This window comes from Lipophrys pholis, assembly GCF_963383615.2.
Source record: "Lipophrys pholis genome assembly, chromosome: 20".
In the NCBI taxonomy this organism is placed as follows: Eukaryota; Metazoa; Chordata; class Actinopteri; order Blenniiformes; family Blenniidae; genus Lipophrys; species Lipophrys pholis.
Window position 1 is genome coordinate 3,728,776 of NC_137648.1, and position 288,358 is coordinate 4,017,133.

General features: G+C 41.9%; 3 protein-coding genes across 4 annotated transcripts; 1 reads left to right on the forward strand and 2 right to left on the reverse strand.

Annotated features, from left to right (window-relative positions):
* The first annotated feature begins 20,040 nt into the window (after nt 1-20,040).
* LOC308125437 (cadherin-6-like) lies at nt 20,041-98,557 on the forward strand. Of its 2 annotated transcripts, XM_080489169.1 has the most exons (13): nt 20,110-20,202; nt 20,240-20,361; nt 50,719-51,132; nt 65,977-66,271; nt 68,411-68,530; nt 73,406-73,573; nt 76,805-76,992; nt 83,523-83,776; nt 90,174-90,310; nt 91,560-91,681; nt 94,366-94,483; nt 94,567-94,818; nt 97,135-98,557. In XM_080489169.1, exons 3-13 carry the CDS (start codon nt 50,893-50,895, stop codon nt 97,635-97,637), a joined length of 2,397 nt encoding a protein of 798 aa, XP_080345295.1. In that variant the 5' UTR covers nt 20,110-20,202; nt 20,240-20,361; nt 50,719-50,892; the 3' UTR covers nt 97,638-98,557. The 2 variants fall into 2 exon arrangements, with proteins under 2 accessions (XP_080345296.1, XP_080345295.1); XM_080489170.1 differs by having other exon boundaries at nt 20,041-20,361.
* A 5,489-nt stretch (nt 98,558-104,046) lies between these two features.
* On the reverse strand, nt 104,047-234,747 carry drosha (drosha ribonuclease III). Its single transcript, XM_080489084.1, has 32 exons — nt 234,613-234,747; nt 232,463-233,309; nt 232,282-232,350; nt 230,914-231,181; nt 228,422-228,563; nt 226,043-226,203; nt 223,935-224,015; nt 221,868-221,954; nt 221,691-221,777; nt 219,092-219,163; nt 218,731-218,812; nt 217,340-217,414; nt 214,319-214,488; nt 211,956-212,080; nt 206,441-206,540; nt 200,392-200,499; nt 194,640-194,747; nt 182,974-183,112; nt 182,414-182,474; nt 182,041-182,100; nt 176,743-176,842; nt 172,397-172,499; nt 160,293-160,363; nt 148,606-148,650; nt 143,610-143,767; nt 133,028-133,133; nt 130,866-131,007; nt 126,213-126,295; nt 124,446-124,549; nt 119,298-119,390; nt 116,532-116,578; nt 104,047-105,580 (listed from the first exon to the last, which is right to left on the reverse strand). Exons 2-32 carry the CDS (start codon nt 233,305-233,307, stop codon nt 105,450-105,452), a joined length of 4,023 nt encoding a protein of 1,340 aa, XP_080345210.1. The 5' UTR covers nt 233,308-233,309; nt 234,613-234,747; the 3' UTR covers nt 104,047-105,449.
* Nucleotides 234,748-284,603: 49,856 nt separating this feature from the next.
* Nucleotides 284,604-285,578, reverse strand: mc4r (melanocortin 4 receptor; the record flags this gene model as incomplete). Its single annotated transcript, XM_080489936.1, has 1 exon — nt 284,604-285,578. The coding sequence occupies one exon, from the start codon at nt 285,576-285,578 to the stop codon at nt 284,604-284,606; it is 975 nt and encodes a 324-aa protein (XP_080346062.1).
* Nucleotides 285,579-288,358: the final 2,780 nt, after the last annotated feature.

Sequence of the window (288,358 nt, forward strand, 5' to 3'; positions counted from 1 at the left end):
TTCAGAAAAAAAAAAAAATTAAATCTTCAAATTATCCCAAGTTTAAGCTCTCCAAACAACCCCAACAAGCGGATCCTCAGAAATATAAAAGCCGGTCGAGGAATGAAGAAAAAAAAAAAAATAATAATAATAATTTGAAAATGTAGAGGCTGAAGAAATAAAAAATAAAATTAAAGAAAAAGATGAAGAAATCCCTATGAGCGCTGGAGCGTTTATCAGGGGATATATATCCCCGACTAGTTGGCAAGTGTGCAATGAAGCCTGCCACAGTGTCACGCCGCACTGTGGCTTTTAATAGGAACACGGCTTAAGAGGCCCTTACATCTTTCGTTTCACTTGAAGTTGTCACTCAGTAATCCCTCGGTAAAGTGTAATGCCGCTGGATTAGCACCGCAACCCCAGATTTCCAAATTATCATCTGAAAAAACCCACTGAATGATGTCGCTAATAGGAACCAAATTATGCAAAAGAAGAAGAAGGCAGGTTTTTTTTCCCTCCCTTTTTTCTCTCTCCACCCGCTTTCAATTTGTCATCTCCCTCTCTCTCTCTCCCTCTCTCTCTCTCTCTCTCTCTCTCTCTCTCTCTCTCTCTCTCTCTCTCTCTCTCTCTCTCTCTGTAACTTTTACAACGGTCAGATTAGCATGCAGCTGTGTTCATGTTGAGAGATAGAAAAAAAAAAAAAAACTGTCCAGATGAATATACAGCATCACAGGGGGATTTATTAATAGGGGGCAGTCTAAGTCCATCTGTGGTTGAGCTCAGGCCTAATCCTTCCCTATGACTGAATGTACAAATTCCCAGTGATGGCCCACGTCAACAGCTCCTGGAGTGGGAGGGGAGGATGAGAAGCGGGAAAGGGAAAAGAGTGGGAAGGCATCCAAGGCCTCCTCCTCCTCCTCCTCCTCCTCCTCCTCCTTCTCCTCCTCCTCCTCCTCCCATCCTCCCACTGTCCATTCTCCCCGGAGTCATCTTAACCAAAGCTGCAACCCAGACTGACCATGTTTGTTGTCATCACTAAGCCTGAAGACTTCCACTTTTGGGGATAAAGATGATTCAACAAACCCACACACCAACTTCTCTTGACTCTTTCCTCTTTCTTTAGATGTTTTGTTTTTTTTACGTCTTCCAGCCCCAAGTTTTGTGTTTTGAATCGCCTCTTTTGTTATGACTGGAAGAGGGAATCTGAGCAAGACGCTGAACTCCAATGAAAGTTATTGATCATTTGAAGCAATGGCTTCCAAACGTTTTGTTGAAGAATTCTACACTTAGAAGAACCCACCACCACCATGCCCTGTAGAATAACAAAAAAAAAAGTGTGAAATACAGTTTCTTTGTCATATTCTGCAGTGATGAGTTCCGTTTCTCTCAGGATAAACTCTTCGGGTTTACACACCGTCTCGGGATGTTTGGTGGTCTGGTGCCAATTCAGTTTCAGGTTTCAAGCTTTTATTGACCAGGTTTTCACCACAAAAGATACTTTCAGCTCTTTCGGGTCCATTGATATTCTATGAAGCCGTATTCTATGTAATGTAAACACTTAAACTTCATTTAATGCCATAAATGTATTGTGAATTAAATTCTTACCCACCTATTTTAGAAAGACATACAAAAGTTACACCCCTTATTGAGCTTTTGTTGCTGTAGAATTGTCAAAAAAAAAAAGAGGCCTCTTTTTCAAAACATCACTTCAACTTTTAATATCCGGCAGTTCTTCAGTAATACTGTGTGTGTTTGACTATCTGCTCTCTCTCAGGTCAGCTGATAAGCTGCTCCTGAGAGAGCCTAAAAGCGTAAGCTGAGAGGCGACCGCACCTTTGCAGTCATTGCCCCGAAGCTGTGGAATGACTTGCTTCTGTCCATCTGTTTTTAAAACCCACCTTTTCTCTTTGGCCTTCGACACCATGTGAGCTGTTGACTTTTTACTCTACTTAAATATTTTCGAGTCTCTTATATTCCCCGTGTTTATATCCCTTTTAATTGGTTTTCATTGCATTTGCATCTGCTATTTACTTGTTTTTGGAGTTTCCCAGATATTTTAAATGGTATACGATTTATTTTTATGAGACGTTTGCACGCCACATCCTGTCGGCGGGCCACAGGCAGAGCTCGCAAAAGTACTCAAGTACAGAAGCAGACTTTGGTATATTGTAAAAGTACAGATTTTACATAAGTAAAAAGAAAGTAAAATACAAGTTAAAAAACGTGTTTTTTTGTCTTGTTTGTTTTTTAACTATATCGTTAACTATATGAGTTTTCCATCTTTTATACTGCTTTAACCAACTCATGGTTGAAAGAGCGAAACCCAGATAACATTGTTTGAAGGCAGGATCAAACCAGGACAGGTCACCAGTCGCTCAAACACAATGAGACAGACCCACTGATTGAGGCTCCGCCCACATGGAAACGGGTTTTGACGTATCCACACATTTTTTTATTGGACAGCCATTCAGACCACGAGAAGCCAATGTTTTCTGGAAGCAAATTTCGCTGGATAAATTGGAAAACACTCGGTTAGTATCTCTGTCTTCACAGGCCAAAAACCTGGAACAATGTCTTTGGACATTCCTCTTCATCAATTTGGTAACCATGACAACCACTGACATGACAATGAAGGATTATGAGGTTATGTTGGTGCGATTGCCACTACGAAGTTGAGTTGGTATTGGAGGTGATTCTCAAGTATAAAACTACCAGGAGAAAATGCACTGGGAGTTTTCGCCCTCTGGAGTCAAACCTTGTTATTGTCCTTCAACTCATGCATGTGCAGAACAACTATTCACTGAAGGTGTGGCGCGCATGCACAGTAGCAGCAGTTCAGAAAAGTAGCATTTCTCCCCCATTAACACATGGGTGAAGTCGGAGCATTTTGAAAATGCTGCGTTTTGCCCCGTTTCCACGGAGACAGAGTCGGACCGTTTTCAAAAAGTTTCATTTTCAGTGGCTCCGGGCACATTTGCAGTATAAAGTGACTCCAAAACACAGCAAGAGTTTTCCGTTTTCCCTTGAAAATGGTGTAAACAGAGCCTCAGTTATTTGGTGACGGGTCGGAATAAAAACATAGAACATAGTTTAGAGTTTTATCCGCAAGTTCAAAGATTTCCTCTCTATGTGCTTTAGTCTGATCACGGGCTGGTGTTGTATGTACTTCATCACAGCGTTGTGACTGTATCGTGACTGTAACCCCCCCCCCCCCCCCCCCCCCTCCTAACCTCCCCTGCGTGCCCACCGAGATATCTCAGCAGTGATGTGGGGAAGAGAGCAGACATGTTTTCGCCGTTCCACTTCTTTCTTCAGACACAGCCAGGGGACATGGGAGGAGGAGGGATGATGGTAGCTTCAACCTGCCCTCACAGCACAATTGGGCCGCCTGCCATGAGCCCCGTGATTTATGATGCCGTCAAAACGTACACTGTTTTTTTTTTCTCCCATTGCGTCACCAAGGGTCACTGTGTTGTCTTAGATGCCTCTATCTCCCAGCGTTCCGCCATGCTTTCACTTTGAACATAAAGAAAACGAGAATCAACTAATCTCCTCCAGTCACTGTTCATTTACTCTCTCTGCCTGAATACGATGTTAAAATGATAATCCTGCATTTTTTATTTTTATTTTTTTAGTTCCTTTTCATTTCTCGATGCTCTGATAGGATCCATTTTCTGCCTTTGTTGCAGGAAAGCAGCTGTATCTTGGATGCTTTATGCCTGCATAGTCTTTAGATGTAAGCAGCAATTACCACAGGAGCCTGGTGAGCTGGGTATCTAGATAGACGGGGACTTTTAAGTGTTGAATATCACCTTAAAACGTGAACTGCTGGATATATACTTCTACATATACATGAAGAGGTGGTGAAAGGGACACCCACACACCTTTAAAAAAAAAAAAAAATACAACAACAATTATCCAGGAAGCAGTTGACTTAGCATCGTTTATCGGTTCGCTTTCTGCACTTTCTGCCAAATGTGGAAAAAAAAAAAAAAGGCAGAAGAAATGACAAACCAGTTTGGATGTGTGGCTAATTTATTACCCCTCCCCCCTCCTCCACGTGCTCGCCCTCCACACCTCCTTCCAGAGGCTCCACCGGTTCATCTGCAGAGGAGGATTTCTCCCCGTCAAAGGACACGGCTCAGCTTGGCTGATTTGCCACGCTGAGCGTGCCCGGACGCCTCGGCCCCGCCGCTAAAGAGGTGGAAAGGATTCGGCATGAGGACGGGGGGGTTAAACGGAGACCGGGGGGGGGGGGGGTGGATTGGGGGATGTGGGATGCTAAAGCTGGTATCCTAACAAACACAGGGCGTGACACTGTCATGTAAATATAAACTCCCCTTGGCAATTCTCCCCGCGAGTTTGATACACTCCCCGTGCGTCGCTCTTCTCCTTCGCTCTTAACGTGGCTTGAAGTACGTCTTTCCACTCTTCTTTTTTTCTGACTTTCTGTTGAGCACAAGGTCTTTAAATCAGCCGGAAAACACAATTTCAAATCCTTCCAGACGCTTCGCCGTGATTTATTTGCAAGCATAACAGAGCTGGCTCAAAGTGCGAGCCCCTCCCCATCATTTGCAATTCAAATATCGCAAAACTGGGCTAATTAGACGTAACTGCTGCAGTTTGAGTCGACGTCGTCTGTCACATTTTGTCAAACCTGGTGGCGACAGGTCAGAGGTCAAAATCACAAAAGGCCTAAAAAAAATTTCAAATGACTAAACGCAACAAAGTCGAACTGTTTAGCTTCTGAAACAGCTTAAGGACAACTGTTCAAAATACTTCATAAAACCACAACACAAGGTTAAGGTTAAGTTTACATGACGTTTCCAGTGAAAACGCAGAGGTTTGCATTTTTGTTGTACAAAAGTTTTGCATTTACACAACAACGTTTTGAAAACAATGTCAGTAAACACAGAAAAAAGGCAGAAACATGGAAAACCATGTATTTAGCCACGAAACTGAAAGCAAATGAGGAAAAAAAATAAATAAATGTCGTTTTACCATAACAATCTGTCTACGTTTAGGATTTTATCAATAAATATGGATGTTTGTTTTATAACATGTTACGGAAACAAGCAGCTTTCCTCTTCTGATTCGCGGAGTCGAGACGCTTTCTTATGCCTTCCTATCAGCTCCTCACTGAACTCGACAATTGAGACCAGAAGATTTGCCTCAGCGTGACTCAACCGAGGAGAAAAGTCACATCCAGGCAGTATTTCTTTGTTAGGAGTATAAACGTTTGCCAGTGGAAGCGTTTGGCGATCTGGGATAAATTAAATCTTCTGGCCCCTTGGAGCTGCTGAGAACCCTTTAAAATATTCCCCGACGACTAATCTGCTGATCAGCATGAGGTGTGGCTGCCAGTGAGTTATGTTGATTATTGCACTATGCTGGGGGAAAAAAAATAATAATAATTGCACCAAGCCGGGTGCAGTTATGGCTCTGCATAACACCAATCTCAACTCTGTGGAGAGCACTGACAATATTTCAGAGTGGTAACAGAAAAGACACGACCGTGGACACATCATAGTCCACGCCATATGAGGTTGGGTTTTTTTCATACTTTTTCTCAGTCAGGAAAAAAAAAATGCATCCACTAATAATTTCCTGCTGGAGTTGAAAAGGGTATTTTGAAAACTGGAAAAGGTCATCTCATTATTGGGAATTACCACAGGAAGCCATATTGTCATGTTCGGTATGTACACACAGGGGGGCCAAACACAAGAGCAAAGACCTTATCAGTTTTTCCAAATTAGTAATATGTGCAAATAGGAAGCAGCACTAAGTCTGTCTGGGTGTTAGCATGCTGATCCGTGCTTTAATTGGCTTCAGTGTATACTTAGGCAGCCATGCCAGGCTCCTATTAAAGCATGTTAACCACTGTATACTATGGAGGCACTGTAGCATGCTCTTAAGTTAGATTAAGCAACAACAACTCCTTGGAATAAAAAAACAAAACAAAACAAAAAAAAAGTTGAAAGCTGCTCAAATAAATGCCCCAATTTTAACTTTGCTTTAGCAGCATTTAGCTAGTTTATCTTGAAAGTAATTTCATGCTTAACTGGGGGGGGGAAATGCCCCATATTACCTTATGTAGTGTTGGAATGGATGCATTTTATTTAGGTTAATAGAAATCTCACATTAGTGGCGTAGTGAACACTTTGTGTTTGGCACTTAAAGTGCTTACAGTGCAAATTAGACCATCGAAGGAGAGTCAATCCGGGACACGTAAATGGGACAATAACAACAACTTCAGCTCCACCAAGCACTGCATCTTTCAAATACTCTAGTTTCATGCATAACTAAATGAATATCTTTATTTTTGTTCAGGTTAATGGCACCCGCACATCAGTTCAGTACTATATACTTTATTCTTGCTGAAATGGGGTACATAACGTGCACTGTAAAACCTGAGGAGTTACTTCAACATGACCCATTTGAAGAAATGGTGAATTGTGAATCTATATGGCATTTTATTATTTACATTTGATCAAAAAAGGCTATGATAATCTAAGGACAGTCAATTGGGGACAAATTGGACACAATATACAGGCACGTTTATTAAAACTAGTACATTTTTCAGTAAAAACAACAAGTTGAAAGTTACTGTAAAATTTAGCATTGCTTATTTAGTAATGTAATTTTATCCTTAACTGAGAAAGAAAAGTCCTGTATCACCACTTGGAGTATTAAAATAGGATAATTTCTTTTCAGGTTAATGGAAATCTCACATTAGCTGAGTCGAGAACGCTTTGTTTTTGTTATATTAGGGTGCTTGAAGTGCTCCCAGATCCAATCGGCGCCGTTTTCACAACGATTGAAGTGAAAACACATGAACAGAAGACCAACCCCTCTGGATGACGCTCTACAATGAAACTACCAACTGCCAAGCCCGAGGCTGCCATTGTTGTTATCGTGCATCTACTCACACATGTGCATAACTATTTATGATGGTTCCTTAACCTCTAGAATATTTGAGTAAAAACTACTTCTTGTTACTTGGAGAGAAAAAAAATGCTGTATCACTGATTATTTAGTTTATCTTCAGTGCGATTTCATGCCTAACTTAAGGAGAAGTTCCCTGTATTAATTGGTGCATTTTAATTAGGTTAATGGGAAATGTACATTAGTTAAGGCGTGGAAAGTTGCTAAAGTGGGGTACTTAAAGTGTTTACAGTGCAAATTAGACAGTGACAATGTGAAGGCAGTCAACTGAAGACACGAAAAAGGGAATTTACTTTTGCATTAAGGCCAGTTTCTTAAAAACGCCTGCATTTCTTGTGTAAGAACAAATGAACAAAAGGCAAAAAAACACCACTACAGCTATATTAAAAGACCATTGAATAAAAGAGTAAATGCTATATTGATGTCAAAATACTCAATAGCCGCTCTACCATGGAAGTTGACATTAAGCTGCACACATTCTTCACTTAAGCAGAAGTGGAGATACTTGTGTGTAAAAAAAAAAAAAAAACTGGTAACAGTGGAAGGACTGATTCAGCTTCTTTTCAAAAATGTACATGCTCTGAAGTGTGCTCAAAGTAGCCTTTGAAAGGAGGAAAAAAAAAAAAAACCTTTAGAGGACATTTCTAAAAGCTATTTAAATTAAAATGCTACTCATAAATAAATCCATCGAAGAGGAATGTTGGTTCACTTAGAGGCATGTGGACACCAGTTCTCCGTGTCAGATATTCAGCAGCGGTCTTCCACTCCAGAAGTCTTCCGTTCGAGTTCTTTCCTGTTACAATAGAGGGATAAAAGTAGACAACTTAATATTTTCTATCTCATAATTCTAGATATGTATGCTGAATTAATGAGTTAATGTTGTAAAGATGTGCAGTGGTGCTAAATGACCCAAAACAAAGACACCCAAGTGTTTTTATAAAAAATAAATAAAAAAATAAAAAAATAAAGATCAATGAAATGCTCATTTTAGTCCAGGGTCATATTGATTAAACCAGTAAATGGTTGTGAATCTGCAGCTGGACCTTTAGAAATACATTTTCTATTTCTGCTTCGGTACTATGAAGCAATCCGCAAACTAACGTTTACTAATGAAGAGCAGAAAATAGTTAAACATTTATATTTGTGTTTATATTGAAGAAGAAAAAAAACAATACATTTAGTGACAAAATACTCACTTTTCAATCACTGATGGGAAATACCAACACAGGAAATGGAAGATGTTACCTAGCATATGCTAATGCTAAGCTAGGTGAACAGTAGTTTCACCAAACTTTTATCAAAAGTAAAAAAAAAGATTGCATTTAGGGCCCTGTGTACAGAACTTACTTCTTTTAATACAAAAGGGAATAAAATTTGTAAGAAAAAAGTTAAAAAAAAGAACATTTTTCAGTGAGAGTAGAAAACATTTGTGGCGTTTTGGGTGCCATTGTTGACAATAACAACAATGGAGGCCTCCAGAGTGGCATACGAATGTCCGAGTACTCGCCATGTCTAACGTTTACAGTGTATTGTTCTCTGTTTGCATGTCTGTGTGGTTTCATTCCAGAAACAGCCAACTGCACCACCTTGTGGCCTGGCATGCAAATTTTTCAGCATTCCTGCTATTTCTGTTTAAACATACATGTTGCCACGGAAACGCAAAACTTTTCTGAAACGCAAAAGCAATGCACTTTCACTGTTGAGTAAACAGGGCCTGAGTCTTACTTAAAGACTCTTCTGATAATGAAAAAGTGCAATATATTAACATATCATCGCAGCAAACTATTAATTGGTTTTTAAACAAACTATACAAAAGGAAAAAAAAATGATCAAAAATTAGCGTTTTCTATATCCATGCTAATGTCAGTACTTATGTGTATAAAACACAAATTGGTAATGAAAACAAAGTTTTATGCTTTATTTATGTCCAAAACGTAATAAAACATACATAAGCCACTGTCACTCTATTTTTGCCTTTGATTACGTAGATATGGTTTATTTTGAGCTGCTCTCACATGCTAGGCAAGTGATGGCAGTACTGATTACACGCCCACGTGATGGAATCCGCTGCTCAATATAGTACTTCAGAGTACTGAAGTGTTTACACAAACACTGTGACCGAGCGAACATTAGATGTTGTTAGTTTCAGCTCATAAACTGATATTTGAGCAAAACTTAGAGACATCTATTATTTGTGTCACTCTATTGATGCTTTACGATGTTACTTAAAGCTACCGAGATAATAAAATAATGTTAACAAAATATATATATATATTGGCGGATCACGCTAGCTCAATGGCGAGGGTTTTTTGGTGGGGGGGTTCAGAACGCATTAAAAAGAGCAGATTTGGAAAATATATGTTTTTCATATCAGGAATTATTGCTCAGGATTTTAGCTTGAGGCTAAGTATCATGCGATTTGTAAGCTCACGTTACCTTTTATTAATTGAAACAAAAACTTGGAAGCTTAAGTCAAACATTACGTGTCCCTCAAAGGTACAAGTGCAGCAAATCAGGGACACGTTTGCACTGACAACGTTCTCGTGCATGTGCAGAAGAACTATTTTCGTTGGCCATAGTGCAAACGTGCAGTCGCTGCATCTCCCCAGTTTAGTCAGAACATTTTCGAAAAGTTCCACCTTGAGAGTTGTTTTCAAAAAGATGTGTTTTCAGTGGCCCCAAGCATCGTGGTCATGTCAACGGACACCCAAAACGCAATGAAAGTTTTTCATTTTCACTTGAAAATGTTGGGTAAAATGGGGTCTAAGTTAGTTAAAGAGCAAGCTATTATAATAAACTGTGTAATAAACCGTGCATTATTCCATTAGCATAGAGATCGATTGGGTAAACAACTACTTTAAGAAAAGTTAGGGCATAGGGACCATTTGTTTTCAGCTGGTAACTGTTTAATGCTAAAATATACATTGCATTGTAATAAAGTAGATTTTCTCAAATTAGGTATATTCCAGACTAATTTTGGATTTTCGCGGCAAATGGAAGTTAGCTGCTAGGCTAAGGCCAGAATAGGAAGTGTTATGGTGCCTAATAACTTATAGTATCCGTGGATGAAACGGAGAAATATAGTTTATTAGTTGCATTTACTGTAAAAGAATCAATTGAAAAGATCCCAGCCTTCGCCATAGGTTTAAAATTCTCGTGCAAATGAAGCTAATATAGCATGGCGCACGCAAGATGAGTTGTCACGCTAACTGGGAACGCCAAGTAGCAGCTGTTCTTTGGTATATGAAAGTGTATGAAAACTGAACATTTTTGAAGGGTTTCCATGAGTCATTTCACTTTTATTTTATTTAAATCCTTTTTCGACTAAAGTGTGATTACCGCCGCAGCGCTCCACGGGGACGTCAGTATCCAAACTCCTGATAGGACTGACTTCAACGGAGCCGCATTCTGGAGTTGGTGAATTAAACTTTACTTTAATGTGAGAGGGTGCCTTCTCTCCAAAGTTACAGCCTCGCTTCAAGCAGAATTCAGGGGGCCCCTTAAAAACATCTCGTTATCACTTGGACGTGAAGCTGACCGCAGTTTATCCGGAGACGCCTTTGAAACCTTTAACACTGCCAATTTCCCCGCAAACCAAACCTTATCAGCGCAGTGGCCTTATTACTATGGTACATATTGTCCTCTCCCGTATCGGCTCTATAGCAGAATTATAAATGAAAGGATACGCACGATGTATGAACCCTCTAATTGCACTCCTCCACAGAAAGTGATGCAGAGCTCCTCGCAGCAGTTCTCCTATTCCTGTGCATGTACCAGAGATAATGTCACATGTTCCACAGTCATTAGAGCAGCAGAAGAGACACACTTAGTGTGAATAGCCTTGTGACAGCCGGCCCTGGGCCTTATTTTCAGCTCTGCCTTGGCTGGGGAAGGTGTTTCAAAACCTCTTCCCGTGGCGTTCGAGGCAGAAAAAAGAGATTTCTTAACTTAATTTGGATCTACCTTCGTGGATCTCACCTTAATCCGTCCATCTGCTGCAACTTCTGCCTGTATCTGCAAAGCTCTAGCTGTGATTGTAAATGTACGAGGACTTTAGAGGACAAACTTTATTTCCTCCCCACCTTTCTTTTTTTATTTATTTATTTATTTATTTTACCAGGAAAAGGCAGCTTGGTCAGCAGTGAAAGGAATTGTGCATCATATAGCCGTGTCGAACCAATATTAAGGTCAAACCCTCGAGCATTTGAGAAAACAATCCCCCATGCGGCGAAAAACTTGTGACCATCAGCTGTTTTAAGTGTGAGTTACTGGAAACAGTGCACTGATTCAAGTGATGCCTCCAAAGATAATTGCTCCTGCAGTGCGCCGTAAACAAGCCTCAGACTGGATGGCTTCCCTTCTGTTGAGCGTTACTCAAAAATGACAAACACATTGGACCTCAGGCAGATTTACAGTTTAAGGAGAACATATAGATGTGTGTTTATTGAGATAACTTTGGCTATGGGTTTTAGCTCACTGTGGAAATTGATGAGGACTTGGGATTTTTCAATGAATGCAAGCATTTCTTACTACGATCAGTTTTCTTACTATGTGAGATGTTTGTATTACGAGGGAACTGATAACCTCAAGAACTGTGCCCAAGACGTCCATTAAAACTGCTTTTTTTGATCTCTCCTTAAATTACAAAGATATTTACAATTGAATGCTGCAATTTCATGCAGAGTAAATAAATAAATAAATAAAAATAAATATAAAAATAATTTTTTTTTATTGCAATTTAGAAACAGAATAGTGTGTGAAGATCAAATCAGAAAATGTTGTCATGATTTAATTAAAAAATACATTTATAATTTTTTTTTTTATAAAACTTCACAAAGTTTGTCACAGAAAATGAGAAAATTAAAGGTAAAAAAATGCGATTATTGTGAAATTCTTGCTGTTAACAGTCCTGAAGTGACTTTTCCTGAACCAAACGAAAGGTAATAATGCAACAACAAGCTCATTCAAAGATACAAATAATGATCAAAGACTAATCTGTTGTTCAACTGTTCAGTATTAAATTACAGTAGTACACGATCAAAACTGGCGCCTATAGGGTTAAATTTTATTGGTGATGTTGCAAAATAGACAGGAGCTCTTAAAGAAAAACACTAACAGGAAAAATTTAAAATTTTTAGATTTAGATTTAAAATACACATTGTGTAATTAACAGTAACAACATCATTATTAACAGTGCATAACAGTTTATGCAGATGACTCTGTTATTTACCACAGAGGTGAATATTTAGTTCACAAAGTAGCCCCGAGTCGAAAGGATCCAGACACTGTGTTTTTATTCCTAGTTTGCTCGAGAGCTGTGAAACTATATTGATAAAAAAAAACTTATCTTTGCCCCACAGAACAACACAACATCAGATATTGTTTAAAGAAGACTATGATATCTGTGATCCTGGGTTCTCAGGCGCCTGGATTGTCTGTGCTCCCTTGTTCCCTTTCCTGTAGCGTATTGATCTTTTTTTTTTTTTTCTGGGATTGTTTATAGAACTCTGTGTCTAAAAAGAGACCTATTGATTTCCCTTTTTTTAGGTGGGGTCATTAAGGTTCTGCCACAGCACAAGACACAGTCTCACTCATAAAAATGAAACACATGATAAAATATGCCGACTTAATTACACATCATCAAAGTGATTATAAAACGTTTGCGTGGGTTTTCTCTTTTTTTTTAAGTTTCTTAAAAAGGGCAGAATGGGTGAAGCTTTTCTCTTTTCACTGTTGATAGCGATCGCCACCATGCTATCTAACCCGGGTCCTCTTTTCCACCGCTCCTTTGTGGACATCGATCGCATCACTTCAGCACTGGAACACAAATAGAAAGTGTAAAAGAGAGTGAAAGTGGAGCCCAAACAAACACCAGCCGTGTCTATGTTAATGTCAGAGATGATTACTCACTGCTTTAGCTTGGAGAAACACTTATTGTTGCTTAAAATGAGCTTTCATGGGCTCCATTGTCGTCCGAAAACCATTAAATTAGTTAGCTACGCTGTCACACTGGTGTCGCTCGCTCTTTGAGGACGTACTTTATTTTGTGCCAATCACACTGCGGAAAGATGCACTCTTGGTTTTTCACTTGCTTGCTGCTACAGTGACTTTAAAAATGTAAACGAATAACCAAAGGGCTGCAATTCCAGCCGTTAATCAGGCAAAAGTGTCGAACCCAAAAACAAAGCAGATGATAACTGTGTCAGTAAAAGAGGAGCTGGCTGTAGATTGAAGGCCCGTGGGATTGAATCTGAGCCTTGTTGGGTTCATTGCCTTTGGATCCGCGGTGCAACGATAGCTCATTTCGTCCTCCACTTTTATTGTCATTTTCACACAGACTCTGGCAAGGTGAGACACAGATTAATGAAATATGGATGTCTATACACACAAAAGCCAAGAGAGCCGGTGATTCTTTCCTTTTTCTTTTTTCTATCCCCCCCTCCTCCCTACCTTCATCTCTGACCAATCTCCAAGTCTCTGCTGTCAGATATAATATAGCGGGACAAATTTCAACAGAGGCTGCCCTCTGCATCTCTTGTCTAACTCTGTGCCCTATAAATGTCACTCTCCTGCAGAATAACATGAGGATGAATAACTGGACTTTCTCCTCTAATCCGGAGACATGTTTTACACGCATGCAGTGTTCCATTCGCGCAAGAGCGACTGCGTAAAGCGCCACATTTCTGCAGTTTTCCCTTTCGATAGAACAAGTGCAGGATGTGTCATATCAGGACAGAATCTCTGTTCGCAAAGTGCCGTTGTGATCTGTCCACGGAGGCAGGCTGTTAAATAAACTGCGTCAAAATACTGAGGCAATGTAAGCTCATTCGGTAGCAATGATGCAGTCAAGGGCAGCGGTTATTCATCTCGGGCTGATCTCCTGATAGAACATGATGCCAAATGCAGACATCCCTTTGGCTCGCTGCATTTTGCGCTATAGGCAAGAGTTTGATGTTTGGTTGAGAGGACAGGACGGCAGCAAAGTGGATGCTTGGAGCGCTTCCAGGGATTAAACTCATGAATCTAACAGCAGCCAGTGGTCATCGTGACACAAACACTGCATGGGTGGTAACGCATGCACAGCGTGGGGTCTTTGGCTCGGAAGGAAGCGGGGGGGGGGTTAGACTGAAACCATGAAACCATAAACGCCTGCAGATCTCCCCTTCCATCTTCATATTGCACACTTTATGTGAGCTGCATTTTCATTGGGAATGACATGCTTGGTAGCTGGATAAAGCTCTGCTAAGTGTTTTGGAAGCGATCGGTACACACACACGATAAAAGAGTCGACGGTGTTTTTCAGAGCCTTCCTAATCTGCAAAGTCCTGTCTACCGTCCACATGCAATTCAAACAACATTTACCTGATGATTTTTTATTTTCTTTTTCCCATTTTACACCCGGTATCTTATAATATCACAACTTCATTATCACCTTATCACCACAAGTCATGCTTTGTTCATTTGTGGCTTTAACTTCATTATCTGGTTTTATCATAAGATAACACCAAGCTGCTTTTGTAACATTGCAGCTTAATTACAGGGCTGATTATGATTGCGGTGTCCACTTTTGTTTCACCTCGGCGACAATTAAATCTCATCCTCTGACAAATATTTTGATTAAATGCGGGACTGACTTTTTTTTTGAAGGTCAGTCCTGCCTGTGGCAATTTACATCTTCTCTCATTCTCTCAGTCTTTTCTTCAGTCTGTGTGGTGAATGCGTGTATGGACTTACATCTATTTCTGCTCTAAGAACTGAAATCTATTCATGCACTTTTAATTCAACTTCTCCTTGTAGGCACAAAAAGCAAATCCCCGGTTGACTTTGGTGTAAATCTAAAGTAAGTGAATGTAAGTAAATGGGATGTCTTGGCGAGGCAGGAAAACAATATATGATGGTTCGGCTGTTGGTGTTTCATCTATACCGTAAGAACCTGATTATACTACTTGTGTTGTACTACTTGGTCTTGAAAACACGTTTTCAAGGTCTTACGCCCCGTTTAGGCCCCCACGACAACGTTTCACGGGACAACACCTAAGCCGTGAAATAAAACAAGGGTGCGTTTACACTGCAGCACACTGACAACGATGAAGTTAGTATGCCGGGCCACGGGGGGGTGCTGTTGCTTGATTTTGTAATGAAGCCGCAATGACTTGTGTGCAGAGAACAATACGCTATAAACATGAACAAAATGGAGCGCACCCGACATCCATATGGACTGATAAGGAATCGGATGCTATCAGGGGTGAGTCTCAATTATTAAACTACTGATGTGGTCGATAAAACTAGAATACGGATCGCAAGTCATATCACTACGGGTCCGCCATGCGCATGAGCATGAAAGAACTATTTACAACAGGTAGGGAGGGGGGAGAGATACGCAGTAACAGCACTTCGTCACATCCGGCAGTCTCTGCAGGGGAGAATCACAACCGTCAGAGAATCTTTCCACCTTGAAAGCCGATTTAAAAACTTTGTAGATCTGCACACCGGTGTTGAGTAAACGGTGGCCCCCAAAAGCAAATAAGGTTTTGTGGATACACTCGTCGTGTAAAGCCTCTGAAGTCTTGGTTTTGACTCAGTCTTGGGACGCTCTCGTCTTGATTACGACATTATCTATTGCCACGACCACACTAATGGGACGAGTCTGAATATAGGGACGAATCGAGGCCATGAAATAAAGGTATGGATGTAAATAAAGGTAAAAGTAGAACCTGAGCTGCGTGTGTTTCTTTCGAACGCTCCCTACTTTTCCCCAATCAGATGCTTCCGTCACAGCACCACTGGACCTGACCCCTCCCTCCCTCCCCTCCTCACTCACCTGGTCCTCGACAGCCAATCAGCTCTGTGGTGTTTTTACCTCCAGTTCACCAACTACTCCCTTGTCAGGTCATTATGTCACTGCTTTGGTCTGTTTCCCAGCGTCCTGTGGCCAGTCGGTTTCTCTTCTGTACTTTTGACCCCGTCTCCTCTCTGGATTCCGCCTCAGTCTGTGTTTGCCTTATCTCTAACCTTTTACTTCCAGCTGCCAGTGTTCGGTGGTCCAGTCTCTAGCTTCTGTTGTCGCTGTTATCGAGAAGGGTTTTGTAGCAATGAAAACTCATTTTCTGCTTTTAAACATGCAGTTTTTTCGCATGCAATTTTTGTTGTTGTTGTTGTTTTTCTTTATGTCAACTTGTAACACGACAACACACACACGGGTATTATTATTTGCCTTCACATGCATGCTTTACCTCACTCATTTGCACAAAAGGTGAAGGCATTAACACCTTCAAAAGAACACACGTCGAACCATGCAACGCTCAGTCAAAATCAAATTAAAAATTCATGTGTGACATGTCAGAACACCACATGACGTTTTCAGAAGTGTTTCCTTTCATGAAAGATGCATGAAAATGACACACGTGTGACTCTTGCAAATAAAATGTTTAGGTTAAGCATTATCTCCTCCATGCAAATAGAAACAACGTGATGACTGGTTGTTGCATAAAGACGTGTCCTCTTGGTGAGAAACAGAAAAACATCTCACCGAGTGTCAGAAAACTATTATTATTCATTAACATGAAAGCTAGCAGCACTAAAATTGGCAAATGTTTCTGCACAAGTGACAAAACTGATGAACGTGCTCATGCTGCTCTCACTGTGAGCGTGTCATGCGAGCTGAGGTTGTCAGCATCTCACAGAAAGAGACAAAATGACAGTAAAAACACTGAATTGTCAGCAAGAAATAATATATTAGTGGTTTTTTTTTTAAGTGATGCATTACACAGATATTTATTCCATGTGCACACACTCACACACAGACAGGGATCAAATTTAACAGATTACAGTGGGTAATCTGCTCCGGGCACAGCACTGGATAAAAGGTTTATGAGCTGCATTAGTTTGATTACTCTCTACCCTCCCACAGTTTACAGGCTCGTCCCATAAACTGATCTGATGTCTGACCCCCTCCAGAAAGGATTCTGACATCATTAACAGCCGATCAATGGACCCCAAAGGTGAGATTTACCGACCACTAATGGTGATATCTACCCCGAAAGCCTGTTGATTACTCTTACAAGCTGTTCGGATGTTGCAAATACATTTAAGGCGACAGCGCTCGGAACTCCTGAAAACGCAACTTTTCTGAAATGCCGCTACCCCCAGTCCATATCCTCCTGGGACTTGGTACTTTTATAGTTGTCCATATGAATGTCCGCACAAAAATGACCAACAGTTCTGACTCATGGCCTGGCATGCTGACTACATCGCTTTCAGCGTCTCTGCTGTTTCCTTGGGAACGGGCATTGTTTTCAAGGCATCGCTGACACATTTGAACTTGAAACGACGCATAAACGGAGCCTTAATGTATTAAATGGGCGTGGCTTGTATCTGGGTTGACGTCATATAGATAAACCATGTAAATACTGCTGACTCCTTCCCCCCAATCTGTGCCTCTTCCCATGTGAGGAAGAAGATGCATTTAGATTAAAAATCAACTTCCCGGCTTGAACCTACTGAGTGGACGTGGCTTGCAGCCTTTCGGCCTGCAGATAAATCCTATTGCATAAAAGCTGATGTTTCCCCAAATTAAGCCTGTAATGTGAGGCGGATGTTATAACTGTAGAAATAGTGTTTAAGTGTGTAACTTCTGCTTCCTAGATATTGCACACTGGATGTTTGAAGTTTGAGTTTGCGATGGCTATGAGCTGTGGCCAAAGTTTAGCTCTAAGCAGGGGGTGCATCGACCAATCTAACACGGCGTCGAACCGAGCCTCCGCTGCTTTTCATTTGGCGATTAAGGGGAAAGTTAAGGGAAAATTTAACAAACAGCAACGGGCAGCAGAATCACCATCTCCAGATTCTCCAAAGGCACGTTAAACATCTCAACCTCAATGCTCACTTTCAAATATGTGAAATCTTTATTCAATGTGTGGCGTGTTTTTGCAAGTCGACCATACTAAACTGAGTCCAGATAAAAAAGAAAATAAGGAAAAACCCTTTCATATCTGGACTGGATTATCCTGGGGAGCCTACAGAATCATTAAAAAAGTGTTTCTGATTAATGAAACACTTTGATTTGTGACATGTGTGGGGAAATAGCCTTTTTTTTTCTTTCTTTTTTACAAGCACACGCCACATGAAACCAAGTCCACATCAGAAACTACCAAAGTCAGAGCTGTCAAGTTCATATTGAATTATTCCAGAGAGGACAACAGTGTTGTGAAGCCTTGATCCTCTTGGAGAAATGGCAGGAAAATGAGGTTTCACTATTGTTTTACAGCATGTAGGTCACATTAAATCAGGTCCAAATGTCAAACCATCATACTTACGCTTGTCAAATGTAAAGTTCCACAAATCTGACTCGTTTACTTTTTCTGGCCTGATCCAGTCTTGATGTAAATTGCACAAAAGTGCATTTTAACAAGTGACACACAGGATTTTAACGAGGACTATAAGACAAACCCCATATATTTCCAATAAAAAACAAACATGGCATCAACCTTTTAATGAAAATGTGGTATTCGATCCACCAGAAGGTGCTGCTCACACCAGCCAGTGGCTTTAGGAGGGCACACGACTGGTGATGTTAAGAAAAAGGTGCAATGGGAGGCGGAACGTGAGATCTCAACTCTGACCCCACTGGCCGCTGGTGGAAGTGCTCCAATGATCCTTATCGGTCAGACTAATAGAAGTACAGGCGAAGAGTACAAATGAAATACTTCATCTTTATCTATATGCATGTCTATTGTGAAGCATAAATGATCTCGTAGATTAAAAACCCTGTGAAATCTGTCCAACTGGGAGAATTTGAATCACACTCTTGAGAGTTTCCACTCACAGGCCAGAAGTGCACATACTGTGTTTTGGTCTGCAGCCATTGTACTGCGAACAGCATGTCTGGAGCAAATAAAATAACTTAATAATAACAGTCTTGGACTGTAAAGACCCACATGTGTCTTTACACAGCCTCAGAGAAAGCCTGATGTCTGGATTCATTCCATTTATGATGGGAATGTCCCTGCAGCTGCAGCTTGGCTAGTGTATGTATTTATTTATGTATGTGGCCACTGTTTAACATCGGACTGCTTCTTGAACCGAGGTCAGAAGCTTTCAGGCCAGAGGATGACGCTCAGATCATGTCTTGTTTTATTTATTAGCAAATTAGGCCCCATTTACACCACTTTTCTAGTGAAAACGCATTGGTGTTTTAGAAATAGTTTCGAAAACATCTTTTTACACAGAAATGGCAGAAACGCGGAAAACGATGTTTTTAATGCAATGAAAAGAACAATATACTATAAAAATTGGCAGTACACGGACATTGGTATCATAACGCATGTGCAGCAGGACTATTTATTAAGGCTGTGGTGTGCATGTAGAGGGACTTTTGAACCACAGCAAACGCATTTTGTTTTCATTTAATTTGTAATATATGCTGTTAGCCTAATGTTACCTATAATGTCATTCACATTGGTTGCCGTGGAGATGGTGAAGCATTCGAAATGAGGAGGGCGTGGCCAAGGGGTTAATTGCTAGATTATATTTAAAGAGCCCGGCACACCAACAAGGAGTGATGCCGGGGTTAAAAAGTGACACAGAAATCTATATTTTAATGTTTTGCCACAAAGTTACAGACATTTCATGTGGACTGTAATAACGCATGCGGGAATAAATATCAGAATAGGACACTTCTTTTGTGGATATCATCAGTAAAATCTGGAATTTAAACAAAAGTGACAAAAAAAAAGCAACTGTGCTATTGTCCACTATCCATCCTTGTTTCTTCATAATCACTTTTTCCTTGATAAATAATCTCTGGATCCGCCCCCTGCTCCAATTTAATTAGCTATTGTTGTTTGCGCATGGTTTTAAAGAGCGGAGGAGGGTAAATATAATGCATGGAGTGGCTGAAACTCACAGTCAACCTCTGACTTGTTTAATCGGATTAAAGAAACCGACACGTAAACTTGCGCTTCGCGACGCAGAAGCGACGGAGTCGGAACGTGCGCGCTCCTTCCATCGATCCATCGCCATCCTTTTGTTTTGTGTGTGTGTGTGTCGTCAGTGCATGCGTGTGTGTGTGTGTGTGTGTGTGTGTCCTCCCCGTTCTTCTCTTTTTTTTTTCTGCTGGGGACTTGTGAATGGCAGCCAATGGGAGGGTTGAGTCCCCCCTCAGCCTCTCGCAGCCTCCCTGACATCCACACGGAGAAGTGATGCAGCGCGACTGAGACGCGCAGTTGAGGTGGAACAACACCAAAAAAAAAAAAAAAAAAAAAGGTGCAGAGAGAGAGAGTGAGAGAGAGAGAGAGAGAGAGAGAGAGAGAGAGAGAGAGAGAGAGAGAGAGAGAGAGAGAGAGAGAGAGAGAGAGAGAGAGAAAAGAAGAAGAACGGATACACTCAGCTGCGAAAGAAGAAGAAATAACCTCCTCTTAGAATAAACTTCATCAGCAGGTGAGGCTTTGCTTATAACTTGTGTTTGATGCGTGTGTGTGGAAGATGATCTCCTTTTATTTGTGAACCATCCAGCGGGGCGGACTTACTTGTTTCTGCGGCGTTTTCCCAGCACGCGAGTCGGTTTGTTTAATCATTTTTTAAATAATATTATTCCCATTATTCTTTTAGGGTAAAGCGTCGCGTATTTCACGCGTTTCAACCGCCGGGTTCGGAGAGGTTACTGGAATAATATAAAAGGTCTTTGTGTACTTGGCGTTTTGTTGTTTTAAATGGAAATGAGTTGAAACTTATTTGCATCCACAACCATTGCAGGTTTGGTCGATGCGTGGAGGAGCGGGTTCGTTTAACTTTTCCCTCTTTTCCGTGCGTAATTCTCATCCGTTATTCCTGCGCGGGGACGCAGCGGCGGGGTAATAGCGCGCCCCTCCTGGGTACAGAGGTCCCGCAGGACGCACGGACCTTCATACAAAGCCTGTGTTTTTTGTTTTGTTTTGTTTTTTCTTAATTTCTAAATGTATTATTTTGCTGAAGCGTGCTTTAACGCGCATCCTCGCAGAACCCGATGTTTCTTCCTCCGGATCCGCGGGATGCGGATCGATGCAGGTGGGACAGCGTGCTCAGATAAAAGGCGGATGGCTCTTCTATCTGCGGCTGCCTGCAGTCAGTCGCACCGTGGTGCTCTGCTGCTCTAAGATCAGCTCATAACCCCCCCCCCCCCCCCCCCCTTTTTTTGCCCCCCACCCCTCCTCCCTTTTGCGCTCTTGGAGTTGACTCAAGTTTTCTCAAACAACATGTCCTCCAGCGTTATTGACAACATGATGATATCAGTGATGTGGCTGTGAATATTTAATGCTCTTGCTGAATAATGCAGGGGGTGGCTTGAAAAAAAAAGAAAAAAAAAAGGAGAAGGGGTGATTGCTGTTTTGCTGAAAAGATGCAGGTGTTGACAGGAAGGAAGGGATCTGGATGCAAAGTTTCACTGTCCTTTGCTCCGTGTGTGTGTGTGTGTGTGTGTGTGTGTGTGTGTGTGTGTGTGTGTGTGTGTGTGTGTGTGTGCTTTATGTGCTTGAAGGCAGCCAAGGAAGTTGTTTGGAGAACTTGTCAAACTACCACTGGAGTCTTCCCCCCCCCCCCCCCCCCCCCCCACTCAACTAAAGTGATATCAACCTGAAGCCAGTAGGTTAACTTCTTGTTTTTATATATATATGTTTAAAAAAAAAAAAAAAAAGTGTTGGGAGAGTGAACAGCTTGAGTGGATGAAGAAGAAGAAGAAGAAGAAGAAGAAGTAGGGGGAAAAAAAGAGAGATTGTCTGGTTTTGTGGTCCAGGTTTTTTCTTTCCACATGCTGGTTTTGAAGTTCAGAGATGAAAGGGACAGAGTTGAATCTGTGGCTGATCAAAGTCGTACAGAAAACACGGCAGGTACTGAATATTTAAAGCCTCTGCAAATAGAGTCCCCTTCCGTGTGTGTGTGTGTGTGTGTGTGTGTGTGTGTGTGTGTGTGTGTGTGTGTGTGTGTGTGTGTGTGTGTGTGTGTTTGTTGCGTGAAGGATCATGCAGCTACCACATCGCCGTCCATGCATTTTTACGACGCCGGTATGAAGACGTTAAAAGTAATGCTGCAGAACTGATTTGACAGGCAGGGAGAATAGACACATCACAGCCATCAGCATTTTTATTTAAAAAAAGAGGTGGGATTACAAAAGACCTCCTCATGTTTCATCTCTTTCTCGACCAAATATCTTCACTGCACGGGTCATGTGCAGCAGCAGCAGCAGCAGCAGCAGCAGCAGCAGCAGCAGCTCAGAGGGACGCTCCAAAAAGAGCCAGACTCCGTCCCGTCCCTGTGTTGACGTCACGGGACGGGGGGCTTACCCGCCGGCCGGCCGGCCGGCCCGCCGTGGCCGCTGACCCGAGCTGATTACATTATTTGTGCTCCAGATGGGCAGCATCATTTGTGATGTGTCCCCGCTCGTAATATTGAACATCTCGAGTCCTCAGTCACCACAGCGACATCTGGAGCTAATAAAATCACATCTCAGTGGCCCTCCGCCTGCTTTAAAGCCCCCCATCACCTCCTCCTCCTCCTCCTCCTCCTTCATCTTCTTCTTTCCTCCTTTTCGGGTGCTTGTGGACATTTGTTGATCCTGCTCGCTCAGCCACAGGCTCTAACGTGTGTGTTGGTGTTCACAGTCACCTCTGGGCATTGTAGTTGGGTAGATGCACCTTGATTGTTTGAGTGCATTAGTCACGCTCTGCAGGATGTGATAATAAATCATGACGTTGTTTGTGTTGCCAGTGTGCCGGGATTCCTCCGAAGGGTTTTTCTTCTCTCTCTCTCTCTCTCTCTCTCTCTCTCTCTCTCTCTCTCTCTCTCTCTCTCTCTCTCTCTCTCTCTCTCTCTCTCTCTTCACGTGCCAGAGACTCATCTGGAGTTGTAACTTTCATTTTGAGCCAAGTGGTTTTTTTTTCTTCTTTCCAGAAGAAGTAAATCCTCTCCTGTACAAGATGGTTTTGGTTATGAAATGTAACCTTTCGCAGATTGAGGCTCTGGACGTGGTTTTCAAAACGCGGCAGTGTAAACAGGAAACTTTTCGAAAACCAAAGTGCAAAAAACCATGCCTTTTCATTCAAAACTAGATTATTGGCAGATCAGAAGATTTACTTTTTCACTCCCAGGGTTAGTATTCAAGTGTTTTCCACGGCAAAACAAAACACTTCAAGCTCAGATTTGCACTATTCTCATCGGCATTCACACTCACTTAGCATCAATAACGAACTCTTCTGCAACAAAACCTGTACATTTAATGACATTTCTGCACTTTTCAAAGTACTGATTGATATTTTTGTCATTTGAACATCAGTTAATTAAAAAAGCAATCATAGAAAGAACTCCTTGTTAAATGTTGAATCAAAACTGTTTCTTGAATTCATCAGTGACCAAAATATACATTTCTTGTAACTACACTTGTTTGCATCCAGAGAAATAGTTGAAGCAGTAGAAAATTATTTTATGTTCATCGTATACTATGCTTTTTTTTGTGTGTTTGTATTAGTTATAAACTGTTGTTCTGCACAAAAAATCTACATTTATTGAAATTGCTGCACTTTTTCAAAGTCCTAATTTATATTTTTGTCATATTTTGACATTTTACTCTGCAAACAGCCAATCCATGAAATGAAACAAACATCAACAGATTCATCAATAGTCTTGTCTTGCAACCCTGCAGTTGCTCAAAGCTCTAAAAATGCCCAGGTTGCAACCTTTAAAAGATTCTTTTTTTTGTTGTTTTCTTTTTAAATACTTTTTCACCTCCAGTCCTGGTTTTAAAGTGTTTTCAAGAAAAAAAATGACACACTTTTGGAAAAAAATTCACACTCTTCTTAACACTATTTAGCATTTTTGCCCCTTTTCGACGTTTAAAAGTCAAAACAACATCAAACTCTTAAAGCAAATGATAAACAGATTGTCCTGAAAATAGAATAATTGTTATAACTTAATGTAAATCGATTGAATTGAAACTGCCTATTTCAATGATACGATTCAGTTTTAGCTGAATCTTGCCTTTCCTGAAATCCGATTTGCCATTTTTGCCATTTTTTGGTATCTGAAACACAAAAGTTGAAAGAAAATGATCAATAGATGAATCAATTTTGAAGATAATATGCATTTATAAAAACATCAATCTTTGATGGCTTTTTTTTTTCTAATTCTTTTTGATTCCAGCTTTGAACTAAACCGTCAAAAGAAAGACACTTTTTAGCTGAATTTTGCCCTTTTAGAAGGACTAATCAACATGATGGCCTCTTCGACTCAAAACAATGATCAATAGATTCATCAATAATGAAAAGGGACATGCGTTGCAGCTCCAGATGTGCTTACATCTACTAAAATGGCAGCCGTGCAACATTTAACTGATGAGTCAATTAGTTAATCAATTTTCCATGGATTTTGTTCCCAAAGCTTTCAGACTCTAGCTTAGCTAGTAAACAACATACAGTATGCTTTTGAATTACTTATTGACACTTTTGCTATATATTGACACCTAAAGAACTGATTAGTTAATTTTTCAACTGTAGACTTGCTTTCATCAAGAAAATGACAGAGTTGCACATTTTAGCAGATTATTGGATTGGTCGATTTTTTTTATCACAAACTCAGTTTAATCCTTTTTTCCCAGATAATACATCATATCTAAAATCGAATTATAGACTTTTAGTTGGAACTCGTTGACTTTTTAGCTACCCACTGGAATCTTAAACTCGAAACAATAAATCAATTCATAAAGAAAACGGTCACCAGAGTCATCCGTTGTGAAAAGCTCGAGTCTTGTAGATAATTTTTTCAATATATTTACAATAAAGGCATTTTTTCAAAATCTGTTTTAGTAGATAAACAGTCTCTGTTTTTGCGTTTTCATTTCAGAAAAGTCTCGCATTTACACGACAACATTTCAAAAACTATGTCCATTTCCACGGAAACGGCAGAGATGTTGAAAACAATGCAGTTTATATGTTTGCCCACTAGTGGGTGCAGTCATTTATTTTTGTCATGAAACCACACACATGCGTACGGAGAACTATACGCTATAAACTTGTATTGCTATTCCAGGACTGGGAGTCATGACACTCTGGATTGCCGCCATTGTCGTTATTCGCCATCTACTCTCTCATGTGGATAAGAACTGTTGCCTACAGCCGACACTCCATTTGAGGTTTAATGTCCTTCTTTGAGAAACAGTACTTGACTTTTGTGTGATATTCTGACTCTGGTGAAAAGCATCAATGGGGCGGCTGTGGCCCAGTTGGTACAGCGGGTCATCTTCCAGTCACAACGTTTAGTGGTTCGATCCGCCATCTTGACCCCTCCATGTGTCGCGGTGACACTGAACCCCAAGTTCCTGGCGATTGAGGTCGATTATTCACGAGGCCGCGGTTATTGTTGTGTGTCAATGTGACTAAAGTGCTTTAAAATGCTTTGAAACAGCTGAAGTGGAGAAAACGTGCAACATTTGGTGAAAATAATCACGACTTTCAGTTCTTGAATTGCTTGTACCCCCCCCCCCCCCCCCCCCCCCCCCCCCCCCCCCGACCACCACCACCCTCCCACTCACATGTCATTCATTTCTTGAGGCTTCTTGTGGCCATTAGGGCAAATTTTCTGCAGGGCAAGAACGGCAACTTCATAACCGCTCCTCGCTAATCAGACAGATTTCCCTCAGAGACGGCTATTTATGGAGCACTCAGAGCCGTAATTGCACAGAAACGAAAATAAGGCAAGACACGTTTTTCTTTCCTCATCCACCAACACGCTGTGGGGGGAGGGGGGGGGGGGGGGTTAAAAAAAAAAAAACCCCTGTGACATCTGTTTCCAGTTAAATGACTATTGGCAGTGCCGGCCATCACCCATCACCTCCCCTCTGAAGGTCAATACTGAGTGTCCCTGATTTCATTTCTTTCCATGAGTTTAAAAAAAGACAGTTAAGCCGCGGCGAGGCTGTTTCTCGACAGGTTTCGGGCGGAGAGGATTTGAGAGCTGGACGTTAGCCAGGAGAATTGAACATCTCTGTAGAGCCTTCGAAAATCCCCCCTTCCTTAAATAAGAAAAAAGGGTCTAAAAGTTCTATTTAGCTCTCTGTGTGCTGAGAAGATAAATACACATGGATCAGACAATTTATACCTCACTTAACAATGGGTAATTATCGGAAACTCTGTTTCCGGAGTATCTGGATGAGTGCTGGATGAGAGGATACAGTGCACGGCTTCGGAACTGGTATTAAAAGAAGAGTCCAGCCTTACAGTATGGCACGCTCGGACGGATGTGACTACAAAATCACTTAGATTTGTGTCTTTGGGGTGGGAGACGGAGTAAATTGCTGCCAATGTTGAATAATGCAGTCTGCCAACAGCTTTTTCACTCCACCCCCACCCCCTCACCCCCCGCCCCAAACGGCGGCTTGGCTCCACAGCTTTTTCTAATTATGAAGCGGCTGAGAGATAGCTTCACAACTTCCCCGACACCGTGGTGCTGGTGAGGCGGGAGCTGGCCGGACAGCAATCTAGCCGAATTACCAACAAAGCCTCCGCAGACTTGTGGAGTTTAGCAAACATATTTCCTCACAAAAAGCAGCATCTCCCCCACCTACCTATTCAGCCACGAAATGTACACTCAGATTCACAACACGCACACACACACGTACAAACACACACACACACACACACACACACACACACACACACACACACACACACACACACACACACACACACTCACACACACACACACACACACACACACACACACACACACACACACACACACACACGCACAGTGGCAAACAAACCCGGTACAAAGAGGCGAAGGTGTACAGTTCTCTGCACGCTTCTCAGCACAATTTAACAAGATATATTAGTCACCCAGGAGGCAGTAGAAAGCCCGACGTCCACCGTGCGCTGCAGACTGCAGTCTGACGGTGGAAGATAGTGATTTACAACAAAGCCCCGTAGACCATGGCACAATTTCAAGAGTTGCGGAAATGACACTGGTAAAGCAGGGGCATGAAAGTCTATCCACCCAGCCACGTCTCATTTCTTACGCTGTTTTGCCCCGGGACGGGGGGGAGGGCGAGAACTGGAGGGGGCAGATGACAAATCCAGCACTGTGGCGGAATCACACAATGCTGACTCGAGCCTCCGGAGTCCAATTTCTCTCGTTTTCTTTTTTTTTTTTTTGGATGGGTGTCATCAAAAATAGGAGTGATATAAAAAAAAAATAGTGGCAGCCCACCTTCAAGGACAGTCCCCCTCCTCGCGCCTGAATTTAAGGTGAAATCGATTTCTTGACCCCGCCAGCGCACCGTTAGACTTCTGGATTAGATTTGGAATTAAATCTCTATATCCAATATGTGAGCGGGTGGAAAACAATAATCATCTAATAGTGGAAATCACAGGTTCAGATCACTATCAAAATCTAATCAGCTCGTTCCTCAGCTCCGGGCCAATTCTGCTGCCAAATTTCATGGAAATTTGTACGTGGTGGTGTGTGGTGTGTGGGGGGGGGGGGGCTTCTCAGACGCCATGCTGACACACAGATTAACTGACAGGGGTGAAAATGCAACTTTCCACAAAATGTGGTCACACAGTCACATATTAGGGACCAAAGTCATTACATACTGGAGCTTAAAAAAAAAGAAATCAGAATTAGATCTTGGAAAGCTTTTCGCTAATTGATTTTTCTTTTTTTTTAAATAGAAAAGTGACCTCTAAGCACTCAAAAACATTTTGAGCTGATAATAAAGTTGGTCATCAAACTTAACTGTGATAGTCATTTAAACCAATGGTTTCTTAACATTTTATCTTGATTAGCCAATAAAAGAAAAAAGAAAGGCTGTGGAATTTTCCCACAACTTTACTTATGTCCGACGGGCAATCAGGAAGACTGAACAGCAGCAAGACGGACAAGACACACTGTATGATTATTCTAAACTCAGGCATTAAAACGATGAAGAAATATCAAGTATACAAATATATATGTATACCATTTCAATTTAAAGTGATTTCCAATATGATTCATCTAATTTATTCCACGTTTTTGGGACATTTGAAGAAATGAAGTACACATGTGTAGAGTTGCATAAGAAATGAGCTGAAGAACAATCAGGTAAATGCACTCTAGAACATTGTACGCTCATTTTATTCAAAAATAATCTCCAAACTTCACCAATTAAACCAGAGATAATGAACATTTTCTTAACAGAGACACTTCAGATTTCAAACTATACTAACTTTCCTTGTGTTTAGAATCACAAAATATATTGTGTCCAGAGTTTGGCAAGAACACAAAACTTCCCCACAAAAAAGTTTGATTAAGGAGACAAATCACACATGAGACCCCAACTGATCTAAATATCCACATTTCCTCCTCTAAGTTTGGATGAATCCTCACTTCCTTCAACGTTTAGGACAGCAAACAATAAACAATAAATTTAAACCTAGTTTTTATTGAATCCGTCCGTTATTTTCTCATCTCTGCTGTTATTTAGATTCATGGCTGCTGTGATGGTGAACATCTCAATATCATTTTAACATGTTATTATTACAGTTTGGTTGTTTACTTCTCACTACATCATTTATATTCTATGTTTTAAGCCATTAATTGAGTGAAAGCTGCACAAAACGCAACTGCTTTTTGGTGTATTGGCAATAATTTAATCATTCATTGAGCAATCTGCAATTGAAATATATGAGGTTTGTGAGCATGAACGACTGAAATGAATCACAGAATTGATTCAGTTTGGTTTTACGGTGATCTAAATGGTAGTTTACATGTTTTCTGACAAGTAACTGACTGTTGCACACAGGCGTACAGTAAAAGGCACAAAAAAAAAAAAAGAAAGAAGAAAACCTCATGTAGGTGATGTCTTGCATGACGTGCGTGTTGTAGGAGGCTGTAAGAGGAGGGAGGGCGAACGTGAGTGAGTGCAGCAGACAGATCATGTCCGCCGGTCCTGCCTTTCTCCCCCTCTAGTTGGATTCCTGTCTGTGCAAAGCCCAGAGGCTTAACTCGGGCTGCAGTAAGTGGACTGAGGAACGCTAAACACTGTCTGGGGGAAGGCTGCTGAACATGACAGCCAGTTAATAAGTGTATGGAAGACGAGCAAGAAAGTGCATGGAGGGGGCGGACGGAGGAGGAGGATGAAGGGGGTTGGGTGGGGGGGAAAGGTTGTCTGTCTGACTTTTGAGACTTTGGTGAAGGCAAAAGAGTGGGGGTGGAAGAGGGGTGGGAAATATTGACTCTGGGATGACGAGAGGGTAATGGGAGATCAGAGAGTCCAGCCACAGGACAAGGAGCATTAGCGCCTGACTGGTGTACAATGAAGACAGAGGAGGCAGTGAAGGGAAAGGGTCGAGTAGCGGATGAAAGAGGGGAAGGGGAGGGGTGGGTGGGTGGGTGGGTGACGGGACTCTGAGAGAGAGCAAAGTAGAGGGAGGTATGGCGAGAGGAGGCGATAATGATGCTTACTTTACTCCAGCAAGGCAGCTGCAGTACAAGCTGTCAGCTTCAGGCAACACGGGTGGGACCATGTTGGGAATACTTGGGATGTCAACAACCCCCCCCCCCCCCCCAACACACACACACACACACACACACACACACACACACACACACACCCACACTCCGTCCTAACCCTCCCCCCCCCCCAACATCCAAAACAGCAGCGACCGTGTGTGATAGATTGTGGGTGTGTGATCACACGTGTGTTTGTTTGCCGAGGTCCTTTTGTGCGTGCGAGCGCATGCATTGGTGTGTCTTTGTGTGACTTTTAGCGTGTCAATTTTTCTTGGCAGCGGCGAAAGCGGAGTGATGTGATTTTCCCCTCTAACAGCCTCCAGGAGTAATGATCCAGGTTATTGCAGATGACGTGCAACACCTCAACCCAGCGGGCACTGGCGCTGCAAAAAAAACAAAAAAAAACAACAACCTGTCCTCTTGGGTTCAGCTTGAGGGAGGCCGTTGTCTTGGCGGCACAATTCCTCCGTCTCCCAAACCTGTCGCCTTCAGATGGGGGGGGGGGGTGTCTCCTTGTGTGGATAATGCTCTCCTGTCTATGTTGTGAATGATATCTGGACTCTATTGTGCGCCTGTTTCCTCCACCGTGCCATTGTCCTGCAGAATGCCTTTGTGAGTTTTCTTTCCCTTTCTCTCTCCCAGAAGAGCTGTATTCGAAGGTGCTGTAAATGAACAGGCAAACACATCAGCAAAGGTCCCCTATTTGCTTTCAATCCCTGGAGTGAAAAGGAGAGGTTTCTGCCATTGTTCTGCTACTTCTCAAAACATTAGGATGCCTCCCTGTGAACGAGCGAAATAGAAAGACCTCTACACAAGGTACCTGTCGAATCAAAGCTTGTGTACCGCTCCGGGACTCTATATATTCCTCGGGGAAGGACATAATACAAGCTTTCTGCAGCAGCATGGGACACGCAGTAATAACGCTGCGCTACTGTTTCGGGCTGGATAATACTCGCGGCGGCTCTCAGACAGTGTGTGTCTTTGTGAATGGGGGGCGAAACCTGTCCCATTTTGAGAAAAGGTCACTCTTGAAGACCCCACAGCAGCTCAAGCACTGCGCTCTGACATGAATAACTGACAAACAGATGTGTACAGGTCTCCCAGGCCTCCAATTATGCTTTGGTGCCGCTGTCCGTCAAAGACAAATGGGGCAGGACCTGCCAGAGGACCTTGAAGTTGCTGCTGGAGCCGGCAGCCTCCGAGTCCACCCCTGTGCACAAAGAGCTCCGAGCCCCTCCACAGTAATTGAGTTTGATCTAATGAAGGCGATGCCAAACTTGGGTTATTATTTGCCCGAGGACAATGCAAGAGAGTTGAATTCGTTGTTTGGGAAAGGTGCCGGGGGAATTTCTTTGAAATGGAAAAATTGCATTAAACATTCCATTTGTATTAATTATATGGTGCCTCTCATTAACAGGGGCGCTCTCAAGAGCAGCGGCAGAACCGCTGCCGGTGGTATCGGGCTTAAAGCAGCACTCCAAGCAAAAATATTAGAGGCAACCATCCACGCCCGAGGCGCTCAGCCTGCGATGTCACTGGAATGAATGAACATCGCCATATTCCAAAGCATTGTGTCTAGACCTTTGGTCCTACGAGACATCAGTCACTCAAGTTACTCACCACCAGATTCAATTAATCATAGCCTTAATTCAATCCGGTGGTCGGGCCTCCCAGCTGTAAGCCTCTAAGTGGGTTTTAAGAGTGCGCTGGTGAGCGCTTCCCCACGCCGGAGCCTGCGGGGCTCCTCCGTCTACCAGGGATTTAGTGACACTCCAAAGGTCAAGGGTTAGACTCACAGAGGCAGGTGGGATGGTGACTTGGGCCCGGCGTAGTTAATTTGCAAACATGAGTAGCCGACGTGTGCATGCAGCAGCCGCCTCCCCTCGCCTCCCCTCCCCCACCCGCCCTCCTCGAGGCGGCGAGTGTGCATGCATGGACACAGCAGACACACAGAACACAATGTCAGAAGTCGACCTACAGTAGCAGAGGCAGACACTTGTGAAATGCAGTGTGGATCTCCTCGGTCTCATAAATAATGGACGTTGGTGAAGCATCTGTCAACTTTTCTGTCAACCCAGTTCCAGATGGGAGTCAGACAGGCCAGGCCGGAGCAGCGTGTTACATACACATAACAAACCCTCCATCCAGTGTGTCTCATGCACCCTCGCCCTGTTTACATCGGTACACTGACACCTGTGTTCACCTACACGCCTCAGCCTATCTTCTGATTTATTAGGTCCTGCACTCGGCTTATTCGAGCCTTTTCTTCTCAGATGTGCTTGCCACACACCAAAATTCAATCACTGGAAGAAAAACAGCAAGTGTGCTCCGAAGACCTCCCCTTGGTTCAGTAAATAAAAGTTTGGTTTCCTATCTAAATACACACATATTGCCCGAAACGGCTCCTTGCATCAGTAGCACCTCCTCGCACGGTGGCGGTGAGGCGGTAAACAGCCACCTCCAGCTCACCGCGGGTTTGTTGACTTAAATATGGCAGCGCTCGCTTAACATTAAACACTCGCTGTGAGTTCCTTCCAGACGTAGCCGCGGAGCTGTCGCACTCACTAAGTCGTACTTCCTCTGGCACCCGAGCAAGATGCCAGAGGAAAGTCGGGGAGTGTTGTCCATGGGCAGCGGGCCAGGGACTGGGGGGGGTTTGACGGTGTTGGGGGGGGGTGGGCAAGCAAGCAAAAAGAACGCGAGAGACTCGTGCACCGGAACGGGCTTCAGCAGCGACTCGGGGGCTCCTCGTCTCGCTTCCCTTCCTCCGGTGGCAGCCCGGGCAGCGGCGGGATGAGTGTGCCGGGCACTGCCGGGTGGCGGTTACTGTACGGTTGCTTTATGGACTAAAGCGCCGTCTTCCCGGCCTTGTCGTAATAGAGGATTCAGCTCATAAAGCAGCATCATGATTTGCAATAAGCAGAGTTAGGGGAGAGTAATGAAGGTGTAAATCAACCGAGCCATTCTTCCTTTTTATTTTTTCCTCTTCTTCTTTTAATCTGACGTTGGCAGTCTCTCTCTCTTTCGCTCTCTCTCTCTTTCGCTCTCTCTCTGTCTTTCGCTCTCTCTCTCTCTCGCTCTCCGGTCCGCTCCCTCCTCTGCCTCCCTCTCTCCCTCTCTTTGCAGTAATGGAAAGCCTGGCACTCTGTAATAAAGCAGAGTGAGCAGCAGTATTAGTAAACAGTCTCTGCAATCATTCAGCCAAGTCCAACTCCTTTATTTTGTGTATGCGTGAAGTATTTCATCGCCCCGTATGGTGTTAAGGTTGTGGGCGTGGGGGGCTAATGAATGAGGGTGGAATGAAGAGTATTTAATTCCAGTCTGGGAGAGAGGGAGCGGCGGGGACTATTTGTTGGGCCTCCTCATAAGAACGCCTTTGTTTTCATTTTTTCACAGAGCTTCTGGACAAAAAAGCCTCTCTCTCTTTTTTTTTTTTTCTCAATGGCAGCTCTGGGAATGTAGATGCAAATTCACTGCATACAAGCTCACCAAAGACGAATAGGACCACACAGCATTGAGGGGGTGGGGGCTTGCCTTCCTTGGCCTGGCCTGGCCTTGCCTCGCTTCGCCTGACTCGCCGCCCTTTTCCCTGAATAAAGACGTCATCAGAATTTTGAAATGGAGCAGTGGGTTGGATTGGAAGCAATCATCAAAAAAAAAGAGAGACTCCAATACTCCTGAGTTAAAATGCCTGGCTGGGAATCATGTTAAAATTTCCATTCCTCGCTCCAAATCGATCGTATGGGTCCCTGCTCTCCAATATCCATGGTCACCTTTGCTATAAAGTAGGGTATTACTTCTTTAATGCAGTGGAGTTTCATTCTCTGACCACTGAGGAGAGGAAGGAAAAGAAACGTATCTGGCGACCTCAAACACAAAGAAATGATGGCCGGGGGCTGCGTGAGAAAGTCACCTGTATTTTTAGAGGCATGTTTCAGATATAAACGTTCATGAGGAAGCTTTTGACGCCCACCCGTGACATTGGGTTGAATTACCCCCGTCTGCCTGTTTAACGCTGGCCAGCCTCCACGGACACGTTAATGCAGTATTGATTGTTTATCTGTAATAACACCATGCTGTTGCTGCTCGGGTGACAACAGCTAACAGAGGGGAGGAGAAGGAGGAGAGGGTTTAGGGGGCGAAGGAGGGGGAGGGTGCCGCGGGTGGTAAGGTGGTGATAGATAACGCCGTATACCCTCTTTTGACTGGTGAATCTGGGGTAAAACGAGGTGGCTGAACATATCCTATCTGGCAATAGTCCAGGTGTGAAATGGGAAATAGAAACTGGGGTGAAAACGTCGGTGCAATGTGGCCGTGGCTTGATAAGGCCGTCTACGAAATAATTCAATCTGCCCATACGGCCATTCCTGTAGCTTCCAGCGATGCCGTCCTCCCACTCCCTGGGCCCGGAGCCCATATGGCCGGCTACAGTGTCTCTCTGTGGCCTATGACCTCGTCCCGTTGCCGTGCTAACCAAGACCTCCCCCCGAGGAGCTTGGTAATTACAAAATAAGCTGGAAGCCACAGCGACCATGAGGAAAAAGGTGAGTGTGATTAAAGATGTGTGTACAGCAAAGTTCAAGGGGGTACTGAGTCGTGTGTCTCGGCAGCGCTCGGGAATCAAACGCTAACTCGGATCAATCGGGCTTCTTTGTTCATTAGAGTCCTTCGTTCCCGGGAGTGGCAATAAAAAAACCAAGCCATCAGCGGCGCTCATTTCAGTGATGAGCCGGCCGTCCCTCAGGGGTAACTAGCCGAGGTAAATAAACACGAGTCACAGTTAAGGTCAGAGGAGATCGCGGCCGCATGTTGTTCATCTCGGAGGTTGGCCGAATCCACTTTGATTGGACAGAGAAACCCTCGTTTACAGGAAACAGTGCACGGATCCCTTCAAATCTCCTCCCAAACAAACACGGATTTACATGCGTCATTTGAATCCCGATGCCATCGCAAATGCAGGGGTTTATTCTTGAAGGGGATTCACACAATTTGTGCTATTTTCATTTGTTATTTCCTTTGTGTCCTAAGGCTGGGCTGATACCCTGCTGGAAGTCCTGCCCGTGACAAATGGCTTTCTGAACACTCGAATGCCTCGCCGGTTTTAGTTGGATGCAGTTTGAGAGAAATTTTGTCCAATTTAGGAAGAGTCAAAAGCTGGAGTATCACTACACGTCGGCAGCTTTTTGAGCCTGTGCGAAGCTTCCTCCGTTAATATTGTAAAAAACGCTTTCCCCTATCTGTCGCTGCGTTATTTTATGGTGGGCTCCCAGGAAAGGTCATTACTCTTAGTCGAGGGGAAAACAGCTTTTTATTAAGGCCATATCTTAGGTGTGTGCGTGATGTCTTTGTTTTACCTCTATGTATTATTTAGTGTTGTGTGACAATTGTGTTTGTAGCTGTCTCACCGCTGACCCGCTGTTACAGTCAATATACGCCTGAATGGAAATGTGCTTCCACCCCATTCCCTCTCATGTAATTGTCACCGGGGTGGGGTGGGGTGGGGGTGGGGGGGTGGGGGGGGGTCGTGGGAACACAACTCCTCCGCTGATTTTCAATTCACCACACCAAGTTTGACCTTTGCGCGTCGTCCAATCAATGCTTCCGGTTTATGGAGACGTGCCATTCATTTGAAAGGCACGGCGTCGTATCATAAGGTACAATAAGAATCAAACTGGAATTTAAAAAGTTGAATTCGTGAAAATAATAATGTTTTGGCAGTTTTGTGCAGGACCGAAGTTCTTTAAAAAAATTTTTTTAGAAATATTTGCAAGTCATCATCTTTGACCCCGTTGACATGAATGTCAGCATGCAAATGTGATACGAAACTGCAATTTATGCAGCAAGGATTGACCAACCCCACAAAAAAACCTGGTTTACAAGCATATTTTACAATTGTAATCATTTCCATTACACTCAAAAGAAATCCATGTTGAAATTGTCTTTTAATTATATATTTCATAGTTTTACCCAACAATTACTTCTTTTTCTGAAGATTTCTTCAAAGAAATTATTTGGAAAAGGCTTTTCCAGAGAAAACAGGAGAAAATAGCAAAATGTATACATAGGATTTGTGTGATGAGTAAAAGGTTGAACTTTTGCTCTCTCCATAGTCAGCACAAGAAATATCACTCGGTTCGTGTAATTTTCCATGGAAATTTGGTCTCGTATCTGTAATACCTGTGCCCACCATTAGGGGAGCTACAGCGCCGTTAGAGAGCAATCCATCATCTTTACTCCAGTAAGGGGCAGTTTTAACATGATGTTGTGATGAAATGAAGAGATAGAGTCAAACTAAACCAGCATATTTTATCAGGATGTTGATCCAGAAATTCAAAAATGAAAACAAGGTAGCATGTAGGAGGTGTCACAAAAAAATAATAAATACACTAGCTTATAATAACTCCTGGATCAATGCACAATCACATCGAGTGTGTTTTGGAATTATTGCAATTTTTCAGTCCAGTGCAACAGACAGAAATAACTGCCAATGCATCGCTAACACAAATTTAGGCATTTTTATCAGAGAAGAACATTGAATCAGCGGATAGTAGAATTCATTAGCGTCCCATTTAGCTAATTCTTCTTATCTTGACATGTGATAGTCTATCTATACACACATACATGCAATCAGCTCGTAAGAGTCTCAAAAGTGAACAAAGTCCCAACGTATGTTTGAAACACATTACTGTTTTTCAAGTAAGCTTTTTCAAAGAGCGCCCTCTAAAGTGCAAACCGACACTGAACCATGGCCATTGTTAGCATTGCCAGTTAGCCACATTCATGCTCTTTGAGGCCTCTTCGCCATTCTGTGGTAAGACCTCTTATTACGACTCTGCATGATGTGACAGTGACTGCTGAGCTCAAATGGCCCATCGCTGTGTGTTTGTGATTTTTAGTTTCTCTGTCCTGTGATGGACTGGTGTCCCGGAGTTCGCCTCTGAGCTAGCTGGGAACGGCGACAGCGCTCTGCGACCACCAATACAAAATATAGGACAAGGAGCTTTTAATTATGGGGTTTATTGAGATTATTGTTCCTTCTTTGGCCTTTCGCTCCAGACTAAATGGGGCTAAACGTATAGAACAAAAAATAAATTAAAAAAGCGAGAAAGAAAACACACGCATGTGCTTGACTGCACACGAGACATGCAAACACTTGGGAAGCAAACACTCATTTGCATAGAGACGGAGGAGGCTCCCATAACCACCAGTGTTTTACCACAAAGGCCACGACGGGGGGAAAGCAGGAAGCCGGCAGCCCCTCCATTCAGCCTCCCCTTCCTCCCACACCCCGCCCCCCCTGCGCCATTGTCAGCCCTTCTGAGGAGCGCTGTGTCAGACCACACGGCCGCCGGTGACAAAACATGTGCCCTGGTGAACACACAGGAAAGCAAACAACCGAGGATGTCTCATCTGCTAGCGCGTCGCCGGATGAATGCCATTAAGCCATTATGCCTTTGCTCTTTGTGCGAGCGAGGAACGTCTCGTGCCTATTTGTTCTCCCGGCCGAGCCAGGATGACCACATCTGTTTGCCACCGGGGTGGCGGGCGTTATTAATCTTCGCGCGAGGACATTTAGCGAAATCAAACCTCCATTTATTAGCCCCCAGCACAGGATTGAAGAACTGGCGAGGGGAGATAATGACTTTAAGCTCCCATTTAGTCAATTAATTCTCCGGAATGGAATCAGAAACCGCTTGCTAAAAAGTGAGAGTCTCTGCTGTTTTTGATGACATAGTTCAAAACCGTATTCCACAGCGGGAAATCATTATTTGGCACCAGAGCTGGGACAAAATAAAAAACCAAAAAAATGATGCCACCCTCGTACATTTAAGAGAAATTGGATAGACCCTTTAGAATAATGTGGCAAGAGTGTCCTCTTCAGCTGCTGTGTCACTCTGTGGTAAACACAGCTATGAACACTGTTACAAGTTCATGGAAGCCCATCGTTGTTTTGGTCAAAGTGACAAGAGAGCAGGGAGGGGGGGAGGGGGGGGGTTAAAAAAAGGGAGTGAGTTTTTTGCGTGGAGAGCCGGCAACCCACAATTTAGTCCAGACTGTGGAGACAGAAAATCAAGTGTGGGAGTGGAATGGTTACTTCAGGAGCCCTCTGCGGGATCTAAACTGGGCCACTCCGACGATGGCCTCGGACTGAGTGATGCGGGCACTGCTGAATGATGGCACAGTGGAAATAAGTAGAAAACAGGCAAAATAGCTTCTCATTGACTTGGCCCAGATTGTATGATTTATATGGGTTATTTGGTATGCATTTGGGCAGCCAGGCAAGGTAATGTGTTTGCAGAGGGCTGTGGAGCGGTGCGCCGGGGATGAAGGCTGAGGGCTAACCCTGCGTCTGACAGCGATAGTACGAGCTAATTTGTTTGGATCACTGTCGTCCGTTCCAAGGCAGCCCCACATCCCAGTCGTGTCCAGTCGGGAATTTCATAAACCACATGATCTACCTTACACCTTTCTAGTCTTTTTTTAGATTAATATAGCGTCAAAAACTTACATCAATGCAGCCGATTTGAGGTATTCTTTATGTTTCCTAGCATTTGAAACAACAACCACTGATTAAATCAAATGTTCCCTCGCATTTATCTTGTGTTCACTTATTCAAGTCTCCTGTTGTCGATATGCAACGATTTAGAGGGATTAGCAAACAGATATTAGCTTCAACCCAAAATGGGTGCTGTCTAAGCCCGTTGATGTACAGAGGACTGGATTTTCAAAATAAACATGCAAGCAGCGTGACATTCACATTATTATCTGTTTTTAACAGTTAGTAAAGCAACATTAGCTCAGCCAACTCATAGCTTTATTGCAAAAGGTTGTTATGATAAATGCCATTACTTTTGGTGTTTGCTTCCATTATTTTTTCTTATTCACATGCGTAGATGTACATTTACAACAATGTAACTGTATATAACATATATATAATATGATATAACCATATAATCCCATTCCTAATTCGCGCATATGTGTGGTTTCATAACAAAAACAAACAACAGCACCCACTAGTGGCCCAATCTATGTGAAGAGTTTTAGAAACGTTGCTGTGTAAACACTGAACCTTTCTGAAACGAAATCGCAAAGACTATGCGTTTTAATTTTCTTGTGTAAAATGAGCCTAGAACAGCTCGTTCCACTGGCTAATCTGGCCTCGTCTACTGGTGGATGTCATATTTTATGATGGTCTTTTGTGATTTTAGGATAATTATCAATACAAGCTGATCTGTGTAATTACTGGAAAATACTTCCTGTAAATACTGTAACATATCATGCCTGTAGACTGCATTAGAGTATTTAGAGTATTTATTTGTGTTCGGAAAGTGAAGCATCATTTTACATTAGCCTAGGTAATTGTACAAACTATGCAGAGATAAAATTAGATAGAAACTAATTCTTTCTATAATGGCCCTGTCGCTACTTCAACTCAAGAGATTTACTCATATAAGCGATCTAAATCATGATTGCTAGTTCCTTGCTACTTTAACATGGTAATTGGAGTGTAACTTTATGGGGTATAACTAGTGCTGCCAATCGATTAAATAAAAGTAACTAATTAATTGCACAATTTTCTGTAATTAATTGCAATTAATCGCATTGTTTTTCTACTGAAGACTGAAGCTTGTAATGGATATTTATTGAGGGAAAACCACGATATTAATGTCAATTCAACACACACAGATTATATTTAAATTCAAAGATTATTTTAATAACGTCCTTATAGCTTCGCGAGAAACTGTTTCTCTTCAAAATTAGCGAAATAGTAAAAACATTAATTACTTAATTAATAAACATCTAACAGTCTGGGTTTTGATAGAATGCAGGTCCACCACTTTGAGAATTTGAATATTTCTACAAACAAAGTTGTAAACTTATTACATGAACTACGTGGCAATAACGTACTGTTATATCAGAGAGAGGGAGGGAGAGAGAGAGAGAGACAGTAGCACCCATTGAGAGAGAGAGAAAGAGCAAGAGAGAGAGACAGCGCACACACCCGAGCACACACTTGTGTATGCACACACACAGTATATAGGAGAGCCAGGGAAAGAGAGAAAGAGGAGAAATTAATATTTTACCTGCAAATATTTCCTCCAGCTTTAGTAGTTTGGTGGCTCCTGGTCAGCCAACATGGCAACCTGATGTTTTGCAGCAGAATTACTTCTGTGGTCGTTAAATTCAGCTTTACAAAGTAAAGCTAATGACTTTCACTTTCTCAATCAGCCATCGGGGAACTTTCTAAAGTGAAACTTTCTACCTTAATATCATTCCACTCGGTCACAGTGCTGCACCCAGAGACGCTGCACATGCTGCTGGTCCGGTAAGGGAGTAAAAAAAAAAATAATTGAAGTAAACAAAACTACGTTAATTCCGTACATTTTTTTTAACGAATTTAACATTTCAAATCAATTAATTAAATGAACGTGTTATTTTTGACAGCATTAGATATAACACATGTTTTACACAAGCTGATAGACCAGCAGTCATAAATATGCCTTTATTAGGTGCAGATTTGCATAAATTCAAAACATCAAAATATGTCATATAAAAGTATCTTACTGTGTAAAGATACAAATTTTTTTCAATATGTCTCGGTAACTGTATAATAATTATCCAGTTGTAAAAAATAAGTGAATCCAATTGAAGGACTTTTTTTTTTTTTAACCATCAGATTAGATCTTGAGCTTCTGAAAAAACACATACAGAATCTTCTTCCTGTCTTAATTTTCACATCTTGTCACATTTTCTTATTTGTGTTTCACATACAGCGTCACTATCGCAAACTCATTTTCTTGTGACACAAGTTTGAGAGTCCAGTAATGTCCTTCAACTGATTCAAACTCAAGCCTCATACTTCTGCCACAAACAACATGGACCTATGCTGTAATGTTATAGAAATACAGTGAAGTTATAGGTCAGATTTAACCTTGGAACTTTGGCTTGTTTTGTTTTCTCATATATGTACATTTTCATCATGCATGCTCTGCGCCATAACAGAGAAAAACCTTCAAAGTTTAAATATAAATACAGCCCAATATCTAGATGATATTGATTACTGAAATGTGTTCGACTTCCCTTCTCTAAACACGTCTCCAACACTCGCCAAATAAATAAACCAGAATCCATGTGTCATCCTTTTCCTCATTTTAGCAGTGCTCTGCCACTTTGTGTCTCACACACACACACACACACACACACACACACACACACACACACACACACACACACACACACACACACACACACACACACACACACACACACACACACACACACACACAAACTTAACAACAAATGAATGCAGAGACTTCACACATGAGAATTTCAAGCCCAAGCCTAAAAACAGAAATTTGGTTTTGAAGGGTTAATTCCAATGATATCAGTCAGGCTAAGAGTCTCCAACATATCTTTGAGGGAAGCTAATGTGCTATTTAGAAGCAGAAAGGGGGCTCACAGAGGCGTGAACCACATCTTGGTGTTATTCCAGTGCTGTAGGTTGAATCCTAATTTTGACTCGAGCCCTGAGTCAGGAATTGTGCCGCAGCTTTGCATCCCAATTGGACTGTGGACTTTGAGCTGTTTATTCACCATCAATTTTTTTAATTTTTTTGATATTAATGATTTCTCGCCTTCTCTATCTATACACTTTGTGTTTTTAGAATAGGTTTTTTTGGTGGCATTATATCCCCATCCGTCTGAAATCTCCTTTTAGTGATCAATTTCCTCATCTTAATCTGTGACACATGAGCGTCTGTGCCTCAGATTGGAAGGAAGTTAGTTTCAAGACAATGTGACACTGTGTCTAGACAGTGTTTCTCAGTTAAACAAAAGATCAATATGTATTGACAAGGATCCGGGTAATCTTTTTCCCGTTTGGTCATTTCTGTATCGGTTCTCCTGCAAGGGCAGGAGACATTTAAGACGTTTATCTAACATTTGTCCAGTTTTGCTACAAAAACTTGGTGAACCACTATTCCATATTTGGCTTTTGAGTGCACCGTGAATTTCGCTTGTGAATTTCTCCATGCGTGAGGTGAGTGACACCTATCTGCAATCGTTTTTTTCTCTTCACAAAGTGAGTTTGAGGAGGAGGAAGCATGGAGGCCAAAGAGAAGAAACCGTCCGCTGACACCTCCGCACATTAGCAACCTTTAAGGGCCTCCTCTGTGGATTGCAGCATGACCACGTCACCTGTGGCACCAGTGCCCAGCCGTTCCTCCCCCTAACTCCCCCCCTCTCCCCCTTCATTTGCCCCTCTCCCAGGCTGACATTCCCCTCTCTCACTTTTAATTGCACCCCGGGGGGTTTTCTGGGTTGCTGTGGAAGTCTCCGGCTCAACAGGCGCGATAGGGTGCTTTGCCATGTCGCTCATGTCCCTCGTTAGGGAGGGTGAAAAAAAAAAAGAAAAAGAAAAAGGGTAGAAAGTGGAAGAGGTAGGAAAGAAAAGGGAGGCCTAATCTAGATTAGCCTTAAATGCCATCCGGGCTCATTGTGTGTCGCAGCACACGTGCGTTGGAAAGGCCATTAGCCATCCAGATCCGATACGTATTGATGAATGCATTTGTGTGCGTCACGTTGTGCCCGTCTCTATCCACGTGGTGGTGCGTTCGATAAAACCAATAGATACATTTAATAACTAATTGTTCTCATTCAAAAGTGTTATCCCGGGCAATTCTTTGAGTGTGGAATCGCGGGTGCATTCAGAAATTGGCAGCAGACACATTAATCTTGCTTTTCCAGCACCCACCACAATGCATTGGTCTTATTGCTCCACAGCGACTCCACACAATCTGTGACAGGCAATTTAAAGCAATTTACTTTTTTTCATTTTTTCATCAAGCGTCTTTTTTTTAATGCAATTAAATGGCACATGATATGAAGCGAGGACGGGGCAAGCGAGAGAGCGAGACAAAAGAGAGAGAGAGGGAGCGAGGAGGGAGGAAATAAAGGCAGGCAGCCTTGTGCTGGTTGTAAACACTGCCTCTTAACTGAGAGAATATAATTATTGTGTCATGTTCTATTACACACCTTCATTATGACGATGGTGCTCCTAGAGAAAGCGAACATGGAGAGACGAGACCTGTGGCTCTTTAAAAAAAATTAAATAATGATTTAAATCACGCACAGCGACACGTACCTCTAGAAAAGATGGCTGCCAACTGCGATTCTTTCCGTGACACTTTGTTTGTCGCACTTCTGTTCCACTCTGCCTGTTAAGGGAAATTATAGGTTATTACAAGGCGTGTTTACAGTTTTTTGTTTTAAAGTGCCAGCAGTTTTAACAACACTGCACTCACAGTTCGATTGTGTGTTGTCGATCAGGTAAATCAGGGGTCATCTAACCCAACGAATGGGAAGGCAATGTGGAAAAGTCACCTCTCTTAGAAGTACTCATACTGGCTGCGAGTTTGAATATGTCACTTTGGATCAGTTGGTAGAACAGGTTGTCAGTTTGATCCCCCATTACATCCTGTCTACATGTCCTTGGGTGAGAGTCCCAAGTTGTTCCCAATGGAGATCGAGCACCTTGCAGAGCAGCATTATGGTCTGAGCATGGGCTGAAGGGTTGAATGTGACGAACAATAGAAAGTCAATTTACCATTTTGTGGAATAAAAACTTGATATAAATTTGTGCTTTGCAATAAGACAGATCCAATGACATCCAGTAGGGATGAGTTGAACCTTCATCAAAACAGTTTTCTAGCATGTCAGTAGGACATTTGACTACTGCTGCATGTTATCAGGCGGTGGAATGGTGGCTCCGAATACAGATTCAAAGGACACAAGAACGTATAAAAACTATATTAACAGCTTGACAAATGGTAAATGGATGTCACTTATATATCACTTTTCTACCGCTTGAGCAGTCCAGAAAGCACTTTATACTGGTAATCACATTCACTCATTCACACACCAATGGATGTGGCTACAATGTAAGGCACTCCATCCATCCATTGGGAGCAGTTTGAGGTTCAGTGTCTCGTTCAAGGACACTGACATGTGGACAAGAGGGGATGGGGACTTGAACTTGCAGCCGCCTACCCGGTAACAGCCTGGTAGACGGAAAATCATTGAGCACGGTGTCAAAATGGAGGAGGGATATCCAAAACATTGTGTTTTTCTGTTATAGTGAATCAAATCCATCCAGCTGGAGATCTTTTGAGGGTTGCCGGCGCTACGTTGTAGGATGTCGCTGCACAAAAATGCATGTCGGTTTTTTGTTCCACACCTCTTATTCGGTCAGTGTGTTTATTTGTGGTGCAAAGACTTTAAAGCATTGATTTGATTCTGAATATGTGACATGTTGGTTTTGGCTGCACGTCATGCCGTGGTTTGTGTCACATTTGTACAGATTACAGTGAAAAATGTGGGCGATCTATCAGTTTGGTTCCAAAAATATACTGTGTGGGAAGAATTAGTTTCCGTTTTTGTAATTAATAAGACCAGAAACAGTGTGAGACCTTTCTAGGGATGCTGGAACCACATGTTAGTCCTAGACGAGAGCCAATTTTGCTATTTTTCTTCATAACTGACATTTTTTTCATTAACAATGACTCCAATCGATCTGAAAAAATACGCTTTGTCTTTATAATATGATTTCCTGTGCCACAGTAATTTACGTTCGAGTTCGATGACTCTTCCTGCACCTTTAAGCCCCGCCGCCACTATTTTGAATTCAAATGTAATGTCTTTAGTGCATATGATCTTTGGATTACCTCCTGGACTCCTGGGCATGTTTGAGACATTGGTTCAATGCAATTGGCCACTGAAAATGTCAATCAAATATGCCGGCATGGCTCCTGGCCTTTAAAGTGCCACTGACAATTGTTTGACAGCTTTGAACACTTCAAAACACGAAACAGGTCAAAGGGACCGAAGAGTTTTAGAGAAATAGTCACTTGTCATATCTTTTTGACATGTCATTGGTGGACCTACTGATTAGCATATAGGGGGGAGTCTCCAACTTAAAGAAAATTATCCATCTCAATGGAATTCGACAAAAGGGCTGCCTTGTCGTCACCTTTCTGAGTAATGCCAACAGATATGAAACTCGATACGCTGAATAAAAAGCAGCTCGTAAGAAATCCATCCGTTTCTCTTTCCGCTTCTCTCTCAAATAGTACAAATGTGAAGAGGCAGGCACTTTGTCGCCACCGGGCTGCATGTAGCACCGTAGCATTCTTAACCAGCTGTGACATTTTTTGACGTAGCAAAATAAAGCCTGAGCTGACTTACTCCTGGTCGTGGTCCCTTGTCAAGAGAATTATCAGGGCAGAGAGCTGTACAATATGGCTTCTAGGGTCTGACAAATGTGGTCAAGGGGCGAGCGCTCCTTAGGGACGACGGAGCCCTCCATACAGTGAAAGCATTAGCTTTCCACAGTGACATTATGAAGAAATCTATTGAAAAGGCCGGCTTCCCAGTGCTGAGGGACTCGAGGTAGAAAGCTTCATGAGTCCACCCCAGAGACCGACTGGTATTTCCAACCACGCCGAGGCCTACAGCAAATCAATAGCTCAAAGTCCCACATGCTCTTCACCAGCGTCAATTAAGTAAATTCATAAAGTCGAGTGTGCTGGGAGTTGAGAGAGAGAAATAAAAGAGAGGGGAAAAAAAACTAGAGAGTGAGGGGGAGGAGAGAGAACACAGGGGGGTGGGGGCATAAAAAGAAAAATCATCCAGTCATCTTGCATATTTGGATAGGAAACAGAGCCTGCGTCGTGTGAGTTGCAGTTTAGAGGAAGTGAAGAGGGGCGGGGTATTTCTCCACGGGCGTTATTAAGAAGCCTGACAGTCCATCTCACTTTCACCTGCCTCCATCAGCACACGCACTGTTGACCTGGTAGCGCTCCCCACCCTCCCTCACCCACCCCCACCCCCACCCCCCCGGTGCTGAGCCAGGCAGAGGACACATGCAAAGTGACCGGCTTTCAGCGAAAAGCCCCACGATAATGCATATCAGCTCAGGCCTGTGCAAGCAAAGCAGGCGGAGCGGCAAAGGGAGAGGGGGTGGGTGGGTGCTATAAACTGCAACGCATGAGGGAAAAGAGAAAGAGGGGACCTAACCCCCAGCTTCAATTTGCCTCATAAGGGGAAAACGGGGCATGCCTTGGCTGCCTCTGGAAGACAGGTAGCGTAATGGATGGGCCAGTCTCCCGGCCTGACTGCTGACGCTGCTCTGACAGGACGTTTCTCCCTCTCCTTCACCTCTTCTCTCTCTCTCTCTCTCCCCTCGTTTGCCCCTCAGGGTTGTCACGTTAACGACATCTGATCTCTAACTTTAAGCACCTGTGTTCTGCATGCCAAAGCTTCACTTTGGACATCTTATCCAGAGGGCATGAACAAAGTCCAAGTTTGGAAAGACTTTCAAACCTTGGCCGGTTTGCTCTGAAACTCAAACGTCATTCAAGAATGCAGGTGATGGTCATCCATGCTTACAAGTACAAAAAAAGGTAGAGATGCTCGATTCCATTTTTGAGGGTTTAGGGTGATGGCGGGTGAGATTTTCCACTTGCATTTTATTTTTGCTTTCAAACTGGCATTCCTAACACCAGATCACCAAATTTTTACCAGCTCACTTACATCATGTTTAATGATAATAATCCCATCAGCGGGACACACTAATGTAGCTGTAATATAATGGGGTTTATGTTGTAAGCCAAACTCCAGCGTTCGTACATCAGTCAGATCAAACCAGAGATTATTTGGAAACAGGGTTCATCCTCCAAATGAGACAAATGCCAACATCATTCGACCAAAATCCAATTTAAATTTGAATTCTGAATAGCACCATGGACTCACAGCATTGTGTTATTGTGAGGAGTTTGCTTGTTTTTCTTGTGTTTACATGATTTATTTTTTTTGTTTAACACTGCTCTTCTGGCATTGTCCAAAGACTTCCTTAAACTAAAGTGAACTGCTGACTGTACGTTGCTTGTAGGTGTGCATGAAAACTCAACTGTCTCATTATATCATCACTGTGATGGACTGCCAGACCATCTAAGATGTACTTTTCCTTTCACACACTGTCAGCGTGGAGATACTTTTGTCTCTGTCACACCTCAGTCTTGAGAAAGTGGGTATAGAAGCTGAAATTAATTAGGAACTTTGCTGAAAGTTTTTTTTGGAATTTGTAGTGGACACACCAAGAAGAATTGTATGTATTGATAACCTGTTGGTTGCATTTGGATGGATGGATGGATGGATGGATGGATGGATGGATGGATGGATGGATGGATGGATGGATGGATGGATGGATGGATGGATGGATGGATGGATGGATGGATCATGATAAACAGGGGTCCTTGGGGGTTAAATCTCTAAGCCTGCGTAAAGAAGGTATGGTGAAATGATTGATGAACTTTCTTTTCTTTTCCCTTTCTATGGACAAACAGGAAACAAAAAAGGGAGGGATGGATTGAAACCCAACTCTGGATTAAAAAGACATAGACTTGATGGATACGCTGTTAATTCCAACCCTCGTTAGGCATCACAGATGTGGCCTCAGTCTGAATAGAGAAGGTATAGAAAAGGATGGGTAAAACTGTATTGGGGATAGAGGGATGAATAATTGATGGATCGAGTGTTTGTCGTCACGCTACTCATTATAAATAGGGCACTGATAGCTGGACTGTTGTTGGGACAAACACCAAGCCAAAAAAGGTGCTAGCATTTAAGTAATAACTGTACAACTTATTTACCATGCTTATGCAGTGAGCACATTTAAGGACAAGTAAATGATAAGCAGATGTTTTTACTGTGTGGAGGGACATCAAGGTCTTTCAAATTGAACTATGTGTTGACAAACAACTTTTCAATGGCAAGGACCCTTACTTGGAATTCATGACATAAGCCAGGCTATTTTGTTTTCTTTTTTCCATTTGCGTGTTTTCTTGTCTATTTTTCTATTCACCTTTTCCTCCGCAGGCAAAGCATTTTTGAGCAAACAGTTTGGAAAGTGGAGAGAAAAAGAAAATGCTGCTCACAATAGTCAAAGCGGGTCTGCGGATGACTACGAGCCTCCGCACTTCACCGTGTAAAGCGAGCAGGGGCGAGGCTGGGTGTGTCGCGGCATTTTTGAGAGAGGCCGCTCGCATTCAACAAACATCTTTACATGACGCGGGAGCCCGTGACCTCAGTGAACCCTCCAAAGGGCTCGTAGGCGGGGAAGCAAACAAGACAGTCAAGCTGTTTTATGAATCTCTGCCAGTTGAACAGACAAAGCCAAATCGCTGAAAAGCACACAATTGTATCAAACTCCCTATTATGTTGTGAACTGAATCTTTCTCCACCGCAAACGGCTTGACAAGACCGTCACAGTCGTGAAATATGCAGCTACTGTATTTTGTTTATTGAGTCAACAAAGACGCCCAGCCAACATCAAAACCCTGCACAGAAAGTGGCTACAAAGCGGGTCCCATTCGATGCAGCGAGGCATCTGTTTGTATAACTCTCAGCGGTTGTTCTGTGACATTGCTTGATGGGTTTTTCTTCACTTCTTGCGGTATCAGATTTTTTTAGATACTAAACTTAGCGCTGGTATCCAAGAGGAAACGGCGGTATTGTGACAGCACTGCTGCCTCCTCTCCCCGCAGCCGGCACCTCTTCTCTTCTCTCGCTCTATTCCACCACCACCCCCCCCCCCCCCCCCCCCCCGCCACGACACACACCCCAGCTCCCTTCACTCTGTCTGGCTCCACTCCTGCATGCAGGTCAGGGTACTTAATTCACGTCCAGAGACATCGTTTTCCTGGATCCCAGACATACTGTGCGAGGGAAGCCGACCAGACCTGCCTGCCATACATTGGGGCTATCCTCGTCCCCCCCCCCAACCACCACCACAACCCTCCTTCTACCCCTCTTGCTCCTGCCTTCTGAGGGCGTGCGATACGGAGAAACGATGCAGACGCTCCCCAGCGGACTTACTGATAACTCCACCACCACCAAACCCCAGCAGAGGAATACTGCCGGCCTGGATATCGCCCAGCCGCCCAGGAATAATGAGAACAAAAGCATAATACATGGCCTTCTTTCTCTTTCTGCCACCCCCCCACCACCACCACCTCCTCCACCTCCGTCCTGCGCTGTTCCTCTTGTTCTTCTCCTTCGTACATGTGCCAGCGTTGGCCTTCGGAGGATGGCGGACAAGAGGAACGAGGAAGGGAGGGAGGGGAGGAAATGACAGAGACGGGGGAGCGGAGATATTCCGCTGCCCACATCAGGGCCATTCTCCACAGTTTGCAAACAGTCATTTTGCTGGGTATCTTTACACTGATCTTAAGGTAATAAACTGGGGTTGACATTGCCCAGGGTCTCCATTGGCATTCTGCTGGGTCCGATAACAAAGTGTGCCGAAGCAGATTGTTTAAGAAGATAGAAACGAGGGCCGCTCCACCTATAGACACGCACTCCATAAGATGTTGATTCTGGGGCTTAATGCAGATAAAGTGGCTGTACACATGCTGTACAAGACGTAAGCCTCCTATACATTGATGTGTAAAATTTCTAATGTGATATTTATCAGGCGAGGCGGCGCGCTGCTCGCCCATCAATCAGGTGACTGACATTCAACATACAGCACATGTGTTTCACATGGATGGATATCGGGGGCCGCGCTGATGGGGGAAGTGAGGCTGTTGAGTGATTTCGAGTCTCTTCTTCACAGGCTGCTTTTATCATTTCAGTCCTTCTACTTCCTGTATTTTGAATTTTTGCATTCATACAGATTGTATGATGGATTTGTACAAGTCAGATTGTGAGTCTGAATCAATTTTTGAAGTATTGGTGTGGTTACAGTATGTTTATACATTTGTATTATTCAGATTATTATACAGAAATTTTCATTTCAAATACAAAATATGAAAATATTTCGCTTTAGTGAAGCTGGACCTCATGAAAGACTTTTTTTCAAATTAATTCTGAGACCAAATAATCTGAAAGCACAAGTTTAGTAAAACAAACAAACAAAAAAAAGAACTTCAAACTTTGAAGAAAAATGTGAATAATTGGCTGTTTCTGATCTGCTCGTGAACTCAGATTCAAAGTATCGCCATCATATGTTTACTTAAGAGGAAGAAAACGATATCAGCAACAATAAAGAACTTACAGACATATTGTGGCAAAACTTTAACTTTACATACTTCATCACTTTAGGACTTACTGACTGACTTATTTACCTGTTAATAGGTACTCGCTTATTTACTTAATTACTCACTTACTTAGTGAATTACTCATTTATTTACTTAATTGCTCATTTAATTACTTTACAACTAACTTAGGTACATACCGATTCACTTAAGTGCTCATTTACCTACTTAGATGCACATACACACTTAGTGACTTAGTCTTTGAACTACTTACCTACTAACTTCGGTACTGTTCATAGTTCCTTGATTTCTCACTCACTTGAATAACTGCTCACTTACTTACATACCTATTAACCTATTCGTTCACTTAATGACTCACTTAAACTCTTAGTTCAAGTTAATGATTATTCACGGAGGACACCCAAAACGCAACGAAAGTTTTTCATTTTCACTTGACATCCTTGATTACCCTCTCACTTAACTGCTAACCCATGGATGTACTGAATTGCTCAGTTATGTATTTAATTACTTACTTAAGTACTCACTTATGTACCTACTCACTTACCATTTCACCTGGGTATATACTCACTCGGTTATTTAAGTACATTTCTGAGGTACATCACAAAATAAAGATGAAGGTCTCTCTTTTGGTCTCATCTCAGCAGTTTGAGTATTATATTTGACTATTTAGAAAGTACATATTATCATGGGCTTATTGTGTTTTGAAAGCCGAGACTTCCAATTGCAATTTTGTTATTTTTATATAGGCATATGCATACTGACAGTAAAATTATTCTGATTCTGAAGCCAGTCTTGATGGGAAGAAGTCCTTAATTTAAAAAGATAGATATTTCAGGAATAGTGTGTGTTTTGGTGGGAGGTTTTGTTTTGTTTCATACAGTTTTGTAAAACCAGAAGCAAATTATTTCGAGAGTAACTTGAAATTTGAACTCACTCTGGGATATTTTCTGGTGTTTATTGTACTTGTTTTTGTCGGATTATTTGAAGTTGGGCCTCTTATTTTGGGTGAGAATTGACTGTTGATTTTTTAAAAGGAAACAAATTGGGCAAACGCAGGTTTTTTCTCTCATGCACTTTGTCTTCATCTCCTTTCAAACGTTCACAACGTCTTGACAAATGGCCGCCTCCCCTCCCGGTATTGACGCTCTGTTTCCCTGTGTGAATGTTCCAGGTGACGCTCGCCGCCCCGTGTGAGCCTGGAGGAAAACTTCCTGCTTCGCTAGATTACGGCATGAGAACCGATCTGACTTTGACCTGAAGAAACCACCGGACGCAGACCACTGAGGGGGGGCGGTGAGGTGGGGGAAGACAGAAGGCCGTGGTGGGTACCGGCGGTGGCGTGGCGATGGATACACGGAGCGTTTGCCTACTGATGACGATGCTGTGGGCCACGGCCCACCTCGGCTCTCCGGGGCTCGGGCTCAGGGCCCCACGGAGGACTACGGGGGGGCGGAGGGGGTCCGCGGGACTGACGGGGGAGGACGCCAACGGGGTGCCGCTCAGACGCTCCAAACGGGGTTGGATGTGGAACCAGTTCTTTTTGTTGGAGGAGTACACCGGGACGGATATGCAGTACGTCGGAAAGGTAAAAAAATAAAATAAAATAAATCACACAGTGAAACATCTGCACCACATCTGCTCTGTTGGACCAGAACTTGTCACTGATGAAAAGCAGCTTCACGCCACGACTGGAAAACGCAGCCTCGCACAAAATTATCATACGCAGATTAAAACAATACACCGTGCGATGAAAGCACCTGAAACAGAGGAAAATACAGAAATCAGTTAGTTTTGCACAGAGTGCAGCAGGATGGATTTCGACTCAGTATGCCTTGCAAATAGTTTCCCAGTGCATTTTGAATTTATGCATTTTAAAACATGATGGAAATTCAAAGAAAGAGTGGCTGTGTAGTATCATAACTCTTTGTGGGGCAAGTAAACCACATGTGGTCACAGCTTGCTTCTTCTGTTTTCCTTGATACTAAACATTTAAACTGTGACAAACCTGTCACTTTTCTGATTAAACACATTATTACACTTTTTTTATTTACATAGAAATATAATTTACTGGAGAGTCACAATGAACCATAATTCACCTGCTGCATATCGACCATATAAACTGTTAACACGCAAAAGAAATGACTGAAGGTCTGTTGAATTTTACATTTTAGCTCATATATGATTTAGTAGTTCCATATTTTAAAGTTAAAAACACTTACAGTACCTTAAGTCCGTGCATTGGTTTGTGATGCAGACCTGCTCCTGCAGGGGGCAGCAGTGAGCTCCAGCTCCAGATTCACATGTCGTTGCGAACGCGATGTCAAAATCTTTGACAAAGTTTTTGTGTTTCTTATTATCCATCCATTAATCTTTGATACCAAAGCTCATACTAACTCTGAGGATGTGGCTGCACCCACTGTTCGAAAGTCTAGAAACGTGCATTTAGGTTAAATTATGACTTTAAATTACCTGTAAAATGGTAACTGTGACAGTAACTAGTAACTTGTACCCTGGTATGAGCCCCAGGTCCATTGACTCATAGTTAAATAAAGCATTATAGAAGATGTATGAATAGATATACATTAGCTTTAAGCTGAGAAGTTAAAACAATGCATTAATTATCTCTATCCATCATCCATCCGTCTTCTATACCTCTTAATCCTACAGAGTCGCTGGAGCCAATCCCAGCTTACAATGGGCGAACAGCCACATTCACACCGAGGGCTAGTTTAGGTCACCGCTTAACTTCAAATGCATGTTTTTGGACTGTGGGAGGAAACCGGAGCACCCAGAGGAAAACCCATGCACACTCAGGGAGAACATGCAAACTCCACACACAGAAAGCTCGGCTGGTATTTGACCTTCTCGCTGTGGGGCGAGGACTGTTGATGAGCGTTCTCTCAGAGGTGGCAGCACCGCCGTAATGACCGCTTTTGTGACATAGATGTTCGCAACAAAGACGAAACAACAACTTCCATCTCGCAGATTATAACTTGCCGTCTCCAAAAGGCTCTTTCTCTCTCTCTATTTTTTTTTCTTCTTGTTTGTTCTTCGATGGTTATTGTTGGTTCGTTCTTCAGGGATGGATTTCTCTTCACCGAGTGGTTCCCGTCAATGCAACGAAAAATGCCTCATTAAGGTGCCGTCGAGTTAATACATATTTATAAACCCTGGAATTAGTCCATTTAAAAAAAAAAAATTTTTAGTAACACACCCATCATTCCAAATTAATGCAAGTTTTACCAGATATTGCCTCATTTGCATATTAGTCACCCACAAAAAACAATTACAATTAATAAATTCTGAAATTCTGATACAGGAATTTCAGAAGGCTTTTACACCTTTTAAGCTGTGATATAACTGCCTGTGTCTGCTTTGTTTGTAGGCTACCCTCTAACAGGGAGAAATGAGAACGTATTGACCAAATGGAAATAGACAGAAACAGAAGAACAAATCACAGAAACTTGTTTTTGAAAGAATCTCCCGATTCACACACTTAATACTAAGCAGAAATGGACAATCTCAACTGATTGTCGCTCGTATTGATAGATGTTGTAATGCTGATGCACAACTGAGGGAAGGTTCAGAGAGAATCAGAGAGGAGAGAAATCATAGATTACAGAAAGAAGACAGATAAGATCTGATCTAAGAACATTTATACAAAGAGTGCAAACATAAGGCACACACACACACTTACACGCTCAAAAACAATGCAAACAACCCAAAACGACCCACACTATTCAGTCACCACGTCTTCTTTAATGTATATAGAATATCAAGCATGTGTACACATCATGCAAAACACCGCCGTGAGTTTTAATGTAAATCGCATAATATGATTTAGTACCTCGTGTTGTTAATACTCTTTTCGCATTGAACAAATCAGGCCCATAATGTTTGTGATACGCAATGATATTAAGGTCCCGTTTAGACGACAACAAGTGAAAACAGAAAACTTCTGTTGTGTTTTGGATGTTCGCTTACATGACAACGGTACTCAGAGCCACTGCGAACGCAACTTTTTGAAAACTCCGTCTCACCTTTCCTTGGAACACTACTACTGCATATACGCACCACGGCCATGGTAAATAGTTTTTCTGCACATGCTCAGTAGATGGACAGTAACAACAACGTTTTCCTTCAGAGACTCAGGACTCCGAGTCCATATCCTGCTGGGATGCGGTAGTTTTATAGTTGACAGTCACCGTAATAATAATCTAAATTTGTCGTCTGTCCTTTCGAATGTCCGTGTTCTCACCATTGTTATCGTTTATAGCGTATTGTTCTTTGCGTGCATGTGTGTCTGGTTTCATTACAAAAACAACCTACATCACCAAGCGTTGCTAAGTACATTGTTTTTCAGCGTTTCCGCCGTTCCCATGGAAACAGACGACATTTTCAAACTTTGCTGTATGAAGCTGAAACTATTCTGAAATGAAAACAGAAAAACTAACGTGTTTTCTCTTAAGACGTCATGTAAATGAGATCTACCACAAATCTAAAGATAGAGCATCTCTACGACAAAAGGAAAGTGTAATTTTATAAGTGGAGGCTGTGTTCGCCTCCGTAACTGAAATCGGGAGCTGCTGCCATGAAAGGAGTCTGACAGATGAAGCTTTGTCTGACATTCTACTTTTAGAAACTATAGGAACCTCAAAATCCCAAAAAAGTGATCAGCTATGAAGTCTCAACTGTGTGATAGGGCCGTGTTGTTAAGAGCTGTATGCATCAACAGAACATGTTTAACGGGTAAAAACTGGGATCTCTTCAACTCGTCCTTGTCAGTACGTTTACATGCAGCAAATCAAATCCACTGGAGACTTTTTAAAGATTTATTGGGACACTGTGATAATAGGGTATCACAATAGTCCAGTTTAGTAGTAACAGATGCACGGCCTAATTTTCAGCCAAGGAGTTCCTGGGTTTAATGATATCGTGCATTAGGAGAGAAGGCTGTCCGGCAGACTTGCTTAATGTGTAGGTTAGAGGGCGAGTTCTGCTCAAAGATAGGTCCCAGGTTCCTCACAGTGGTGCCGGAGGCCAAACCACAGTAAACTAGAATCGAAGATGAGATCGTCTCCTAATGAGCTGCTTCAAAAATAGAAATAGTAAGAATAATCCCATCATGTAGCAGTTGACATGACACGATACTCTGATTGGGCACTGCTCCTCTGTCAGACATCCATCCATCCATCCATCCATCCATCCATCCATCCCGGGGCATTGTGTGCTGTTGGCTGTCCGATATACTTTGTGCTTACTGTTTGCCGCTTGCATGACGTCCATTCTACTCACATCAAGCCATCCTTAAGCGGTCGTCTGGCCCCACAGTAAAATCCGACTTCCTCCGGAGGTCCTATTTGTGCAGCAAAACGAAAACACAGTGTCGACCCAGATAATATTGGAGGGATGCGGGAAGACGAATGCATACGAGACGACAGGCCAAATAATGCTTGCTTTACATGCAGCAGAGCGGAAGTCAAGATATCCGTCTGCGCTTCCAACCTACTGTAATTGAGGAGATTGTGCAGCGTCGTGGCAAGGTCAGGACGGCTGGGGGGGGGGGGGGGGGAAGAAAGGCGGTTTTGTGCGCGGAGCTGAATGGGAGGCTGCTGCTTTGCATTCCTCTCGTGCGTCCGCAGAGGATAGAGTCGTCCAACCAAATGAGATTCCGCAACATACGTCCTCCCGTGGGTGAGCGAGGGGGGTTGACTTTCAGGCCCGGCCTAAAAGGATTACAACGTTCGCCGTGGTACCAGACGGACAAATGTGTGTGTGTGTGTGTGTGTGGGGGGGGGGGGGGGGGGGGGGGGGGGGGGGGGGGGAGTTGAAAAGGACAAAAAAGAAAACACAGAATGAGTGGAGATCAAAAGTGAGTACAGAGCTTGATCAAACCACTTTGTCTTTAGAGAGTGGTGATTGATGTGCCGCTCGTCCTCTTTGCTTGTAAAAGGACTAATAGCAATAGAAGAATGGATTATCTGAGTATGGTACACACTTAGAGAGGCAGAGGCCGAGGCCCCTAAGAGCCCGTCTCCTGAAGACACCATTAAAGCATCAACCTCCGAGCAGCGCACTCAATCATGACCCCCCCCCCCCACACACACACACACACACACACACACACACACACACACACACCTCTACCCCCACATTTCCAGTTCATGCAGCTGGGTGCTTCTCCCTCATTGTGGTGCTCACTAGCCAGTTGTCACATAGGACTTCAGTATGTAGATCTTATCTGATTGCAATTACTGTTTGTTAATTGCTTGATAAAGTACGAGTGATGAATGAGGCCCTGAAGGGAGCGAACGGCTTTTCGACTCGAACACATGGCCCAACGTTCAGAACAACCATCTGCATCTGTATCCTCAGGTGGAGGCCATATTTTCCGAGAAGAAGGAAGAGAAAGAGAGGAAAAAATAAATAAAAAAAGCCAAACAACAGAACGCACAAAAGACGGAGGCGCTTTTGTCACTGCGAGTGACATCACGGCGAAGCAGAGTACAGCAGCATGGAACAAAACCACTTTTGTTTGTACCGGGTTTGCAAAAAAAAAAGAAAAAAGAAAAAGCACAATGACAGGTTATTATAAACAAGGGAGCTGCTCTTGACACACAGTAAAAAGATGGAATGATGAAACTGCACTTGAATTACAACATCCCGTCTCCAGTTATTTGCTAAACTCAATCTTCCCTCCGGTTTAGAGTGTTGCTTTTTCTCCGTCTTCTCTTTTTTTTTTTTCCTTTTCCTTTTTTTGATCGAGTTGCAAAAGAGCGCTAACAAATGAAATTGCAATCTTTCCCGAACGAGCGTAACAAAGGCGGTCGGAACAGGAAGGAATTAAGAGGAGCGATCGAGACGAGGCAGAGGAGAAGTGTCTGGCGGTGTCTTGTCGGGGAACTGGTTGTGCTGCTAATCTGGCTAATCTTGCTGTATTGGCCAATGATTTTCCTTTTTTTTTCTTTTCTTCTTCCTTTCTCCTGCAGGAGGAGGAGGCGGGGGGGGGGGGGTATTTGTGCGCTCGCTGCCTCTCATTAGCAGGCGAGCTGCATACAGGCCTCTGAGGGCCCGGGCTGTCACTGGGGGAAGAAGATGTTTGTTTATTTCATTATTTCTTACTTTACCAAAGGGCACATATCCACTGAAAATGGTTAATGGCCTGTGGTTGAGGAGTGTTTGTGCTGCACTATCATATCTCATAAAGTATTTACAGCCCCTGATAGGCCCCAGTGGTTCTGGGCCTGGTGGGTAGACTCCTCAATGTAGTCCCCGAAGCGAGCGGCGCGCTGCTCTCTGCATGCGAACAAACACGGCGGCGTGCATGTGCGTGCGTGCAAACTCTCGCCTCCAGGATCGGGCTGCAGCTCAGAGGAAAGACAAAAAAAAAAAAAAAGGGAAAAGCTGATGAACACGGACATAATCTGCTTCCCAGTTCTGTATGACTCAGCGGTCGAGGCGACCTGGGGAAAGGACTCGAGCGTCTTATGGCAGCCAAGTGGAAAGGTGCAGGGATTTGTGTGTTTGTTTATGTGTGTGTGTGTGTGTGTGTGTGTGTGTGTGTGTGTGTGTGTGTGTGTGTGTGTGTGTGTGTGTGTGTGTGTGTGTGTGTGTGTGTGTGTGTGTGTGTGTGGAGTGGTTTTTGGTCCCTGCTCATGCTCCCCTCCTCATTACCAGCTGCTCACCTTGGCAGAGCCGCAAGGAGTTTGCAATATGGGCAACAGGCCTGGCTGTACCCCGGCTGTACCCCCCAGGAGCCGGCGTTGGCAGTGTTTATTGATTAGGCGATAAGTTCCCTCTTGTGCACCGGAAAAAAAATAAGGGGGGGGGGGGTTATTACTTCAATTACGCTCTTCTGCTTCGCAGTGCAAGCAACAGCGTTTTTTTTTTTTTTTATAATTTTTTTTAAAAGGGTGTGAGGAGGTCTTGCGGCGAGGAGAACTCTGCAAACATCTGTCCGACAACGTTGCAGGGGCGAAGCGATGTCTGAGCGAGATACGCCAACATGGCCTCAGCACCTGCAAATTATCTCCACGCCATCGCCATGCCCACCGCTGCTTCGGACACCCGTCGGTTTTATCAGGGCGGGATTAATTAATCTGCTGTCATGGACATTCAGCCCCCTCCGTGATAGAATATGAAGTCCGCCAGGGAAGGAAGTTGTTGGTGAGAAAACGATCCAAAAGAGTCATTTTGATTCAGTTTTCATCTGTTTTACTCAAACTGAAATAACTGATATGAACCTTAAAAGTTTTTCAAGCCTTTTAACTTTTTTTTTTTTTTTTTTTTTTTTTTTTTTTAATGTATTCTGTTTATTTCAACACACTTTTTCAAAAACTGCTCCCAAGGTGAATTTTTTTGAAAACACTTTATTTCTGTGGAAACGGAGGAAAATGCAACTTTTAGTTTTATAGTTCAGAGTCACCCATGATAAAAATTCAACTCCGTCATCTGTCCATGCGAATTTCCGTGTACTCGCCATTATCAATGTTTATCATGTATTGTTTTCTGCGTGCATGTGGTTTCTTTTTTCTTTTGGTTTCATCACAAAGACAAACAAGAGCACCCACTAGTGGCCCAACATGATAAATTGTTCTGCCGTTTCCATGTAAACACACTCTCTGAATGCATTCCATGCAAAAAAATTTAAGTTTTCACACGAAACGTTGCTTTATAAACGTGTCGGGTCACTACGTTGAAATTTTCTGCTGAAAAGCAACTTTTGCCACCATTTTTATAACAAATTTCTCCAAAATTATATATATTATATATTGACCAAACATACAGTGAGATTACTTCAGTAGTCAGTTTTTTTTAATTCTTGATTTTTGATCCGGGTTTTCACTAAAAGTGTCATTTTAATTGTGCTTTCATATGATTTTCTTGCAAGAAGTAATTGAAATTTTAGAGCAAGTTGGTAAACATGTATGTTTTTTTTTTTTTTATAAAGCTGCTTCCTAAACTTCAGTCACTTAATCACCAACTTTAAAAACGTTTTTATTTGACTGTATAATGGATTGTAGATATTTTTTGTTGAAAATTAAAAAAAAACTCCCAGAGCTTTGCAATAATCGCAAGTCATTGCAAAAGGTACGATGAATTTCCAACATTTAGCTGAAAACAGAATAACGGGCAATATTTTCTTATTAATTTTATTTTCCAGATATTTTTTTTTTCCAATATGTGCATGAATATTTTAACGTGTTTCTAATTAAAGTTGCTTTTTAGTGCATCTGGTTTTTATAATACTTTTGTTCATGTCACGATCGTCAACAACAACAAAAAATTTTGGCAGACATAGGCAAAGATTTATAGCATGAATTAATGAATGAATGAATCCAAATGTATCCATGTTATGGAGTTCTTTAATTTTATTTTCATTACAGTGATATTCATGGTAAAAAAAAAAAGAGCCAGACTAACCCTTAAAAAACATCAATATCTGCAGTTTTTGTTCAGTTGCGTGCTCATTGCCAAGCAAAATGTTGACAAGAGAAAATAATAACAACATAAAATCGCTGACTTCTGCGTGAAGAAAAAGAAAGAAAAAAATATATCAAATGTGTCGCACCATTGTGCAGTTCACCTTTAAATCTCTGCAGCTCCGAGTGGCACATCTCAAGTTTACACATCAACAGTCATTTGATAGGCTATTTTTGTGCACAGTCTGAGGCGACCATCTGGCTTCATAGTAGGCAGCCAGTTCTCGACAGGCCGGGACACGAGGCCTTAAAGGCTAACTGGCTAATTGCCCTAAGCAGCCCATTTCCAGTGCCATCTTTTTGGCCCGACTCGACTGAAGCACAAATGGCGGCCAGATCGAGTCTGCGCTAACATTTGCAGCACTTGAAGCTGATTAATTTCACAAACAAAGACGGCTCGCTTATAAGTTCTCACGCACAGATGTCTGATGAGTGCCACTTCACTTCTCAGCCCACTTCAAGCTGGTGGATGAAGCACGGAGGGAGGGAAATAAATATCTTGTAATGCGAGAAATTAAAAAAAAAAAAAAAAAGCAAACCAATAGATTTATCACGGAGAAGACTAATTGAGTGGACGGTTTGGAAATATGTAGCATGTCACTGATGATGTAATGGCTTAAATTAATGCTGATTCACTGCAGAGAAATCCTCCTCCTCAGCCAGTTTCATGTGTATTTGAACAGTTCAACTTGTTTCCGATGCAAATTAAATTCTTTCCAGTATTTTCTGCAATCAACTTTAATTCTGGAGGATGTGAGCGAGAGTCAGCGCTCCTCGTCCGTCTACCTGAGCAGAGACAGACAGTAAAAACTGTTTAGGAGCCGTTCAAGGGTCGGGAAAATGCATTTATTTAAAATAAACTAAAAAGACGACTAAAATAGTCGTTCTTCTCAGGTGTTGATGCTCAGCTGGTTGGCTCAGAGTGAAGCCTGGGAAGATGGGAACAGGTAGTTTGACGTTATCGCCTTCGAAAGCTCATTAACATTTAACACTTTTATAGGCGCCAACAAAGCTGGTCGCTGGATTCAGACTGACGCAGGTCTCATTTTCTCATCCAGCACCCACGCTGGTTTTCTACTTACACCCGTTCCTGCACCCCTGGATGTGTTGATCCTGAAATGAGGTGTGGGTAAAACGGGACTGTACTCAGTGCAGTCAAGAGAATACATGGATATATGGCGCATACCGTCTTATTTTTCAGTCAGCATTGCGTACACCCACTTCTAAATTCAGTATTTCATCCAGCAGTATTTTTTTCCCTAGGATGACGAAGCCATGGCCCGCCCTACTCTGACTCTAATTGAATCGGTTTTACTGCATTGAAAGATTTGATTGGTTAATGTCTATGTTTATGTGCATCATGAGGACTGAGGAGCCAATCAGAGGCAGAGTAGGGCGGGTCATGATGAGGCAAGTATTGCTAACCGATTAATTACACTGCCAATATGGGCAAAGACTAAAGATGGATTATCAAACAATAAAGTAGCCGTACCTGCTGCTGTTTCCGGGCTGCTTTAATAGAGGGCAAAAGTTAAGAGAAATACCCACTTTTCCATGGACCAGTCACGTCATTGCTGGTCGTTACTAATTCTCCATAATTTGCAGAACTTTGTTGTAGAGGCACTTTTACAATAATGTTGCTAAGAATCAACTGACTTCCTGGTTATTTAGAAATGTCTGTTGGAGTATTTTACGAGCTGCAGCGTCAGACGACAGCAGGATCTAAATGTGTCTCCAAGGGACAAATCGTGTGTTTAAAAATGTTACAAAATCAGTGAGAAGCTTAACTTCAGCCAGCGCTCGAACAAGTGAAATAGTAGTGGGCCAGGATTTTAATTAAAAAAAAAACAAGAGATGCACTGATTTATTTACATATTGCAAGTTCAATAACACTGTAAAATCTTGAACTAGAATGAGTCAAAAAGACAGTATGATGATGTGGACGTCCCACACAGACAGTCTCAACCGCTAGAAACTGATATAAGTGTCATTCATATTGATTCATTCAACCAATAAGCGATTAAATGAGACCCATGATTAGACAGGAATAGGACTGTAACCCCTTTAGGACATGTCCGCTGCAGTTTGTGCTCCGTATCGATAGCAAAAGTGGACCTAACCATACCCGAATGCACTCGCCCTTCAAGTTAATTTGTTTGCGGTAACAAACAAGAACTTTATGCAAAGCTGCTGCCTGCAGTCTGAGTAGTATTAATCATCCCATCCAAATCCACCCGAAAACAGTCATTAGGAGCATTTTCCTAAATGTCAATCTGTTCCTTTAAGGAAAATAGGGGCTCTATTATGGAGTGAATGACTTGATAAAGATGGAGATTTTCTCCGTTGTGCTCCGTCCTCCGCCCTCCTCCTCCTCTTTTCTCAAAAGACCAAAAGTCCCAGTGTTAATGGATATAGCGTCATGCTCTCTGCCTTTTTTACGATTTGGTACCACGGGAGGGCAGAGGAGAAAAGGCTACCTATCGACGTGCCAGGGCTTCTTGGTGACCATTCTGAATGCACATGTGGCTTCCCCCTCCGCGTGACAGTTTAATTGTATTTTCAATATAAATTGATCACAGGGCCATTGTGAATGCACGTCGGGCTGCCACATTGATTTCTGGCAGAGTTTTTTTTTTTTTTTTTTTTTTTCTTTTATGTATTCTTCTTCTTTCCCCCCCTTCCTCTTAATTTGAGTGGAAGGGGCAGCGGTGAATTTCCCTCAACAGCAAGGTGGGCAACTGCGAGGGCTGTGGTCGCTGTTGCTCGATACTCTGCGCTGCCTTGTGACATCCTCCGAGGGTGTGTGTGTGTATGTGTGTATGTGTGTGTGTGTGTGTGTGTGTGGGGGGGGACTCTTCACTAGCACAAGATCTTCCTGTTTCCATAGAAATGACAGTCGACACAGCATATGTCACACTGTCTATCTCGCATCTCCGGCGAAAGGAGAGGACTCAGCGGTTATTAACTGAATTGTCATGCCGGCAGAGATAGGCGGCTTGATAGACAATCATAGAAAAGGACATTGCAGCTATAACAGCGGGGGAAAGATAATAATGTTGAAGTGGATTGTTTTCAGCCAACTGAGTCTCTGTTTGGAAGCATGTACTGTAAAGCAGAAGAGGCAAGGCAAATTTGCCTTGAAAGAGAAAACAAATAATAAAAAAAAAAAAGAAAATTCAGCAGAATATTACCCTGGCTTGGTTAGACAGAGGAAATAAACAAAAGAAAACAAGAATTGTTTTGACCAGAATTCAAGTGAAACAGAGCTACACTCGAGATTTTAATCCGAAGAACCAGAATTCCTCAACGCACTCAGCTGGCTGCACAGAAGAAAAATAGAGTAAAAACAATCTTTTTTTCAAACATTTTTTTTTTTTGAACCAGCATTCAAGCAGAGGAACAAAACAGTGTAAAAGATGCTAATCCACAAAGCTGTTCATCTTGCATGTGCCAGCTTTTGCCCCCCTGATAAAACAGCATGAATTAGTAAAGCCTCCGAGCACCTGGGATGAAAAGCTTTTTAATATATGATGAGAAGGGAGACTTTGCACTGTGCTCCCACGTGACCCGCCGCACAATATCCCCCCTCAGTCTGTCCGCCGCTGCGGCCAAGAGCCGTTATAGACCGCAACTTGTCCTCGGAGGACGGGGAGAAGAAAACACACTGCGGTTAATGAGGTGTCAATAACGGACCTCTGAATTACGCCCACTCATCGGGGTAAACATTCAAACGGCGCGCTTCGTACTTGACGTTATTGGTCCCCGCGTCTACAAACACGTGCTCTCGTTTTGCCCTTTACTTCCCCCTGCAATTATTGCCATGTCCACAGCTATTAGAAATGAGGGGGGGAGAGAAAAGTAGTTCTACAAGGAAGAAAGCAGCGGGAAGCTGGAGGAAAAAACGACTGGACAAGCTTTTGATGAGTTCTCGGAGATAAATATGTTGGTGGGGGGATTTGGCAGCGGAATTAAAATGTCAGAGCATGCTAAGCTGCTGTTCATGTGGGAGGGGGAAGAAAAAAATAAACGTGAGCTACTGAGGGAGAGAGCAAATCATAATGAGAAGCTTCCACCAGACAAGTGGACTCTCGTGGTCTCCTGGCATGTTGGTGGTGTTGCTGATCCATCGGGGGGATTGGCAGGCGGCGGACGTGTGCACACTCATGCTGCCACTTCACAGACTTCGACCCACTGGCATTCTGTTTTACAGCACAGCGAAAATGCCACCGTCGCCCCGCGGTGGAGGGAGCGTGACAACCTGCATGTGACTATGCTGGCCGACGCCACATTCTTCAAATGTGCGTTCGACCCCCCCCCCCCGATCCGGTGGGACGCGGATTTCACAGAGACAAGGTGAAAGCCACCAGTGTGTATCATCATAACGCAATGACAGTTTACTAAAAGATGATACGAATCTGTTAAATAACACCAAACACACTTATCAAAGCTGTCAGTGTTTATTTGCCAAAGGCCCAGATTGGTCAGATATGTCGCCGTGCATCAGAAATACTGTGATTCCGCTTTGAAATTTGATTCTGTTGACGTCTTTCGGTACAAAGTGTTCATTGCCGGGGTGTGTTTTTGCGCTGCACAACGCAGCGATCTCCTGTCAATCAAACAGTGCAGCCTACACGGTTTTTCTTTCACCCTTCGACTTTCTGCAGAGGAAGTATCTGCTCGATTCTACCCTCTCTAGTCACGTTGATGGGGAGACTCTTCCATCGCGAAGTCTGATTTAGTAAGATCCGGCATTTTCAGAGTGGTTTGTCTCTCAATCGGCAAAGTTGCTGGTTTGCAACCAGTGGATGAACGGCTGCTGTCCCCTTTGGTATGTGAATAAGTTAGTGTGACTAATATTGTTAGGGGTCTGCCAAATCAGTGATTCTTAACCAGGGTGGACGTGGGGAGGGGGTGTCAAAGATTCTGGAAGGTCGTAAAGTCGTCTTGATTTTAAGGGCTATTTAAAAAAAAAAAAGCTTTTTAGCTTTATTCTAAAAGTTTATTATGCACAAATTAAGTTTGCAATGTAAGCAGCGGGAGAAAAAAGCGGCGTCACGTCAGGCCAAAGACAAAGATGGATCTGTCAAAAATAAAGAAGTAAAGGGGTACCAAGAGAATTCCATACAATTCAGAGAAGCATTGGAAACCAAACTCCCCGAGACAGCGTGTAAACCCACAGAGTTCATCCTCAGAGAAAAGGAACTAACCATTATGGAATATAACAAAGGAAGGGTATTTAATATATAGTGTGTTATGAGGTTGTTTCAGCTTTTTTTTTTTTTTGGTAACTGTACAGAGTGTTCACTGAAGTTTACAATGGTACAAATTTGGGTGCCTCAAGAAAAAAGGTTTGGAACTAAATCATTGGAAATGTCTCACGCAAATCAAACTGGGTTTCACTTTGCATGCATTTCACAGGTGATTTATTGAGAATAACTCGAACAAACTTGTAACAAATCTTCAAATGCGAGTGGCGATGAGCCAGATGAGGAAATGACTCTCACCACAATCACAACTGATTTCAACCGACTTTTCACTCTTTTAAACCAGAGGCAATGATACGAAAACAAAATAACTAACTAAGAACAATTGCTTGTTGTACATTATCTATTAGCATAAACTCCTCCCGATATTTTGTGTAATCTGGGAGAAGCAGCAGATATTCCATATTCATGAAAGCAAACGTGCTAATTGCATTTTGCATGCCTGTCCGATTCAATCCTCAGTGTCGTCTTAGATCAGCTTCCACGTGTGTGTTTGTGCATTTTTACGAATGCAGCCCTTTACTAGATCGGGCCCTTGGTTTCTCTGTGAGTGATTAAAGCAAAGGTGCAAGCTTTCTTAAGCTGCAGTTTCAACCTCCTCTTGAAAATGAAAATTACCAATAAAAAGCAGCAAAGTGGAAATTATTAAAATGAAAACGCCATAAACTGCTTTTATCCAAGCCAGGATCGCGGAAGGTCTGTAGTCTGTCCTATCCAACACGGAGACAATCACACACACTCATACCTACAGGCGATTTAGAGATACCAATTAACCTAACAAGCTCCCGCAATTCAAGGATTGTGCGAGGAAGCCAGGGCACCGGGAGAAAATCCACGAAAGCACAGAGAAAACATCCAGTCTGATCCCACTAATCATCCACCCATCCATCTTCTCTAACTGTTTTAAATTCACATGTGCGTTGAGAGGAGCTGGAGCCCGTCCTGCTCAGAGTAATAGGCATGTCATACCGTGGATGACATGCAAGGAAAAGACAGAAACAACCACTTACACACACATTCCCTCCTTTAGAGTCGCCAATTACCTTAGAGGTTCTGAGTATCCAAAGGTTGTGATATAAAGCTGCAATACCCAGAGTAAACCCGCAACATGCTCCACAACTCCACAACTCCACACAAATGTTGGCGAGCATTTTGATATTGAGGCGATAGAACAAAACCGCTTCATACCTTGTGATCATATTCCAGTGGACTGTCTTCTATTCCTGTCTTTCCCAACTAAGTATCAAGGCTGAGACCGTGTCCAATTGAAAATAACTGTAAAGCAGGGTAGAGACACACCAGTCCACTACAAGGTCAATATGTCGTCACCAATTACTAAACTGAAGGGCACGTTTACACAACAATGTTCTCAAGTGAGAAAACTGGAAGCGGTTCCCAAGGTGGAAATCTTCCATTGAAACAGGAGAAAATGCAACTTTGAAAAAAAGATTGCTGCTGCTGCGCATCGGCTGTAGTTTGTAGTTCTACTGCACGTGTGTGGACGACAACAACAATGGCGGCTTCCAGAGCGTCACGACCCCCAGTCCATATTCTCCTGGCAGCTGGTAGTTTTATAGTTGTAGCAACTTGTCCGTGTGCTCACCGCTTCTTAATGTTTATAGGATATTGTTTTTGGAGTTTGCTGACATCGAAAGTATCACACCTTTTTTTCAATTTCCACAGCTCCACTCAGACGGAGACCGAGGCGACGGCAGCGTGAAGTACGTCCTCACCGGGGACGGAGCGGGGACCCTCTTCAAGATCGATGAAAAAAACGGCGACATCCACGCCACCAAGAGGCTGGACAGAGAGGAGAAGGCCTTCTACCTCCTCCACGCCAAAGCCGTCAACCGCTTCACCAACGAGGCGCTGGAGGGCGAGTCCGAGTTCATCATCAAGATCCACGACATCAATGACAACGAGCCGCGCTTCACCAAGGACCCCTACATAGCCACGGTCCCGGAGATGTCCGACATTGGTGCGTCTCAACCATAAGTTATCCTCACGCTTACAGGATATGATGTTTCTGTTGAAAACATCATATCATGAGGAAGTGGAAAGTAGGAAACGTCTCAGCAAACAGCAATATATTCCAAACTTTGATATATGATATAGATTTTACATGCATCATTTAATCCTTGTTTTGCCTTATTTCAGGGATGACAACATTTATCTGCAGATTCTTCTTAGTGTCATGTATTGAAAAAAAAATTAAATCTTCCCACTGGTTGCTTTCCCGAGTTCCCACCCCTGTTAAATTGCACACACAAAACACATTTATTTATCATCAGCCTCGCTATTAAACACTTGAGACAAATAAGTTGTGTGTGCAAGGAGCTGAATCATAAGGATTACAATTCAAGTAGGATAGAGACGTTCTAAAATGCCAGCCTTAGTGGATCAATGGGACTTTATCAATCATAATAATGATGCTAACTCAACAAGGAAGGGTCGACTAATTAAATGAGAAAGACTCGGAGCTGTTTTATGGCCGTCGAATAAACAAGGTGTCTCTGCGACTGTTGCGGTGCAGATAATCTCTTAAATACAGTGTTGCATCTTATTAAAACAGCATTTAATTGAATTACCAGCACCGTCAGCTGTGTCGCCACCCTGAGTAATTGTGCTTTTCTAAATCTGCGGCGCCCGTTTCTGTCAGATGACGTTTTCATTTGCGATTCAGCCACAAATCAAACTTTAATCCGGCGTTGTGCACTTTGCCCCTTTTGCTTTTAGTACATAGCCAGATCCTCATGAATATAGATAAACAATATAAAAAGCTTCTTAATCAATACTTGCATGAAAAGCACGGCGTGAACTCTGCTGCTACGCGCCGAGCTTCGGGGGCTGGGGGGGACAGTGGTCTTGCGGCCCAGACATGTGACAGAGTTGTCACTTGGTTCAGCAACCCCAAGAGAAAGGCCGGCACTTATCTAAGGGCAGCACGGGTGCCCATGGCAACAACCGAGGTGTGATGTCACCGCTTGGCAGAGCATGTGTTCACGAGTGACTGCGTTGAGACGCCGGCCCTTTAAAACGTGACACACACTTTGAGTTTTATTCTCACGGCCCTGACATTCGGACTCTCTGGACTTTGACAACTGAATGATTGCACTCGGGGTAATTCACTTCGGCCCCGGATGACGAGAGAGAAAGAGAGAGAGAATATATTCCTGCCTTGTTTGTCAGAAGATTCTCCTCTCAAAAGCTTAAAGTCAAAGATGAGATGGGCTGATGTGGATCAGTGATATTTTTCTAAAAGCCGCTATGTCAGAAAAGCCTCTTTGAGTCTAATTCCCTAGTTAAAGGTATTAGCGATCAAGGTTCGGTGAACTTGCTCGAGAAGCCTCCCGAACTGTCACTTACACCAAATCAGACAGCCGTGGTCTATTCTCCGTCTACTTTCTTGGTCCCCCCCCCTTTTCTTCCTTTCTTCTTTTTCACTACAACATCCCTCACCCAAACAGATGATTTTAAAGGGTGAAGCCGTCACCCCTCCCGCCCCACACCCAGATCTCAAACTGACATCAAATCAAGTTTCTCGAGGTCGTTATCCCTTCTATATTTATACCTCTTTGCCATTAAATATTTCTACTCAATTAATTTTCTTCTGCATGTAATGAGGCAACACTTGGCCCCGCAAGGCGCCATTTGGGAGGTAGCACTTGGCTAACCGTTTCCCTTTGTTCTACTGAAATAGGGCTTCAGCTCTGGAAGAGAGAAATGGATCACAGTCGTTCGCCTGCTATCAGATATTTGGCTTTTCAGACACCCCCAGATCTGTTGGATACACTCAAGCTTCTTGGGGTTTGCGCGAGGAGCCTGCATCGGTGTTGCTTACATGCTTAGGGACATATGCTTCGAAAAATACATTAGGGCTTATCGATTACCTGTGAACATCAATCACGTATGAGGGTGTAAGTGGCCGAGGAGTAAAGATCGGCTTGGGTAACACAAAGGGACAGAGATGATCAGTCACATTCTGCATGAGTGTGATGTGAAAAGGATCCGACACCTCATCAGAAGGTGCATCAGCTCAACCAATTATCCACCAAGCAATTTCATTCACGAGTTGATCTGAATCATTGTCATGAATCTCCCTCCCGCCCTCCCTCAGGCACTTCGGTGATTCAGGTGACGGCGAACGACGCCGACGACTCCACCTACGGGAACAGCGCCAGGGTGGTGTACAGCATCCTGGAGGGGCAGCCCTACTTCTCCGTGGACCCAGAAACTGGTCAGTGTCTTCTTTTTAACGCAAATCCCCTCAAACTCAACCTAAAGGCTTCAATCCACGGATATCGGGGGTGTTTTTATTTGTATTCCAGCCTCCTTTTCAGCAAACACGTCCTCTTCACTGCAGAAAATCAATAAGAATCTACATATTTTCCATAGTTGGGTGTTGAAAAAAACGTGGCAGTCTGATCGTCTGCCAGGAATATTTAAGTCTTATCAAGATTGTTTCACAAACTTAAGCTTTATTAGACTTCATTTTAAGGTTCATCCTGCAGGATTCAACTTGTCCTCCTCGTGTCAGGGTTGAATTAAATGGAATTTATCTGAAAGTGCAAACAAGCAAAGTTTCTATTCACAACAAAGATATAATTCACACATTCAAAGCATAGATAGATAGATAGATAGATAGATAGATAGATAGATAGATAGATAGATAGATAGATAGATAGATAGATAGATAGATAGATAGATAGATAGATAGATAGATAGATAGATAGATATACAGATGCTTGTAATTTCACACCAGCCTCGGTCTTATTTGAAGATAACTTGCAATACAAAGCCAGTTTCAGCAAATTCCGTGTCCACCAAAGGTTCTCATAAGTGTGAAGAAGGGAAACAATGGTAGTAATAATTACAGCCTGGCTGCTGGAAAGCATTCACAGTGCAGCTTTAAGAAGGCCTGAAGGCTGGATGATGGTACGATCATGTTCAGGGCTGAATTCTCCAACAGATTTTTCCACTGTCAAGTAACAACAGTAAGGTACAGTTTCCAGGTTCATTTACCGGGCAACTTTATTGTCCAATTTTAATCATTACGTAATGTTTTCTTCACTGTCAGTCTTGCATCATCAAAGACTGGGTTCCTCCTTATACATGCAGCAGTTTTTAATCTAAATTTAGCGCCAGCGTGAGGAGAAATGTGTCATCAGAAATGGCGAAGGTCATCATTTCGCCCCGCTAAGTGTCGCTTAGGTAAAAACCTGCACACCCTGCAGCCGCGCAGCGCCATGCATCTCCGCGAATGTGCACGGCTCCCCTCTCTCCTCCCGGAGTGGAGGGGCTCTAACGATGCTGCAGCCGCCGCACTCTCCACCTACGAGCGTAACCCGACAGCTTGACGCAACAGGTTTTACGCCCGTCTTCCGGAGGTGGCTGAAAGCAGGAAACACAACAAATCACTAGCGCGGCAGAAATAGAAGAGGGAAAGTGAAAGACGGGGGAAGCGAATTAGAGCAATCCATCTGGAGATAACTCCTGGAATGCTGCGATTTCTAAATTTATTTATTTTGAGTCCACCAACCACGTCTGCCTCTGCTCTCGGTGCTGACAGGAGAGGATGGGGGGGGATTTGTAGTGAAGAGCGGCAAATCACCAACCACCCCCCCCCCCCAAAAAATATGTGCTACTTTTAATCATTAATGTGCGCTTAGGAACACATCCCGCTCCTGTCTTTTTTTTTTTTTTTTTTTTTTCCCTTAAACAAAAGAGAAAAAAAAGCCATTTGCAGATTAGCAGAGGGGATTAACAGTAATATGGTTTATCCCACATGTGGTATGTAAGCTGACATCCCCTCTTACACAAAGACATGCCTGGACCTCGCATCATAAGCAGGATTTGTTTCTCCTCTCCTCGTCTTGTGTGTGTGTGTTGTAGTCATTAAGAGACAACAAAGGTAGCTGCAGATAGAAAACTACCCACAAAAAGTGAGGAAACGTGTGTCCGGGAGATTATTTTCTTTGTGGCAGCAATAAATCTGATACCACTAGAAAGGTTGCTCGTACCTTTTAGATGTTGTGAGTTTTATTTCAGCGACCCACATACTCTGTGCTGCTGTTCATCCCACAAATGCGTGATCTTTAAACGGTGATATGAACAGACATTTTGCCAAAAAGACAACCTGATGTGGGTATTTCTACCCACATCAGGTTGTTTTTACCTGTTTGTGTTTCATATTTGGAGCTGAGTGTGAGATAAATGTTGTATATTATTTGAATTAAACTAAGTGTTCATACCTGGAAGTCGCCATCTGGAACTGTTAATGATTACTAACATTTATCGTATGCTTTTGCACAAATACCACATAAAGATAAATCATCAAAGATTGAAAAACTGTGATGAACTTAAAATAAATGTGCCTTTGTGCTCTTTCAAATAGAAACAGGAAGAAAAGTGTGATTAATCGCAATTATTCCATAAAGATTGAGAACGTTTTTATAGAATTTACAGAGAAAACTCTACTTCTGAATGTCTGCTGTTGGAAAGTGTAGATGTGCAAATTAGGGACAAGAGAAAGAGCACCGTTAAATGTTAGTGCATTGACATCATTGACACAAGTGGTCATTCCAAATCATAATGTCAGTGCAATACTCAGCAATCCGGTCCGGTTGTTGTGTGAAATGATGTCGTCGGCTGAAAAATGACAGAAGCTGCTCTCTTAACAAGCCGGTGAGATAAATCGAGTTTTAACTTTGTCTGCATTGTATTTGTTTTTTGCCGTGTTATGAATGGCAGGGGGGTGAAAAAAGAGCAAGTCGGAGGGCTTTTAGAACAGGCCACGTCTGCCTCTCCCTCCTTCCTCTTTGTTTGATATGCAATGATTCATCTATTCAGCCTGAAAGTGGTGAAGTTTGTCAAAGCAGTTTATTTAGGGTGAAATTTATTTTTTCTCATCTCTATTCTCTCTTTCCACTACGTCTGTCTCCCTCCTCCTCCTCCTACCTGCTTCTCTTTTATGATGCTTCAAATTCAAACGCGTAATAGCCGACAGGATTTAAGACCGACTCTGATGGGAGACGAAAAGGCGCACCTTTTGAATATTGCTGCCAATTACCGCCTCGCTCGCTCCCTGTCCTGACTCCAAACTAGAGATCTGACGCGTCGGAGCGGAGAAATAAGCAAACCGCACGGCACTTGAAAGGCTGAACATCAGCGGAGTCTTAATTCCAAAAGGGGGAGATAAACGACGGCGAATGCATTTTGAGGCTACGCTTAGAAAATTAAAGGCATGTGCACCACCTTCTGTTTTTCTGTATATATATATATTTTTTATTTTTTTTGGGGGGCCCTTTGGTCCACTCAGTGGTTTAAATCACCAGAAAGCAGAAAGCGAAATGTGCTCCTGGGCGGCCCCTGAGCTCCGTGCTGCCGCGCATACAGAGCAAGTGCGCTGACCTTTTGGTAATAAAATGATCTTAGTGGTTTAATTATCTGGCCCGTTCATGCATGAGTCCTAAAAAATGAAATATCATTAATTCAATACAGCTGATGCAGACACTTATTTTTAGCAGTGTGTCAGGTGAGTCTAGTGATTTCTGTTCTTTCAGATATGGCGGCTCCACCTGTGGAATTACTCTGAAATAATACTGACCGAACCAAGTGGTTGCTTTACTATGAAAACAAGCTGTTGTATTGCTACTTAGTATTTCATCAAACTCCTCCTTAATAGCATAGCATAGCATAGCATAGCATAGCATAAGAGAACTTTATTGTCACTCCAGCAATGCGTTAGCAGCAGTGAAATTTTATTACAGAAACCTCAGTGACACCAATAAGTAAGAGTAAAATACAAAACTGTATGTAATACTGTAAGTATGGCAACGTTCTCAAGTGAAAATGGAAAACTTCTGTTTCATTTTGGGTGTCAGTTTACACGACAATGGTGTTTGGGGCCACAGAAAATGCTTTTCTGATATGCTGCTGGTCATGCGCACCATTGCGTTAGTAAATAGTTCTTTACGTGTGTGGGTGGATGAACAATAACAACAATGGCAGCCTCCAGCGTGTCATAACTCCCAGTCCATATTCTACTGGGGCTTAGTAGTTTTAGAGTCGAGGGTCACCCGGAAAAGCAATTCAACTTCATCATTTGTCCATATGCATGTCCGTGTCCTCGCCATTTTTAATGTTTATAGCGCATTGTTCTCTGCGTGCATGTGTGTGTGTGGTTTCATTACAAAAACAACCAACAGCATCAACTCGTGGCCTGCCACGCTATAACAACATTGTTCTCAGCGTTTTGTCCCATTTCCATGTAAACTGACATCGTTTTCACTTGAAACGTTGTCGTGTAAACTCGCAGCTCCACTTTATGTAACATTTAGTGTAAAAATACTGTGAAATAAAAATGGAAGAATGACCTATAGTTCAGCGGTCTGTGAAATGTGCCACGAATACTATCATAAGTTTTCTGATCTTGTATGCTGCACACATTTCTTATCATTTCTTTTTTATTTATTCATACTCTTTTGTGTGCTATTTTCACTTTGCTGTTGTTAAATCTCTATGGGACTGTAAAAACACATGAAGCGTCCAAATGGCGGTTTTTGTTTGGTTTTTGGGCGTTCACCGTTATTGTCCGAGCCACTTGTCATTGTCCATTGGCGATTAGGAACAATTTTCTTTTTGAGTAGAATAAATACCCCTGTTATCAAACAGAGAGGGATTAAAGTTGGATTTCCACACAAACACACACAAGTTGTCTTGGACAACTGTAAACTTAAAAAATAAAAGAAGAGAAGTCACCACAGTTTTAACGGTGAATGAGCTCCGGGAGGTCGTCTGGTGGCGAGGTGACCTCAGTAAGTGCTTTTTTTTTTTTTTTTTTTTTGGACAGTGAAGAGAAGAACGGGCAAACGATTACGCTGCGGCTCATTTCTCTCCGAGCAAAACACACAACAGTGGTTTCGACTTTTTTTAAGTTCTCTAAATGCCCCCAAAATGAGTTATGTGTTATTGTTTTTCTCTGTTTTCTTTTTTTCTAAATAGAAGTCAGATCGGTCTTTAATTTGATAAAATATTGTGTAATCAAGTAAAAACATCATGAGTGCTATAAATCTGAATAATCTCTCTTTGTGTCCTGTGACCTCTCCCGCAGGCCTGATTAAGACCGCCCTCCCCGGCATGGACAGGGAGGTGAAAGAGAACTACCAGGTGGTGATCCAGGCCAAAGACATGGCCGGGCAGATGGGCGGGCTCTCTGGAACCACCACGGTCAGCATCACGCTCTCCGACGTCAACGACAACCCGCCGCGCTTCACCAAGAGTGAGTAGCCGCGGCCCTTCTGGCGGCGGGCGGCGGGCGGCGGGCGACCACCGGCCCGTGTGAAAGCCACTTGTCAGTGCAGTGCGGTGCCAGGCGAGGCGGGCAGCCCCCCCCCCCATCTGGTGTCAGTTTCAAAATGAATTTGGATTATCGCAGGGAGCTCTGGGTTTTGTGCCTCTTAAAGGCAGGGAATAATTAAATATAGAGCCACATGACGGAGCGAAGGGTCCTGCAAAGTGCATCAGATCTGCTCTGTAATCCCTATTAAATGAAGAAAGTACATTCACTGGGTTTTATCTCCCCTACTCTTCCTCTCCCTTTGTCTATCTCCCACTATTAAGTCCTTCTCCTGCTGCCTTTTACTTCATAAAACCGGCGCTCTCTCAGTTTAAACTGTCCTTGGTGCGCTCGCCCTCCTCCCTTCTCCCCCCCCACACCCCTTTTCTTTTTGTTGTAACTCTCTTGTTCATCAATCATGAAGCTCCTTTTTTCTTTTTTTTTTTTCTTTTTTATCCCCGACTCCCTACCAACTCTTCGTTCAGTCCCTGCCTTTCTTCTGCCGCCCACCCGCCCTCCCTGCCACGTGCCGCCTCTCCCTCTCGTGCATCTGGCAGAGCGGCGGCGCCGGGCCAGATCGGATTGACAGATTACCAGTGTCGCCATGTTCCCACCCCAGCTCAACCTCCACCATGAACCCCCCCCCCCCCCCCCCCCCCATCACCACCATCACCACCACCACCAAAAAAAAACAAAACTGTATGACTTGGTGACACATTCGCACAACGCCGATCCCTACTTCGCCTTTTTCTTCACTTCTACCGGCACGGTGGGGAGAAAAAGGGGTGGGGTAGTGGGGGAGAGAGAGTGTCTGCCCCCCCTCCGCCAATGGATGAGAGGCGAGAGGAGGAGGTGACAGGATGGTGGCGGTGGAGGTGGGGGTTAGATTGAGGAAGAAAGAAGAAGAGTGAGGCGGACGACAGAATAGACAGCCTGTGATGGAGGTGGTGGTTGGGGAGGGTGATGAGGGCGGGGGCAGATTGAAAGAGGGAGAAAGAGGAAGAGATATTGTAATGGGACACCCAGAGGAGGCAGAGTGTCAGGAAGCGATATCATTGTTGTCTGCCGGAGTGATGCCTCTTCTTTTCCACCCAATGCTAAATACCTGTTAGCCTCAGGGAGCTTCCTTGTGGTGCTTTTCAGTGAGCCTGTCTGTGTGTGTGTGTGTGTGTGTGTGTGTGTGTGTGTGTGTGTGTGTGTGTGTGTGTGTGTGTGTGTGTGTGTGTGTTTGGAGGCAAGTGTCAGCGTCACCGAGACCTGCCGAGTCAGGCGTTGCCAAAACACTGTCAGCATGTTTTATTAGTGTGTCAGTGCTGTTTGTCTCCGCAGGCTGTGTGTATATCACACCCGCTGCCTCCTGCAGTCCGGCTATTTATTTAAGCATACGAGATGCAGGCGGGGACGCGCCGCGGCCGACAGACAGCCATCAATTCACCCGCCTCCAACCGGGAAATCATCTTACAAAAAGCAGGAAACGGAGGGGAAGAAGAAGAGAAAGAAAGAAGAAGAAAAAAGAGGAAGACGCAATTAATTTATGTTGTGAAAATCGGCAAGAGAATTTATGTGGCGTCCTAAACTTGAAGTGGTTCGTCAATAGCGCTCGTAGGCGATTTAAAGTGTGAGGCAGAGTGTCTGTTTGGGAAATGAAAGATGTTTGAGAGGCGATCTACAAATGTTGCAGCACTAAATCTAATGCTCCCTTTCACACACACACACACACACACACACACACACACACACACACACAGGCCCTCTGATTGGCTCTGACTCAGTCTCTCTTGTAAACCTGCTCTCTGACTCACCCACTTACACTCTTTCTTTTTGCACTAACAAGGCCATAAAACATACTCGGGGGGGCCGTGACGCTCGCCGCCTGTCAGGTTGGGCGTCGGTGTCGGGTCGGTGTTTGTGTGAGGCGGCGTTCTCCCTAATCGATCGATTACGGGTTAAGAAAATCTTTTCAGAGGAAACGCAGACTCACCACTTACGGGAACGTGGTGTGAAAAGAGATGCCAAGGACATGCCCTTGGTTGTCGTGGCCCGATACATCTACAGTACACACACACACACCCACACACACACACACACACACACGCACACACACAAAAATCTGTATATGAGGCCTATTCATTGATTACTCTTTAACCTAACCCTACAACATTAAGGCCTGTTTACACGACAACAATTGACAGTAAACTTCAATGTTTTTGTTTCAGGAAAGTTCCCCTGCAGTTTGCATGCCACGCCACTAGTTGGTGCTCTGTTTCTTTTTTTAGGCCCTAAGCAACCAATACCGTAATAATGGCTACTAATGTAGTAACCGTTAAGAATATAACCATCTTGGCCATTTTAAATGTAATAAATCAGGGTGTCGTGAACACATTTATTTCAGAGGCCACATACAGCGTCGTTTCATCTTTACTGGGCCGGACCAGTAAATTAGTGTCATAATAACCTTTAAATTTGAATTTTTGTTTCTGTGTTGTGACGCAGACTATACGTCATGAAAATGCCTGTTTTTGGAAACCCAAATAATTAAGATTGAGAATGATGAACATCTCAACAAAAAGCCCATTTTAATGAAACCATATGGTGCAAAATACCCCAAAACTTCTCCTATAGCTCTTGCATTTATGTATATTTATACAAACACCTGTGACTTTCTGAATCCAAACCTTTGTCTGCCTTTTATTGGTTTAATTTTGGTCCCTTGCAAAGATGTCAAGTCGAAATGTCGTCAATGTGTAAAAACACTTAGAGCAGCCAAAAACACAGCAGCTCTATTCTTGAAGGATCTTCTCATTCAGATATTTTATACATCAACATTAACCATCAAAATTAAACATTAAACTTTAGTCTTAAGGCAAAACTCAGTGCATTAATCTAAGTTGGACTCCACGATTCTGTGTTGTCCAAGTTTATCGACCCCATAAAGGGAGAAGTCATGTTGTGATATTTTACTTTTCGGGGACTTTTAAATGTCCATTATTACTTCTTCTTACCTCAGTCTGAGATTAAAGCATGCCCTCACACACAGATTTTAAAAAACGTTCGTCCCCCACACACACACACACACACACACACACACACACACACACACACACACACACACACACACGCTCACACACATCGTTTGGAGTTACCCAGACTGACCTCACACTTGTTTGCTTGCAGCTCTGTACGAGTTCAGAGTGCCCGAGTCCATCGAGCTGGGGTCCGCGGTGGGAGTGATCCGGGCCATGGACGCCGACATCGGGCAGAACGCCGAGATGGAGTACCGGATCATCGGCAGCGACGGCCCCGGGATGTTTGATATCGCCACCAATCGGAGCACGCAGGAGGGCGTCATTGTGCTCAGGAAGGTCAGGCCTCTCTCCTGGGGGGGGCGGTGGTGGGGGGGGGGGGGGGGTCTCCTGTCAGGTGGGGGAGGGGGAGGGTGGGGCAGGGAGCCGGGGGGGTTAATGGGATCAAATGAGGTGGCGTGCAGTTTCCACAGGGGATGGATGGCTCTTTCCAAAAGCCACTTTTTTTCCTCCCTTTTTCAGTTTAATTGTCTGAAGTTTGTTTTTTTCTTTTCTTTTCTTTTCTACACAGTGTCCTCTTTCATATAGATGCTAGAAGCTGATAAAAGGTATTGATCCGGTCATTACATTACAGCTCAATATTGCCCCATAAGCAATCGTGAGCTGCTTCATAGGCAATAGTCAGTGCGTTGGATGCCCTGGATTGCGCCATAAATAGTTTTGTATCAGAAATGGACGTCATGGAGGTGAATAAAAATTCCAACCTGCAGCAAACTCCTGCAGAACATGTCCCTTCCTCCCTTCCTCCTATCCAACAGGACAAAGCTCCAACCTCTGGGTGTGGTTCTGCAGGTTTTTCCTTTCCACCGTCTCCTCGACTTGCTCATGTGGAATTGTTGGGTTTTTCCCTTTAAAAGTTCTTTATTCTATTTTACTATAGAAATAACATTGACGTGATTTGAACAAATCTGCAATAAAATGTCCAAATGAGTAAGCAGGGGAGATTTTCGAGGGGCATTGTCGAGGTTAATGCCCAGTTTGAGCGAGCTTGTTCTCCCCGAGCATGTACGACGTGGATCTGGTGACTCTGGAGTGTCGCCTGACTTCACCCATACATAGCTGGGATCAGCTCCACTGCCCCTCGACCCCGAGTTATATAAACCGGTATCAAAGATGTGTACGGATTGATGGATTTCGGAGAGAAAAAAACTCAAAATGAGTTTAAAGCTGCACCGCTGCGAGTGTCTGATGCCTTTTTCGGATGTCACTGGGACAGTTCGAGGGATTTAACGTCTCTTTCATATAATCAGGACAAGCATTTATTATTTTTTTTGTCTCTTGTCTGGCACTATTTCGAAAAAGCCGCTTAACCTTCTGGAAACCCGAAGCTCAAACGGAGGCAGTTTTTTCCCTTTGTTTTTTTTTTGGTTTGTTTTTCATTAAAAGTTGACATTGTGGATGTGCAGGTCTTTGGTGGGACGGAGATGTGGCACGCCACCTGATCTGACCTCTCACTCCTCTTTGTTTTGTGGCGATTGATCGGGACGCGTTTTGCATGTCACTGACGAGCGCATGTACAACATAGAAAATGCATCCAAAACAGTTATTTACAAGTTATTTGAGATATTCTACGTTTTTTCTTTTTTTTTCTTTTGTTTTTTTACGGTGGTGTATTTACAAATAAATTCAGATTCTTTTATAATTATTCAGGAGATGAATTTCAGCCGGTTTCTTCATCATGAAACTCGTCCCCTGTGTTTTATTTGGGTCTATTTTGCACGGCACGATTGGCAGATGTGCTCATTTGTGTTGTGAAACTCACTACGATTGCCTTCCTTTTTTTTTTTTGTTTTCAATCTTAAAATCCAAACAGTTTGTTGCAAATCTAAAAAAAAAAAAGTGTCCTCACATCGTGATTAGTGGACGTTTATATCAGCCTTGAGCTTCCTCGGAGGAAACCTTGCAGACAGAGATCGCGTGAAAAAGAGAAAGTACTTTTTTTTTTAAACATTTACAGTAAAAAGGTTGTTGACGGAGCCCACGTGGCTGAGGAGCACCTGATCGAACAAATCTAATTGCATTTTAATCAATACAGCAGCATGGGCCGCATAGCAATGTGCTGAATGAGTAAACGGTCGTTATTTAACCGTTTCTCTCAAAGGTGCAAGTAAATATGTAATATTAAACTGATACTACATAAAGATTTTGGTTTATTTGCCAATAACAGCACTGATGAATGTATGTGTGGTTCGGTGTGGCAGCACACTTGTATACCACCTCTCTTTCTGTTTATAGAGCAGAGAAACAAAGTCAAGTAGTTGTTTTAAAAAAAAAAAAAAAAAAAAAAAGTACTTTATGAAGTACTTTCCCACACAGCTAACTGCTGCTTCATCCATTACTGCGTGCACTATTTTTCAACTAATACGCTCTCCAGAGGAAGCAGAAAAAAAAAAAAAAAAAAGCCCGAATCATTCATTTGTGCATTCCCGAGTACACCCCGGCGCCCATGAAAGTGGGATTTTATTCCTCTGCAAGTCAGCATTTATATATATATATAAAAAAATAAAATAAAAATAGCAAACAAAATAATAACAAGATATTGTGTTTAAATGGTGATTTGAATTAATCCAAAGAGAAAACAGGCGGCGGGAAAAGCAGAAAACCACAGATCATCAATCAAGTTATCGGGATAAAAAACAGCTCAGGCAGGAGCAGATTCACAGACAACAACACAACAACAAAACAACACAACAACACAACAACACAACAAGAGGAGCCCCCATAGTCACAAATACGTCAATATGTGAACCACCTGAGCTTTATTCCTCATTGTTTCCATTGTAATTCCTTTATCTCATTAAGGCTTTTAATATTTATAGGAAAAAGGCAATCAGGGCGTCATTCAGATGATGATTTTAGTTTATTTTTGCGTGATCCAGTCTTTTCCTTTGAATTTTTTGCTTATTATTATTTTGGTGTTTTCCGGAACTGATCACATAATATCATAGAGCCTCTTCCTCCCAGTAACTGATGCAAATCAGTGAGCAAATCAGCCATTAAACTTGTTATTTGTTGATAATGTCACGACTAAATGGACAAACCGTTAAAAAGAAACAAGAAGACTAACCAGTTACTTGAGTAACTAGTAAAGTAACTGCAGTACTCTTTTGAAGTGTCTTCGCGCTTTCAAACCCTGGGTTCTGGCCTTTATTGTATGTGGGCATCACCTTCCTGCTCTAACAAACGAGCTGAACTCGACTCGGGGGGGGGGGCGGGCACATGAACTTTTTATTACCATACGCTCGGGCAGGCAGGAGACGGACAGTAGAGTTATTAGATTTCCACTTCCACTTGCCCACACTTCCACTGCATTCTGTTTTGAGTGAGATTCAGCCCTCCTCTCAGCTGAGACCAAAGCAGAAATATTGACGGCGGGTATGGATCGAAGCACTGGGCTGTGGTGTGTTTGATGTATTCACCAGTATCTGGCGGTTGCCTTATCAAGCGCCCTCTCCGCTGCCTTTCAATCGATCGCCTCCATCACGCCATCATTAAGTGGGAGATGACATAATTGCCTTTTGTAGCCGCGGCGGTGCTGGAGTGGATGCGGCGTGGACGTGGGAGGAAGCGTGCGCGGCGCTATGTGAGCGTGCCCTAATCCTGAACTGACTAATTGAACCGTCCCAGTCAAGTGCGCTCGTCCCCGACATTCAACGCCACACACACGCTGCTGCAGCAGAGCCTCCACAGCTCAAATCCGTGACTCAGTGTTTGTTTAAGACCAGCTCAACCCAGGCCCAGTCAAGACCAAGACTTTTAAAGTTACTCCACCAGAATCCATATGGGAAAATTTTTTTAAATTTGGAGGCTGGAAATTCCTGATTACACTCAGACTAACACGTATTTCCAGCATAGATGTTTCAGGTTAAGGTTCAAGATACCTAGGTTTGTTGAAACGCCCAAAGATTCCTAAAGCAAGATGAAAAACCTTTGATTGTCTCCAGTCGTCAACCCTTCATATGGACAGTGTAATAATAAAGGTTGGTGCACAAAACCTTCCCAGGCTGCAGCATCAAAATAAGAGATGTTGCTTTAACAACATAAAACATAAGAAACACACAGCTCACCAGTCTTCATGTACAGTCCAGAAATGAAGGACGTCTACAGGAAATGCAGCGCGACAGATGATCAGACATAAAAAAAAAAAACTCAGCCGATTGAAAAGTCTTTAAAAAAAAAGAAAATCAGGTGTCCATCAACAGAAAATCAATCCTGCATTTATATTACTGTACCTCTTTTCTTTTTAATTGAAGTGTTCAACTTTAAAACAAGGTCACTAATTGTTTAAAAACAGATGCTTTTTCGTTCTGTATTGAAGTGAAACGCTGAAGCTTCACAGTAAATTCAATGATCCCTTCATCTCACCAAAATAAAATAGCAAAAATGAACAGATGTCATCCAGAAAAGAAAAAGCACAAGGTTGATTGATTGTTTGATTGAAACAACATCAGGAAAAGCACAAACATCTTCAGAAAGGACCGAAAACCCTTTTGAGTTCATGACAATGACAGAAATCATGAAAAAAAAACCAGGACTAGGATTTGTTTGATTAATGACAAAAGAGCGACATGTTTTGAATTTCTCATATATTGACATCAAATTTAATCACAGTGCCAATAAAACAAGTGATAACAGACTTATTTCATGCATGTTTAGCATCTTTTCTTTGTAAATAAGACAATGCCACTAAGGATTATTCAACATTTACACCAATTCTTGTGCTATAAATCATGAAACGTGGAATTTTTTGTCAGTTTTACATTTTTTCCACAAGTGGCCTGGAAAGGGTAAAATGCACACTACATAAAGAAAAGTTGTATTTCAAAAAGCTGCAATATACTTGTCAAAAAATACAGTCTGGAATTCTGTTTTTAAATTTACAATATGTGTCAAGTGTCTTTTTCTGTTCAAGTTTCATGTAAAAATAGAAAAAAACCTCCCACATTTATATTAAAAAGTGCTTTAACTCATATAAAAATGAACTGAATTACGCTTAAAACTGCTGTTACCTTCAAAATGTTTCTTGCATTTTTAAAAAGTTTGATTAAATCTTAAGTGAAATATAACATCATGTCATCGGCAAATAATTATTATAAAATTGTTTTAAATTTTAAATCCTTACAATCTTTTCCTCATTAAATGTTATTAAGGAGGGTATTTGCGCATATTCAAAGTGCGTTTTTATTCACTTTTATTACTAAAATCTAAGATTATTGACTGTATTCCTTTTAAATAACATCTTATCCTTCATGTATTCATATTGTTTAATCATTCAAGTATTTCACTTAAACATTTATAAATTGTGTTTTGAACAAGACAAACAAAGTAAAACCTCCATTATTTTTGTGTTTTAAATGAGTTAAAATCCCAGCATGGTGGTCATGTTAGTCTCCCCCTGAAATGCCACATCGGTCACATTATTCAGCAATCTGTGCAGCGGTCTGCGTGTGTGTCCATCAGCCGGCTTGTTAGTGTCCTTGAAGAAGACGCTGAGAACCTTCAGCTCATTAGACGCCCTGGAAGACGTTGTCATATTAATGAATTCAAAAAAAAACAATATGACCTGAAATTAAAAGCTCCGAATGGAGATGAGTTTTTCCCCAAATCAACAGCCCAACGTGCCAACGCATACAAATGAATCCTTAAAAGTATTTTTATGGATAAAAACTACTCGAGTGAGTAGAGTGGCTTCTTTTTAATTCGGGAAAACAAGTGTGGAGTTACAGTGCGTCAGTCTGTGGAAGTGGGAAATGTAAAGTACAAAATCTGTGTTTGGTTTTGTTGGGAATAAATTTAATATAATTAGAATATTTCACTTTTACTTGATGCCTCATTTATAAGGAAAAATGCATATGTGGGATGAGCAGCAGTGCTTCGTGTGCATGCTAAAGGTCACCACTCTGGTATTACAAGTCAGCTTGTTTATTAACTATTTATTATTATTATTTATAGAGAAAAGTGACCAACATTTATATTTAAAAGTGCTTTAAAGGTGCATTACAGTAAAAACTGCTGTTTCCTTCAAAATGCTGGAAAAATCTTTATTGTAATAAAACATAATGCCTGAATGGAAATGCTGGAAAACTGTTCTAAATTAAATTTTCTATCAATATACTGCTGTTTTACTTGATAGTAATATCATCTGCATCAGTACATCACTTATGTTTAGTCACTTTTTAGCATCTTTAAGCAACAATTAGTAAATGTCTAGTGTTTAATATATAAAACATCAATTGGAATATGTTGTTAAAGGATCTCATCTTTGTATAAGTTAATAAAGAAAAGATAGTTAAAAGAGGCTTGCACTAAACTGTCTGTAAATTGAAGGATTTTTCTATGAGGAATATATAGACAAGCTTATTTTATTGCAAAAGTGGCATCAAACTAACAACATTTTTGTATGAAAATAATAATCTCTAAAATGGCTTTTGCTCACTTTAAACCTTTATTTTCATTACACTGTTAGTATTTACAAGAAAATACAGTAAAGTCGACCTATGACGTTTGTTTTCCAGTGATTATTAATAGATACAACAGACACGTTTCCCTTTTGTCTCTTCATGTATTTCCTGCTCGCTGTATATGGATATCGTAACGGATATTTAGATAATGATATGCTTTGTGATGTACTGTGTGTGTCCTTGTGTTTATATTGTGCTTTTAATTTTTGCCGTTATTACATTTAAAATGGTGAAAATGTTCATGCTACTGACACGTATCATGTTATATTCATTTAGATCTCCCAGAAATAAAAAGCACAAATGACTGAGTACCTCCATAATGACGTGTCTTCTCACCTCCGTTCGTAGCCTCTGGACTTCGAGAGGAAGCGTCAGTACAGCCTCCGGATCCAGGTGGAGAACGTCCACATCAACCCTCGCTTCTACTCCAAGGGCCCCTTCAGGGACGAGGCCACCGTCAAGATCCTGGTGGAGGACGTGGACGAGCCGCCGGTGTTCGAGCGCGCCAGCTACATCATGGAGGTGAAGGAGGACGCGGCCCGGAACACGGTCATCGGATCGGTCGGCGCGTCCGACCCCGACGACAAGAACAGCCTCGTCAGGTACGAACGAGCCCTTTGAGCTGTTTCTTTTTTCACAATAAGAGCTGAAGAACGCAGGATTCAAAGAGAGTTCAAAAGGGGTGTTCACAGCTACTCTATGTTTGTAATTTGATACCAGCCTCACCGACTTTTCTCCTGCAGTTTTGAACGAAAAAAAAAAAAAAGCTTTAGGATTGCAAGAAGAGATGGAAATCGACTAGTGGGTTTAAAGCTGAACAGCATCAGAACCTGTAATTTAACACCAGCATCCTCATCTTTTCCTCTGTAGTGGTGAGATAATTGAGGAGATCGGTGGCAAGCTGATCCCGGGTCAGGCAAACCTCAACCAATGCCCGTGTGCACAACCAACATACAACAGTGTTTGTAATTTGACACCAGCTTCCTTACCTTTTTTCTGTACTTGTGAGCAGCTTTTGAAAGAATACCTCCAATTTGAAAATTTTAAGAGTGCATTCTTCTGAGACTTAATTTCAAAGTCTTTGTTCAGACGTCTGAAATCACGTATCGACACCTCGCTGCAGAAGACACATGGATACTTTTCTCCATTGTAATCAACAGAACGGAATTTACATCTAATGTTTTCCATCCTAAGTGTGTTTTTCTCTTTTTTTTCTGCCGTTAAATGACTGAAAATGGGCCGGCGACCAACTTTTGGGTCCCGACTTGGCAGTTGAGGTTCAGTGCTTTTATTGGTCAGATCAGGAACAAAGAGTAAGTTTGTAAATTTGTAAAAACTGATTTAAGTTAGAATATTCTCTAGAAAATACAACTGAAAGACAGTCTGGTTGGGGCACTGTGTCAATTTGTCTAAAAACCAAAAATCAGGATCCGTCCACCCAACTCAATGAGTTCTGAGTTTTAGCCACGTTCGCATCTACCACCGTATAGAATCCATTCATCAGTACGTGAATTGTGCTGTATTGAAATCTTATAAAATGAAGCTTATTTTCTGCAGCTCTCAGTTCACCAATGGTAAGTATCCTATAGGATGCGGCAGAAGAGCTCACGAAGAAGCAACGGAGTGAACCTTGGACTGAGTGTGACTTCTTTCTCCGTTCAGTCAATATAGACGCTTGCTGTGAACTTTTAATATGAGATGTGGGTGCAAGTGCCAGAGGTTGTAAATAAAGCTCTGCCTTTGTATTTGAACATAAACAGCATTGAAATACCGAGGTCTTGACATCGGTACTTTGTTCTCGAGCGCGTTCAAACCTTCTACTTAAAAAAAAAACGGAACGTGCCAGGAGTTCACTCAAAACAACTCCGAGATGCAAAATTATGCGAGAAACTCCATGAAACAGGAATAATGGCAGGCCGAATGCGATGCTGCTCCTCCTCCGCTCCGTCTCCCACTTTTTTCATTTTTTTTTTTCATTTTTTACGAGGCACCGAGGGAGTTGGCTCTCAAGGTTGAAGTTCCACCACTTTATTGCAGGTGTCAAATGCGATATCATTCTCTTTTATCGCCCATCATCAAGGAGGTAGCTACCCTGTGGCATTTAAAGCCGCACCGAGGAGACGAAGAAGGGGGGTGAGGAGGAGGAGGAGGGGGAGGAGGAGGAGGAGGAGGAGTGGGGCCCGGGATGCCTGGGGGCTGCCTGGCATGAGGAACTCACTGAGGCGGTTATCTTTATTAGCTCGCAACGACACACACTAACACATGCGTCGGCGCGGGATGCATACGTACAAGTCTTTAAGTAAGAGGACGTGTTGTACACTGTGGAGACGTGAACGGAGCAAAATAAACACAAGTACCACAGTCACAGCGACGTCGTAAAAGCGCTTTTTAGTATCAGCTGTTGGCCAGTCATTCAAGTACTCTGATACCGGCACTGTGTTCGAGTGGACTCGCACCGACGTGAACCAGCAGATGCTTCAATAGCCAGACTGAGGCCGAGTTTACGAGATGGTGGAAAACACAACTTTTCTGAAACACTGCTAACGCTCATGCACACCACGGCCACAGTAAATAGGAAGTAAATGTCGGCCTCCAGAGTACCATGACTCGCAGTACATAGTCTCATTGCGTTTGATAGTTGAAAATCACCTGGAATAGCAAGTTAACTTTGTTGTCTGTCCTTATGAATGTTGCCATTGTTAATGTATAAAGCATATTGGTTTAATTACAGACAGCACCCACTAGTGGCCTGGCATGTTAACTACATTGTTTTCAGTGTTTCTGCTGTTTCCATATAAACAGACATCGTTTTCAAAACATTTCTGAAACGAAAACTCCAAAACAATTTCACTTGAAAATCTGAGTTTAAGTTCTAGAAGTTCTTTAACACAACAAACACATAAAATGATGAGGTTATAGAAAATGTAGGACATACTTTTGTGAATATCAACTTTTCTTTCTCTTTTTCAAACAAAATCAACCAGAAGATAGTGAAAAATGGTGAATATTGGTATTTGGAGAGTGAAGTAGGATGAAGATATTATAAATGTTCATATATATTTCATATTCTGGTTATTTGTTTACCCCTCTTCATGTTTACTCAATTACCTAGAGTAAATTTGTATGTGTTTATATGATAGGAAAGGCTTCTTCTAAACATTCATTTCAGTTTCTCTGTATTTATCAGAAATGGCAGAAAAAACCCATTACATTTCACGTCACCATTCACCACTTTAATGAAGACAAATAAATAAATAAATAAAAAGATCAATAATAAAGCAGTTGACAAACAACATGTGCTCTAAAAATAATTTCAGCCTCCTGTTTTCTATGAAAGATCATAAAAATCGATGCACTTTGGAAGATTATCTTCTCAACAACAACTAGAGAAGTAGTCACATCGGGTAGAAAAATAACCTGCGACTATTTTGAGAATCATTTAACCCATGAAGTCAAAATTCTGTCCCAGAAAACTCCTGCATTTCCTTCATTTCTTGGTAACAAGCTGTTGCTTTTTCTGTTAACCCTCTGATGACAGTGATTTTATCGAAGAAATGTGCAGACAAGGCATTTTTTTTTTTTATATTACTGTGTACAGGAGGCTAAAGCGGAGGTCTTATACAAGCAAGAAGCTTTATTTCTCAGCTTTCTGCTGGTTTTTGAGTCTTTTAGAAATCGTAAACATTGTAGGACTTTTCATTATGAGACGTTTGCATGGCGAGGTATTTTAGAAATATTTCTGCATTATTTCTCTCTATTGTGACTCATGAGCACGTAATTTGGCACCAACCTCATTCTGACAGATACAGAGAGACGTCAACTACAAACATAAACAGATGCTTGTAATTTGGCACCAGAATCATTCTTTATAATCATATAAATCAGTGTAACTTGAATAGATAAAAACTCAATTGCACATTACGTCATTGCTCCCATTGGACAAAACTAAAAGAGTTTTGTAGTGACTGCACACCGGCCACAGACTTTCCGAACAGAGGATACATGAAGTTATCGAACGTGTTTTGACCCGTGTTGTTTTTAACTGTCCATTGAAGACCGTCGTGAGACAGGTTAGTTTCCCCCTCCTGTTGCAATAGTAATCCTGCTGTCGTTTGATCTGTGAAACACATTTTTGGTTTACATTTGGTGAAATCCCTTCAAAGTGCCGTGTTCTCTGGACTATAATATACATCTCTGAATAAAAAGGCATCATGAAGAAGGAAAAAAAAAAATAAACACGTATAAGATGCATTTTTTCCTCCATGTCCAGATATAAACCTTGATAACCCTCATCCAGCAGCGTTTGTTCCAGAACCTTCTGGGAATGTGTGCGTTCAACCCTTGATTCTTTGTTTTCTTCATCATGGTGTAACGGTTTCTTTTCTCCACTCCGTCACAACATTCTCACTCTGTGTGTGTGTTCAGTTAAATACAGGAATAATAGAGGTTTTCATAGTACTATAGCATCATTCTGTTGTCATACAGTGACAACTAGTGGTCTCACATGGAATGTATATTTCTTAGTTGCTGTTTAACCAACCAAACAACTGAAAAGAACGTGTGACATATAGTCCAGAAATTACGGTAAAAGGGTTAAAGCTTCGTGTAAAACATATTTCCTCGAAGTTTTTGGCTGCAGATGAACTGAAACAAAAGTAGATAGATTCAGTAGTGAAACACGAGATAACAGATGAGATGTGGCTTGAGCGTTTTCCTTGTGATCAGAGGTCAAAGGCTCTGGCGTCGTCTTGTAGCTTCTGTAGCGAGTGGAGGGCAAATATGTCCCGGTCCTGCTGATCACTAACGTTCCTGTAACCCTGCGCGTCCTTCTGCCCGGCCTCACATCCAGCCAGCTGCCGGCCTGCTGAGAGCAGCACTTTGTGGATGCCCGGTCAGGACGAAACGCTCGCTGTTATCTCTCCGTCATTAATCAGATTGGAGGGGAGCGGGTGAGTGGGTAGGGGGGCCCCGGCCCAGCCAGCTGAATTATTGGGAATATTAGAAAAGCAATTAGTAAAAGCCCACGGCCGACGCAAGATTTAACGAGGTTAGAGTTACTGTCGGGCCCGGTGAGCGCAAACGGGGCGAGCGGAGAGGAAGAGGAGGAGGTGGGAGGGAGCGTTTAGATAAAGACGCTGAAATGGTTGATGGGGGAGCAGAGGAAGTGGTGGGAGGGAGAGGAAGACAGTGCGGCGGAGCATTGAGACCCCTACCCACCGGGTTCATAGTCTCCCCTCGGGGGCCTCCTTCCTCTTACGCCGGCCCTCCTGATGCCTGCTACTCCATTAATCACACTGATGTATCACAGGAGTCTGGAAGGCAGAGGAAAACAACACCGCTGGATAACCTGCTGGCTCTGAGCGTGTGTGTGTGTGTGTGTGTATGTGTGTGTGTGTGTGTGTGTGTGTGTGTGTGTGTGTGTGTGTGTGTGTGTGTGTGTGTGTCCGTGTGTGTGTGTGTGAGAGAGAGTGGCAGAGAAAACAGTGGTGATACTCTCACTTTACTAAAACCAGCAGAAGAATGGAGGGTTTTCTGTTAATATTGTCTCACTATGGAGGACCTGTGTCGTCTCCTGGTTACTGCTCTTCCTCTGGTCCAGGTTTCCAACGAGGTAGAATATTCGTCTCATCATACTAGGATGTTTATCGCTTCCTCGTAAAGTCACATTCTGGATTCTGAGATCATAAAAGACATAAGATGAACAAATAAGTCGATCTTATGCCTCAAAGAGGGGATGGCTTCTTTCCCCAGCATTCCTTATTTTCCGTCAAAGTGGTAGTATCAAAGTATCAAATGTAGTTTTCTAAAAAAAATAAAAATAAAAAAATCAAAGTTCCTACAGTTTAAATGTTTATGTACGTTTCTAGTCGTACTTTTACTCGTTAACACCTTTGTTCTTATTTAGTTGAGGGTTTCCTTGTGTATCTCCTTGCATCTGTGTTCCAGTGGTGTTTATCTGTGCAGCAGATGTTTCAGAGGCAGATTCATGCATTAACCTGGAACTCTGTATGCTCAGATCACACAAAGAGGTCATCGAGGAAATGTTTTCTGCACATCGACCTGTTTTCAAACTGTAGTAAAACTCCTGTTTTTTTTTTGTTTTTTTTGTGAGTCATTTGTGCAGGGAGAGAACGTGTTTTTGTTCCCTTCAACAAAGTCGCCATTTTGATTTTGTGGTAAATGTGTTGTGTTGGAGTATGAACAGCAAAAAAGGTGTGTGTGTGTGTGGGGGGGGGGGGGGGGGGGGGGGGGGGGGGGGGGTGAAGGCAGAGTGCAGAGTTGTCCGTCACACCTGCCCGATGAAAAACAATAACTCTGAAACATGTAAAAATGTGGATTTTGACCAATTTATGTTTCTGTTTAACGACCATACTAATATTATATGTCATATAGGAATGAGGCTGATGTCAAATTACCAGCACTTTTATTTAATTGTGCTAATTACAAGCCTGTCTGCATCTATATAGCTTTACAAAGTCTATATGTTTATATTGTATTTACAATGGTTGTAATAACTATCCTCGGGGAAAAAAAGAAAAAACAAACTACGTTGTAAGTCAAAATGAGCCTCATGTCAAACTACAAGCGTTCATCGATCATATATGCATATGTTCATATAAAAATGAGGCTGATGCCAAATCTGTCTGTTTGTCCATCTACCTACACAAATATGAGGACATGTTTATAACAGTGAGGCTGGTGCTAAATTACAACCAAATGCCGCACCTGATCTTATATTTATTTATGGCTATCATCGATAACTAAATAGTATAATAATGAAGCTGGTGCCAAAAAGCAGATACCGTATACATCTACTTATGTTTTGTATTTTACCACGATCAATTGAGAATGTGTGTGAGAATGAGGATGATGCCAAATTACAAGATGTATCTCAGAATGAGGCTGGTGCCAAACTACAACCCGAAACACTTCTGATATCCGTAATCTCGTCGCGTTTCTAGAAAGAAAGCCTCAACACGTCTGTGTGTTACCGTGCAGGTACTCCATCGACCGGCGCACCGACATGGACCGAGTGTTCAACATCCACGCCGGGAACGGCTCGCTGTTCATCCTGCGGGAGCTGGACCGGGAGGAGAACGCCTGGCACAACATCTCCGTCATCGCCACCGAGTTCAGTGAGTGCAGCGGCGGCAGGATGGGACGCAGACGTCCCCGTCCGTGTTTCATCTTCTTCTGTCACACCAACCGGATTATCTGGCGTCTGTAATCTCTGAATGTTGATGTGTATTGGCTGGTAGCTTCTCCGACGGTTGAGTATCACTTAAACTCGCTAAAACCTCCTGAAAAGTGGATTCACTTTCTTTTTTAAGTTTTTTTTACCTCAAAATGACACTTAAAGACGAGACACAAGAAATAATCTGATAAAGTTGGAAAGTGATTTTATTTCCAGTTTAATGGTGTCACCTCCGTAAGGAACATGCCTTTGAGGGAGGTGAAAGAAGATCCTTTGCAAAACATTGAGCAGATTCTTAATGTGTATTGTTGATACTGCAGAAGGAATATTTACAAAATACACATTTCTTGGTATTTTGATTGAAATTTGGATCCACAAAAAGTAAGAAAACCAAATGTACCAGTGTGGATTCTTCAATTAAACACAAGTTGTCTGATGAGACTCAGCCTCATTTACAGTAAAAACAAAGTGCTGCTGCTCATCCCACCAATGCATTAAGGACGTTAAGAAAGCTTCCAAGATCAGTTAATGTCAAATGGCTCAAAACAAAAAATGTATTTACATTCCGTGATTATTTTTCTGATATATCTAATCTAATTTTCACAAAAAGCACATTCTGTTAATAATTTATACTTCTAGGTAGATTTTTAAAAAATGTTCATGTCCCTCGTTTTGATGCAGCATTTGTAAGGAACATGCATTTGTAGGATGAACTCATGCAGATTAGTTTGTTTTTTTTAATGGTTATTTTTCTTAATGATTATTTTTTTACAGTGTTAAGTTTCTCCCTAAACATCATTTGAATGTTTTCATTTTATGTTATCGTCAAAACCTACATAATACATAATGTGTACAATAAATAAATAAATACACTCCTTGTAAATAAATCAATATAAATAATAGAATGCTATGAATATATTTAGATATACATATATACGAAATGTAAATGTAGGTCATTATATCATTAAAATTAACATAATTAAACACAAGTGATGATAATAGTGACTCTATACTCAAAATAGTATTTTGTATTTTGCCGTATTTTGTGTATTTTATCGTATCAAAGACCAACACTGCCTTTTGATTCCACTCACATGTTTCATCCAGGCTGCTTTCGCTACCAGAAAGAAAAAAAAATTAAATGAAATTAGTGGTGTAAATTCTCCGTGTCCACCTCTTGTGTCTCCCAGACAACCCGAGACAGTCCAGCAGCGTGCCCGTGTACATCAGAGTGCTGGACATCAACGACAACGCGCCGACGTTCGCCACCAATTACGAGACGTTTGTCTGCGAGAACGCCAAGGCGAATCAGGTCGGTTATTACCAAGCACAAAGCCGTCGTCATGGTTTCATCTCCACCTCCCCCGGTGCAGCTTGTAATTAGGAAGGAGTCTTTGGAAACCTCTCAGGTGTGTTTTAGGCGACGTGAGGGCAGAAGCTGCGTCCTGGAGGGACACGTCTCACTTTCTAAGTCGGTAAAACTTGACATGTCTGATTTTTTTTTTTTGTTCGTTTTTTTTTGCTATGAAGAGTTTAGAGAAGGAAAAGCCGCATTCAACACGGTTTACTTTCAATACCGTCACAGCCGGCGGCGTCTCCCCGGCTGTAAGCCTGCCGCTGGTCTCTTGTTGAAACTCTTAAGCGCTGCGACGCGTCACACACAAACACTGACGCCGGTCGTTTGGTTTCACTGTGACTCGTCTTCACACTCAGATCAGACGCTCGGGGCTCAGCAGGGATCAGTGATGGAACTCCAGGGCAGACTTTATTATCACCGCGTTGGAGTCAAGAAACTGGACCTTACAGATCTGAACGAAAACACTGGTCAAACAGGAAACTCCTACTTGTTTGCTTGTATTGCAAATTATCTTCAACGAATAAGACTTCATTTTGTCTATAAGACTGAGGCTGGTGTCAAATTACAAGCCTATACATATCTGTCTATGGACTCTATCAAATATTTATTCATTGACTCATACATACAATATGTAGATTAGTGAAGACGATGAGGCTGATGCCAAACTACATGAACGTACATGTTTGTAATTCATATAAGAATGAGGCTGATACTGAATGACAAGAATATATATATATATTTTTTTAAATTTAATTAGTCTATCCAGGTGTCCACTGACAAGCATGTTGCCATCTATATATCCATGTAAATATCTATGAAAAGTGCATATGCATGTATTGAATATCTAATAGTTAGTTATATTATCCTATATAAAATAGTCAAAATGAGGCTGGTGTTAAATTACAAGCAGCTACATATCTGTTTATGTAATTCATTATATATTTACACATCAATATGACCATGTATATATGGAAATATTGTATTTTTTTTATAGAAGAATGAGGCTGATGCCAAATTACCTAGCCGTCCATCCATCCATCCATCCATCCATACTGTGTACAGTATATGAGAATGAGGCGGTCGCAAAATTAAGAGGTCTATCTGTCAGAATGAGGCTGGTGCCAAATGACATGTAGAATGCAGAATTACTTCTAACATACACAGAATATGTGTCTATCTATAATGGGTATATAGTACAATAACTAAGCTGGTGCCAAATTACAAGCATCAGAAATACATCTAATTACATGATCCTTTTATTTTTTTATTAATGCATGTATTTCTGTATATTTATCTTCGTGAGTACATGTATACACTTTCACACAAAGCTCATCTAACTTTACTTCTAACACTGAGCACCTTAAAATAACTTTTAAGCGCGATGCTTTCATCCATCATCCAGACAGGAACATGTTTCTGAGTCGGGGATGAAAAAAACGTCACACGGTGTCTTTGTAGTCGTCGCAGTTCTTGTATCTTTGCACCTGTTTATTATTGAAAGAGTTCTCGAGGTATTTTCTGCCTTGTTAACTCTTTGCCTTTTAACAACTCCCCCAAGAATCAAACAATCCCTTCAAAGTGAATTAACTGTGAGGTTATTCATCACAGCGGCTGGTGTTAACATTAAGAAGCAGTTGCCAAACCCTAATGAGGTTGTGCTGCTGATATCTAATTAGATGATTTACAGCTTCACAGATGATGTATATCACCAGAAAATAGAATGTAATCACTTTGATATCTCTGGCTGTATTAAAGCTTTGTGTTGTAAATTAGGGACCTTGGCTTTTGTTTTCCTTTTTTTTAATTTTTTTTAAACAATCTGTTTTTAATTTGTGTGTTCAACAATACGCTTGAAGTCAAAATACAAGCATGAGCACACATACACACACAGAGAGAATAGATATCTTATGCAAGAGGCTGCTGTCAAATTACAAGCATGTGTCTTTATGTTTGTTTTTGCATATATGCATGTGCTCTAGGAGTGAAGCTGGTGTGAAATTACAAGCATCTCTATATTTGCTCAAATCTTTTGTATTTTGGACAAATCTATCAATGTAAACCTGTTGAAAATGAGGCTGGTGTGAAATTACAAGTTATATCTATTAATCTATCGATCTAATCAATATTATACTGATGTGTTTACATCGGTATAAGAAAGAGGCTGGTGCCAAATTACATGCATTATCACTCACAGAGAAATACTGCAGAAATTAATCTGTGTTCCTGAATGTCTTCAGTGGCCTGCTATAGTTAACCTAACTATAACAGGTTAATAGCACAATAATGAATCTGGTGGCAAATTACAAAACAAACATACAAACAAAAACAGTTTGTTGTTATATGGATTTTGGATTTAAATTTTAATGGGCTTTGATAGTCGAGTCATTATATACAGCTTGCAGTTGTTGTACCTGTTGCGTTGCTGTCAAACTGTACAAAAACTCAATGAGGCTGGTGTCAAATTTCATATACAGCAGCAGTTACTTTCCTGAAGTTAGAAGACAGTTAAAAGATTGCATATTCAAAGTTTCCTGAAATCTTTTGCAGTAGTTTTTTTTTTTTTTAACTTTAGTGGTGTTTGTTGAAATGAATAATGTGTGTGTGTGTGTGTGTGTGTGTGTGTGTGTGTGTGGTTGCAGAGGATCCAGACGGTGAGCGCCACGGATCCCGACGAGCCGCTCGGAGGACACCGCTTCTTCTTCAGTCTGGCCCAGGAGGCTGCTGGGAAGGCAAACTTCTCTGTGCGCGATAACAAAGGTGAGACCTCGGCGAGCTCGCGTACGGAAGACGCACGCCAAACCTTCTCGAGGTATTCATGCGACGGCTTGTGCCCTGCGCAGACAACACGGCGTGGATCGTGACGCGGAGGAACAGCTACAACAGCCTGCAGATGAGCGTCTACCACGTGCCCGTGGTCATCACCGACGGCGAGTTCCCGATGCAGAGCAGCACCAACACGCTGACCGTCCGGGTGTGCACCTGCGACCGCGAGGGCAACATGAAGCTGTGCAACGCCGAGGCGCTGACGGCGAGGGCGGGGCTCAGCACCGGAGCCCTGGTGGCCATTTTGCTCTGCGTCGTCATCCTGCTGAGTGAGTCGCTTCTCCTTTCCACCACAGGGGGGCGTCGCTGGAAATCAGATTTTACACTCGGAAGCTCCTCGCAGGTGTTTAAGAGGCAGTTTTGTGTTTCACTCCTTAATTTGATTCCCGCCTTCCTGTAGGCGGATTATTCTGCCAGTGACCAGAGCTGTCATCTTAATTTGATTTGAACAGCAGAGATCTGCAGCATCTCGGCTGGCTGAGCCGTAACCCACACTCCTGCTCCGGGACAGAGAGATTTCAACATCAAAGTGCCGCCCAGTGCAGCAGGATTAGCCTCGGAAACACCTTTTACTGCGCAGCTCCAGGCCTCAGATTCCAGCCAATCCCTCCACATATAGGAAGACCAGCCAGGACGCAGAAATGTGACTCGCACAACTTGTTCCCGTTTCCCTCACAGACACTAAATATACTTCATAAACTGATGTGGAAAGAAGGAGTATGCAGGCGTTTGTGGTGTTTGTGGAACAAAGTGTGTATTTCTTCATCCTCGTGGTCCTTCGAAGGCTTTCTCATATTATCCTCACAATCATTAAATACCACCTGCACCCGCTGGAAGGCAAACTAAACTTAGAAAAGTGAGGAAATCAGCACTTTTGTTTCAACATCCATCACCTAAAACCCATTAATTGATGACTTTGGCTCAAGGTACTGCCTTCATATTTGGAGCATTTACTAATTAAAAGCTGCTCCTTCTAATAGTCTGACAGGCTTTAAACCTAAACTTAACATATTTCACAAATAAGCACTGGCATCCTCATTTTAATGCCTCACAATTCAGCAATATATTATCACACAAAACTCAAAGGGAAAGTCTTCAGTTCGGGAGCCATAATTTGGCAAATTTGCAAGCATGCGGCACCTTTTGTAAAAGCTTTACAGCGAAGAATAACCCCTGGAAATCTCAGCCGTCGTGCTTGATTAGTTCATTGTCGGTTGTGATTTCCTCCATTCTGTACGACAAAATCCGGCCCTCGTTTTATCAAGCCTGGATGTCTTGCTGGTTGTTTGCCACGTCGACCTTGTTCCTGTGAAGTACGGAGCTTTGCTGACTTCCACTTCTGCATCGTCAATGTCCCAGCGCAGGGGAAAAGAGCCATGTTGAGACATTTATGAGTATTTATTGAAGGTTTTTATAGCCCCGCCCACACTCCCTGGAAGGTCAAATTAAATTGTACGAGCACTTTTGTTCACATTCAGATTCGACACAGTTTGTGTTTAATTGCATTCAGTTGAAAAAAACCCACAGAAAACCTGATGGATTTTGGCTCAAGGCACCAACCTTTTATTAAAACCTTTCCTGAATTTTATTATGTTTTTTTTATTTTTTTTTTTATGGCAGGTTTCGTAATATTTGGGAATTGTGAACTTGAAATTTTGAGTTTTGATGTCTCACTTTGGTTCAGCGGGAAATTGTCGAGTTGGAAAGTTTGGAGAAAAAAAGTCTTTATACGGCCACAATCTGGCAACTGTGGGGCACCGATTTTAGACGCTGCTGGCAAAAACTGCGGCCGTCTTGCATGAATAGTTTGAGTCTAATAGCTCGTTTTGACAGGACACATTTCCGAGTCCTCGATGTTTCAGGATCTAAAGGACATAGAAGTTGGACGCACGTTTGAAGCCGTAATTGATCGTTTCAAGTCACCGCTTTTAGATTCTGTATTTTCACTCATGAGGATCTGATTCGGACTCTACAAACTGGTTCTTACATACGGTAAGGTTAGCCGCCGTAGAATCCGAATCAGACTCTTCGTCTTGAATCCTGCCTGAAATGTGCAGATGTGACGTGCAGTGACCCAGATGTCTGCCGCGTTAAAGAGTTTGATTTTGATCATCTGATTTCTGGAGATGGAGGATCAATTATTTGTCACGTTTAAATTTGCTCCGATTTCTTTTCCAGCGGTTTATACGCCGGGATTGCATTTTGTCCAGCTGGATAATCTGAGTTACACGCTGATTAACCCAGAGAGGGAGGTCAGCGTTGCGCTCGTCACTCGAGACGTCACGGCGGCCGTCCAGAGGTGGTGTTTCTGGAGCTTGGTGCTCTTAAGCCCAGCTTCCTTCATGTTCTTCAGCTTGCAGCGGCTCCGAGGAGCCGGAGATACATAATGCATCCTTGTGGTAGCAGAGCCTGTTCTACAAAGTCAGACAAAGTCCCTGAACATCAGTGAACACTCACGCAACATCGAGGATCCCCCGCGGACCCTCGCCGGCCTTCAAAACGGCGAGAGAAACAGAGAGACAAAAAAAAAAAAAAAGGGAGGGGAGGTTTAAACCGTTGTTTGTTCTCTGGGTGTTTTTCCGTAGTGATCGTGGTGCTGTTCGCCGCCCTGAGGAGGCAGAGGAAGAAGGAGCCTCTGATCATCTCCAAAGAGGACGTGAGGGACAACGTGGTCAGCTACAACGACGAGGGCGGCGGCGAGGAGGACACGCAGGCGTTCGACATCGGGACGCTGCGCAACCCGGAGGCCATCGAGGAGAGCAAGCAGCGGCGGGACATCGTCCCCGAGGCCTTCTACCCGCCGGTGCGACGGCCCACGCTGGCCCCGGCGCGGGACAATAACGGGGACGTGCGGGACTTCATCAACCAGCGGCTGCAGGACAACGACAGCGACCCCACGGCGCCGCCTTACGACTCCCTGGCCACCTACGCCTACGAGGGCAACGGCTCGGTGGCCGAGTCGCTCAGCTCGCTGGAGTCGGCGACCACCGAGGGCGACCAGGACTACAACTACCTGAGCGAGTGGGGGCCGCGCTTTAAGAAACTGGCCGACATGTACGGCGGCGACGACAGCGACAGGGATTCCTAACGAGAGGAAGAGGAGAACGAGACAAAGGAAAGATGGTTGAAACTTTTTTCGGGGGAGGAGGACAGAGAACACGAGCGCCGTTCGTCCGAAGTGCCGCCTTCGATCACAGCCGTCCCTCCGGTGACCACACGTAGGCTTTGTGCGTCCAGTCAGTGTTAGTTGCGTTTTGGCGAGGGCACGGTGACAAACTGTGTGTCGAGACTCTTCTTTTCTTTTTTTTTTTTTTCAAAAAAAGTGTGTTATACGGGGGTGTTATGCGGCCCAGATATATCTACCCCCATACTTTTGTTTGTTTTCTTTACTTTTTCTCCAAAGCTGCCTGTGACGGACGTATGGAAGGAGCAGTTTTGTAAACCAACAGAAATATGCCTATGTATTTTTCAGTGTTTCTGGGACTTCAAGAAAAAAAACAAAAAACAAACAAAAAAAAAAACATGCTGCATATTGTGAGTTCTATCTTAGCTTGTGTATGTACGGTACTACGATACAATACGCTGTACAGTCGTTGGGTTTTTCTAGGAGTTTCTATCCCCCCCCCCCTCTTTCAGCCTCACAGGAATCTGAGCCTCCGAGGAAGTCAGAGAAACTTGTTTAGAGGGCGGCGGTGATTCCCAACCTGAGGTCGAGAAACTTCAAGCTTTACCGTCAAAACTGGTAAAGAAAACCAGACCAGAGTCTGAGACCTCGGGGTTCCAAGGCTCTTGTTGTCAAAATCACAAGTCATGAAAGCAAACAGAATTCGACACTTTCTGGAACCTGGAGCAGAGCTGGGACGTTTCTGAACCAGAAGTTTGACTTCCTGGTAAACTTCTGGCCAATCAGAGGCAAGGTTGGGAAACACTGACATACGACACCAAACTAGATTAGAAAAAAAAAAAAAATCTGTTGTGAGGAGGAGGGATGATTTACGGCTCACATTGAAAAAAAAAAAAAAAGACCCATAAGCCACCGCGGTTCGTCACTTTCGCAGTATCCTTCTCGCGCGTCGCTTCGTGGGGTTTAATCTGAAATACCAAATGTTTTGGAGCAGATTTCAGGTGCAGTGTTACTTCCTCCGCTACGATTAGCATCCAGCGAGCTAGCGTTAGCGCTCACGTCCGACTACGTAGAATTCTGGGAAAGAGCCAACGAACTCCCGGAGACAATAAACGTGAGCGTCAACACGTTGTGGGTCGTTGGCGTTAAAATACTTCCCCCCACCCCATTTTGTTTTTAGCGGCCGAAGGTTGAGCAGCATTTACACGCGAACGTTCAGAGTTGGAAGACGTCAAAGTAAATCTGTCAAAAACTTTTAAAAAACAAATCAGCAAAACAATCTCGAAAGAATTGCCTTAAATTACAGGAAAATCGAGAGAAATGTGCAACATGATGACATGAAGAGAGCAAAAAATACAAGGAGGGAAATAAAAAAGAAAACAATTTAGTTTACATTTTAAGATTAAAGTTCTCGAGAAAAATACTTCAGTTTGACTATAGTCGCAATATTCCATGTTTTACACTGATTTTTTATACTTTATGCTTCATTCCATGTTGAAAACTTGTAGAGGTTGTTTCAACTTTTCTTGATTTATTTTTCACATTAATTTTTTTTAAACTTAAATTCTCACACTTCTGATCTATTCCTCGTGGGCATCTCTTCGTTTTTTAAAGTTCATATTCTCACCCTTATTCCAGACATTAATAATGTTGATCAAAAATGTAACTTTATTCTTATTTTTTTAACTCTTAATCTCAAAATTCTGAGAACAGTTAGCTTCTCAAAAGCAATTCAATGGCAACATCACTGACTTTTATGAAATTATAAATCCTAATAAAATCTCTACATTTGGACTTCTAAATACACATTTTACCTTTATATAAACATTTAAACTTCTTTCATAACACTACAGCATTATAACTGCTTTGATTTGTGACTCAAAACTGTTTTTAAATAAAGATTTTTAGACGTTTTTAGTTGTAATCGAGGAGAAAAAAAACATTTCACTACATTTTAACACTATTCTCAGAAACAATCATTCACACTTTTCAAATATTTTTGCATATTTTGCTAACATTTTCTCAGTATTTGTACTCATATTATCAATTATCAACTAATTCTGCGCTCAATGTTGTGACCTAATTGTCAATCCCTAGACTTATTTCTAAAATATTGACATTATTGTGAACATTCTGAAGTAATTCCCAATATCATGTTTATTTTCAATATTTTGTCATTCTGAATATTTTGACTTTTAATCTTTATTTGTTGACTTTATTCTCAATATCTCAACATAATTCTCAATATCAAGACTTCCTGGCTCAATATCATGTCCTCACTCCATTCGCTCAAATTTCATCAATTTAAATTGAATTTGTACTTTTAAACTTTACTCAAACTACAAGAAAAGCTCTAAAATCCTCCTCCGATTTTTTTTCTCCCTTCATGTGTCCCAAACACGCGGCTGTCGAAGGTTCTCAGTTTCCACGTCGCCTGCCTTTTCTCTAGATGTACCACCCGGGTGACATTAAAAACGATGCTAAAGCAAAGTTGTTTTCCTGTGTGTGTCCTGACAAGCGCTCAGTCGAATGTATAAAAATATAACGGAGCAGTAAAGTGAGAGAAACGTGCCAAAAAGCGAAGAAACAGCAGTGTTATTTCCCTTTGAAAGACGCTGCAGTCTGCTCCCCGCCTGCCCTTTTTATCGCGCTCAGACTGTACAGCGGCCAATGTTCGGGCTCCGCTCGGCTGATTTCCTGTGGGACGAGCAGCCTTTTCCATAAAGATGTTTATCAAGGGGGCGCCTGACCTTTGAGCGCCGTGGAATTAGGTTCTTAAACCCGGAGGTGTGTCCTCGGCTCGGAGAGAAGGTCAGATCCTGCGGCGAGAACAGGAGGGCGTTTAAATTTTAAAAAGAAAGGCCGGGAGGAGGGGAAAAAAAAGGCAGAAAACGTCAAAAAATGATTCTAAATGGTCAAATTAAAGATGCAGCGTGTCAGATTTGAGTAATGCCACCTTTGTGCACTGGGTGGCAGTAGTGAGTCATTCTTACACGTTACCATAATTCAATCCAAATGGTTAAATTATCATGTATTTCACATCTATTGCACATAAACACAAAAATATTCAACGTTTATTTTTAAAATATTCATTATCACTGTAGCATATAATCCAAAAATATATACTTATTTTTTTTCCAATCCGAGGCCATAATTTTCCTAAGTGTTATACTGTTTTGTGTACAAATACAAAATTTTGTCGTCATTTTTTTGAGTAATGTTATGAGATGCATATATATATATATATATATATATATATATATATATATAAACCTGTTCTTAGATTGAATGTAGGGAGAGTTAAAGTGACTCAATCCACCCTCTTGTGGAGCAAACTGGAACCACAAGGCTACAGCTAACTGATTGACACAGATTACTTTTACAGTTGTTTTTGACTAAAAGTATAACAAACTGTATAGTTAAGGTCGTCATACGCTAGGAAATGAGAAGGCACAGCAGCTCGTAAACATGCAAAATTGGGGATGTCATAAACACACAGACAGTATTGACTCACTGCGCCATCTTGTGGAACAAAGTGGTACATCCACACTGAGGGGGCTACGTTAGCTAGCTCACTTAATATTTTCGACTGAAAATACTCCAGAGGGTACTTTTAAAACTTTCTTAAAGCTCTGAAATGAGGCGAGGTCAGAAGGACATCAACACAAAAAAAATCCTTGCTAACATGAACTTTGACCTTACGTTAGCGACATGCTAACATGCAAAGAAGCTGAAATTCATCGCGTATAACAGCAGCCATTTTTTTTTCTTCTCTCCAAGCCTTTAAATTAAATCTAATTAATGAAACAAAGATTGGGAAACTATACATTTGTTGTTCCTTTTCATTTTTTTTATTTTGCCCGTCTTGTTTTGTTTATTAGCTTGTTGCCTGAGCGCCTGTTGTGTAAGTGGCCATTCCAGACGGCGGCGGCGGCGCCACAATAAGCATTTAATGGGTTTAAAAACCCTTCACTCTAAGAAAACTGCTTCTCCGCCTCAAGGTACGACGTGAGGTCTCAAATGGAAATCGACATGACAGCAGCATTCACCAAGCCCCCCCCTCCCTCTTTTCTCTCTCTTCAGTCTCCATACTGGGTGTCAGCGTATCGCCATTACGGAGACGTTCTTGTGTTTCCCTTTGGAGGGTATAATTGCCTCTGAGCATTGGCGCCGCGCTCCACTAAGATAACGGGAAACGTTACTCATCCACTACGCCACCTTGTTGGGTTTTTGTTTTTTTTTTATTTAAAGCTGAGGCTAGACGGTGTGACACCAACGCCCCCCCCCCCCACCTTTTTCTCCCGATACAATAGATCTGTGGTTGTTGATGTGTAGACACGGCCGGCCCCGGGGTCCGGCCCGGCCCGGCCTCCACTGCGCTATATTCTGTTGGTGACAATGTGGTTGAGCAGTTGAGTTTTCGTCAATGTAGAAACAGTCCGAGAGGTTGTGGTAGTGTTACAGGGGCCCCGAAATCACCGGCCGTCCATCGATCTGCTTTGTAAACCGTAATATTTTGTACTGAATATTTATATGACACAATTAAATATCTTTAAAAATCGGACTCTTTTTTTTTTTCTTTGGGGGGGTGATTTCTTTTCGTTCCCGGGTTTTCAGATGGGTGTGGCGACTTCATGAGGTAATTTCCTACAATTAGAGCCAATTTTGGCAGTTTTGGCTCAGAATGCTTACAAAAAAGGCTGCAGTCAGCTGATTAACATTGAATTGTACCTTGATTGTTCTTTGTACAGTGGAAATGTGTGTTTAACGGCACATACAGACAATATCTTGAATCTTAAACACTACTATGAATATTATAAAATGCAAGCGTATAACGGTAATAATTGGAAATATAAAAAAGATTCTTAAAATCCGGATTACATTTTGAATTAAATCAATTCCAATTCATGTGGGTATAAATAATTATTGAAAATATTTTGAATTCAAGATAACATAAATGGCGAGTTTTCAAAATCTGTAGTGATGAAAAGTCTTTGTTATATAGTATTTCTGGACTATATTCATCCCTTAATATATTTTCTCACACACCACCATACTCTTTCATTGCTTTAAAATCCTTTTGGAGTTGTATATCTTAGACGAAAAGTCACCTCCCTTGTTTCTTTCCCTCAAAGTTATGGTGGAAAACGGAAACTTTTATCAGAAAATGTGACGGCACCCTCAAGATAACAGCTGAGCCTCGTTCCTCGGGCTCACAGGTACGTTGGTACGATCTCCCTCAAATCTCTGAATAACTCCACCTGTCATAGTCATTAATACCTCCAATCCAGAGGCGACGCAGCTGAGGAAATTGTTAATTAGACAATCTATAATTAAGATCTGTTCCACAGCCAATCGGATTGGGAGGTTAGAAAAAAAATTATAGCGAGAGAAGACAAAAAAATATATAAAAATTTGATTATTAGAGGATGAGTGGCAGACGTGAGACCAACGGTGGCACCGAAAAGTGGCTGAATATAATCAACTCAACCTTTTTAATTAGTGTTTGAGGCCTTTCAGCGGAAATCGAGAGGATTTTGAAGGATTACAATAATAGAAAAAATAAAAGAAAAAAAAAAAGATTTTTGAGTGACTGGATCAGAATCTGGGAGTTTATTTACAAGCTTTGACGGTTTAATAAACATTTCATTAAAAATGTGATTTTCTTTACTTTGTTTTGAGCTTTTCAGACAAACTGTGTTTGGACAAGGAAACATTGAACAACATAAGGCCGACAGAAACGCACCAAACAACATAAATAACGATCAATATAGACCATCATCGTAAAAAAAATTTTTTTTTAAGTAAATTTACCCCAAAAAATCTTCTAAAATACTAACAAGACACCTTTGTGATAATTTCCTGTTCATACTCATGAAAATGTTTGTTAACTTTTTAAGAGTTGTAACTCGGTATATCATTTTTTTTTCTAATAATTCCTTTTATGTTCACTAGGTGGCAGCAAGGAGTCATGGACTATTTACTGTAAGTAAATTGAGCATCAAAAAATTTCAGGTTCTTAATTGTGCCCGAGTGTTGCGTTGCGTCTTCCATTCTTGTACTGAATGCAGGTAAATGTATCACTTCAACTGGCTCACTGCACCCTCTAGTGGTAGAAGGTGGTGTTACAGGACCGATCAAGCCAGTGCCAACTCGATTTCTATGAAAAATTAAGATAATTATAAGTATTGGTGACCTAAAATATTACAATGTGCATCTTTAAAAGAGACACACATATTTTGATATGACTAAATAGACTTGAAATATTACAAATTTAACCTAAATGTCAAGGTTAGTTGAATCTACCAGCAAAATCTCATCCAGACAACTTCAACAATCTGCAGAAAGAAAACTTCAAAAAAGTGCTTTTCTCGGCTTTATTTGTCACACTGTGAGCTCCTGCTGTGGTTTTACACTTAAAAGAGAATCCACATTTATTATTAGGCCACAAATACATAAGAGCATAATTCAAACTCTGACAGACAAATCATGACACGATCTGTTTTATCTCCTTATGTTCCACTTTCTCTCCAAACTTGGTAAAAAAAAAACAAATTTTAATGCATGAAATCATCAAATCAAAACGTTTTTGCAAAGATCCGTCAGACCAGATCACATCCTGGCAGGACAAAAAAAAAATAAATCAAAAATCCATGTTTTTTTCTTTCCTGCTGTGGTTTTTACATTTAAAAAGTGAGTCTGTATTGAATTATTTTCCAACAAAGCACAAATATTTGACAACATGAGTGCAACTCCGAACGACCAAACGGCATAAAACATGACAGCATGCGGCCATACATTTCAATCTGAGTAAATAAAGAAAAGTTTACCCTAAATTCAAGGGCGAGAAGGAAAAAGTGAATTGCAAGACACTTCAGTGACGTCTTCGTATGTGGACAGGATGTTGTTTAGGATTTAGCTTTTTACGTCAAACTCTAGTTCAGCTAAGTTTGACTTAATAAACGTCAAACAGCTTTAAATGTGACTTAAGTTCTATCAGTTTCACCTTAAGTTTGACTTTCTCTTCCAAATTTCACCCGAATATCGAAAGTTAATAGTCAAACTTAAGCAGTTATTCACCAGGATGGCTGCAATTTTCCTGCTTTATTTCGAGCTCATGATGTGGTTTTACACTTACAAGTGAGTGGAAATTCATTTATTAGCCAACGAACACACATTTGACAAAATGAGTCTGGCTGAGACGGATTAAGCAACATTAAAAGTGACTGAATTCAGGTCTGTTGGTGAAATGTTTCATTTTCAATCAAAAAACACATTAAAAAAAGATTATTTGTTAACAGTCAAAACTACCTTCGAATCACTTGTGAGGTTCACTGATCACTTCCTGTCCCCAGAAATACAGTTTGAAAACAAAGTAGTCTAAGTATAGTTCGGCCGTGTTGGTTATATTGTGGTTTTACCTTTAAATGTGAATCTATACTCAACAGAGATTCAGATATGACCGAATGTGAGGGACTAAAACTGGGAAAACGGGTTAAGTTTGTTTTAAATTTTCACTTCATCTTTAAAAATCTAGAGGGAAAAGCTCATTTCACCTTCAAATTGGGGTTTTAAGAGTGAAATCTCGCTTCGAGTCTCCTGACAAGTCCATGCAGACACCTCAGTGATCACTTCCTGTCTGGACGGCTGCCATCATCTCCTTGAACGACGACCCCTCGGCCCTGATTGAGCCCCCCTGCCGTCGACCGACGAGGAAAGAGAAGAAGAAGAAGAAAAAAAAAAAAAAAAAAAAAAAAAAAAAAAAGGAGGGCGCTGTCACTTCCTGCAGTCGTCCGACTCGTCGGTCTCCTTCTCCTGCCGCTCTCGTTCTCGTCTCATCTCCTTCAGCTCCTGTCTGTATTTCCGCTCGATGAAGCGCTTCTGATGAGCCATCTGTGGGAAGTTATCTGGTACGAGGGGGGGGGGGGGGGAGGCAGAGCGGGGGAGGGGAGGGAGGGAGGGCGACGACAGAGGAGTCGACCAAGGAGAACAGATAAAGAGAGAGACACGGAGGCAGGGGTGTGAAGAGACAAGGTCAGTTTCCAACTGGGCGAGGACGGCAATTTAGGGCTCAGATTGCAGCGACTCCCGTTTCCCCGAGCAAAATGTCATGCTGTCACTTTGGTGAAATGAGCGAAAAATGTCGCAGGCGGCATTGCGACTAAATTGCCCCGGTGTTGTTATTTCATTAATAATGATGAAGTAACAAGAAATTAGACAGGCCTTGTTTGGTTTCAGCACAATGGCGATGAGATCTGATAACATAATTACAAGTGAACATTTCTAAATGAGATCTGTAATAAGATGGTGGCGGCGGGGAGGAAGGCAAGCGCGCCGGCGCCGGCGTCACGTAAAGGCGGCGGAGGGACAAAAACACAAAAACAAACGAGACTTTTTGAGGATTTTCTGTAGATTTAAAAACCCTCTCGGATGAGACTGCTCCTTTCTCGATTGCTGCTACCTGGCACTCCACCAGCAAAAAAAACCAAAAAAAAAAAACAACCCTCTAACTTGAATGCAGCTTTGGCTCCGGCAGCCATTAGTTTCCAAAGAGAAGTTCTGAAGCAGCCTCCGTTTGAGTTTTGCTGCTCGCTGCCAACTTGGCTGCGGCCAATTCCAAATCTGATGCGGGAGCTGGTGGGGAGTCTGGGTACAAAGTGCTGCGAGGCCCGAGAGAAGTGGGAGAGAACCTGTTAGGACTCGTGTCCATCAGGGAAACGCAGCCGGAAAAGTACCTTCAGTCCAGAAAACTTCTCCCAGAAAAAAAAAATTAAAAAAAAAAGATTTAAGGAGTTAGAGGAGGCGGGCGGGGGTGGGGGTGGGGCTGACGAGAGATTGTCCGGGTGGAGACCTCATGTTCTCCCTGTGTCGATCATCTAAAGACCCGCTGTGTCCAAATAAACCGAGCGGTCTGTGTAACTCTTAATCTCAATAAAGTTTGTATTGAACAACTCAGCAGAATCTCTAATGAGTTGACGGGAAAATAAAGAAATAGAATTACAAATTTTGCTTGTTTCAAGGTTGTTAGAATCACAATGACACATTTAAAAAAAAAAAACACGAACATAAAAACTATCCAGCGGACGTCCAACCAAACTCAACCTCTGAGCTTCATCTCATCGACTCAACTGTTTACACACCGACGCTTGAATATGTGTAATCATCAGCGAGCAAACTGATTATGTCATTCGTAGAATCTCAAACGGTTATATGTAACCTGAATCGTTTTTAATTTTATTTTCTACAAGTTAAAAATTACTTGCCATAAAAAAGGGAAATTTTTTGGTGCTGTTCTTCTAAAACTTCCTCATCTTGCAGTTTCTGCTTCCATCAACCCGAGGTGTTTGGATTATTTTGCCGTTTTCCGTCCTTCTTTTGTCTCTTTGCAGGTCGAATGACTCGTTCTTCACCTCTAAGTGTGAATCAGATTTCTAAATGTTAAAAAAAAAACGTCCTTCCGCTCCTCCACTTCTACCCAGACAGATTGAAAACAATCACACGTTATTGATCACACTCCAGCATGAAGTGCCACGATGTGACTTGTTGAAACACAAATACAACTCAAGTAAATGGAAGATCCGAAATGGAAATATTTATCCAAGAAAAGGACATTTGGAAATTAGCTTTTTTTTTTGTTAAAGAACATGACTGAAGAGAGACGGTGAAAAAAAAAAAAAAAAAAAAAAAAAAAAAACCTTCATTAATCCAAATTGTTGCTGATTAAATCGTGTTAATCAGTTGATTAAATTTCAACGTGGGCCGCTACCAACAATTACTTTCAATTTTAAGATTTTTATTTTTTTTTCCCTCTTTCTTAAATTCCATTTTAGATGTTAATCATTTATTCTGTGTGGAATCAAAACAACAATGTGGAAGAATGCCAAATGCAATCAAGTCCAAGGACACATCAACGTCCTTTCATTAAACTTATGAGGCCAAATCTTTTTTCATCTATTAATTCCCTAAAAAACATGTTTCGTCTGAATAAATTAAATCCGGCCAGAAGGAACATTTAAAATCATCCTACGTTTGGTGTAAGTTTTTTACTTTTTTTAATTTTATTTTACTGGAATACTTACTTGCTGTATAGATACTTGCTGTATTTCTGGCAGCAGAGGCTCTGCTGGTAATGGTGATATTTATAAGCTCAGGTAATTTTCCATTAAGTGTTTACATGACTGTGTCTGCCCGGAGCTCGCTTCAATTTAAAACAGCATGCATGACAGCTGCCCAGTGGCTTGTGTCTCCTTGCTGAGACGCACATTTGACTGTGCAGTTTTTCCACTCGCTGACCGTGACCATGCAAACTCAGACAAATTAGACTTTCAATACTTTTTTTTTTTATACCCTTCCTACACTCACACAACCTTTATAGGGACACGACCCACACTAACTGATCTAGGAATAGTTTTCTATAACTTATTTAAGAATGTGCAAACTTAGTCCATGAATCTGTTTTTGTATGTTTTCTTTACATGTTGGGTTCAAAGTAAGAATAAATACGTCATGCTGATAGGAAAAAGACATGCGGTATAAACTCAGCTGTGACCTGTATTGATTCAAAAATGTCTTAATTCTTAAAATCTATTCTATTGAAAACTTTTAATGATTCCGCTCCGATTTAAAAAGGATAAACAGATTCATTAAACTAAAAAAGGGATTCAAATTTAGGTTAGGTGCCAAATGATTTATTTACAATCTCACTACATTGTCACATGGAGTCTTGTTTTTTCTTTTTTGTAAAGGTACATTAGCATCTTAAATGAGCACCATCTACTACCTTTACTTCCTCACTGAGTAATACCGTAATTTCTGGACTATAAGCCACTACTTTTTTCATATGCTTAAACGATGACGCAGCTGATTTATAGATTACAAGCTTCATGCCATAGATACATGGGTGATGCGTTCAGGTGCATCACGTAACTCCGACCTTTTTTCCTTTATTTTCCTTAAAAAATTTTGTTGGTTGCAGCTAATCTTCAGGTGCGCTCAGTAGCCCAGAAATTACGGTATTTTGTATCCTACAGTGGACTGTGTATGAAAAATTTTCTATAAGTCGTAAACTCTTTTAACATCCTTAAATCACCTCACCTCACGTGGATTTCACTTCACGGCCAAAACAACAGAAAATGTGAGGCGATCTGAACACTGTAGATAGTCGACATTATCCTCTGATAAGTGGGAGAATTTAATTAGAACTATCGCCCAGGCTGCGGACCCGCCGTTGAAAAAAGATGCGCCTCGGGGTTCCAGCCAGCGCTGCGGAGGTTTTGTTTGTACCGTGTTAGAAATGCACGCCGCGGGAGCGGAGGCGGGAAAAGACGCTGCTCGCATGTTGGACCGACACATTATCTGCTCGGATTGTGTTCGACCTCCTCCGTGGTGCTGAGAAGAAGTTACTTAGCAAATCACTTGAAAACACATCAGTGCAATTGTTTCTTTTAGGGAAAGCTTTCAGACAAAAGTTTAATCGGCGGCATTTTTACATGTTCAAACTAGATTTTGGCTCCGTTTTGCATCGCAAGTAAAAATACATTGATTTGGGGTTTTTGTAAGAGAAACGTTTTGTGTTTACACAGCAACTTTTTGAAATTGATGTCCTGTGGGGCCACTAGTGGGTGCTGTCGTTTGTTTGCTATTACTGGTGCCTCCCAACTCACATATCCACTGTCTACATGAAAACGGAGCCTGAGGATTTTCAAAAAGCTGCATTTTCCCCATTACCATGAAGACGGGAGTTTTCAAAAGGTTGCGTCTTCCCCTTTAAGACAGTTTTTCAAAAAGTTGCGCTTTGGCCATTTTCCACAGTCACGGAGTCAGAGTGTCGTTTTCAAAAAGTTGCATTCCCAATGGCTCCGAGCACCGTTGTCGCGTAAACAGACGCAAAAAAAGTTTTGGATTTTCACGTGAAAACAGACCTTGAGACAGGAAGACAGACAAGGTACCTTTGACCTGTTTTGTCAAAACACGTCGAAGGGATCTTGAAAACAAACCTACTTGCCTGAATAGAAGAAATCAAAAATACTTCAAGTACAAGGTTTTTACAAGGTACCTTTGACATGTTTCGACTGTGCTCTTTGCCTCAAAAGATGAGAGCAATAATATTTATGAACAAACTAAAGGCAGAATGAACTTAATTGAAATATCTAAACTTGCTTCTCAAACAAATCTTTTGGTTTTGATGCTCGCTTGCAGGTCAAATATAAACAATTCAATGTGACTGCGGAAAGGTTTTTTTTTTTTTTTTTTCCCCGCTGTGTATAAAGTAGACCCAGCCTGATTCGAAGGACAACCCATTTCTCCTTCTGATTGTCAGGAAAAATAGGCCACGAGAGGCGAAAAGGCCACGTAACCCTTCAGTTCTGATAATAAAATTCAAGGATCTCCTATGTTAAATGAAACACTGAAAGAAAAAAAAAAAAAAAAAAAAAAAAAAAAACCTCCCATTAACATATCGTATGTGTGTGACTGGATAAAGGATAAAGGATAATGTATTCTTCCTCCTGCGACACTCTAATTTGTCATTATGGCAACAGAGAGGGAAAGTGCATGATAACGGCAATATCCCATTAAAAAAAGAGAAGAATCAAATGAGGGAGGAAAAAAAAGGAGACACGCACACGCGCACACACACATGCATGCATGCGCGCGCGCACACACACATGCATGCATGCGCGCGCACGCACGCACGCACACGGAAAACAAGCAGTCTGTTTCAATATTCTTTCGGTGAGTAAGCAACACTTGGAGGGCCTCGGAGAGAAAACTACATATTGCAGTTAAAATATGGAAATCACCGGCATTTTCCCCCTCTGAGATGACGTGAGAATAACCCACTTGAGAGGAGGGAGGGAGGTAGACAAAAAAAAAAGAAAAAAAAAGAAGAAGAAAAAAAAAAACATTGGCCATTTACATTGTTTAACATGCAGCACAAGAGCAATCGTGGGAGAATGCTGCTGCTGAAGAATACACAAGGCTTTTCATTTTCGGCCCCTCACAAAGGTGCGGTGAGAATTCTCAGCCGTCAGGTGCTCGGCTGAAAAGCACCTCTTGAGGCGGCGCCCTTCGCATGCTGATGAGCGTTGGCCGAGACGTTGACGTTAGACGGGTTTCTTCTGTATGTCAACAGCGCTGTGATTTCTTCTCAAGGACAACGGCGGCGGTCCTGAGGCGCCTGATGCTCAATGACTGACTAGCTATCGCCATAATCCGGATGTTAGCTGAAGTTGCATCGGTTGTTAGAGGAAGAACACTTTTCCTTCACCTGGTAAGTCAACCCAACTTTACGTATTCAATTACTCAGTCTTAATTTATATTTTCTGTTTATTCCGGCCATTTTTGTTTTTCATATTTGCTTTTCTGAAAGTCGTGGTTGTGGCCTCTCGTCAGCAATAACAAGGTGCTGCTCATCAGTAAACAGGTTTAGCGGAACAGTAACTGTTAAGTCAATAGGAGGTTCTGACATGATTACACAGGCTGTAAAAAGGATTATTTTCGCACTTCAAAGTACAGATTGTGGTGGTTATTTCCATTCAAATACTGCACCACAACATTTGGTACCAGAACCCATCTTCTCATGGCGAAAGAACAAGTGTGATGTTTAATTTCATGTACTTTTATGTCATTTACCAATCAAATGTGGTTGGGATAAGTGATCAGAGACAGAATTATCAGTTGTGTGAGTATTTGTTCCCTTGAGTTTTGGAAACCTGTGTTGGGTGCGCCACCAAATATGCTCTTCTCTTTCTTTTATTCTTGTGAAATGTGGTTGGGTGTTAGGGTTGGAAAATTAAAGTTTCCTGAAATAGTAACCGTTACGCCAAAAGAATGCTAACCAGCTCGCGACTAATCATTTTAATGAGCGGGATGGAATGACAGCAGCCCTGCAACTGCTCGTCATCGAAGTACCGCATTTTCTGTAGTAGAAGACGCATCTGTCAAAGAGTGTTTCTTTCTAAAAGTTGCACTGGTGTCAAAAAATACACATTCATTTTCATCTTCAGACAAAACTGCACTGGTATATCTTGATATTTAACTTGTATAACAAAAAAAAAAAAAAAAGGACCTGTCGTCGAGAAAATACGGTAAATTAAGTGCCGTACCTGTATTCTTCAGTCAGTAGTTGTAAAACACAGAAATTTTTAGGTTGCAAAGCTCCTTGACTTGATTACTTATTCGCGGCAAATGTCCACCGAGCTGTGAGAGGACTTCAGAGTGGGCCGCTCCGGATGAGTCCATCACCTCCAGCTCAGGATCGCCACATCCGTCAACAAGCCAATAGTGTGACGGTACAGCGCTACTGATGAGGGGATTTCCCTACCACGCTAAAGGGCAAACAAAAGACTTCAGCCAGTGAATGAAGATCCTGCATACTGTACTTTGCTTTGCCTCTATCCATCCAATGCTTTTATCCAGAGATTAAGGGGGGCGGGGGACTACAGAAAGACTGTAGGTCCCTTCCAGCGACTAGCCAGATCCTTCCCTCATTCAATAGATATTGCATTGTTTGAGAAACACTGTGAGGAGGCTGGAAATGGCGAAGGAAGGGAGGGGGGGGTCGTCTTAGAGAGAGATTGGAGATTTTAAACAGACAGCACCATATCTGTAAGGATGAATAATAAATGGTTAAGCCGTTTCCATGTATATTTGATGTTGCCTTGGAGTGCACCGAGCCCTGGGGCCCCTGAAAGCGCATGCCGCTGCCGCCGCCGCCACTGCCGCTGCCGACTTCTTCCAGGCCGGCCTACCTGGCTGCTCTCAGCTCGATTTGTTTGCACTCATGTTTCTCCCGGCCGGGGCCTTGTTTAACATTTAATACTGCCTTGACGGATACAGGCAGGAGACTGTCAAAACGTGGGCCATCAAATAATGAAATGTGAATCAGCCGAGCCACCAGCGGATCGGCTTCAGACACGCACGCCAAATATTGGGAGGGTTGGTGGTGGTGGAGGGGAGATGGTGGCTTTAATGAGCTCTGAGCTGTCTGACTGAACACAGCCGTGTCTCTCACCTCTCCGACACCGCTGGAGCCGCCGATTGTGTCAGCCAGGAAAAGCTCTGCCGCAGAAACAAAAAGTTCAATCCGGCTCAAAGTGCTGCTGATACTCGAGGAGGCTTTAAATAAAACATGGAAATGAATCCCGACACGTTGCAGCCGAGATGTTTTCGATCCGCCAGCGAAACAAGGTAGGGCTGTTGTACCGAGTGGAGAGACGGTGTAGCTGGAGCTGCACAGAGGGCCAATAAGACAATCAATGAGGAATTACATGACACCGGGGCTAATGTCCTTGATTAGTCTTGCTATGCGAACAAATGAAGCGAGGCCCTTGACAATCACACACGAGACAATGCGGCTCCGATAGGAGTTAATGCGCCAGGCGCTCCTGCAAACTCTCATTATATGAAGCTCATGGTCAGGAGAGGCACGCGTTCATCAAAGACGCGTTCAAACCCCGCTGACTGACCTTGCATATTTATCTCCACTAGAGGAGCCTTCGACGAACAAAGAGAACATGAACTTTTGTTGTTTTTTTTTTCCAACCAAAGCATTTAGTTTAAAGCTGCAACGGTGATTTATGAATAATAAAAAATGATCAGCCAACAGTGTTTCATTAGAAACATGACCTCTAAATAATGAGCCCCATCTGTAAACGGCGGAACGGGTCAGGTCAACCCACAAAGCGCCGGTGGAGGTTGTTCAGACGTGTGCAGCCACATTAGGGATGCAAATGAAGAAGGATTTCAATTATTAATTAGTCTTTTTGATCAAATTATTAAAGGTTTGGTTGCGATTATGGAACATACAATTGCTGCTTCAATGAGGGCTTTGTTTTTGTTCTTTCCAACCAGACCTGCTCATTATCGGCAGCTCTTGTCCACTTTTGCAGACAGTTTGACATCTTCAAGCAGATTCACTGAGAGATTAATCTCAATAGATACACTCGTGTATTTGCACCATTGATTTGAATGCTTTTATAGTTTAATGTGACGCATTTGGATGTGATGTGTATATCGCCTTGAGCATCGTTTTCACTTTTATTCAATATGGCAGTGTGTATAGTCGTAAAAAGTTTGAACATTTCCAAGTCCAAGCTACTCGTTGAAGCAGTTTTGTGTGATTCAGAACTGCTGTATTATAATACTTCTAATTTAGATGACCATATACTATATATACTAGCGCATTTATAGAACTGAGAAATCGGTTACCAGTTTGGAAAGATAAAATGTGGGAGTGTCCCCCCCGTCCTTTTCTTTTCTCAAGTCTACCTGGAAACATATTGCGGACAAATAAACAACATTGTTGTCAACACTGCGATTGACAAGCTTTCTAAAACTCTACTCTTTCTTTGTGACACTCTCAGTTATGGTATAGTACTTCCCACATACAGAGGTTGGAGCATTCCCTCTTTTTATAATTCCCTTATGCACATTAAGCTCCATGTGTGTAACAGTACGGCTGCATGATTTTGCAAGTTTTCTTTTTAAATTACAAACATATAATAGTGGTGAACGCAAATAGATGGAAAGACAAAGTGGGGAAAGTCAGTTTCCTTGCTTTGGGAATGTTCCCTTTAATGCACCACTGTAAAAAAAAAAAATAATAAAAATTATCGTGGTTTTTAAAAGTTTTTAAATGTATAGTTCACAAATGGAAGTTGCAGAAAGTCCGATTTCCCAACAAGTCGGCCTTTAAAAAAATCCTATCTATAGACGTGCTTCCACGCTTATGGATTTATTGCTATTTTTAGAAACAAGCAAACAATGTCATGCTAATGAAGTCATTTAACCGTGATAAGGCTGATTAGGAACTACGGCTTCACATGCACGTACACAAAGGTCATTGTTTGAGTGACGCCACATTAGTTTCTTGAGGCTCTTTGAAATTTCCCACTATGCCACGAGGAAGTTCCCAGTTTGATAATTTCAAGATGTATAGTTTTCCCCAATCAGAGGTTGGACATTTCCCACTTCACGGTTACTCCCGAATGCATCTTGAAGTCTCGTTAAAATTCCCGTGTGCTTAACAATATTGCGGCCTGATAAAAAAAAATAAAATCAAAACAACGATAAATGTTCAAAGTAAATTAACGATGTAAGTTCATGGAACTTGGAAATCTTAATGGCAAAGCCTGATTTTACAAGTGTAGCCTACAAAAATCCACAAGGAAATGCCAAACAACACTCTAATCATTTATAAATGTCATTTTCGCACGTATGGGAATATTGCTGTTTTTAGAAATTAGAAAAGTGTGTCTGCGATGCTAATGAAGTCGTTTAACTGCGATACGGCTCATTAAGAAATACGATACGGTGAATGTGTGTCGAGTGACGCTACATTACTTTCTTGAAGACCTTTGGAATTTCCCACTTTTCCATGCGGAAGTTCCCATTTCAACAGCGTTACGATTTACGAAGTCACCCCTGAACGCACCGTCTGAACTTCCCATGCTCCCCGACTCGCGTTAATCCGGGCTTGACGTCTTTAAACTGCTGCTCGTATCCATCAGACAAAAACAGGCCTTTTTCTTTAAAGCCGAGCCGGCTCCTCGCAGCGAGACAGGCGTTTGGGAGCGCCGGGTGAGGCTAAAGAGTACATCAAGCTGACGGGCGACTTGTAAATTGGCGGGTTTAAATGAAGTGGCAACACAAAGTCAAACAAAGCCCTGGAACTGGAAGCGTTTCGCTCCGGAGGACGGGAGACTTGAAGGGACGGTTTTAAATTAACTGACCTTTTTAAAAGGCATTGCTAATCTAGTCACATGAAACAGCAATTTATGAGGAGGGGAAATGTTCATTTACCAGCAATGAGCATCTATCAATCACTGTGACAGAGGTGTACACTGGGGAGAGGAAACGGGAGGAATTAAGGGAGGGAGGAAGACACGGGAGAGAGAGTGTGTGCACTGAACTAGGCCCTCGATAAGAGGAGGAGGAGGAGGAGGAGGAGGAGCGAAGGGGACGGGAGTGAAGAGCGGCTTTAAATAATGGCAGCCCGACTCGGATGTTTCTAAAAGCGAGCGGAAAAGTGGCCGAGCGCACAAACAGTATCAATCACAAGTGGCTGGAGGCCTCATTTATGAGCCAAAATGAAATCAAAGTTTGACCTTCCTGCCCTTCGCAAGTTCTACAATCCTGGTCCAACAAAACCATTTGTGTTGACCTCCAGCTAATTAGCCCAGTGAAAAACAAATTGTGCGTTTGGTTAATGTGGCGGGCGCACGGATAGCACGAGAACCCGATTTAAAAAAAAATTATTGTAAAAAAAAACAACCCAACAACAAAAACCCTCCTTTGCACTCTCAAAGTAATGGCTGGTTATTATGCTGCCACATACATATGCATGGAGCATGAGGCGAACGGGAGATGATGGAAATGGCTTGTGGATGCGTTTCAGAGAGCCCTGTAATTGTATTTTTTTACTTGGCGGGGAATTAGACAACCTAAATGGTTGAAGAAGACAAAACAAAAAAACCCACCGCCATTTATTTTCCTTAAGTGGCGGCTGATGAAAAGACAATGACAAGATGAAAAACTGCTTGTCGGGGACGAGTGAGGCGGCGCTCCCTCTCTTCGGATGTGAAGAGGGAAGACGGAAAAAACTTCCAGGTTCCCGGTTGGTTTTCGCCGTCTCCCTCCCCCCACACCACCCCCCACCCCCCGTCTCCCTCTCTGGACTCGCACTTGAAACGCAGCCAGACCGGCTGCTCGGGCCACGGCTCCCCGCCAGCCGCCCTACCGCCTACTGGACGTCCAGAGCTAATGTTCAGCAGCGAGGCGAAGCGCGCGAGGAGCTTAAACGTGTGGAGAATTTGTAGATTAAGAAATATGTATCAAAATAAAATAAATAAAACTTACATTTTTCCAACGCATCCATCGCAGCTCCCATTTCCGCCTGTTGGATGCTAGATTAGAGAAAGAGAGAGAGACGACAAGAGAAAGACCGAGAAAAGGTCTTTAGCATATTCAGAATGTCGCTTTTTGTGATTCTGTCAAAAAAAAAGAAGGAAAAAAAAAGACGCGACTATCGAGAGGATTATGAAAAGTGCTTTATATTTGTTTTTTGAAAGAGGCTCTCTCTCACAGAACAATCGCAGGTGATGCAGTGCATTTCCGAAAGGTAAGCCCATTGGCGGCTGGGCGCTGGGCAATGTTTACGACTGCGATTTGTGTGTGTGTGTGTGTGTGTGTGTGTGTGTGTGTGTGTGTGTGTGTGTGTGTGTGTGTGTGTGTGTGTGTGTGTGTGTGTGTGTGTGTGTGTGTGTGTGTGTGTGTAATGGTGGAGGTGGCTGGAAGCTTAAGTCATGTAAATACAAAAAACAGTAAGCTGTCAAAGATCTCATGGAGGGGACAAACTTATCGCCAGCTTAGCGCACGAGAGACGCTTTCAAGTGGGGGGAGGTTCCCCCTCACATGGGGGGTGGGGGTGGGGGGGGGGGGTAAGATGGTGGGAGATGTTTGATGGATTTAGGTTTCATTCCTAGCGGGCTCAGCTGGGGCTTTATCACCAACCCCTCCAACCCTGAACAGGCCTCCGAATCACTATTTTTACTTACGCACACACGCCTCTCGCTGTTTTTTCAGACGCTTGCCTGTATTATGAGCTCACGTATGAAGTGAGCGTGAATAATAAAAATTCCCCCCCCAAAATAGCTGGGACGCCATCACTTTCATGACGGACATGTGAACAAATGTCCAGATTTCCTTCCATCTTCAAGCGAAGAAGGATTTCGTTTAACGTGATGCTCCAGTTGGTCATATAATCTTGCACAGTAAGAACTTTCCTGGAACGTTTGCCTCTGGAAACCACACAAACACAAGGTGTAGGTGTGGACACGGTGACGCGAGTCAGAAATCTGAGACGACACTCACTCATTAATTCCATGTTTCACAATTATTACGTCCGAGCACTTGACATATTCAATGAGAGCAAATCTCTTGATTTCTTTGCACTTTCATGCTGGGGAACATCATATTTAGTCATTTTGCTTAATGTGAGCACATAACCCTGAACAGTAAAGTTTCTTCCCGCGTCTTCTTCTGATGTTAGACCGTCGTGAGAGGTTAGCTTCACCCTACTGGTGATGAGTTGTTGCATTAGTAAGTTCTCAGTACTCAGATTTAGTTCAGACTGCTCCGTGAAGTTCCGCCTTAAAAGAGCAAAAACCAGCAGAAGCTTTTCAAAAAAGCTCAAATAGACGATTCTCAGACATTTAATAACACATTTACTCTACATTATTTCGGACGTTTAGGAACATTACATCTTTTTATGTCTCTTTAGTCCGGAATCTCAAAAGTTCTTTTCACCCATTATTCTCAAGATCTGCAAGATTGTTCCGACATTTTTTCTATTTGACAGCATAATCTTGTAGTCATGCTTCACTCTCGTGTTTAATTTAAAAAATTTTTTTTACAGAGATTCTCTTTTACTCAGTCAATCGTGTTAGTTTTCCATTCTTTTTTAAAGAAATGTACCAATGGAATTTAAGCGAAAAATAACAAAATATTACAATTTTAGCCTTTTTGTTTTTTCTTTTATCCACATTTAACCTTTAGAGACGGTTAATGGACGCACTAAATGAGTGCATGGAGACGGTTGATGAGATGGAGGCCGATGATCTGTTTGGGTGGGGGGGGAATGCCAAAAGATGAAGAAAATAAGTTTCTCGACTGCTTTCACAAAAAAAGGGCTTAAATGAAAGGTTCCTTTTTCATGTTAATAAACATTATTTTTGATGTGTTCTCACTGACTACCGTATCTTCCAGACTAGAAATCGCAAAAAAAGCATCATGAAGTGGAAAAATAATGCTGCCTAGTTACTAGTTAGTGAGCAGGACATAGAAAGAACAGCTTATCATCTTACAACAGTAACGTGTGGTAAATGTTACTGTTGTCAGAGAAGACGGCGATCTTTATCAAAAAACTGGCCGACTAAGATGAAAAACTCAAAAACTTCATTTTCAGTCGATGGCTGATGTGTAAAACGGGGACTTACAGGATGACTTAGTTGTTTTTACTTTGTGCTTTTGACTCCGGCTGTTTGTTCAGTTTGTGTCGTGGTTTTGCGATTGTGTCATTTTGAATTTGCAGTGCATGAAACATCCTTTAACACAGTTCAGTCAATGTGAGAATGTTAATATTGTATATATTGCAATATATATTGTGCAGCAACGGATCCCCAAGACCCCTCAGATTTGACCTGCTGCTGCACCTCTCTTGAATCCCCCTCCCCCAGCTTAATAATAAAAAATACAAAACCCCCTTGTTTTAGACATTGAGGTTCACTATGGAGGTGAGGATTTAATTCTTCCCATCCAGCTCTGATTGAAGCCTCCCAGTCAGGTTTGAACACAGCCGGTCACAGATTGCCGCGTCGCCTCGTCGCTCCCTCTCCTTCCAACATGATATTTCCATAACGCAATTTACGTCAAATCAATAATGAATCGATTCATTTTCATTCTGCATAATGTCTCTCCCGATAGAATAGGCCAACAAGAGCTTAATTGCTATAATAAACACCATCAATAAAGCGCAGCCATTATTCTCGAGCCCATTAGCGGCGCACTGAGAAGGAGAGCGCCTTGTCTTGTTGTGTCTTGTTATATTGCGCTTGTCTTACTCACCTTGGGCCTTTGCCACAGCCGATTCGCTCCCCTTTGAAATACACCGCCACGGTGTAGGTGCGGGCGTGCGAGGGCCCGACTGTCTGCAGGGTCCTGCGGATTCAAGAAGAGGAAGAGGGGAGAGAGTTGAGAAATAATCATATCACCGAGAGAAAAGCAGCAAGGACGCCGAGGGACGTTGTCCCTCAGAAGAATGGAAAAAAAAAGGAGGTTAAAAAAACAAACAAGCTTTCAATTGGGGGTAGAGAAAAAAACCCAAAACATAATTCATCTTGAGAGAAGGGGTTGAGGAGAGGAGGAACGGGAGCTTTGATTCACTGGCGGTGCTTTGAGAGTGTGCAGAAGCTATCTGAGGGACTTATAAACAAGTTTTAAAGCCTCCCCAAAACTCCCCACGCTCGTCTTCAGACACCCAGATCTGTGCCTGCTGAAATAAAAAACAAAAGTCGAAACAAAAAGAGTGACAACAGTCTTTGAGCTCGTCTTTTATTTTTTTTTTGTGCTAAGGCGGGTAAACAGTGAAAGAGCTAAAGAGGGAACAAGTCTGACACGAGAGTATCACTCGGCTCATTTACAGATGTTCCTCATTTATAAGGAGGAGAGAAAAAAAAAAAAAAAACAGGCGCACGTTCACACACAAGCTGTCAACTTTGTTTTATTTCTGCAGGGACGTATGTACCAGACAGTTGCTTGAAATGTTAACATTAGCATAAACATCTCCAACCCAGGCTGTGAGTCACCTAAATTATTCACGCACAATTTACTTATTTCAGGAGAGGCGATTCATTTTTAATGCAATGTGGTCACTTATGACACTTTATCAATAATTCAAACCCCCCCCCCCCCCCCCCACCAGTTTTTTTTTTAACCCCCCATCACTTACAAATGAAGTGAGCACGAGCAAACAAGACTTGTCGCGCCATGTTGTATTAATATTATTATTATTTTTTAGCCAAATCTCCACGGGAAGGAAAAGAGCCGTGTCCCTAGAAATCACGGGCGGCGCCAAAATAACGCGGTGAGCGAATGTGGAGAAGTGAGGGATGCTGGGAAGTCATCATGCTTTCTGGATTTCACTACTGGAAGAAGAAGATCTGGGCAGTGGTTTTCGAGTACACACGACAACGGCGTGGAGACGAAAAAGAAAGACTTTTGAGGAAAAAAAAACGTTTCCAGAGAGCAAAGTTTTCCAAACGTAAACAAACTTTTTCCTTTTCCAGATTTTTTTCCAGAAGGTCAACAATAATGATAAGGAGTCTGTTTGTGCAGTTGCATCATTTTGAATTTAACAGCTCCTTCTACGAAATGTACATTTACTAATATTTACCACACCATCATCTGCATAAGAAGATAATCTCTTCTTACATACAGACACTGAGAGCAACAATACCACTGGGAAAGGAGCTTGAGGCCTTGTTTACGCAACGTTTTCAAGTGCTTTGAGAGCGTCCATTTACACCACTAAAAAAACAAATTTTTGAAAACTGCTCTTCTGCTAATCATTCCATTTTCAAAGCGTATTGTTCTCTGTGCTCGTGTGTGTGGTTTCATTACAAAACCAACCAACAGCGCCAGCTGGTGGCCTGGCATACTAACTACATTGTTTTCAATGTTTCTGCAGTTTATGTATACATTAACCGTTAAGATGTTGCTGTGTAAATGCATATCTTTTCAAAAAAACGACGTGTTTTCACTTGAAACGACACGTAACAGGCCTTAGAGGTAATCAGGGAGTCTCAGGAAAATAAAAAGGTCGGGAATTACTGTTTTCTTCTTAAATGAGAATGTGGCTTTCCATCGGCACTCAGTTAAGTGTAGTGACGATCATAATTAAAACTTTATTGAAAAAAACTTTATATTAAAAGTCTGCATACTTGCTGCAGAAACACAAAACATATTGTTTTTAAACATGATGACATTTAAGCGCCAAACTTTTCTCAAATGAAAACGCAAGAATTAATAATTAAGTTCACTATGCTTTTGGTCATTTTTTTAAATGTAGTTTGCTTTCGTCTTTTCAGGCAAGTATGTTTTTAAAACAAACCTTCGACATGTTTCAACCACGGGCTCTCGAGTTCATCAGTAACACCAGCTGATAAAACACATCATTTGCCACCAGATGACGTTTCTGATGAAGCGATATACATTTACATGCGTAGTGTTCTCTGCATGTCTGTGTCGCTGCACCAACTAGTGGCCTAACATGAAAACTGCAGCGTGTGAAAAAAACATTTTACAAATTATCTGACTGTTTCCAGCGTTTCTGGGAATTCCGTGTGTACAGGCATCATTTTCAAAAGGTTTCCAAGTGATAGTTGATTAAACAGGGCCTGCTTGTATAGTAAGATGTTATACGATATAAATGATAGAGACACATAACTGTATTTAGAGAGTAGTATTGAGAGTAGAAATCATCTGATCTGTCTAAACTTATAGCAGCATAACTAAGAAATTAGTCCAAAGTGACAGAAAATGCTTTCAAATAGGGAAATTTAAAACTCGACCTTCCCTTTTTATTCCCTGTTTCTTCATATCTACTTCAGAAAATGTTTTGGGGCGTTCTTAAAAAAAAAAAAAAAAAAAAAAAAAAAAAAGATTGCCTTCAATAGCACTTTGCACAAAGTGCTTTGCACAACATTAAAGAAACGAGGCATTTAGTAACAATGAAGACGACACAATGAAAAAGATAAAACACAAAATGTGACTGCAGCTGAAAGGCAGGTAAATCTGCAGCTGGTGCTTAAAATGGAGAAAAACTTTGTGAAAATGGGAATGTTTGAAGCCTGATCTTAACAGCAGAGGCTGTTAACCTCCTGAACTGAAACTCTGTGCCGGTTCCACAAGAGAGGAGCCCGATAGTGAGCGTTCCGCTTCCTATTCTACTGTTGGAAACTTAACCAAGTGAAGTCAAAAGCAGCTATTAATGGTCCCTGATTGTGATTTCATTGGATTTGAGACTTTTATGCACTTGAAAACTATTGGACTCTTGCATAAATTGGCAAAAAATGAAGGATTTCCAACATTGTTTGAGCTCCAGCTGATTCTAAAAGCCATTATGAATGGTGCCTCATTGTGACTTTACTCTTAATGCACTTAGAAACTATTTGACTTAAGTATATATTGGCACAAAAACATGTGAATTTCTTTTGTCGTTGCAGCTCTGGGTAAGAGGAAGGCTGTGTACTGGCTTCGCCTTGTGCTAAAAGCAGCTACTTACCGACTCTGGGTCGGTCTCGGCACATCGTGAGAGCGTGTCTGCTCCCTGGTGTGCTCTGCTCAGTCCAGATGTACAGTAAAGTGATGGTGCCGGGGTTGCGGTGTGGATCTATCATCAGCCAGACGTATTCACCAGGGAAGCTTTAGCGAAGAGGAGGAGGGAGGGGGAGCTCGGTACATTAACTCCCTTTCCTTGGCCTGGTTATAGCGTCCTCTCGCACTCTTCCCTCACCCTGCCCTCCACACTTGTAAACAAATTCAGACAGAGGCCCCTCAAGACAAGCCGGGCACATTTACCGCCAGCGGGAAAAAGGCAATGAAACTTGCATGATTCTGGATTATCGACCGACAGGGAGGTCAGGTCAACACTTGAGGAGGTTAAAGAAGTGCCCCGATCTCACCGGCTGCTACCGTCGATGTATCGAACAGGAACGTGAAATAAAAAAAAATACACAGACGGGGAATATACTGGAGGGCGTGGTGGAGACCGGCGGGAAAAGAGTCCGTTGGAATTCAGGTCGCCCACGAGCTCCATCGGTTTGTCGTTCACGTTCAGACTCGTGTTGATTGTGGCTTCAGAGCCTCGCCGTGTCAAAAAAACAAAAAAAAAATCCACCATCCGTGGGGGCATAGAGGGAGAATAACAAACAGATGGGAGCGGCGAGGACATTCAAATAAATATAAGCGAGGAAAGAAAAGTGGGACAAGGGAGCCGATTAAACGCTTGAACTGCGGAGTTCATCGAGCAGCAGCTTGGACCCCGAGTCGACCCCCCCCCCAGAGAAAACGCTATTTGTCTGTTTCCTGTGTGGCAAACAAGCAGCTCATGAGCGCGGCCCATCAAATGACAGTTGCTCCTTTACACCCCCCCCCCCCCCCCCCCTCCCCCTTCTTATCAGAGGTCTCAGTAGGCATGTTTATTGATCGCCACAAAAGAGGCCTTCACACAATCGTTCCCAATGTTCACAACAGCCTCGGAGGTGAAATGAGGAGTTTTTCTATGAATGCTGTTACCCCCCCCCATCCTGGTGTTTCTAACAGGTCAGGTGAAGCCACAGCCTTCCTGAATGAAGAAATTGGGGACATAGAAATGACAGTTTGAAGAAGATATTTACTTTCTTTTTTTTTTTTTGGAACATCAATTGGGATGGGGTCACGGTGTTGTGGTGAGCACCGTCTTCAAGTCCTGGCTTGAATTGGGGTTACCCCCCCCCCAATCCAATGACATGTTAGTTCGGTTAATTGAGGCCTTTATGATGCTTCTACTGTTGCAGTGTTGGGTGAGGCATAGTGGAGTGGTGGTTAGAGCTTTTGCCGTGCAAACCCAGGCGTGCCAGTACAGTGTTTCCATGTTTTCTGTAGGTAAACAGACTTAAGTCCACGGGTTCACGTCAGGGTCTTTAACCACAGAGTCTGGCTTCCTTCCAAAATTGGTCACTCTAAACTGGCTGTAAGTGTAAGTATACGTGGGTGACTTTACCTTTTACCCAGTCCCAGCCATGACAGGCTACAACCCAACTGAAGAAAATGACTTCAGCCTCTAATTGAATACAGATCATAGCATTAATATGCATAGCAAGCCAAAAAAAAAAAAAAAAAAAGTTAAAAGATTGTGGTGCAGCATACATTAGTTTCTCACTGCTGGCAGTAGCGTTCAAAACACCCCCTGTCAAAACAATATTGTCAAATTAACCTTGTCGGTTTCGTGAAAAAATAGAGCATAGTAGAGCATAGTAGAAAAATCCTGCTGGGTAACGGTGGATATAAGTTCGTTGAACTTCAAACCATTCATCATTTCGTTTTGTCATACTTCACCCAATAAAATATATAGCAAGCGAGACCTGTGAGAAAAAAAAAAGCTTTTTTTTTCTTCTTTTTTTTTTGCAGTTGAAGTGATTTTACTTCTTATAGTCGTGTTCTTTGGGGTCTTACTTGTACAGCGGGATGTCGGGCTCCTTGCCCTCTGTCCTCAGGGTCAAACAGCACTGCTGCAGCTGAGATTTAGGGTCGTTCCAGTCCTGGTTCAGAATGAACTCCTACAACACACACACAAGAAAGAAAAAACCCAACACACGCAATCAGAATCCTTCAAACTTCTTTGAAAGAGTCAGAAAGAGGAAATAAAATAACGGAGGAAAGGGGGGGGGGGGAGTGAGAGCTGCAGTTTTAGCCTCTCTTCCATGGCCGCTCATGCTTTTATTTCATTCCTGCCATCTCCAATGCTTTTTACCGCTCGCTTTTGGACTCACTTATTTGCTGCCGCTCTCTGACTGGCTCTCCATCTGTGTCTTCGCGGTGAGTACAAATCACAGGCTACTTAAGACAAAAGCCAATCCCCGGCCAGAAATAAAGAGCGCCCGGGAGTCTCCCAGGTGTGCAGCCCTGATACATTTCTCTTATCCATGGGGGACTTCTAAAAGCCCTTCCATTAACAGGGAAGCAGCCTTGTCATAAAAAGGCAGACTTTGAATCCAGAACTGTCTGCTCCTATTAATTTTCTACAAAGAGTGCTTCTGCCTGTGTTGCTGGCGCTCCCCTCACTCCATCTCGCTTCACTCTCCAGCTCTCGACTGTTCCTGCTTCCCAGCTTTACTCCTCTTTTCCCATTTTCCCCTCTCTCTGGGAGGGGAAAGTGGGGGGTGGGTGGGTGGGGGTTGCATCCGCACACTCTTTATCCGAAAGAAATTTGCCTGTTTTTGAAAAGAGCGTAGCATATAAACCACCTGTAGTACGGGCTGGGGATGGATTCTGCGCTTGTGCAAAAGCACCCTGCATCTGAATAATCACACGGTGGGGTGAAGTGGAGGTGGCAGGGTGGAGGTGGGCGGGGGTGGGGGGGGGGTTTAGAAAAGAATTTGCCGACATAAGGAAAGAAGCGTTTATGTCCCTGGTTTATTTCGCCTCTCTATTTCCATCCAAATTGGATGAAGCGGCGCAGTGTGCAACGCCGTGGTTTTCCAGAGGGCTGTGCAAGGAGACGTGCTGGCTGTTTCACAACTTTTTCTCTTGGAAGTGGAAATGAGGTGCTCTCTCTCTCTCTTGCAGCGACCATGACGCAAAGCTCGGCTCCTCCAGAGCCGGGGATTCTCCCTGGAGAGGCGCACCAAGACAGCAATTAGCATGGCATATCAGACCACTGCAGCAGCTTCACAAGGAGAGGTCCGCGCTGTGCGGCTACACCGGCCCGTGGATGTGTGTGCACTTGTAGGAATGAGAGTGTATTTAATTTTTTATTTTTTTTCCCCTACTACAGAAGCTGTATTAATGGGAAAATAGCAGCCTTGGGGTTCTCCTGTCTAAATTTGGGCTTCTGCTACTTGAGGCTCAAACGTCCTCTCCGGCTCACACGTGTCCGGCGGAATTTGGAGTGAAGGCCACTCGACTCGTCCGCTCCAGAAGTGAATGCCATCAACAGTCCGAGCACTTCTGGGATCGATGGGAAAGCACTGACGACGAGCATTAACAACCCAATACGTGCGATTCCCATTAAAGACGACTAAAATAGCAGTCCGAGCCGCCATTGTGAGAGGCATTCAAGAGCAAAGTACCACTTCACGCCTTGCATCGATGCCGGCGCCATTAGGGCCCCGGCTATTAGCTCCCCCTCCTCGGCTCACTTTCCCGCTCACTTTTAGGTCCCCGACTCGGCAGCTCATTGATCAGGCGCGCGCCGGTGAATGGCCGTCAATACGGGCTCACCTTCAGCCGAGGGAAGAAGCACACATTCATGAAGGTGTGCACGAACTCCAGGTCTTTATCAATGTAGAGAGCGGCGATGAAGGCTGCAAAAAGAGAAAGAAAAGAAGCACTTCAGTGGGAAGTAAAGGAGGCAGCTGGTTTACGGTGGTGGGAGGAGGGGACCGCTTCACATCATGACCTACCCTCAACAGAACCCACAGCCGTTCTTATTACACATGAACGAAGTCTCTGTTTTAGGGGGGAAATAAATCAAATTTCGAAGGAAGTGAGTATTTTCTTTAAGCCTTTGTAGATAAAAACTCACTGCCATGTTTTTGAGTGTCTCTCGTAGACAGACTTATTCATAAATGTAGTTTTAATTATGATCGTCACTACACGCAACTGAATGCTGTTGGAAAGCCACATTCTCGTTTAAGAAGAAAACAGTCATTCTCGGCCGATCGTATTCTCCTGAGACTCGTCCGATTACCTCAAAGACCCTGTTTACATGACAATGATGTGTTGAAGAACTAGTATTTCCCAGCATGCCTTCCTCTGTATAGTTTTCAATAAGAACTCTTTTTTAACAAGGTTTATTTTGGACATATTTAAGATCAAATGTAATATGAAGACAAATATAAATACAGAAATGTAAAATACAGAAATAGCAGAGCATGAATGCAGTGGGGGGGGAAAATAACAGCTTTATAGCAGCTCAGTGGATCTATTGCGTTGTGCTGATATTGTGATATATTTGCAATATCGCGATACTCGACATCATCACATAAGGTAATATCCCCAAATATTGGGTGTCTCCTTGTCTTATTTTGAAGGCTTCTGCTTAAAACAAAGTGAGAGATTGTGACAGAATTGTCCCAACTGTTCCAAACCTCCCCATTCTCCTCGGTGTGAAACGTTAACAGACGTCCAGGGTACAATGGACCTCAGCTGCAGGGGGTCCCGATGTTAATGTAAACAATTGGAAAAGATGGTCGCCTGCCTTTCTCCATCAGACAGGAAATTGGTGCACGAAGGGTCACGCAGAGTTCATACAAACATTGACGCCATATATAAGATAAAAGTGGATGTCAAGCCGAACTGACGGTATAACTGAACCGAGGACAAAAATGTGGGTGTCATCTTCATCTCTGTTTTTTTTTTGTTCTTTCTTTCCCCCCCCTGTTTTCCATTAGCTGCCACCACATCCACTCATCTGTGTGACTAAGACCGAGAGACACGGGGAGGGAATAATAGGTAATATTTCAGCGGGGCCAGCGGGGGCCCTGCTGTTGCTGGGGGGCACGGCCGTTCATATACAGAAGAGCTGCACTCATTTCCAGCGTCCTTTTCCTGTGTCATCAACTCTGCTCCGGCCTAAACTTTGAGGGATGATTTGAAAGGCAAATGATATGAAGCTCTGTTGCTTTGTGATTCATGCATTAAGACCCAGCTCTGAACGCTGACCTCAAACACATTAGTTGTTTTTTTTTTTCCTTCAAGATTACTTCTTTGTTTTTCCCGTATATTCTCTGAATGCGAGAGGATGTCTCCCTCCACCAAAACACACGAGCCCTCCATAACACTCATTAGCTCGACTTGGCCTGTGTGTTCATGTGATGGGAACATCACAAGTTCTGCAAATAAAACACATAACCTCTCTGATATTGGCTTTACAGTGTGGATGTGAAATTACAGCAATGACAGTTTAACTAAAAAAGAAAACCTGAGTCACCTTGAGCTTGGCAGATATACATTTCAAATGGTTTCAGTTCATTTTCAGGAAGAAATGAAGAAAAATATTAAATTATAGCTTACACAGCCTATAAGCATCATTTCATGGTATTTTCTTTAAAAAAAAAACAAACTTCTTCAAAACTTAAGATATAAGTATACGACTATAAGAATTACAGAAATCTTTTCCCATGTACTACCTCATCGTTAACTTATTTCACTATCAGCTACTTCATCGTTACCTGATTTCAACTAGCAGACACTCACATGCTAATTAAAGATTGGAATCACTGGCAACCAACATGTGGCAACAACTTATTACAACAATTATAGATGAACAAAATTAACCTCTAGACTTACTGATTATTTCTGTATTTTGACAAAATTTGTCCTTTTTTTAAATTTAATTTCAGTGCATTATGACTGAATATTATATATCGTTCCATTATTAGGATATTTAATAAGAAATCGAACAAAGACTTGATTTTTGATTGCTGTCAGAAAATTTATTTTGATGTGGATACTGAATTCTGACTGTAGAACTGATTTTCTAATACTAATATTTTAGCCATGTTGTCTTCAAGCAAGGCAAGGATAAAGTTTGTTATTGGTGGTTTACAACATGAATAGAATCAATCCGAAAGAATCCACAGCCCGTCTCACCGAATACCAGAAGTAAGATGTTTTGGTACGTGAATTAGAAAAAAAAAAAAAAAAAAAAAAAAATCTAATTGAGGTTTTAAACGACTAATATTTCTGGTGCCGACTAGCCGGCAGGGCAAAGTTTAATCATTTAACCGACTAAGTACTGACGACGGTTTCTGTCTTTGTGCGCACCAAATTAAATAATACAGATTAGCAACTGAGTTTGTTACATATTAGAGTCTGAGCTTCCACTTTTGGTTTAAGTGTTTGTAGCAGACAGGCCGCCGCCGTCGCCGTCTTAAAGTCAGACAGGAAAGCTGAATAATTCACGACATTGAGAGCTAATTTCTTTTTATACTTGCGGATTTATTTAATCATTCAAATTTAAGTGTTAAGAGTCTAATGACCAAATTTTCTGTAATTTAATTAACTCGGAACACAGATTTATTATCGCTTTATTGCGGCTTAAATGCTACGCGATTCTAAAAATACGTGAAATAAATGAGTGCTTTTTTTTTTGGTACCTTGAGGATACTGATTGTAGTGTGAGAGTTGTTACCGCGGCGTGCGCAGAGATTGACATTTTACAGCTGAAATATAAACCTGTCAGTGGGGAGAAATACTGCACACAATAGAGACACAATTTCTGAATGAAGCTGAATGTACTACAACTATCTCCTGATGTAATTACTCGCAATGTAGCGGCGTGTTGGCAGAGAGCTAACGCGCGCTCTCATATATTTAGTAACTCTGACCCGTTGTCAAGGAAGAGAAGAAGGAAAAAAAAAAAAAAAAACCTTTTTAGAATTGATTCCAGTCATGTTATGTGTGGCTTCTGACAGAAATGAAGTCGGCAGAAATCCGCCGGCTGGATTTCGTTTTCACATGTCAGTGGAAGCGGCCCCCCGACAGGACCCACCGGCAGAGAGGTAAGTACCACGAGATGATCCCTGACAGGCGTCTCACCCACGGGTGCTGCCGAGGGTATCTGACAGAACGGCGAGAGGAGCCGAGGCACTAAACCTGCCTCGGCGTGATGATAGCACAGATGTTTACACCTCAAATGGCTGGTAGACTGCAGTCCTCGGTGCCGCCGCCGCCCCCACACAGTTCACAGTTTGAAGTCAAATGTGACTAAATTACCAAGAACAGGTGGTCTGACGCTATTCCTGATTTTATTGTTTCTACCGAGCTAATCATTACGAGCAAACAAAACACTCGGGGTGTAAACAGAGGTGAGATCGGTGCTAATCTACCGGGGAGTTCGCCCATATATAAAGACGGATGACGAGTGTCGGCGAGCGGGTGGTCCCGCGCCACATTTCCCTGCTAACGCGATCGCAATAAAGGACAGGCGCACAGCCAAAACATTATGACCACCTGCAGAGTAGATTCGGGTGTTGCTGCACAAACAGAGCTGACACTGGAGCTTTCCTGCGAGGGGTCTGCACGTTCTCCCTGAGTTCGTGTTTGGAAAGAACGACGACACTGAGCTGCACCGGGGCTGAAGCAGGCAACACTCATCGCTTCATAGGAAGGAACAACCCGGTCCGATCATAGCATCAGGCCTTTCTGTGTGATTTCTCAATGCATGTGTGAGGATTTTAGCTTCGTTTACAATTCATAGACAGGCTTGTTAGATTACCCCAGCCTCCCTAATCTATATAAAGTAGGTACAGGTAGTACTTGAGAGCAGGCTCGACTCGGCCAGGGTCAGGTGGCTTGACAGCACTAGAAACTAGGCATAGTTTAATCTTCTTTATGCTTCCTTTCATTCAACAATTTGAAACCTTTTGTTCTGTGCTGTATTGTTTTTGCTTTTGCTTTAATTCAAGATGGGATGAATCCTTCGGTTTGACATCATGTTCAGAATTGAAATTAGTCCAATTTGTTTTGTGATAGAAAGAGCTGAACTAGTGATAATGCATGATGCATTTCATCATTTGTTTGATTTTGTTTAACGGAGTCTGTAGTTCTGTTCATTTGTTTTGGTGAATGACAAAGAAACAAAAACTTGACTGTGGTTAAAAGTGAAAAGTTGACTTTTTAATCTCTGAACTAAAACTGGATTATATAAAACAGACCCAAATTGCACAGGATTAAAAAAGAACAGGGTTCTTTATAAAGAAGAAACATGACTTTATGATTTTTAAGCAGCCTCTTGAACAGGACTCCTGAACTCAACAAACCCAGACTCTTTGTGCCACTGGACCTCGTTAAACCAGCCTCAGATTCTCCACAGCACAGAAACATGCTGCAGTGTTGTACAGTAATGAAGGGATAAAGACGTGACCGTACACTCCAACAGGTCGGCCAGAGTCTTGGTCCTCAGCGCGACGGGTCGTTTGGTTTTGTCGTTGGTGATGGCAAACTCCTGCATGCCCAGCTCCTCCGCCACTTTGGCCTGCGTGCGGTTGTTCACCAAGGAGCTGCGCAGAAGCTGCGAACAAGGAGAGACAGAAAATAAATCTCAAGTGTTTCCAGCTGACTTGGTTCTTGGGTTGGTTAGTTAGAAATAGAGACGAATCTTGATAGATTAGCTGATCATTTTCAAACTACCCTGGTGATAGACGTTTCTAGTTTTTGAGCATTTAAATAAAAAATAAATAAATCTCATACGACAGTGTTTGATTTTTATGTCTTCATAAGGCTAATTATTTTTATTTATTTTTTAAAAAGGCTTGGACTTTCTCAGTTTATGTAGGATCAATCTGAAATCTATGGGTGTTTTATTGTTTGAATTATGAAACAAGTATAAAATGATTAAAACATGGTGTAAGGACAAGTTACTTTAGAATTACAAGTATGGAACTCTGCATTCACAAAAGCTTTTTGACAAATTTGAATAAAATTATAAAAAAAAAAATTGATATTCTGGATTTTTTTTTGTTGAATACTAATCGCCGGCAAATCTAGCTAAATATTGTACTAACAAAATATACATTTTATATCACATTCAAGCCAAACTGAGTTTGTTTTAAAGGAGGAGGGGAGGGATTTCATATGTCTGTATGTATTATTCACCCATTCCTTCATAAGAGGACTTCCACACTTGAGGTCCTCATGGAAGTCAGGAATGGACCAGAACTAACTTTGTTCCTGCCGACTTCAACAGTTTCAGGCCCTGCTTACGCAACAACATTTTCTTCAAGTGAAACCAGGAAACTTTAGCGGCGCCTTTGGGGTTTACTTCTGCAGCCACTGAAAACGCAACAACCTCCATCCAAGTAAAGCGGTGCAGAAGATGGATAGCGGAAAGGGTGAGACTCAAGGTGCGAACAAGCCGTTGCGTAAACCCTCGGCAAGGACGTAGAGTTACAGAGAAAGAAAAAAGAAAAGAAAAAGGGGACGGCTGTTAGAATAATTCATCAAAGACAGAAATGTTTCAGGGAGATTGCACGTTGGGTCTGTTAAATATTACATTGTGACTCGGAGCCGAGCGGATGACAACATGTTAGACCGGTTTGAAGTACATTTAAGTCTCTAAAAGGAAAAACACAAACACGTTAAATATAGCTACAAGATGGGGAAAAAAGAAAAAGAAAAAGCAAATGGAATGAAATATGACGGTCTGGATATGTCTTGCTGTGATATGTCCTCGTTTAGCAGTAGTACTACACATGCAATCACAATTGGAGCTGCACAAATGCAAACACTAGTTGAATAGCCCCCCCCCCGACCACTCTCCACCGTAGAATTCAAATCCATTTCAGATGTGCCCCCATCTCGACTCCTGGGCATTGCTGGGAGCTTTCAGTCTCTCGTCGCGTCATGACGGCATCTCACTCGAAATATCCATAAATAAATGTCCAACTGCAGAGGTTCTTATTCAGCATTCAGACCGGTTCAATCCCTCCAGCCTGGAGCAGTCAAGTCTTCTGAGGAGAAGTGCTGACGCCCGGGATGAAAAGAGCCGAGTCGTAATGCCGTTTGACGCTGTCAGAAAATGGACTTTCAAAGTGCGATCATTTGCTTTGTACCTGCATTACAAGCCATGCAAGTTCTCGCACACACACATTCGCACACTTCATTTTCCAGACACCTGACAAGCTTCTGCTGCTGCAGAAAAAAAAAAAAAAAAAAAAAGCGCAGACAAGGATGTGTTATTGAAAACCACCGAACAATTTTGTCTCATGACAATACCCATCACACGGAGTACAGTAAACATACAGGCGCAGCGCGAGGGGAGAGAGAGGGTGAAAACCTGCCCGGCACTGCCAGATTTACAGAAGAAAAACAAAGAAAAACAAAAGAAAGAAAAACAAAAAACCTCACCCCCACACAGCTGTAGGTTCCCTTCAGGTGAACTCGGGTAAAAGAAAAGGACGAAGGCGGTTAAGTGGAAATCGCAGACGAAGACTCGTCACAGGTGCGACAACACCGATACGGACGAGGGGACGCCCGTCGGCGGAAAACAACCCAGCCGGTGATGCCGTGCGATTCGAGTCTGTTGCTCTTACTGTTAAATGTCCTTCGTGGTGGTCAGGGAAGTGGATGAAGAGATACTCGGTGGCTACGAGCTGCATGATGGAGTCTCCCAGGAACTCCATTCTCTGGTTGTGGCCTCTGGAAAGAGCAGAGGAGAGGAAAAACACAAGGTTAGAAAAGGACATAAAACTGAACGATGAATAGCTGCTGGCCAATTCTGTAGCACATAAAACACTAGAAAAGAGAGAAACATTAAAAAAAAAGAAATACAACTGGTACAGAGAAGATTGTTCTTTATGCTTTGTTTCAGGGGTAGTTTCAGATTGTGGCTGCAGACTGGTCGTTCCCCCGGTCGGACGGTTGCAGGTTCGATTCCCCATCTCCCCGTGTCCTCATGCCAAAGTGTCCTTGAGCAAGACACTGAACCCCAATTGATTGCCTGACTAATCTGTAACTAGTTGTTGGTCAAAGTTCAGCATGTTGGGTTTTATTTAAAATTTCAGATTTAAATTTTTTTTTTAAAAAACAATGTTAGACGGGTCCAAACTGGGTCTCGATTTCATCACAGAAACATTAAAGAATTCGTCTCATGGCTCTTTTTGAACGGTTCAATGATTGAGTTTGGCCACTTTAGACAGATTTTTAAATGCCTCTGGGGCTGGATTTAGGTAGATTTTTTTTTTTAATGTTTTTTTTCTTCCAGATTGTAAACTAACTGATTCAGTGTGGATATGGGGTTTTAGCAGAGTTTGACTTATTCCCAGCAACATTTATTCTAGTTTCAACCTGGTGGCTTCAGGGCTATTTTTGAGGCTGGTCTCTAATTTGGAGTGAGTTTTTAGGCTGGGTTTAAGTTACAACTTGGTTGCCAACTGTGTTTACTTTAACGTGTCAATCCCAATTAAATATTGAATGCATTCCATCCTACACAATCATCAAACCCGAACAGAGAACGTTTCTTAGTGCATTTGAGAAAGTTCCTTTCGGTGCCCGGCGTATCGATCTTACTGATGCGGCGAAGGAAAAGAGTATCACGCTAACAGAGGTTATGACAAAATACATGAGAGCGTGTTGCTTGGCCTGGAAAGCTTTAATCTAAAAAAAACAAAACTGTGGGAAGCATAAAATATGCTACAGAGAATTTACAGATCACCATTGCATTGGTTTTTGCTTAGAACTTGAGTGTTAGGACTATTTTTGTAAAAGGGTCCTTGGCTGTTGATGCTGGTTTTAGAAGAGATTTTAACTTCAAGGCCACCATATGAAGTCCTCGCCCCATACAAATTCTACCATTTTAGAATATCTCCAATCTCTGAATATCAAAATCTACATTTAAGACGTCTTAGCACTTTTTAGAAAGTGCAGAATCCCTGGAAGGCCCATTGGGGGGTGGGGGCTGTGAAATAACTAGATAATGAGTCAGCTTCTCATTTTTAGACCTCCGGGTCTAAAAATGAAAGATCTGCAGGGATCTTTAAGGCTACAGGAGAAAGGAAATGGGAGAGTGATGCGGCTTAGAAGAGCCAGGAGAAATGGGATATCAAAAAAAAGCCTTGGAATAGAGAAGGTTTCATGCAAGGTCAGTCGCGTTACACATCAGAGGGGCATGAAAAGCATCAGGCTCTCTTCACAAATCCATCAAGCTCTTAGTCTCCTCCAACAGAAAACGGTGGAGTCGGCTGATGTACATTTCTCTCGTGGCCTTTGGGAGCAGCTGCACTGACAGGTTGTGTGACAACCCGCGGGCTGCCTGGGAAAAGCAGTCCTCAGGAAGGAAATGCTGGGCTTTGATTGCTATTCAAATGTTAAAAAGAAAAGAAAACATGTTTAAAAAAAAAAAAAAAAAAAAAAAAAAAAAGGCTTGAGTACACCTCGAGGAGAAGCTGTCAAAATCTGTGCACGCAAGTTTATCTTTTGACTCTCTAACAATTCTTCGAAAGGAAAAAAAAAAAGAATAGAGAAAAAGGTAATGACAGCATTGTGGCACTGTAAATCAGCTTCCTGCTGCCTTTTCCCCCATCAGAGGCAGCGAGAGAGCTGTAACTCCCGCTCAGCGCGAGATGGGGCAGAAGGAGTAGGAGGAGGAGGAGGAGGAGGGGGGTGGGGTGGGTATACGCAACTGCTGCTGCTGCTGTAATGGTCATTAATTAAACAGAATTATAGATTAGGATTGCAGATGTGGGCTGGTGCTGTGCCAGGCGGGGAGGAAACGTGGAGGTGGTGGTAGTGGTGGGGAGTCGAACGCGAGCGTCATGAAAGCAGAGCTGTATGTTCAGGCGCTGGGCGCGCGCATCCATCTATATCGCTACCAGCTCTTGGCAGGAGGGGAAGGTGGAAGATGAGAGGCATGCAGAGGTAGAAGACGAGGAGGAGGCTGACATCAAAGGGAGAGAAAGGTCAAAGTTTATTGTCCGATTTTTTTTTTTTTGCTTTTTATGAGCCGCGGTGCAGCTGCCAGCCAAACAGCAGTTGGAAGCACGTTCGACTCACAATTATTCACATCGTCCATTCATCTCTTAATTATTATGTCTTTTTTTTTTTTTTTTTTTTCCTCCTCAACATTTGTTTAGGATGTAAAATATTTAAAAAGACTCCACCAGTTGGTTTGTTCTCCTGTCCGAACAAAAACCCTCTGAAAAAAAAAATCTGAAGATTCTCACATCTGAAAGGACCATTTGCCAGGAATAAGGTGTTGATTTAATAAAAGAAAGACTCAGAGTAAACTGATTATCCTTTTTGATAGCGCTTAGTTTGGTATTTCAAGGGTAATTTAGCTCCACTTGCTTTCCTCCCTAATCACTTCTTTCATCCATGTCGCTGCAGAATAACGTCACAACCTCACGGCACAAAGTAATGCAACATGTTCGCTTCCATGAAATATGTGGCCTGAATTAGACAAGACAAGACTTTAAGGGGCCGAGACCCGAGTCAAAACCAAGATGGGGGCATCCAGAGACTTGAGTACTACAGTCAAACAGCAACAAGCAGCGTTTGTTAAAACGTCTGAGAATTAATTTCACAGACTTTTTTCTTCCAATGAACCAAATGAAGTCGGGTGGTGTCAATATTTGTTCCCTTCATCTTTGGAAAGCTGAGTTGAAGAGGAAATTTCTCCCGGCCACCAAATGTTCTATTTACATTAATCATCGGGAATCTGGTTCGGTGCGAGGAATTCTCCGGTTAGGTGGAGAAAATAGGAGTTTGGTGAATTTGTAACTGTTAGGTTAAAACACGCAAGCTGAGAGAGACAACGTCTCAGGTACTGTATTTTCTGGACTATAGTATACAAACTGCGTCATGAAGGGGAACCTGTAGCACTGGTGTATAAGACTCATTTATTTTTTTCAGATTCAGACGTAACTGCACCGTCACAAATCCTCGTCCAGCAGGTGACGTTCCAGAACCAACGGCAAATTTTGTTACACAGTCAATCGCTTGTTCATGACAAAGAGCTGCTGAAGCTTCGTGTTCCCAGGAAGACATTGTCTTCCAGAAGAGCTGAAGACTGTGTTTTTTTTTTTTTTTTTTTAAAGCGACTGAAGATTCACCTTTTTAGTCTTTTGTATGTCTCTTTTTCTACCATTCTTATCTGATCACATATAAGTTGGACGATTGACGTTGATGTTCACACTTATTTTGTCACCAACAAAATGCATGAGATGTGTTTTCCTGATGTCCTTTGCGTTACATATGCTCCTGCTCATTTCATGTCACGCTCCATAGTCAAGTCACAGCAGAGTGGAAAAACCCACGGCGCATTTACTGAACCGAGCGGTTTACCTCAGTACAAGTTAACTAGTTTGTACAATAAACAACTGAATAAGTATATAATTTTTCATGGCGTGCCATGTTGTGTCATTCACACTTGAGTGATCGGTTCGCTCGTTCTCCGTCCATGCTTTTATCGCTGCAGCCTCATAATCTGGACGTTGCCACCTCTGATGTGACGCATCGACGCACGTCATTATCAATCAAACATATTAACGCTGATGCCTCACCTCAGCACAAAAAGATTTAAGCAGCCGATGTATCGGTTATTGGAAGCTTTTAGGGCCCAATATTGGAATCGGCCCCCCAAAGAAATCCATATCGGTCGGGCTATACTTTAAAGCAATTTGCAACTTACTCCCACAAAAGGTGGATAAAACTTTCATTCATTCTGAACTCTTTCTGATGGTCCGTTTTTATTTTATGATGTATGCATTATAATTTTTAGTTTATATTCTGGCATAATAAAGCAGCGATGGTTTTTTCTTCTGTGGTACCGTAGCAGAAATCGGTTGTCATACAGTGACATCTGGTGGTCCTAGATGGTATGTATGGAACATTTCAACAGATAACTACTTTATATAAACAAGTAAAGCAATAAGTGTGACCTATAGCCGGTGAAATACTGTACATCTTACTTCTGAAAAACTCTCTGAAATCCTGTTTTTGAAGTAACTGATCTGGGATTAACTTTTTCAAATTTGCTCGATACATTGCTACAAACACGTGAAATGCAAGAGTTTGGAGGAGTAGAAACAGGATTAAGTGCGTAGCATTTAGCATTTAAATTAAAAAACTAACACTCAGAAAATCTGTCATTTACATATGTCTACATCTCGTTTGGATTAAAGATGCTTTTTTTTTTTTAGTATTAGTGCTGTGATGGACTGGCAAGTATAGAAAGACGGATAAAAAAAAAAATCCAGAAAAGGAAAAAGAGTTTAAATGAGTTAAAAGTTAATTCAGAAGAAGTGTCTGTGGAATATAAAACAGCTTTTCCAACTTCTTACTTTCCAGTGTCTTGGAGGTTCGGGACCGAGCGTCATTAGACGTGAAGGGACACTTCATCCGATGCACTTTATTATTAAAAATAATCACAGAGCTTTTTAATGAAAAACTTCTGCCAAAACTTATAAGAGCCCAAAGAGCAAAAACGAGGGTGACAGAGGAGGGGGAAAAAAAACCACCCGAGTGTTCGGAGAGTTGACGCGAACCATCTTCAAACCCGCCGTCTGTTTGCGAGCTCATTTCCAACAGGAGGGAAAAAGGAAACAGCGCCGGGGACACAGAGATCCGACGAGAATAGAAGAAAAAGATGGAGGGAAGGAGGAGATAGAGCGGGTCAAAGAGGAAAGCGTTGCTGTGTGAAGCGACACAAAGAGCCATCCCTTATTCACTCCAACAGCCGAATCACAATGCTCCGCTAAGGTGGGGGAAATTGAAGTAAAGTGTGGAGCCGAGGTCTTTATTCGCCTTTGACTTTGATCCAAAATACCTTTAACAGCCCTTATGAAGAGGTGGTCCACTGCAAAACAGGAAGCGGAAGGCTCCGGTTTCATTTTGTTTTCAAAAAAGAGCTTTTTTCTTCTTCTTCTTGGATCCAAGGAAAATAATGTCCTTGTTTCACATTTTACTTGTGTCGTCTCCAGCCGAGGCGGAGCGCTCACTTTGGTCCACGACATGCAGCTACTGTGTGAGATTTCAGGTGAGCGCAAACGAGAAAAAAAAAAAAAAAAGTGCTGATTACAGTAGTTAGAGATTTTTCTTTTTTTTCTTACACGAAAGAACGAGTATTAATTCAAACCCGCCACTCTAACATAATGAGATCTCAGGGTCTCTTCAAGAGAAACGGCCCTGAACAGGAAATGAATGGTGTTTTCAGCGGCAGGAGGAGAATTATTGCCTTGACATTACAGTATGAATGATATTAAAAAAAAGAAGTAAAAAAATGTCCTTACAGATAAGCTACTTAATAAATTACGTAATGGTGAAGTTGTACTTTTTTTTTTTTTTCTACAAATAGGAACTGTGGAGAAATATTTCCAAGACTATAAGATGGAACATTATGACCATTTTATACTATGGCTATTAAGCCCACAATAATTAGTATTATCACAACTGATTATACATATATTTAGCACTGTGCCTCTATCTATTTGCTGAATTAATTACACTTGTTGATGTTATAACATATACTTTACTGCCTCTCATTGGTAATGAAGTATTTTGATCAAGTGTTGTTCCCAAAAAAACGATAGTTAGAAAAATAAACCATACTATGATTATGAATATAAACAAGACTTTACCAAGCTAATATCTAAAACCTGATGTCATAACTTCCCGTGTCTTGTTCTACTGATGGGGTTATTATCTATTTGATAGGATACAAAAGTGTGAATAAATGTTTCAAATAAATTCCTTTTGGAGCTGCAGAGTCAAATGTACTTTCATTGAACAAATGTCGAACACGAAGGGATACTGATCCCCTTTTTCACAAACGGTGAAATTCTTGCAACACCCGGCTCTTCCGCTGCGAGAGGAGCTCGGAAGCCCAGAGGGGGGAGGGGAGGGGGGCACAGCTCTCCATTCTTGCCGTCTGATGGCAGCCTGCGGTCTCGTCCCTCCCTCGCCTCGCAATCCCGCGCTCGTCTTCTCCCGAGGTCAGTTCGTCCTCTGCTTCTGAATGAAGTGACGGGCTGAAGGCCGGCCGGGGTCGTGTCTCCTCATCTGTGGTCTACCTTATTGTTTGACCTTCCTTTTCGCTGCCTGACCTCGTTCTTCTCTCCATCATGACAGCGCGACCTACTTCGGTCTGACCTCTGGTCCTCATGGGCGGCCATTGCTCAGCTCCGGCTTTCAAGTCCGTCGACTCTATTTGGGTCAACGTGCCTTTGGCCACTAATGAGCTAATGAACATAAATTATCCCTGAAAATATAGGAATTCCTGCAGGGAAACGTAACAATGAAAGCCGGAGCATTAAATAAAATGCATGGACTAATACGCCCCACCTCACATACAGTGAGTTATACAAACCAACGTGATGTCATGGAATTGGAAAGTATGGCTGGTATCAACCTTGAGTTGGAAAGTCCTCAAAGTAAAAGACAAATATGTGGACCTCTAATAAACTCCAGCGACCCCGAGTGAGGTGAGATCTGACATTTTAAGTGATGGATTAGGATGTACACAACAGTGTACTGTACGTGTGAACACACGCATGCAACACACACACACACACAGCAGCGTCCTTGTGGCAAACCTAAGCAAGCAATTACCCAGTGCAGCCTGCCAATAAGATATCAAAGGTGTGCTGCCAAGGTTAATTTGCTTTCGCTGTCAAACTCACTATTGTGGACCAGTTGTAAAGCTCAGAAGTGAGTTAGGCTTCAATTGCAAATAACTCTCTGGAAGTCGGAATCAGAAACACCTGAAATTGGAGCAAACAGCCTCATTAGCAGATATGAAAATCGCCGGTTTTCCCTCGAACTTCAGTAAATGAGCCGGGGTAGCGGCGCAGCCGCACGGCGCCGGCGCCGCAAAAACACACCCAGCGCCGCTTTTACCGCCGATCAATTTCACGTCCTCCCCGGGAAAGTTTGTAACTGCATGGACTATCGAACAAATGTCATAACAAGAGGCTGGAAGCTACATCAACACGGTGCTGCTGCAAACCGTTGCAATTAAAGGAGAAGAACGGGGGTGGGGCGTGGGGTCGGGGGGGTGGAGATGCGCTGCTTCAAACAATATCACGGCCTCAGTGTTTGGATCATTTTTCTGGATGATCAAAAAAAATAAAAAATAAAAAAAAATAAAAAAACAGATGAAAAACCTTGGATGCCCTTTCTAGTAAATGCTTTAATCTTTTGGTTCTATTAGAAATTTCTGTCTGAAGGTAACATTTAGGAGAATGTTGATGATGACTATTTTAAGCATTACTTAAAAGACCTTTAATTCATTTTAGATAATGGGTGAGCATTAAAAAGCTATTCTAACAGATTTCTAAAAATAATCAGATTTTTATGAATACCATTTCAAAGTTTCCTTGTGACAATTAAGGCGCCGTTTAAACGACACGTTTTCAAGCGAAAACTGAAAACCTTCGTTGCCCTTTGGGTGTCTGTTTACGGTGCTCGGAGCCACGTGAAGCGTTACTTTTTGAAAACGGGGAAAAGGCGCCATGTAAACGCGAAACTCTTTGGAAACCAAAAAATAGAAAATAAACTATACTTTTACACTTGTCGTGTAAACAGGGCTTCTTCTTAAAAGTGAAAAAAATCAGATTATATCAAATATTTTAATTTATGGAGATATTGTAATTCTGAGTTTTACGACTTAAGAGCTAAAATGACAAAGAATCAAACAAAAAGAGGCTTACAATATTTATACTTATGTGGATTTAAAGTCATATTTACCTATTTGAATTGCTACAAGTCAAAAGTAGGTTTTCAATCGTATTTCCTTAATTCCTATAGACGCACCAGAATGACCAATTGGACTCTGCCGTCACTTATTCCACTAACCAACAAGCAGAATGAACGTAGCAACATGTTGAAGGTGGGATTTCTCACCGTATGCAGGTCATTTATTCAAGCGCACCTCTAAATAGACATAGAAGACGCATTCAAGTACAAGGTGAGTAGGTCAAGTGAATTGCAGAAGAGCTCAGTGACTATTGTTATGCATGTGAAACGGCTAATATTTGTGCCAAAAAAGTTGTGCAAGTTCAGGAAACTACAAGAGCAGTAAGAGTGGGAAGTCATCAATACGCATTTTTTTTATTTTATTTCCAGAAGCACTTTTGTTTTCTTTTTTCATGCTCCTCCCAAATAAATTGGCTGAATGAGCGTAAAAAACAGATTACTATGACACAACAGGTAGAATTCATCACTATTTGAAGAATATTTAGAAAAGCTGAAACAGGAGATCCTCTAAGTTTATACATGATGCATTCACTGATGCGAGTAGGTCAACTATGTGACAAAAAGCACTGTAACTGTGTGTGCAAAACTAGGAAAGAACACAAACTATTTCATCAAAAACCTACTCATCGTACGGCAAGTTCAAGCTGCTAATCAATACACATTGGATAAAGATTAAATGAATCATCCAGTATTTATTTGTAAATCCCTCACAAGCTGAATGAGTGTGAATAAAAGAGGAAAAAAAGCAACAAAAAAAGGTGACTTTGCTGAGATTTCAGGTGTAATTTATTCCTGAGTGCAGCATATTAACTGCAGCAGTAGCAACAAGGGGGCTTCTGTATGTATATAGACGAAGCGTTCAGGGACAAGGTGAGAAGGTCAACTACACTGCAGAAGTAGCTGTAGCTATGCATGTAAAACGGGAACATGCTGGCTTAATTCTATTATGTCCAAATAACTATCGCAAGTAGTGGACAAAACGATTGTACGAAGACACTGAATATGCGAGTTTAAGAAAGAAAACATTTGTCGAGGCAAGGAAACATCTGAAAGACTTCACGGGTTGGAGACGACGACATCCCAACACTAATACATCCAGACGATGGCTAAAGGCCCAACAGAACTGGTACGTGCCTTTCATAGCACCGTGCGTCACTGCCTTCACATTTCCACGAGGCCCTTACATTGGTGTGGCTGTTAACCAATACATCCAGTAGAGGGCAGTGCAGTTTAAGGTAGAAGATCAACGGCGTGAGGCTGCAGTTCTTTGGCGAGGTAACGTCGTAGATTCCCCGTATCCCACGTGAACATTCGTCTTTCCTCAAAGAGATCATCATTTCTGTTGTCTTCCAAGTTTCATTCATCTTCTTTGTTCCTTTTCGCTTGTCGCACGTGAGCTGTACTGCACAGAATATCCCCCACAGGTCATCAGCGGTATTACACTGTTAGCGCCCTTGAAACGTACCAATGAATGCGGAAGACTGAAAGAAGGCTTCGTCTGAATCCGTAAGAGTATTTTGCTTTGAGTTTACACCTCCAGGGTTTGCCGCCTTTGGATTACAATAGAATGTTGGAGAACCAGAAGAAAATCATAAGAGGAAAGTGGCAAACTTCACATAGAAAAGTTAGCAGTCAGTCAACAGTACAAACCACTTCGTCGCCGTACCACTGAGATGAGCTCAAGTTCAAGACCTTGTCTTATCAGTAATGTGTGGTAATTGTCATTCTAACTGAAAAATAATGATAGTTTCATTAAGAAGCTATTAATCAGACTGAAACATGACAAGAAAATGGCGAACAGTCTGCACCATAAGGGGAGGTGGCAGCACTGAATAAAAAAAGACAGATTTTAAACCTTCTGCCCTGGACAGGCTGGCGAATTAAAACCCTATTTCCCACAGGACAGCGGGGTTATGGCCTTACAGGTGCAGGCAGACTACAGATATGGGGACTTTGGAGTCCCTTGGGCTTTTCTCTCTTTTTCATGGCCTTGAAACCCTGGGATTAGGCATTGGGCTGAAAGAGCAGTGAAAGGGGCTATCTTTCACTATAAGGTGCTTTGAACATGACATTCAGAGCATCATTTGTTATCCAAGTCAGCCTCGGTGTCTGCAACAACATGGAGGATCTGCAGGGGGTACACATAATGATGATGTGGGAGGAGGACAAGACGGGAGGGGCTGCCACATTTACAATAGAAACGATTTAAAATGATTCACATATAAAACTCCTGCCGTCTTATTATACATTATAATACATCATGCCTCATCAACTCTGAAGGGAACACCCGGTAAAAGTCGGGGCTACTTCAATAAACGGCATCCTTGCAAATTGCGTCTGGTCAGCCCAGCGTCTCGCTTTGCATCTTAATTGGCGCTAACTTGATTACGGGAAAAAAAAAAAAAAAAACACGCCAGCACTTACAGCGTGAGGTGGTTGAAGCCGACAGTTCTCAAGGTGAACGCTCTGGCCAGGAGACGCACGTGCGTGAACAAGACGCCGATGGCGTCTTCGAAGGTGGTCAGCTTCTGGAGGACCGGGGACGTCTCGATCAGCTGTCGGTCCGTCTGAGGCTCCTGGACCTGCTCGAAAAGACGAAAAAACAAGGTTTAGTTTTCAAGTGAAAATAGAACCTATTCATAGCATTTGGATCTGTGACGTGTGTGGAGCCACGGTCTCCATGGAAACGGGATAAAGCACTATCTTTGAGAAACGCTGCGACTGTGGATATGCAACATGGCTCTTGCAAATCGTTCTTCTGCACATGCAAGCAGATGAACAATAACAATGTTGTTCAGTCCATATTCTCCTGCAACTTGGTAGTTTTATAGTTGACGGTCATCGTAATAACAATCCAACTTAGTCGTCTGTCCATACGAATGTCTGTGTACTCAAATTGTTAATGATTATATCGTATTGTTCTCTGCGCCAACCCATGGCCTGGCGTGCGAACCACATTGTTTTGACCGTGTAAACGGACATCGTTTTCAAAACGTTGCTGCGTAATCCCAAAACTTTCCTGAAATGCAAAAACAATGCATTGTCACTTGAAACCATGTCATGGAAACGGCGCCTTAGTGACACAAAAATGCCATGGAAGTGAGTCAGGCAGGTTGATGGTTCCCAACATCTTGTTCTGAGGAAGCACTGAGGCAGAAAACCATAGAAGGCTTTCTCGGCTCTTGATTAGACCTTGTAAACTGCCCACTGCCTTTATTTCGAAGGCCTCGGTTTTCGTATGTTGAGAGTGTGTGTGGGCGTGCTTTGTGCTAAACCTGCAATCCAGAACAAACTGTATTTTTATTTTTTTTTCCCCTGTTGGGTGTCGAAGAAGCTGATGAGCCTGCACAGAGCCCTGATCTCGACCTCTTTTCCAGCACCTCTGGAATGAAGTGGAAGTCTGACTGCGAGTGTCTGTGGCCTGAACGTCGACGCCGGGCCTCGCTAATGCTCTTACGGGGCTGCATGAGCGCAAATCCCTGCAGCTGAGTTTCACAAAAAAATCTGGTGGACAGCTTGAAGCCGGAGGAGAGGGAAGTTGTTGTGGCAGCAGAAATGTTCACGCATCATCACATACGGGTGTAAGAATTAGGTGCCATGATGTGTGGTCTTGTACGAAAGTCAGTACATTCACACCGTAATATTTGATCGTGTCCATAACAGTTACTGTCGATGAAACCGTTTTATCTGAACAGATTACCCATAAAAGGCAAAAAAGGCTTCAGTTGTTGCTTGTAAGTAGATGCCATTAATGTCTTTGTGCTTTGGAATTTACAATATACCCTAAAAATGCTCTTGGACCATTTTTCATCATGATTTTAGTGTTTTTTGCTACTAATCGCACATTTCTTTCATATCTAAGCCTCTGTCACTTTGGGGTTGTGGAGCCTGAATGCACAATGCATTAAAACGACACAGTTCTCTCAGTCTTTTGCTTTATATATGTTGTGCATGTTGACACCTCTTAAAGAAAACCAGTTGGTTTTCCTCTTCTCTCTGTGACTATAGTGACCTGAGCTTGTTGAATCATTTGTACTTGGTTGTACAATAATTTCCCTGTATTGTTACTACCATTGCTAAGCTAAGCTGACTATAATTTATAGCCAAAGAAACACTGTGGGAATCATATTATTTGCATGGCTAGATAGACATCACCATGTATTCATAATACTGCCATTGTTGTGAATGTCCATCTACTTCCAGTAGAGCGAATTACTACAGTCGTGATCGCACAGTCGTGATGCACAGTCGCAGCCTTTCAGAAAAATTGCAATGTGCCTCGTTTCCACGGAGACATAATCGGAGCAAGTTCCACCTTGGGAGCCATCTTCAAAAATTGTGTTTCCCCCTCTTTCCATGGAGATGGAGCATTTTCATAAAAAAAAAGAGTTTTCAGTTGCTCAGAGCAATGTTGTTGTGTAAACGCAGTCCGTCTCTGGCTAAAATCTAGGTTGGGCTTGGAGTTTGCATGTTCTACCTGTACCTCTCTTAGGCCTCTCTTGTACTGCTTGCTGAGTGATCTAGAGTGCGCCCTGGCTTTGGCCAAGTACATACCGAGTTTGATAAAGTGGCATATATTACTGATGGATGGATGGAAGAAGGAGGATGTGTCCTGTACTGACCACAGTCATCAAGTTTCCCTGAAATCCACCACCAAAACAAGACTGCCTTGGTGTCAGACAGATTCCTCAATGGGAGCAAACCGCTGCAGTGTGAGCTGCTTCAGGGCCTGTTTAGCTGCTGTGTGTTTTTCACTCCATTTCAAAACAAACTCCGATGATCTGCAGCAGATGGAACCTCTTAGTCATTAACTTTTAAGTCAAACAGCTCCCTGCGACTCCTTTACTTGCTCGAAATCTGGTGATTCTTACGGTCAATTAATATCTCTGGTGACTCACTCTTATTGTAAGTTCTTGTTTTGGAGCCGGCTGTGTCATCACACACTCGTAACCTTGATGAATCTTCTTCTGTTGGTGGTTGGTGGAGAATTGCTTGTTAATTATGCTTTGTGGCATTAGCATGGGGGTGGAATTCAAAAGGTAGACGAGCTCAGCAAATCTTTAACTGGAGCATTTGCTTGTGACTGTGCTCATTAGAAAAACAGAAAGAAAAAAAAAAAAGATATGCAGGAGAAAATGTGTGAATGCATGTTTGTCGAGTCAAGAGATTCATCCTTTATGGGTGCATTAATTAGGCTGCTGGATTCGTCTAATTGGTCTCCGCATGGTGCAACGGTTAGCATGACCAAGACGTCCTTTTTTGGGGGTTTTTTTCCGCCCAAACCAGAGCGAAAACAAAGTGGAATTTCATGTGGACATTCCAAAGCAACCAAAGCACACTCGATTGACCTTGTTAGCTTGTATGAAGGATCCTGCAAATAGAAATAAAGGCTCTGTGAGGGGAAGGATGGCCTCTTTCTTCATTTTCTTTCCCAGTATTTTTTCTTTTGTCTGTTTTCACGACGCAATGACAAGCAAACAGCTCTCTCATGTGTCCCATGTCAAGCCGGTAAATAGACCAGAGATATATTTTTAAACTGTGTACTTTAATTGGAGCGCTGCCGGTAATGTCACTTTTTTCTATCTTCCAATATGTCCAAAGAAAACACTTCATTCCCGCCTCTTCTGTCTCCGCCTCCTTCTGTTAATTAAGGAAAGGCGTTTAAATGTCTTGGATAACATCTAATGACGTCTGACGAGTTCGGCGCTCGTAGGAGCAAGCTATCCAGGGGGGGAACGGCCGGCAGTTAGGCTTCAAACGAAGTGAAAAGGAGGGAGGGGGGGGGGTGAAATAAAAATGAATTAAATAATACGAATTTACAAAACACTCGTTTGAACACGGCTTCAAAGCTTCACTTTCAGTCGTGTCCAGACAGGAAGCAGAGTCATAGCCGAGTCATCGCCGAGGTCTTGGAGGGCCAAGGGTGCGAATCAAGTGAAAGAAGCGGCGGCGCTCGGTTAATGTATGCATGGATGCCAGAAGATCCACGTACGGGTAATTACACTCGCCGTGGCGGGCTGCCACCATCATCCTACTCCAAGCTCATTAAGCTACTTCGTCTTTCACCTCTGGTTCGTCGGACTCGTGTCGGTGGGCAGATTACACCGCGTTGCCTCCCCGACGACGGGTGAGTCGGACCCTCCGAAAGGCCTTCATCAATTATAGAATAAATAATCGAATGAATAAATGATGAAGAGGAAGCTGTTGTGGTGAGCCGTCTGCAGATTGTATCATCTCCGGCCAAAAGGTCAGGATGCTATCAACCTAGTAAGAGGTTGGCACGATTTAACAGGCACTGCCCCAATGGCAAGGGGCGACCACCCGGAGGTAACCTCAGCAACGCGCGCTGTGTGGTAATGAGGCCGCGGCTTAGAGGCGGTTAATGACTACTCATGTGGCACACGGGGAAGGTTTCCCCTCCATCGCCGGCTGGGATGACCTCCGGGGCTCCAACCCTGACCGTGGCGCCCGCCGCCGGGGCCGCCCTCCTCCTTCCCTCCGCCACCCCGCACCATGAAAAACAAACTGCATGTGGCTAAATTCTGACGAGCGCCACAAAAACATCCTCGGTATTTGGTTAAAGGAAGGGCGAAAAAGCGAAAAAAACAAAAACAAAAAACAAATACATATATATACACACACACACACACACACACACACACACACACACACACACACACACACACACACACACACACACACACACACACACACACACACACACACACACACACACACACACACACACACACACACACACAGGCAAAAATGTGCATATGAAAACTGCTCATGCTTATGCAGCGAGTTGGGAGAGAATAAAGCACTTAAAGACGAGCCCCGGCAAACGCACAAAGAAACATTTTCTCCTCGCAGAACACATCAGAGGGAAGAAGGATGCCTGACAGTCCCTGGAGGCCCCATGTGATTCGGGACTGTAATCCTGTTATGGCATCTTTGATCTCTTCTTCCAAATCCTAATTTCAAACAAACACTGTAGACATGTTCAATGTTTCTGGGCAGATCATGCAGAGCTGAGAGAGCGAGCGAGAGGAGTGAGTGAGGGATTGGAAAGACGAGAGGAAAGAGGAGCGATTGCGAGGAGAGCGGAGTGAATGAAAAGGCGGATTAGGGTCTTGACCGAAATGGATAGCGGAGGCACGAGAGCAGAACAAAAGGGGACTACTGGAAGGCGGCTGGGGGGGCCCCACCGAGTGTGACAGCTATAAAGAAATCAGTCAGCCTCGGGCTGAATAACTAGCAGCTTGCCCACCTGTGTTACCCACACACACGCACACACATTTGGGCTGCCCAACTTCAAAGATGGCAGGCTGCTTTTGTGTCTTTGGGGGTGAGGTGAGTTTTAATGAGAGGCAACCGCACAGAATAAACATCAATAATACGAAAACGTAGCCGGACCAACCTGCAGGGGGTGCGGTGGGTAGTTGAGCCAGACCTCCCGCAGGCCCTGTGAAGGCAGAAACAGAGGGAGAGCAGAGATGAAGCGTTTCCCCTCGGCACCGAGGTCATACGAGTTAATGAATACAGTGCAGATGACAAACAGATGGCATAAATAAACACGGCATATAAATAAAAACCACAAAGGAAGAACTTACACAACACATCAGGCAATGCCACCGAGACATTTTTATCATTTTAAAGAAAATAATAGTTCAAAAAACCTGGGACCGTGTAGAGTTTACAGTACTTCTACCAACTGGATGGGAAACAAGGGGTGCAGTTGTTAAAGAGGAATACTGTCCCATTTTTTTTTAATGATGATGGATTGCAACTGAATCATTTCCTATTGAACTGCTTTCATTTGACAGTTCAGAACAGTTAGTAGGCAAGTGTAGCACCCGCACTCGTCCACTGTGGAGCCACAATATCAGATGTTGCTTTTGTTTCTGATTTTTCAAATCCAGTTTGTTGTTGATTTTCAACTTGTCTTCACATCTGACCGTCTTTGCCTCGCTGAAGCATTCCTTTAATACCCTGTAATATCAAGGACCTGCTGCCAATTAACCCCATTACCTATTCAATGGTCCATGAGTGAATCGTGCCAAGTCCTGTTATTCCTTCGCAACTCGACTTCTGAGTTGCACATACTCTCTAAAATGCTTTTTTTTTTTTTTAAATAAACAATGTTATGTAAATAATTGTTGATAGTTGGCTGCGAAATGTTCCTCTAGCTGATTGTCATTAATACCGTTTACATTTCCAGACATTTGTTGCCCCTGCTCCATCTTTTAAAGATGTTGGGCTGCCATCAAATCACAACGTTGTCGGTACGATTAACTATTTCCCTAGTGCATATAATACCACAACCCGAGGCTTCAGAGTCACGCATGTTTTTGTTTTTTTTAGCCCCTATTTAATATCTCCAGCTTTCAGAAATGTACATAGAAATAAACATCATTATAATTTTTTATTAGGTTTTGCAAGATGACTCTTATTTCTTATCTCCAGAACATCTAGAACTGTAAAAACAGCTGAAAGAGCTGAATCCATCAACCAACCTAAAAACTAAACGCGATCACAAAACCTAAAGCAGCTAAAAATTCAAAAAAGATGTTCTCAATTGTGATGCAAACGATGTAGCTTTTTATTTTTTTTATTTAATAAACAAAATTATATAACCTGCTTTATGAGCTGTGTTACACATGCTTGGGGGCTTGAAATCAATTACATTAGCAAAAATGGCAAAATCGACTCTTGGTCATAAAGGTTGCAGACCTCAGCCCTAGTCTGTATGCCGAAGTGTCCTTGGGCAAGACACATAATGCTAAGTAGCTTCAAATGGCACTGCGGATATTTTCTGCAAACAGGGTTATATATATATATAAAACATCACAAGTTGGCTCCACACACACAAAAAAGAGCATTTTGATAGACTTTTTTTTTCACTACTTATGATAAAAAATGGCCTTGTGTGAATATCAAGAACTAATGTCCAAAAACAGAGTAGCAGTGAAATAACTCCAAGTGTGGTGAAGCTCATTTCCAAACCCAAACATCTGCATATTGACCACCCACTGAGGAGTTCGGTAGCAGCTGCAGAGGGAAGGTTGTGATGTGGATTTGAGCGGAAAACAAGGGAGTGTTGCGGCCATGAGGGGTTGGTGGGATTTAGCTCAGAGAGGGGAGTCGTCTCTCGAGACAACGCGCGTCGACAGCGCTGGACTTCTGCCCGCCCTGTCTGCGCCGAGAAATATGTGCAAGATCAACAAGCTTCATCGGCCCTGCTCTGAGGTAACCACTCAAGAGCGAATGGTCGGGAGACACAGGCTGAAAAATATACATCAGAGATGGGGAGGGGGGAGTGAAAGCTATGGCTCTCAAGTTGTTGCCAAGGACAACGCCAGCCAGAGGCAGTTTTGGGCCTGGGGTCTAATGTTAGATGAGTCATGGTAGGGATAGAGATGTGGAGACGGCCTCTAAAGTACAATATCACTCAGGTGTTTAAAAGGTTGGAGGAGATAAACCTTTAAAATGCAGCGTTAGCCCACAGGGACGAGCACGGGGGGGTGGGGGGTTTGGGGTTGTGTGTGGTCAGCGGCATCGAATGGGCGCCTCATCTTCTTAACCCACCCAGCTGGCAACCCATCGCCTTGAGCAGGCGATGAAAAATTCATGAAAGTGGTCAATACGTTTGAGTAAACGCTTCCTTTCGGTTGCTTGTCTCCGAAAAGCGCAGAGCGCATAGCAGCAGGTACCGAGCCCACACTGGTAGCTTGGCGTGGCTAAAAACAAAACAATCAAGAGGAGCCGCTAATGTATCGCTTGTGTTTCGCTGTGATTTTTGCAAGCGGGCAATTTGCAGTTAAAAAAAAATAATACAAAAATACTCCTTGAAAACGATGCATCTGAAAGTGGCTTCGCAGCGCATGAGAGGAAGACGGTGGAAGAACAAGGACTCCGGAGAAGTGAAGTACACACAAGTTGCTTCAGCTTGTGATCAAGGCTTGTGATTAAAATCCAACCACAGGGCGCACGCGATCCGCCCACATGCTGTATATAGACCCCAACAGCTAATGTTTCAATTACAGCCATTGCAAAGACAAGGCAGACAACGATTAAGCCAGCATCGAGTGGGGATTTAAGAATAACAACAGGTTATTTTTTTTCCCTTATCGTTATTCTCTCTCCCTCATTCTCCCTCTCTCTTCTAGCACAAGGAGGGTATAATTACTGGGGGCACAAATCATCATGTGCAGCTGAATCACAGCCATTAGGCGTTATATAGCTCCAGCGCAGCAAACAGGGGAGGGGGGAGAAAACCTATAGCGAACATGGTTATTCGAACGTCAACAGCCAGATGATGATGACAGTTGAAATTAAAGGCAAAAATGAAAGGCAGCTTGCAGGAATCACGTGTGATCTGTGTTTTCAGGTGGGTTTCCACCGGCGCCGCTCTAACCCAGGGACGGGCTCGGAGCCCTGCGAGCCAACCGTGAATAGTCAACGCCTGCTAAACCCTCTACCCACACACACACGTGCACATGCTCTTCCCCCCACCGGCCCCTGGGATTGTTGGCCAGCCATGATTGGGACATAATGGTGCTCCTCTCCGACAAGCTCCACTGCGCCCTGACAAATTGGTCTCTAGCTAGGGGCTGCCAATCAATCCATCAAACGTAGTAGTGGTAGCGGAGGGATCGATAGGAGATAGCGTGGCTGATCAATACCAACATAAAAGCGGCCTCTGAGTCCAAAACACTGACTTCTATCGGCGACCGGTCAAGGTGATCTTCCTAATATGCGGGGAAGCTAATGCCGGCGCTTTGGAGAAGCGTAGCACTGGATTTATGGCCGAGGTGAAGAGCGCTCCTTTTCACAGTTCGCCGCGAGAGCGGGCAGAGCGGCGCGCGTGAATGGAAAATGGCCTGTGGATGAGCGAATGCATGCCAGCTATTAGCAAACCAAGGACACGCGGCGGAGAATGCATGCACACGCTCACACTCTGGACACTGGAAACAGAAGCCAGAGCCGTTACAGGACAAAAGCGCACAAACTGTGCAGAGAATGGAAGCGGGTCGTGGAGGTGGCCAAGGTGGAGAGGCGTCCCGGTCGGCTGAGTGAAAGGACTAATAACATGTTTGTTTGACCATACAATGTTTGTGTTTATTCAGTTCTTTTTTAAGGCCCAAAAACAAATAATGTGTTAATGTAGAAAGAAGGAAGCCTGATGGAGGGGTTTCTACTGAACAAGCGAATACAGGGGTGCCAAACCCAGAGTGGTTCAGGAGCCACATTCAGCCCAATTTCATATTGAGACCGGTAAAACAGTGCCATAATAACCTTTGAATTTAAACTTTAAAGTGACAGTATATGTGACAGAAAATTGGTGTTAATAACGTCGAGGGAGCCGGTTATCATCGGTTTTGCTTAACATTCTTACCATTTGCTTGGTGGTTTGGCGGGCCAGACTGGAGCCTCTTGCAGGCCAGTTTTGGACCACAGGCCTTATGTTTGACACCTCTGAGTTAAGCGATTGCATACGAGCCTGGTTTGCTTTGTGCTTACAGTGGCATTTTTCACCATAGATGTAAACAGCAGGGATTACCCTCAGACAGCTGTTGTGATGGATATTATACACTAGAACTTTTTATTTTTTTTATCTTCCAAGGCAATAATGTTTGCTGGGGTAAAGTGCACTCGTGGGATAATTATGATGTTATTTCTAGCCAAGTGAGAAGTCACTAAGCGCTCGTAAAAATGTATAGAAGATTCAAAACTGCTATAGGAAATTATTTTGTTGCACACAACACCAAAGTACGGTGACGAGACAGCAGTTTAGGATAGTTATATTTTGCTGTATTTGTTCCATTAAGACATTCTAGATTTGTGCTGCATTCAAAGTCCAACCAGAGTTTGGCTGATCCACTTGTTTGGCGTGAAACAGGGTTTTGAGTAAAACTGTAAAAAATGAGTTTCAAACATACACCTATCCTATTATGCCCGCTTTACTCGCAATAGGATGAAACCTGAGCCGGTCACCAGTCCATCACAGAGCGAACACAGAGATACACACACTCATTACCTTAACATGCATGTCTTTCAGCTGTTGGAGGAAAATACCACGAATTGGACAAAAGATCAGTGTTTAGCGGGACTGACCAGTGAGTGTTAACACGTGGCTGATCGAGAACCATCAGGACTCAACGGGCTCTGGTTGATCTACTGTTGATTCATCTTTAAAACTGTCTCAGGTTGGTCACACGGTAAATTTTGTACTTTCATAAAACAAATCACATGTCCCTAGCCAGCGAAAAAAAAAAATAGCTTTTACAGCAGAAACTCCTGAATCTGGAACACCAAGCAGAGCTGATGGGTGCATGTGAGGTTTGTAGCGACAGGTGAGCCATTTGTGTCTATCGTCAATGGGCTGTGCTGAACTCGCTTAGACATTTTCGAATTCATAAGACAGGTCTTGCATTTCAGAGCTCTGCTGATTGGCTTCTCCCAATTATCTCAGTCCATTTGTTTGGTCTGCAACCGGATTCAGATGGCAGCTTTCATAGTCTCACCAATTAAATGTACTAGAGATCATTTTTAACCTGACGATGTGTGAGACTTTTTATGTTTATAGCCCCATATCATCTGGTAAACCACCTGCCTGGGCCAGGAGCTACGGTTCAGCTCCCAATGCTGTGAAAACGGACTTTACTTATTTAGCTCAATGAAGTGCTTGAGCATGTTCACATCTCGGTCACATTCACTCATTCATAAACACATGATAAGACGAGTGGAAATTGCTGCCATGCTCACACATCACTCGGAGTGCCATGGGATTCAGTGTGTCTTGCCCAAGGACACTTTGACACATGAAAAGGGCGAGATCGATCCACCAACCCTGGGATTGGTAGCCTACCCACGCTACCAACTGAGCCATCATTTAATGTCTAATCCCTCCACTTGTAAAAGTGCTGATGAGAATTCCCTGTAAACTACTTGGTGTATTCAGTGTCACAATCACCTGCCATATTTTAACAGTTTGTACCAAATGCCTTCTCTTTTTCACGATAATGTATATATATATATATATATATATATATTAAAAAAAAAAAGACCAACCTGGTAAGAAATATTGAAGAAAGTAGTCGCATTTTTTTTTAAATGTCTTGATTATATTGATCTAAGGCTTCATTTGGTGAGCCAATGCTGAAAATCTACATGAGCCATAAGCTTCAGCTCAGCTCTGAAGGTCATGTGGTTAATTTCTGGCTCTTAACGCGAAGCATCTACATGGTGGAAGTGTAAAAGCAGTGTAGTCCTTTTAGAGCTGCGCGTGCTGAGATTCGGGTCAATTGGGTTGATGATCAACGTGCCACAATCAGGCCCCGGTCCTTCTTTATGTACTTGTGAGGCTTAGAAGCTGCTAATCAGCAGCTGCTAATCTCTTGACCAGGTCTTCAAAGAAGCCCTCTTCATCTCTTTTCGCACCAACAAGTTCACAGTGCTCATTCTTAGGGCATTGCCAAGATTAAAAAAAAAAAGAAGAAAAAAGTGACGCTGCCATTTCCAAGTTTGCTTTAACCGAATCAAACCTGCCAACTGTGAACACGTTCTAGAAATTTTGAAAAAAGGTTTGAAAGATATAAACTGTTTGGCGCCTCTAAAACCCTTTTTGGCTCGGCCCCCAGAAGTGAGAGAGGCAAGACAAATTGCCAAAAAGTTATTATCTCAGCGCCATGGTGGCCATCTTTGTTGTCACAGCAACCTTTGCTGAGTTTTGTGTTTGAGTATGTGCGCGCAGCGTTAATAAAAATCCAACAGATTAGCCCATGGGCCACCGGTGAGATCATTATGGTGATTGCTCCTCAAAAAGAGGCACTTCCCGCAGGATGGCATGGTGGCGTCAACATCTTTACCCGGCAATATTGCACTGCTGTTGAGTCCAGGTTGGGAGCAATCGAGCAGCTCCCCCCCCCCGAAGAAGATGCTTCCTGCCTCTCTGCTGATGCTTTAATAACCTCCACAGTAATGTCATTAGCAAATTAGCATCTATTGTTTCCTCCAGGCTTCGGTGTGCAATGAAGCTAGATTCCATCCTCGGCGAGGGCCCGGTTGTTTGGGAACCGGTGCCAGCAAAGGTGATGTGTTGAGAGAAAAACAAGGGGACGGAAATAACTGTTGTGCTCCAGCCATGAATGCCATACCAATTAGGGAATAACAGAGAGATGGAGAAGAGGGGGGGTGAATGGGGACACAGTTTGTCTGACGGGGTCTTGAGGTGGAAATTACATGCGTGCTTTGTTTTATGTGGCAAGTTCGGAGTTTTACCTCCGCAGTTGCAGGGCTTTTGTTTTGACTTTGTCATAAGAGGACTGCAGTGAAACATCTGTGGGGGTAATGACATCCCGGAGTGAGGGAGAGAGGAGAGAATAGAAAGGAAAGACATTGAAAAACAAGGAGGGGAGCGGGGACAAAGTCACCAGACTGCATCCTTTTGTGTTACCCAGGGAAGGAGGATATGGGACTGATCAGCCATGTGTGAATGGAGTACCATCCCTACAAAATAGGAGAGGCGAAATCCTCCAGTGTGTGATGGAGAAAAATGTACAGTCCTTCAGTTCCACACAGCATCTCATTAGCTCAGTAATGTCCTGTGTGAAGACCACTTTCTCCTTTTCTTTGTCTTCGTCAAATTTCATGCTGTTATTTTTATTTTCTGATTTTTCTATATTTGGTAAAACAGCAAACAGAGGAACATAAAAACTAAACATTTGAGAAGGGATTTTTTTTGTTCTTCTTTTAAAGACCAAATAAATTGAAGAGGAGATTAAATAACAATGGAAACATGTATAATGGGGTGAGTTATGTGTATACTGTACATCCCAACTTTCCATTAAGGCTTTATATTTTTTATTTGTATTTATATAAATTTTATAATATAATTGCTTTATTTCAAAATTAATATATAATAATATAAAATGGGGCAAAAAACTGAATCTGAATCAATTAATGACAATTAAATCTAATAAATTAAAGCTATAAAGAAAATATTTAAGAAAAAAATATTGTAAAAATAATATACAAATACAATGATATTGGACAAATAATATGATAATAATGTGTGTGTAGTAACATATTTCCCAAAATATATTAATAACATTTTGATGTATTTTGATAACAATAAGGAGAAAAAAATACATATCTAAATAACTGGAAAAGAGAATTGGTTGGTGAGTTATATAGGCATATGTCTGTGTCCATTGCATGTAATATATATATATATATAGCAATTTACTTTTTTGTATTAACATGATTTAGTTTATGATAAACAGAAAAATTATAAAAGTAATTCTAAAAATCTGAGAGAATCATAAAAAATAAATAAAAAAACATAATAAAATCACAGCGGATGAAACTATGGCTAAATAAGAACTGTGGTGAAGCACAAATACTCCGTTTTTAACATTGAAGTTTTCCTTCCTTTAGTCGTTGGGATTCATGTCATCATTACATTTTGCGTCTTGAAAAGTTTTCTGGTGTCTCACAGTGAAGACCTCTGTTGACCCGTGTTGTGGAAATATTAGAGAAGCCGAGCGGTTTCCTCAGATCACAGAGCTTCATCTCGTTCTGTTTCTGTCCGTCTCTCTGGTCTGATCTGGTCTGCCCCACAACTCACCACCCCCACAGCCACTGTACCACCCGGCTGGTGTTTGGCTTTCTGGTCTGCGTCCATCTGTGTCCTCTCAGCTCTGTATGACAGAGCAGCCATCAGGAGGATTCAGCGGGGGGGGGGTTGGGAGGGGATAGACAAGCCATACTATTTCCATCCTCAAGTCTGCACGTCTGAGAAACTTTGAAACCAAAGTTTGGACGAAAGGCTCGACTTCTCTGGCAGATTTCAGTCCTCCCTCGGCATTCATCCACTTAAGGACACATGAAACTTTGGTTTCACCTTGCAGCAGAAATGACCTTACCGGCTCCATTTATTGGACGTGATCTCATTATTGACTGTGATCAACTACGAAGGCTTTTCAAGTGCAGCTTTGGTATTTCTGCATCTTAATTTAGTGTGGGACAGAATGATTTTATAGAAGCAGGCAGAACTTCAATTCGTGGGTATCATATTAGCAGAAATAAGGGATGATTACAGTAAAAAAATAAAACAGAATTACCTGGTTCAGGAGGGAGAGACTGAGATGGACATTATTCTCTACTATTCAGCTTATTTTTGACAAGTTCTGCATGTTTCCTAGAAAAAATCATCCATGAATCCACAAACTGTACCTGTAAAGCAGGCTGTATGATAGGTCATATTTATGTACTGGTAGTCAAAGTAGACACAGTCACCCACCCATGATGAAACAAGCATGAGCTGATTCGAAGAAACAAACCACATCGTCCATTATGAAAGACCAGAGTGAACATCCATCTTTAGAGACCAGCCATACAGAAACAAGGAATACCCCCCCCATCTTCAGAGACTAGACATACCTCCAGTCCATAGTGACAAGTTACATTGTCCATCCTCATAGAAAAGAGTCACTTCTTTCCCTGTGTACCTTTCCAAAAAATACCCTTTTGTCTTATATATATTAATATACATATCCGGGCTCCCGGGGAACTGAAAGCCATCCTATGTAACAGAAAAGAGCAGGGTCCATATTGGACAGGTCTACAATCAATGGGCGGTGAAGGCCCTGATGCCTTCTAGGGCGGGGCCTACATACATGGTCTATATATACATCAATATTTTGCCTTAGCCTGAAATCAACACTTTTGCTGCATGCAATCACACTGGTATGAGGATTCGGTGTCTACATTAAAATATTATTGTTCACACTACATCAATATATGCTAATATTTAACTTGGATGCAACAAAGTGAAACTTGCCAAAACGATATTTATTAAACAGCACAATCATGAAATTGTCTTTTTTCTTCTCTCACTTGAATATACAACACAGGTAGAGCTTTCTCTGCAAAATATCTGTGACCAGGCAGATTATATCTTGGGTACAAGTGTGTTGATGAGTTTTCTCAATCCGGACTTTTCAACCACACTAACTGGGACCATGTCTCCTGCTATGCGTTGGGTTACCGCGGACCTTATCTCCTTATGTTTTGGACTTTTATTGTTGCGTGGTATTGATCTGGAAAGGAAAGAGATGGGAAGGAGATGTTGACCTGCGTTGACGGAATTTGAAATGCTGATATAAATTGGTTGTGCTGCTACCTTTTTTGTCGACGCCACTGAGGCATGTTTTGCAGAACACTATTTGCTCGTTCAACAACTTCCTTCTTGAATCCAAACTACCACCATACGGTGGATCCCAAGCTCTTTTTCTTTAACTCGTCTTCTTCTATCTTCTATTTCTGCTCGCACATTCCGCTACCCGCGGGCCCGCGGCTAAAGGCTACACTGTAACACTCGAATATTGATGATAGTCATTTTCTATATTGCACAGAGAACCAGCTGCGATACATCGAAAGTATTCAATACATCGCCTCACCCTAGGTTACCATGTCACAATCTTACCAGTGCGGCTTCCTCAAGATGAAATCCGGCTGCTTGTGGCCCCTGAATACCCGCGATAACCCCGGTGCTAAATGCTATTTCCGGTGTTCCCCAGGCTTCTGTTTTGACCCCCTTTTTTCTTCTTTGTAAAAACTCTTGTTCCTTTACTATAGGGGATGACAAACAATTTCAGTGTGTGAAACTCCTGCAGTTCTAAACAGAAAAGTCTGCTTAGAAATGTATTATTTTTCAAAGTTTATTGGGGTAAAAGCACTGGCTATTATTCGAATTCAACTTTGAAAGCCTCACATTAAGTTAGATACTCCGGCCATTTAAAAAGTGAATAAAAGTTTATTACTGTTGTATCGACCATTTTAATTTCTTGCTTTCTTGAATAAGCCGCAAAGCTCAAAAACACTCGTCTCCAGCTGAATCCAAACTGTCCAAAGAGATGCTTAAGAAGAACAAAGATTATAGATCATGTTCCCATTAGGCCATCATTACAGGGCCGGAATTGATTTTCCTTTAAGATGTTGCTGATTATGGGACTGAATGGTTTAGCCCCTGTTCACTTCTTGTCTTGTCATCATCTCTGATCATATGGGGCGGGGGAATAAAAAAGACCTCCACATCAGGGCAGCTCAATAGCCTGACAACTCCTGTCAACTTTCATGGCCAGAGGACGGCAATAAAACAGAACCAAGGACGTCGAAACAAATACTCTTCGCTCTGCACCAATGGCCGACCTCACAGTAGTTATAGTAGACTCGGCCGAGAATGAAAACAAATCAAGGTTCTGTCAAATATGGTGCAAAAACAAGGTAAAATGTGAAGGAGAGAATCAGACTATTTCCCTAAGTAGATAAATAAAAGTTGTGGTACAACAGAACTCTGATTTAAATGTGTATTCTGCGTGTAAGGCTTTGAAAGATTCAATCTGGAAGCTTCGGATCTGGTTCCTCAAAGACGTCTGATTTTGATCAAACATGTTTGATAGATTTCTGTGTGTCGTGTAGCGTGTGGGAGTCGCCAAGTGAATCCCAGGCAAACAACATCGATGGCCAATTAGAGCCGGGCCTGCTGCTAACATACTACACAAGCTGCAAGTCACTTAATTGATTCATAACGTTCCTCGCCAAGATGAATGCAAATACTGATGCAGTCATCAATTATTCATGCCTCTCATCTCGCGCACATGCTTCGCAAACAATAGCAGGTGTCCTGCTCCAGACTGGCAAACCACGGCGCTCCGCGGCTCCAGTTCATCTTTCAGTATAGAAGAACGCCATGCTGCTTTTAGGCTTTATCCAGATCTTCTGGGTTTGTTTATTTTTTTTCCCTCCACAGTCTCATTGTTTCTGTCCCCGTACAGATTGGCTTACAAGCAATAAGCAGCTAGTCAAAAGTACTGCGGAATAAAAGAAGATTAGGATGGATCTCAGGTTCTGGGAGGCTGGCAAAGCCTCAAGAAGGCGCAACTTGTACAGCGAAAAACAAACACGCTGCATTTTCATCAGTTCTGATTTGGTACTACTCAACATGTCAGTGCAAAGGAAAGAATATATGCAATATATGCATACTTCAAAGATAACCAAAGAGCGTTTGAGGGCAGAAACCAAATGTGAATAGGCAATTACCTCACTGTTGAAGAGGAGTCTTCCAAAGAGCTGCCGGGCCTCGTCCAAGCCTCCTTCCAGATACACAGCCCCTGCATCGAGGAAGAGAAATGAACTGATGTCAATTGTAACAGTAGACACACTAGAAGTAGTAGTAACAGTAGAAAAAGCAGTAGTAGTAGTGATAGTTGTAGCAGTAGCAATAGTAGAAATAGAAGTAGTAGTAGTGATCGTAGTAGTAGTAGTAACAGTAGTAGCAATTGTATTATTATAGTAATGGATATTTTGGCATCGTAATAGTAGTAATAGTAGTAGCAATAGTAGAAATAGAACAAGTAGTAGTGATAGTAGTAGTAGTAGCAATTGTATTATTATAGTAATGGTTATTCTGGGGTCATAATAGAAGTAATAGCAGCACAAATTGTAGCAGCAATCATAATAATATAGTAATGGTTATTCTAATTTTGTTGGTAGGAGTAATAGTAGTAGGACTAGTAGTAACAATTGTAATACTACAGTAATAACTATTCTAGTTATCGTAGTAGTAGTAATAGTAGTAGCACTAGTTTTAGCAGCAATTGTAATACTATGGCAATAGTTATACTAGCAGTAGTACTAGTTCTAATAGTAGTACTGGTGCTAGTAGTTGTAGAAGTAGTATTAATAGTAGTAGCAGTCGCAGCAATTGTAGAATTATAGTAATAGTTATTCTCATTGTCGTAGTGGAACTAATAGTAGTTGTGGTAGTTATAGTAGTAGTAGCATTTGTAATATTATAGTTATAGCTCGTCTCATCATTGCAGTAGTAGTAGTAGTAGTTGTTCATTTTATTGAGAGGCCCATGAGCTCCTGACTTATTGCAGGAGCTATTCTGCCAGGGGTCTCTTTTCTTTTTCATTACAAATTTTATTTACATTATTACATAGAAAGTCACATACACACGCACAATCACACAGGACAAACCGTGAAGCTCACTGTGAAACCAAACAACACATATCTGTCAAAAGAACACATAAAACCAAAAACACTACATAACTATGGGATCATCCAAAAATCTAAAACCAGTAACGACAACAATAACAATAATCATTATTATTACATTATCCATTATTATTGATATTACAATCATTTTTAATTGCTGATCACAAATAGTTGATAAAAAATTCATTCTTGTGTAAACAAAAAACACTTTTCACTACTTTTGAAAACATCTTTTGTTCTTTTCTGACAACAAAAATCCAGGTAATGCATTCCAGGCAACCAAGGCACTGTAATAAACAGCTCGCTGCATTTGATTAGTTTGACAGCACGGTAGTGCACACCTTGTTTTAATCGTCTGGCGTGTAGCATAATATAAAAACAGCATATAGCATATATTTAAATTCTGTATAATTTTAGGTATTTTTGTAACAATAACATTTCTAATAAATGTTACTAGGAAGTACTTCAATCTACATTTGACTGTTAAGCAGGCCAAACTATTATGCATTGACCTCACATTGGTTCTATATGGGAAACCCAAAACAATTTGTGCCGCTTTGTTTTGAGATACTGATAATTTGTGTAAGCTAGTAGTAGCAGAAGTAGTAGTAGTACCAGTAGTAGCAGCAATTGTAATAAAATAGTTATAGTTATTATAGCAGTAATAGTACAGTCATAGTGGTAGTACAAGCAGTCAAAGTTGTCGTATCAAATGTAATAGAACAGTAGTAGTAGTAGTTACCAATTAGAAAGAGCAGCTCAACAACTATTGTGATGAGTAATGGACTCCGATTTCAAAACTGTTTCTAGTTGTTGAGTATATGAATTGACTTTTTCAGGTCAATTTGAGACAGAATTAGTTTGACACTGGACAAAAAACTAGGCTAAAGAACGACTGGATGACTTTTGAAGTTTGGAGGTTCCACTCATGAATAAAAGTAACACCAATGGTAGAAGCTGTGGGTTTGAGGTCCGAGGACAGTTTACCAACGCCAGGGTGAATGTCCATCCGTCCAAATAGAAAGATTTCTGACTTAATTCAAAATAAATAGCATTCTTCCCATTTTGGAGAGTCTGTGGTAGAACACATAAGACACATTCCACAGATTTATAGTAACTGTGACAAATGCGTGATGTTCCACCAGCGCATAACTGGTGTAAAAAGAATTTCTAGCAATTCCGAGGCAATTTCAGACTTCTCTCCTAATGGAAAACTTAAAATTAATTGAACTCTGCAATGAGTTATAATTGCTTTATTAAAAGTAGGAGTGCATTTTTATTGCTTTTTGACGGCAAAATGACCTCGGGCTTCCTGTGCAGATCCACCTCCCTTTTGCCGGAGAGCAGAAGGAGGAGGCAGAGGAGGAGGAGAGGACTGCATTGGCACACTGCGATGGAAGTGGCGAAGGTCACGTAAAGTACAGACCACAATTGCAAGCCTGCGCCGCACGCTCAGGTGTGAATAGGCCTGACAAGCGCGTGCGAGCGCACACGTACCGAGTTATGCACGTCATGGTCGAACCCATTCAGGGACGTCGTGGACAAACATGTAATGTCCTCTTTGTCCGTCGCCTACACAATACGTGACGACTTTTTCTGCACAGATGTCCGCTCAATCTGACGGGAGGAAAACACACGTGTGGGAACGGCAACACACAGACAGACAAAAGACAGAGGACAAAGGAGACAATTTGATAGAAGATTGGCCCCAAAATGAGGAGAGCTGCCGTCACAGCGAGCAGAGAACAAGAGAAGTATTCCAAATTTCCCTCTCTATGGGGATCATACGCAGCTCCTCCAGTTTGCCCGGCTCCTACAGTCAGCTTCTTTTCACAGGTTGCCTCTGCTTTAGTTGTTTTGCTCCTCTACCGTTTCTGCTAAAATCAGTGGCACTATCACGGTGCCTTTAAGCTGCATACAACTTCCGACCATCACACTTAGGGTGGCTCATTCAATTTAGAAAGCAATAACCACCTGGCAAATTGGGTATACAATCGTGCAGCGGTTTTTATTATGTGCATAAATGAGCCGGCGGAAATGGGGCGCGGTGCGGTCGCCGGTCTAAATGCGCAAACTGCTTTTCATGGAGCGACATGGAAAACATATGAGGGATTCATCACCTGGGGAGGCGAAACGGCTTTCAGATGGCTAACAGGCCATTTGCACACGCGCGGACGGCCAAGATGCGGCCCTACATAACCGACACCATAAAGAAACACAAACAAAAGCATCCTCGTACAGAGGCAAACACAAACACTCGATCTGCCTTTCATAGCCTTCCATTCTAAGCAGAACGGGTAAATTACTGCCAGGCATCGCTCAAATGTTCGTAAAATTTGATTAAGCTTGACAACTGTCTCGCACAGCAGCCACTTGGGCGAGGAACGGGCTCTCTTTCAGTTAGGGGCCCTTTAATAATGTCAAAGTCAGGATGTGTGGTGGAATAACGCGTCGTTTGTGAATTTATGAACAGCTTTAACCATTTTTCAAACACATGACTATGTTTGTCGGCTTCCACTTTTCTTACAAATAACTTTTACTGAGAAAAGCTGCGGAATTCTTTTCAATACAGTGATAACCACTTCACCAGTGTGACACACCATGAAAGGCCATCCATATATATATATATTTTTTTTTAGGTGCTCTATCCCTCCTATCCTTACTGAATCTTCTGCTAAAGGCAGGAAATACTCTGGATAAGTCGCCAGTTCATTAAGAAGGTTGTTGCTACCTTTTTTTCTTCCCCTTTCAGCCTCTACAGTTTGCTTCTGTAGAAAGCAACAGACCCCCTCTTCAATCTCTGATTTACCATTTAGTCAGGAGAACCACATTGAGATTAAGAATCTCTGATACAAATGTGTCCTGAGGAGCTGGGGGGGCCGAGGGTCTTGCTCAGGGACCCCCATTGCATGTTTTTTGGAACTCTGAAGTACATGACAGTGAAGTCAAATGCAACCATCCGTTTTCTGCCCTACATAGTGCCTTATTCTAGGTTCCTTTGACGTGTGCAAATCTATTTTTGAAAACCTAATGGCAGGCAAAGCTTCAGGCCCCCCATGATCCTTGGCAACCACTCATGAGGGGGTTCCAGAACCCAGGAAACCACTGGTGTTGAGGAAGTGACAACAGGATTGTATAACCAAATAAAATGAGTAGTGGTGGGGCATTAATTTATTTTTGAGATAATTTGGAGGTAGAAATGATGAAATATCAAGGATTTTGGACAGTCTTACCACTTTCCAATAACTCTATCCTCTATACAGCTATGATGTAAAGAGAGAACATGTAAACTTGACTGTGGAATCAATCCTGGGATGTTGTCAATGTTAGGCAAGCGTGCTACCAACTACACTACCACGTGGCACATGATTCTAGTTTAAGTCTTGAAAAAGTATACAGCAGTTCCTAAAGATTGAAAATGTCAGTTTGTCAGCTTTTTCACAAGCTTTATCTGTAATAGAACCAAAAATGGATGTTTTCTGCTCCGAACATGACTGTAACTAACTAAGCCAGATAATTAAAATGGGGTTAGTGATGCTCAGTTTGTAAAGTGGGCTCCTTCCAGTTCCGAATGTTGGCAGTTCGATGTCCTAACAATCTGTTCATGAGTCAAAACACTGTAAAGTTCCTTCTGATGAACATTTTGCATGATCATGTGTTCTGCATTGGAATTTCTGAAGTGGTATTAAAGCAGCAAATTCGCTGTATTTGAAAGGTTTATTTCTGCTTTTGCTACAGTGACCATGAAGATCTCCGGCGCCCCCTAGGGGCTGCACACCACAATCTCTAATCTGATGACCCTTTTATAACATAAGAAATCCAGCTGTGTGGTAAAATAATAGAAGCAGTTTGTACATTTTGGAAGCCACCAACCACCTGCAGTGCTTAGGACCATTTGAACTGTTAACGGTTTTCAGTTATGACCAGTAAATCAAGAGCCTTCGTCGAGTCTCCAAACACAGCAAGCCACTAAAGCCCTTGCAGATGTGCATCAGTATAAAAGCCCTCTGTAATCTTGGCGTGACGGGGCGAGCGCCTCGTTGAGGCTGACCGCACCAGGCTCAGGAGACGGGTGCAGCTCCTTACAGGATGTTTTCCACTAAGCATCATCAGAGATTTGTGGTTTTCACCATAATGGAGACCCTCGCTTCTTCAACATTGCTACACAGCAGATGTTCCCCCTGGAGACCAGCTGTGGGAGGGTAAGAACTCCTTCTTCAGACCCTACGTTTTGAATGTCTTTCAACTGTCGCTCATAGCACATTCATGTGTGTGAGTGGTGAGGCTGAGGGGAGTGGGTGGGGCCGCAAGGCAGCTTTCCTCATGTTCTGATGACACAGCAGATCTGGTAAGTTCCAATAAAGGAAGGCTCTCAAAGTGGGTGAAATCCAAAGTTTGTGATTAGAAAACTTCTACCAAGACTGTGGTGGTAAGCAGAGGGAAGCCACAAGGGCTTTAAAAAGGTATTAAAAAATCTCAAAGCAACACCTTTTGGTGTCAATCAAAGAGCCTGTGGATGAAGAAACCAAGATATGCTGTTAAATCGAGAGAGAGCGCTCTTCACAAACGGGCTGCCCATGCAAAAAGTGTGCCCCTAAGCAATCCAATCAAATGCGCAACTCGCCGCGATCATTAAACGGAGATCTGTGCTTCGCAGTGCAGCCCATCAGCCTGCAAAGTTGCTGCTGATGCCCTGAATATACACGACCAACCACAGCCAACTCAACTGGCAATTACATGGTAGCATCTCTCTCTGCAGCTCATCTTGCAGTAACATCATGCCCGGGCCAAATCACTCTGCAGGCTCAGAGCTCCGGCATATTCAACCCACTGAGCTGTCGACCCTGCCAGGGAAGCAGAATGCAGGAGGCCGACAACCGAGATAAACCTGCAGAGAATACATGTGGGAAATTACACAAAGGACACGGCAATGCACGAGCCCCAATGAAACCTCAAAACAGAACAGCAATTCTGACCCTCGACATTTTATTGAATTTTTGTTTTAATGAATACCTGATTACATGTACTGGGTTGATAGGTGACACACAATTCTAACTAGTTTTTAAAATTTCATAATGTGGTGCAATGAACCATTTTATTATTCGGTATACAAAACCTGCAGTGCACAAAAGGAAAAAAAAACTGAACCAGCTAGGTGGGCAGGTACTGTCAGTAAGCAGGTACGTGGGTACAGTTGGTATAATGATACGGATGAATCTAGTGAAGGTAGGGAAAGAAGTACTGTACACAGATGGTTACTGTAGGTTGGTATATAAGAACGTAGTGACTGTAGGTAAGTACTATAGGAGAGTAGGTGGGTAGTGTTGGTAGGTAATGTAAATATTGTTGAAAGGTACGTACTTTAGTGGATTACAAAAGAAGGTAATGACAGTAGGTGTATAGGTCCTGTAGAGAGGTACTGTAGAGAGGTAGGTGTTCAGGTAGGTACTGTAGGTAGGTAAATAAGTATTGCACACTTTTTAATACTTTAGGTTGGTATATAGGTATGTAGGTACGATAGGCAAATAAGGTGGGTAGTGTTGGTAGGTACTGTAAATATTGCAAAAATGTACGTAGGTTAGGTAAGTAGGTCCAGCAGGGGAGTAGTTAGGTATGTATTGCAGATAGATACTGTCAACATGTAGGTAGTTAGGTACTATAAGCAAGTGGGTCAGTACATCGGGAGGTTCTGGAAATAGCCAGGTACAGTAGACAGATAAGTAGTATAAAGAGCTGCTAGGTACTGTAGGTATGTTGGTAAGTTGATATGAAATGTAGACAATTAGGTTGGGAGGTATGTAGGTCTGTAATGTCGGGTGGTATTGTATGTAGGTAGGTACATAGTTAGTGGTAGGTACTGTAGGGGAGTAGTTAGGTAGGTATGTATTGCATGGAGGCACTGCAAAGATGGTAGCTAATTAACGTAGATATTGGGTAGGTAGATTATTAGGTCTTGAAGGTAGGCAGGTAAAGTAGGTAGATAAGTAGTATAGATAGTGCTATGTACTCCTGGAAGGTAAGTACTGTAGGATAGATATTGTAGGTAGGTAGGGAATTCATTTGGTATGTTGGATGGTAGGTAAAGCAGGTTGGTGGGTACTGGGTAGGTACTACAGAAAGGAAGATACTTTCATAAATTTACATAGGACCGTTTGAGTTGTGACAAATGGAGCCATAAATCCAGTCTATTAAATGACGTGCAAAATGTGAAAAATCCCAACATGGAGAACGACTGCAATTTTTCAAAATTAAAGCCACTTCCATTTCTCCATCGCATGTTGGAAAATGCAGCAAAGTGTAGCTTTTGAGAACGACTTACCGTTTTGCCGAGTGAATATTCATTAGCACCAGATTCATACTGGGGGATGAGTTGATAGAAAATAAAAAAAACATATATTAAGTTGTTAATAATATGTGCATTAAATGCTAAGCTAATTTCGCATCATCTTACTGGTCTGGCCAATGATTAGATGAGATGGGGCTGGATGTTGACCCTAAACTGAGATAAGTGCCACACTACTGTTCTGGAGGTTTTTTTGGCAAAATGAGCTCATGTGGAATATGATTTCTTAGTTTTATTAAATTACTTTTGTTTCTCCTAATACATCCTGTTAGATTTGTCTTCCCTTCCTTCCATCCGACTGGCAGGGTTGTATCATCAATAAAACACAAGTTACAAATAACAAGTCTGATAACATCCGATAATGTCATCTTTTAGTCGTGGCTAAAGGTCCTGCAAATTAGTTTTTGGGACTGTATTTGCCATTTTGATGAATGATTACCCCAAATGTTTTATTCATTGCACCTTGAAATCTTTGCCTTGAGGATTTGTTCCAGCAGCTAAATGAAGCCGGGCAGTTTTCTAACTTTGCAATGAACCCAGAACAAGAAACTCTCCGAGTGCCAACCCCGACCTGACGAATTAGACGATTCACCATGGAAATTTGATGCAGGTCAAACAGAACGCGGCGTACCGACTCCTGAGTTCTTCCTCCACTACCGTGCGGGCAGAGTATCAGTCATGGCCAGAGAAGGCCGGCCGGCCGGCCCCCAAATGAATCTCCACATCTGTCACAGGTTTAATTCAGACAGCCATGCCGAATGTACAGTGTTATGTTTGGGAATAGAATTCCAATGTCTGTGAGCTTTCAGTGACCAATAAAAAGCCAGAGTCAGGGGCATATGAAACACCAGCGGGCTGACAGTCACATTAATAACCTGGAATGAATTATTCAAAAACACTCAGGCTCTAATCCATCAAATAATATATTAAGCCGCTCCCTCTCCACTCAATGGGGACTGAAGCAGGAGACGGACACGGAAAAGCAACGCGAGAAAATAATCAAATAAAACCAACAAAAACATGAAAATAGAATTTCGGCAACACAGAACACTCGAGTGAAACATCTTAATTTTTCAGAAAATGAGCGAGGAAAAAAAAAAAAAAAAAAAACGAGAAAAGAAAAGAAAAAAGTAGAAGGAAGGAGGGAGGGAGGGAGGGAGGGAGGGAGGTGTTCGGAGTGAGAAACCAACTTCACTACTGCTGCTACCATTCGCAGCAATTAACAAAGGCAGCGGTACTCACTCAAATGAATACACCGGGCGCATTGTGTATGAATCTGATATTCAGCAAGTGAGAGATAATCCTTTCTCTCCGTTCTTTTAATAGGAAGAGCTTAGAGAGGGAGGCCTCACAAAGGTTCACCATCTGTATCCCCCATGGCTGCTGGCAGCGTATAATCCACAGATCAACTGTACAAGGAAATTAGGGCCATAAAAACAGAGAGGGGGCCTCTTTTCTTCTCCTCTCCATTCTTTTCAAACAGTTCAGTAGGAAGGAAGCGACGTGGCTTATCGGCAGAGAGGACCTGAGAGGGAAACGGCAGGGCAACAGGCGGCTGCAGTTTTTCTATGAATAAGCGGAGGGAGAAAGTGGTTTTCTAAAGACGAGGGGGGGGGGGGGGGGGAGAGGGAAAAAGTGGGCAAGAAGGGTGAGAGAGGAAGGAGGAGGTGGTGGAGAATAGGAGGTGCGCAGGCCAAAAGAGCCCAAATGAGAATGGCCCACTCCGGCAGAAGTTAATGACAGGGGATCAGAAAAGCAAGATTTCCATTCAACACTTTGAATTATTCAAGGTTGCGGGGCACCCATTTGCATTGCAGATGTCTTTGCTTTCCCTCTCTCTCTCTCTCTCTCCCTTCATCCTCCCTCTCTTTCTGGAGCGAGAGAGAATGGCCCTGCCTCGGGGTTAGGAGATAGACACATTCTCCAGCTCGGCGCGGGGAAAAGCTCTTGCCCATGCAAAGCAGGAGATTATCTGCCATTTTCAACACAGAGCAGGTTCAACGGTCAGTGTGGCAGAGAAACAAATAAAACAAAGGTCAGAAAACACGCACCGTAAGCCGGGAGAAGCTATCTGCCAGGGCCTCGGAAATATTACGAGCATGTCATATTCCATCATAGCTGCTCAGAAAGAGAGCGGGAGAACGGGGGTGGTGGAAGAGGGTCCATTTGGATTCCATGCATGTTGCACGCTGGAGGGAGGAAAAGTGGTGAAAACGATGGTGACTGCAGACAACACGTCCGTTGTTGCCTGATGCTTTTGGGAAACGGTTTTGGCGTCTTTGTCACACAAAAGCGGCGTGCGCGGAGGATTAAGTGACAGCACGTGCCAGCGAGAGAGAGAGAGAGAGAGAGAGAGAGAGTCGGAGGGCTGGAGGGTGAAGATGAGGCGGGAGGAGGAGGAAGGAAAGAGATGACAGTGACAGCATGACTCATCATCTGCATGGCACATCTTTCACCTAATAACACCCAAACTCGAGATCACAGAGAGGCAGAAGATGGAGGGACGAGAGGAGGAGGGTGGAGACAGATAGACTGCTCTACAAGAAGGTCTTAAAGGAGGCGTTTGAGCTAAAAAAAAAAAAAAAAAAACACACACACACTGAAATGAAGATGACAAAAGGCTGGGTGAAAGACGAGAGGGAAACATCACACAGCCTTCTGCCATGCAAGTGACTTTGAAAGGATTTGATTGGTGTGTGTGAGTGTGTGTGTGTACATATATAATCATTTGCGCATTTGTATACACGTTTTTGTGCGTGCGCCCACAGGTTTTCATTTGTGTATGCACATATGTATTTGTGTGTATTTGTGTGTGTGTGTGTGTGTGTGTGTGTGTGTGTGTGTGTGTGTGTGTGTGTGTGTGTGTGTGTGTGTGTGTGTGTGTGTGTGTGTGTGTGTGTGTGTGTGTGTTGTTTGCAGGGTCGTGGCTCCGGATGTGCTCGGCAATGAGGCGGCGGCAGCCACGGGACAGAAAAGATTATGACTTTGTCTCTGCCGATAATGAACCTGTACAAGTATGAGGGGGCCCGGGGCCAATGGTGTGTGTGTGTGTGTGTGTGTGTGTGTGTGTGTGTGTGTGTGTGTGTGTGTGTGTGTGTGTGTGTGTGTGTGTGTGTGTGTGTGTGTGTGTGTGTGTGTGTGTGTGTTCCAGTCAGCACTTTCCCACTGCTTCTTTAGCTGTGTTATTTTTCTAGATGCAAGGGGGGAGGCGTGGTGGTGGAGGGATGATCGAAACGAGGAGGGACTCTTTAAAGCCACCCACTTTCTGTATCTATCATCGAGGGAACGCAGAGATGGGCCCAACTGGTTCAATCAAGATGGCGATAAGATGAAGAAAGCTGCCGACTCTGCAGCTCTCCGGGAGCGAGGCTCGGCTTAGCGCTGCCTGCAGGGCCGGGTGAAGAGCGGTGGGGGCGGGGGGTACCGAGGAGGGTGCGGGAGGGGTCCCAACCAGATGCTCCTAACCACTGCACAAACTCAATCAGCAGGCCGAGTGTGAGGAAAAAAGAAAAGGAAGGTGTCCAGCCAAGAGGTCAAATCACATCTCTGGGGATCAATAAGGCTGCGTAATGCTTCCGGGACCTAATGGAGGAGCCGCTGACACACACAGCCTGAATCACAGCAGGAGCACACTCCATGTGCATGTGAAGGAGTTTATACGTAAAAGCATCTTTTGTTCATGAACATTTGATTCTTTCTAACTGCAGAATCTCCAGTGTGGTTGGAAATAAAGAGAGATTTCTCAGATTGTATCTAAAAAACAATCATTTTGTATTGAACTGGTAGAAAAAGCGGGAGTGTAACGTGACGGTTGAAGTGATGTTCTATTTTACAGGGATAAAAACAGACAAACAGCCGAAAGCCCCAAATTAACAACCTTTCGCCCAAAAAAGCTGAACATATTTAACTTTTTTCAGTGTTTATGATTTTCTTTATGCATGTTTAAATGTGTAAAAATGTGTGTGTGTGTGTGTGTGTGTATGTTTGCATATGTATTTGAGTTTATGCGTGCATGTGTAGTTGTGTGTGTTTGATTATGTCGATATGAATTTGTAAAGGCGTGCGATTGTGTAAGTGGATTTCCATACATGTATTTATGAGTCTGTGAGTGCACATATGTATTTGTGTGTGTGTATTATATGCCAAGACATATTCCTTAGTGTGTGTTTGTGTGTGTTTGTACATGTACAGTGTATTCATAGAAGCATTTGTAAATATATGTGGAAGTGTGTGTCATTTTTGATGCATCTGTACCGTATGAAAGTATATTTGAGTATTATTACATATGCATACGATATATTTTTCCTTTCTTACTCTCGTTCCTCATGTCCAATTTATTTTTTTCTCTTCACTCACATCACCTTCTCGTCGGCCATCTTGTCCCTTGCTTTATTCCTCACAGTCTACACACTATCACGTCAAGCCCCCCGTTGTTCCTCTGTCTTCCGTCTCTGAACCACCAAACCCTGAATATTTTCTCGTTTTGATGTGCAAAACTAATAAATAAATCAAAATAAATAAATCCGCGAGCTGATACAAAGTCCAGCAAAGCAGTCAAAATGCATTAATAAACCCCCTATTAATTTTTTTGTGTTCTGTTATTCCAAGAGTGGAGAGACAGAAAGAGAGAAGGGTATTTGTTTTCCGAATATGTAAATCCCCCCCCCCCCCCCCCCCCATTTTTTTTTTAGGGAATAGATTTCCATATTTAGTTCACTCCAAATGTATTCTCCCTTTTTCTTTGCTGCTCTCCTGCATAACCATCATCTCCGCCTGCATCTCGGTCCCCGGGGAGCCTCACCGATAAGAGCCTCAAAGCAGTTGGCCATGGCGTGTCGCAAGTCCGACTCCCGGCACAGATCGGGCCCGTGAGCGTAGAGCATGAAGCGATCCAGCTCCAGTTTCTGTAAGAGAAATAAAAAAGACAAACACATTCATATCGGCACACAGCCGCTGACACCTCAGTAATAGCCACTTGAAAAAGTAATAGGATTTTTTTCGTCTTCTTTTTTTCTTTATTCGGGAAGGTATTACGCGTTCTTTATCCTCTCTGTGGAAAACCTGAATTAACCCTTTATAGGACGCTCACTGGATTATGTGTAAATCTGAAATTTAACCTCCAAGATGTTGTTGAAGAATGTTTCTACACTTCAAAACTGAGAATAAGTATAAATACAGACTATTACTATTATTTCCAGATATACAGTCGTATCTGGGCATGTTGGTATAAAAGCAAATGTTTAGTGACTGAGGTGTAGAAAAAGGGGGTCGTATCGAATAATCTTTGTGTCTCCCTTTTCATACTTTTGGTGTGCCGTGTCGTATGAGTGAGTTTAAATAAACTACACCTTTGAGGATATTCATACCTGAACCGTCTATAAATGTATGTATGTTTCACAATTTCTTCTTGAAAAAAAAAAATGTCTAAATCGGCTTAAATCACTCCTCAAGATTACTTACACATTATTGTCCCACATTGCAAAGTGTTCATTAGACAGAAAGTATACTAAACATGACTGATGCCCCATTTAAAAGAAAAACTTTTTCTAGTGGGAATGGAAAACTTTAGTTGCATTTCGGGTGCCTGTAAAGACAACTTTGCTCGGCGCCAAGGTGGAACTTTTTGAAAACGTGCCACATTCATCTCAATGCAAACGGGGACAATTAAACTTTAGGAAAACGCTCCGAGTCAACCTCGGTGGAAACGGGGAAAAAGTGACTTTAAAAATGTTCCGACTCCGTGGGAACTGGGAAAACTTAACGTTTCTGAAATGCCGCTGCTGCACCATGATCGTAGTGAATTGTTCTGCACGTGCGTGCATGCGTGCGTGCACGCATGCTATTATAACAAATAAAAACGATTCCTGTTGCCTTAATATAGCGTTGTCATTTCAGAAAAAACACAGCTACGTTGCAAAATATGATCAGTTGCATAATAAAGGTGTAAAATAAAAGATAAAACGAGACTAAAACCAACTTGAGGGAAAGGAAAAAGGATTGCATGCCCTCGCTGGAAAAGGCTTTCCGCCATGGCACCAACAGATGTGCTCATGTGTTGTCCAGCTGTGGCATGATGGACTTAGCCAGTACAGGAAGGGGCTGCACGCACGCACGCACGCACGCACGCACGCACGCACGCACGCACGCACGCACGCACGCACTAATCCTAAGATAAAATGTTGACCTTCATTCTCTCTGAAAAGTGGCTTTTACAATGGCACGAATCAACTCTGCGAACGAGTCGAGTCGCATCATCTGCTAATATTTTCACTATAAACTTACTCTGAGCTTCAGATTGTGACTCACTGGGCCTCATGAAGCCACACACTCTTCCTATTTATGTACCAGGCGGAGAGATGTGGTGATTTTCTTGTCACTTGCGTGGGAGACGCCCCTGAAACACGCTGCAGGTGCAGGTGTGGCGTCGTGAGCAGGAGGCAGAAACACCAACGCCAAATAGCACCAGTTTTAAAAGAACCACTTTAAAATGTTTTATGATTTTGTAAAAAACCAACTCATTATTTATGTTCCTATATGTTGTCCAGTTTCTCTGAAACACCTGAAGGAGCAGGAATTAGGAAGAGATGATGAGGTCGCACAAGGGGAGGGAGGAAGAAAAAGAAATCCAAGAGCAGGAAGAAAAAGGGATGAAGAAAGTCGGAAAATGAGAAAAAAAGACGAAGAGCAAGAATGAAGAAGGGAGGAAAAACAATAAGGAGGAACAGATGGAAGAGAGAAAGAAAAGAGTAGTATGAAAAAGATGATGAGGAAGGGAAGACGTCAAAGAGGGAGAAGAAGAAAAAGACAAAGATGAAGAAAGAAGTACAGTGAGCCCCGTGAGGTTCCAGTCATGTTGTTCTCTCGGTTTCAGCTTCATCTCTATAAAACCTATTTTATTCACCTTCATTTTTTTTTTTTTTTTTAATTGAATCCCTCTTTTACCTCCTCAATCAGCTTTACGTCATCGAGTGACTTATACAGCTTGTCCATTGTTGCAGCGTAATTACCCGCTGGGATCATTTAAGTGCTCTCTTCGCCCATCTTTTGGCAGTTTTTCTTTCTGATGTTGCGTTTCCTGCGTGTTTTTATGTGCTTTTAACGGCGAGAATGTTTGAACCCGGGTTAAATCTTTGAACTGCGGGTGAGCCGTGAACAACGGCTGATAAGGGCCTGTGAAACCGCCGGTGCGGGTTGGTAAAGATTTTCGAATAAACTTGAGAGATAAAGTCACGAGATGGAAATATAGTTACGGTTTGAAATGAGACAGTGAAGCTGGAAAGGCGAATGAACTTTCATCAATCCATCCAATCCATCGTCTATATCCACTTTCTCCAGCTTGAGGTTGGAGGAAGCTTGAGTCGATCACAATTTAATGCCAATTTCAGCCCAGATTAACGTGTCAAGTGAAACTGCATCATTTCTGCGCTTTCATGCCAGGAAACGTTGAAAACTACAAGAAACTTGTAGTACTAAATTAGAGCCAGAATACAGGACATATAATAATATGGCAGTATGTACGGTTGTAAAAAGTCGGGAAATTCTCAATTCCAAGTTGCTCGATGTTTTGTTTTGTGTCGTTCAGAACTGTTGTATTCTCATACTTCTAATGAGGGCCCCACTTAGGGGAGGTTTCAATTGTAAACACAACATTTTGCATTTCCAAATCATAAAAGTTTTGTGTTTACATGGGAATGTTTTGAAAACTATGTCAGTTTACAGGGAAACGACAAACACGGTAAACAATCAAGTTATTATTTCTTATTGTTATTACGGGTGATTATAAAAGTACCAAGTCCCAGAAGAATATGAACTGAGAGCCATGACACTCTGGGGGCAAATGTTTCCGTTTTCAGTGGTTCCGAGCACCACTGTCACGTAAACAGACACCTGTAACACAATCAAAGTTTTCCATTTTCCCTTAAAAACACAGCGAAAAATCGGCCAGAGTCATTGTCCAAGTTGCTGAAATCCTTTTCTGTTTCTTTGATGGCAAAATGTTCTGCTTGATAAACTCCACTCATGAACAAATGCCACATCGAGGGTAGTATTCACGGTCATAATGTTATGGCTAACTAGCGTATTAGAACAGCAGCAAAAAAAAAAGAAAAAACCCAAAACCAAGACGTCCAATCTGCATGGATTGCATTTAATGTCAGTAAGTTGTTGTGATGCGTGGTTCACTCAAACTTTCTGCAACTATTTCTCTGAGCCAAGCCAAAAGTAGCTGGAGTTGACTTCACTGGCAGCGCACTACAGACGAATACCCCACGAATAACAGTCAGGGTGCTATTTAATTATGGCTGATAACTGTTGGTGGTATCCCTCCCTCCGTGATTGCGCACACAAATTAAAATCACAATTCATAAATACTCCAAACTCAGAGGGAACCCGTTCTGACTTTTAAGCCTCGCGAGTGAAGTGGCGGATTGTGCCGTTGCTCGCTGAAGATATATATATTTTTTTGAAAGATAATTGCGAGTGTTCTTGAGCAGACGGCTTTAGAGGAGCCTGGTAAACAACTTGGCAAACGTGGAACGCTGTATCACACTCACTTTACCGCGAGCGGCAAATTGAAACAAGCCAAACTGCTGCACAGCACTAATGCAGATTCGGGCGGCTGCATCTTTGTATTCAGCGGGGAGCGACATGAAAGATTGAAGTTTTTAATTGCTTTCTCCACATCACGGGACGATTATTGTTGTGCTCTTTACAAACGTGCCAGTTGAGTGTGGCTCGGCTCTCCGACGCTGCCAGCCAGAGAGGGGTAGGGGGAGGAGAGAGGGGGGTCGGGGGGGTTGCAGGCCCTGCGATAACAGGAACTGGAGAGTGTTTGAGGAAGACCTCTAGGGGCCCCACTGGGACCCGAGCCCCACTTGTGTACTCCTCCAAAACAACAACCTTTTAACTCCAATTACAAACCTGAGGGGGCAAAGGAAAGGGTAAGGATGGCAGCGAGACAGAATTACTCTGCTCCCCTGTGCCTGCTTACAAAGAAGCAGAGTCATACGGGCAAGACGGGAAACAATAAGACTCTCTCTCGAACACGTCTGCCCGTCACGTCGGAAGACCTTCCACCACTTTGACCTGAGGAGGAAACTCTTGCTTCATGAGATGGGGGGGGGGGGGGGGGGGGGGGGGGGGTTATACCTTGGCCAGCATGGCGAGGTGCTGGTTCTGTACGATTGCTGTCCTGTAGGTGGCCAGGCCGCCCTCCTCCAAACTGGGGAAGAGGTAGTACAGGTGGACGCTGTGGACGGAGAAAATCAAAGGAAAGATTAGGAAACAAGTTTCCGGATAGTTTACGGAAATGTTTTGCTTTTTTCCAACTCACCACCGTTTCTCAGACGATTTGTATCATTAAGCGCAAATTCTGCACTTTTACTTAGTGATTCGTCCCCCAACTTGTATAAGCTTTAGGCCCAGTTTACACGACAATGCTTTCAAGCGAAGATGCGAAAGCTTTTTGAAAACGGCTCCCCACTGTTTCATTATTATTACTTAGTGCTGACTCAGGTGTGTCACACCATGTCACCACCTGACATTTCTTGCAAGGATGCTTTTTAAGGGTGACTATGACAAAGTATGACTGGTCAAATAAAAAAACAAAAAAAAACACCTTCTTCTGGTCCTCTTCTGAAATATTCTTTCAACCTCAAAAGAAACACCACATGAAGCTTCACAAGCTTGATAACAAATCTGTATTTCTTAGTGACTGGTTTCTGGATAGAGCTGGATTTAATGGGATGACATTCTTGGTGCACATGAATCAGATCACAGAGTTCATGTTCACAACTAAATAAATGTCATACAAGAGAAATCCAGATCATTCCAAGTGGCTAAATATTTTAATAATGCTGCCTCGTCCCGACTCTTTTCAACTCACTAAATTCATTTTCCAGAGATTTCTAGTCCTTCCAGGTCAGTGCTGGAACCCCCGAGATGACCGCGGACGCTTCAGTGGTTCCACAGCTGGGTTCCAGCAGAGCAAGTTCCATTTTCATTACGGTCCGTCGCCGGCCAAACCGTGGTGTGTCATTTGATTTCATTTGAGTTAAAACAGGCCATTTAATTCAGTCCTTTCTAATCAATCCAAAGAGAGGAAAGCAGGTGGCGTTCTGTTTTTTTTAGTTTTTTTTACCCAAATTCACCAGAGGGTCCATTTGTCAGGCTATTGTGATCTCAGTGTGGAAACAAAACACTTGGAATTAATAAAAAACCACTTAGTGTAATGGAAAAATAATTACACTGGTGACACTTGGGTTTGCTAGCAAAAGTGCCAGTCAAACGCAAACTGCCTGACAGTGCCGAGAAGCATTTTTCTTTTTTTTTTATGCACAGAAAATAAAGTTTGTAGAGGGTTGAATTAGTTCAGCCTGTGAACATGCGTTTCCAGACTGCAGCTGACTGTGCAGGGCATCCAGAGGTCATTAAGAGGGCATAAAAACTGCAACCGTGGAGCTCAGAGCCTACCTTTCTGTCTTTTTAACGTGTCTCCATCCTCCGCTACTAGTCCAGCCTTTCCTGCCATTCACCTCTCATAATTATTACTAATTTAATAACATACCTGAGCTCGAATAATGCTGATGAAATATTTACTTTTCCAGAAGAAAGATCACAACTCTTGCACACACTCTTAGTTTTTTTACATCATCTGCTGACCCATGCGAAATAGAGAGAGAGAGAGAGAAAAAAAAAAGAAGAAGTTCAACACTAAAACACCCACTCCCTTTTCCCGTGTATTGGGGCTATTCAAGTGCGCAAAATATTCTGTTGGCTGGACAGCAGAGATGCTGATCGCCGCGGAAGGGCAGCGCGCGCTGGAGGTGCACCAAGCAACTTGGCTGGATCTGCTGTACCCATTTAACTGGACAAGAGGCTGATAAATAATTCAGAGGGCCAGAGAGCGTAGGCCAAGCATGTCTCTTCAGACACTAACAATCAAAGGAGGAAGAGAGGGAGGAAGGAGGGGAAAGTGGCAAAAAACATGCCCAGAGATATCCAGAGAAACAGAGGCTAACCGTCGCCTGTTATACCGCTGCTCTTTGCTGCATTACGGAGCCGGCGCAGTGTCCTGTGTATCCCAGTGTCAGCTCCTATTAAGCTTTAATCCCCTTTCCTGAGTCTTTGCTGTAGTGGAAGTGTTAGCATCGAAGGGTACAAATTAAATTTCGGTGGCAGAAGTTGTGTCGCAGTACGAATAGAAGTCAGATATAAATCGACTCTTTACTTTCTGCAACCTGCACGTAAAGTCAGGTGTGAAAGTAAGTGCATCTCAGGGATAATGTGGTGGTTGTGTCCCGTTTTCTGGGCCATTGAACATGAAACTAACGCCGGGAGGAAAGTTGACATTTTCACCCGAATTCTTCTCTGGGGCAGGGCGTTTAACATGTTAATTCAAATGGTTTAATTCCAGGAAGTGTTCCTGAAAAAGCCGCTTTAAGGCCGTGTTTGCACGACAACCTTTTTTGAAGTGAGAACAGAAGACCTTTGTTGCGTGTTGGGTTTGAATTTACACGACAATGGTGCTTGGCGTCACTGAAAACAACTTCTTGAAACGCTCTACGGCTGCAGGAAATATTTCTCCTGCACATGCGCGAGGAGATGGACAATAACAACAATGGCTGTCTCCAGAGTGTCATGACTCCCAGTCCATATTCTCTTTGGACTTGGTAGTTTTATATTTGAGGGTCACCCGTAAAATAATGGTACAGTAGGTGAATTAAATTGTATTTAATTGTACTAATAATACTCATTACGTATCATTTCCATAATATGGATACATAACTCTACATTAAACATTCTGTAGATATGTCAAAAATTGGGGCACAGTTGGTCATCGGTATAGTGTTAGGATTGGAAGCTCTCGCTATTGTGGCTCAGTTAGTAAACCGTGTCCACGCACAATCGTGAGGTTGGTGATTTGATCCCTCATCTCGACTTGTCCATGTGTTGAAGTGTCTGTAGGCAAGAAGCACAACCCAACATGGCGAGCATGTTGCTTCCAATGTGTGGGTGAACGAACAACGTAGAGGGCTTTGGGACTGCTGGAAGGATGAAGATGCATCATATAGGTAAAAATTATTAACCAATTACCATTTATTTCGAATCCCTCCACTGGCAAATGATGCTGGTGGGGAAAACTGAAGCCACCATTTGTCCTCACAATAATCACCACTACTGTGGATCCCTGACCAAGTCCCCTAATCCACCGAATGTCCCCCGGGGTTGCAGAGTGGCTACCCAATGCTCAATCAGTACGGGTAAAAAGCAGAGGACAAATGTCACTGTGGCGTATGTGACAAATAAGGGAATTTCTTCTAAAAGAAATGTACAATGTGAGAGAGTGCTTCTGCCTCATCTCCACGATAACTTGAACTTTCAATACCTGGCAGTTCGTCAATACTACCGTTCCCCCTGGTGGCACATTGGATTAACTCATGACCTTGAGTGTGGGAGGACTGGGTCCAATCCTGGGTGTATCTGAAGTAAAAACTAGTAAAGTGAAAATTGTAATAACTTCCTGTGATATGAGTAGACAATGTGTGTTTTTGATGGGAGGGACGGCAACTCGAGCACAATTTATTTCCTGGTAGCTTTTGAATTTCCTAGCGATTGTAAATGATCCAGGAGTTGTGGTTAGAATCTATAGACAGAATTAGAATGTAAGCGTTTTAAAAGAAGCAACAACAGGTGCATGGGGAAAAACTAAATATCTGTCACACCTCAACTGAGGTGAAAATGAGGTGAGAATAGCGAGCGACAGGTGGAATTCCTATTTAAACCTTTGACATTTAGGCTCTGCTATTCTCATTGCAGCTCAAGTGTGTGCTGCCATCATGCCGAGATCTAAAGAGCTCTCTGAGACCTTCACAAGAAAGGTTGCAGATGCCTCTGAGCCTGGCGAGGGATTGAAGGAGATCCCCGAGTGATCTGACATGAATTATTCCACTGTGAAGAAAATTATCGGAAAAAGGTGGAGATTGCAAGTGGTTGCCGATTTGTTCAGGACTGAAAGTTCCTGTACATTCTGCTGAGATCAGGGTTAAACAGAAGGGCTGCAGGCCTTCCCAACTGACACCGGGAGGACGTCTAGAACAACTTGGACACGTCAGTTCGAAGGCATGTATTTGGATTGAAGGAAGCCAGAGAAAAAGCGAAATATCCACAGGATGAAGGTGCAAATTAGGATGTGCTGACTGGTAGGAACGGGAAACGTTTTAGCATTGAACTGCACCACTGTGATTTCAAGCGTGAAATCAAGGAAAAAACATGGGTGGACTTTTGAGAGAGAAGGTGGATGACAAAAAAAAAAAACATTAAGAAGAGGAGTGTGAAGAAGGTGATGAAGAAGAATAATGAGGGCACAAAAAGTAGGAGAGTAAAGAAAACCACAAAGAAGAAGTAGATGAAGATTCACGAGAAGAGTAGTAGAAGGGAGTGAAGACCAAGAAGAAGGAAACGATTAAGAAATAGTATAGGAAAAAGTTTAAATATAAGGGTTAAGAAAAAGAGGAGGAAGAGGAATAAAAATGAAAGGAAGAAGACAGCAGAGAAGATGACAAAACCAACACAGAGATGACAAAGATGATGATGAAGAAGAAGAAAGCTAAGAACACAAGCAAGAAGGAAAAGAAAAAGAACAAGAAGCAGAACATGGAGAAGAAGCACATGAAGATGATGGAAAAAGAACATGAAAAAGAAGAAACAGATGATGAAAAACACAAAAAAGAAGAAGAATACTGCACTTCACTTTCAAACACAGAGGGTCACAATAAAACAGAAGAACCTTGAAAGAAACCTGAAAACCCGACGGGTACATCAGTGAACGCAGCTCCAACTGGCAGCAGATTGCTTTCTTCTTCTCCTCCACATATTTTGTCGTATCAATTTCCACCGAGAAGGAGGCGGCGGCGGCATCTCAGCGAGCAGGTAGGTGGGCAGCCACCTTGCTCGGCAGTGTGTGTGTGTGTGTGTGTGTGTGTGTGTGTGTGTGTGTGTGTGTGTGTGTGTGTGTGAAAGAGAGAGTAATAATAGCTCCATATAATTAGTGCTGTGCTTAGGTAAGTGCCGGGCAGCAGCGTCCGCACTCACCTGGGAGTCAATAACACAGTCAGCATTCCAGACAGCAATTCCAGACAGCTAATTGCAAGTTGTCATGGAGAATTTCAGGCTGTTAAAATGGGGGGGGGGGGGGGGGGGGGGTAACGAGCAGGGGGGGGGTCCCACATCCTAGTTTCAATTACCAGTAAATCACCGTCTTGAATGAGTGAGAGTACGCGGAGAAGAGAGTGGTCGTGACAGACGGGGATAGACAATGAGAGAAGAGGGGAGAGGTGGAGGAGAGAGACGTGGAGAGACAGAGGAGGAAAAAGGCCGACGGTGTTGTAGTCGGCTTCAATTAGCGCTCACGTCTATCAAGAGAGGCGCGGGCGCTTCGTTTCTCACCTGGTGAGGAACTCCACGACGGCATCGCCCAGGAACTCCAGTCGCTCGTTGTGATTGATCCTGCGGGTGGAGGAGGTGGGAGGAGGAGAGAGGGAGGAGACAAGCACACTGAGGAGACACCGTCAAACACACTTGTGTATATTTGCATCAAGTCGCTCACCTGAAAGTAACCGGCATTCAATAAAAGGCAGGCCGTCGCCCTTAAAAATCAGCTCATTCCATTTCCCCCTGAGATATCCCTTCTTCTCTCACAGCTAAAGTTAATTTTCTTGCCAGCAGGCCTGCCGGGTGTATTAATCACAGGACTCGTCCCTTTGATTGCCCCTGTGGTCAGTGATAGCGGGGGCAGATATGTGGCCCGCGGGCTGCCTACCTGGAAGGGGATGGGTCGTCTTGGCCCAGGCGAGACATGATGTTAATCAATGTGTTGATTCCTGGAAGGAAAATGAAAAGATGCCCCAGAGCGGGCAGTTTAGGGAGCACAGTCCAAGCAAATGGCTTGACACAGGGGACGAGTTCCATTGAAAAATAAGTGAAAAATCTGGGCAAGTGACAACCTGCAACAAGAAACCTCAAATAATATCATGCACGCACGCAGTACAACAGTTTTGCTTTCATTTTGAAGGGTGAAGCATTATTTTCTCACTGCACACAGCTCAATCTTGTTACTCATCTTACAAGTCTAGAGATTAATTCCCTATTATCAGGCAAAAAAAAAGCAAGAAAGTACAAGAACTTTATTGATAAAGAGCAAAAACGGCACCTAACAAAACCACACTAGTACACTACGCAAAAACTTCCTGTCACAGTGATATTATAAGAAGAAAGTAGAGGTGTGTAATGGTGATTTCCTCACCTCAAACCATTTATTGAAACAAAAGCTATCCCATAATAAAAAAAATATTAATAAAAAGAGAGAGAGAAGTGACCAACCTTTCTTCCTCATGTACATGTGGTGGACCTTCCGGTCTCCATATTTGGGCTGCCGGATGCCGCAGTTGGACAGCGAGTTGCGCGCGTGATCGGGATTCATGCCGAAGTTGAGGTGGTGACTGGGATGGGTCATGGCCAGCTGGAAACCAGGGAATAAGCAGAATAAAAACTTAACAAAAGTTAGGACTTTTTAAACCTTTTTGTCTTGTTTTTTTTTTTTTTTCTCAAGAAACCCAGGTGTCTCTGCAGAGTTTGGAGAAAGTCAGTTGATGGCGGTGAAGGAACCAGAGTGTAAATTCACTCCTGTCCCTCGTGCTGCATTTCCTCAGCCCCTGGGGGGGGGGGGGGATTTCTGAAAGTACCTAAACTATAGTGGCGGAGTTTGCAACAGTGACTGAAAGACAAACTCTGCTGCTCCTACAAATTTTGTCCAACAATCTCTCATAACACTTCTAAAAACTGTATTACAGGAAAACAAACTGGTTACAAAAGTCAATGTCTTTTATTTTTAAAAAAAACAACACACATTCTCAGTACAAATTTGTCCTGAATCACCACTCGTGACACACTTCTGATGATTCACAGGCAGGAAAATGAATCAAACCATCCATTTGACTTCTATAGCACTTTATCCTGTTCAGGGTCGCGGGGTGCTGGAGCCTTACTCACTACGGGTAATTTCAGATATTAGGATAATATAACCTGAAATCGGATTTGCTATTGCTGGTTGGACGTTTTCCCCAAAACTGGGGGCGTTACAAAGCATTGAGTTCCACCTATAACGCCTTTAAACTACATTTAGGTTCAAACAAACCGATGCAAAAGGAACGAAGGAGCCTTTGATTCTGCTTCACAGATGGCACAACGGGAGACATCGCCGGGGCTGTTTATCAGTTCTGTAAACAGCAAATGTGATATTAGCATTTCTAAGAGAGCCGAAATGGAGCTCACCTTTCAGTTAATCATTGAATTATAAGATTAGGATGGAGTAACTTGAGCAAATTACATGTTACTCCTCTTTTATGCAAACTTGTTTATAAAACAGCGTCTTGTGTTTGTGCCATTTTCTTTCGTTCCACCTCTTCACATCTGCTCTCCGACATCCATTCAAACGCTGAAATAAAAGCCGGTAAATTCCACCGGCGGTCTACATAAACCAATTCTCGCAGCTCTCAAGATGCAGTCGCGACAAGGAGGCTTTTAGCTGCTCGTGAAAACCGACCAGCCATAACATTACAACCACTGCGAGATAATGTAAACAACATTGATTCTCTCTTTAAGGAGGCGCCTGTTCGTGACTGGGATACTCGAGGCAGTCTGTGAACATTTTGTCCTCAAATTTGACGTTGAGAAATGGACAAGTGGGAGGATCTGAGCGGGTTTGACAACAACTGGGTCAGGGCTGGTCAAAAACTCCACATTTCATGGGGCGTTTCCGGGCAGGGGTGGACAGTATCCATCAGAAGTGATCCAAGAAAGAAAAAGAGGTGAACCGATGACATGGCACATTGATGTAGGTGTGAAGTTGCAAAGTTTGTTGTGCATAACTCCATACGCAATCGAGCCGGGGAGGAAATGCGTTGCCTGGAACCACCTCCGAGCAGCATCTGCGTTGACGCTACATGCACCTCCAGAAGTTTCTATCTATGCATTTGGCGCGGCACATTCCGCGAGGGTGAGCACGACCGATCGTTCTACACCCCAAGCATTATGACGGTGAACTACTTCACAACAAAAAGGGACTGCATAGATGCTGCACACGGCCCTATGCACACTGTAGATGCAACAGTCTACAGAGGCCTTAAGGCTGCTCCTTTCTCTTCCTTCGCCTTACGCACCTGAGTGGAGTTTGCTTTCATCTAGATGAGTGGCTAAAGTTTGAAGGAAGTGGAAGCGACAGACACACCTGGACCGAGTGAGGTTTGACCTCTTTTGTTAGACATGATTTGAACCCTGAATTTTGGCTAATGTGGATTTGAGTTGTAGGTAGCCGATAGTTCTGATTTCTTTTTTTTTTGGGACAGATAGTTAGTCGAAAGTGCAAGAGTCCTCCAGCTCATTGTTGGGTTGGCCTCCTCTCCACTTTTTTTTTATTTTCCCTCCAGTTGGCGGGTACCTACAATCCTTTTCAATTCATTTAAGTGTGTATGGATTTTTTAATTCATTAGTTTAGGTGCAATAAAGCTGGGCTCTTTTGTTAAAGATTGAATTGCGTGTGGTGCCCCATTCTTAAGTTATAGTCCCTTTTGAGTACAGCCATATTAATTTATTTTAATGGGTGCCCATGCTGACTCCTATCCACAACCCAAAGCACCAACAATGGACGTGTGAGTGACACTGGGCCATGAAGCAATCGAACAAAGTAGTCTGGTCTGATGGATTTTTTAAAAATTTTCTTTTAATCCAGGTGTGCGAGGGAATACACGGAACCAGAATGCGTATCAGAAAGACGCCGGTGGAGGCAGTGTGACGTTTCGGCCAATGTTCTGTAATGCCATCAATGTGGATGTTATATTGAATGTAGACCCTTTCATGGAAGCAATATTCCATGTTGGGCTCTTTTAACAGGATAATTCTCCCTCACACGTGACAAAAATGGCTCAACATCGGTTTGAAGTGAACTTCCAGAACATGCTGCAAATATTCTGCTGCCAGATATCATAGTGAGGGATGTTCTGGATGAACACATCTAACTGCACTATTTGACAACCTCCAGGACTACAAGGATCTGCTGCTAACATTTTGAGACCAGATACCACAGCACGGTTCCGAAAATCCAGAAGAGTCCACGTATAAACGGAACAAAACAGTGGAACTATTAACAATACTAGGCCAGTGCTTATAATGCTATGGCTGATCGGTGTAGTTTCAGGTTATGAGGGGCCAGTAAAGGAGTGGAAGCTAAATTTAATTGACGCCACCAGTCACGATTAAACAATAGTAGAAGTTGTTGTCGGCTTACATTTTCAGACCTGTGAGAAAAACGGGAAAACTCAGCCCTGAAGGAAACGCATTAGTCGACACTCAGCTTTGTTTGAAAGGAGGACAAAAACTGCTGTGCCTAGAAAGACTGTCGCGGCAGAACATCTCCAGCTCGCTGAGGGAAGAAAAAGGGAAAAGATAGGGCTCAGTAGGATATGTCAAGCCTTTATCAATCTTACATTAGGAGAATGTTAATCTCAGCCAAAAATAATAAAAAAATAGAAAGAAATACTCCAACTACTCTCCCCCCCCCGGGCTTGCTTTTCAAAATGCTTGTCTCCTTTCCGCCAACTTCAAATCAATTTCAAGCTCCAATGAGATATATATGTAAAACGTTAACAGAGAGGTTTCAATATTTATAGTTGCTCAAGAGGCCTTCAGCTTTGTAGCCTTGAACACAGAAGTGACAAATTCAACACCGATTGTGTTTTTTTTCTCTCTCTCTCGCTCTCTCTCTCTCTCCTCCTTTTCTTCTCCCTGTGGTTAAGAGTAACAGCATTTGAGCGGAGGGAAAAAACGAGTTATTTGACATGACACAAGCAGAAATCTTGCGATTCTCAGCGCCGCGCTGACAGTTTGATAAAAAAATATAAATAAAAACAACAACAACAACCGCGTCTCTGTGCAATCTCCACCCTCCCCCATCGCGTGGTGTCAGATACAAGTCAACGACTGCCTACTGCACAGCCTCGACTACAGAGTTGGGTACTCCGACGGAAATGTATCAAGCAAAAACACATCAGCTCCACTGTAAACACTGCCGGTCCCTCACAGTTAACGTCCTGCAGCAGTATTGGCTTTCTGCAGCCGAATCTGTGGAGAGGATTGACATCTGCAACTGTTCCTGTCAACATAATGGCTGCGTAACGTATCGGAGTGATTTGGATTTAGTGATCACTGCCTCGGCTGCTGCTCAACCGCCTTTGGCTAAATAAAAATAAACATCATCGCTCAGCTGAGAGCAGCGGCCCTGACTGAAACGGCTGTTTTTTGTTTGGTTTTTTTTGCTTGTGCACCCACATGCAGGGAAAGTGATGGGCCAACTATCTGCTCAGCTAACAGACCTCAACAATGTAGTTTTACATTATTTAGAACAGTGTAGAGGTAAGTCAGTGGTGATAGGTATTAAAAAAAACAAACCGAGGCCGTCTTCATGCAGACAATATCAAATTAACTTTGAATAAGCCATAGTATTACGACAACTGGCCTAAATTTAATAGCTCGCCTTAACTTACTCAGTAAGGCATAGTCTCCCGAGACCACTGAAGGGAGGTGTGCTGCTGAATGTTCGTAGTAGATCTATTAAATACAAGAAGTGGTGAGGTGGCGCCTCCAGGGATTGGACCGGTTTGTCCAGCACATCCCACCGATGCTCCATTGGATTGAGATCTGGGTATTACGCAAAACGATGCGTTTTCGTTTTAAGCGTTGTGTAAACGGGGCCTTCAAAGCAGACTTGAGGTTTCAAAGCAGAACGTAGGCCATCAAGATCACACTGCCTCCGTCGGCTTGTCTTCTTCCCATAATGACGCCAGATGTTCCTCAGTGAAGTGACGCACGTGCACCCAGCGATCCACGTGATGAACAACAAAACTTGAGACCATCAGACCAAACGACTTTCTAACAATGATCAATGGTCCAGTTCTGGTGAGCGTGTCCCCACTGATGCTGGAAAAAAATGCCAGCATGGGCGTGCTGACTGCTCTGTAGCTTCCTACACGACAAACTGTGCTGCTCTGAGTATTGTGGCAGCTTTCTATCAGATCCTGCGGGAACATCTGCAGCAGGTTAAGCTGCAGTAGCTCGTCTGCTGGATTGAACCAAATTGGATAACGTTCACTCCCCACCTGATTCAATGAGACTTTGCTGCCCATTATCCAGCTACCTGCTTTTCCTTCCTTCGATCACTTTTGATCTATACAGATCAGTAACACCCCACATAGGCTGCAGTTTGGACCCATTTGGAGATGTTCTGGTTTCTACCACACTCAAATGCTTACCCCTTTGTCATGTTCTCACTTTTAACGCGTCAACTTTTAGAATTCTTCTTTTATTTTTTAATCATTTGAAGCCTGACATAGCCCACCATGGACATGTGCAATGATATCCAATGTGTTTCACTTCACCCGCCAGTGGATTGAAACACATGCACACAGTTTGGAAAAGACACACCTATAGAAATCAGACTTTTACAGATTTCATAGAAAAATATAAAGTTGTTGTTGTGTATTGGGAAGAAGAGCAACACTAGTGTCCATCTCCAGATGCCTGACAATGCAACATGTTTTGGCTCAATACATTTGATTAAAGATGACCCTGAATTAATATACAGATTTTCACCCGGTAGTTTTTTTTTCCCACAATGTGAGAAAATACAGAAAAATAAATGAAAACATTCAAGAGCAAATAAACTTTCATATGTTTTTGAGTATAAATCGATGAGCAGAAATATCCTTGGGGAAGACATTGAACCCAAAGATGGAGGTGAACCCCTCAATGGGTCTGTGGAAATAAGTCATATTGCAGTATTGAGAAGCACTTTGAGATTGCAATGAGGAAAACGTACCATCAGGGCACAAGTTCTCAGATATAGATTTAGTCTTCAATGAAAGTAACTTAACAGAGATACTTATTTCAATGAGTAACATTAAAAAGAATTATTTTAAAACATGAAAACCTGGTTCTCTGCCTGTGAAACAGCATTTAGGAAAGCCCTCAACCACATGGGTGGGCTGGCTTCGCCTGGAACAGGAAAACAATTAAAATACACTACTTCAGGGAGTCACAGTCGCGTTCACGCGGGCGCGCAAACAAAGCGAGCGATATCAGAGCCGAGGACTTGTACAGCTAAATTATTGAGATCCTCTGTGATGCCTCTCATTCTGTCAGTGTGGGTCAAAAGTGAGGAATTGGGATGGAGCAACAGGGGGTGGTTGGTGGGTGAGGTGGGGGTTGTTCATGAGGGGGCGGGTCTGTCGAATGAGAGAATGTGCGGCGACCGTGAACACATGTCTTTGCAAAAAACGGCCCGCCTAAGTTTTAAATGTTAAATGTTTAACAGGGAGACTCTCAGAAGAGCAGCTTCAAAGGCTTGTAGCCAGGCGAGGGAAGGGGGAGGGAGCTGGTGCAGAGAGCAGAGGGGCTCTCAGGCTGGGCTGTTGTCAGTTGCCTCATGCCAGCATCACATTGTCATTCTCTGCAGCAGCAGCGGGCACACTGCGCCCTCAAAAGCACGCGGTAGAAGTATGGTGATTACACATTTACAACATACGGTATGTTCTCCCCTATGTTCTTGCCCTTTTCATTAAACATTACAGAGAATGAGCTGGAAACAAGCATTGATTCGCGCACAGACCCGCTCCAAGCCTGCGGTTCCCCAGACGATCAGCTGTTTCATCTCTCATGAAAAAATGGGGGAAATAAATTCTCATTACTTTAATGGGGGGGACGGCTCATTACCCTGCGTAGCCAGAACAAAAAAAAAAATCCAGCTGTCTTAGAGCCAGAATGGCCACCAAAGTCGGGCTTTTCTCTGCAGAAACACCCACCTGAGACTTTACCAGGACCGTGTGACATTAGCATTAAAGGTACTGAAAGGAGAATTTATGGAATGACACAAGAGTTTGGACTGTTTACTTTGGTTGTCAAGAGCTTCAGCCATCTTTTTTTTCCATTGCCAACCACCAGTGTTGGAAAAAAAACCCCACTCATATTAAGTGGTTATGCAGTTGTTCTTCCATCAAAAGGATTACATCTACAAATAAATATATATAAATCTATATTAACATACTCCCAGAATGCTTCTTACTCAGAAATCTGAGGCAGGTTTTCAAGAGCCGACTAAAGCCTATTGTATGATTTCTTTGTAAATCCACATTTTTAAGTCACAATTTGTGACTGAAAATGAAAAAAAGTCACCAAAAAACTCCAAGCTTTGTTGAAGAATGGACAAAAGTAATGGGGCACCCATGGCAGCATTAAGTCAGGCCCCAAACAACGTTTTCAAGCGAAAACGGAAAACTTTTGGGAGTCTGTTTATACGACGACGATAGTTGGAGCCACTGAAAATGCAAATTCTTGAAAACGGCTCCCAAATGTGGAACTTTTTGAAAACCCTCCGACTTCGTGTTGGCAGGGAAAACACAACGTTTTTGAAATGCTGCTACTGCGCATGCGCACCATGGCACGCTTTCAATTGAAATGTTGTCATGTATACGGGGCCTTTAGATTAACTCGATACTTCACCGGGTGTTACAACATAGGATTACACCACAAGCTTGCCTCAAACTAGTTAACCAGATTGATAACTTTAATAGATCCTGCAAATTCAAGGGAAACTAATATTTTTTCCCACTTTGGAAATGATTTATCATATTCATAAATGTTATGAATTTAAAAAAAGAAGGTTAAGGTCTGTTCACATCAACTTAAAAATGTAGTCATAATGTATATCACTTTTCTAACTATCAACCCTCTGGGGGAAGCAACACCAAGAGTCTGTAAAATGGACACCAGCCTCATTACCTTTTCAGCTGCTACTGTGGACGCGTAAATGGAGTCAACTTGCTCATATGTTTTTTTTCCAAGTCAGCCTCGCCATACTGTATATTTTATAACATGTCAAACTGACTTTTTAAAAAGCACTCAGGTTTAGTTCGGGATTTTAACCGTCACATAGAATAAATATTTATGATATTCAGGCAGCTCTGCTGTGCAGAGTTTAGCATTGAGCTACCGAGTGTCAAAGCTGGTATCGCTCCACTTCCGAGATCAACTCCAGAGTCGTGAAAAGTGGTAAAAAGTACGTAACTCGCCACTTTACAAACGACGACAACTTAAGACTCACAAGAGTTACATCAGGATGCCATGCTGTAGCAATAAAAAAACAAAACAAAAATCTTAAAAAAAAAAAAAAAAAAAACCTCACTAACAACCCTAAAGCAAAACACTCATTGCCTTTCTGGAGCTGAGCATTCTACTTTTGTGCCATGCTATCACCGTCTCACAACCCAGCTAAGAATTGCTAACAGAAGCACCCTATTTAGTGATTTATTGGCAATAGAAGCACCTTTCCAGCCCCGGGCATCTGATATACACACTCCAAAGACAGATTTTAAGTGGAGCATTCCCCTCGAAGAACCTCAATCTGTTGTCTGAAAAAGTTTGTTCACCCCGACATCACACGAAACCGAGGGCAAATTAATTCAGAGCACACAAAGCGCCTATCAAAGTACAACTCATCTGTAATGCTATCAAAGAGTTTTTACCAGTTTTCGCTTGTGTTAAATGAGTAGACTGTCACAGGAAAACATTTATCTCATTAAATGTGATCGTTCTAACAGAGTAGAGGCAAATGAGAAGTGATGGCAGATCAGAAATTCAGACTGACTGGGAGCACGGCTGTTTGAGGAGGCATCAGTGCCCTCCTCGCTGTCTAAACCTATCTGTGTGTGTGTGTGTGTGTGTGTGTGTGTGTATGTGTGTGCGCGTATGCATGTGCGTGTGCGTGCACACAATAGATGAGAAAGGTGTTGCAAGTCCAACAATGATGGCTCCCTACTTGGGTCATTTCAGCCAGTTGTAATCACTGGCTGTGACACGCACGCACGCACGCACGCACGCACGCACGCACGCAAGCAAGCACGCATGCACGCACGCACACACTCTATAGTTTTGTGCCTTATTCATAGCGTAAAATAAATTATTTTTGAATGTAGTTTATGTAATTTAATACATTTCTCCAACATAGAGACTTTTTTCTGTCGTAAAAACATGTCCTTCTCATGTAGGTAAGTAAACAGACTCACAACAATGCAGACGAAAGCACTTTCTTACAGACATAGACACACGTGCAAATGCACCTTACATTGACCTAAATTAGTTTCCCACAGACTTGCTCTAAACTCTGTCCTAACCCGAACCATCACATAAACTTTAACATACACAAAACTATCATCTGACCAAACCATGAATGTCTTCATAATGATGGTCAGTTAACAAGTGTACGCCCCGATGATGTAAGCAAAACATCCCATAAGGTGTTTTGCGTTGGGGGTGATGTTACTTTCCACTCAAATTAAACGATTGTGTGACTAACTAACCCCTGCCCATAGCTTACATCAATCCTTGAATTTATTCTGCCCTTGAATTTTATCCACAAATCATTTTTATCCCTCTATTTGAGTCCTCATAAGAGACAGGAGATAGATTTACACATAGACATTTTCATGCATTATGGGTGAAAGTACATTAGCTTCACATACATCAAACCACGTTTTTACAAGTTTAACACTTGTCTAAATATCATCGTATTATTTTTGTTACACTATTTCGAACATGTCCTCATAATGTAGGTGTGTTAAGAATGCGTTTCATCAGAAGAAATTGGTCCTTCAATGTCGGCTAAACATGTACATCTACACACAAACAGCAGGAAAAAAAAACAAACAATGTCATGGTATTAACACCTCAGTAGATATGATTGTGATGGGAACACACTCCAGACACACACAAGCACACACAGAAGGCCTGTGTGTGAGCTGTTATGAAAAAATGATTGTTTTTCTTTTGTCCGTTTGTCTCCTCCATAAGACGAAGGAATTGAATGAGAGAGGTTGAGGGACAGATCCATTAACTTCTCCCTGAGAGGCCGAGACTTTGAGCTCGGATGGGCAGACTCTGCCATGAAAAGTAGGGTGGGGGAGGGGGTGGAGGGGCACGACTTGTCAGAGCCGCTGGCTGGCCTCGCAGCCAGTGAGCATTTCCCTTTTAGTGCCCGTATAATGACAGCCCGTCAGTATGCAAACCACAAAAAAAAAAAAGCCTAAACACGCTCGCAACACGGAGCGGTCACCGTCTAACACACACATACACTAAGGGCCTTGAGTGAATCTTAATGCATCCTTCCCCTTTTTAACCATGTATAGGCTACAACACATTGATTTCTAATGTATCAGGTTATGACAGCTCTTCAATATTGCTGGAGGCGGCCGTGGGGCTCACTCCAGGTGCACACAGCTAGAGGCTGTGGACCTGACGGGCAGAGCTGGCATTACTGTGGAGGAGGCTGCTGTTGTCCTGACTACTGTCACTGCAGCTCACAGCAGAGCCAGGCTCCTCGCTGCAGAGATATGACTCAGGCCACTCTGTGCATTACCTTAACTGACTCTCCAGTCCTCCCCCACCCTCAACCCTCGCCCCAACCCAAGTTTCCACCTGAACTATCCGTGTAGAGGTGCATTGGGCACAGTAATGAGGGAATCTCTACCTCCCTGGATCTCGGCGCATAACAAGCTCCTGCACTGGATGTTTACTTTTTGCTTTTTGTATCGAGCCATCTAAAAGCTGCCGACGACAAACCGCCGCGGAAAGAACTGCAAGGATTTACCCAATGTTATCGGTCTTGTTAGTTATCTGCTATGCCAGCCATAGGCGCCCAGTCTAGGGGGGTGGGGGTGAGGGTGAGGGTGGGGGTGGGGTGGGGGGGTGGGGGGGGGGGGGTTACATGGAGCTCCCAAGTTAAAGTTGAGGTGCAAAAACCTCAGAGTAATGAAATACCTGGTCCTTGAAAACAATAAAACAAAGCTTTTTTCCTGAGACAATTGCCCCCCCCCCTCCCGTCATCATAAAGAATAAGTCACAACATCGAAGGCATACCATTGGCAGGTGTTGGCAGGTGAAGTATAGCATTAACAAATAAATGAATGAAACAGGTTGCATCAATAACTTTGTAAATGGGTAGCATTAATATAATATAGCCGAACACAGCATGCTACCAGGAATACAAGTGAGTTCATTGGGTAGCATTAGCATAGTTTAGTCCAATTCAGAATACTGACAGTAATTAACTAAATGAGATACATGGTATTAGCATTTTTAAGCCAGATCAGGAAAGCTATTAATAATTAAATGATCGAAACAGGTTGCATTAGCATAGTATAGCCTAACACAGCATGCTACCAGTAACAAGAGTTAAATAGGTCGTAATAGTATAGTTTAGTTGAATACAGTTGCTGTTACCAGGAATAAAGATACTGAGAAATGGAGGATAAGGATAATAAGTGAGTGAACCTGGTGGCAATGGCGTAATTTGGCCATATATAGCACGATACCAATAATTTGAGAAAAAAACAGGTAGCGTTAGCATAGTTTCGTAGAAAGTAGAAAGTTCGTGAAAGATAGGAAAACCTATTTTTAGCCAGAGACAATATACTACAAATAATTCAATAAATGACCCTTGCAGTGGTTCCATAATCTAGTTCGGAATGGTAACTGTAATTAAGTGAACCCAGGTAGCATTAGCATAATATAGCCAAATAAGCAACAGATATTTAAGGAATATGTAGCATTAAGGAACATGTGAACATATAGCATGAGCATAATTTAGTTAGATACAACCGCGAGTATCAGTAAAACTTGAAATATTTCAAGAAAGTTCAGAAACGACACCAAAAGAACTCAGAATGCATCTTACTGCATTGGACGGTTTTCAGACCAGCTTGTTTAAAATTCTGGTTAACCTTCACATATTGCCTGCAACTACTGTACACGTTACCCTTGTGACCTTTTACTAAAGCTCACTCATAATTTTTAATATGACTTCTTTATAAAATTCTAACGTCACACGAAAGACGGCATGCTGGGTAAAAACTGACTTGTGCGCTGCTGTCATGACGGCGGCTCACCTGAAGGAGGCAGCGCTCTTTGAAGACGTAGCCGATGAGCTTGTCCAAGTGCATGAGACACTGGTGGTACCGGATATGATGGGTGAGGACAGGCAGCATCATGGCGTGCTGTGGAGAGAGGAGACGGAGAAATGAAAGAAAAAAAATGAGACCAGAAAATGGGGATCATGCCTCGTATCAAAGAAGAGCGTGTTTTGGAGGGGACATTTGATGAAGAGATTGTGGGGGGAGAATGGGAGAGGGAGAAATCAATCAGCCCGTCATTATTTATTAAGTGGTGCTCGGCAACAGAGAGATGAAATAATCAAAAATTCGATGTCTGCAGCGTGAGGGGTGGACGACAGCGAGGGGGGTCGGCGCGCTGGATGGGACGGCGGGATCGAAGATCATTCTGACATGTTGACACTCTCACATCAGAACACACAGGAACATATTAAGAGGGGGAAAAGTTGGATGAAAACAAGGTGAAGGAACAGAGAAGAGAGCAGCGGCCCTCAACTCGTGGTGCAGGACCCCCTTGAAAAGGACATAATAGATCAGAGTGGAGGCCCAGGTACTTCAAGGATCAACAGATCAAGGCCCCGTTTACATGACTCTCATTTTAGAAATGCTTTGTGTTCACGTTCAAATTTCTTTTGGAAATGATGTTTGTCATTGTGGATGTTTGGCTTCACTGCAAACTTGGGATTTAATTTTCCCTTCTATGGCAGAGGTTCCCACCTTGACTGACTGGTGAGAGATTACGTTTGATTTGTGGCTTTATGCCGTAATTTCTTGCCAATTGCGCCATGAAATTGATCGACGGATTAATTTTTTAGTTGATGCAGCGATGCGCTTGCTTCGCTCGCATAAAAATGCATTATATATACGTTTGATACGTGGAGTTCCTCTACTTATGTAGAAATGTAATAATTCAATGTTAGAAGTGCAGAGCGAGTCCGTTGTTTGCGAAGGTACCCGGATGAGGGGGCGTATTACATATTATTTGTAGGTGATTTGGGACACCAAATACCTTTTGGGAAAAGTACAGAGTAAAGCTGATCCAAAGGATCTATGTTGGTTCCACAGTGGACGGTATGGTCAGTGGTAATGGGGAAGACCCAGTAAAATAACAATTGCTCATTGCTTGCCTTAATGTATTTCTTATATTTCTTGGTAAAGCACTGTGAATTGCCTGGTGTTTGAAAGATGCTCTATCAATATATTTGCCTTGGCCTTGGGGTGAACCCCTTGTCAGGATGCAGAGATCACGGGATCGAGCAAGTATTAATGTTTATTTCTTCATGTCAAATTTTCAACCAAACAATTGGGAAGTGTCCCTTTCAAAAGTCTTAAGAGTGCCAATTTGAAGCGCCTGTAATTCATCACCTGTCTCATTTCCTGTTCAGCTGCTACTATGATCGCTTGAGCTGGGCTTTTTTGCACGAATTTAATGTTGATGACCCACATACTTTTATCATTTCACACTTTATAGGACCTCGTCGCTTTTTTTTTCCACAAAGATGTACGGTAATGTCACTTCATTGGCAGTAGTCAGTCATTTCGATTATTTATTTAGATGTTTTTCTTTCGTTGATATTTTTACAGGCTGTACCATCAAGACGTAAAAAGTTGGAGGACAAAGTGAGGGAATAGTGAAGGAGGGGGGTTGGTGGCGGCGGCGGCGGAGGAGGTGGTGGTGGTGGTGAGAATTTGACACGAACTGAGAGGAAAAAAAAAACAGTCAGCGGTCAGCAAATGAGTTTGACAGTCTGTGCAGCCAATCTCGAGAATCATTAGCGGAGGCTTACCAAGCCGACCTCGTCCGCGAGCGGCTGAGAAAGTGTAGCCGAGGCGGCTGTACACACATTAACCCCGTGCCACCACACGAGAGAGGAGGGAGCCGTGCATGTTTTAATTAGTGCTGCTGGGGAGGGTGAGCCCGGAGGCCCAGCGGCTACAAGCGGCGCTGCCACGTAGCCCCGGGGCCATCACAGGGGCCGCGGTGACACCGTCCCCAGGCCTTGTTAAGCAGCCAATTAAACAAAGCCGCGCCCCCCCCCCCCCCCCCCCCCCCGCTCGTGTCTGCAGCTCCTGACCCGTTCTGATGACTGCCCGAGTGACTGCGGGGAGGCGGGGTCCCGGCCTCTCAAGAGTTGATACTCCAGTAATTATAAAGGTGGGAACTTTCTAATTTACTGTCACAGATGACGTCCGGGCCCTTTTGGACACGGTCCAACCGAGAAAAGGCAGCCCGAGTGTTCGTCTCCCGCGGCAGAACCGTTCCAAGCATTAATTTTAAACTGCACGTTAACTGCTTTTATTGGCAGTTTATTAGCTAAAATGTGATATCACAGAAACACACACCTGTTGTTCAGGTTTGATCCTATCGCACCGTTTCTGCCATTTTTACTGTTTTAATCATCTATTGGCTCTTTATGCTGCCCTTCAGTTCACCATCTGTCTGAAATGAGCAGTTTGAGCTTGCGTTTTTGCCTCAATTTAGTCCAAAAGAGCAGATTTTGAGGCAGAAATTAGCAATTTTTAACATATTTCACGAGGATTTAGCACCGATTAAGAAATAAAACAATTGGCACGCACAATAAACTACAAGATATTTATTTTTTCATTTGTTACAGCAGCTTGTGACAATTAAAACAACACAGTAACAGTTGAACCCATTATAACTCGCACTACACCGCCATGTGGTGAAAATATGTACTACAAGAGGAGTGTAGCTCACGGCGCAAACCTGTGGCAAGAAACAAATATTATATTGAGAGGATCACTGCATTTTTCAGCTGCGCGTACAGTTCCTTGTTTGACTTCAAATCAACATATCTTTAAAAAAAAAAAAAAAAGCCTCTAAAGGACACTCATCAAAATGTAAAGAATTTAACTACTCACCAATATGACGATGGCTAAAGTTTTGTATAAAACTGACAAGAATCACATATTTTCACCGTGTTTACCTTCAACATATATGGAATACATTTCATATTATCTTTCTAACATGTACATTAATTTATTAATGGGATTGACATTGCATTCTATTTAAGTAAATATTTGTGATTTAAGTATGTCTAATCTCATCAATATTCACTTGCTATTCATTCATTTATCCACATATAGACAAATCAATTTATTTATTATTAACTAATACCTTTTTTTTTCCAAGTGTCATTTATTTGTTTTTCATCTTGTTTTGTACATCAAATTATTAATATATTTATCAACTAGTCTGTCCAATAACTAAGCTGTCATTGTGACTATATATCTTGGCATTTTATCAAGATTTTTGTATACGTGTTTTTCAATGTATCGAAATGTTTTTTTCAGCTCTCACATTAAATAATGATTGTGATTACACCTTTTAAATCTCCTATGTTTTCTCATTATCACCTTGTTAATGATCTGCAGCACTTCTACAGATAAAGTTGGCTTGAAGGCGATTACTGGGTTGAACTGCTGCAGCTCTCGTAGAGGAACTCCACTCTGCACTGCAGTGTTTTTTTGTGGTTGAAAATCAGTGAAGCAGCTTAATCAGTCCCCTCTGAAGAATAAACTGACCGGTCTCATTTATCCCGATGCATCTCGTGCCACAGAGAAGCCGTCGTGGTGCTCCAGGCTTCACGGCTCTTCACTTTAAATTGCTTTCTCCGCGAGGCGACGCACTTCCTGTGATGCTAAGTGTTGAAACCATCTGCATTCATTCTTTCTCCCACATACCTGCCGTGCGAGAACCGAAATCCTCAGTGCTGCCACTCGGCTATGCGATTTGCACTAAGTGATGATTAGTAAATAAATGCAGTGAATGAAACAAAGGCTCACGCTGGTTTTTTAGCGGTCTGGGGAGGAAAACGAGTGGGCCGGGTTGTGACCTACGGATGGCCCCAACACGCTGAGGCAGGAAGTGGAGGCAATCCTGCAGAAAGTCTTCAAAATAAATGAACGATTTCCGGGGATAATATGAAGCTTGACACAACATCAGATTTCTTCTGTTTTTTGTTTTTTTTAAATTGAGAAAAACCTTTTTCCCTCTGAAATTATTCATGAAGCAATTAGTCAAAGCCGTACAGCTCAGAGCAAATATAATTGGACGGCAATTATGAATGGGATCTTTCTCCGCCGTGCGAGGTGGTCTGGCTCACCGGGATCGAACCGTCATTGTTTTCCCGAAAAGTGAGCGTCGACTACGGGGGCCGCGTGGGGTCCACGCACCACGCCGGTGCCAATTATCCCCCAGGCAACAGGCAGAAAATACCCAAATAAATAACAGACTGTCTTCTAAACTGGATGGGAAAAGTGTTTCGGGTCTTATTAGGAGTGACCGGTTGATTCGGGGATTGTCTTCAGGTCCGAGTCACTCGACGAGAGGTGTGGACGGGTTTCTCACTGAGTGAGGTCCCGTTTACACAGAAATGGCAGAAAGGCTAAAAACAATATATTTAGCAGAGGAAACTGGAAGCGTGCCAGTTGGTGCTGTTGGTTGTTTTTGTATTGAAGCCACAGACACACGGGCGCAGCGAGCAACACGTGATAAACATTACCAATGTGGAGGACACAGACATTTCAACTGACAGACGAAATTGGATTGCTATTGTAGACTCTCGACTAAAACTGTGGAGGCTGCCCTTGTTCTTATTGCACGTGCAGAAGATTTATTTACTACGGCTGTGGTGCGCAGCGTTTTGACCCATGACTTACCACTAGATGTGACTGTATGACAACAGAATGCTGCTCCAGTTCCACAGAGAAGCCTCCATTACGACTCTATTTCACCGCCACATCAGGCACCTCGTGGTCACAGATGGTATGGATAACTGTATTTTCAAATCTTCTTAATATAACTCGTATGACCACCAAAACAATTGAAAATATCGAACTGGTAGTCTGGAAAGTAAGATACAGCTACAAACATGACTTCGGATTTGACTGTGAAAAAGGTAGAGGCAGGGCTTTACTTTGGTCAATCAACTGGTTCAGTTTTCTATTTTTTAAATGATTTTATAGACTTCAAATTTTTATCTTTTTTACATGTTTACCTACATAATTAAAATGATCTTTTTCTCTTGGTATACCACTTCACAAAAATTTTAAATTTCCCATGAGAATAAAATTATTATTATTTTTTTTATATCATAATAATTAATGTATTACTGTTTGTAAATGAAATAAAACAAATTGGAAAGGTGATAATATTTTACCAAGTGAATATAAATGCAAACAAAATAGACCCTTGTTTAGATTGTATTTTAATTTAATTTTACTTTAATTTAAGATTTTCTCTTGTTCTCGATGAAAATTTAGACTTAAGGTTTTTTTTTGGTTTTAGTTTTTAATATTATCAATAGCATCATAATTATTATCATGATCATTTTTACTATTATTATTATTGTTATTTTAAATAAGTTACTTGTTGAAAATTAAAGCTGGTTTGATAAATTAGATATTTTTTAAATGTGTGACATTTTCTTTTTTGTCCAAGTCAAAATTTGAATCAGGCACATCAGTAAAATTTCAGCACATACTATTACACTTCTCTGGTTGTAGTACTTTTTTAAAAATATTGTTATTAAAGTGTTTGACAATGTTTCTTGGAACGTACAAACTTGAAAAAGGTTTAAAGGAAAAAAGAAATGTTTTTCTCCTCGTGGAAGTTTCAAGGTTTCTGTACTTCTTGTTCCTCTTTTGAAGACACTGTCCTCGATGTCTCACTGCTGTGTAATTGTCTGTGTGCGTCTGTTCACATGCGGGATCCACGTTGTGTTACCTGACAGACGTCGGAGCGGATGCCGGTCTTCCAGAAGCCCTGGCTGCTGAGCTCCACCGTCACCTCGCGGCGCATCGTGTTCTTCTGACGGATCTTCTGAAGAGCTTCCTGCCAAAACAAGCAGCCCGTCAATTATTGATTGGCTGGAGCGGAGCCTGCGGGGACGGCAAACATCCTCCACAACCCCACCACCACCACCACCACTCCCCTCCTCCAGAGAAGCTGGCAGATGCAGTAAACTGACGCGCAGTGGGCACAGCGGTGGACGGCCGGGGAAGTGACAGCCCGGCTGGTTCTGGGTAATTGAGGCGCTGCGGCGGGTCAGCAGAGAGGCCGAGGGCTCACACACCTGTCTCCCCATTAGGACCACCACACCAGAGCCGAGGGGTCCGTCCAGCAGGTATCACAACAAATACTCACAAACAACACACACCGAGAAATGAGTAACTGTGATTCCCAAAGAGAGGCGGTATTGTAGATGGAAGGAGGGTGTCGTTTCAAGTGAAAACGCAATGATTTGCAGAAAAGTTTCCCCGTTTCCACAGTGATGGCGCTTTTTCGAAAAGTTCCACCATCAACAGACACCTAAAGCCCAACGAAAATTTAGCATTTTCACTTGAAACCGTTGCAGTGTAAACAGGGCCTTAACGCCCCAATACATATAAAGTTTCCAGAGCTCAATTTTTGGAAAGTATTTCTGGATTAGTAGAAAAATATGCAGAGATACGTAATGTCTATTCTATCAAATGATGCCGTTTACAAAACAATATGTGGACATTATTTAACTTCTGCTTTGTGAAATGTGTTGTTATATTCTTTAATCATTCAGAGCAGATTTGATGGACTGTCCAGAAAAATGATTTTAATGAGATATATGTAAGTTAACAACACATTTAGATGTGACATGATATATTTCAGTGACTTTCTATTTGATGAGTGGAGCAATAATGATTATAAATGTTGGGAAAAACTCTTCGGAATGCGACGGAACTGGCTTTAAAAACAAAGTAACTTCTCAACCTACTGTTGGTGAATGGATGGACGTCAAATACAATATACATGTATTGGAAGGGCTGTCATTGTCTCTAATTGTCCAAAAACAACGATTTTACACCATCTGGACTAAGTAAATTGAATTTCAAACCTATAAAGCCTGATTTGACTTCATTTGAAGGTCAAGAGCTGTTTAAATATCGACTCTGCTCTGCTCTCTTTTTGCTTTCCCAGCGAGTTTCCAATAATTCACATGAATGTTTTTGCACATGAACGAAAAACTTGGGGAATAAATGAAGAACATCCGTCCCCCCAATTTAGATGCTAATCAATACCTTATTGATATTGGCTCATATTCATACTGAATTGTGTTTCGAGAATAAATGTTTCGGGGAAATTCAATTGGAGAGTTTAGAGTCAGCGGGACCAAGAAGATTCCATGATTTCTAAGTGGTTCTCAGTATTCTTGGGTAACGGGAGAAGGATTTGGAGGGAGTTCGGTTCCTCGTATGGGGGAGCCGCAGATGGAGGAGGAGGCATCGGCGGAGCGACTCCCGTCTGACTTCTCAGTGATCCGCCTAAAATGGAACGCCGGGAATTTTTTGACTCGCAGTGGAAATATGAACAACAAAGGCATGAATAAATAATGCCGTCCCACTTTGAACTGTGCATCAAAGTGAACACGCTCACCCACCCACACACACACACACACACACACACACACACACACACACACACACACACACACACACACACACACACACACACACACACACACACACACACACACACACACACACACACACACACACACACACACACACACACACACACACACACACACACACACACACACAAATCCTTCAGTCACTGTATAAGCGAGTAATCACAGGGAAGTGAGAATGATATGTAAATACTTTATTATGCAGCGCTTTCTACAGGGTCAGGCGATGGACGGGAGCAGAGAAAGTCAATAATGAAGCAGCGAGCGGGGACACGGTGAGAGCAACTTTCTGCCAGTTGGGCCACATTTGGACTTTTACGGCGGGATCGCATTCAGCTGAGAGGAGTGTTTGTGTGTCGGATCAGGCCGAGGTCAAACTCCAAAGACGCCGTCTGAAACTCAATCGTCGCGGGAGGCAAGTGCACATCTGTGGCGTGTGAGCCGGTGCGTTTGCAGGTTCATCCAGGGGCAAGTTCCTCACTCGTGGCCGTGCTCGGTCATCTAGCGGAGGAGTTCGCACGACAGATGGGCACATTTCGAGGAAAGCGGCAGGAGATATTCATGACTCAAGAGGAAAAACTCGAAAAGTCAAGATTCAGTCCACAGAGAAGGAGAGGAGAAGATTTAGAAGTACAGTCATCTGAAGGAGAGACAATGAGGCTGGTGCCAAATTGCAAGTCTGCCGGCGTTTAATTATGACAAGCTGATGAGTCGAAAGTGGGCTGTCACAGAGGGTGGTGGTCTGAAAGAGGCAGAAGCTGAAAGAAGTTGCCGTTAGTGGTCCAGAGTATGAAAGAACTGCGCGCGTGTGCGTACGTGTGTGTAGGGAGGTGGTCTTAAAAAGACAGAAACTAAAAGAAATTGCTCATAGTGACAGAGAATATGACTAATTCCCATTTGAAGCTGGTGTCAAATTACAAATCTGCTGTGAGGACAAAGTGGGTATTTTGGAAGGGTGGTCGTAGTAGAAGCGATCAGAGCTCGGTGTTTATGACTAATTTGTGTATGAGGGTGGTGTCGAATTACAAGTGTGAGCAATAAATCTGGCAGAAAGAAGGGTGGAGGTCTTTAAAAGAGTGAACAGTTAAAGTCCAAAATTGTTGCAGGAAATGCCTTAAAATCTTAAGTATTTCTCCTTCAAGTGTGTTTAAATTCAATGTAATGCAAATGACATAATGGTCTAAAATGTAGTTATAAAATATGGAATGAATTTTCAGTGTAAATCTTTAAATAATTCGATTCAAAATAATATGCATCACTGGTCTATATTCCCAGTTGTTGTTTTTTCTAACAGTCAATTTTAAGGTCAATTAAGTCATATTAAAAGTGATTTCTTCAAATCTCTTTGCTGGCTCTGAGCATATACATGGGTGTTTGTCAAAACTTACGAACCAAAACATGAAAAACTCCTCCGGCAAGCCATGCTCCACTCCCCCAAACCCGGAGATTGCATGGCCGGTGATCCTTATGCACACTTATGGCAGTCACCTCTAAAAAATACTGAGAAAATAAGTGTGTGAGGGAAGTTGTGCGGCCCAGATGAAGCCGTGGACTTGCAACCAAGAAAAAAGAAGAAAAAAAAAGGAAAAAGTCTGCGGAGCGAGTTGGAGATAGCTTTTCAAAGATGCTCCTCATACGGCTCGACTGAGCTCGGCCAAATCTGCGGCGAAGAATCAGAGCAAATCCCCAAATCCACATATGCCGAGCTGATAGAGAGGACTCCGGGCTGACTTCGACGCACAACTACTGACTCAGGGCTGAATACTTATTCAAATTACAGATACCAGATAATAAAGCAACACTGCTTCTGTGCTTCGTTTTGAACACCGAGAAAAGTGCCGTCACCTTGCCACCGCGGGGTCATGTTGAACGGAGCGTCCCCCCCCCCTTCCATCAAAAAAAGATAAATAAATAAATTAACGAAATGTATGGATGTCATGCCGTCTCCACCCACGCAGACATACTCATGCAACCCCTCTGTCCTCTCAGCGTGAGGTCTAGAAGAGGCGGCTGCCTCGGTGTTGAAGGCCAGTTCTCGCAGCAGAGCCCACCTCCGGTCTCGGCGGAGCTCGGTGGGCAAGCGCAGGGAGGGGAGGATCAAAGAGGAAGTGGAAGATGCTGCACGCATGTCAGACCGGGTTTGAAGAGAAGAAAAAAAAAAAGAAAAAAAAAAAAGAAGATGTTCAAGGCCACTGAAACACAAGCTGGGGGGCTGTCGGTGAGCAGCGACGCCTCCCGGTGGAGCCGGGCGGACCCTGCCGGTGAGCTTGCATGTGTTTGGGGGCAGTAATTGCTCCGGTGCAGGCTTGACAGCTGGATTGTCAGGGCCTGTTAGTAGGAGAGCTTCGCCGAGCTACCTGGGAAACAGGCTAATTGAGCTCCGGGTTCTTGCTCATTATCGGTTGGGAGTGTATCACAGAGTCTGAGCGAGCAGATTAGATCTGCTCACAGACTTCCAAAAAGGAAAAGTCCTACCTGCTTCAGAGAAGTTAACGCTCCTACAGCAGGAAGATGAATCACTACTCCGGGCAGTAACACGCATTGGAAACAGCCTCTTTCAGCCTTGATGAAGACGGTGGCCTGGTATAATCTTGAACCAACTCCGATATCCGACTGTGGCTAATATAAGCATGAGCTTACCTTTTTTAGAGAGCTGTCCATTTCTGGCTACATAAAAGTACGATATCTATATCGATACCTCTAACCTACTCATTTAAATGACTTGGCTTTCGAGTTAGTCAAGGTTGTTACCAAGTCCATCAACTTCCATTTCTATGAATGAGGAGGTTAATCCTTATTAATCCTGCACCAACTATTGATATCAACATGAGATATCCAACTGTAAGTAGCATGAGCCTGTCTGATGGTACCTAGATGGAAGATCAAATAGCTCGCGACTCATTAAACATTCTGTTAGCTTTAGCTGCTACTATTTCCTTTGACTCCTGTTTACTGGAGGAGGCTTGAATGAGCGTGAGCCTACCTTCTGACGACCTGAAGATGACTTCTCCTCATTAATCTTTGAAATAGCGAGACCATTCGGATTATAGAGCATCTTCCTCGCCGTAAACCGACTAACCGTAACTAACACACAAAGTACTGAAAGCAGAGGTGGTGAGTCAGATTAGTTAAACAGCACATACAGAGGGAGGTCTACCTAGCGGGGATAATGCTAAAGTTATTTTTCCTTGTAGATACTTTCTTATTTCCTTAAGACAACAGCTCGTAGCTTTAGTCCAGTATTCTGTTACTTGCTCAACACCACAGAAAATCTCTTCCTTAGAAGAAAGTTAAAGCGAGCAGCAGAGCTCTGGGCTCCTTGGAGCACACACACACACACACACCGCACCGCGAACCCTGTGATTCCCCGTGACTACGCGGTCATTATTTCACCAAATCCAAACCTTTCGCTCCCTCACTCCCTGTTGGTGGCTTGACCTTCACACTCGACCCAAGAGAGCAGTTACTGCCATTTTACCGCGAGCCGTGAATTCATTCAAATTATGCATTAAAGTCGAACTTCACATTTTTCACGGGCGTCGTCAGACATCAGGAAATACTTTCGGTCACCTGCGCGACACCGTTAAAAACTGTTTAGCGGAGAACTGGCGCGCCGGGCTGGGATTTAGCGGTTAGCGCTTTCGCTTCACGGTGAAAAGGTCGCGGTTCGAGTTCGAGTTTGGACGTGAAGAGAGAGCGGCAAAGCAAAAGACTGAGACACTAACAGATGAATCTAGCTAACTTAGTGGCATGAGCATCGGGGTGGATTCGTAAAAACATATGAAGAAGTAAAACTCGAGTGTGAAGAGAAACAGTGATAAGATTTCGTATCTTTCTACAGATCTTTGCGAGTCATATTTCACATATTTACTTGTCAGTTTTGTTTGAAGATTATCACAATATCCCATTGTTGAAATTGTACTTAATTTCCATTTAAAAAAATGGTTATTTATAATTTCTTAAGATATATTTAATGAAATGTCTTTTTTTTTAATAATGTACTTGAACCACTTTGCTCTGAAATGATTGGAAACATTTAGAGTTGTCATCGTTTACCTTTGTGAGTTCCCAACATTTCTTCAACAATCATGTACAAATACTATATTTGTCCTTATTTCTCTTGGAAAAACATTAAAAACAGGAAAAGTATCACTATATCTCCTAAAACAAACCCCAATAAAACAGAGAAAACCATGCTGCCTTTGTCGTTTCTGTAGATCTCACTGCTTTTTTTTTTTAAGCAGCCTTGTTTCCAGCTCAGCTGCATTTGTGTCTGCATGCAAAGTGGGACTGAAAGCCGTGATATTAGTTCTTGGTGTGCAGTAAACCCACCTCTCTCTGTGTCAGCTTCTGCTTGTCCAGCTGCTTGACCTTGGGGCTGTTGGCCAGCAGGTGGCGTAGTTTCACATAGCTCTTCCACAGTTTCTGGTACCTGCAGGCAACAAATAAAAGGTATTTTCTCACTTTTCCAACAACCTTTCGCTGTTTTTCCAGTCTGTTATTGTGCATGCACGTCTTTCCTTGGCAGCTGAGAATCTGCAGTTCACTGTATTTTGCATAAATTCTGGAAGCGGTGAAACATAAGCAGCCCTGAAACATGACTCCAGACTGCCATCACACAACCTCCCCATTCTCATTTTCTGTAAAACCCCTTTGTCTTTGCTCTCATTTGCATCTGAAAAGAGCCGCGGAGTTATCGGCAAGGTGACATGTAGCCACCATACGAGCCGACCCCCCCACCCCCCCCCCCCCCACTCCTCCTCTCTCTCTCTCTTTTCAATCAGACCTCCTGATTGATGCACTGAAGGCCGAGTGTGACCGTTCTGCTCCCATTCAGGAGACTTTCTCCTCATTTACCCAGAGTTATTCAATTATGATTGGTGGGATGGAGTGGTGGTGGGAGGGTAAGGTGGCAGGGCTTGAAGGATAGGATGGTGCATTGGCAGAGAGAGAGGAAGGAAGGAAAGAAGGAAGAAAGAAGAGGAGGAGGAGATGTGCTGAGGAATAGAAGAATTATAGAGCTTTAATAGCGGGGACTTCATTAGAGACTGAGACGAGGGAATGAGACGGCTTTACCGCCCCGATTATCAGCCTGCCGCCACCTCCGCACTGAAGCAGCCCGGGCGGACGAGAGACACAGAGACAGACAGAGAGAAAGTGAGAGAGCGTATCCAGCCTGGGAGGCCCCCTCGTCCCCAATCCGCTCCAATGACCTTTCCACAGATCCGCTGTGTGCTCTTGGGGTAGCATCGCCGCCGCAGCTCTCGCCCATCACTGCTCATGCTTTCATTAGCATATGCTGCCTGCTTTTCTCCCACTGTTTACCATCTCCAACCTCTTTTCAGAACAATGCTGGCTTCATTGGATCTCTTAAACCTCATTTGAACTTCTTTTTGGCATTCGAACATGGATGTCCATTAGTTTAAAAGTGATAAGACCATTAAAAGGAGACTGGGCCAAGGCCAGGCGAAATGTAGCACTAAGAGACACAATGAGAAGGGAAAATGGGTTTTCAGTCATCGTGTAAGAGCCACTAATAAATGTTACTCAGTCCTGCACAATATGAATGTCACGTGGTTTTGACAAGCAACTACTTGCAAACCTTTGCATATTTTATCATATGATGATCGGGATTTTTCAGCAGTGAAGGTAAAAGTAACCTCCAAACAAGCATTTTATAAAGTAATTTTCATTGATTCAGAATTTCTCGTTGGCCTCTCGAGATGTGGTCAAAGACAACAAACGGGACTCGTATCACCCAAGGACCATGCAATGCTAAATTCGTCTCTAAACCCTCTTAGAAACATCTTTTGTGGTCTTTGGAAAGTGTTTACACAACGATCGACAAGAAAAAAAATGTTGTTCTTCAGAAGGCAACGTTTCAAGAATGCATGCCAAACAAAGAAACAACGTACAATGTAAACATTCAAAGAGCCTTCATGTATAGGTCCACTCAGGAATTGCTGTATAGAAGAAATGCGTCTCCACTTATGCAGATGATGGTGTAGTGTATGGGAGGAAATGTGCATGGAAGGAGTGAGCAGCACTAACACTCTGGATTCCTCCAGTGTGGTAGATACTCGAGCATACACAGAAAACCTCTTGTTGCAACCTCATGTGCGATGCTTCGCGTTTCAGAAAAGTTGTGTTTTACCCAGTTTACACGGAGGTGGAGTCCGGTGCGTTTCAAAAGACTCCACACTCTGAAAGCTGTTTTCAGAAAGTGTGGTTACCAGAGACTCATAAAGCTGTTGCTGTGTAAAACAACATTTGAAATGTTCAGTTGTCACTTGAACGTTATCTTCTAGAATTGTCCAAAAATGATAAATTCTGCTCCCTTTTTTCCCTGAGATAACGAATCTTGACAGTTCAGAATCTCATGTTACATTTGTGTGACACTCTGGTCAATCTGCACTGCGACTGGACGGAGTTTTTGAATATTTAATTTTATTCAGTTTTTCCGAAACAAATGAACCAATTGAACAATTCTGTCATACACTCGGCTACAACAGTTGTTAAGTAAAATTTAATTTGCGTTGCATCAACCATTATTTGGTATTGTGACCATTTGTGTGAGTTCTAATACGTTCAAACGTGTCCTAAAATGATACGCACTGGTGAATGGAAAGCCTTTTTAATAAGCTAGTTTGGGTTTGACTTACAACTTCATTAAAGATTATCATAAAAATGACATATCTACTGCATAAGATATGTAGTTAATATCTTCCGCTGGCTCTTAATCTCTGTCTTGCCTTAACCTTTACATCATGCCCATTCAATTATAGAGTGGAGAGCAGTAGAGGTGTGACAGGAGGGCAGACAGAATTTAACCTTAAAGGAAGATACTGAGCACGTTCAGTTTCCTCCACACGTCCTCCGACACATGTAGGATACATCCGACAGCAGACATCACACCTTTTTAAAAAAAAAATCAAAATCAAAAATAAGCACTGTATTGGTCAAAATATGTTTTGTTTTCTTTCCTAGTGTTATGCCGAGTTCTGTATCACAAAATACAGGAGAAACGCGAAGGATGATGGATGTGACTTGTGAACAATGACTCACGTTAGAGTTTATTTCATCTGTGATGGACACATTTCATTGCTGCGGCTGTTTTGTCATCCACATGCTTCCGTCCCTGAGACTATTTCACCGAGAAGTCACGTGGAAAGAAGTCTGAATCGCAGACTTCTTGAAGATTTCTTCTTCCACTTGGAGTTTTGTCTGACATTTTAACGTGGCAGCAAAGTGCTCACAGACCCTCGGTTCGGGCGCTGCACACTTTTAATTCCACGCAGCATTTTTCATTCTGAAGTATATCCAAGTACAACAGGTGGCAGGCCTGCTGTTTACATGATGAATGTCTGGGAATTGCATTCTTTTAGTGTTTTGAATGTTTTGAAAAGGTTTCTCATTCAATGGTGGCATTTTTATAAGGGGCAATACTCACATTTCAGAAAGGTTGCTTGTTTCTACATAAGATATTTCTACTTCAGGTGGGGGGGGGGGGGGGGGGGGGGGGCTTCAAACTAGCAAACATCCACTTCTCTAGCTTCTAGACCACCACTGCCCTCATGTCGCATTTCATCCACTGAAGTCAAATAGACATCATGATTTCGCACAGGAGGCCGCAGACAAAGATAAGTAGACGCCTCATTGACTGCCGCAGCCTATTAGAGCTAAAGTATTTTCGGACACTTCTCCAGTGTGTTATTTTTCTATTGAGAAGGTGAATGAAGCGAAGCACTGAAGCAGCAGTGAGGTCTCTCCTTACACAGGATGTAATTCTATGGCTGGGGGAAGCGAGACACAGCAGGACAACATTTAATAGGCAAGAGAACCTCTGCAGCCTCTTCAGGTGCACCGTCTCAACTTTTCTTTTTCCTCCTTCTCGCCTTAAATATTTGCTCAGATTTTTGTTTGCCAGCATTTCATGTCAGCATTTGGTGCATCAATATTTCCCATTTTTGACCAATTATAAGATAATCACCCCCTTCTTTTAAACATAATACACTTGAACTGGTTTCCACAATGTTTTCAAGTGAATACGCAAAACTTTTATTGAGTTCTGTGTGTCCGTTCACATGGCAACCGTGCTCAGTTGAGTCACATGTAATAGCAATCCAACTCAGTCATCTGTCAATATGAATGTCCATGTACTCGTCATTGTTAATGTTTGTATAGTATCGTTCCCTGTGAGCATTTGTGTGTGGTTTTATTACAAAAACAACACCAACTAGTGGCCAACTTAAGAACTATCTTACCGAGCCGGCCCACTCGAGATGAAATTGGGCGGTATGTGTGCCCTGAACTAAAATATGTTTGACATCCCTGCTGCAGACTGTTGCTCCTTTCCGCTGCTTTCATGAATGCGTTTTTTAAAAAAGAGGAAAAAGGTCTTTAGCTTTTGTCCAGCGCGAACGCAACGAGCTACTAGGGTTTGTGTAAGAGAATGATGCACTGTAGCAGTGTGACGGTGCAGCGGCGGAGCTGGGAAGGGAAAAGAAACTCGGCCAATAAGAGCCCAGTATGTAAATGATGTCACTCATGAGCTTGAAGCTTCGCACAAGAGACTTTGCCACTGTAAATCCACGTTTCATTGAGGCTTGAATCAGACAGCATTGAGAGCAGCATGCAAGAGTGAGGCCACTTTAAGAAGTGTACCTAAAAAGGGGCATGTTTCTTCTTCATTTGTACTTTTTTTTGCATACCTTTCCCTCCTCTTATTTATGATTCCTTCCTGTGTTACCCGTGTTTGTCTGTCTTCCCTTCCCTGCTACCTCTCCTTTACGTTCCCTGACCTCTGACATGTCATCATTCTTGCCTCAGTGGTTGTGATGGAGCCGCAGGATCTCAAGTGGCGAGCGCGTCCAGGGGGCAGTGTGACGGGGGGAAGACAACACAGCTTCTTCCGTCTCCTCGGTTAATATATGCTGCCGCTCCTGCTGCTGCTGCTGCTGCCGTGGCGTTCGAGGTTCCCTCTCTGTGGCATTGCTGCCGCCGCAATCAACACCGACTCCTGCCCTCGCTACACGCATCATTAGCGGTGGTAAGGAAATCCTTTCTGCTGGTCTCTTACTACTCGTTTCTGCATCAGCTAATGATGTCCCAGTCCATCCATAAATTTGTCGTTGTCTGCTGCTTTGAGAAGTTTGACATGGCAGCAGGGCGCAACGGGGATGAAAGAGCTCGGTGGACAGACGGCTAAAATGTAGCGCCGGGGGAGAGGAGACATTAGGCGATAGGGAGGAAGCGAACCAGTTCTGCCTAAATGGATTTCATAATGATCGTTCTCTTGTTTGCGTCTTCATCGCTTCCTTTTTTGCCCCTCCTGACAGGGTTCGGGTCATTTTGACCGAGCGGCGCCCACAGGTTCAAATTTAGAGCCTGGAAACCACATCGACTTCGGATTGGTGCTCGACGCGGCATCACCGCGTCCCTTTGATCGTCTTGAAAGGCCGCGGCTTTCACGAGGCAGTGCGCCGCTGTGGTTAATTATGCAGCAGCAGTGTACAGTATTCCCAGCTGCAGCTCTGTGGCGCGCGCATGTCACATTACTATTCACGAGACGTAAACCGGAGCGGCTCCCACCGCGGAGGCGCCCGACGGAGACCCGGGACCCGTGACGACGCATGAGAAAATGTCACGCCACTCCTGTTCCCTCATCCCTGTGCTCGTCTTCACGTCTACCTTGTTTTCCTTCGACATATGACATGAGCGGTTCCGGCACCGCGGCACCCCGGGAGAGCGACAGTTGAATAAGCAGCGGCGGGAGCGAGGGAGCCAGTACACAACGGAGGGGGGTGCAGGGGGTTTGTTTGATTTGTGTGTCTGCGTGAAGACTTACTGAGGGTCGCCGGCGTAGCTGAGTTGAGCCGGTCGGATCCCGAAGTGAACGATGATGGGGAAGGTGATGACCTCCGGGTTGAACTGCTCTCTGTCCAGTTGGTCGATTCGCACCGAGCTCGGTTTCTATCGGGGCCACAAAGAAGAAGAAGAAGAAGTCAGGTTACAGTGTAAACGTCGCTACAAGGCAGCCATCGTTCAATCACCTGCTGCCGCTGTGTGAGATAAAAAAAAATAAACCACGCCACGAGGGTCATCTGTCACAGGGCGAGGCCTCAGGGTTTCTCTTTATTTTACTTCTTTTACTTGTAGGACGAGGACAACAATGACGAAGTGATGTCGGAGAGGGTCGGCGAGCTAACGTCTGACGCTCTTATTGGGGAGGAGATTGACAAGCAACACATCCTCGGCTGACTCCCAAACCACGGCTTGCCTGTCAGGCGTTTTGCGAGATCAGAGGAAAGGGGCTGCGACATAAGGCGCGCTGATCTGCGCGGCAGATGGCTCGAGGCTCGGGCTCACCTTGACATTAGTCGAGCACGCCTGCACACAAACTTGGGATTTGGGAGCGAGAGGCCGACCTCCACTGCTCCACTCTGGTTCTGCATTTTTTGCAGAGAAAACTCAGCTGTGATTGGCTTGATGATCGTCCTGTTTACAGTCCTGACAGGTCCGGGGCTAAATAATGCTAATTCAGGCTGTTTAGCCTCTGCCGTTGATGTATCTGTGCTGGAAAGTGCCACAACACATTGAAGGTCGGTGACACTTGGCGGCCTTGCGTGAGCACCGAGCCGCAGTGAGGAATAATGGCGGCGCGTGCTGGGTTTGGATTGGACTTTTTAGTGTGAAGTAGCAGGTGACCTTGGCATAACACAAAGAGTGGGACTCCCACAGAATGAGGGCGTGTACAGATTAAGGTGGGCCACCTGCCTAGAAAAGCACATTGTATTGATCATTGAGCAGCAGCTCCTGCATTTTTCCAACTTAATCCTGCAGATCTGAAACGTCTTACCTCAAGAAACAGGTTCAAAAAGATGCAATTTAGGAGACTTATTGTGTTTTTTTTGTATTTGTAAACAACATGCAACAATACAGCACTACAGGCTTGATATAACGTGTCTGAAAGTGTTAAACAAAGAGTGTTTGAATAACCCATGATAGGATAAAGCTCAAGTAGAAGCTGCTGGGAATGGTCAGTTTGGACAATGTGACTTCGTCTTCATACAAAATTATTGTTTTGGTTTGATTTTTGGGTTTGCCAAAGTCTTAAAGATGAAGCAGAACCAAACAGACTTCCTGATTTGGGCATCCTGAGAAGACTTCCTGAATTTATCCACATCTATCTTTTCCTTATTCAGTCATCTTATCCAGATCCAACCGTACCTGACAACACTTTGGTTTTGATTTGTGTAAAAAAAAAAAAAAAAAAAAAAAGAAAGTAGCCATCTTTTCTAAATTGACCAGAATCCAACACAAGCTTCTTTGTTTAGTTAGCTCTCCTTGATGTGGCAGAACCCTGCATGGATTTCCTTATTTGGTCATCTCTTCTGGATGGAGCAGCAGCCAGCAGGATGAGGATGATGCTGGTGTGTAATTACATGCTCGGGATACTGCATAAGGCCAAGTGAAGTTTTGTTGAATGTGTGTTTTTCAGGAACTGATGAGCATAAATATGTTTTTTTTTAATTGTTTTATTTATAGCTTTATACTTAAAAGCACTGAAAAACTGTACGTTTGGGTAATTTTTTATCCAAATCCTCACATCCAGGCTTAAAAAATAGTAACTAAGAATAAATTCCACTTTTTCATATTGAATGAAATGGTGAAAATCCAGAGAATGGAAAACAATCCATTTCGTGCAAAATGCAGAGATTTCACTATTTCAATAAAAAAAAAAAAAAATACAAAAAAAATACAAAAAATACAAAAAAACAAGGTAAGGCTCAATATATGACCTTTTTAATGGACTTTGTTTGACTGGCAGTGTAATCTTTAACTGGAGTCGAGGGATGGAAGACTATTATACACCCACTCTGCAAACCCTGACAGCAACAATTCGGTCTTGCCGGGAGGAGCAGTTGACTCAATAACTCACCCACACCAAAGGTTACACAAGCATATTCACTGTTCATATGCAACCTTTTAGCTGGCGATGACATCTTCACCTTTATCCAGACACAATTACTGCACATCCTTTAAAAAAATAAAATAAATAAATGTGGGGCCAGACAGGAAGGTTAACCAACTTCACCGGGACTTAAAGGCAAAGTCTCTCAGGAGTGCAAATGGCATCGAGGGTGAGGGGTTAGGTGAGGGGGCAACGGACGGGAAGCCCTTGAATGGTGGAGAAAGACGAGGCCTCACCATGCCCGGGTTGGTGACGATCATGCCCTTGCACTCCTCGGCGTACTTCTGCCACTCCAGCTCCTCCCACTGCAGCATGTCCGCGATCTCCTCCTCGGGGACCAGCGGCTTGCTGCTGCGGAGCAGGTAGAGCAGCACCTGATGCATGGACAGCACCTCCTTCCCGCCATCTGAACACAAGAGAGTCCACACAACTGAAGGGCTTTTTTTTTTTTTTGATATGCATCTCAAACATCATTGATCCTCAAGGAGAATTATTTTTCTTTTTTTTTTTTTAATACATGGAACCTGCCTCACCTCTGTCAACTTTCAGTTTTTGTTTCCTTTCTTTTTCTTTTTTTACATAGTGTGAAAAATGTCTCCCTGCATCGCAATCGCATTGTTGAGGAAACGCACAGGTGGCACCGATGCAAGGTTCACAGCGATAAGTGGAGGCACATAATAACACGCATGTAATAGCATTCCTATCTGTATTACAGAATCAGAAATACACACAGAAATACAGCCGTGCACAGGCAACGCAATCAACCAGGTCAAACAGAGTCAGTTTAATACACACTCATGCAAAATTGATTGACCTCCATTTACGAGCGCTGGGCTGGACACACACACACGAATCCACTGCCCTCTCAAATGCATTAAGAAAAACACACACACACACACACACACACACACACACACACTCTGACTGTAACTTTCAAGCACGCCATCATCATCACGCCCACCCCCCGTGTGACTCGCTCCTTCCCTCCGCAGATCGCGCCGCAAAACACGGTTTCTTTTGCAAAAGAGGCGGATAAGTGCTCGCGGCCGCCTAAATTGGGAGAGCTGGGAGAGAAATTGTTTTCTGATGGAAAAGGAGGTAGGTGGCAGGGCTGTCATCGCTAAATAAATAAATAAGGGGATCAAATCTGCTGCGGCGAGACGACGGTGCACCAGCGCCATCATGTGCAGCAAAAAGGAACACCATCAGAAAAGTCCCACAATGCAACAGTTTGCGGGACACAGGCTTCTTTACCCTTAATGCCACATATGAGCAGTGATGCAAGCAGGAAGTCACACCTGCCACATTTTAACCACTTTTGTTTTGTAGATTATTCCTTAAATATTAGGAAAGTAAATACAAGATGATATGATTTTGTTCATTTAAGGCTAATCTGTTACTTTTTTGATTAAATCTATAAGAACGTATTTACTATGTAAAATACATCCACCCCCATATTCTGTACATGTCCATACTTATAGGCACCGTGTGCATATTCTTTTATCATATTGTATTTTTATCTGCTTTTATCTGCTATTTGTGCAATACATCCACCCCCATATTGTGTACATATGTGTACATGTCCACACTTATAGGCACCGTGTGCATATTCTTCTGCTATATTGTATTTTTACCTGCTTTTTTGTGCAATACATCCACCCCCATACTCTGTACATGTCCACACTTATAGGCACCGTGTGCATATTTTTCTATTATATTGTATTTTTATCAGCTTTTTTTAGTTCCTGCTATGTGTGCTTCTTTCTCTGTACTATCCTGCTGTACCACTACAAATTTCTCCACATGCGAGATAAATAAAGGGATATCTTATCTTAAATTAGTTCTTTCTATATGGAAGACACGCTAAACATGTGAGATGATTTGGAAATTTGACAAAACACAAAAGAAAGAAGGAGGATGGATACAGAGTTCAACTATTGTTAAAAACAAGTACTTTTAAGGTTGTGGAAATAGAGTTGAACAATGACTAAACTCAGTCTCAAAAATGGCAAAAGAAAAAAAAAGAGAGAGACTGAAAACAAGTAAATCTCTGAGTTCCTTTCATTTTAAATTACTATCACTATGTAAATTCTTCTAATATAGACAATACTTCTTTTTGTTTGACGCTATGATCCAAACTGCATGTTGTTCAGTGCCAGGAAAACTTAAAAGTGTGAATAAATAAGAATTATTACCCATAATTCACTGAAAATAGCTTGAGGTCTACACGATTAGAAATTGAGGTTTTTAACAATTATTTTTACCTTAAACTTAGTAACAAGTACTTAGTAGTGATGTTAATGTCTTAAATCTTCTCCGTCAATTGTTTCATTATTTATTGATTCAATTGTTTGTGACTCAAACACTATTGAAAGCACTTTTTCATTTATATTTATATAATTAGTGCATGGAAACTGTGTATCGCATTCCAGTCTTTCGCATCTATATTGTTGCTATTGCAATAAATTGTGCAGCACTACTTTGTATGTTTGTAAATATGAGTATGTTTGATTAGTTTTATGTGTGTAAAAGTCCCTTTTCTAGGGCTGGAAGAAATCAAGGAGATATTGCAATGATCTTGTCAAATATCACTAATAACAAAAAAAGCGAGGTTTTCTTTTCCCTCAGTGTAGACTGACAGGCTCAATCTCCAATACTGTGTATACAGTCTTCATATTGCCAAGTAGCACTGTGGTAGATGTGGATGGGAATAATGTCTAAAAAAGTATTGCTTTACTATCACACCTCTACTTTGTGGCAGTAACGACTTGAGACATTAATCCGTGTGGATCAGTTAATTAAAGTAATAAAAATAAGGCCTCAACCATCAGCATTTCTTCTGTTGCCAGCTGTGCCAGCAGTTTTTTTTTTCAGGGAACAAGCTTCAAATGACTCAAGTATTCCTTTAAAACGTACTCGCGTTGACATGTTTTAACGAAAAACATTTTCTGAACGGAGCCTTAAGAGGTTTACTCACTATTATAGACCTGGATGTCATCATTAAAATGTCCAACCATTGCAGGTAAATGGAATAAAACGAGATCAAACATGAAAAACATCATATAAACGAATATACAGCCTGGAAATAAACCCAACAGTGTTGTTCTGCACGCACATATCAGTAAAAGTTGACATGAACAAAATCCAAGTCGAGTTACATTCCACATGCAAAAATCTTTGCACTCATGAGTTATTCTGCTTCTTCATGGCCCCTCAGTGGAGCACCACAGGGAAGTGAGAGATGTGTGGAGTCCTACCAGGTAAGAAGCGAACAAAGCGGGGCATGAAATGAAAGCGCTGGCATCCAGAGGACTCGTCATCGGGATCAGGACCTGCAACACAGAACACATTTCATGTTTGTTCTTCACATCATTTCTGCACCGGGGAGCATTTTTTAAATGATTAAATGTAACTGGAAATGCACGGTTGGAATAATAAGCGCAGATTGTTGGACTGCAGTGATTAATTAAAATTCAATCTTTCAATTATTGAGAGCTGAGGAAGGGAAGAGAAAAAAAAACCAACGCACGTTTTTTAATGAAATAAGATGTTTAATATTTAAAATATTCTATATGTGTGTAATGACTGTGGGGCTGTATTCACATTAATATGATTAGATATTGGGGCAGGCCTGCTTCTGCGCTCATTATTAGTCCAACAGATGTCCTGTACACTCGACTCTGACCTTGTGCTTTTAACACTGCTTATTAAAAATGCAATATCGCTCTGTGATAATATGAAAATGACAAGATGTCTTAAGAAATTTAAACATGAGATAAAAAAAGTTACGAGTGAAAAACTTTTGTGAAGTGTTAACCACTGACGTGTATTTGGAAATGGATCATTATCTATCAAAGCAATAAGGTAAGCGGTTGGAAAGCAAAAATAAGATGCTCTTAAATTTAGATGTTAGCACTTTTTCCACGTGAAAACAAGAGCAATCAGAGATTTCTGACGTCCGACAAGGGTTCATGTAGTTTTGATATAATCCTTAAATGCTTATAAAATGAAATCCGGCTCGCCTCCAAAATTCTCTGGTATCTTCCCAGGCCTAAGATCTATCTGTGGTGTAAATTTGGACTATTATTTATCACTAATCATTAATCACTGACCAATCCTTATCGTTCTGTAGTAAAGGGTGACGGAAAATCATAACCACTTGGGTCGGTTATTTCGGTACCATCCACAGCTTCTACAGTGGGGGCGCACGAAAACCCGGAACGTACCGGCACATTTTGTGCAGTGTAAGCGTTTACGCAACGCATTCAAGTGAAAATGGAAAACTTCCGTAGCATCACGAGTGTCTGTTCACATGATAACGGTGCTCTGAGCTACTGAAAACGCAACTAGTTTAAAACGGCTTCCAATGTGGAACTTTTGGAAAACGCTCCCGACTCGAAACATGGTAAAGCGCAGCTTTTCTTAAACACTGTGCATGAACATGGTTGCTGTAAATAGTTCTTCTGCAGATGCACAAGTAGATGAACAACAACAACAATAGCGGCCTCCAAGCCGAAACACAGAAGGACAGACGGAAACAGCTGAGAGACAACACTTCTCTTCCTGGACACTGAGGTGAGCTATCTGAGCTCTAAAGCTCTAAAATAACCAAAAATAAATTTTATTTAATTTAATTTGGGCCACGTACCTGTCAGGTTCCAGTCATACAGCTCCAGAACATCCTGGAACAGATAGGTGCCGAAGAGCTCCAGGCCTTGGACGCAGTAGTTCTGGAGAGAGAAACAACAGTTCAAACTTACAGTAGAAGCCGATTTGGATAGGAACTCTCACCGAGAGCGCCTTAATGTACTGTAGATGCGACGGATAAGTAAATCCAGCTCTGTAACTGTATCGCATAAGCCTCTGTATCGATACGATCGACTCCAGCAGGTCAAAAGGAGCGGCTTCTCCCTCTTCTGAAAGGATTAACAGAGGTGCGCTCCGGCGTCGGGAGATAAAAACAAAACGAGGTGAGAGGGAGCTGCCAGATAAAGCCGGCTTTCACTGACCTCCGGTGTCATCTCCTCTATGAAGTGAATGGTGTAATCTATGTTGAAGCGGATCACACGGCACAATGGAATCTGTGATGAGGAGAGGACGGGGAGAAGAAAGGACAGGTCCACTCATTAGACAGAGGTTACAGCTTTTCAAGGAAAACTCAGTAAAAGCAGCGAAAGTCCTCCACAAATACCACAATTTGAACTGTGGATGAGGTACAAAACCTCTTTTATTAATTCAACACTTATGCAAGTTAGAACAAATTAAAATGCTCTATAGAGGAAATACTGACATAAAAAGACAAAAAATACTAACAAAACTGGAGGGAAAAATTATTGCAAAAGCTTTGGAAGGTGTTTAAATTAGTAAATTTTAAACTTTACTAACAAATCAATGCCTGAGAAAACTATGAAACCATTGAATATATATGTCTATAGAAAGATACAAAGGTTAAAATGCAGATCAATGCATCAAATATAATATAGTATGTACAAATAAAAGAAAACATTTAAAAATTCGGCAAGATAAATGAAATAATCAGTTTTTTCTCGTTTAATAAAGAATGTATATTGTAATTCTAGAGTTAACACAAGCAGTACTTTATAAAGTTAGTTAAAAGTTAAGATACTTTAATAAAGTATGATTCCTGTTTTTCTTCAAATACAAATATTTAAAGAAAAATAGGTGAAATATTAAATTGACAAACCCTAAAAATCACATCAAACACAAAATACCACAAAAATAGGCATACAGTTAAATAAAATCTAATTAATTTAAAGGAATAAAGCTAAATACTAAAATAAGTTGTTATTAAAATAAGTTGTATTTTAAATTCATCTCCCTGTCCCTGTCCCTAGGTATCTCAAAATATTAGAAAACTTTTAATTTTCCTATTTTGTTAACCAACAACCGCACAGAAAGACACGAGAAACATTTCCAGTTACTTGTGAAGAGTTTCAAAATAACTTTTTAATTCTTCCAGATGAACCTGTTGGTTTATAAGTCTGTTGATAACTCCCACTGTGACTCAAATATTGTCGAGAAACTCTAACCACTAATTCATCTTCATTCCCTCGTCATCCAACTGGAGCTGTAAGGAGAGAGCTAACCACTGCTCTGCAGCGTGTCTTAAAAATCAAAGAAATGATGTGTACACACGCACACGCACGCACACACACACACGCACACGCGACACTTGAAAATGAATCTCGCGAAATCTCTGTAAACAGATAAGCCGGCTCCTCTGTGTTTAATCTCCCCAGTTACACGCTCTTTGTTGTGGGAGCGCGGGGGTCCGTTTTAGGAGATTAACCTGGGAGCCGCACTCATTCCTGCCCATCTCAGCGGCTAACTAGCGGGGGGCTAATGTGAGCGCGCTCCGAGCTTCCTAATCCCCCCTCCGCGTGCCGCCACTGAGCGTTTACCCCCGGCTTTTAACAAGGCCCGCTTAAATTATCCAGTTCAAATCGTCGCTAATCCTCGGGGCTCTTTTCAAGCTCGGCGGATATTGACCGAGCGCTCTATTATTCAAACATGTGGGTGGGGAAACACACACGCGTATCAAGACTGAGAAATATCCGCACTTTGAAGAGATTTTTCTAGAAACAGGGTTTGGTGATCCCCCGTCGAGTCCTTGCTCTCTTTAAACGTGCTCCTCGGGTGCGGTTCAAACAGCTACAGAGAATGATGCTCTTTCTTTCTTTCTTTTTTTTTAAACCAGCCTTCAAAACTGAGGCGAGAAGAAGTCAGCCAAGGTCAGCCCAGTTAGAGCGGGGCAAACCCGCATCTAATGTCATTGGGATGAATCATAAAAGTGTTGGTTGGTTGGTTGGTTAAGACAGACTGGTAGACAGCTTGTTCAGTAGGTAGGTTGGTTGGTTGGTTGGTTGGTTGGTTGGTTGATTAAGACAGACGGGTAGAAAGATTGGTCAGTAGGTTGGTTGGTTGGTTGGTTGGTTGGTTGGTTGGTTAAGACAGACGGGTAGAAAGATTGGTCAGTAGGATGGTTGGTTGGTTGGTAAAGACAGACTGGTAGAAAGATTGTTCAGTAGGTTGGCTGGATGGTTGGTTAGTTAAGACAGACTGGTAGAAAGATTGTTCAGTAGGTTGGTTGGTTGATTGGTTGGTTAAGACAGAGAGGTAGAAAGATTGTTCAGTAGGTTGGTTGATTGGTTGGTTAAGACAGAGAGGTAGAAAGATTGTTCAGAAGGTTGGTTGGTAGAGGAATAGGCAGGTGGTTGATTTTATTGGTCGGTTGTTTCAATATGTGCCTCCATCCACCCCACATTTTCTTCTGGTGTTTACTGAAGACTCGCACAGTGTGAAGCTCACTTTGTGAGACGCACACAGTCAAGTACTAAACAGCTCCTTTAAGACGAAATGCCGGCAGAGAAGCGGAAAACATTACAGATCCTCCTTTGTTTCACCTCTGTGAGGATCAACACGACAACAACAGATAAAATAGTGAAAGCTCAATGTGACACAGCGTGGAAGCACCTGCAAGCACAGAGCGAGTAAACAGACAACTGCGAGCAAACAGGAGCATAACCGAGGAAAATGAGCGTACGGTGACACAGTGATCCATGACTGATGGGACGAAGGGAAGCTTACGTTAGTGAGCGGCGTGTGGGAGAACAGGGAGAAGCCTTCGAACAGGTATTCATGATCATCGTACTCGATCACCGTTGGTCTGTCGGTCTGGAACAGGAAACAACAAGATTCATATTCATAATCGATACTTCTGTGTTCATTCTTCTGTTTACAGTTTGATAACACGCGGACTCCTACCAGGAAGTTTGTTGGAGGTGAGACGGTGATCCTGTAGTGGAAGAGTTTGCCGGCGTTGTTGTTCATTCCGCGGCATTGTTTCACCGGCTGGAAAAGACGCGCAAACTCAACGGTGGACACACAAAATACACAAAGAAATCGGATGGTGTATCAGAGTAAACCGCTGCATCAATGATAAAATTACTTCAGGTGTAGTTACAGTATAACTTTAGAACTTTAACAGCACATATGACTTCACGTTTTTTTTCTTTCCCAATATCGCAAGCTGGAGTGTGCAGCGGGAGCTTTATCCACAGGGTGGAGGAGGCAGGCTATGTCCAGTTTTAACGTGTTCAAAGAAATTCATGCACAAAGTTATAAGTGATAATTTTACCACTCCTAATGATACAAAAAAAAAAAATAACAATAGCCACAGGAAGTAGATATATAGAAGGAGGCGAATTAGTGCGTCAAATTGATTGTCCTTTTTTTCTTATGCGACACTTTCTCACGCTTTGTTTTCTTAAGTTTAATGTGATCATTGACCAGTGAAAAGGGCAAAAACAGCGTGAATTTTCTCAATGCATTCAAGTGAAAAAGTATGCAAAAAGTTAACTGAATGATTTTAACAATCGCAATAGTGTGCAACGAGAGTATCATTCACTACAGGAAGTGTCAAGGGAGGAGAAGGCTGGACGACATGTCCCAACTTTTTTTGATACCTTAAAGGTTCCCGTCAATGTTTGTAGTTTGAATTCAAAAATTCGAAAAGCACAAATTATAACACAAAACTGTGATCCGTGTGCAATAGTATTAGTCAGGTCAACATGTTCAACCAACAATATGCAAACATTTAAGCCAACATTTTTCACAATTCTTCTGCTTTTCACTGATTTATTTCATTTATTATTCGTTAGTTTTTTTTCACAGCGAGTTGTTTGTTTTTCTTTTACAGCACATATAGTTCCCAGTAATATTTCAAAATGATTTTTAACATTTTAACGCCATGACCGGTTTCTTTCAGGAAAGATTTTCATGATGGCTGAACTATATTCAGTTTCAGCAAATGGAATCTTGAGATCCCCTAAAAGTAGTTGCTGTTAGATAACAGACTTGTACATAGTCTGTTGAGCTACCGCCAAAAAATGAAGAAGGAAGTTTCTCCTTTTATGATTGTTTTGTTATAATCCATCCAAACTTCTTTATTCTAATTCGATCCATATAGGAGATTTGTCGGGTTTCTCTCTGTAAAACGCACCTAGAAATGACTGTGTTGTATTTGGTTTTATATAGATAAAGTTGAGTAGAATAGGATTGTTACCCGTCACTAGTTGCTGGATTTAATTGGAAATCACTTTGTTTCCGCTCCACAGAATCCCCACGGACATTTCTTTAAGTACACCAGTTAATGAACTCCCGCCATGGCTGATTAGTAAAAACTTAATTGACGGTCTTTAATGAGTGTGACGGCGCCTTCAAATATACAATATCAACTTGTGAAAACAGATTCCGGGTCAGCCGAGAAGAAACGGGCAATTAGTGGACAAATGGACGAACGACTGCGTACGAGGCTCGTTTGTTTTGCCTCTGACGCAGACCCTCGGGGGTGGGGGGGGGGGGGGGGGGTCTCAAACCAACAGTCGTGGGACAGAAGAAGTGAGAATCGTCCTGACGACTACGTGCAATTACGAAGCGATCCATGGTTCCCATTGATCCTGATTCAAAGTAACACGTTTGATGAAACCAGGTGGGAGTTATTGCTCCATAATGAAAGAAAGTGAGTCATAAAAAAGTGAGATCTCAGTATGTGGGAGAGCACTAGATGATTCACTGGGAGACAGCAAGAACCTCTGTCACATCCTCACACGTGTAATGTCATCATTCAACTCTTTAAGTTGATGCAATCCGACTTGTGCCTTTAAATGTAATGAGAAAGGAAAAAAAAAAAAAAAGAAAAAACCTCCTCTGTGGAGAATACATTCACGCAGGCTGGGATGATGCCCGTCCACACCTTCCCCTCATCCTCCGCCGTGGCGTGGCACAGCTTCAAGGTTATGAAAAGGGTGATTTATTCACGGCGTGTCATACCTCCTCCCCTGGGTAGATGCTGTGGCGGATCCCTGTACGTCTGGCCTTGGCACTGCACTTACACAGGGGACCATCATTCATCTGGACAGAAAGAAAATACGGGAATCAGACAGGAGCCGTGTACGACACGCACAGACGCCGCTCCGTATCACATGTCTCCGAACCGCACAGTCCTGACCTTTATTTCTTTGAGTTTCCAGCTGTAACGCGTCCTCTGTGCCAAATTCGGGCCCGGTATGTATTTATTATCACCCCGGTGAAAGACCTGTCCTCTGAACGCGACTCTGATTCCAACACATTCAAGGTACTTTTTCCATTGTTCAGTGGAAGAACTCCACTGATTCAATTCTTGCTGAACACAAAAGGTATTTTAACCACTTTTGAAGTTATAAATGAGGTTGAATCAAAGACTCCAATCACGCCAAAAGCTCTCAAAAAGAAAGAACTGAATAACATAAGTTAACACATTTAGGCTAAGTAAGGCTAAAATGACAAAGCTTTATAGATAAAAGTTTACCCTAAGTTATACAAGCAATAAGTAAAATGGGATTAGTTGGAAAAGTTCCACCTTGGAAGCCGTTGTTTTTCAGTGGCTCCGACTTGAAAACGTCATATAAACAGGGACCAACAATTCGTTGCGATCTCACACGAGGGTAAATCACGGCTGCTTTAATTAACGAGACGGATTATTACCATTACAGACACTATTCTAGATTAAGTCATGCTTAAATTGTTATTAGACGTCTGACAGCTGATGGGACACAGGGCCTGCCGCAGCGCCCCCGATCTTTCACTGCTGCTGAACAACGGGCTCAAACAGCCTCGTAAATGTTTGCACTAAAATTGCCGTAAATTGTTGGGATGAGCCTGGAGCTCATCTTTATGCCTGTTATGGATGCTGTCTGTTCTGTGACTCCCGCTGACCGTGTTGGGAGATTCTCTGAGGGTGGGTATCTGCTCTTAAACACACACACACACACACACACTGAAGTGATGAAGCTCCAGCTTCAGTTTACATCTGCAGCTCGCCGACTGTCGGGCTCATTAAAGAGCTATTAGCCCAACGAGCTGCTGAAGCATCTGATCTACTCAGGCCACTTTTAAAAAAGAAAAGACTGCAGAGTCAGCACTTTTCTGTAGCTCCTTTACACTCGATGGGACCAAAGAAAAAACAAAAGCGCTCTATGTGATACCTCCGTGCAACGTTTCTCATCTTCTGTGTAGAGTTTGGGCTAAAATGCAGCTTTTGTTGTTAGATAGTTTGAGCAACTCTCCGATTCACAATGTGGAGTTTTAAGACTGCAGGATTACCAGTTTCCCCTCTTTAATGACACAAATGCAAAAGGTTTTAATCCCACTATTGATTTAAATTCACTTTGTTTCCTTCACAATGTATGTGGGTAACTTCCTTTTCCCACTTTAAGTGAATTGAATTCGAAATGCCCCATTTAAAAATGCAAATTAACCCATTAACGACCAGGAAAAAAAAAAATGGTTCAAATGTGGGAGTGTACCGAGTAAATCAAGGTGCTATTATTGCATGGGATTATAGACAATCTCAAGGAGGTGCCAATTTCTTTTAAATGAACTATGGCGTTTATTTGGGTTATCAGGTAAATGTGTTAGACTTAATTGTAGCACTGTTTTAAATAGGCTGACACAGACAAGAAGTGGTCCGTCTGGTTTTCTTTCACATGTAGGGCATTTCCCCCGCGGCGCTTGTGAGGAACAGCTGCATTTGTGGGATGAGCACTAGAGATGAGGGAGATTGTTGGGAAACTTGAAGGATCTCAACTCTCTGGCATTCGAGAACGAGGCCACGCGGCAACGTCACGAGTTAAGATGGAGCAGCAGCACTCAGCTCCTTAAAGTTTGTGATCACAAACTAAAGCTACGTATTTATTATAAAAGATTCTATATGTTTATCACTGCGACTGTTTGATCGTTTCATTAGTTCGCAATGTTTACAACCTGTTTACAAAAGAATTGATGAGAAACAGACTCTTCTTTGCATTTCATGGAGCAACGTTCCAAGCTGAGACACCGTCGGACCGACTTGACTTTAACGTTGACGACGAGGAGCATCGGCGAGCCTGGAGGTCACCAACCTGTCCGGGGTCGTTGTACCACAGCTCCTCGTGCAGCCGGTCGGGATGAGCCTTCTTCCTCTTGATCTCGGCGATGACGTCGAAAACCTCCGAGTCGGAGCTGCTGGAGCAGGTGCTCCCTTCTCCCTCTGACTCACACTCCGAGTCGCTGCTGCTGTCGCCTGAAAGCAAAGGAGCAACTGGGCCTTTAATCGCAGACCTTACCAGAGAGCTGATAAAAAAAATAAAAATAAAAAAAACTCAGACGGAGAGCTGGTTGAGTATTTAAGCTCGCCCTCCTTCCCCTCGATCGCTGCTCAGCTGAGCCTCTCGCAAAGTAATACCCAACACAAAGTCTCGCTAAGGCGGTCTGTCAAGATGCTTTCAGACTGTGTGCGCTCGGGCTCTGCCAGAGGAATAATCGCCCGGCTGTGCTGATGACACAGCAAAGTTTCAGAGCCGTTACATAATTTGCATTTACTTAAATGTTTCTCGAGGCAAACAAACAGTTTAGTGTGACTTACCGCTGCTGAATTCATTGTTTAAGCATCCCCCCCTTTTTATTGGGATTTCTCCTTTTCATGCCAAGTGCAGCTTTAAAGAGATTAAAAGAGCCAATGTTGACATCTGGCACTCGTCCTTTCTTTCGCTCTTCCTTTTTTTTTTTTTTCTCGACAGAGAAGTAACCTCACACCAAACTGGAGACGATAATTACCAACTCAGCTGAACGGTTTGTGGCTCTTGGCTAAGGAAAGCCTTCAGTTCTTATCAGCACTTTTCTTTAACTGGAGTACTGGATTGTGAAGTCAGTGCCCAGAGCCCAATATTTAGCAAATTAGATCTCCCCGAGTGAGATTTATATTATTGCAGTGCGGAAACACGCGATTCAGCAGACGGGCCCGCAGATAAGATCATAAACATTTGACTTAATCTCATCCTCGCCGCGCTGGGAAGACACCAAGTTTTCATGCATGTCAATGACAGAAGCTTATCAACAGATGACTGTGCTGTTGATTGCTTTGTGGTGGTCGCGTTAGTCCAGAACAAGCCGTGTGCTTGGAAAGGTGACGACTTTTGACCTGGAAAGATACGAGTTTCAATCGAGGATTCAATCAGCGGTTGATTTAAACATGCCCTTTATTAGTTCATAAAGCTTTTAACTGGCTCCGTACTAGCTGTTTCTCTGACTGGCTTTCTTTTTCCTGGTGTTTTGAAGTGGTGGTCTTTTCATTACGCCAACAGCCCGTTTGTATACATCACTATAATCACACGACTAAAGGGTGAATGAGTAAAAATAACAAAAAACGAGTGTTGTTTCCAAGGGCAAATTCAAGATATACCTTTTAATACCTTGTATTTTTTCTTTCTCTCCATGTAAATATTGACTTGTCAGAGTTTGTTGACAGCTTGATTGTCTCATTTGGCTTCTACTTTTTCCTAATTTTGCCGTCTCGACGTAAACCATCTGTTGTTTTGAGGCCCAAACGTGTTTGACGCAACTCAAACGGCACCTTCTGTCCTACGTGTGCATTCCATTACTTGCCCAATTTGGTATGTTTTCGGGGAGCTCACGGATGCGTAGAAAAAAGTAATGCCACTGGTGACCTGTGGGGGCAGCACTGTGCAGTATAACTCCTGTGTGACGAGTGCAATGCGGAGGAGAGACTGTGCGGATGTTTGCGGGGATACAAGCAAATGTAGAACATTACCTCGTCTGGGCATCAGGACCTATAAGTGCCTATAAAGAACAGCTGGTAGAAAGGCTCTGCACTGCCCTCTAGTGGATATTTTGTTTGGCTTAAAAAGTAAAGGAAGCATGACATTTGAAACACACATACCAATTTACATAAAAGGAGCAAAATTGTGTCTTAAGTCATTCAGTGATTCTTAGTGATGCTCATTCAACCTGCTCTTTGTCTCCTTCCCTTTATTTTCCGTATTGTTGACTTTGTCTTCTTCATTTTTGTCTTTTATAGCCTTCCTCTTTACCGTCAACATTGTGTCCTTTATCTTCTCATTGTGTTTTCTTTTTTGTACTCTGCCGTCTTTGTTTCTTTCTTCAACTTCCTGTGTTTCATTGTCGTCTTTGTCTTTTGTCTCCACCTTCTACTTTGGAACCTTTTTCTTCACGGTTATCGTCACTCTTATTCTGTGTCAGTTCTTTTCTTTGTTTCTAGCACCATCTTTTTCATAGACACATTTTTTATTCTTTTTGGCACTTGCAAATGTATCACTCTTCCACAAATTCACTTCCAGATTGACTTCTTTCTTACCTTTGCTGTTTCCTCACATACGATGGCATTTCATTATAGCATTCAGTGGCTCTACGTCATTATTACTTTCAGATTTCAAAAAGTTGCGTGGTTGTTCTCTTTCCGACTTGTTGCACGGCTTCATCACCTGGATCCTCGTCCAGTTTGGTTTTGGGAGGGTCCCATTTGGGCCGCGCCTCCTTGGCTCGCTCCTGGCGTCTCCCGAGTTCTTCCTCGAAGCGCTCGTACAGGTTCCTCAGTTTACTGGTGCCCACGACTGTGGAGTCCCCCTGAAACACACACAGGTTGGGTGCGACACGGTCGAAGTGTCAAAAGTACATGTTTCAAAAAAAAAGTATCAACAATGTGAATCCTGTAATGGTACCAAACACACGGATAACTACAATCACAAGGTTTTGAGTGAAAATGCCAAGTTCTTGCACTCTACTTTTTAGAAAAGCTTTGAAAACTATGGCCATTTACACAAAAACAGTAGAAACATTAAAAACTATGTAGGGTTCATGTTTGGCGATTAGTCGCTGCTGTTAGTTTTTTGGTGTGTGTATGATGAAACCACACACACACAGAGATACATACGGTGACTGACAACTCCAACACCACCAAGTCTCAGGAGAACATGGACTGGGAGTCATGGCGCTCTGAAGGCCGCCATTGTTGTCATTGTCCATCTACTCGCGCATGTGCAGAAGAACTATTCACTACGGCCGTGGTGCGCATGCGCAGGAGCAGCGTTTTCAAAACGTTTTGTTTTTTACCACAGAGACAGAGTGTTTTCATAAAGTTCAGAGCACGGTTGCCGCGTCACGCTCAAAACACAACAAAAGTTTTCCGTTCTTGCTTGAAAATGTCGTCGAATAAACGGGGCCTCAGTGACGAGACACCCGGTCAAAACCTTCCCAAAGCCCCGCCGTGGCCCCTTCAAACGTTTATCCGGGTGCTTTTGGATCTCTGGGACAGCATCGCGCCGACCTTTTCCCGTCGTCTCTCTTCCTGCACCCTCTGCCAGACGGCTGACCCGTCTCTCAGTAAAACTAAAGTGATTGTAAAGGTTGAGACGGAGCCGATTTAGCCTCCCTGCGTCTTTTCACAGCTGTGACAGGCGGGGTGTTAGCGTCAGCCGCTCAGAAGAAGAGGAGGAAGGGGAAAAAAAGGACCCAGAATTGCATTTGCACTCGGATCGCTGCAATTTCTGTGAGGGCTGATAGGCTAATAATAAATAATTGTCTCTTTTAATGACCTAATTCTGCCTTCATATCACTTCAGTCGATTTGTGACTTTGTTACAACGCCCAAGGTCTCGCTTCAACATTAAGATCTCCACTAATAGACTGGCTGCAGTGAGCTGAATAAAGAAGCGCCACTACTTTTGTGTTTCACTCGGTGAAAAGTCATGTGGCATTCAGAGCGTGTAATCCCTCAGCTCACAGTCCAGCACGAGGCCTTTGTTGCATATCATCCTCACTGTCTCCATAAACATTCACATAAATTCATTTAAAAGGATGCATATAGAAAAGAAAAAATTAGGATGCATGTTTTCTCTTTTGGATTGTAAAGGCGGTTTTAGCTTAATCTCTAGAGAAATACTCTCACACCAATTTACGTAATGCCACTTTTGTCCATTGGGTGGCAGAAGTGAGATGCAAGTTTGTCCGGCCCAGTCGGAGTTGTGTTTAGTTCTGATTGTACATGACAGACCGGATCAGATGGACCACCTGTAGACGCCCTCCTCATTACTTAAGGCCCACAAACCGATTTCCAGGAATGATCAATAATTAGTTTCACAAGTAATCGAAGAATAATGCTCATTTAAAGTTACAATTATTAAAAGATTTGTATATTTCTTGGTTTATTTCAATATAAAACTATCACATGTATTTGTTTTGATAGAAATTAGCAACATATAGTTCATCATTCATGGAATCAGCTGCAGAAAGTTGAAAGAATATTTTACAGTAAACGTGCCCATTCAATTTGACCTGTAGTGAGGATGAACCTACTGTGATAATCGTAATGATAAAAGTAGTTCATCTCTGCCTAAAAGGTCAATGTAGAGGAACGTCTTCACAGAAACATCGAGCTTAAACATCCTGACATATATGTGTCTTATTTACTCAACAGATAAATACAATTATCTAAGTACTGTCTTTGGTTTATGCTGCACCTTTTATCACTTTTACTTCATATTCTGGTACTGTAGCAACATTATGTTGTCATACAGTGACATCTAGTGGTTCAACATTGTATGTTTTTTTTGTTTTTTTATTAAATGGACTAAGAAACTAATCCAAATTATTATCCAAAACATTTTTACATTGTTCGACCATGTGAAGTGATTTACATGGTAATAATGTACCAAAGATGATGTTATTACTGCACAGAATAAATTAATAATATATGCATATTGCACACAAGGTAACAGTGATGGACATGAAAAAGTGCAATGTGTCAAATTGGGGGGGGCATTGCAGACTATAAAGTCCCACATCTTTAATCTAAAATGTGGGCTTTAAACTTGAATGAATCCACTGCAGAGGATAGAAGAGCTGAGAACCAGACGCCGCTCTGTGGTCATAATGTTGTGGCTGGTGTGTGTATATGGAGTACAGAAGAGGAACAGTACCACTTGGTCCATGGGGTCGTTGGAGTAGAAGTTCTCTGCATGTGTACAGCGGATCCAGGCCGGCTTCAGCATCTCCTCCTCCTCCTTCTCATCCTCTCCTCGATCCTTCTCCCGTTCTTTCTCCCGCTCGTCGGCGGCCTCGTCGGGCTCCCGGCTCCGGGCGGACGAAGAGTAGCTGCGCTCCCGGCCCGGCCCCGACGAGCTCTCGGACCGCCGGTCCTTCTCGTCCTCCCAGCGGCCGCGTTTCCGATCTCTGCTTGAGGAGCGGCTGCGACACAAAGGGAAAGAATAAATCTCAAGAGAGTTGTTCAGTTCTTTTTTTTTTTCTATCTGCACAAAAAACTTTTTTTTATTCCATTTCTCTTCAATCTCATTAACGGCCTCTTTGTCACCGACGTTCCGCCTTTTAATTTCATTCTCTCTCTTTCAATGTTCCTCACGATCGTGTCAGTTCTCTGACTTTTTGGATCTTTTCAGCACATTTTCAGTTTCCAATAAAGATTCTAACTATTTCAATAGAATAATCATCCAAATGATGAATGTCCATTAAAAGCCTCTTTTTGCTGACTGATCGAAGTCAGAGATGGGCAACCTGCGGCTCGTGCATGGCATGTTGCCCCTCTCGCCATACACTGTGGCCTACAAGCCAATATCCACACATGAATATACTACCAATCAGAATTACTACAAAATACTGCATTAATGAGGCCATTTCAAGATAAAAATAATTCAATACTTGCACGTTGTGTAAAATCAGAGATCTACAATAACGCATTTTCAATAAATTATCCCTCCTCTGCAGTAAGGATGGCATTAATGCCCATTGTGGCACAACACTGCCCCCTGTTGGACAAAGGGGAAACAAGTACCATTAACCTTCACATGAATGCAGTTATGTCATTTTTATAGGTAAAGCTGAGTTAGCGTTAGCTTTAGCATAATTAATGGTGCAAATTAAATCCATGTGTATGGCTAAAGGGGATGTGAGTATATCCCATATCATATGTACGGGATATATGATTGGATTTGCGGACATAATGCTTTTATACCTGGAAGTGACAGCCTCAGCTATTTTTTTTATCAGTATTTCAGACAGAAATATCAGAAAAAAGGTTGAAGTAATAATAATAAATGGGATTGTCTTTTTTAAGTTCTGTTTGCTCAGTTGAATAACTTTAGTGACTTTCCCGTAAGCATAAAACTAGTAAAAATTGAAGTGAAATAAAGAGGTGTTACTGAGATAGCTACCGCTTATGCAGGAGTTTTGATCCGTTTGATCCCTCCTGCCTTAGCTCTCATTCAGCTGAGATTGGATAAAGTAAGATGGATGGATGGATGGATGGATGGATGGATGGATTACTCATGTACCTTCGAGGTCTCTTTCTGTGCTTCTCAGGCGACTGGGACCGCCGAGTGTCTCTGTGTCGATGCCGCTCTCTGTGGATTAACACGGATTTATCAGAAGCAGAAGAAGAAGAAGAAAAGGAAGAAGAAAAAGAAGAAGAATTGCCATCACGTTCCTGCTTCATTTTGATAGCGCTGTACGAACCTGCTTCGGTCTCTGCTCCTGTGTCTGGGGGGGCTCCTCCCTCGGTCGTACTCGGACCGGTAGCGGCCCCCCTCCGGCCGGCCCCGCCTGTCCAGGCTCCGCCCCCGGTCCTTCCTCTCACCTGGAAACTCCATCTTGTGCCGGTCGCTGTGGCCGCCGTAGCCATAGCACTTCTGCCTATGGTCGTCGTGGCGATAGCCTCTCTCCGGAGACCTCCTACTGTCCGGGGGCTTCTCGTACTTGTACTGCCCCCCATGCCGGACGCCGTGGTCCGGGGGAAAGGGTCCGGGGCTTTGGGTATACCCGGGGTTGAAGGGGGGAGGGGGGAAGGGCGGGTGCGGGGGGTAATTCATGGAGTATGCAGGGTGGTAGCTCATGGACTGAGAGGAGATGGGAGGAGGAATGTTCGGGTGGGGTATTGGAGGCGGGGGCACTGGAGGCATCATGTAGGGGTTGTAGGCATTCTGGGCAGGCACATGGGCCCCCGGGGCGGGGCCGCCGGTGGGGCTCGGTAGAGGTGGGGGCGGAAAGTTGGGTGGGGGCTCGGGGAAGCCTTGGCGGTTGGGGGGCTTGAGGAAAGGAGGGCGCAGTGGGCACTGGCTCAGGGAGCCGGGAGTCTGCGAGGGGCCTGGAGGGGGGTACTGCATGAAGTCGCAGTGCGGGGACAGGTAGCCGCCGTGTCCGTGGTACCCCGAGCCACTTGGGGGGGCCTGTGAGTCGTAGTGGTACGGGGGGACGGGGGGCTGAGTAGGGGGCGGCTTCTGGCTGCTGCTGCGGTAGTTCTGAGGTCCTCCGTGCTGGCCTTGGGGGGCACCCCCCCTCAAACGATCCTGATGGAACGACATGGCTGCAGGCAGAAAGGCGAAACACTGTTACAAATATCATAGTTTTTCCTTTTCTGGGGACATTTTTTGTTACTCTTTTAGTCAAATACAATAGTATTGAAGGTTTTATGGTGATACTGTAGCAGTTTTCTGTTGTCATACAATGACATCTAGTGATCACAGATGGCATACATCAAAACTTTCCAACATGTGAGACCTGGTTGACACAATGTTTCAAGTGAAAAGGCATCGTTTTTGCTTTTTCTTTTTTTTCCCATAAAAGTTTCTCTGATTACACAGAAACGTATTGAAATGATTTACGTTGATACAGAAATGCCAGAAATGCTGAAAACAATTGATTCTTTTAGTATGCATTTAGTATGTTTTTAGTCATGTGTTGGTTTGCACATTTCCACTTTTTATGAAATGACAAAACAAAGTCAACGCAAATGGTTTTGATCGTGAGCTGGATTTTCTGATTATATAAATGTGCTGTTATTGCTCCTGTCTGTATGTGTAAATGTGAAGTTTTGAAGATGTGTGTGAGCTGAATTGTTTTTTTTATTGTTGAGTATATTACTGAGTTTCTTTCTTGATGTTGAAAGAAAATCATTAAAACTATGGGGAAATAAAACAGTGATGATCCTGATTTCATGATCTACTCCTTCAGTATTTATGATCTAACCTGCAAATTCACTTGAAACTAAGGATTCTTTAACCAAAAGGCATTCATTCATTTAGTGATTCACAGCAGAATATACGTTTGCAGATATCCCACTTGAAAGGCAATAAAACAAAAATGAAATGATACCAGGCATCAAGGAATAAACCCATTGCATCTACTGATAAACATTTATTTAAGCACCTTAATAGAGCATTTCGTCCTCAAGGTAAACTTTGAACAGCGCGAGACACTATTCATACAGATTAAACAAATACAACAATGGTAGTTTGGCTATTTCTGAAAGCCGATTATGTTAAAAGCATGCATAAATAAGCACAGGATGATACGAGATGGTATTAAAAACTAGAAGGTAAACACAAATATCATTCGTGGTTGAAAAACATCCCACAATTGCACTAATGTGAGCGTAATAAGAAAACTGGAGCGCTAAGACGGGTGTAGTTTATAAATATGAAAGTGAATACTCGGTAAACAACGAAATCCACTGTACATTAGATACCTTTATCAGAGAAAATAAAGAGTTTTAGTGGATAACAGTGATGAATTACAGCTAACAACAGCTAGCGCCAACAGCTAACATGTTAGCCAATGAGCAGGCGCATCATCCAAGGATAGGTATGAAAAAAACGAATTAAACGTACCTTTATAAATGGGTATGGCGTCCGTCTGAAGCGTATCACTCAGTCATCCTCTTTCGACTCGGGATTTTCTGAGAAAAAGTCCTTGAATTGAAATAAATATCCAAAAGTAGCTGGTGCAATAAACGTGTAGAGGAAGCTTGTGTTTCTGGTCGGAACAGTTAGAAGAGGGACACGGATGGACCAACCAGAGCAGGCAGGTAGCAGACGGCTGACCAATCACAGAACGGAGAGAGCTCACGGATGGACCAATCAGAGAGCCGAGTGAGTCTGAAGCTTTACCGTGTCAAGCGTGTCTGACGTCAACACAGCGATAGAAAATAAAATAAATCCAAAATAAAGAATAAAATGAAATGAAGATGAAAATAATGTTTTTTTTTAGTATTTTTTTTAATTATTAAAATACAGATTAAATTGATACAATCTAAATAAATGAAAATACAGTTATAAAAAATACAAATATATTTGAAATAGAAATATCAAATATCGCAGATTTAAAAAAATAAGTAGGCCTATGGCATTCAATAATTCAGTAACATAATACATATTATGACATTGACATCACTTTGTGTTTCAGGAAAAACAATCTTTCAAAAGTGTTTGAAAAGATGGAATAACACATTTATTAAAACCTGAACTGAATCTGTGATGTGGGAAGTTCCGTTTTTTTTACTCCTTCCGTCAACATTTTTGTGTTTAAACATAAAATTCATCCCCATATTTTCATTTGTACATGTTACATAAATTGCAGCAGAAACAGGATAAAATAAAGCACAATATCATATTTAAAAGAAGAAGTTTCTTCTTTAAAGTTTGCCACAGTAGTTAATCATCCTCAACACTGACAATATCTAAATAGATTCTACAACAATAATGCACATATGATGAACAAACATTCTTATGTAGCCCAGACAAATCTCAAAAACAGCATATCATGAAAGCTGCATGATGAGTGAATAATGTTTGTTCATACTGCTCTCAGAATATATGTTGGAATATTAGAATGTCGACCAATATAAACTATAAATGTCCTTCATGCCTGCGTCATATGAGTGGAATTCTCTTGTTGTACTTGCGCTTTAATTCCTCCAGAGGACAGCAGATAGTTTTCTTTGTTTATTTGATTTGGGATTTTCTTTTTTTTTCTTTTTTTTTTACTAAAGCAGAAAAGCTGGGTATCATCACTATGGAAACACATACATGAAAAATCACTGAAGGAGCACATGTTCACTTCTTCAGGCTGAGAGCATTTTTCATTAACAAGTTGGCTTTATTTTTCTGAGGGAAACCTCAGCTGATCCACTCATCTAGACCTGCAGATTCTGGATTGTTTACCTCTGTGTGCGTTGCAGGGCTGGGCTCCCCTGATGTGATGATACACACTGCCAAGTCTCCCAGGATGAAGGGAGGGATCAGAGGTCAGCATCCCACACAGTTAGCCCGGAGACATCACCCACACTTCTGCCTTCCTCATTAATACCTCCTCAGGCTGCTATGTTCGGGAAATACAATCTAAGCCTGTGTTGGGAGCTTCTTCTGCCGTTTCTTTTTCTCCAAGTAGAGTTTATCTGGCGCTGCAAAAACATTTGAACCTGCAAGGTGTCACTAATAAACGTCTATGCAGAGTTTTCTTAAGTTTACTTGATCTGGAGTTGAGGCATTTTTGAGAATTTAGGAATTTCAGACATTTTATTGGCGTTCTTAACTAATTTAGCTCCGGTTGCTTTAAACAATCGTGATGTTTTAGCAAATGTTTGCTTTAGCTTGTTTAGCTGTTTTGGCTTTCCTTCAGCTTTAGAATTTAGCAAGTTTTAAAAAGTTCTTTTTTAATTTTTATCCTTTTCTTTTTTCTTTTTCTGTAGGCCATATTTCTACTTTAACCTGCCAGCTATTATAGCTGTTTTATCCGTTGTTGTGTCTTTATATATTCGGCTACTTTAGCTCTGCTAAGCTTTATTTATTAATTTATTTTTAATATTTGCCATTTGAAATGGTTTAGCTCCACAAGGCATTTTCGCTGTTGGCCTTTTTTGGAGAAGTCAGATATTCTACAACTTCCATCTAACTACATAGCAAAGTGTGACTGCCGCTAAAAGCTACAGCAGGAAATATGCTAAAATAAAATATTTATATTTTGCAGATTTCTATTGATCTTCAGATAAACGTCACTGATGCAACCGTTATACCGTCTGTTAGCTTCATCTATTTCCTGAAGGTACTACTGGTGTATGTCAATGATATGTAGGATTACATAGTTATTGTTGACTATTAAAGAGCATTGGTGAAATCAACTGTCATACTTAGGTTTCAAAATTCAAAGCATATATAAGAAGTGTATTGCTTTGAATGACAGTAGGAGGAAAAGGCCGCTACAGCCACATTAAGGTTAATTAAATTTCTCTTTGGAAACTTAATTACAGTCAGATCCCGGTGTAATGATGACAAGTAATAATGCTAATTTACCGAGTCACACAGTAAGCACTTCTGCCATCTGTCCTCTCTGTTAAGCAGCTGTGCTGATTTCAGTCAAAATGACTTGTTTGACGTCTTCATATTACTTGAAGATCGCTCTAATAAAGGACTCTTTCAGGACATTTTACATATTTGTGACAGGTCAGATTCGCCTAAAAAGCCTGGGAGAGTTTATCACACCAAGCAAGGTGGGAGTATTTTCTTTAGTTATTTAGTCAAAGAAATGTTGATTTTCTTTAGTGTTGCTCAGTAAAAACACTGAAATATTTCACATATTTATAATGGATTTGTCCGTTTAATTAATTTAATGATTCCCTGACATTAAACAGTAAGTCAATTACCTCATGTCATGCCGAGGAATGTCGTGTATAGATGCACACCGACCGGCCAGAACATTATAACCACCAACAAGTGAAGCCAGACCTGAGTGATCCGATCCAATAGATTAGCTTCAGGAGCTCAAACTGCTGCAGAAGTTCATGCTGGTTCTGATAGAAGGCCGTGAGAAAACACAGTGTAGGTCAGTTTGTTGTAAATGAGGCTTTTCTTTTTGCATAAGGATAGACTATAGTTAGAAGATAAATCATTCAAGGTAGTGTGAACTTCTGTGCATCATATCTTAAATGACCCCACTGTGATGACCTTCGCAATGTGAAGTTTTGGCAGTAAAAAATCGAGAGAAAAAAATCACAACAATATTAGCCAGGTGGTTTTAAGTATAAGGTTGACCAGTGTGTCGGCCATCTTGAATTTAATAAACGATCCAATCGTCACTGTGGAGTCGCTGCTATAGCCATTATTCTTTATACCTTAATAGGTATGACTTTTATTTTACTAATCTGTTGAGGTGTTTTCATATGCTCCACGGCCCAATTGTTAGCATTAGCATTATCCAAAGTGGCAGAGCTGCTCTCTGCTTAGGAGCTACAACTGTGTGACGACATTCTTGTCACTATTTCGATAAACTTTATTGTATGAGGACATTTGACAAAATCCCAAACTAACTCAGTCGTACTAATAGAAAGATGAGAGATTGGCATCAGATTAGCATTAGCAGTGCTGACACCCCGGCTGAATTATCACTGCATGTTGACAAGTATTGAGTTTGAATAACTTGTACAAGATTGGCTGTTATGCTTTATCTACTGTTGCTTCTAAAGCAAAATCTGACTGTCGCAGTATCATAATGTGTTGAATGCGTTAATCTAAAAAAAAAAAATGTGAATCATTTTTTTTCTGAACTGTGCAGGGTGTGAATAGTAAGGGATTGTCTGCATATTATTTGATGGATCTAATTTGAAATAATCTCTTTTTTTAGTCACCTTTTCTCGACAAATTAATATATATATATTTTAATGTATTGGTTTATATAGACACTGGTGATATCAATGAAAAAAAATAAAGCTGTGATTACCATTAAATAGCAGTTATCTTCCCTATCTAAGCCCTTAATAGATATTTTTTTAAACCACAATCTGCTATGGTGCCGTTTTAGGTCAATATTTTGAGTTTTCAGTCATTTTCTTTTGTTTTGACATGTTGTGAGAACAAAAGTCTTCAGTTCCTTTGACGTTAGTATCCAATTACCAGTTCATTTGAAGATAATGAAAACAGTCGAACGGCACCAGAGCTGCTGTCTCCTTCAGACCTGAATGTTAGTATTAGCAGCTGTTGTCTCCACCCAGATACGTACTGATTTACAGACAGTTGCAGTTCAGAATTGATCACTGCTGGTCAATCAGCACCCAGAATAATCTTTATTGTTCACAATGTCCCACGTCTGTTTGATTTCTATTTCCTCATTGAGCTGTTGTTTCTCTCCCTCTCATTGACTTTGTTGGTTGAAGTGTGCAGACTCATGATTGTTTTTTTTTTTTTCACTCAATATTTTCCCAAAAGTTGTCTCCAGTCCAAAATGAGTCAGTCGTTCCCAGGCTGGGGTTTCGAGAACAGAAGCCAAACCTATGACTATGAAGCAGACAGTTTGCAAACAAATTTTAATCTGCAAACATGTGGCTTTACAACAGGCGCCAAAGGGTACATAAAAACATTAACAAAAGGCAAAGATTGTGGTGAGGTTGAATATATTAAACAGGATCGAAAGCTACAACAAACTGTCAAATAAGACTCGTTGGAGGGAATGAACACACTGGTTAATACAGAGCAGGTCAATTTGAATGCAAGAAGGGAGATGGAGGATAGTTAACAATGCTGCAAATAATGTATTATAAATTAAAATGCGACTTTACTGTTAGGCTTATGTTTTGATCCACCAAAAGTCAAAGTGTGCTTTGGGCAAAACATTGAACCACAAATTGCTCCCAATAGAGGCTGAGGTGACAATGAACTGTACAACAACAAGAAAAGCAAAAACGTAAATTTTCATTCTCGTTGGATAAACTTCATATTGTTATTTTTAATTAAAGGTGAATTTATTTGCTGTTGTTCCATCTTTCGTGACGTTTAGTATTGAGATTCACGAGTTGTTACAATCCCACTAGATTTCGCTAAGTACCAACATAACAGAGAATCCATGCAATTAAACAGAGACCACTGACCTTGCCTCAAAATGTGGCATTGAAGCGAGAATGCTGCAGAGTGAGGTAACCAGCAAGCACTCGAGGCAAACACGTTGCACACGTCAGGCATTGAAATACACTTGGCTTACGTCTAATTATGATTCATTTGAGCTGCAGAGGCCAAGGAGGAAGTTCTTCTGTTGGAGCATCATGGTTTAGGGTGATATACTCGTGGGAGGGCTGAGCCAGCGATGTTTAAAGAGGGTTTAGATATCAAGAGCTTAACTGATTAAAGACAAGTCGCCTACAATGTACACAGAGACAGAATGATAAGATCCAAGGTTTTATGTTCATCCGCGCGGTGTCTGAAATCCGAATGTAACATTTGTGATTTCATGCAACTGACTGTACTTGCAGTAGCTGAGGAAAGCACACATTCCCTTCACCGAGAATAATTGAAATGTAAAATGTCATATCAGCTTATCTACGGCTCAGTGTGGAGTGCAGTGAAGTGATGAGACGTATCATTTCTGTCTTTGAGATGAAAACCTCACAAAGGTCAGGATGGGGATTAAACAACTGAGATCTGAAAGCAATTAAGGAGCTGCAGCAGAGACTCTACGGAGGCTACTTTCCTCCAGCGAGGGTGAGGGAGAACGTCTGAAAGCATTACCTTAGTTGACACAAAATATCAAAGGAACGTTCCCAACCTTTTATTTTGAAATGATTCCTGTCAGTAGAATGGAGGCACAGCAGTGTAGTGATTACTAATCACTTGAACGAACTGAATATATTAGGCAGTAAAGCCAGGCAGCGTTATCTTCATGGAAAGAGGACGCTGACGTGCAGCTGCTCACCACTAGTCGGCGCTACAGAGTCAGTTGAATGGTGTTTGAGCAGACAGAAATTTTACAACTGCACTTCAGGATGTTTCAAAAATGACCCCTCACAAAACCAACGTTGGTTGTTTGTACTTTTATCTAGAACGTGAAAAAAGTTTAGTGTGTTAGCTGTGTCAGGTAAAAACGAAAAAGAAAAAAAAAGTGGTGTTTAACTGCTTAGTTGAAATCACTGAAATAGATTTTAGCACTGCACTGAAGATTGCTGCAGCAGGATGATTTGATATTGCTTATGCAGAGACGTTGCAGTTCAGCCTCGAGTGAGAGTATAACACAACTCATCACAATAATAAACTCACAAGATCTCGTTGCACAGTAATGTTTTGGAAATTATGTAGTTTTCATGTTGGGCCACTAGTGGGTGCTGTTGTTTGTTTTCGTAATGAAACCACACATACATGCGCAGGGAGTAATACGCTATAAACATTTACAATGGGAGTACGAGGACATTTAAAACCTAGCATGGTTGTGGAAGATTGTGATCTAATGTATCGTAATACCCACAATATTGTTAGGGAATATTCTGGACTAGGCTTAATGAAAGCATTTTAAGGTATATTTTCTATTGGTAGTTTAATGAGAGCCACTGATCATCTGTCTTTTCAGCAAATATGATGGATAAATCCTCAGAAGATCTAATTTTATCCTTTTTCCTGTTATCTTTTGATTTGGGTCTTCCCTTCAATCCACTTCTTTTTTTAACACTTGGTTCTGCATTCAAAATATTAACTTTAATGTATATAAACAAAATGAATATAAAATGTCTGCCCTGATTAAATTACATCCAAGGCTGTGAAATGAAAGTAAGAAGGGTTTCTGTGAGGATTTTGGTGTATAGAGTCCTATTCAAATAAGTGAAATGAATGAACGGCTGGGGCTGTGCAAAACCAAACAAACACATCTCTCCTCTGAGTTACCCCATCCTGCAGGCTACCATGTTTTCAATCTACATGATGTTCACAATAATTGGTAAAAGCTTCAGTAACCTTGTTGACTTGCTGTTGATGCACTCAGCAGTGCATTTCTGCCATAGCAAATGCATGCGAAAAGCTAAAATACTTAATGTGTTTTCCAGGCCTTGGTATGGAGGCTTTATGCAGAATTATCCAAAAGACCGATTATATGGTAATACATAATGCAGCACATGTGTTCAGATTTAAAGAAGTGTTTTGTCATTTTTCACCTGCCAAGAGTAAAATGATTGGGGAATGAACTTTTACTTTTATAGAGAATTTTACAGTTTGAGTCATCTCAACATGCTTTATTGTAAAATTACACTCACACGCCATTAAGCCTAATTTATAATCCAGATGCAAACGATGTGTTGCCGCGAGCCAATTAAATTGACGCGTGAACAGCACACAGTGCTCAAGGGCGAGGAAAAGAATTCTGGTTTTGGTGGCATCCAGAACGCTTTGTTCACCTCCGATAATATAGAAGACAACGTGTAGGACGCTAGCGTGTAGTTTCTTGGCTTATTAGAGATTTTCTCTGGCTGAAAAAAAATAGCAAAGGTAGATTTCCACTGATTTTGTGACCTCTTGGGACAATAATTAAAAAATTTTGATGGATACCTTTTTTTTTTTTTTTAATTAGTCTATTTAAATTGTCCATTGCATTGTTGTACAATGTAATTTAGTATTCTGTATGAATATTAGGAGTGTAGGTGATGAATTTTAATGGTTCTTGCTAATGTTAATAATAATGTTACTAATTGTACTGTAGGATATATTTATAATGTTTATTGTAATGTCTTCCTGCACATTGCGTTGTTTGTACAATGTATTGCACAAGATGTGCTTGTATTTTGCATGAATTTTATGAAACCAGGTGATATATTTTAATGGTTATTGCTCATGTTCCTAATTTTGGCTGTAGGTTATATTTGTAATATGTATTATAATGTGCCTGCCCGGGGGATTGTAGATGGAAACGAGGCACAGCTAAATCTGGTTCAAAGGATCTTTTATTCAAGATTAATATTTTCTGTACATGGTCTCTGAAAAAAATAAAAAAAAACCCTCATAAACTACTCATAATTTCTCAAACAATGTATGGAAATAACTTGAATAAAGGCATCCCCCCCAGACCTTTAGACTTTTCCCGATCGGACAACTTCATTGAATGTGTCCTTATGCGCCGCTTGACTGCATAAACCTTCAAGTTTCATCTGTCTGTTTAATGAATAGAGGTGTAGATTGGTAAAATACAGTAAAAGTCAGCCAACACAATGACGCACTTGTGTTTGGACCTGAATTGTCTGCGGTGCTTTGTATTGCTCTGCAGCCTGCAGGCTCACAGGGAAATACGTAAGTGAATGTGGTGTGGGAAGCAGTGAATGATGTGGCCTCTGAATGCAGAACAGTGTTCCGGAGTGGAGCTCCTCACAGTGACTGCCGCTCTTCAAAGTGGCAAGTCGGGGTTAAAAAAAGAATAATAAAAAGAGTGACTCAGGTACAGAAAAATACAGTAAGTTTCTGCTCATCTCGCAGTATCACTTTGCAGTAATTCATGTTGTCTTTTCACTTGCATGTGGTGTAATTTCCCTCATGAGACAACATGGATTTTTCTTCCCTACTTTTGTTTTATTTGCAATAATTTGCCTTTTTCTGACCAGTGTAGCCAAAAGGCGTTGCGTCACCATGGCATGTTATGTCTCACCACTGCAACACTCTCGTGGTGATAATGAGGGGCTCATTGTTATGACTTCTGCAGAGCGAGCTCATCCATCACACTGAGCCGTGCTCGAGGCAAAAAGCATTGAAAACATCAGGGTAGTGGCTTGACTAACACCAGGATGCAACACATCTGAGGTTCCCCTATTTGTTTTCAAACATGACAGTTATTTCACTAGATGAAATAGTATTTCATTGTGTAAATGAACATTTTGGTTATAAATACAAACTGTCACGTGGAAACCTTAATTTCTTTGTTGAACCTGAAATTTCTTGTAGAAATGGAATGTAGTTCATGTCAACTTCCTGTATCCCAATTTTTGCAAACTCATGCTATAGTTAGCATCTTCATGCTTCGGGGGGAAACTACATTTTGGAAATTGTACAAGAAAATATATCTACAATGTAGCTATGTCAGAACAAAAAACTATCAAAATAAAGGTTTAATTTTTCACGTTTGTTAATGAAGCGAAAGACTGAGGTTGTTCACTCCTGAAGAGCCCGAATGCTAACTAGCATGTGGCTCTTTCTGACACTGTGGCCCAGTTGCTTCATCTTAAGTTAGAAATTGTTTTTTATAACATAACTATATAAATAGATATCCATAATAATCAAAAACTATTTTGAAGATAAATGTTAGCCTGTTGTTAGCCTGAAGAAAGCAGCAATGCTCCTTTCTGAGCTATTTTTTTCGACACTGAAACAGATGTTTCATCATGAGAAATGATCTCAAGGATATATATAATTATTGCACTTCTGTCAGGCTCTATTTGCACGACAACACTTCACGTAGAAGTGGATAATGTTTGAGTTTTCAGTTCGGAATACTTTCGCGTTTATACAGAAACAGCAGGAATGCTGAAAACGATGTAGTCAGCATGCCAGGCCACAAGTTGGCGGTGTTGGTTGTTTTTGTAATAAAACCACACACACACACATGAGCGCAGAGAACAATAAGCCATAATATTAACTATGGCGAGTACTGAGACATTATGTATTCAGAAAGGTTCCACGGAGATGAAGTTGGAGCATTTTCAAAAAGTTGCATTTTCAGTGACTCCAAGCTATTTTGTAAAAAGACACCCAAAATGAAATTAATGTTTTCAGTTGTCACTTAACGTAAATGGGGCCTAAAATAGCATTCATATCATAGCATAGAATAGAATCCTTTCTACAGACATTGCTTTTCGGAATGACTGCAGGTAAATACAGAAATTACATCAAAACAGATTAATACTAGCTTAATCAAAGGTAACGCTCATTCGCAGTGATTTAGAAGGTGAAACGTAATTTTCTGAGATAGATCAAATAGATAGCTTAAAGAGTCCTAATGATAACCATCGTTGTGCACAAATCATAACATAAAAACAAACAAAAGACATTTTTAAAAGTAAATTACTATTCGGTTCTTCCTAAAACTGAAACGTGGCTTCTTTGATATGGGCGATGGTGTCCATCTTCTCCAGGAGCATGATCGCGTCAGTCCATATTCATCATTTTGCTGGCAGTGGGGCGCAGTGACTGAGCACAAGGAAAGATGTATTTACTGGAAGTAACACACAAAGATCGGAGCACATTTCTCATTTGATGGAGGCTGATGCATTTCACTGGAGTACTGGGAAGAGCAAACAAATTTCACAGAAACGAAGGGTCGGGAGGGGTATTTTCATTTACCCGGCTTAAGTACTGAAGCGTCCGTTGTCATTATGTGTGATTATATAAAGCATGGAGATAAATGCAGCTGGCACACAGTGAAGACTGAGACCACTGGGTTTGATTTGCACCTGATGATTGTCTTAATGAAACTCAACGTTTTGTCCTGTTTTCGAAGTTATTAATCGAAAAAGCGAAGAAAAAAATTGAAATTGAGATATTAACGTTGATTTTTACAGCTAATCAACAATGTTGCTACTGATAAAATTCCATTTTCTAGTAGTTACCGTACTGTGTCTATAAAGCGACATGTTAGCGATGGTATTAGTGTTATTTTATCAACATCTTGCTTATTATTATTTTTTTTTTCATTCACTTTTGTCATTCAAATTTCTGTCTGTGATTAACTTTCTTGGTGCTATTGGCCGCATCCAACAATGTTAAATAATTGTCAGTTAAATAAAAATGAATCCCAGTGAGAATATAACCAACTCATACCAGGCATATGAATGGAAACAGCAGACGGAAATGGGTAGCCATGGAAGACTGAATGCTTTATTGTGAACAAGTTAATAAACAAGTCAAAAGAAGTCATGGTTATGTACAAAAAGAGGTGGTGAGTAACAATAAAATGTTAAAAAACAAATCAATAGCATATTTTCCCTTCATGATATATATCACGATATCAATATAGCCACAACAAACAATATGGATTCAAATGTCACCTTTAACGGTCTTGATAGCATTTGCTGGGTTAACTTGCTTGTACCAGATGGCTCTGTCCTTGGACACCTTTTGTTTTCGAATAACATGCTATCTTTTGATAACAAATCACCATGATAAAAAATCATCATGTGATGTTAATGCCATGCCTCTTGAGTCCTACGATCCTATTAGTCATAGTTAAAATGTTCTGTTTCACTAATTTAAGCTGATTTATTTCTCTCCTTGGCTCTTTTTTCTGTCCACATGCTGCCTTTTCCAGGCAGATCATACAGGAAAAAAAGCACTTCTTGATGTACCTTTCTTAAATCAAACAATAACAAAATAATATCCAAGTTGCCAGAGATTAAAGGTAAAGTATAAATCTCATAACAGTTTGTTTTTCTGCAATTGAAGCTGTAAAAACCAAAATATATATACTGAATTTACTCAAGCTGTGACTGCAGATAAGCCTTCACACCAGTGCAGCATGTACTATAAATGAGTTTGGAATTGCTACTTGACAGTTTTTGAAGGAAAAAAATATTTTTTCTAAACTGAACTGACGATCCTTGGGTCCAACCGAGCATCTGATGGTTGAAATTCGGCAGTGTCATTGCTGGCGGCCACAGATTGGTCGACCCAACCACCCCAGAGCCCGTGTGGGCAATCAAGGCAAGTCATCAACATTTTCTTTTTGAAATTTGACAACACAATCTGGTTGCAGCTCTCCAATTGATGAGTAAGTAGGGTGACGCCACCTCAATTTGACAGATTGCCGCACACCTGACTCACATTTTCTGCTTGTGTCTGAACATGTGAGCATCGCTGGAGAACTTCTACTAGACATACAGTATTCTCTCATGTTCTTCAAGACGGAGTCATAAGAAGAAACGATCCTACACATGACTGCTGGTCATGTGTAGAACAACGGGGTGAAAAGTCTTGAAGTATTTCGACATCGTCCTTGTATTTAACTATATATATATATATATATATATATATATATATATATATATATATATATATATATATAGTTAAATACAAGGACGATTATATATATATATATATATATATATATGCGTATAATTCACAGTTACATTGGAAGAATCGACACAGATGATGGTCAAATTTAATCACACTGAAGGTGATAAAGTCACATCAGTAATAGTTGAATACATTGTTTCTGTTTTGTTTTACTTGAGTAATATTTAACTGAAGTAACTATACTTTTACTAAAGTATTTATTTTTAAGTACTCTTCCCACCTGTGCTGGTAACGCATCCAAACAACTAAAAATTATTCAAAGAACGAACATTATCTCAGGAACTGTTTGAGTGACATAAGATAATCTCTAATAATCACATCTACTGTTCAACAGTCAAAAGCTGGTACATAGGACCAAGATTAAAATGCAGTTTCATGACAAGATTACAGCATAAATACCAAAGAAATGTATGAATGTGAAACAGTATCAGGAAATAGCTAAAGAGATTTTTGAGCCACTAACTCTTCTGTCAAGTTAAATATTTGTGGTTAAATTTAGCATGACCAATGTCTCACACCAATATCTGTACAACTTATTTAAAAAGAAAAAAAAAACATTGGCCATTTTCTAACAGTGTAATAGTTAAAGATAATGCTACTATATGGACATGAGCAAGAAGGAGAGACAAATGACTTCATGTCAGCTCTTCTTCCAGTAAACAGGAGTTTAGTGATAGAGTAACAGAGCTGCTTCCTACTGGATACAACATCTTCAAGATACAAACGGAAACAAACACTTTAAGCTTAAATTAACCTCTGCTTACGGTAGTTTACTGGAAAATATCCAGTCATAATTGATGTAATTGTTGTGATGATATAAACAATGTGTTCAAAGAAACAGTGCATTGTGAGTAATGTAGGCTGAGTGGGTGTTTCATAAAGAGAAGAAGGAACCGGTTGCTGGGTCGCCTTATAAATTCATTGCGAGTGTGACTGTGTGTCGGAGATGAAATGATCGGTCATTTGAGTTTTCTTTGATTTTGTAACCTGTGTGTTTCCTCTCAGCTGTCTTGTGTTTGTCCGTCCATTCAAAACTCGCGAAGACACAGCATGTTCTTGACGGGCGCTGAAGTGCTCCGTTTGCACCATTAGCTGGTTTGTGGTTCATTCAAGATGAAACGGAGAGATCCGAACTGACTGTTCAGCAGACGTACCCGTTGCTATTTTTTCATGTGAACTAAGTGGAAAGACGAGTTTGTATCGGGTTAGTTTATTTTTCTTGTCATCTCTTTTCTTTATCGTGCGAAAAGTAACAAATACGGGCTCCAAACTTTATCCTGGAGAGCAGCGTCAGTCATTTGAACCCCCCAAAAGATGGAAATAAGTGTATGAGAGACATACTTTTATTGTCTGATCAAGAGATAGTGAAAAGATTATTGAAAGCCTGGATATACCGATATGTCTGTTTTTGATGTGAAGAACACACGTTTAAGGTTTAAGGTTGCTTTATTTCTTAAAGGGTTGCTACAGTACCTCAGCGCGCATAAAGGTGCGAGGAGACGGACTGTGTCCATCGGTTTGGTTCGGGTCGCTCCATCTCGTCTGACCAAAGAGCCAGAAAACATTGCGTCTCCTTGTCGCTCTATTGGTTTTTTTTTTTCACGTCCGTCTTGCTTTAGTCCAGAGACCCAGAGTGGCCATAGAGAAAAACAACAACAACAACAACACGTGAATGAGCTTGGGGCTTATTTGTCAACATTTCAGCATTACATTGTGAATTTCTGCTCCTTTCACTTTATTTGTGGGTGTGTCTGAATCAAATGCTTCAACATCGGAGAAGAATGGAGGTGCAGAATGATAGAACGCAGCTCTAAATTCCTTTCCAATGGCAACCTACGTAAACACACGCTGATTTAAGTTCTCTTTCACACGAAGCGCCATTAAAAGGCTCATTTTATGTAGTTTGTTTTGTGCTTGGTGATGAACCAAAAGTCTGGCTTCATTGTAAGTTCTGTGGGTAGAAAATAATATTGGAGCATCTCGTAGCGGAGTGCAATGCAGCCTCATGCAGACCTCAGCCTGCGGTCATAACGTGATACAAGACATGAAAGTGAAGTTAGGGACATGATGTTACCATGAAAAACTTGAAAAAAACGACAATGGAAAACTGCTTCTAAATTTTATATTCGACGCAGCTGACTGACAGTGGATGAGCTCTGCACCTCGAGAGTCACGGCTCCGCGATTGTGGATTAAATTATTTCGTTTCCTCGTATTATTAACTTCAGGAGCGACTAATTATATCATTCCCACTATATTATTATTATTTTTTTTATATATATATCCACTCCGGGGCTCTGTGTTCGCTGTAGATTTCAGAATGCCGGTTCAGAATCTCTTTCGCCTCATAGGTAGCGATCACTCCGCCCCCTGCTGATGACATGTCAGGCCCCACTCTGGTCCAGCAGCGAAGTAGGGCCGGCTTAGCACCCATTCAGCCCCTGATAGGCCGGGGCCTTGGCAGTGGAAAGACAAAGAACTGGTGCTAAATCTGGCCCTGGCTCCGAACTCGCACCCCGTTCTTTCCGGTGGAAAAGGCCCCTCAGTGAACTCCAGAAACACCATTAACAAACTGTCGTTTCAAATCTAAAATGAAGCCGCTGACGTCTGAATTGAAGTCAAACGATTCTCACTGGTTTTCTCATCGATGATCTGAGGTGAAACTTGTTATGTTGTTCCTGCAAGCAGGCATCTTTCTGACAAAAAAATGATATTTCCCAAACAATAAAGTAGCACATCTATCACTTTAGTAAACAGATGAAATCAATGTGATGTAAAAAGTTAATGAAAAAGCAAACAAGCCCAAAGCAACATTCTTTGCTTGATTATATTATGAAGGAGTCAGCGTACTGGGAGAAAACCCTCCAAAGTATGAGGAGAACAAACTCCAGTCAGGAAGGAGATCACAGTGAGACGTCATTATTGGGAAAATAAAACCCTGATTTGATTGGTTGACTTCAATTAGCAGATACTCGTATACATATAATAAAAACAAACGTCAATTTCCATTACATAACAGACTAAAGAGAAGAATCAGCAAATTCCTCTGATCACACAGTGCTCGAATCATGGATGCAAAGTTGCACAAATAAGTAAAAGAACATTAACCATTTTACATAACAGGCACGTAAAGACGGAATGCATCTTTAGTGGAGTCAGAACAGCAGTGGGTGTGAGTGGCAAACCAAAATAGATCGATTTTTAAACTGAGTAAAGACGACCACTGTGTCAGCTCTCAATAGTTTGTTACATAACGTCTATTTAAAAGCCATTTTCAATTAGTCAAGATGAGAGTTGCATTGTAGATGAGCATGAGCGGTCATGCCTGCTGTACATGTTCCCCCAAATTATCGTCTTGATCACATGCTAATTGAAGCGTGTGCGGATTAAGTAAGCAGGATTATTTGGAGGCTTGAACAGCCAGGTTACTGGAGGGGGCAGGATGTGAGGCAGGGGTAATACAGGCTTTACATAACAGTTTGTGACTGGCTGCCAGAGCAGAGTTGTGTAAAACTCATCCAACCAACCACACGAGGGGCAGCAAAGGAAACCTTGTCGGCAGAGAAAATGTGTTGCTCATCTAACAAATGCATATTCCTCATAAATGTGGCACCAATTAAAGAAAACAGAATCTATGAAGCACAAATCTCTCTGGTTTTTGGCATGTTTGTGTTAGCTAGTTACATATCTTTCTACGTATGTCTTTCCGTTGTTCTAAATGGGCTATGTGGAAGTGTGGGTAAAAAAATTGTTTTAATGAAGTCAGTCTGTCTGTCTATCCATCCATCCATCCATCCATCCATCCATCCATCCATCCATCCATCACATTGAGCATTTTCTAATGTTAAACCAAGGAGGTAACTGATGAACAGCCAGAGACAAAGCAGCTCTGTAGTTGTACAACCTTCATGTATCACAACAGCAAAGCGCCGACTGAACGTTCAGTAGTCAGTTTCTAGATGGTTAGTGCTATAAATAGCAGGTTTACAGTAGTGCGTTACTCCCATCACTGGTTAAAGCAGGAGATTATTCTTGTTCTCGCCTTCCTGCACACCCCCGTCGTTCATGCCTCACGGGGTCCACGCCCCCACAGCTCGGACTCATGTCTTATACTACCAATGACTGACTCACAGAAGAGGCAAAATCCACAGAAATGTGTTTTGCTCTCAGCAGATTCGAGGTCGATGTGACAAAACCATTCAGTTGTATGGAAGGCCTGAGGTGTCGCACGCTGAGAACAGCTCTTTCATTCTGTGATCATGATGAGAAGCGAAAAAGCAGCGTGGTGACGGCCTTCAGAGAGCGAATCAGTTGATGTTAAAAAAAATTTAATTCAACATTGGATAAACTTGCAATGAACACCAACTACCTAAATACTTGTGTGTGTGTAACCATTGTTTGCTCTTCTGCGCAAGTAATCTAAACTTTTCTATCTGATTAAATTATGTCAATCAGATTGAGAGTAGTATGTAATGGCAGGAGGTGGTGTAGCCCTGTTTATGATTCAATCAGTGTCCAAGTGAATGACACATCAGATTGCCTCCTACATTTGGAGCGTGTGCATCTGTTAAGTCTGTTAGTACCTCATGACACTGCACGCAGTCTGGTTGGAGAAAATGTGCCACAACACAGTTTGATGATGCAGGAGACATCACTCGTAAACGATTTGAACGGTTTATCAGTTGAGTGGCCATATTGATGTGTTAAACGTTGAGATGGGAGCATCTGGAATCCTGCCAACGTGTGAGAGGATTCTAAAGTGTGAAAAATGCTAGAATCTGTAAATGTATAGGATTAGTGAAAGTTGCGTGATCCCAGGATTATTCTACTGGCCGAATGGATGATGTTTATTTGATATGCTTGGTGTACATAAATCTGCAAATCAATTTGATCAATCAGACTGGCAGAAAAAAAAAAAAGATCATGTAAAAACAGCGCATGACGTGCATTATGAAAACCAAAGTTAAGATGACGAACACCGACATGGAGCAGGAAGACACGCTCATCCAGACAGAACGTGTTCACTGAGGTCAAACTAAATTGTTTGGATAATGAATAACAGCCACTCCAATGGAAAACCCTAATGACTGATGGGTAAAAAATTAGACTGCTAACGTACCACACAGCTAAAAGGGAAAATAGCAATCTAGGCTCAAAGTGCAAATTTATTTTGAATGGATGGTATAAACAAATTAAGCCCATTTAAAATCACTTTGAGTAAATACAGAAATGAAACGAGAGCAAGTGTTACCATTTGTTTTTCATTTTCCACGAACCTCAAGGTCTAAATGCTCTTCAAAATCACATTTGCCCTGAAATAAAATCAAGCAAAGACAAAGTGACTATAGAGAAGAGTTTGAAATATTGCAGCAAATACTCCACTTGTTTGTACAACATTTAATATGAAGCACACAGCAGGACATATAGAGGAGATGAGTTACGATTCTCGTACTATGGGTATTGAGATTAAAGCAGTCATCTAACACGTGTGTGGAGAATGATTCCACAGTAAAAAACAATAGTCCTGCTTTGCATTGGATCCCAGTTCCACCCACGGTGGGCTGTTTTAATGAGGCGACTCTTTTTACAATATCTGCTTGTTGCACGAATGGTTTTCCACCTCTGTGGCTACAGAATCAGCCATTTTGTATGTCTGACAATAACACATGGTGAAAAAAGCATCAGACACATGTTTTAATGACTCAGTGCGTGATCTGAAATGAAATGGGGATTTGTAAGAGCAGTTTTTCTCTTCAGGAACATTTAAAAGAATCTTTATTTTATTTTCTATTACATCGCAACCTTTTCATTGAACTCTGAAGTATAATAGACAGTCCAAATTTGCTTAAGTCATACTCCATTACGACTGTAATCAATCTTTTGCACACACGTGCTGAAATACAAGACATTTGCTTTGTATTAATGCCCCCCAAAAACGTTTCTGTCTTTGGAATAATCAGCTACTTGTTAAGAGAATTCAGCTTAATTGCTTTCATTCATTTATTTATTCAGGAACTGAGCAAAGTTATTGGTCAAGGTCATCAACATGACTCATGAAGCTAAACTTCATCTGGGATTGAATTCATGCAAGAAAAATATCAAAATATACCTGAAAATGCCAAGAAATCCTACTGCAACTCAACAAATGTCTCTGAACGTCCTTGATTGAGTGACCATGATAAAAGTGCAGTAATACAAAGCTCAATACCAGTGCGGTTCAGTACCTTTGCTTTTTTTTGTTGTTGTCATGACTCAACACTTCATTGGGCAAGTCACGAGGCAAATCCAACATTTCATCTTGCTTTTCCAGACTCACATTGTCGAGTAAATACAGGGTGATATATAGTGAAATCTGTGTCATTTGAGAATTTGTGCAAGTTCTAGACTGTGGTAGTTCTACATTGTCTGAGAGTTTTAAAATGTGTGAGGGTTGGCACATGTATGAGCATTCCAGAATGCATGCGATTTTGAGAATGTGAGTTGAAAGATCTGTGGACGAGTTCCACAAGGTATGAAAGTTTGAGAATGTGACTGTAAAGCACTTTGTGCAACATGTGTTCTGAAAAGTCCTATATAAATAAAGTTATTATTATTATTATTATTAGAATGTGGTAGAGTTGTAGGATGTATAAGAGTTCTACAAGGGTTTAGAATTCTCCTGAAAGGGCTCTAGAATGCTGAAGAGGTTTGGAATGTGTCTGATTTCCTGTTTTCTGGAACGTATGTATGAGAGTGGTAGAATATGTCAGTGTTCTAGAATGTGTGAGAACGCTAAAATTGTAGGAGAGTTGTAGAATGTGTCACAGGTCTAGAATGGGGTCGAGCTCTAGAATATGTGAGCATTCAAACATGATCAGAAACATATTTGAACGCCCAGGATGGGAAAGTAATACATTCACGACTATTTAAATGAGTCCTCTGTAAAGGATCCACCACACTCCCTTCCTCTGCCACAGCTTGTACACGCAGTCGTCCCCGAGAGAACCGACAGTTAAAAGCGACGAGCATTTAATCGTTTTCAATCTCAGTTATCCAGCAGCTGCTTTTCATCTCGTGTTATTTACCTATTTATCTTGATTCTTTCACAAACTCCTCAATCAATCACCGGAAGCAGGTCAGGAAAGTTAATGGCAGGAGTGTAAACAGAAGCACGGGGGATGCAAGCTGGGGAGGAATCCACCGAGACAAACAGGGCTGTTAGAAATGGTCCACGCACCTGACAGATTATGCAGAATCCTTTCAGGAAACACAGATAGTGCTGTTTAATTCTGAATCTCTGCCAGCTGTGTCATTAACAAGTGAACACCGAAACAGCCTGGAATTTAAAATTCAGCCCACACTGACTTTTGAAAAGAATGAGTCTGGTGTTTTCATGCAGCGACGACCACAACTGGAACTGACCAAAAAGTTTCCATCGTCGTGTTTCCACAGAAACAAGTCTGTTACTTCATGCTTTTATGTTGATTGTTGATGTTAACAGGACGACGGAGCCACTGAATATGCTACCTTTTGAAAACAGCTCCAACTCTGTTCTAAGGATTTGGGGAAAACCACACCACAGCTCTCTATATGAAAGTTGATGATAAATGATCAACTAAAAGTGGAATTCAACAAAAAAAAAAAGGAGCTAAAGAAAAGTCTTGTCAAACTACTCAAATATCCCTAAACTGTTTTCAACATTGTGAAGTGATATACTCAACCGTTCTTTCAACTGCGGGAAAACAGACCTCTCAGAGATTTAAATCAGCGTACACTGAAATCAGCATCGTGACCTGACTGCCGCCTTTTTTGCAAACATACTGTATACTGTTCACAAGAGTTGCTACTCAAATGCAGCGGAGCCACAGGCACAAGTAGCACTTAATAGGTATGAAAGCTCAGACCCCCACTAACAGAGAGCACAAAGCATTAAATACATCAGATTTTAGCCCTTTTTTCATTAATTGTTCAGACAACATCAAAACGGGAGAAGCGTGACCTGCAATCATTTCGCAGGTCCTCAATTTTTCACTCAGGCAAACACTTTAGGAAATTAGGACAGTATAATGAGCACCGGGTGCCCAGATAATGGATCAGAAGGAGGAGAGGAATGTGTGGAGAAAGACCAGCTGGCAATTATTTTTTTTTTTTTTCCAAAAAGGAGAGTAAACGGCACAGTTTGACAAACACGAGTGGAGCAGCTTGACCAAAAGGGCGAGATTGTTTAATCTGTGAGGCCAATTTGAAAATGGCCCATTAGCGCTACTAAAAAGCTTCTGTAACGTTACAATTGCACAGCTGGTTAATCTTATGAGGCGCAGAGACGTTTTCATTGAAATTTCTTACTTAACAGTTGACATGCTCACGGCGTACAGAATTGAATTGTCGTAATCACTGATTAACTCAGTTCAAATGAAGTCCACGGGGGGAGGATGCTCTAAACATTTGGTTGTGAGCACTTCTTGAAAGAAGATTATGAACGCATGAAAATGAGAAGCAGCCGCATCAGAATAGCTTTACTGTTATGCATGATTTTACTGTTTTAAACCTGCATGTTTTAGGCTTTGGTTTTATCTAATCGACATCCTGAGGAGCAAACTTCCCGAATCCAGGCGATTTTTGATATTCTTGGACGATTTTTTGGGGCAGCCAACAACATGCTCTATGAATATCAAGAATGGAAATGAAAACACATTGCTTTTTGTGTTTCTGTTTCGTTTTGTGTTGAAACGGCAACATTTTGAAAACAATGCTGAAAATGATGTCACCAGCGTGGCAGGCCATGAGGAGGCGCTGTCGGTTGTTTTTGCAATGAAACCACACAAGCATGCGCACAAAGAACAGCACGCTCTAAACATTAACAATGGGGAGTACACGGACATTCGTTTGGATCCAGGAGGCTATGGACTGGGAGTCATGACATTTTGGAGGCAAACCTTGTCATCGTTCCCGTTTTCCGGCATCAAAAGGAAAATCGACAGGCCGGAAGGTACACGGACCGCCTACCCCCCTTTAGATGGAACCGGAGACACGGAATATATCCAGATCTCCATCAGACTGAAAGAAAACCAATGAAACAAAAGCAAACTCCACGGTGAAAAGAACCCGCTGGGAATCAAACTGTTTCTTCTGGCTGTGATGATGCAACAGCGAGATATCAACCATGCTTGCTTTATTCGCTTCCTTGAAACAAAGTGGTTCATTGTGATTGAAGTTTTGTCAAACAACCACTGTGAGAGTTAAGATAGTGCTCCGTTTGATTAAAAAGAACTGCTCATTACAATTGTGTCCCAGGGCCACACGAAGGGAGACAAATGTGAGAAAAAAATGTGAATTATTAAAAAAAGAGCGAGAGAATTGATTTGAAACCTTGAAAATAATAACAACATTTTCCACAAGAAAAATCCTTTTTTCTAACTCAACATGGCTGTAAGACAACATCATACTCAAGAATCCTTGAAGTCTTCGTGTTTTCTCATCAAGCAGCTGTGCGTGACTGAGACACTCACTGTAAGCGGTAAGACGTCTGTCTCTCAATAAAAAGTGAGACACGTGACAGAACAAGACCAGATGAAGCCTCCGAGGACGAGTCGTTCGTCTCTACAGATCTCAGAAGATGGAGCCAAATAACGCGGGGAAGTCATGAGGTCTTACATCACCTATTCATCCCATGAAGTCATCTTTAAGGCGTCGATTCATACGCTCGCTCGAGCTGGAGTCAAGAAGTTCCCGTACCTTTCCTCCCTTCCTCTCTTCATACTGGGGGGACTCCATGTCCACTCATTGTCGAAGCCGCACCCTTCATGTTTGCAAGAGGGAGCTTGTAAGTTCTCTTTAATTCAACTGGTTGCTGCCTCTGGACTGAAGCCTAGACTGGATTTTCAGTGGTATTAGTGAATAAAGTGCAGTGTGTAAAAAAAAAAAGACGGATACAAACATGTGATTTTGCGCTCAGCGACGTATAGAAGCTCATCTACTAATGGACACACCAACGATTGGTTCTGCTAGAGGTGAAAAATAACACAGACTATCCATTTAGTGCGTTTCTCTTCAGGAATTTGAAATATCCTACAGATCACAAGGTGTTTGTGTTAACTGAGGAATTTAGAATATTCTATATCTATTTCCACAATAAGAGACTCTATCCATCACCATTATTTGTGCGTTGAGGAGCCAGAGAGCAACTGTGTGAGGTGTCGACACTACACTCACACTAAGAATGGATTTTCCAGTCATATCACCCAGCAGGCTTGGGTGATGAGTTAATAGAGTGCGATAGGCAGTGTCTTCCCATCTTCTTGTGTTGGAGACATTTTCTAGTCACGGGTCGCTGGAGGTTAACTCAACACTTGCACCCTGCAGGGAAAAGGTCTCCGCAAACACTTCAGAGGAGATCCTCTTTACAGAAAAACACTTTCCTTCTCAAACACGCTGCCTTAAACAGCTTAAAGGTTAAAGCTGTGCTGATAGTGGTGGTGATGCATTTCTCTTTAGAGAGTGTACTAACAAAGCTTTTTTTTTTTTTTTTTTCAAGGAAGGTTGGGACGAAGTGTATAATGTGCATAAAGCAGGATGCAATGACTTCCCCATCAGATCAGATCAGATCAGAACAGAACAGATGTGACATTCCCAAAAAGTTGGGATGGAGCCTTGTATACTTTTGAAAAGTGGACAAATCTTTCCCTATTCATTTTTGATGAAGCTGCTTCTTGGTCTTTTGTTACAGTTTTCCTTTCACGATGCACCAGATGTTTTTTTTTTAATATAGATGCAGTGTTTGGTTTACCATTGTCTTGCTGAAATATAAAAGCCTTCCAACCCTGAAAGAAACAAAGTCTCCTTCAGGGTCGGAGCTGTCGCAAAAAAATAAAACAACTGCAAATTTCCGCATCGATGGATCATTTCCAGAAGTGTCACACGCCATATGCAGTAATGCAACATCATACCGATACTCTGATAACTGGATGATCTGTTTCTTCTTCAGTCTGCAGAATTTAAAAGAACATCATTCATCTGAACACAGAACAGTTTATATTAGCTTCAGCTCCCTTTTTAATAAGGTTTGGTGCAGAGAAAGAGTCACGTTTGGTTTCTTCTTTGGCTGATACAACTTTAACAGACATGTATGGATTAGGACATGAACCACATTCATATCCAGTACAAAGAACTGTCGGTTTTTACTGCAGTGCTGCTTGGAAGTGTGAATGTCACAGGCATTCCATTTAACCTCGAGCCCCGTAACCTACGCCACCGAAATGTCTTTGGACTTTTCGAATGAACGGATAAACATTGTGGGGTTTTCAAATAATTTTCTATATTTGCATTTGTATTTCGAGGAACTTTGCCTGAAAGCTTCGTCAGGTTGCATAACCAGTTGTGAAAAACTTGAAAATGGTAAAACATGGCATATATGGTGTTACTACACTACCATAATTTATTTATGACATATCGTCATTTATATCCTTAGCAGTGCATTAACATTACTTTAGGTTTGGAACTGGGTGTGACAGACACAACTCCACAATTCCAGATGCAGGATGAACCCCCGGTTTGCTTCATCTAAATCAGTCATTGTCACATTTTACAAGATGGCTCATGGTGTAAACCGTGTCTGCATTAGAGAGGGAGGCAATGTTCCTGACTGAAATCGCCTGTCTGGGGTTGTTGATTAATGGATGATGACTCAACTCGCAAGGAACCTTTTCTGTACCCAACAGAAATCTAATGTCTTAATCATGCTTCAGTGAATATGAGAAAAAAAAAAATTAATCTGAAGATGTTCCATTAGCAGTATATGTGATTTGAAAATGGCTGCCTTAAAAACACATGCTCAGGTGCAATTGTTTTGTGTATGAGTTTAATTTGCACACCTTTTGTTGATCTGTGCAGGTGTGAGTCTGCGTTCATCTTACTGCCAGTCAGAGAAACCATCATGATATGATTCTTTTTTTTCACTTTGAGACGATATTAAAGATTTAAAGCTCTGAATCATCCGCGACTGACGTATCACTTCTCCATGTGTTATTGGGAGATGTCGATGTTTGCTAAAACTGCCCAACAGGGGAGGGCGGATTTGAACGGATCGATATGAGACTTTTTACATCACTGACACTTGATATACTTGAACATGTTTTTTAAGCTTTTGGAAGTTAAAGATCAGATAATATTAACAACTATAATGTTTTGATTTATATGGCACCTTTCAAAACATCATTCACAAAGCGCTCAGATGAGGAGTGTCAAATACATTTTAATTCAAGGGGCTACAAACAGCCCAATTCTTTCTTGACTGGTAAAATAGTGTCATAATAACCTTAAAATGTAAACTTTAATGTTTTTCTTTGTTTTGGTGCAGAGTGTTTGTGATGAAAATATCTATATTTTTTCCAAAAAACAAAAAAAATTATTACAGAAAATGACTATAATCGCAACAAAAAGCCTATTTTAATCATACTTCCTGGTGCCAAATACAGTGAAACGTCTTCGATGGCAGTTCCATGTAAGCAGTAAGCTTAGTACGAGGAAGAAAAAAAGTTGTGCGTCCTCGCAGAGTAAACTTAAATTCAATAGGTTATTACTGTGTATCTACACCAAATAAAATAATGCAAGTAAAATACAAATGTGTTAGGAGTACAACGCCTGCAGATATCTAACTGTCCAACTACTCACCTCATCAATTTACCCAACACCCATGCCCCTGCACTGTGGGAGGAAAATATGCAGAGTCCACTTAAAAAAAATCCCCTAAACCTTGAGAAAAATGTGACATGCATGTGTTTAGGCACACTTGGCTGCGTGCACATACCACAGATCATTTGAAGAAGTCGGAGGACTTGAAGGAAACCAGAAACAAGAGGAACACCCGACATAAAACTGAACCAAGAATGATTACCACTCGAATACCATGCTGCCCCAACTTTCAGGTTTTATTTCTCTGAAGACACCAATTAAGCTCAAATGTATGTTTTTTGGACTGTGGAAGGAAACAATAGCCGCTGGAGGAATAAAACAACCACACAGAACTGATCCGGGGTCTTTTCACTGACAGGTAAGAGTACTAACCACTACTGCATGACGCCTCTTCCACTTTAGAGTTTACTTCTATATTCTTTATAATATTGTGCAGGTTGAAGCAAAGGATGTTCGTTCCATAGCAGAGAACACCTTGTTCTCATTTACAGGTATCAAATACCGAAATATGTCCTCTGCAGTCAGGTAGGTAGGCGGAAACGCCACGGCCAACTATTTAGTTTGGGGGGTCGGAAAAAGAGATTACATGCAGATAAATGATCCTCCAGAGGTAGTTTGTGAGGGAACAAAATCAAAGAAGTTATACGATTGTTACAAAACATTTAGCTGAACTCGAAGCATAAACCTGATTTAGGTTATTACCTGTGAACTCACAAAACTTTAAACTGAATGGATTTTGCCTTGTAGAATTCCCCCAAAAGTACACAGTGCTGTGTTTCTATTACAAATTGCAAATTATAATTATAATAGTTGCAAATTAGTGTCGAGCTATATTCTCTATGTGCAGCACATCCGATTTTTTTTTTAATGTATATTGCACTGTCCCTGATAGGAAAAAAAATAAATAAAAATAAAACAATGTGTTCCGTCTTTTATGCCAGTTAACGGAAGTTACTTGAACTGTTCATATGAGGAAAACAGCACATTTCTCTTTTCTACTACATCATCATGAAGGACTCCACTTTCAAACACACTTTGATAGTATCTGACTCCTACAAGAAAAAAAACAACCTTCTAAATCATGTAAAATTTCACACATCTGAGGGGACATTTTGAATAACAATGGATATGAGTGATAACTTGACATTGCTCAAGAGGAGAGAGCTTCAGGCACTGTTTAAACAACGATTTCAATTAAAACTAAACTTTTGTTGCCTTTTTGGTGTCAGGTGGGAGCCACTGATAACGCAACTTTTTGAGAAACGAGGAAACGACTAACCGATTTAATCGATCAACTAATTCAATCATCGATTAGTTAGTTAATGAAATTGTTTTACCGTAAGCGGCCGGTTTATTTTTACCCAAAATTGACAACCAGTCTGTTCAAGCAGCGACCACAGTGTGGCGGTAACGAGCCACCTGTGGCTGTAATCTGCCAGCACAGCAGCAGAAGCAGCGGCCAGCCAATAGTTGGCCTTGTTTTACGTCACATGCGCCACAGCACAGTCAGCAAGATCGTGGCGGCAGCTGCCGAAAGATCCAAGAAACACGAGAAGAAATAGATCACTAGAGAGAAGTTAAAAAAAAAGTCATCCAGTGTGGGAGCGCCTCACACTAAATCTATATAAAAGACTAAGTTTTAATAGTTTATATTTGTTTCCGATAATTGCTCTTTAAGCATTAATTAAACTTATTGTGCTAGTTTTTAGAAGTTTTTTCCCCTCAGAAATGATCAAAATAAGACACTGTAAAATGCAAAATTCTCTTGTGTTTTCCTTTTTCTTAATGAAAATATGCTCTCAATAACTCACAGAGGCTAAACCAAAATGTTTGTTCAAAAAACAACCAAAAAGTGATCAAGTAATAATCACGTAATCATCAAGTAATAGTACTCAACTAGCAAACAAATGCCATAGCAGCAGCTCTCGTCTGTATATTCAAAAGCAGAACAGAATTAGTGAAGTAGAGAAATAACAAGTGGTAAGAAGCCAAAGCTGCTCTCTCTCCATATTTATATTAAAAAGAAAAATACATCTGCATCATCAAAGCAGTAATAAGCCCGTTCTTATACTAACCTTCACATTTCTGCCTGAGTGGAAATTCATTTTGCATTGGTTAGATGTTGGAGGAGCTTGACAGGGGATTATCTTACCACGCCACTTCCAGCACATCAAAAACATTTAATAAATCAGATAGAATCATCACATGCTTCTTCAGAACACACTTGCATTTCGAACGTGTAATTCTTTACATAACCGGAAGCGTCTGAAGTGTATATTATGTCTATGACTTCATTTGAAGGACGGTGAGAACAGGGAATTGGATTTTTTTTCCATCATTGTTCATTTCATGACACAGAGTAGTACAGAAGTCATATCAATCAGCTGGGAGTGTATTCAGGTTTCCCATTCGTACTAATAACTTTGAGTGCACATCTGAGAAGAGAAGTGAAAAAAAAAAAAAAAAAAAGAATAGACATACTTCCAAACGCATACAAATGATGTTATCACATGGCCAAGAACACATGGGGCAAATTCAGGGGATATTTTATTGTAGATTTCATACAATACAGACAAAAATCTACACCATCTCCATCTGTATGTCTTTATGACGTTGGACTGTTAAAACGCTCTTTTCACTGAAACTAGATTTCACTTAAAAAAAATGTTTTCCCCCCAAAGTGCTTTACACTGTTAATCACATTCACCCGTTCAAACACACCTTCACACACCAATGGAGGTGGCTGCCATGCAAACTGGGGTTCAATGTCTCGCTCAAGGACACATGTAGACAGTAGAGAGATGAGGAATTGAACTTGCAACATTCTACTCCACTAGCCAAGCCACAGTCACCCACGAAAGCAATTATAATATAATATAATATAATATAATATAATATAATATAATATAATATAATATAATATAATATAATATTTACAAGTGAGGAGCATAAAAACTCAATTATAAGAATAAAAGAAAAAGTCAGATAAACTCAGACCCACCACCACCACCACCAAGACGAATATTATAAATGTTTATTAAATGTGCTACACTAGAATGAGAGCAGTACTTTAAAACATCGACCACGAGAACCAGAGGCTTACCAGTTATTGCCTCAGACAGACAGCAGGAGCTTCACTGCAAACTAATACTGTAGGAACCGGCATGCGGTCATGGTCAAGAACCTCCAACTGAGCACAGGAGTCACAGTGATGAGGTAATGTTCAGGGGTTATAGAAGCGAGCTCAATATGCTACTACTAATCTTGTCTTTACCTGAAACGTTGCTTGATCTTCACTGCTATATAAGATAGCCCTGATTTTTTTTTTTTTGGTCTTACTTGCTGTGACAGGTTCATATCTCCCGTCGGGCTTTAATTGGCCTCAGTGTGGCCGAGCAGGCTTATTCTTGTTAGGCAGTAAACCTTTCTGCCTGTCGTGTTTCTGCCATGTACAGCTTGTTAAGGTGAGGTCCACTGATGACTGTAAATTTCCTGTGGGTGTGAATGTGATTGTCTTTTTCCCACCTCAATACATCGTGTGACAAACGGTCAACCAGTGTGTACAATGCCTTTTACACACAGTCCGCCAGGCTCGGCTCCAGACCCCTGTGACCCTCATTATTTGTCCCAACTGATGGGTTACGGGACCACTCTGAGGGGACATGACATAATTAACTTGAGAGGAACCAAGAAAAATTGGATTATTCATTAGTCATTAGTCACTTTTGACCCTCAATTAGCTATTTCAATTTATTCAAATGAATCCCTTTGAGATGTTTGGAGAGCCGAAGTCTCTTAAATGACCCTGCCAACACTTCAACAGCATTAGCAATGTGGTGGGAAACCCAAATAGGATCTGTTATTTAGTGGCGTTTATGAACTGGAAATATTGAACATCAAAACGCGAAGACACCTCAACACTGTGTATTGCTATGCAGTGATGGACATAGCTTCAGCTCTGCTCAATACACTCACCACCTGCCACATTTAAAGGAAAACAAGCTCCAATTTTCCCAAACAGAGGTGCTCAAATGCACATAGTACCTGTTGAAATTCCCCCGACCACTTATTGCTGTCAGATCAAAAGACTTCATTATGTCTCAGTTTCCTTCCATTATACTGAGATATTATCTATAAGCTCAGACTCAGGCACTGGGTGTACTCCAACTCTGGAGGACTCCTGGAATTTCAGATAAATTGCTCAACCACGTAATGAGAGGAAAATAATCTCTTCAATACTCCTCTATGGTACTTTGTGGAGTACGATTGAACTCATTCCTCTACTCCTCACGCAAAAGTACTTTGTACAGAAGGAGGATTCAATCAGGCATTCAAATTTGAACTCAATTAGATTTTTGCAGCACGCGGTGGACAGAAACTCTCAGGAAAGCATTTGACATTCGAACGTAAAAAGCCAAAACTTTTTGTCAGATTTTGTGAAATCTCTGTGTTTGAGGTATTTCCAAAGTCTCCCTGCTCCGTCACGCCGACACCTGATAAATGAGGCATCATCCAGCTCCACTGGCAGCCTGTCATCAGCATAATGTGGTATGCTATATCAGTCTAATCAGTGTAATGCCCGTTAAGTTATTGTGAGAAATCTGATTAATGCATACAGATTCCTCCCCAATTCTGTGATGTTCCTGAATGTGTACTGAATGGTTGTTGTTTTTTTACATCTGCTTTAAAAATATCTACAAAATAATAGACAGTCAAGGGCAAGAAAACCCTTAACACAGCTGACGACAACACCATCAACATCAGAATTTCAATCAGAAATCAAAACAAGACAGGACCAAATGTTTTGAAAAAAAACAAGAAGTTTGACAAAACACATAAGTTGGTACTCTGAAAAACGAAATATAATTCAAAACATTAAATATAATAATATAATTCAGGAACTGTCTTTGTTGAAAGGAAGAACTTTATTTCCAAATGTAGAATATTTCTATTAAGGTTGAAGTGAATCAGCTACAAGCATTCAGCTCAAAACTTTTGAATATTAGTTTATTTTGTCAGCTATTACTTCAAAAGTTAACATAATACTTAAAAAGAAGAAATACTCCAAAATATACTGTATAGGCTACTTTATTACTTAATATTAATATTGGGTTTGTAACTTGTTTGAATTACTGAATGTTACTGGATGTTAAAAACGAAACAAATATTTCCTCTTGTACTGTTTAATGAGAATTGTACTTATGTGTGTTATGTGAGTATTCAAAGTTCCTATCAACTTTCTGGTAAAAACAGCATGTGGAAGCTACACAGCACAGAGGGCTTTTTTCTTTTATTAAAAAACAGACACTCTCTGGATTGATCGACTTCACTGGATGAACCCTGCTAACATCTGAATCAGAGCTCCGAATTATCCTTTGTGCTCCCAATGTCGGAAATATTTGGATTTCTACCTACGTTGCTTGCCTCTGAGGCTGACGTTGAGGGTTGTCATGGAAACATGCAGATTCATGGTTGGGGTCTTTAGCTTGAGGCGACCTCGGGGGGGGGGGGGGGGGGGGGGGGGGGGGTGATCGGATGAAAGGAGCCAAAGCCATGACTATGCAGCAGATAGAAAACTTATCCAGCGGATTTTATTTCAGTAAAAACACGGTGGAGGTAACGGACGAGGTCCACAATGCTCACCCTCAAACAGCCTGGCAAGGTATCAGGTATCTTTACTTGCTCTCTATATTTCTTCACATTCTTCAAACTGTTTTTTTTTTTTTTTTTTAACATATATTTCTATCGAGATTTTATTTCACTTTTTTGTTCAGTATTCTTTCATTCACACATCTCAGAACATCAGAACTTTTTATTTTATAGATAAGAAGTTTTTTTTTTTTTTTTTTTAATCTGGGGAAAAGCCCCCAAATCTCCTTTAAATTGGATTAACTTTTGTTCCATTTTAATCTTTACGTGATCAGTCTTCTTTTCCTACGGAGTTTAGTTCTTCTAAGGTGGTTGGTGGATCACATGCAAGCCTTGTTCACGCGACAATAATTTAAAGTGAAAAATGGAAAACCTTTGTTGTGTTCGGGGTCTGTTTACAAGAAAACTTTTTGAAAACGGCAGCAAATAGCCTTCATGCTCTGTTTGCGTATTGAGTATAAATAAAGAATCCCCAATGTCAAGTTCGCTCGAATGTCGAAGTCTTCAACAAACAACAACATCTGAAAATCACACCTAAATCTGGATCGACAGAATGAAACATGTCACAACAGGCAATTACGTATAAACTGTGTGTTTGATATTCTTCCCATGCGCATTCACCCTTTCTGATAAAGATCCGAAGACACATTTCCTCAGCTTAGGTGTGCAGAGAGCAAGTGAAAGTCTCCAGACAGAAACGGTCAATCCCCCCCGACCTCCTCCTCATTTAAATATCTTCTCTATATGCGTGTCAACCGTCTCCTCCGTTCGTGTCGTAACTGTGTCCAATGTGAATGTTGAAGTGAGATTGCATAATTAAACTCTGTTGCGGGGAAGCGACCGAGTGTCCACGGCTGATTTACTTCCACGTCACATTCATTAGTACCCAGAAAGCAACCGATGCAAATTTTAGTGGAAAACCTCTTCCATGGGCAGAATAATAATCGCTATACGAATCAGTGTCTTCTATGCAAATTATGTTTTTTTGCAGCTGAAGCCAATCAATGTTAAAAAAATTAAATAAAAATGACAGAGAAAGATATCGTGTTTCCGATGCCTCTAATTGTGTTTGTAACATGCAGTCATCTGTCAACAAGTTCGATAAACAAAGAGAATATTTACATGACGATACTCTGTTGAGACAAGCGCCGCTTTATCAAATGATAACTGTGTTCCCAGTTTGGACAGAAGGCCACCGTTAGAGAAGTTGATAAAGACAATATTGTCTGGGGTAAAGCGAAATGCCATAAAACTATCTCAAAGAATAAAGAAGGAAAAGGTACAGAACAGCTACAAAAAAAACAACCCAGATTAAATAATGTTTACAGTACTTGCGGTGAATACATTCAGGGGTAGAGCCACTCAGCACAATCAGAGATTAGGGAAAGTGACATGAGGCAAAAGCAGAAAAACAACAACAGCACATGAGGAAAAGAGAACCTGCAAATGGTTCAGCTCATCAACCCAGACTGGGATAAATGATAAATGAGGACTCAGTTGATGGAGCATCAAACTCAACCAATTATATTTTGCTCTGGTATTTGTTATTGCTGTGACACTGAGCGGAAGACCTCACACTGATCTTTGTGACGTCAGAATGAGTGACTGATGGACGCCAAACGCAACTGGTGCATCGATCAAAACACAACGCAGAAAAGAAAGACGGCGCACAACTTCCAATTAAGCTTATCGATTATGTCTTCATGTGTTTCTATTAGGAATGCCTTCCATTACCGCTTGATTCTCACGCGGTGCAGTGAGTAACAAGTGAGGATCTTTATGCTAAAGCAGGGCAGGAGAGTGACGGAGGGGATGGATCCGCCTGCTGCTGTCAGGAGCTGGAGGAAAGTTGCTGTTCCTGTTGACCTCAGAGACAAAGGTTATTCCGCTCTGAGGCCTGGCGGAGCGCCATCAGATCAGAGCGTGAATTAAATGACCTACTTTGTGCCTTCTGTGACAGTAGAAGGAAAGGGAATAAACACTGTGGAGTAAATATTGAGGAAACCAGCACTTATTGGTAGATGAAATTGAAGCGCAGCCAAAATAGCGTCATTATATCTTCCCCACCAGAGGATTTTATCCTCCTCCGCACATTTGTACTAAATATGTACATACTTCTAAAAATCACTTCAAATACCTTGAGGTGAAAAACTTCAGGGGCAAATTGTTTAGTCTCCCATTATTCAAATGTCATTGGATTTAACGTGTATAATTAGAGTTTTGTAACCTGTTGTTTAAATATTTTTTTTTAGGTGGTTGTTTGTTTTCACTGATAAATAAAAAAGCAAGGACGGAAATTTGCCTCAAGGGGGATTACTAGAATATGGTTAATTAATAAAAAAATAAAGAAGCTAAAGCTAAGCAGGCTTGACTGTGTAGTTTCATTACTTTTATCAATATCAATCATCTGAATATTCCATCTCTGTTTGTGTATATCATATTTGACACAGCTTTTCTCAATTCGACAAGCTTCCTGTTGACGTCATCAACCATGATCAACACAACATTTTCAAGTAAAAACAGGAAACCTTACCCTTTCGCGTAAACTGACATCCTTTTCACAACGTTGGCGTGTAAACATGAAACTTTTCGAAAACGAAAGCACAGCAACTTCGGATTTTCAACTTGAAACGTTGTCGCGTAAACGAGGGACACAGCATCTCGTTACAACTCTTCTCAGGTACAAGTGAAGAGCAAACAGTTTACTACGCTTCTAAAAATAACTGATACAATCTTTTTTACACTGCCCCCTGATGGCGAGAGTAGTTTCACCTCAACTTGTGGTTTACTGAATTAAAAATAAGACAAAAATTCATGTACATTACCTAAAAATGTGATTCTGCTTTTTTTTTGTATTTTTTTTTATCCCGAACCATGGCCATTCAATTCTGTGTTCACTTTGGGTTGATCATTAAACATCAGAAGAGAAAACACAAATTTCATGTCCTTGTTTACTCCTCCACCTGAACGCAGACAACAGCGGTGCCGGTCATTCATTTAGTACTTCATTAGCAGTTCCTTTGCTGTGAGTTGCTGCCACACATCAACAAGAGGAGCCGGGGATCTATTAATTAGTTGACCTCTTGCTCTGCTCGCCGAGGCTCGGTGATCTCTGGGGTCTCTGCTGTTGTAACAGAGACGGCATAATGAACTGAGCTTCCAGCTGAAACCCGACAAAAAAAGCTTGAGACATTTCAAACTGAAAACCGTCTGACGGCACAACCAAACACAAGCACAGGCAATCCAGTGGCAGGTCATTGCCACAAATTAGTTGGGCCAAACTTTTTTGATAACTGATAATAAACCAAAAAATACCCTCCATCTTGTGTTAAAGGGCAGTTTGAACCAAGTCTGGGCGGTAGAGAGAGCAAAAAACGAATTAGCCATTTTGATTCAGTCTCTTACTTCGTTACATATTCACCACGCACCTTTATTAACCTTTGTCCGTCCCCTGTCAGACTGGACAAGAGCCCCCAGCTTTTCTGTTACCGCACAAACATTCTCGGCAGAGGGAAACCGGGCAGGCTTCCATTCAACGTAAACTACTTTTTTTAAAAACTTAAATTCATTTATTTTTTGAACAACTATTCAGCAAATTGTATTTGATATGGATATTATGTGCACTGAAGACAGGAAAACAACAACTCAGGAGACAAGCAGGCAAATCGTAGTGTGAAGATTGTAGACACTACACCCACTGTTGACTAATTATACAATACAACCTTTATTACTTATATGTAGAAATGATTTACATTTTATTACAGGTATATATAATTACACATAGTTATATTTACACATTGTACAGATATGAATATATGTTTGAATACGTACATAAATGACACGCACATGCCACACACACAAAACTCAACAAATCTATTTTATGTTTGCACAAATCCACCCGACAATATTTTCAATCATGGGTTGAGCACTGCGCTTTAGATTGCCAGTTTATGTTTTTATTGTGGATTTGACTTACATTTTGTCCAGTCACACACAGTTGTGTTCAGTGTCTTGCTCGAGGACACTTTGACATGTGGACGGAGGGAATCGAACTTGCAACCTTCCAATTGACAGATCATTCACTCTACCAACGAATCCACAGCCGTCTATAAACACCATGAGGTGTCACATCGACACAACAGAACAGTTTTGCATTCCTTTGTGGTGGATTTTCTTGTTGTAAACAGACTTCTGATGCTGAATGTAGTTTCTGTAGAAAGTTAGAACAACGAATCCTCTCTGAAGTTAGGTTCAAGATGAACAGCGTGAGCTTTTGTGTGGGGCTGGATTGACCACTCTGACAGAGTCAAATGAGCCTGTGAGCGCGTAAACAAGACTAAAAAGAAAGAGAGAAGCAATTTTCTGTATATCAGCAGAAGATATAATGTGTACGTCCACGCACTGACAGTATGACTGTCGTCTCAGACGTACAGGATATATTACCAGTCTGCTATGATTTCCTCCAATTGGTGAAAATATGATTGTTACAGAAAGCAGAGAAAATAAATACCTATTTAAAACACTCGATACTAGTCCAGACAGGGCATTGGACCACCCACGGAGTACAAGGGGCAACAAATTTAGAATGAAATAGCATCAATAGCTAAAGAATAAGAATACCTGATGATTTCAGACTAGAAGTAGACCTAAGACCAATAAGAGTTTCATAAACCAATTAAATACTTTCAAATTCAGTTCTGAAGCTGATATGTTACCAATGCAGATTTTAAAATGGCCGAATTTCACTAAGAAATACAAACAATTGACTGATTTAAGGTGGATTTTCACATGTAACAATAATTCCAAAGCCATTTTTCTGTCATCTATTTCCTCTTTTTTAGTGGATATTAAAGTCCCATCTGGTTCACAGTTCCTTATCAGTCCGATATTGTTCTCGTGTTTGTTCCCATAAATTGGAGGACACTCATTGCAGAGAAGGAATAGATCAAGTGCTAAGAACCCACCTGTTTGTCTTTAAAAGGTTGTTTTTCTTTGCCTTTTCTCATGAGCTTGACAGAATGTATGGAATCTATCGACAACCAGAGGTCGTCTCTACACATGCCACGGGAATAACAAACATGAGGTGTGACAGCATTACATGAAGGTCGCATCACAGGGTGGCCATACCCGGGATGAATAATGCAGCAATCTTGTGTGTGTGAGAGAGACTGATCCTCATAGATCTAGATTCCCAAAGCAGAGGCTCTTTCAGTCAGAATCCCACTTACATTTATTTGTATATGCTGGCCCTGTGTACTAAAACCACCACAATTGGTGAGGTGAAGGTTTGAGGAGTGTCTGTAATTTGAGGTTAGTCAACTGATCTGCGGGCAGAAACTGAGCTTGAAGGGGGGGTTTGCGATGTGAATGGCACTCCATTGGGTTGGTTCAGTGCCATACGACCCATTAACTAAATCAGCTGTTCAATGAGTCTTTGGGACTACAGGGGTGTTGATTTCAGGTGTGAGAGTTGGGACATGTGAAGATTGTGGCTGGAAATGGTTGAAGAGTGTGGAGTGGTGATAACGTTGGTGGGTTGAGCTGGTGCTGGACTGGAGTTCAGGCCACGATCCAATTCCAGAGAAGTCTCATCTTGAGAAAGTGAAACAGAGACAGTGTAAGTACAGGGATGGTTTGATATCTTCCCACTGGTCATCACTCCCAGTAACTGTCTTCACGTCTGGATGTTATGTCACATTTTTCATTCTCTCCCTGGATTCTACATCACTCTCACACTTTGTATTTCTTTTTCATATCATTTTCTTTAGTCCTCATTGTTTCACCAAGACCCTTAAAATCAAATAATTTCAATGAACCATCTTTAGGGAACCCAGGTTCTTTATGTGAGAAACTTAGCAGACTCGTAGATTCATGACCATGTGTCCTCCTCATCTCCCTCACGATGGTTGCATCCTCACTTGGATTGTTGTCCTCATTATGATTCCTTGTATTGCCACAGGTGTCTCTGTGCAGGTGGAGTTTGCTATATTTGACAAAATTAAGCCACAAATAATGAAAATACTTGTCAGATTATGTGTAGAAACTCTATTTTTCAATATGTAACTCTTTTGATGGGATTTTTCCCTAAATCATTGAAATTAATGGGTTTATAAAGTGACTATCCAATAGTCATTTGGGTCAGTGGCGCCATGGCAGCTCAAGGAAAAATGGTGTAAGCAGACGTCCACATAGGTCCTCCCACTATAAGGCTCTTGAGGAGAGTATTCAGAAGAGCCTGCTTTCCGAGACCCTTCCGGTAGGTCAGTGACAACCAAGACGATCTATCCAACTTCTGACATCACAATATTGTTCCCGATTGTCCAGATGTACAAAGGCTGGTGAGAAATAAAAGCTTCTGATGCAGGAAGTGGTAACAGTGAAGCTCAGTCAATGTCAAGTCTTCTCAAAAACAGAGGGCAGCCTGAGCTTCTTTTGTGAGCTGGGTGGAACCAGCTGACGGAACTTGTCAATATAGCATGTTGTTCATGTGAAAAAAGCCTGTGATTGAATCTTACATCAGCAGGAGGTCATTTTCAGTTTGGATCAGTAAGCTCCCAAAGGAACGGAAGTTCAGGGCTCAGATTGTTACCAAAGGACACTTCCAACTGCGGGATTGAAAATTTACACACTTTACCAGCTGAGTCAAGGCCTGAAAAGAGGCGAGTCTTTGGTTTGAATCAAAACAACAAAGACTGAGGAACACAATGAAAGTGAAATTCTTATTCCCTGTCTGTGGTGCACCCTGCAGTAATTGCGTGGGTTTGTCACGTGTCTAATGACGACTGGTGTGTAGAAAACATTTGTTCCAACAGGACAGAACAACGTGGCCACACTCCAGAAGCACTGAGTCATGTGCTTTTTCTTGGGGGCAGAATAAACATTGTTTCGTCCCTGAGGATGTCTGATAAAAGATCCCGGTGTTTGGAAAAAAAAAAAGAAAATAAAAGGTGCTTTTCGGGAAAATGGGAGCAAATTTTTGTGTTGGTGTGGGAAATGAGAACAAAAAAACAAAAACAAAAAAAACCGAGAGGGACAATATGAGAGAAAGAGTAAGAGAGGAAATAGAAAAACAGAGATGGATAAGCAAAAAAAAGGAAAAAGTAGATTAAGAGAGACAAACAAATCGAGGGAGAAAATAGAGGGATAAAGACAGAGAGAGGAGAAACAGAGGTAGAGACAGAAAGTCTGAAGCCACTGCTGATCTGATGCCTAAATCCCTCAACAATAATTACACACCAGTGTAAAAAAAACACACCCCGTGATGAAAGCAGTGAATGAGTCAGGAAAATATCCTGCATATTAGATTTTAATTAGACTTCAATTTCCAATATTGTGGCACTGAACACATTCATTTCTATGTGGGTGCTTCTGATGAAACTGAGTGGTGATTACTGCAGACGCCACTCAATTCAAACTCTTTATCCAAGTCTGAAGCTCAAACGGGGCTCAACCCACCCCCACCTGAAGAGTCGAAGTCACAAAATACAGATTCACATGAGAGTATTTAATAAGAAGAACAGAACAGAGGTAGCAGACGGGACCCGCGGAGTCATAACTGATCAGTTACCATTTGTTCTGTGCAGAACAAGAGAGTCAGCAGGACTTTTGAAGCTCTTCAGGCTGCATGTCAAGTTTTATCAGTCCGTATGGAGTTTAAAAACAGATTTTAGAGGGAACCTTCTGGTCACTATGACATTCAAGTGTTTTCCCTACAGGGCCACTCAACCTTGGAACAAACTGTGAAAAATTTTTTTCAGAATCTGTGACTTTCACATTAATTCAGGTGACTTTATCTCATTTCTACTTCATTCTGATTGTGTGTCGCATAGGCTGCCGCGGCGCAGGAGTTAAGGTCGGCCATCTTGGTCCGGTCGCTAAACCTGTAAACACAAACTGCAGCAGCAGAGAAACCAAGACGCCAGAGCAGCGTGTGGAGTGTTTCTGGACAAATACTCCAAACCATGTGTCCAGTATCAGACCTACATGTATGACGTTTGCAGGAAAGAAAGCCAGGTGAAAATCAGTTTGATATTCGGCGAGTTATGATTGATTAAAAGCGATGACACGTCATTGCTCCTGCCAAACAGATCAGACTGAGCGGAGCGGGTGACCGGACCAAGATGGCGGCGCCAACATGCCTCGCAAACATTGTAAAGACCGACCAACCGCGCAAGTCACCAGAACACATTGTTTTATGATATGTGAAAATCTTTTTCAAAATGTAAATTTGTCTCACATTTTGTAAAACTGTTAAACATGTTGTAATGTTGTTTCGCACCTCTCGGCCGCCGTACCCTGTGCAGGAACATCCTCAGTTTTTATGCACAGCATGACGTCTTCTCCCTGCCCCACTTTTATGTTTCATTTCATACGTTTGACTTAAGGAACATAACCCGGACCCGACGAAGTGTCGCTTTCATGCAGGTAATCATCGATGCCGCGGAGCAGAATTGGGTTTTCCACTGAGAGTGTAAGATTACTTTATTTGAACTCTCGCTGTTCTGAGGCGGCTAATTCTGCAAGATGACAGGTCATCTGAGGAGCTGCGAAACTAAGCAACAAGGATTTCAAATCTAATCAAAAGAACAGGAAGGGATACGTGACCCCTCTTATCTTCACAATGACATCTGTGCAAGATAATTATCAGCAACAGGGGATGAGTACATGTTCTAATGAGGCTCAATGCCTTGAAACACACCTGGCTGTTCTCAGCACTCCGTTCATAACCACTGCACTTTGCTCTGACTGCTTCATAATGGTAAGAGACGAAAAGAAGAAAAAGTGAGCTTGAACTCATTAAATTACCTGGAGGAACAAGATCAGAGGACATGTTAGAGCTACAATTAGATTATGGTGTTTTTTTTAATTTACGTTTTCATTGCTGTAGGATTGGGACGAAATATACTGATATAATGATGTTTAATATAATACCACCCAGTTCTGTCTGTTCTTCATTTTTACTTTCTTTTCACAATACTGACAGTTAGAAATATGCAACATGAAGTCCTGGGGACAACAATTATGTTGAAGTAAAAAGATGGCTCCTCGATTTCTCCGCGTTCTACTAGGTTCCACGTACCTGTCTCAGATAGGAGTCTGAAACCTGTAGCTCCAGAGCCATATGTTTCTCTTTAGTCCCTTTGTAGTGGCTCCCTGAAGCTTTCACAAAAATATCAGGAATCAAATATTTATTCTGATGTTTAGTTTGATACCCCAGGGAGCACTGAAACGGAGAAAAACCAGAGGAAGAGTTGACGAGCCCGGGTTTAACGGGAACAATCTAAAGTTTTGAGGAACCCATTGATTGCTGGTTGACTTTGAGTTTCTCTTGAATCTTTTACCTATCAGGTGACCTTCTGGAAACACACACTGTGTTCGTGTAGAGTGGGCAGGTGTAGGATGTCGCAGGAGTACTGATGAAAAACTTGTACATCTCTGGAAGGAGAAAAACAAGAACTTGTTGTTATGGTGACTAGCCCCCATTAGCTCCCACTCTGAGCCTGAATGCATGCAGTTATGCAATGTGCCATCATGGAGATAATAGTGAAGAAAACAGTCCGAACAGCACTCCTCGCATTGAAATGAGTGGAATAATCACACGAGGATGTTTTCCATTAGGCTGGATGTGAATGTTTTTGATCATCTCATATCTTAACCCTTTGTCAAATAACCTTCATCATCTCTATGTTTTTCTACCAATGACGCATTTGAAGAAACACAAGAAACAGTCAGTATGGTCATTATTGAGATTGGCGTTATATTTGTAGTATTTCTTGTGATGGCATAAAGCCCATAGGGTTCACCCTACGTTGTAACTTGATACTTTGTTGTTATTATGGTTGACAATCATGTCGAGTGGGCCTTGACTGAAACGCAGCGTGAACAAGTGGCGAATCATGTTTCCCTGATTCCGAAACATAACAGCATGTTTCCATGTCAACCGAGGGCTGAGTTATGCTTCTCTGTCGATACAGCTCAAATTGTAGTCCGTCACCTCGACAAAGTCATGGAGCTTTTGAAGTTCTTCATCAAGGCTGTACGCTCCACAATGTAGTTCACTGCCATTGTGGTAAGGGGCGACGACTTTCCGATGGCTCTGGTACGAGATGGTGTCATGTCGCACACTTGGACAGTGATTTCAGCATTTCTAATTTGATTAAAATGCAATGTGGTATAAATAAACAACCTAATGTTTCCACACAAATCACGATTTAGTCCATGATGTGGTATTATACGTTGGCCTTGAGCATGACATGTTTCCAGGACAACCTGGGGAAACAACTGATCAAATGTATTTGCAATACTGCAAAGAAATCGGAATTTTGACAATGAAATAAATTGCAATGTGGTAGATGAGCTGCAAGAAATTCAATATTTGAGAGAAAAACACAGGAAATATCTTATAATAAAGTTCATGAAATAAAAGTTGTGGACGGCACCAGCTAAGGCAATTCCTCTCATCGCATCAATGTCACATTGCTGAAGGTTGAGCTGATTTACAACTTATGACAGGAGTTCCCTCATGTATTTACAGTATATTTAATGTATGTTCTTAATGGTAACACACTGTATTGTTGAACAGCAGTTGTCAATAATGAATATGCAATCTTTTAGTTGGACCAAAACCAATCTATGACCAGATTTACTAACACTAAGTGACCAACTAAGAATATCACAATGGCTGACATTATAAATGAAAAATAAACTAAAATACAAGTTCAGTAGAGACGGCATCTCTGGTAAACACTGTGCTGATTTACGCCTCTACTTTAGAAGCATGAAAGACTGATACAGTTGTAGACAAAGCAAAGCTTTCTATGTGTTTTTTCTAATTCTAAATCTTGTGTTTTAAGTCCAATGTTCCATGTCAATAAACACAAATGTCCAGACAGTTTGTATTTTTGTCTGCATCACATGAACACTCCTCTGCGCATTGTTGGTAAATCAGCTCCCAAGCAAATCAGGTTTATACAAATGAGCCTTCAGTAGATTAATGATTTAGAGAATGTTTTGGGTAGAAATCGTGAAATCACGTCATGTTTGGCTTTGGAGAGGACTCAGGATGCCAGAAACACAGACATTTGTGCAACAGATTCCCATCTTATATCCCAACAAGAAAAACCCAAAATCCAAATGCCCAAAATAACAAAATCTATGAGATTAAAGGAGATAATTACTGAGTCACTGGAGAGCTGCCCAGGCAGACACAAAGACAAGCCAACAACCAGAACACACAGAAGACACCCAGGATATGCGACAGTCACCGGATGAAGACAACCGCCCGCTCGGGCACAGGTGAAACACATCAGCACAGGGAGCAGCAATCAGATACAAGGAGGGGAAGTCAAGGAGCCTGAAGCAAGAGACAGAATCAGAATCTCAAAAAGAACACAAGAAACTGAACGTGACGTGTAACAGTAGTTTACTTTCGAACTGACTTCATCACAATATACTGAGATACAATACTTTAGTGCCAACACGTTTTAGTCAGTGGCCTATAAAGGTTTAAAATCACATTGATGATAAAAGAAGGAGCTAAAATCGATTCCACTAATCCTGCTTTGTTGGATCAATGATAAGTGGTAGGTGTTATCTACTCATGTCCATTTTAACAGCCCAATTAATTGGACCAAGAAGTGAAAGTCTGACTCGTGTATAAATTCCAGCATTATTTGCTGTGGCTGGGTAAAGCGAGAGCAGAGTCAACACGGGCTAATTTGATGCGAGCTTGCTGTGCACACAAATCTCCAGAAGGCACCTGTGATAAGGACAAATGGAGCCAAAGAGAGTCTGAGGTTAAGGGAGCCGCTGGCAAGGAGACGGTGCGGGATTAAAGAAGAATAATGGTACAGTACTCTTCCCACCTGTAAATCAAGCGGAAAGAGAAATTCAGGATGGCAAAGACAGACCGTGTTGGTAATTTAAGAGAGCAACCGCTGACTCACAAGCTGTGTGTGCGATACGCGGAGGCAGTCAGGCGGGGCCGCCTCGGAGATCGAGGTACTGCCAGAGCTTTTCCTCTGAAAGCCGGAGCACGGCTTAAAAATGACACTCGATACACTTCAAGTCTGATGAGCTGGCGGATGAAGCAGTAAATCTCTATCACTCTGCCGGGAGGTGGATTTGGTGAGTTTTGACAATCTTAGAGAAAGGAGAAAATTCTATTTGAGGTATTAATGAATGGATAAGAAGACAAAAGAAGTTTAAGGTTTAAGGAGTGAGCGGTGCCAAAGAAAAAGGAGACAATTGGACAGACATCGTCTCTTATTCCACCAATAAAAAAAAGGATTTATTTAATTGAAGCTAAATCTAAGACAGTCAATCCAGAATTAATGTGTTAGACGGATTTACTTTAACGATCCCTTTATTGTGTCACAGGGACATAGACAACATACAAATAAATAGTAGTAATTTCAATATAATACACTTAAAAAAACAAGAATAAAAAAAAAAAAGTGAATATAATATGATGAAGAATACAAACAATATATTATGCATTTTAATTAGAAAATAGCGAAAGTCAGTATTACATGATTAATTTGTAATATAATAATCTCAATATGTAAATTTTTAAGGGGTAAATGAACAAACCAGTGCAATGAAAAGTTTCTAATAAATATATTATTAATACAACATATACATAAAAAAAATAGTTTATAACAAGATTTTTTTTTTTAAATGTATAAAAGGAAAATGCATTGTTTCAGAAAAGTTTTGCATTGACATAGCGTTTACACAGAAATGTTAAATTATATCTTTTTAGACAGCAGAAATGCCGAAAAGGATGTAAGTAGCACTGGTGGATATGTTGGTTGTTTTTGTAATTAAACTACATACAAGACCACAGAGAAAAATGCACTGTAAACATTGACAATGGTACACTGATTTTCGTATAGACAGATGACCAATTTGGATTGTTAATACGGGTGACTCTCAACTATAGACCTACTAAATCCCAGAGGATTATGAACTGGCAGTCGTGGCCGCCATTGTTGTTATTGTTTATCTACTTGCACAGGTGTCAAATAATTATTTTCTACGGCCATGGTGCGCAGTATCAGCATTTCAGAAACGTGCATTTTCAAAAGGTTCGACCTTGGGAGGCGTTTTCAAAAAGTTGCATTTTCGGTGGCACCGTTGTCGTGTACACGGACAACCAAAATGCAACAAAAGTTCTCCTTTTTCACCGGAATATGTTGTCATGTAAACAGGGCTTACGTGAAGCCAATTTTACTGTTTTGAACACAGGTTTTCTCTTTGTTTCTTCTGATAGAATTAGAATAAATCATTTGTTGAGAAAAGCAGTGTCGTCACTGGACTAATGACTACACATGCCAGCAAAGAAAATTGGTACATACAACTAAAGCGTTTTTGAAAAATCAACTGCTTTATTTCTCATGACTACTGATAGTTGTGAGGAATCGCACTTTGGCTTTTTGATCAAAGTTTTGTCGCAGCCCAACCAAAAACACACTAAGGCCCCGATTACACGACAACGTTTCATATGGCAACACCTAATCTCTAAAATAAAAAAGGAGTGCGTTTTCGCTGCAGCAGCAGACACACGGACAACGATGTAGTTAATATGGCGGGCCACAGGAGGGCGCTGTCGTACTACTACGGAACCGCCAAGTTTGTTTACAAGTGGATGAGCAGAAGGAAGGTTAAGCTACAAAAATACTCCCCTCTAAATGATCTTGAGCTAATCTGGTGATCTCATGCCAGTCTGACCCAGTTTGACGAAGTTCCTGTTCTGCTGATCGTTTCCAGTTCCAGTTTGGTGCAGCCCCGTTTGCTAAAAAACACACTGAATAAAACAATGTGTGTCTTCAAATCAAACCTTTGATCTCGATGTGACGTAAGAATGAACCCCTTAAAATCTCCCCTCGTCTTCTCTTCCCACGTTGAAAAGCGCAACACGGCACCTTCCATTCGAGGATGAAGCTTCTCAAGAAGGACGGGCAGAGAAGAGAAAGAAAAGAGGAACACACTGTTCTGTCCTCTGTCTGAACCAACCGCTGACCTCCCCGGGTTCCCACGTCAACCTTCGCCGTGACGCTCAGCAAACATCCAAAGCTCTTGTCCGCCGAACAAGGATTGAGCAGCGGCTCTCAGTGAGTCCACACAGAAAGTCACCTCTGTTGCAAATGTCTTCAGAGCCCATTACACAACAGTGTTTACTTAAGTACAAAAAACCCAACAAGAAACAAGGTGTTTCAAAGGAAGAGAGAGTAAACACTAATGGGATAATAATCAATAAGAAGCTAAGATGACATTTTGCAGCCGGTATTGTAATGTTATGTTTAAATTAGCCTCCGCCAGCATGTAAAAGCTCATTATATAAGTTTCTGACATTCTGCTGATATTTGCTCAGTGAGAATAACAAGTCTGCTCGACTTACGTTCAATGAGCTGTTTGCTTATCTCTTGTGTCACAAGCTTTTCAATCTCTCAGGGTCACTCGCTTGTCCAGAGACTTCAGCAGTGTTACCTAAAAAGGTCTGTCAATTAGTATAAGATACATTTTTAGAAGTGGATTTCACATCCAATTAAGGTTTAATAACAATGTAATAACAAGTAAAAACACTTCAAATTTCAGGAAAGGTGTCGGGTATCTCAAAGAGAAAAGAAGCGTATCCTATCACTGGAAATAAAAGTAACATATCTAATCATTTTATCGAAGGAGGGGGCATGTTCAATCACTTAAATGAAAATTATGTGTGGTGACTATTTTGTTAAAAGGCGCGTCTAATTGTTTAAAGGTAAGGGCGTGTACAATTGTTAGTATTTGAATGACATCTTCAGTGTCCAATTTAGAAACTAACCCTGGCAGTCCGAGTCACATGTGAAGGGGCTTATTATTTAATTCTTTTAGTAAGACTTCCTCTTCTTTTACATCACCTCCTTTACAAAACTGAACATCAATTTACCCTTCAATTTAGCTTTAAAGTAAATTTAAAGGGGTCATATGATACAGCTTTTCAACACTTTAACCTGGGTCCCGTTTGTCTAAAAACGTTGTATTCAAAGTTTATTGCTCCAAATTCAGCTTTTCCTTGATTTTCCGCCATTTGAATATTGGATCATAGGAGCTGCATTCAGAATCTGCTGTGTCTGTGTGAGCTGGACTGGCTCCGCCCACACATGCCCATCTTTGGAAGAGGAAGAAGTACTTCCTCTCATGGTGCCATGTGCCAGGGCAGAGCTGTCTAATTGTGGGAGGGCCAAAGGGAGGGCCTACCTTGATTGTGATTGGCTTAACCCCCGATGACACTATATAGGGTTTGATTTGTGGTTGGCTTGTTGGAGCAACACAAAAAAATTGAAACAAGCCAGGGAGCGACAGATGACAGATTTTCCTCACCTCTGGGGCGTCATTCCAGGTATAGTGATGCATATGACTGTTGGAAAACCATCAGAAAGTGAATTTTACATAATATGACCCCTTTAACTAAATAGTTGAAATGGCTGTAATGTTATGACTTTATTGGCATAGAAATGCTCTGTTTACAGAAGAAAAGCAGACAGGGGTTTAAATTCTGTAAACCCCCCCAAAACTGGGATTTCCACTCATGACTACGCTACACAAGGAAGTGTGTTGACGTCCAAGGCTTTTTTAAGAGGATCTTTTGTGATGGAAGACACCCCCCCCACCAAAAAAAAAAGAAAGAAACACAGTGCAGCTGACATTGTCACCTTTTGTGCACAAAAAAATGTTTTATTCACAAAAAAGTTGAAAAAAAAAAAAAGTCCCAAGCTGTGTGATTTGATTTCAACCTGAGGCTGTGTGTGATATGATTCTTCTTTGTACTTCCACAGATCTCATATTTCCTTCCCCAGCATGTTTTTACAATAAAGATGGCCGCTGTTGTTAGTTTCCAAACTTCTCTGTCCCCTCTCTTTTAGAACTGGCTGATAACAAATGATGTTGTCTGCATCGGGAGAGCAGAAAGGCGAAAACAACCTGAATACAGGCTGGAAACTCATTTTCTTGCCGTGTATCTCAGGATCTGTCCGTCTATTTAGTTGTCGTTAAATTCTGGAATGAATTTCATGCGTCACACTGATACTCCTGTGGAAATATTGAAGGTGCGGTGAAAGCTGTAAATTCCCCGAAAGGTAGAAATATTTTCTTTACCTTCGGGTAAATAATTCAACATCATTGGAAAAAGATGTTTCCTTTTTACCTGGAGAAAGAAGCTGTCATGTTTAATGGGGGCTTCTCATATTCATGAAAAAAGTATTTGAATGTTTTTGAACTGTTCAATTTGAATAAGTATAGATTGAGCTTGTAACAAGGAACACTCATGTTCTACTAACCTAGCTCCTGAAAGCGTGCTGCATCCAGGTGGTTATTGCTTATAAATATGTTTTACCAACCTTCTTCCTGTATCTAGATCAACAGAATTGGTATCTTAACCAGGTAAATTGAAAATTTCTTACCTCATAAGGATCACATGGTTTGTGGTTTGTCTATCAATAATGATTAATAATGATCAAAAATAGTTCTTAATTACTGTATTGAATCTTTTTTCTGATCTGTGTCACATAACTCGGGAGCACCACCTGTATTATATAAAATGATAGCCACCTCAGTTATATCATTCTCATAAGATATACTAAACTATTAATTTGTAATTTGAATTAATAGTTAAATTAACTACAATTACTAGAATTAACAGCAAAGCTTGAAGGATTTTGGAGTTCTTGAAGAGGTCGACATTTCATTTATCTTTTTGTGTGTGACGTGTGATGGAACTACAAAACAAGATGGCAGATCACAAGAAACTATATTCCAAATGGTGGTTATCAGAGAGCAGGAAGGCTGTCCTCAGTCTCCACCATGTGCTGGGAGAACAATAGAACATGGAAGCTCGACTTTAGTGTCTGCTTCCTGTGTGTCTCCGTTAAAGACCCATTTCTAAAATGAGTTGATGTGATTGTGATGTGCTTTGTAAAACGTCTGGAGTCGTCGGATGGTGTTCGATTACGTGTTTGATGTTGTCTTTAATGTGATATGTGTAGGATTGTGAGCTAACAAGTTAGTAAAGCAAAGATGAGCATGCAAGGGTTTCATCCCAGATAGACGATTCCCAGATAGACGATTCCCATTTAGACGACTTATTATAATAACTGAATTATTTGTAACATTTCACTGACCTAGGATGAATAGTACTGTATTTTTACACATAAATATACATAGTTACTTTGAAGAAGCAGCTCAACATTAGTTTAAAAATCGTGGCGGGGGAAGAAAATAAAAAAGCATGTCAGACTAAAAACATATGTTTTATAAAGACACATAAAGTAGCTCCCCGCCTGATTGGATTTATGTTAAGTTCACCAGTTCCACTTACTCAACGGCTGAAATATGCTAATGGAACTGGTTTGACTTAAGTGAATAGTTAACGGTAGCATGCCTACATCCTGGCTTCTCTTCCCTCTGATATTTTCTACTCTGTTTTAAAACCCAAAAAGTCAACAAAGCGCGCGCGCAAAAGGCTAAAGTCCATTTTACGGAGTCACAGGAGCAAACAGGGTCTCTGTGTTGGCACGACCATTTATTGGAGTACGTTTGCAGCAGTGATTCACAGAGGTCAAGCAAACACCTTCAAGTGGGCACAAGTCGATCAAACAAGTCTGGAAAAGCTTCTTAACAACAAATAAAAGAATCCTGTGGCCATTTGCATGTTTTTCTTTGTGCATTTTGTGAGCGATTCAAGTTTGAAAAAGGCATAAATAAATAAGGCAATGTGGAAAATAAAAAAAGAGAGACTGTCACAGCGGATACGGTTGCTCTTTACATCACAGTACAACATATTTAAGGCAAAGACTTTTTAAAAAAAATAAGCCCACAACATTTACATAAAAATACATTCAGTGTAAGTCCATTGTGTTACACAAACATGCAGCTCACAGAAACAACAGCATCAATGCGTGTATTAATAGATGCTTGGATCCCTGTCCACTCGATTTGGCTTTTTAAAAAAAAATAAAAAATCTCAAACAGTACAGCAAAAATAAGTAAAACCTAAAATCTGATTATAAATACTCATTTTGAAGCCTGAGAAATTCATTTTATTCACATTTTCATGCTCTTAATCTCATTTTTCAATACATATGTCACAGTTTGGATGCTTGCATGTGTGTTTGTTGACCCAGTTTACAATGTACATAATGGAACATGAATAAAAAGCAAAACATTACTGGACACAAAAAGCAGCAATCCAGCAGAAAAATGTCTTTTTTGTTGTTGCTTGTGCTCTTCATTTTGCCGTTTCTAGAGGAATCAACCTTGGCTCAGAAAATGTACACCTGACGTTGCTTTTGAATTCAATTCAACATTAAATGAACTGTTTTTGCTTTTTATCCATCAAAAAATCTGCTTTTACCATCAGTTTCCTATGCAACACAGACATTTACAACTGTACTCCCTTGTTTAATTTGAATACATTTAAAGCATAAGATAGAAAATGATCTTGTCAACAGGTGTTTTGCACCTATTTACATTTGTTTACATTGTCTTTTTAATGGAAAATTGCTGACATTTAAAGTTATTGTGATGCATGTATGAAAATGTGAAAGTTTGATGAAAAAAAAACGTGGACACTTTAACTCAGATGCTGCAAATGTTAAGAAAATGCCCAGAATTCGGCAATTATATTTACTTTGGCTTGATAAGAGTAAAATGCTGACCCATGTGTGTCATTTTCATGATGTCATATGGAAGAAAAGCAAGGTTATGACATGTTAACTTTGGAAAGGGTTAATAGATGATCATCAGTGCTGAAAAAGCTGAACCGAAGGATTTTTTGTTTTCTTTTTATGGCTTTCATCAAATGAAAAATCTCTTTACATTCATTGTGAGTCGGTGGAGTCTAATCCAGGGAGCTGCTTGGTATCCAATACACGAGGGATTTAGAGGGAGGTAGTCTGTCACACACAGTGAGCCACAACCTTTGTCGAAGTTAAACACCTAAATGGTTTTTTCCATTTTTCTCGTAAAGAGTTCAGAGGTGAGAAACGAACCAGGCGACTTCAAATTGCACTTAAAGACGGGAAAAGCATCAAACAGAGATACTTTAATATTACAGTGTTCGTGAACCTACCTCTGAAGCCACCAGAGGAGAATGTCAGAATAATCGATCATTTACTGACAATACAGGCTCACAGTTCAGCAAAGGTCGATTTGATCAGACAAATTTGAGTTGAATCGATCAATCTATTTTGAGTGGCCCAGTTCGATCGGTCTGATGCAATTTGGTTTGATTCAAATCAAATTGGTCAGTCCAATTTGAATTTAATCAATTGGCGCAATTCGATTTATTTCAATCAAATAATTTCAAATCAGACCTATCAAATCAATTGGATTGGTTTGGTTTGGTTTGATGAGCCCAGATCGAATGGTCCAGTCCGATTTGATTAGTTTGAATTGAATCGATCAGTCTAAAATTGAAACGGTCAGTGTAGCTCAATCGGTCTGATTGGAATCAGATTCATCAGTTCAGTTTGATTGTCTGATGCAAATCAAATCAAACAATATAATTTGAATCAAATGAATTGGCTCGTTTTCACCAGTCTGACCTGATCGGTTTAATTAGATCAGTCGGGTTCGGTTAGTCCTGTTCGTTTGATTTGATCGGTCAGGTTTGATCGGTTCGAAACTATTGGTCCAATTCGGACAGTCCTGCTTCTGTCGGTGCTCCTCGGCTCACATGCAAAGGAAAGCATTCGAGCAGCAGAAAATCTCCTTGAAGGTCTTCCTCATCTCCTGGCTGCGAAAGGCATAGATGATGGGGTCGATGACGGAGTTGCACATGATGAGGATGAGGTACATGTTGAAGTGCGACATGAAGCAGGTGCAGTAGGGGTTCCTCGGGCAGCTGATCATGAGGATGAGGTGGAGGAAGAACGGCGCCCAGCACACCACGAACACGCCCAGCAGGATGGTGAGCGTGACGGCGCCCTTCATGTTGGCGCGCTGCTGTATGGGCGCGTTGCCCGGCAGTGCGGCGATCCGCTTCATGTGCAGGCGCGCCAGCAGGAACATGTGCACGTAGAGCGACGCCATGAGCACCAGCATGGTGAAGAAGAGCGTGATGAGGCACACCAACACCATGGGGCTCTCCGAGTAGATGATGAAGAGGACGCCGGACGCCGTGCAGCCCGTCCAGATGATGCCGATCACCAGCATAGCTCGCCGCACCGTCACAATGTTGTGGTACCGCAGCGCGTAGAAGATGGTGATGTAGCGGTCGATGGCGATGGCCAGCAGGCTGCAGATGGACGCCAGCAGTGAGCTGCAGATCATGGAGTCAAACACATTGTCCATGCTCTTGATGTGCGTGGCGGGGAGCGTCAGCGTGCCGCCATTGATCAGCGCGATGACAATGGTCTCACAGGCATTCGAGGCACTGACGAGCATGTCGGCAACTGCGAGGCTGCAGATGAAGAAGTACATAGGCGAGTGGAGGTTCTTGTTCTTGGCGATGGCCGCGACCACCAGGATGTTCTCCAGCAGGCTGATGATGCCCAGCGTGAGGAACACCTCGGTGGAGATCAGCAGCTGCTCGTAGCAGCCGGCTGACCCGTCCTTCTCCTCCTCCGGCAAGTCGTCATGCATTGGTAGGACGCTGGAAGTCTGGCTCCTGTTTTGGAGCAGCCCATGGTGCTGCGTAACGTTCATAACGGCGTCTTCTTAAACTCCGCTCTCCTTCTTCTCCCGGTTACTTGTCCATCTGATTTGCATTTCTCAGATCGAGAACCCAGATCCCTTGAAAAACCCTCTGCCGGTGTCACTTCTTCAGCTTCCCACTTCAGATGGTCTGTTTTGTCACGATCCGGCGTCTCATCTGCGCTCTGCAAGTTCAGCAAAAAGAGGAAAAGAAAGTCTCCTTCAGATGAGAAACGAAGCAGAGTGACTGAGAGCGAGCGGGAAGGTTTGAGGCAGAGCGAGACTGAGGGAGGACTGTGATCTCCGCGCTCTCCCCTCTATTTTTCTATCTCTCACACACAAAAACAAACACACACATACACACACGGTCCTGGCAGTCCTATCGGCTCTCTGATAGCACGAGGAGGGGCGGAGCAAAGACCACAGCCACACATGAATGGAGATTTTTCACATGAATCAGACTTTCTTCCAACGGAAAGGGTTCTTTCAGCATCTTTGACTATAAAAACTGTGTGGAAGCTGAGTTCTGTGGGGAGTGGTTTGTAACCGTATCAAAAATATAAGCAAAAAAACAGCTATTAAAAACTTACACTTAATAACATGGAAACAAAAACTGAGAAAGAAATGAGCGAAGAGAGTGCAGAAAAAGAAATATAGAATAATTTTCATAGAAAATCAACTTGAAGACAGAAAAAGAAACAACAGTAGTAAAACTTTTGAGGGGTTCAATCATTATATTACATTTTCAAAGGATTTTTCATGCTTCTTCAAGAATGTAATAACTTAATAATGTAAAAAACTAAATAGAACAAACAATAGAAAGAAACATTTTTTTTGCATTTTCAGTTTCTGGAGCCACTGGAAATGCAACTTTTTGAAAACACAGAATTTGTCTCCACGGAACAGGGGGAATACGCAACTTTTCTTAAATACTACGACTTCATATGTACACCACGGCCGTAGTAAATAGTTCTTCTGCACATGCACAAGTTCAGCACCTTCAGGGCAACAGCCAAACAGGACATGTTATCCTTTTGCAATCAGATTGAGGACAGGCAGTTTATTGAGAAACTTGACTACAAATCAAACTCAGAGGAACCTTGACATCTATTCCAGCTCTACCATGACTGCGTTTCTAAGTGAGAATTGTTTCAAAGTTTTCTTTAAAAACAGCTCAAGTTTATGTGCCGACACTTTTTCCATTTCATAATACTAATAATAATACTGCAGAAAAACCTCAATTTGCTACTGAATTTGATCGACAAAGAAAGAAAAAGAAATAGGAACCCAGCAACATTTATAATGAAAAAAATATCTAATACGCAGCAGAAAGAGTTCAGAGTGTGAGAGAGACTTGTGATTGACTGGATAAACGCAGAGAAAATGTCACTGCAAAAAAAGAAAAAAAGTACGAAAAGGTTCAGAGAAGGTTCTGGAACAACAGCTGCTGGATTAGAATCATGCTATAGAAAATGGATTTGGAAATGTATATTGTGAAATGCTGCTATTGTGCATACATATGCAACATCATAGGGAGACAATTCTATTCTGTCCACTAAGAGAATATTCCTAACATGGTGCTGCCCATCATTGAATTCTGTAATAAAGGAGAAAAAAATTTAATAGATTTGACCTTGACCTGATTTTGGCCTAAATCCCTCCTCATGCTAATAAACTATAAATTGACCATTTCGGGTCAGCTGGGTGGCATGGTGAAGATGAATATGAAACTCTCATATGCCCTCCAAATGACACAGTTATCACACAGAAGCTGACAATTTGAGACACAGCTGCAGTTCCTACTGCCGCTTTCACTAATGCTTGGCCTTTGCTCCATTCAAATATAAGAGGTGAGTTTTGAAGCTCTTAGAGACGAACATTATTTCAGAAGAAATGGACTAATAAGACCAACGCAAGCCCTTTTGAACGAGGCTGGACTTTGCTCTCATACCATCCGCTGAAAAACAAGAAAACAAAAAGTTGACTGGAACACTTTGGATGGTGCACTTTATACCCAAAGCTTTTACATTTACATCGCGGCATTGATCTCCGTGTGATTCTTCTGTTGTTGAATTTGCACAATGCCTCAGAAGATTCCTCGCTGAAAGCTTCTCTTGTTATTTCCCTCCACAGCTAGACACCAAAAGGACCCCCGATGGGACTTGGTATTTCTCCACTCTCAACAGTGTGGTATTTCCATTAAAGGATTCACATCGGCTGGAAACTCTTTAAAAGCTTCTGCCAACAGTGGCTGAGGCACGCCGTCCGCCTCATCCAGGCTGCGTGTGCTTCAAGGAAAAGATCACAAATAAACGGACCCGCTGGATTTCGCTGTTGATACTTCTTGTTTCTTTACCAAGAGGAGAAATCACTCCTTTGCAAAGCCTCATACTGTTTTTTTTCTCTCAATCATTTTCATACATTTTGTTTTTACTTTGTCAACTGTAGTTTTGGCTCGCGCAAAACGGTTTGTAACATTTAAAAATCTATTTATTTTAATGCACACATGCTAATTAAATGACAATAACAGGAACAGTTTGAAACAGTTGTGATGTCAACATTTCCATGTTTTACTATGGCAACTGTAGTTAGTGCTCGCTAAGAAAGGTGGATGCTGTATTCTTATTTCTATAGGGTGACCCTATAAACTGATGTTTCTTTTCTCTGTGAATATTTCTTTTTGTCAAATTGAAACCTTTTGAAATCCACCTTTTTTATTCATTTTTTAAATCAAATGCTTTACAATAATAAAGGGACCCATTTTTGTAACTTGCATGACGTCATCAACTGTT

Excerpts from the sequence above, each read along its gene's own strand:
- LOC308125437 (XM_080489170.1), top strand. The coding sequence starts at position 50,893 with ATGGATACACGGAGCGTTTGCCTACTGATGACGATGCTGTGGGCCACG. Across the intron at positions 73,574-76,804 it reads CCCGCCGCGCTTCACCAAGA|CTCTGTACGAGTTCAGAGTG; the intron begins GTGAGTAGCCGC and ends GTTTGCTTGCAG. Across the intron at positions 76,993-83,522 it reads GCGTCATTGTGCTCAGGAAG|CCTCTGGACTTCGAGAGGAA; the intron begins GTCAGGCCTCTC and ends CTCCGTTCGTAG.
- drosha (XM_080489084.1), bottom strand. The coding sequence starts at position 233,307 with ATGTCGTTCCATCAGGATCGTTTGAGGGGGGGTGCCCCCCAAGGCCAG. Across the intron at positions 226,204-228,421 it reads CAAACTGGACGAGGATCCAG|GCGACAGCAGCAGCGACTCG; the intron begins GTGATGAAGCCG and ends CTTTGCTTTCAG. Across the intron at positions 183,113-194,639 it reads AAGAGCGCTGCCTCCTTCAG|CTGGCCATGACCCATCCCAG; the intron begins GTGAGCCGCCGT and ends CCTGGTTTCCAG.